Here is a 228,022-nt window from a genome sequence, read left to right on the forward strand (position 1 = left end):
CCTGTCCGAAAATGAGCGTCTGCGAGCCATTGGTATGCTGGATCGAGTCAACGTGATGTTGCAAGACGTCCACAGAAACACCATTTGGTGTTTATGGCAACGTTGGCAACAGACGAATGCAGTCAGAGACCATCCTCGGAGTGGCAGGCAACGCGTAACCAATAATCGACAAGACAACTGGATTCGAACAACACACCTACGAAATCGATTAGCCAGCAACAGTGACTGCAAGAAGCATCCCTGGTCCCTGTGGGAACAAGTTCTATTCACTGACGAGTCTCGTTTTCACCTCAGCAACAGCGATGGACGGATTCGAGTGTACCGACGTCGAGGTGAACGTTACGTCAATCATTGTGTCATGGAAGAGGATCGTTTCGGGGGCGGCAGCGTTATGGTATGGGGTGGGATTACAGCAAGACAGAGGACCCGTTTGATAGTCGTAGAGGGAAATCTCAATGTACAACGCTACCACGACGAGACTATTGATTTGTTTGTTTGTTGGTTGGTTGTTTAACGCCACACTCAGCAATATGCCAGGTATATGACGGCGGTCTGTAAATAATCCAGTCTGGACCAGACAATCAAATGATTGACATCATGAGCTTCACACAATTGGGATACGATGGCATGCATCAACTAAGTCAGCGAGCCTGACCACCCGACCCCGTTAGTTGCCTCTTACAACAAGCATAGTCGCCTTTTACGGCAAGCGTGGGATGTTGAAGACCTATTCTACCCGGATCTTCACGGGGGAGGCAAGCATGGGTTGTTGAAGATCTATTCTATCCCGGATCTTCACGGGGGAGGCAAGCATTGGTTGTTGAAGACCTATTCTATCCCGGATCTTCACGGGGAAGGCAAGCATGGGTTGTTGAAGATCTATTCAACCCGGATCTTCACGGGCACACTCACTATTGAGGAAAGATCAGGGAAGGAACATTGTTGGTAGCAGCCTTTAAAGGAAGGAGGCGTCAATTTGTCCCTATTTACTATGCAATTGCTTGATACAAATTACGTTCGGTTGACATGTTTTTTTTGTTGAAAACATATCCCCCAAGTCACTTGCCTTGGGATAGGCTACACACAACCTGCGGTTCAGCGTGGAGCAGGACCGAAGCTCTTGATACTCTAAAATTAGGGAGGCAGGTTTGTCGAGCGCGGCGAGTCGTCCAACTGCTCTACTGAATTTTTACCTATGGGACCACACGATAACATTTTTTTAAAATACCATAAATTAGGTCCAACATATAGTATTCCTTGTGAGAAGCACTCACCACGTCTGACAATACATTGGGTGGTTGGTTGGTTTGTTGTTTAACACCGCACTCAGCAATATTCCATCTTTATGACGGTGGTCTGTAAATAATCGAGTCTGGACCAGGCAATCCATTGTTTAATATCATGAGCATCACACAATTGGGATACGATGGCATGCATCAACCAAGTCAGCGAGCCTGACCATCCGATCCCGTTAGTCGCCTTTTACGACAAGCATAGTCGCCTTTTACGGCAAGCATAGGTTGCTGAAGACCTATTCTATCCCGGATCTTCACGGGTCCTGACAATACATGCACTATTCACAAGCATTTCCTGAATTGTAAATTCGACATATGTATGCCAAAGTTTGCTTTCGTCAGTGACTATGCACTATTAACAGGAACAAGAAAATATATTGACAACAGCCACTTCCTTGTGGAACACTTGCCTAAATCATTTATAGATCATCAGATGATCATCAGTGAGCAGTGAGTCACTCATTGAAAGTTGTACGACACAAAATACCATTCCATCTTTTTAAAGACGGCCTTTCAATAATCGAGTCTTGATCAGATAAACCAGTGACTGATATCATGAGCAACATCCCGCGCCTCCATGTACGATGACAAGCAAGTGACTGAGTCTGGGTAAGCAGAAGTTACTTGGGATCAGGGATTCTAACCAGGAATCGCGATATGTTTAGTGAATACATTGCCAGCATTTGGATATGTTACATGCTCATTGTTTAGAAATCACATCTCACGTCCCAAATTCTGCTGGGTTAACAATATGAACTATATGTGATTGGCCTGAATGAGTGAGTTTATGGGTTGGGTCTAGCGCCACTTTGAGTTTTTCAGTTTGAGTTTATTTTGTTGGGATAGATCGAAGTGGCGCAGGCCATGGACGTTTGCCTTACCCACGAACACAGGCTTGATACTGATATATTAATGAGGGCGAATCGCGGATTCGAACCAACGATCGTAGCATGAATGAGGGACGTAACTATCCACTGACAATTTATTGCAGTCTTGGACCACTTGACCACCCGTTCCCCCCAATCATTCATAAGCCTTCTCAATATAAGAATACATTAAAGTATAATAATGAAATATGAACGTTTATTGTCCTTACCACAATCGACCGCCGCGAGCGGAAGGTCAGAGGTTCGATCCCCGGCTGCGTCATATCAAGAGACGTTAAAAGATGGTACTTGTTGCTACCCTGTCTGGCGCTCGGCATTAAGGGTCTAAAACAAGGGTTGGTCGGCTCAAAGTCAGCATTCTGTGTCTGAGTGGGGTATTCATGTTAAACTGCGGCATGGTATCTCAGTGGGCTAGCACTAAAAATCGGCATCGGTCAGGACTAGTACAAGCAGCCACAAACACACACAAACGTGCATGCAAGTCGCTAAATAAGTGCAACAATCTTGGACGCGACGTTAAACCCAAATGCACTTCACTTCCTTACCACAAACATGTCATCTTATAACTGTAGCGCTGATATACAATGCTGTCATGTTCATCAATCGATTGCATGACTACTTTCAGGAAAAGCTGTCGATTACTAAAGGAAGTACTCGATGTCAACTGAGGCGATTTATACCCACTGAACTAGCAGAGAATGACTTGCACACGGCATTTCACTGCGAGACATAGCAAAAACTATAGCTAGTTGATCTTTTATTCAGATTTCCAAAGAGGTGAGTAAATGAAACTCAGTTGCTTTCTCTTTCAATTCAACAGGGCGGGGTGTCACAACTGTTTATTTCAAACATGTCAGATTTGTTTGTTTCACGTGTCCTGTTCCGTGAAAAACCTGCAAAATTGCTTATAAACATCTGGATTTTTCACATTTTATGAATAACTGGAAAATGTTCCACGCCTTGTCCTTAAAGTGCTGATGACATTACGACCTTCACTGAGCTGTTTCCAGTTGTGCTATCAGTGCCAATGTGTGTACACAACCATACAGTCCACTAGCGATCGAACATCTACCCGAGGCAAGAGAGTTAACTGTCTTTAAGTCCAGTTTCCACCCTTGCCGAACTAGGCTGGAATTACTGGGCACAATCATACAGCCCACCAGGGATCCACGGGTTATGTCCCTTGTTCACGACAACACTGTCAGCACACTTGTTAACGTTATAAGTGATTCACTTTCGATCCCTCAGCAGCAGTCCATCCCTTCAAGCACTGGTTAACATAGCAGAACCATATCAATATCTCAAGTCAAAATGGCCGGGAGAGGATTCCATAGGTTTGTCGCTGTCCATTGCTTGACGTGTGACTATTTACTGCTGATCATCATCGTGTTGTATCATGCGCAATCAATATTTCAGTTTTTTGACGGTTGACTGTAAATAATCATATTTGGACAAAATAATCCAACGATTAATATGATGAGACTCGATATAAACACGCCCCGTGACGATCCGAGATAGCATAGGTCTTCAGCAACCCATGCTTGCCGTAATGATGCATGTCATCGTACCCCAATTGCGGTCTGTGAATAAACGAGTCTGGACCAGACAATCCAGTGATTGACATCCTGGGAATCGATCCACGCAATTGGGATACCATGACATGCATGTCTCATTGTGAAAGTCGATATTAAGTCGGCTGGTATAAGACTGGCGTGTGTTCCTGGGGCATATTTTAACCCGGAATCTCCACGTGGGAATGACGAAATATTGCGGTAGTCTTTACATATTGTCTAGAATACAGTCATGGTATTGGACATTAACTTTAGCGGGATACTTCCGCATTATACAGACCCGGGTGTTAAATGGAAAACATTTCATGTTTATTCTGAGGATGTGTTCTCAATGAGAACTGGGAAACAACCTTGTTAAAGCACGAGGACGCTTCCGTCCGGATGCTTGGGCCTTGTAATGATTCTTATACTTATGTAAGAAATAAAGTTTTCTAAAGTATAGTACTGCCCTCAACTTTTATAGGTAAAGCATGCGGGCGATTGCGTAATTATATTGAAAGGACGATGTTACCAAGGATACGTTAGAATACGATATTTAAACAGCGTCATGACGTCAGCCTATTATGACGTTACTTACAAAATGTACTTTATCGCAGGAAAAAGTACCGTCGGTGTCTTTCATCTCTTCACGAATCATCTTAGGATATACTACACACTGGGGAACATCAAACTCTATTACTTTCCTATGGTTCCGGATTTAAGACTAACGTTGTGTGTTATTGGAGATGGGTTTAAAATCACATTTGTAATAAGCTGCGCCGTGCATTGAAAATCCTTAAACAAGACTGAGTGACGGACTGTTCCACCGTACTCCCTGCAACCTTTCTAGTCAGTTGGCCACCAAAGGAAGAGAGGCCTAGTCACTTTTTCCTGTATATCTAAAACTTTTCCTGTTGCAGGAAAGACATAACTGCACACGATTTCCTATACATTAAGAGAAGAAAATACGCTTTAAATTTCATAAAACATCAAAATATGTAACTTAGGGTTAAATTAGTCCCGTTTTAATATCCCCTCAGTGTGTGATGTTTCAAAATCCTATGCAGCACTACGTATTATTTAAAGTTCTTAATTAGTTCTTAATTAATTTCGTTATCACGTAACCGACATGGAGCCGCTTGGGTCAGAGCTAAGCCATGTGAGACATGAAAACAGTGCTGACGTTCTGTGTCGCTGCTTGAGGTGTTACCTTTCGTAATAGGTGCAACTAATGTTTTAACCACACGTATTAGCAGACTGCAGCAATTGCGAGCCATGAAATGGAGTGCCTACAGTCGGGGCTGCACTACATGATACCGTAACCGACGTCAATCGATGGCTTGGGAGTGAAATGGCGTCGCCGTGAGACAAACATGTCGGAGGAAGGGCAACTGCACGGCGGTTGTTATGTGTGACTACAGTATGTTGCCTAATGTCCTACGCTGAACTATACATGTGCAATTATGGTTATGAAACTTTTAAAGTATTGCTCATGAGTGTGTCCAGAGACAAATATAATTCATAGGGCATCAACAACTCGATCAACGTAATGGCTTTGTCAAACCGATACTGGATACCGGAGATTGCTGGTGTCATCTTGTCATTTTTCTTCCCAGAGAATAACATGCAATTGATTAAGAAGAAGCTATATCACCGATCGATAATTTGTGTGGATGCGTGATCTTGATTGACAAGAATGACAGAACCATGTAACCAAGGATACGTTAGATTACCGGGGAGGTACCGTGTCATTACGTCAGCTATATATGACGTTACTAAACAATGTACTAGGATCCAGAATAAACATGGTATCCAGCAACCAATGCTTGTGATACGGGGCGACTCAATGGAACGGGTAGTCAAAATCGGCGAATTGGTCTTCGTACATGTTTACCCGATAGGGTGGATCGTTGCGAATATCAATTACTGTTTTCTCTTACCCAGACTGGATTGTTTACAGGCCACCTTCTCAAGGCCGGAATATTACTTGAATAGTGAGGTGTTAACTCACATTAACAAAGTATGTCACAATCTTATTTGTATCTAGTCAGTTATGAACATGGAATGTAAACGAATGACCTTGTATATAAAATATTCGGTTATTTAAATAACACTTGTCATTTTTTCAGGTATGTTTTATTCTATTTATTTAACAACTAGTTCTACAATTAATCTTTCTTTGTTTTTCCTTCATTACACAAAATGACATGAAACACGCATCACCTGTTTTCGAAACCTATACACGGAAGTATTATTGAGCAAGTCATTGACTTCAGTGACGGAGGCGGAACACAATGCGACAATATTTCAGTCTGACTGGAAGTATTTAATTAGTGAGTTCCGTACATATAATCAGTCTGAAAGAGCAGTACACTACATACATGCCATGCAGAAAACGTATGCTTCAGTTGTGGGTCTAAACTATTCAGCAACTCTGGAAGGTTATAATGTGAGTAGATTTCAGATTTTTTTTCTACGCCACTGTTTTTAACATTACCGGCTTTAAATTCGTCTTTTCCCTACATTTAAATAGGTGATATACATGTGAATACGTGACCACAGTTTATTACAGTCTAAATATGTTCTCGGGTGAGATACATATGTACATGTATGAGCGACCACAGTTTATTGTAGTCTCGATATAATCATGTGTGATATACAGGTTGTGAGTGATCACAGTTTGTTACAGTCTTGATATGTTCTTGGGTGAGATACATGTGAATGCGTGACCACAGTTTATTACAGTCTAGATATGCTCTTGGGTGAGATACATGTATAAGCGTGACCACAGTTTATTACAGTCTAGATATGTTCTTGGGTGAGATACATGTATAAGCGTGACCACAGTTTATTACAGTCTCGATATGTTCTTGGGTGAGATACATGTATATGAGTGACCACAGTTTATTACAGTCTAGATATGTTCTTGGTAGAGATACATGTATATGAGTGATCACAGTTTATAAGAGTCTCGATATGTTCTTGGGTGAGATACATGTATATGAGTGACCACAGTTTATTACAGTCTAGATATGTTCTTGGTAGAGATACATGTATATGAGTGATCACAGTTTATAAGAGTCTCGATATGTTCTTGGGTGAGATACATGTATATGAGTGATCACAGTTTATAAGAGTCTCGATATGTTCAAGGGTGATGTACATGTGTGTGAGTGATCACAGTTTATTACAGTCTAGATATGTGCAAGGGTGAAATTCGTATAAATGATTGACCAGAGCTTAAGAGTGATTTGGCGTCTTCAATCTTCGAAACCCACATAAATTGACGTTTTACCCGAGCGTTCGCTGGCCAAGTGGTTATCTACAGAAGGACCGCGCCACGCCAGCCATCAGTAGACAACGTGGTACAGTCTGAACAAACTACATTGTTGTATTGTGAGGTGAGAAGAAATGGGGTTTAACGTCGCGTCCTAGATTATTGCACTTATATAGCGACGTGCATGTACGTGTCTGTACTACTTGTACTCGTCCGAACTCATGCCGATTTTATAGCGCTAGCCGACTGGGTTACCATGCCGAATTTTAAGACGAATACCTCACTCAGACACAGCATACTGACTCCGAGTCGGTGTAGATAGGCATATAAGGTAAAGATGATTATCGTTGACATGGGAAATTCATTTTATTATAATTTTGATTAAGAGTTGATATAAGTCGCGTTAGCTTCATGTGGGAGGAAAGGCCGAAGTGATTCAGGTCTTAGACGTTTATTTACCACTTTGGTGTAACCCATGGGTATGTAGCTCACAAACCTAGAAACATAATCGGGGGGAACCTGGATTCGAACTCACTCTTTTAGGTTTCTGACGTGCTCGGGGGGCGCATCTCTACACGGCGAAATACGGTGCCCTAGAAGTGGGCATCCCGTGAGCCCAATTGGTCAAGAATGTATTTCATTTGATAGTTTGACCATGTACATGTGAGCAGCCAATGATATTGGATGATTGCCTACATAACAGGTGTCACAGATAGATATGATTGATCATGGACAATGTGGATAATTGGGGTATATAAATCTGCGAATTATCATTTTCAGCCATGACGTTTTAAAGTTAGTCTATTAGGATTGGAATACACTGTTCTGATTTTCCGGTTTTTCCAATGATGAATCTAAAAACCAAAAAATACCGATCCTTTTATAACTATCAAATGTCGCACAAATGTATTGAATGTTTTATTCGTGGAGGATTGGGGAATTTATTTGTATATAAGATGAAATACAGAATCTAAAATTATATATGAGAACAAAGTAATAGCATGAGAATATTTCAAGTATCTTTACCAAGAAACCACAATTAAAAAATAGAAGCATTGATATATGTGATTTGATAATTACATTTGTACATGCCACTAAAATATAAACATTAAAAGAAAACAAGAACTGATAAAAATTCAAACATTAAAATCTTTTATTAAAAAAATGTTCTTTGTAGGACTATAATATGAAATGGATGATGTGTTCTAAAAAAATAACATATTGTTGTAATTACTTTGTTGAACTCTCACAAATTCGGAATTGTCATTTAGTGTTTCAAATTAGACAATCAGGATTAGGATTTATTCTTTTCATTTTTTTAATAATTCATCTAAAAAATAAAATCCACTGATCCCGGAATAACTGACAAATGATGGACGTTCTATGTCGTAGTGAATGTAAATGACATTAAAATAGTTGTCTTGAAGTCATTGCCTCTTCTTTTCTTCTTTTACAGTCATTATGGCAGTGGTGATCGGAATTCTCATAATCGTTGCAGTAAGGATCTCCAAAGTCAACACACACGTCTGTACATTCCATGACCAAAATGGCGAGTTTGTTGACTGTAGAGGGAGACAACTCCTGCAAGTTCCTGACGACCTCCCACGGAATATTACCTCTCTTGACATCAGTGACAATCAGATAACAGTTCTGAGAAATATGACATTTCAAAACTTAGACTGTCTTACGCACATAAACCTGACCAATAACTTACTTATCACTATGGAGCCTGATGCCTTGGTGGGGGTATTCAGTCTGACCACTCTGCTTCTTGCTAGTAACAAACTCTCACACAAAAACAACTCCTTACCCGAAGGACTTTTCCGAGACCTTGGGAATTTGCATTCACTCAATCTTGAGAATAATAAGATGAAAGCATATCCAGATTTGGTGTTAGCTCCCCTCACCAAGCTCCACAGCCTGTACATTGACCCCGTTCCAGATGCTGTCTTTGGGTCTGGATTCTCCAAACTGACAAATCTCAAAGTTCTCAAGATGGATGGTGGTCATTGTTCATTAGAAAAATTAACAAATGAAACGTTTCAAAGTTTAAATGAAACTAAACTTGAGGTACTCCTTCTAAATCACTGTCACCATTTAACGTTGTGTGAGAGTGGTGTTCTTGAGCCGTTGCCCTTCCTCAAACATCTGGAACTAACCAACAATGCCATCGGTATCCAAAATGTTTTACATCTTCTTTATCCTCTTGTTGGAAGGAACATGACTAGAATATGGTTGAACAACACATTTAAAACCCCGGCTCACTTCAAGGAAGATGTAGATGACCGTATCCTAACAGAACACAGCACACGCTTTTTGACTCAGATATGTGTTTCAGAGTTGTCTTTGAAAGATAACCGGATATGTTTAATTGAAACAGGTTCTTTCAACAAGTCACCCATCCGTGAATGTGTGGAAGTGTTTGATCTCTCAGAAAACCGTCTCATTGGAGATGCACGTTTTGTGTTATTCGTTGCGGTGTTCTCACAAATGAGATACCTGGACTTAAGTCATCAACATCATACATATGATGGAACTATAGGCAGATGGGAAGGAGCAGAAGGGAGGAAAAAGGGGAACCTCACACTGATGCTACCCCCCAAACTTCATTATTTTGATGCAACAGAAACATTCATGTTGTCAGATACGTATGATGAAATCACGTTTACAAACACAGAAAATCTTGACACATTGCTTTTTGGATACAACCAACAACATGATCGTACTCGTGTGAAAGGGTTGGAAAATGTAAGTCACGTTGACTTATCTGGAAACAAACTTGGCAATGTAACTGAAGAATTTTTTAAGTCATTTTCAAACGTCAAAACGTTATCTTTGAAAGATTGCAACTTACAATTTGCCAGTGATGTGCTAAGAGCTCGAAATATATTTGGTGCTCTTAAATTAGTGGACTATTTGGATCTTTCGTTAAATGGCCTACAAGTCTTCCCATTCATCCTAAATCAAAATAGAATCAAATATCTTAATCTTTCGCAAAACAAATTTGATACCATTCCGATTGTGACAACTACTTTTCCAAGTCTTACGCTTCTGAACATGTCATATAATATGATAGGACATTTGGATAAGTATACACAATCTGACTTGGATTCCTCAGCCGAAAGAAACTCTCTAAAAGTCATAGTTACAGGCAACATATTTTCTTGTGGCTGTGAAAATCTGGACTTTATCCTGTGGTTGATAGACTCACCAGTAATTTATGAGTCTGATAGAAATTTCCCTTGTATTCAGGACAATGGACAAATGACAAGAACTGTTGAGGTTGTCAGGAATTACATCAGTATCCATCGTCACTGTACTGGTATCTGGATGTTCACTCTCACAGTCCCATGTTTGACTGTCTTCCTGACGTCTATTGTAACTGTATACCTGATCTCCAAGAACCCAACAAGATTCAAAAACATACTCATGGGAACACTTGGGTTTGGCGTCCAGTATCTAACTCGAAAAGATTTTTCCTTCACACTCTACATCGGATATTGTGAAGCTGACATCCCTTTTGTTTATCGGAAACTACGGCCTGCATTAGAGCTTTGTAATTACCCTGTGCGTCTCTTCTTAAAAGATCGTGACGTACTTCCGGGTCATGACATTGCTGACGGAATTATAGAAGGTATCAATAAAAGTTGGAAGACCGTTCTTGTTGTATCACATGATTTCCTTGAAGACCCCTCTGCCTGGTCACATTTCACCATCAATGCAGCAATATACTCCATGACTGTCCTCATTCCTAACCGGATATTGATCCTACTGGTGGGTGACATCCAAGCAGAAGACCTTCCTCAGTGTCTGTTAAACATGGTTGACGAGGAATTTATAACACGCGTGGACGAATACCCTGAGGATCAGACAGCTATGTGGAAACATCTGAAACAGATTGCAAATTTGAAAGAATAATGGTTTTTGTAGTTGATATAATATGATGTTATAAATTCTAAGTGGTTTATGCAACAGTTAACGCTTCGTCTTTCCGACAATCTAAGGCAATTATAGTATGGATCCAGTGACAGTATATCACATTCTTATGGTCATATAAGCTTTAAGGCAGTTCTACATGTAGACAAGATCTTTCTTTACCAATAAATATTTCTATAAAATCTTTATTTGTTAGATTGATTATTTGTAACTTTGGTTTACATATTGACATTAGAGAGATTCTAATATCGTTCTTGAGGAAAGGTTACATTAAATTTTGCATTATTGAAGAAATGTTTAATGAAGATGAAATCATTTTTTTTTGTATATTATATAGATATACTTTTAGTAGTCCTTGTGTACAAAGTTTAGAAAACACTATATAAAAATGTCATTCGCAACAAAAAGAGAAAATGTCCAAACAAATGTATGCTATTTTGTGACATATGTAAATAGACTCAGAGTTAGGTGAGGTGAAATGGGATTTCACGTCGTGTTCAAGATTAATGCACTTAAACCGAGTCAGAAACTGTGAAACCCTGTGTTGTAAAACTTATTTATTTCTATTTGCGCTTCAATATTTTGGGGTAATGTAATATGTAGTGTTTGGTGGTGGACTTTATACTGAAATAAACCTGTCCCTCTGTCAGAAGAGTTAAAAGAAACAATGATACAATGTGTTACCTTATACTGATTATGATCTCTGGGGTATTTTCTACAGTACCTAACATCCAGGAATCGTATCTTGTATTCGTTTGCATTTGTTGTGGAGGCATGTTATGAACCCGTGCCGGGATTAATTCTGAAGTGGATGTATTAAGGTATTTTCTGTCTGCTGTAACATTCCAGAATCATCTCTTGTAATCATCTGCAGATGTTAAGGAAGCCTTTTATGAACCACTGCCAGGGATTCGTTCTGCATACAGTTAAATGCACCGTAACTGTATGGTATATCTGACACATTCCATCCCTTGGTTTCAGTGTTAAATCACGTGCACTCTCAATGTGGTCTGTTTCTCCTGACTCCGGGTTAGAAAAGGTCATCAGCAACCCATGCTTGCCTTAATAGGCGACTATGCTTGTCGTAGAAGGCGACTAACGGGATCGGGTGGTCAGGCTCGCCGACGTGGTTGAAGCATGTCTTCGTATCCCAAAAGCGTGGATATATGCTCATGATATTAATCACTGGATTGTCTGGCCCAGACTCGATTATTGACAGACCGCCGTCATATAGGTGGAAGATTACTGAGTGTGGCGTTAAACAACAAACAAACAAACAGACAAACACTGTGTTATTTTGATGTAAAGAAGGTGAAGCAGTCGTACAATATACGCTTTCGCCATTCAAAACACGAAATATTGGCTTAAATACCTTTTGCAGTAACTATTTCCTATGTATGAGTCATACTTTCAACAAATAAGGAATCATGTCCCGATATAACATGTGCTTTCGTTGACTCACTTCGACAAATACTTTATGCATGGTCGCTGAGAGGTTATGAGTTGTGTAATCAACTACGAATGCAGGAACTGTCAATGTCATATCATCTCAACAAATATGAGTTAGCAAATATATATTCACCTTCCGAAACAATCCTCTTGGGTGCTCAACAGCACCATCGTTACGTGTTGTAATCAATATGATGCGATCCCATGGTCGAGAATTGATAAGGGAGATCTTCCCAAAAGTATAAAAGGTTATCAGCTCAATTCGGAGATGCATTTACACGTTGGTTGTAAGCAATATTTTTCATTTGTAAACCATATAACGCATGAGCTGAAATGCATATATGATAGGATTTGCGATACTCTTCAAGCTGTGATTCGCAATTAGGTAATGTAAACAGTGATACCGCCGTCCAGAGTGTTGCTCGCATAGATGTGTATTTACCTCTCGAGAAACACAATCACCGGGGGAAATGTACGTAACTGACGTACTGATACCACGGTATGAAATATGACAAACATGCCAGTATACTACATTGGGTTGAGGTGTAGGCCCTGTAGTCCATAGGCTTAGCAAAAAACTGTGTACGTTTTGGCACTCAGTCAGTATATAATAATATAATGATGTTAATATCACAATGTCATAAATCAGATGGAAGAAGAGCTTTTTGATAGCTCTCTAGAGGTAAGTTTAGTTTTAAGATCGCGTAATTAGGTAGAAATGTATCGTTTGTTGAACATTTTGTGTCATAATTTGGTTTTTTTAAATGTAAATAAAATTACCTATTTTCCTTAAGACCATATTATCACTTTAGAATCTGGATTATTTTGCGTTGCCAAATACGCACTGACACTTGTCAACGACAATATGAAAGTTGCCAGCCTCTAATTGACGCTGGGTCATATGCTCTATTTAGGAATAACGTTTTTGATCCAAGAAAGTTGTCTACTTTTGATGAAAGCACCAGACACTACCAGAGACCAAACATCAGAATAACGTTCCCATTTCTGTAAGAAAACGGTGATAATAATGTAATAGATTATTAGGTAACTGAGGTCACAAAGAAACGTTCCAAATGTATCTATCGTCTGCACTTCCGGTCCCTACGGACAAATCACCAGGCCCTGAAAAATCCCATTCTGATGTCTTCATCGTCATTAATTCTGAGAAAGGAGCATTCTTCATCTACATTTATTCCTTACTTAGACTGTATAGACAATAACGTGCACACACAGACACTTATTTTGGGGGACGAATTGTAAACAATGTAAAAAGTAAGAACGTTCCCATTTCTGTAAGAAAACGGTAATAATAATGTAATAGATTATTAGGTAACTGAGGTCACAAAGAAACGTTCCAAATGTATCTATCGTCTGCACTTCCGGTCCCTACGGACAAATCACCAGGCCCTGAAAAATCCCATTCTGATGTCTTCATCGTCATTAATTCTGAGAAAGGAGCATTCTTCATCTACATTTATTCCTCACCTAGACTGTATAGACAATAACGTGCACACACAGACACTTATTTTGGGGGACGAATTGTAAACAATATAAACCAGTAAGTTAACCAGTAAGAATAACCAAATATCAAGAAGCCCTGACAGTGACTGATATGGTGCAATGTCAATAGTTTGTCTGTCAAACGGCTCCCCTGCAGTTCTTCAGTTCCATATACCATGCAGGAGTGTGTTGCAACTCCGTGCTGTCTTTCTCCCACATGATGTGAACAAATGTTTGTTAAATAGCTTTCTCATTGTTTGGCTTTCAACAGGTTGAGGCCTTCTACTAATGTATCACTATTTAGAAACAAAATGACAAATATCTTCTTTTTTAAACTAAAGCTATGGATATTAAATTAACATAACGCTTCACACATTGTATCCATGTGGGGAATCGAACCTGGGTCTTCAGAGTGACGAGCCAAAGCGTTAACCACCAGGCTATCCCACCGCCCCTCGGGCGTGGTCTGAGAAAAATGGTGAAATTACTGACAATATAAGTTGGCAACATTTCAAACATGTCAGAAGTACGAATTAAATATTGAATTACTAAAAAATGGTTAATAACACTTAATCCAAACGGACAATTAAATGTGAAGTCATTAGCCATTACATTTTTATGTCAACCATTTGAAATCCGAGTCCTGTAGTTTTGCACAATAACAGTCTCTTCCCACACTAATTATGAACAGCATCTGGATTAACACCTCCTGGTAGTTGAGTGTCTGCATTATATGTTGTCACAGTGCCAAGATGATCTGCCACTGAGCAATGTAATCTGTCATTGATAATGTCGTCATGATTGGATTTATTCAATGGTAGAAATACTTTACCGAGATAATTATACATAGCAGCTGATTTCCTAATTCATAAACCTGTCACAATAACAATATTTGTAGTATGAAGAGTTTTGTGTCTAGTTTGACGCCCGCGCCGAGTCTATTCTGACAAGTCAAGTCACACCTTGTACAATGCTTTGGTGTCCCCGATGTAAGATCAAAGACCGGGGTCGCTGTCCTGCCGAGAAGACAGAAGCTGGTTACGTAACAGGTGTTTTGAGCTGATGTTCGTGAAACCATGTTTGATACACTCTGTGTATTTTAGATCGGATCCGTTGTATCTTAGTACTGATTAAAAACTATCAGTGTTGCTATCTTCGCCGGTAGACATATATCACGCTGTGTGGGTTCACTTGTATATGTTTACTTGAAGCCTTAATGCTCTTGCTCGGTATTGATTTTAGTGTTAATAAATCCTAAAACTTCAGTTTATTTAACTTTGTCAATGCGCCGCGATGCTATCGGTTTGTCTTATTATGTTATTCTCCACATCAGAAGTGCGAACCCTCGAAAATCCACTTTCTGACAATAACGACTCGGTTCCTCTGTGGGTGAGGCGTTACTCTAGGGTAGGCTGCGTAATCGTAAGGTAAGGACCGTGACACGAGAGAACGACGGGGATATGAACATGTACCTGATATGTTCTTTACATCATTCAGAACCACACAAATGTAGATTTGTTTCGGGTGTGGTATATTTATCATTTAGACAATAAAGAGAGGATATGTTCTATTCATAAATTAGAACGGCAGAGAAAGCAAGATATGTACCGGATTTATTTTATATATCATATATCGTTGAGAAGATTATGACCTAAAATTATACCAAAAATGAATGTAATTTATGTTCTTCACGGTTTCATTGAGTTATATACAAACATTTGTAATCATGTTAACACAGCATATTTACAAAGGCACTAAGCAGAGAATATGGAATACATTGTACAATATGGTGTAATTCCATAGCATGTTGTTGGTATGAGTTATGTTACTGTCTATAGATAGATCATTGATCGACGGTTCCAGGAGCTTATGCCTTTTGACACAGCTGATATGAAGTCAGCTCAGCTGTCGTGGCTCATTTACATGACGACAAGGCTGATAACGCCTCTCAATATCCCAACATTCACCATGCTGTCTGTGCAGTTGTCAATGCATTATGTATTGTTCTAGGTTTAGAGTGTCAAGTAGATGCTCATAACGGGTTTCCATGCATGACATAAGGCTTGACGGCACAGCACTATTATGCCATCGCACTGATCATCCCACATTAAAAGCTGTCCTGGTGTTATTAGTAGAGTTCCTACCTGCCTAACTATTGCACACACTGGAATAGATGGCATACTGTGTAAGGTACACATATTCCAGTTTATAAGTTACAAGTATACTGCGGATTTTATTAAAATGGTTTAATTTAGGGTTATTTTGCATGCATGTGTACCAATGAGCAGTATAATGTTATGTTATCTTGATATGTACGGTTTTATTCCACATATCTTTGGATGGAAAATGGTCAGTTTTTTGTAACTCATCTTCTTTGTTATATTTGGCAGAACACAGAACCTCAGCTGTCACAGTCCACAATCCCAGTGTCTGAATAGTTGCAAGTGTCGGAGATCTTACATGAAACATTTGTTCAGTACGTACAAAGTAACGCTGAAGGTTTTCAAAGCCACAGTTCAGACGCCTAGAAGACTTATGGAATTGTTACTCTACGCCACACGATCACACAGCAGCCTGGGTCCAGCCCACCTGATTTTAACCCAATATTTCTCAGGGAGTTCACATTCTGTCTCCCCTTCACACACGCTATAGCGGTCTGGCAGGATTCCAAATGAGTACTGATAACAGAACCTGCAGCTGCCCATATACCTTGTTACTTGGTCTAAAAGAACGTGATTCATTAACATTCAAACACTAAGACACAGATTTTGCTTGCATGATATGTCAATCTTAGAGCTAATGTGGGGAAAGGTCGGGACTCATGCCTTGCCATTGCATTCTTGTTATCTTTGGCTGCTAAAGGTAGTCAGTTACTATACGTGCACAGTGGGTGTGCCACTCGTGAGTGACAAAACGGACCAGTATAGTTCGAAAATGCCATAACCTTTGGCACAAGTGTGTTGTAACTGTAGTACTGCCGAGTGACCCATCAATGGACAATATGCAGTCTTTCTGGCAGTCATAAAGCATTCAGGGTATCCACTCCTATGTTTGTAAATGCAGAAAAGGAAAACACTCGAACGGACTGTTGGCCTCCATGAATATGAATGAGACCCATTACATTCCATGGATGAAGGATATTGCTAATGGTTCCGCATAATTATTATGACAGCTGCAAAAAATCGAAACTTCAGAAGAACACAAATGAGAATTATATGTAGGGTTTTATACCGCGACTGTAAAGATTTTTTTTATTTTCCAACACCTGGTGTCATCACTGATTTTCAGTGGTCCATTCAATTTTGTCAAAGTTGTTTTCCCTTTGCGACAAATGGAATCTGTTTCAGAGGATTTTTTCTCTTGCATTGACAATTTACATTTGACATTAAAGATATCACCTAACTGCACCGAATCCTGTACAATGCATTTTATCAACTTTCAACCAATTTTTTCACGATGAAAATGCCTAAACTAAAAAACAACAAAAGGGTCTGGCCTGACAGTGTTCTTGTCATACTAAGTGTATGCACCAGAAAGAGTACAGAGAAAAGTAATTTTAACTTGACACTGTAGAGGCATGTTCCTGCAGAAGTCAGACTGTTGTTGATTCAAAAGGTCATATCTATTTCATCATTTATTTACCTGCATAAACAAAAATGCTTCAGGCCTAAAATTTACTTACCCACTTTCTATGCATGTATATGATTTGTATATTGTTATTAATGTTACATGTTTTATTCTACATTGAAATATTTTCTGAAATAACTTAGTGACATCTTCAACTCAGCATACATTCATTGTCAAGTTGAGTACATGTAGAGTTTTAAGTTGTTTCGTGAGCTTGTGATACACAATGATGGTATTATCATTCTATTCGACGGAAAGTGGATGAAACGGTCGTTCAATATTGCCCTAAGCTTAGAAACAGGCGTGCAATCTTTTTCCATTTTCTTTTCCAATCTAGCTGCTGCCCTTATTGGGATGGCCACAATCTGGTCAGTGTGAGTCAGTGAATATTGTTTACGCTCATGTTTAGTCGTATGCCAGCCATATCTCAGCATGGGACACCAGAAATGGACGCTGTGGGGAATCGAACCCCATCCTTCAGTGTGATGAGTGAACACCGCAAACGTCATACCAGTCAACCAATGAGTTGACTAATCAGCTTGTTTCAGTGAGTTAACTAGCTGACTTTGGGTCATAAATTCACAAAATACTTATCCATACGCAAAGCAACATTTGCTCACATAGTCATTGAAATTTGAGTTGCATTATGATGATCATGTCAGAAGTGATCACACAATCTAATCACATTAAGTTAGCAATGACATCAAATCATCTTCCTTAATAACCAGATCACACAGCGAATTACTTGAATATTCATAAAAAAAAGTCATACCCCAAAATGTTAAAAGATGGTAATCGTTACACACACACACACACACACACACACACACACACACACACACACACACACACACACACTCACAACCCAATCACCTTTTACGTCCAATGGGATTTGTTCCGGCTGATAATTGCGATTTCTTATTCTGTGGCGTTTAATATTTACATATCGTGATCGCCTGCTGAGCCTCTGAGTTACTGGGGTGATCTCAGATCCATTGACACAAAACTATTCTCTTCCATAAATCTCTTAAATGCTTGCATAATAATGATAGTTTGATCTTAGGTTTTACACACCCACAAAATGGTTCAGTGGATATGCATGATAAAAAGTATCTGTTGTGGGCTTGGCGAAAAACATTTTAATTCTTGAAGCGCAAAAGTTCTTTTATTTCTATATTTCTATAACATATACACTCAGTCAACCGGATGTGACAACATGATCCATTTAATCGCCTCGAACAACATGCATATTTTGCAGGGACTTGTGAAGATTCATTAATTACAGGTCAAAGTAATATGACATTGATATGTTTTACTTTAGGATTAGTTCCAAGGGATTTTGTGAAACACTGCATTGGTTCTTTGTTCAGCATACATATTATTTGCATTCACTTCCACTAATTTACCCACCTGAACTAGAAAAAGTAGAAAAACAATGAGACCGCCTCATCGCTTTCATATTTAGATCTGTGCATAAAGATTCAGACTGAGAAACTATTTAACAAGACTGTATGAAATGAGGGATGACTTCAACTTTCCAATAGTCAACATTCTCTTTACTCCTTCAGCTTCACAACTTGTGTGGTACAATCGAGCAGTATCGTACAATTCTTTCTCAGAGCTTGTTTAATTAATGTTACCTTAGTATAGCTTTCAAAGGGTTTATAGTAGATATGTTGAGGACATTTCCAAATTTGACACATCAGTAAAAAAAATCATGTCTGATGCATTTCCCTATTTTGACTTATGTTCCCATGGTTTTTTCAGGTGAACACTTGACTTGCATGTGTTTGTGACGGTTACCACCGGTTGGGCAGGATATGCTCAACTTTTCGCGAAAACCTGTGATAGTGATTCATAAACACATGCTCAAGCAATGGTCGGAATCGTTGCAAAGGCTATGCTTTTTGAGATTTCTTATGAACATGGAAAAGGTTTTGTCACCTTCATATTCAGAATTATACCCAAGCAGTGGTTCACGAAAGCCCCCCTCAACAGCAGACGGATGGAAGAGACGTTTCAGGTACGTTACATACTATAGAAAATACATGCAGAGATCAATATAGAGTAACACATTTGCATTGTATCACTGCCTCATTTTATAAATCTAGTTATTGGTTATCACATCTATTATACAGCGATTATTGTTCCAAATTTGCAGTCAGTTTAAGGTGTTTCCACAACGCTGTCTCTTGGGGGTATTCGTCCACATGTATAATGAAGTTCTCTTCAACCATGTTTAACAGACACTGAGGAAGGTCCTGTGTTTGGATGTCACCCACCAGTAAGATCAATATCCGGTTAGGAATGAGGGCATTCATGGAGTATATTGCTGCATTGATGGTGAAATGTGACCAGGCAGAGGGGTCGTCAAGGAAATCATGTGATACAACCAGAACGGTCTTCCAACTTTTGTTAATACCTTCTATAATTCCGTCAGCAATGTCATGACCCGGAAGTACTTCACGATCTTTTAAGAAGAGACGCACAGGGTGATTACAAAGCTCCAATGCAGGCCGAATTTTCCGATAAACAAAAGGGATGTCAGCTTCACAATATCCGATGTAGAGTGTGAAGGAAAAATCTTTTCGAGTTAGATACTGGACGCCAAACCCAAGTGTTCCCATGAGTATGTTTTTGAATCTAGTGGGGTTCTTGGAGATAACGTATATAGTTACAATAGACGTCAGGAAGGCAGTCAAACATGGGACTGTGAGAGTGAACATCCAGATACCAGTACAGTGACGATGGATACTGATGTAATTCCTGACAACCTCAACAGTTCTTGTCATTTGTCCATTGTCCTGAATACAAGGGAAATTCCTATCAGACTCATAAATTACTGGTGAGTCTATCAACCACAGGATGAAGTCCAGATTTTCACAGCCACAAGTAAATGTGTTGCCTGTAACTATGACTTTCAGACGGATTCTTTCAGCTGAGGAATCCAAGTCAGATTGTGTATACTTATCCAAATGTCCTATCATATTATATGACATGTTCAGAAGCGTGAGACGTGGAAAAGTAGTTGTCACAATGGGAATGGTATCAAATTTGTTTTGTGAAAGATTAAGATGAATTATTCTATTTTGATTTAGGATGAATGGGAATAATTGTAGGCCATTCAACGAAAGATCTAAATATTCCACTAATTTAAGAGCACCAAATATATTCCGACCTCTCATCACATCATTGGCAAATTGTAAGCCACACTGTTTCAAAGATAATGTTCTGGCGTTTGAAAATGACTTAAAAAATTCTTTGGTAACATTGCCAAGTTTGTTTCCAGATAAGTCAACGTGACTTACATTTTTTAACCCTTTTATACGAACAAGAGCATGTTGTTGGTTGTATCCAAAAAGCAATGTGTCAAGATGTTCGGTGTTTGTAAATGTGATTTCATCATATGTTATTGACAACATGAATGTATTTGTTGCATCGTAATATTGCAGTTTGGGGGGAAGCATCAGCGTGAGGTTCCCCTTTTTTCTCCCTTCTGCTTCTTCCCATATGCTCTCAACTCTATCATATGTATGATGTTGATGACTTAAGTCTAGGTGTCTCAGTCTTGAGAACGTTGCAAAAAATAACACAAAAAATGCATCTCCAATCAGACGGTTTGTTGAAAAATCGACCACTTCCAAACATTCACGAATAGGGGATTTGTATAAAGAACCTGTTTCAATTAAACATATCCGGTTACCTTTCAAGGACAACTCTGAAACACATATCTGAGTCAAAAAGCGTGTGCTGTATTCTGTAAGGATACGATCATCCACATCTTCCTTAAAGTGAGCTCGGGCTTTATATGTGTTGTTCAACCATATTCTTGTCATGTTCCTTCCAACGAGAGGATAAAGAAGATGTAAAACATTTTGGATGCCAATTTCATTGTTGGTTAGTTCCAGATGTTTGAGGAAGGACAAAGGCTCAAGAACACCAGTCTCACAAAATGTTAAATAGTGACAGTGATTTAGAAGGAGTACCTCAAGTTTAGTTTCATTTAAACTTTGAAACGTTTCATTTGTTAATTTTTCTAATGAACAATGACCACCATCCATCTTGAGAACTTTGAGATTTGTCAGTTTGGAGAATCCAGACCCAAAGACAGCATCTGGAATGGGGTCAATGTACAGGCTGTGGAGCTTGGTGAGGGGAGCTAACACCAAATCTGGATATGCTTTCATCTTGTTATTCTCAAGATTGAGTGTATGCAAATTTCCAAGGTCTCGGAAAAGTCCTTCGGGTAAGGAGTTGTTGTGTGAGAGTGTGTTACTTGCAAGAAGTAGAGTGGTCAAAATGTATACGCCAAAGAAGGCATCACGCTCCATAGTGATAAGTGAGTTATTGTTCAGGTTTATGTACTTAAGACAGCTAAAGTTTTGAAATGTCATATTTCTAACAACTGTAATCTGGTTCTCACTGATGTCAAGAGAGGTAGTGTTCCGTGGAAGGTCGTCAGGAACATGCAGGAGTTGTCTCCCTCTACAGTCAACAAACAGCCCGCCATATTGGTCATGGAAAGTACAGACGTGAGTGTTGACCTTTGAGATCCTTACTGCAACCATTATGAGAATTCCGATAACCGCTGCCATAATGACTGGAAAAGAAGAAAAGAAGATTCAATGACATATCATCAACGGTTATAATGAAAGCATCTAAGACTTCCATCCTTTGATAGTTATACAGGGATTGATGCACTCTGCTTTTTAGAAAATATATTTTTTATAATTTGAAAAATCATAACATAAAATCCCAATCCTAAATTATAATTTGCAGACAAATATACAGTGTATCTACTCCAATAACTGACATTGTCCCTTAGCAAACATGTTTGTCGCTTTCATCCGTTTTATATTGGCAATATCATATCCTTGGGTGCTCGCATGTGCACGGTTAAGTCAGACTGTTGCTCTCTGGGTACATTCATAGTAATTCTACGTTTTGATGTGAGAGGTCTTATGATATCAGTGAAATTATCTTTAACCATTGTCATTGCAACAAACATTTCTCTTCTGGAAAAAGGATATTTTGTTTTTAGTAACATCGTCAACAATAGCTAAGGTTGAGTGCAGCAGATGCCCTAAAGAAACACAGCGTATTACTTGATATTCATTCAAAAAAGTCATACCAAAAAATATTAAAAGATGGTATTCGTTGTGACCCTGCCTGGCGCTCGGCATTGAAGGGATCACACACACACACACACACACACACACACACACACACACACACACACACACACACACGGATGGTTTTGGCGACGATTTTGACGTCCGTAAAACTGACGGGTTCGATGATGAGATGTGGGGAGGTGAGGTGGAATGGGGTTTAACGTCGCGTCCAAGATTATTGCACTTATATAGCGACGTGCATGCACATGTGTGTGTGGCTACTAGTCCGGACTGATGCCGATTTATAGTGCTAGCAAACTGAGATACCATGCCGCAGTTAAACAAGAATACGCCACTCAGACACAGTATACGGACTCCGAGCCGACAAGTCCTTGTTTTAGCCCCCCAATGCCGAGCGCCAGACAGGGTAACAACAAGTACCATCTTTTAACGTCTTTTGGTATGACGCGTCCGGGGATCGAACCCCAGACCTCCCGCTCTCCGCTCTACCACTAGACCACGGAGGTGTTCGATGATGAGATGACAACACTTAAGAAAAGGAATATCTTTTGCACACAAACGATAACGTTTATTTTACTCTCAAGTAAAACCAACGTTATTCGTGACAACATATTGTTTAAAAAAAACTTTATCGATAGTCATCGCCATCTCCGTCAAGAAACAACATTAAGCAGGATGAGATTTGAAAGTTCATCAGATAACACGGCTCCTGTCCAAAGGACACAAGTACTCACAAATGAGGTAGGAATATCAGGGAAGGACTCATCTCGTTTCTCGTAGATGCAAGATCAGAAGAAATGAAAGCGTATTTATCATACGATAAACTTGTTGTTTCCGACAAAGCTTATGTTTTAGCTGTTTTAAGGATGGAAACAGGCGTAGTGTTCCGGGGTATCCTCCCACAGGTGAGGGGGGTCACACGGCGGAGCGGGACACCCGGCCAACATCACCACGTGACGGGCAGTATGACAGCTTGGACTCGGCAGTGAACAAAATGACCTTAAAGGGAAGTTAGATTCTGATTCAAGCTTATTATTAATCTGTTCCTTGAACATTAACGGGCTGCTCGCAATTTAACATTTTCTTTCTTGCTGAAACAATGCTACAAGATATTAACCATATAAAATATTTATTTAGAGATTATACATGTTATGCTTTTCCAGCAAAACAGGAAAGTTCTTTGGTCGTTGTTCAGGAGGAATCGCTCTGTATGTGCGTAAGACCTATGTCCTGTACATGACAAGAATCCACATTAACTAGGATAACTGTGTGTTTGTGAGGCTTGAGTCTGATGTGAAACCTGTCAGTCTGGGTGGAATGTATGTGCTTCCGGAAGGGTCCCCGCTATACCGCGATCTGGCGGGAGACGACGGAATTGATCAACTGGAGACTGCGATAGCTTGTATGGCACAGACATTGACATGGTTCTATATGGGTCATTAATTCACGAACTGCATCCCAGGATGATTTCATTTTAGAGAATGAAAGTGATGTTGAATTGCTGGATCTAGGAGAGATGTATGAAACAGATATGTTCTGTGAAGGAAGGAAATCACAAGATGAGAAAATAAATAAGTTTGGTTTGTCATTATTAAATATATGTAAACAGTGGGGAATTCATTTTGTGAATGGAAAGAAACCGGGTGTCTTGGAAGGCTGTTTTACGTACGTAGGCCCATATGGGACTAGTTTGATAGACTATTTTCTTGTATCTAGAAACAATTGTAATGCTATCAAAGATTTATATATACACAGTAGAACGCAGTCTGACAACGTGCCCGTTTCCTGTCAATTGTTACATTCTATTAGTCAGCCGCCGTCACCGAGTGACCAGGAAACATTTATTACACTGAAAGTTCTCAGAAATGTGTGGTCCGAGGATGGATATTAGTTCAATATAGACAATATCTCTTCTCCCCCAGCAAAAGCAATCATTAACAGCTTTCTTGATTTTCTCGTAAATGTAAACGAGGCTGCCGACTAACTGTCTACTATATTTCAGATCATTGGTGCGCACACAAATATTCATCGATTACATATTCTTCGAACATAAAAAAAACGAAAACAAACCTGGAAGTTATTAAGAGGCCAAACGAGATTTTAAAAAGAAATGTGAGGAAAAGGAGACTACTAAAAATAACGAATCGACAGATCGCATGAACTTGGCAGTTGGTGATAGAAACTTTCGCGCTATTTGTCAACCAATAATAAAGCATCATCTAATGCCTGGTCACTTAAAACATTGTCATTTTTTTATTTTATCCCATTAATGTAAATGCATGGGTTCTTTTCTGTTAAAGCGAGAGTGACAATTAAATCAATAAAACGGGAATTTCAATTAACTTTGTACATATATATATACATATATATATATATATATATATATCCAGAAATATAGGCTTTGCAATAAAGTGAGCTAAAGTTACAAGTCTTTCAGTTGAAGAGTGTTAGGCAGGCAGCCTTTATTTCAATACCGGAAGTAGTATAATCCAAACCGTAAGTACAAATATCAAAGTTACAAAGTAAGCCACAGCTACATGTAAAATACTTTCTCCTTTGAAGTTCTAATATAGTCAGCATCTGTTTCCTGAAACAACAAAGGACATAATCCAAAATAGATGTGCCAATAACTAATTTAATAAACACACGTAGAACCAGGTGGCTACAAATTTTAGGTTTGAAAGCAGTGAAAAAGAATTCTTAAACCGGAAGTTAGACAATTCAAACACTTAAGCTTTGTTGCACAACGAGATCCAACCATGGGTCATTCAAGTTTATAATAAGGACGTGTTTTCTGAAACCACAAGTGAAATAATGCAAAAACATGAAGAACTAACAAGTTTGTTACAAACCGAACTAGAACTATGGGGCTTTGTGGTTTTCAATTCCAATTAAATGTTCTGTGTCAATCCGGAAGTGATAATTTATTAATTTTCTGGTTCTAAGTGCACTGGTAGAAGGTATCTGTTGACATTCTTTGATAAGACCAGACGTAGTTACTCCTTAAAGCTATCTAAGCGAGCTAAAAGGATGTGGAACATGCGAATGGGCACCTATCGCAACCTTGATAAAGCAGTGAGAATGGATGTCATTGGAGCCCGACATATTTGGTTTCAATTTTATGAATAAATGCTTTCATCAGAAATCTGAATCAAATTCCACTGCAACAGCACATCCTACCAAAATATCAGCTATCTGGATATATATATATATATATGAATTTCTGAGAATTCTAAATGATTTCAATAAAATTATGTTGGGTTTTCATATTTTAAACATATGACCCATTTCATATTATCGTCCAACACGACTTGATACAGTTTCTGATCCCCTGGTCTTGTAGTTTGTCAGAAGAAGATAATTAAAATATACTATAGTTTGAGTTTATATCATTTTTGGTTTTCTTTTAATGTTGTTATTTTATTGGCATGTACATATCTGATGCGAAACATACATCAATGTTTCTAAATTTCTATACATGCGATTTCTTAGCAAAGAGACTTTAAAACATAATTTTACTTTGTTTTCATTTATAAACAAAACACTAAAAATATTCACACTTAGTTGTAGTTTTTACGAAAATACTCTTCGCTCTCCATGTCTTAAAGACTGACCGCTTGAATGTTTTCAGTACATTTCTGTCAGATACAGTTATATTGGGAATCAAGTGGTCACACCTGTGACCAAGCAGATCATGTGCCAACGAACCCTTATGTCGTGGGTCTCTGCTCATAATTCAATCACTGGTTTGTATACTTGGTTCGATTATCCTTTTACTGTAAAGCGACGACAAAGAACAGTAACATGGTTTTAGTATTGTCACATATTGTATGTAAAATTTAACCAGTGTTGGTTGTGACATCGTTCCCGGGCGGCGTTCAGCAACTAACAAAAGAAGACCTATTCTACCCCGGAATCTACACGGGTCACTAACAAACAGAACTGACTAAACTTTGCTCACTGGACTTCGATAAGGTGTTAATTTGGTGTTGATGCGACACATCAATAGGTCGTTTCAGCATTTTCTGTTTGTTCTTGTTTAACATCGCAATGAGAGATATTCCAGCTGTCTGAAGGCCGTATGTAAATAATCGGGTCTCGATGAGACAATCCAGGGATTGAAATATATCAAACTTTTGTGTACAATGTGGTTACTAGTCTGGACTAGCATATACTTTCGTTTCAGGCGAATTTTGACCTTGAGTCGACATTTGCAGCATAACAGTTTCACAAAATCAAAAATGCGGACATGGGCAATAAAAATAAAAGTAAGCGCAAAAATAGGCTTTAGCATATGGTTGCCATGGAAACCAAACTTGCATTCGAAATGGTCCTACACCTTGTGACAAGAAAGTAACGGACCAGGTTCAGGCGACCCTAACTGACCACGGACCTCGAGGCAGCGTTTTGGACAAATTGACAAGTACGTCAATTACCCCTTCGCTTGTCAAAGCCCAAACAGACATTGCTTAGGCCATTGAGGCAAGGGCTGGGGATTTACATCTCCCTTAACGCGGGGTCTATTTCTGGGGGAAATAAGGTACGTGACCCTGTGACCCCCAGAAACCAGACTTTGACCTTTGCAGTGGAAAGACAGTTGACCATGCTTACACATATCTTCTCTGATATTGCTTGACTGAAATGTTACATGCAGATTCCTTCTCATGAAAAACGTTTTTCTTTTAAATATTTTCAAAAAATCAAATTTTGCAAAATAATTTAAGATCTTCTTTAGAACCATAACCGCAGAACTGAACATTGTCTTAATGACTACAAGTCGATCAAGGTTTGTTCAAGGCAATATACACGTATCTCCCCCACGGCAATACCTAGACTATAATTAACTGTGGCCACTCATATATATGTATCTCAGCCATGTACATACCTTGACTATAATAAACTGTTGTCACTCATATGCATCTATCTCACCCAAGAACATATCGAGACTGTTATAAACTGTGATCACTCATATACATGTTTCTCATCCATGAACATACTTAGACTATAATAAAATGTGGTCACTCATAAACATGTATCTCACCCATGACCATATCTAGACTATAATAAACTGTGGTCACTCATATACATCTATCTCACCCATGAACATATCTAGACTGTAATAAACTGTTGTCACTCATAAACATGTATCTCACCCAAGAACATATCTAGACTACAATAAACTGTTGTCACTCATAAACATGTTTCTCATCCATGAACATACCTAGACTATAATAAACCGTGGTCACTCATATGCATCTATCTCACCCATGAACATATCTAGACTGTGATAAACTGTTGTCACTCATAAACATGTGTCTCATCCATGAACATACCTGAACTATAATAAACTGTTGTCACTCATATTCATGTATTTCATCCATGAACATACCTAGACTATAATAAACCGTGGTCACTCATATGCATCTATCTCACCCATGAACATATCTAGACTGTAATAAACTGTTGTCACTCATATACATGTATCTCACCCATGACCATATCTAGACTATAATAAACTGTGGTCACTCATATGCATCTATCTCACCCATGAACATATCGAGACTGGTATAAACTGTGATCACTCATATACATGTATCTCACCCATGAACATATCTAGACTGTAATAAACTGTTGTCACTCATAAACATGTGTCTCATCCATGAACATACCTAGACTATAATAAACCGTGGTCACTCATATGCATCTATCTCACCCATGAACATATCTAGACTGTAATAAACTGTTGTCACTCATAAACATGTGTCTCATCCATGAACATACCTGAACTATAATAAACTGTTGTCACTCATATTCATGTATTTCATCCATGAACATACCTAGACTATAATAAACAGCGGTCACTCATATTCATCTATCTCACCCATGAACATATCTAGACTGTAATAAACTGTTGTCACTCATATACATGTATCTCACCCATGAACATATCTAGACTATAATAAACTGTGGTCACTCATATGCATCTATCTCACCCATGAACATATCTAGACTGTAATAAACTGTTGTCACTCATAAACATGCTTCTCATCCATGAACATACCTAGACTATAATAAACTGTGGTCACTCATATGCATCTATCTCACCCATGAACATATCTAGACTGTAATAAACTGTTGTCACTCATAAACATGTATCTCACCCAAGAACATATCTAGACTACAATAAACTGTTGTCACTCATAAACATGTTTCTCATCCATGAACATACCTAGACTATAATAAACAGCGGTCACTCATATGCATCTATCTCACCCATGAAAATATCTAGAATGTAATAAACTGTGATCACTCATATACATGTATCTCACCCATGACCATATCTAGACTGTAATAAACTGTTGTCACTCATATACATGTATCTCACCCATGAACATATCGAGACTGGTATAAACTGTGATCACTCATATACATGTATCCCACCCATGAACATATCTAGACTGTAATAAACTGTTGTCACTCATAAACATGTGTCTCATCCATGAACATACCTAGACTAAAATAAACTGTTGTCACTCATATACATGTTTCCCATCCATGAACATACCTAGACTATAATAACTGTGGTTACTCATATGCATCTATCTCACCCATGAACATATCTAGACTTTAATAAACTGTTGTCACTCATAAACATGTTTCTCATCCATGAACATACCTGAACTATAATAAACTGTGGTCACTCATATGCATCTATCTCACCCATGAACATATCTAGACTGTAATAAACTGTGGTCACTCATATAAATGTATCTCACCCAAGAACATATGTAGACTACAATAAACAGTGGTCACTCATAAACATGTTTCTCATCCATGAACATACCTAGACTATAATAAACTGTGGTCACAAATATGCATCTATCTCACCCATGAACATATCTAGACTGTAATAAACTGTTGTCACTCATAAACATGTTTCTCATCCATGAACATACCTAGACTATAATAAACAGCGGTCACTCATATGCATCTATCTCACCCATGAAAATATCTAGAATGTAATAAACTGTTGTCACTCATATACATGTATCTCACCCATGAACATATCGAGACTGGTATAAACTGTGATCACTCATACACATGTATCCCACCCATGAACATATCTAGACTGTAATAAACTGTTGTCACTCATAAACATGTGTCTCATCCATGAACATACCTAGACTAAAATAAACTGTTGTCACTCATATACATGTTTCCCATCCATGAACATACCTAGACTATAATAACTGTGGTTACTCATATGCATCTATCTCACCCATGAACATATCTAGACTGTAATAAACTGTTGTCACTCATAAACATGTTTCTCATCCATGAACATACCTGAACTATAATAAACTGTGGTCACTCATATGCATCTATCTCACCCATGAACATATCTAGACTGTAATAAACTGTGGTCACTCATATAAATGTATCTCACCCAAGAACATATGTAGACTACAATAAACAGTGGTCACTCATAAACATGTTTCTCATCCATGAACATACCTAGACTATAATAAACTGTGGTCACAAATATGCATCTATCTCACCCATGAACATATCTAGACTGTAATAAACTGTTGTCACTCATAAACATGTTTCTCATCCATGAACATACTTAGGCTATAATAAACTGTTGTCACTCATATGCATCTATCTCACCCATGAACATATCTAGACTGTAATAAACTGTGGTCACTCATATAAATGTATCTCACCCAAGAACATATGTAGACTACAATAAACAGTGGTCACTCATAAACATGTTTTTATCCATGAACATACCTAGACTATAATAAACTGTGGTCACAAATATGCATCTATCTCACCCATGAACATATCTAGACTCTAGTAAACTGTTGTCACTCATAAACATGTTTCTCACCCATGAACATATCTAGACTATAATAAACTGTGGTCACTCATATAAATGTATCTCACCCATGAACATATCTAGACTACAATAAACAGTGGTCACTCATAAACATGTTTCTCATCCATGAACATACCTAGACTATAATAAACTGTGGTCACAAATATGCATCTATCTCACCCATGAACATATCTAGACTGTAATAAACTGTTGTCACTCATAAACATGTGTCTCATCCATGAACATACCTGAACTATAATAAACTGTTGTCATTCATATTCATGTATCTCATCCATGAATAATAAACAGTGGTCACTCATATGCATCTATCTCACCCATGAACATATCGAGACTGTTATAAACTGTGATCACTCATATACATCTATCTCACCAATGAACATATCTAGACTGTAATAAACTGTTGTCACTAAAATACATGTATCTCACCCATGAACATATCGAGACTGTTATAAACTGTGATCACTCATATACATGTATCTCACCCATGAACATATCTAGACTGTAATAAACTGTGGTCACTTATATGCATCTATCTCACCCATGAACATATCGAGACTGTTATAAACTGTGATCACTCATATACATGTGTCTCATCCATGAACATACCTGAACTATAATAAACTGTTGTCACTCATATGCATCTATCTCACCCATGAACATATCGAGACTGGTATAAACTGTGATCACTCATATACATCTATCTCACCCATGAACATATCGAGACTGTAATAAACTGTTGTCACTCATAAACATGCTTCTCATCCATGAACATACCTAGACTATAATAAACTGTTGTCACTCATATGCATCTATCTCACCCAAGAACATATCTAGACTGTTATAAGCTGTGATCACTCATATACATGTTTCTCATCCATGAACATACCTAGACTATAATAAACTGTGGTCACTCATATGCATCTATCTCACCCATGAACATATCTAGACTGTAATAAACTGTTGTCACCCATATACATGTATCTCACCCATGAACATATCGAGACTGGTATAAACTGTGATCACCCATATACATCTATCTCACCCATGAACATATCTAGACTGTAATAAACTGTTGTCACTCATAAACATGTGTCTCATCCATGAACATACCTAGACTATAATAAACTGTTGTCACTCATATACATGTTTCTCATCCATGAACATACCTAGACTGTAATAAACTGTGGTCATTCATATGCATCTATCTCACCCAAGAACATATGTAGACTGTTATAAACTGTGATCACTCATATACATGTTTCTCATCCATGAACATACCTAGACTATAATAAACTGTGGTCACTCATATGCATCTATCTCACCCATGAACATACCTAGACTGTAATAAACTGTTGTCACTCATAAACATGTGTCTCATCCATGAAGATACCTAGACTTAATAAACTGTGGCCACTCATATGTATGCATGTAACCATGAACCTATCAAGACTATAATCAACTGTCATCATTCATTTTCATGTATCTCACCCAAATACATATCTAGGCTATAATGAACTGTACTTATATGCATGTATGCAACCGCTGAATAGATGTATGGAAAAGACCAATCTGAAGCCAGTAAAAGTAATCACAAAGGTAATAACGGTGTTGAGGGAAAAATCAGATATAGACTCACATTATCCACTTCAGCACTTGCCAAATGGTTTATACCCAAACTGTACCAGTGTGTTCTACATGGCATGAGTGTTATGTGTCCTTCAAACTGTGTCGCAGTGTACTCCGCAAACATGACTGAAATCGAAAGCTTCCTCAGTATTAACTTCCGTGATTAGGCTTCAATCTCAAAATCTTAAAATGCGTGTTTCACCTTCCTTTTCAAAATCGAGGAACAAATAAGATTAACTGTACAAATAGTTGTTTAACAGATAAATCATACATGAGGAAAAACACAACTGTTGTTTGAACAGATGCATGTTCCGACATACAATTGGTGTAGATAATGATCACTTGTTTTAATCCCATGTTCATAACTGACTGGATACAAATATGATTGTTACAACATGCTTTGTTTGTAATAATGCCTCACTATTCAAGTAATAAGCCAGCTGTGAGGTGGTGGCCTGTAAATATCCGAGTCTGTGACAATCAAACCAGTGATTGATATGCGCAACGATCTGCGCCGTCCGGGTGCGACAATACGCAATCAACCAATACGCTGAGTCTGACCACCCGACCCATTCAGTCGCCTCCTACGACCAGCATAGGTTGCCGGGGATCAATTCTAAAGCGAAATCACCATGGGTTCCCAATTATGTCACCTCTTACGACGAGCAATGGGGTGCTGGGGACACATTGTTCCCCTTTTCCCACTTTTATTCGACTAATCCTGATCATCACCTTTACTTGATTGACCAATCCATAATGATTTCCATCACTTAATCGCCACCGGTCTGAACTGAACTGAACCTTTATTTACACTCAGGCCACTATCAGCGGCATCAGAGGTACCAAATATTTCAACAACATAATACATATACATATAAATATAGAACAGATTTTTAGAAAACTTTGCCGAGCATGCATACATGTTATACAGATTTACTAGGGTAGCACTATATGTGCAATTGAATAAGAGGGAGAGTTACTTGATAGGTTTAAACAATGACATGATGATTTTACAGAATTTGGGACAGTTTTCTCAATGTTCCTAATCGTGAATTATTGAAAAGTACATTCATTTATGCATATTGGGTTTGATGTTGTAGAATCTGTGTAAAAAGGTTTCCTTTCGTTTTCTAAAGATGGACAAATAAATAAATAATCGAATTCATCACCAATGTCAGATAATTTACAAAGAGGACATTTCCTTTCGGTTAAATGTATTTTCTCTCCCAGTTTCAATAGGTAGGTTATGGTTACAAGCTCCAAACTTAAGTAAGACTCACCAAAACGTTCTCCTGCAGTACGTTTAAATAATATTTAAAATTTAGGCAATCACTTTTTATTCTACTATACATTGTGCCTTTTGAAGACTCAATCTATGCTCAGTGACAACCTAAGGTATCCTCTCCGGGCCATTTTTTACTTAAAATATTGACACCGATCTGAGCGCAATTAGAAACAATTTAACCGAGGTCGTAATGTAAAAGGCAATCCTTTTGAGGACAGGGGGCACGAAAAAAATACCTGATTCTCATAAAATGTTACAAATACACATGTCATATCCCGAAAGAGGCATGAAAAGCCAATTTCTATGTAAAGATACCAAGCAAGCAGTAGTCAGAATTGGTTTGGAAGTCTTTAGCTTATATCATTGTAATGCTACGAAATAGTATGAAAAGCTGCACCATCAGTACATATAGTAAACTACCGTTATAACGAATTCAAAGGGGCCACTAATTTTAGTTCGTTATAACCGTAGTTCGTTATAAGCATATATACAGCATAACAAAAGCAAATAGTCGGGACAAAAACGTAAGTTCGTTATATCCGTCAGTTCGTTATAAGCGTGTTCGTTATAAACCTGGTTTACTGGATATATAAATATATATACACACACACACACACACACACACACACACACACACATATATATATATATATATCTTGAAAACAGGAAGATAATCGACTCGCCCGGCTAGCTCAAGCCGGAAAAAATATTGTTTTGTGCACGTGACTTTGACATGATACACAAACGTGGCGATGCAATGCATCCTTATAACTGTTTCCGTGTGCGTTGTCTTCAAATCAAAATATGTTGCATAGATAGAATAACTGGTCTTAGAAATATCCGTTATGTTACACAAACTATATGCGGCTGGATCTGTTCTTACTCATTTCACAATGAATTTCCTGTCACTACTCCAGTACTGTTACTGTTCTAGTTATTATGTGGTTACAGAAGAACAGCGCGAGACAGTTACTGCCTTATTACGCATCAGTAATTTTGCAGATATTGTCATGGGAACAACACGTGGGATACGAAGGGATCTGGCACCTCTTGGAGATAAACTGTTGCAAAATCCTCGACCTACTGAATCGAATCAGAAACCAATTTAGTTTCGTTTACTCACCTCTTCAGAAATAAGAACAACAGGCAACTGTAGCTTAGGTTTTTGCTGTGTGTCTCGTTGTGAAATGTACGACTCCCTTCCTGGTTGGTGTGTTTATAAGTTATGGCATCGATTGACGATAACTTTGTTTGCTTGTCAGAAAGCTTTGTATGTAAGGAAAAGGATGAAATTAACACATTGATTTTATCAACTTTGAATTCAACATTTTTTTAGAAGACTTCTTCGTGGTCAGGGGGTTTGGGTGGCCAAGCGGTCAAATGTGCTGCTATTGTGCTGCAATTGCCTTTGCTCATGAGTAAACGCCTGAAGTCTGCGTCACTTCGATCTTTCTCCTCAAATTGTATTCAAAGCGGCGCTAAAGTCAACTAACTCACTAACTCATAACAAAAAACGTTCGCTCTTCATGGCGAAGACTTGGGTACGAATCTCCACATGGGTACAATGTGTGAAGCCCGTTTCTAGTGTCCCCCGCTTTGATTTTGCTGGAATATTGTTAAAAGCGGCAGAAAATGAAACTAACTCACTCCTATTAATAATGCATGGATAGTAACCGGTGAAAAGGATATTTGGAATGTAAATTCAGGGGATATTGTTTGTTGTTTAACGCCGCACTCAGCAATATTCAAGCTATTTGACGGCGGTCTGTAAATAACCGAGTCTGGACCAGATAATCCTGTGATTGACACTATGAACATCGATCTACGCAATTAGGATACGATGACATGCATCAACCAAGTCAGCGAGTCTGACCACCCGATCCCCTTAGTCGCCTCTAACGACAAGCACAGTCGCCTTTTATGGAAAGTATGGGTTGTTGAAGACCTATTCTACCCCGGATCTTCACGGGTCGGATATGGCATGTGCATGTATTGATGGATGTGTGGGGTGCCTTCTCGCACGGAATCCTCACCCGGGACCTAATATATGGTATTTGTACTTGCATTGATGTCACTAACTAGACTACCTGGTTACATTATCTTTTAGAAAAGTATCTAACAGACCCAGTAAACAAGTGAGTGAGTGAGTGAGTGAGTTCGGTATTAACGCCGCTTTTAACAGTATTCCAGTTATATCACGGCGTGTCAGCTTTATGTGGGAGGAAAGCCCGAAGTGATGCAGGTCTTAGACGTTTACCACCTCGGTGCAACCCACGAACACGGGTATGGTGCTGACCTAGAAACATAATCGGGGCGAACCGGGGTTCGAACCAGCAAACATAGGTTTCTGGCGTGCCCAAGGGACGCAACTCTGCACAGCGAATCCCAGCGCTTTAGACGACTGTGCCACCCGTGCCCCTCCCCCACCCCAACCACCACCACCCCTCTACATTCCTGCATACATAAATAGCAACACGTTTTTCTACCTAACCGATTGGTTAATGTCACTGCAAAGATCACAAGTTAAATGACGCTGACGGTGGGCAGTAGTTGGATGAGTGGCCGTTTTCAGCAAACTTGTCTCCTTATAGGATTCCAAATGAGTACTGATAACGGAACCTGCCATTATACCTTGTTAGTTAGTCTAAAAGAACATAATTCATTGATATTCAACTACTTCGCCAGAATTTTCTTCATTATATGTCAGTCTGGAAAATATATTGATGAAAGACAGTTGGAAGGGCATCGTGTTATAAATCATCAAGATGGATTATAAACACGTTAATGTAGACAAGAAACAGTCTTGTTCTCCACCTTGTTTGATTAGGATCTTTCCACTTGTCTCGCCTGAATATCTGTCAAGCGCAGCAGATTCGTTGTACGACTGAGTATTATGCCTGGCTTTGGCCTGCATACCAAATAGTTTTTCAGGAGTAGTCCGTTGTGCCATGTGCGAACAAACGTCTCCCGATCACGTCCCAGACGAGCTCATAGTAGGGATAGGTCAGGACTCATGCCTTGTCATTGCATTATTGTTATCTTTTGCTGCTAAAGGTCACTCGTCAGTAACAAAACGGACCAGTATAGTTCGAAAACGCCATAACCTTTGGCGCAAGTGTGTTGTAACTGTAGTACTGTCGAGTGACCCATCAATGGACAACATGCAGTCCCTTTCTTTCTGGCAGTCATATTATAATAGCATTCAGGGTATCCACTCCTAAGCTTGTAACAGCAGAAAAAGAAAAGACTCGAACGGAATGTTGGCCACCATGAATATGTATGAGACCCATTACATTCCATGGAGGAAGGGTGTTGGTGTTGGGTGCACATATTATGATAGCTGCAACAAATCGAAACTTCAGAGGAATATTATAAGAAGGGTTTTTCGCGAACACCTCGTGTCATCACTGATTTTCAGTGGTCCATTCATGTATTTAGAGCTATTTTTTCCCTTTGCGCCAAATGGAATCTGTTTTGGCGGATATTCTCTTGCATTGACAATTTATATTTGACAATAATAATATCACCTTACTGCCCCGAATCCTTTATAATGCATTTTATCAACTTTCAACCAATTTTTTCACGATGAAAAATCGTGAACTAAAAAACAACAAAAGGGTCTGGCCTGACAGTGTTCTTGTCATGCTAAGTGTATGAACCAGGAAGAGCACAGAGAAAAGTAATTTTAACATGACACTGTAGAGGCATGTTCCTGCAGAAGTCAGACTGTTGTTTATTGAATAGGTCATATACATTTCATCATACATTGACTGCACAAACAAAAATGCTTTAAACTTTAAATTTACTTACCCCACTCTTTATGCATGTATATGATTTATATGCGGTTCCTAATGTTACATGTATAATTCTATACTGAAATATTTTCTTAGAGTGACATCCTCAACTCATCATACATTCATTGTCAAGTTGAGTTTTACGCTGTTTCGTGAGCTTGTGACACACAACGATGGTATTTTCATTTGACGGAAAGTGAATGAAGCGGTCGTTCAATATTGCCCTGAGCTTATAAACAGGCCAACAATTAATTTCTGTCCTCCTTTCCAATCTGGCAAGCGCCATTGTGCGGATTCCGCGGTATCGAAGGACACTATAATCTCAATCTGGTCATAAGAGTGAGTGATTGTGGTTTTACGCTGATTATAGCATTATTCCAGAAATATCTCATCGTTGAACACCAGAAATGGATATTGTATGTTTGTGGGGAATCGAACCCAAAGGATAAGCAAACGCTGTAATCGCTAGGCTACCCCAACGCCACTGTCATAATAGTTAACTAATGTCAGCTTGTTGTAAGGAGTGAACTAGATGACTTTGTGTCTTAATTACACAAAGTAATTAGCCATATGTAAAACAATATTCACTCACAAACTCATGTAATTTGAGTTACGTTATGATGATCATGTCAGAAGTGATCACACCATTTAGATTTAACAAAAGCATCTTAGCGATGACATGAAATTATCAATATCCTCAATAATCAAATCAAACACACCACAACCAACAAGGAATCTGTTTTAGCTGATAATTGGTTATTCTCTTGCGATGACATTTAATATCATTTTACGTATCGTGATCACCTGCACAGCCTCTGTGTCATGGAGGTAATCGTAGAACCAATAGATACAAAATTAATATCTTCCCGATAATGTTTGAAAACAATAATTATACCCCCAACACAATCGTTTTAGTGGATATTCTGAAAACGTTTTGTGGGTCTACAGTTGTCAGTTCAACGAAAACAGTAAATCTTAAAGCGCTGAAAATATACTCATTTATTTCTAGTCATTGGTCAGATTGGCCAAGCTTCATCAAAATGGGTTTTCTGTTCCATATCTATGTAGCTCATATCAATCAACCGAGTCTGACCACCTGATCCATTCAATCGCCTCGTTCTCCATGCATAGTTTTCTGGGGACTTACAATTGTAGACATGCATTAGTTACAGTTCAAATTATATGACATAAATATGTTTTACTATAGTTTGGGTTGTGAAGGAATATGTGAAACCGTGATTAATTTAATGTGAATAAAACACATGTTTACTTCAGCAAAACACAACGTATTCACTTACAAAACACTGCAATGATTCTTTGTACAACATGCACGTAATATATATCCACTTCAGAATTAATCCCTGGCAGTGGTTCATAAAAAGCTTCCTAAACATCTGGAGACGAATACAATAGACGGTTCTGGGATGTGACATCCTACAGAAAATACCTGTATGTAATGTACATCCACTCCAAGATGAATCCCCGGCAGTGGTTCACAACAGGCCTCCTGGACGTAAGGTACTATAGTAAATACCTTCAGAGATCATGATCAGTATATGGTAACACGAATGAAAAAAGACATTGCATCACTGCCTCTTTTAACCAGCCTAGTTACCGATTATCATACCACTTATTAAGCCATTATTGTTTCAAATTTGCAATCTGTCTCAGATGTTTCCACAACGCTGTCTGATCCTCAGGGTACTCGTCCACGTGTATTATAAATTCCTCCTCAACCATGTTTAACAGACACTGAGGAAGGTCCTCTTCTTCAATGTCACCCACCAGTAGGATCAATATCCGGTTAGGAATGAGGGCATTCATGGAGTATATTGCTGCATTGATGGTGAAATGTGACCAGGCAGAGGGGTCGTCAAGGAAATCATGTGATACAACAAGAACGGTCTTCCAACTTTTGTTAATACCTTCTATAATTCCGTCAGCAATGTCATGACCCGGAAGTACTTCACGATCTTTTAAGAAGAGACGCACAGGGTGATTACAAAGCTCCAATGCAGGCCGAAGTTTCCGATAGACAAAAGGAATGTCAGCTTCACAATATCCAATGTAGAGGGTGAAAGGAAAGTCTTTTCGAGTAAGATACTTGACGCCAAACCCAAGTATTCCCATGAGAATATTTTTTAATCTAGTTGGGTTTTTGGAGATAAGGTAAATTATTAAAATAGACGTCAGGAAGGCAGTCAGGCATGTGACTGTAAGAGTTAGAATCCATTTACCAGTGCAGTGACGGTAGATGCTCATGTAATCCCTGACAACCTCAACAGTTCTTGTCATTTGTCCATTGTCCTGAATACAAGGGAAATTCCTGTCAGACTCATAAATTACTGGTGAGTCCATCAACCACAGGATAAAGTCCAGATTTTCACAGCCACAAGAAAATATGTTGCCTTGAACTGTGACTTTCAGACTGTTTCTTTCAGCTGAGAAATCCAAGTCAGATTGTGTATACTTATCCAAATACCCTATCATATTAAATGACATGTTCAGAAGCGTAAGACTTGGAAAAGTAGTTGTCACAATGGGAATGGTATCAAATCTGTTTTGCGAAAGGTTAAGATGAATGATTCTATTTTGATTTAGGATGAACGGGAAAAATTGTAGGCCATTCGACGAAAGATCCAAATATTCAACCACTTTAAGAGCGCCAAACATATTCCGAGCCTTCAACACATCATTGGCAAATTGTAAGTTGCAATCTTTCAAAGATAACGTTTTGACGTTTGAAAATGACTTTAAAAATTCTTCAGTAACATTGCCCAGTTTGTTTCCAGATAAATCAACACGCCTTACATTTTCTAACCCTTTCACACGAACGCGTTTATGTTGTTGGTTGTATCCCAAAAGCAATGTGTCAAGATGTTCTGTGTTTGTAAATGTGATTTCATTATATGTATATGAAAACACGAATGTCCCCGTTGCATCAAAATATTGAAGTTTTGGGGGTAGCATCAGAGTCATATTCCCCGCTTTTCTCCCATCTCTTTTTGCCCGTATGCTGTTAGCCCCCTCATCACCATGATGTTGATAACTTAAGTCCAGATATCTTAGTCTTTGGAACACAGCAACAATTAACATAAAATATGGATCTCCAAGCAGACGGTTTTCTGAACCATCAATCACTTCCAAACAATCACGAATGGGAGACTTGTTTAAAGAACCTGTTTCAATTAAACATATCCGGTTCCCTTTCAAGGACAACTCTGAAACACATATCTGAGTCAAAAAGCGTGTGCTGTGTTCTGTAAGCATGCGATCTTCCACGTCTTCCTTTAAGCGAGCTTGGGTTTTTAATGTACTGTTCAACCATATTCTTGTCATGTTCCTTCCAACAAGAGGATAAAGTAGATGTAAAACCCTTTGTATACCGATGGCATTGTTGGTTAGTTCCAGATGTTTCAAGAAGGGCAACGGCTCAAGAACACCAGTCTCACAAAATCGTAAATGATTACAATGATTAAGAAGAAGTACCTCAAGTTTTGTTTCATTTAAACCTTGAAATGTTTCATTTGTTAATTTTGTTAAAGAACATTTATTACCATCCATCTTGAGAACTTTGAGATTTGTCAGTTTGGAGAATCCAGACCCAAAGACAGCATCTGGAACGGGGTCAATGTACAGGCTGTGGAGCTTGGTGAGGGGAGCTAACACCAAATCTGGATATGCTTTCATCTTGTTATTCTCAAGATTGAGTGAGTGCAGATTTCCAAGTTCACGGAAAAGTCCTTCGGGTAAGGAGTTGTTGTGTGAGAGTGTGTTACTTGCAAGAAGGAGAGTGGTCAGACTGTGTACGCCAAAGAAGGCATCACGCTCCATAGTGATAAGTGAGTTATTGTTCAGGTTTATGTACTTAAGACAGCTAAAGTTTTGAAATGTCATATTTCTAACAACTGTAATCTGGTTCTCACTGATGTCAAGTGAGGTTGTGTTCCGTGGAAGGTCGTCAGGAACATGCAGGAGTTGTCTCCCTGTACAGTCAACAAACAGCCCGCTATATTGGTCATGGAAAGTACAGACGTAAGTATTCACCTTTGAGATCCTTACTGCAACCATTATGAGAATTCCGATGACCGCTGCCATAATGACTGGAAAAGAAGAAAAGAAGATTCAATGACATATCATCAACGGTTATAATGAAAGCATCTAAGACTTCCATCCTTTGATAGTTATACAGGGATTGATGCACTATTGAAAATAGCTTTTTATAATTTGAAAAATCATAACAAAAAGTCCCAATCCTAATAGTCAAACTTGAAAACATCACAAATTTGTCTGAAAATTATAATTTGTGGACAAATATACAGTGTATCTACTCCAATTATTGACATTGTCCCTTAGCAAACATGTTTGTCGCTTTCATCGGTTTTATATTGGCAATATCATATCCTTGGGTGCTCGCACGTGCACGGTTAAGTCAGACTGTTGCTCTCTGGGTACATTCATAGTAATTATACGTTTTGATGTGAGGGGTCTTATGATATCATTGAAATTATCTTTAACCATTGTCATTGCAACAAACATTCCTATTCTGGAAAAAGGATATTTTGTTTTTGTAACTATAGCTAAGGTTGAGTGCATCAGATGCCCTAAAGAAACACAGCGTATTACTTGATATTCTTAAAAAAAAAGACATACCAAAAAATGTTAAAAGACCAGTCCTTGTTTTAGCCCCTCAATGCCGAGCGCCAGACAGGGTAACAACAAGTACCATCTTTTAACGTCTTTGGGTATGACGCGGCCGGGGATCGAACCCCGGACCTTCCGCTCTCCGCTCTACCACTAGACCACGGAGGTGTTCGATGGTGAGATGTATCTTTTGCACACAAATGATAACGTTTATTTTACTCTTAAAGACATGTTCGGTTTAAACCAACGTTATTCGTGACAACATATTGTTTAAAAAACCTTTATCGATAGTCATCGCCATCTCTGTCAACAAACAACATTAAGCAGGAGGAGATTTGAAAGTTCATCAGATAACACGGCTCCTGTCCAAAGGACACAAGTACTCACAAATGAGGTAGGAATATCAGGGAAGGACTCTTCCCGTTTCTCGTAGATGCAAGATCAGAAGGAAAGAAAGCGTATTTATCTTACGATAAACTTGTTATTTCCGACAAAGCTTATGTTTTAGCTGTTTTAAGGATGGAAACAGGCGTAGTGTTCCGGGGTATCCTCCCACAGGTGAGGGGGGTCACACGGCGGAGCGGGACACCCGGCCAACATCACCACGTGACGGGCAGTATGACAGCTTGGACTCGGCAGTGAACAACATGACCTTAAAGGGAAGTTAGATTCTGATTCAAGCTTATTATTAATCTGTTCCTTGAACATTAACGGGCTGCTCGCAATTTAAAATTTTCTTTCTTGCTGAAACAATGCAACAAGATATTGACCATATAAAATATTTATTTAAAGATTATACATGCTTTTCCAGCAAAAACAGGAAAGTTCTTTGGTCGTTGTTCAGGAGGAATCGCTCTGTATGTGCGCAAGACCTATGTCCTGTACATGACAAGAATCCACATTAACTAGGATAACTGTGTGTTTGTGAGGCTTGAGTCTGATGTGAAACCTGTCAGTCTGGGTGGAATGTATGTGCTTCCGGAAGGGTCCCCGCTATACCGCGATCTGGCGGGAGACGACGGAATTGATCAACTTCAGACTGTGATAGCTTGTACTAAGTCTGAGTATGGCACAGACATTGACAGGGTTCTATATGGGTCATTAATACACTGCATCCCAGAATGATTTCATTTTAAAAAATGTAAGTGATATTGAATTGCTGGATCTAGGAGAGATGTATGAAACAGATATGTTCTGTGAAGGAAGGAAATCACAAGATGAGAAAATAAATAAGTTTGGTTTGTCATTATTAAATATGTGTAAACAGTTGGGAATTCATATTGTGAATGGAAAGAAACCGGGTATCTTGGAAGGCTGTTTTACTCACATAGGCCCTATGGGACTAGTTTGATAGACTATTTTCTTGTATCTAGAAACAATTGTAATGCTATCAAAGATTTATATGTACACAGCAGAACGCAGTCTGACAACGTGCCCGTTTCCTGTCAATTGTTACATTCTATTAGTCAGCCGCCGACCAGGAAACATTAATTACAATGAAAGTTCCCAGATATGTGTGGTCCGAGGATGGATATAAGTTCAATTTAGACAATATCTCTTCTCCCCCAGCAAAAGCAATCATTAACAGCTTTCTTGATTTTCTCGTTAATGTAAACGAGGCTGCTGACAAACTGTCTACTTTATTTCAGATCATTGGTGCGCACATGGAAAAGACGCCGCCTAATTTTAAGCGAAAAAAAGCGAATTAAATATTCATCGATTACATATTCTTCGAAAATAAAAAAGCGAAAACAAACCTGGAAGTTATTTAGAGGCCCAAAGAGATTTTAAAAAGAAATGTGAGGAAAGACTTCTAACAATAAAGAAACGACAGATTGCATGAACACGACAGTTGGTGGTAGAAATTGTCGCGCTTTTTCCAAGAGATATTTGTCAATCAGTAATAAAGCATCATCTAATGCCTGGTCACTTAAAGCATTGTCATTTTTTTATTCCATTAATGTAAATGCATGGGTTTTCTTCTGTTAAAGCGAGAGTGACAATTAAATCAATAAAACGGGAATTTCAATTAACTGTGTACCATATTCACCTTGATTCACATTCTTTTCGATGTTCTTGACCGTGGAATGGGTTCTTTTGATGTGAGATTCATATGTCCAGAAATATAGGCTTTGCAATAAATTTAGCTAAAGTTACAAGTTTTTCAGTTGAAGAGTGTTAGGCAGGCAGCCTTTATTTCAATACCGGAAGTAGTATAATCCAAACCGTAAGTACAAATATCAAAGTTACAAAGTAAGCCACAGCTATAATGCTATAACCCGGATGTTAGATAGTTCAAACACTTAAGCTTTGTTGCACAACGAGATCCAACCATGAGTCATTCAAGTTTATAATAAGGACTTGTTTTCTGAAACCATAAGTGACATAATGCAAAAACATGAAGAACTAATAAGTTTGTTACAAACCGAACTAGAACTATGGGGCTTTGTGGTTTTTAATTCCAATTAAACATTCTGTGTCAAACCGGAAGTGAGGATATATTAATTTTCTGGTTCTAAGTGCCCTGGCAGAAGGTATCTGTTGACATTCTTTGATAAGACTAGACGTAGTTACTCCTTAAAGCTATCTAAGCGAGCTAAATGTTGTGGAACATGCGAATTGGCACATATCTCAACCTTGATAAAGCAGTGAGAATGGATGTCGTTGGAGCCCGACATATTTGTTTTCAATTTTATGAATGAAAGCTTCGTTCTTAATCTAAATTTTTATTAGAAATCTCAATCAAATTCCACTGCAACAACACATCCTACCAAAATATCAGCTACCTGGATATATCAATTTCTGAGACTTCTAAATATTTTCAATATAATTATGTTGGGGTTTTCATATTTTAAACATATGATCCATTTTAAAACTTATCGTCCAAAGAGACTTCTTATAGTTTCCGTTCCCCTGGTTTTGTAGTTTGTGAGAAGAAGATACTTAAAGATATTACTGTTTGAATATCATTTTTGGTTTTCTTTTGATGTTGTTATTTTATTGGTATGTACATATCTGATGCGAAACATATATCAATGTTTCTAAATTTCTTGCGGTTTCTTGGCAAGGATTCTTTAAAACATAATTTGACTTTGTTTTCATTTATAAACAAAACACTTAAAATATTCTGGAACGCTTTCGGTACATTTCTGTCAGATACAGTTATATTGGGAATCAAATGGTCACACCTGTGACCTAGCAGATCATGTACCACCGTACCCTAATGTCGTGGGTCTCTGCTCATACTTCAATCATTGGTTTATTTACTTGGTTCGATTATCCTTTTACTGTAAAGCGACGACAAAGAACAGTAACTGTATGTAAAATTTAACCAGTGTTGGTTGTGACATCGTTCCCGGGCGTCGTTCAGCAACTAACAAACTGAACTGACTAAACTTTGCTCACTGGACTTCGATAAGGTGTTAATTAGGTGTTGATGCGACACATCAATAGGTCGTTTCTGCATTTGCTGTTTGTTCTTGTTTAACGTCGCAATGAGAAATATTCCAGCTGTCTGAAGGCCGTATGTAAATAATCGTGTCTCGATGAGACAATCCAGCGATTGAAATATAGTAAACCTTTTGTGCACAATGTGTTTACTAGTTGGGACTAGCATATACTTTCGTTTCAGGCGAATTTTGACCTTGAGTCGACAGTTGCAGCATAACAGTTTCACAAAGTCAAAAATGCCGACATGGGCAATCAAATTAAAAGTAAGCGAAAAAGTAGGCTTTAGCATATGGTTGCCATGGACACCACACTTGCATTCGAAATGGTCCTACACCATGTGACTAGAAAGTAACGGAACAGGTTCAGGCAGGTCCTGTCCAGACTGTCCACGGACCTCGAGGCAGCGTAATGTACGTCAATTACCCCTTCGCTTGTCAAAGCCAAAACAGACATTGCTTAGGCCATTGAGGCAAGGGCTGGGGATTTACCCCCCGCTCAACCCGGGGTCTATTTCTGGGGGAAATAAGGTACGTGACCCTGAGACCCCCAGAAACCAGACTTTAACCTTTGCAGTGGAAAGACAGTTGACCATGCTTACGCATATCTTCTCTGATATTGCTTGACTGAAATGTTACATGCAGATTCCGTCTCATGAAAAACGTTTTTCTGTTAAATATTTTCAAAATATCAAATTTTGCAAAACAATTTAAGATCTTCTTCTTTAGAACCAAAAAAACCGCAGAAGCTGAACTTTGTGATAATGACTACAAGTCGACCAAGGTTTCTTCAAGGCAATAAACACGTATCTCATCCACGGCCATATCAAGACTATAATAGACTGTGGTCACTCATATATATGTATCTTACCCATGAACATACCGAGACTGTAATAAACTGTGGTCACGCATATACACGTATCTTACCCATGAACATATCTAGACTGTAATAAACTGTGGTCACTCATATACATGTATCTCACCCATGAACATATCTAGACTATAATAGACTGTCGTCACTCATATACACGTATCTTACCCATGAACATATCTAGACCATAGTAAACTGTGATTACTCATATACATCTATCTCACCCACGAACATAGCTTGCATGTAATAAACTGTGATAAGTCATGTACATGTATCTCACCGAAGAACATATCTAGACTAAGATCATCTGTGGTCACTCATATACATGTATCTCACCCATGAACATATCTAGACCATAATAAACTGTGGTCACTTATCAACATCTATCTCACCCAAGAACATATCTAGACTGTAATAAACTGTGATCACTCATATACATGTATCTCACCCATGAACATATCTAGACTATAATAAACTGTGATCACTCATGTACATGTATCTCACCCATGCACATATCTAGACTGTAATAAACTATACTCGCACATATACATGTATCTCACCAATGAACATATCTAGACTGTAATAAATTGTGGTCACAAATATACATGTATCTCACCTATGAACATATCTAGAGTGTAATAAACTGTGATCACTTAAATACATGTATCTCACCCATTAACATATCTAGACTATAATAAACAGTGATCACTCATATACATGTATCTAAACCGTGAACATATCTAGACTATAATCAACTGTGGTCACAAATATACATGTATCTCACCCATGAACATGTCTAGACTATAATAAACTGTGATCACAAATATACATGTATCTCACCAATGAACATATCTAGACTGTAATAAACTGTGATCACTCATATACATGTATCTCACCCATGAACATATCTAGACTATAATAAACAGTGATCACTCATATACATGCATATCACCCATGAACATATCTAGACTGTAATAAACTGTTGCCACTCATATACATGTATCGCACCCATGAACATACCTAGACTGTAATAAACTCTGGTCACTCATATACATGTATCTCACCCATGAACATATCTAGACTATAATAAACAGTGATCACTCATATACATGTATCTAAACCATGAACATATCTAGACTATAATAAACTGTGATCACAAATATACATGTATCTCACCTATGAACATATCTAGACTGTAATAAACTGTTGCCACTCATATACATGTATCGCACCCATGAACATACCTAGACTGTAATAAACTCTGGTCACTCATATACATGTTTCTCACCAATGAACATATTTCGACTGTTATAAGCTGTGATAGTCATATACATGTATCTCACCCATGAACATATTTAGACTGTAATAAACTGTGATCACGCATAAACATGCATATCACCCATGAACATATCTAAGCTGTAATAAACTCTGGTCACTCATATACATGTATCTCACCCATTAACATATCTAGACTATAATAAACAGTGATTACTCATATACATGCATATCACCCATGAACATATCTAGACCGTAATAAACTGTGATAACTCATATACATGTATCTCACCCATGAGCATACATGTATCTACACTGTATTAATCTGTGGTCCCAAATATACATGTATCTCTCCTATACAATATCTAGACTATAATAAACTGTGATCACTCATATACATGTATCGCACCAAAGAACATATCTAGACTGTAATAAACTGTGATCACTCATATACATATATCGCAACCATGAACATATCTAGACTGTTATCAACTGTGATCACTTATATACATGTATCTCACCCATGAACATATCTATACTGTAATCAACTGTGATCACTTATATACATGTATCTCACCCATGAACATATCTAGACTATAATAAACAATGATCACTCATATACATGTATCTAAACCATGAACATATCTAGACTATAATAAACTGTGATCACAAATATACATGTATCGCACCTATGAACATATCTAGACTGTAATAAACTCTGGTCACTCATATACATGTATCTCACCCATGAACATATCTAGACTGTAATAAACAGTGATCACTCATATACATGTATCTCACCTATGAACATATCTAGACTATAATAAACTGCGGTCACAAATATACATGCATCTCACCTATGAACATATCTACACTGTAATAAACTGTGATCACTCATATACATGTATCTCACCCATGAACATATCTAGACTATAATAAACAGTGATCACTCATATACATGTATCTAAACCATGAACATATCTAGACTATAATAAACTGTGATCACAAATATACATGTATCTCACCTATGAACATATCTACACTGTAATAAACTGTGATCACTCATATACATGTATCTCACCCATGAACATATCTAGACTATAATAAACAGTGATCACTCATATACATGTATCTAAACCATGAACATATCTAGACTATAATAAACTGTGATCACAAATATACATGTATCTCACCTGTGAACATATCTAGACTGTAATAAACTGTGATCACTCATATACATGTATCTCACCCATGAAAATATCTAGACTATAATAAACAGTGATCACTCATATACATGTATCTAAACCATGAACATATCTAGACTATAATAAACTGTGATCACAAATATACATGTATCTCACCTATGAACATATCTAGACTGTAATAAACTCTGGTCACTCATATACATGTTTCTCACCAATGAACATATTTCGACTGTTATAAGCTGTGATAGTCATATACATGTATCTCACCCTTGAACATATCTAGACTGTAATAAACTGTGATCACGTATAAACATGCATATCACCCATGAACATATCTAGACTGTAATAAACTCTGGTCACTCATATACATGTATCTCACCCATTAACATATCTAGACTATAATAAACAGTGATCACTCATATACATGCATATCACCCATGAACATATCTAGACCGTAATAAACTGTGATCACTCATATATATGTATCTCACCCATGAACATACATGTATCTACACTGTAATAATCTGTGGTCCCAAATATACATGTATCTCTCCTATACAATATCTAGACTGTAATAAACTGTGATCGCTCATATACATATATCGCACCCATGAACATATCTATACTGTAATCAACTGTGATCACTTATATACATGTATCTCACCCATGAACATATCTAAACTATAATAAACAGTGATCACTCATATACATGTATCTAAACCATGAACATATCTAGACTATAATAAACAGTGATCACAAATATACATGTATCTCACCTATGAACATATCTAGACTATAATAAACTGTGATCACTCATATACATGTATCTCACCCATGAACATATCTAGACTATAATAAACTGTGATCACTCATATACATGTATCTAAACCATGAACATATCTAGACTATAATAAACTGTGATCACAAATATACATGTATCTCACCTATGAACATATCTAGACTGTAATAAACTGTTGCCACTCATATACATGTATCGCACCCATGAACATACCTAGACTGTAATAAACTCTGGTCACTCATATACATGTATCTCACCCATGAACATATCTAGACTGTAATAAACAGTGATCACTCATATACATGTATCTCACCTATGAACATATCTAGACTATAATAAACTGTGGTCACAAATATACATGTATCTCACCTATGAACATATCTAGACTGTAATAAACTGTGATCACTCATATACATGTATCTCACCCATGAACATATCTAGACTATAATAAACAGTGATCACTCATATACATGTATCGCACCAAAGAACATATCTAGACTGTAATAAACTGTGATCGCTCATATACATATATCGCACCCATGAACATATCTAGACTGTTATCAACTGTGATCACTCATATACATGTATCTCACCTATGAACATATCTAGACTATAATAAACAGTGATCACTCATATACATGTATCGCAACCATGATCATATCTAGACTATAATAAACAGTGATCACTCATATACATGTATCGCAACCATGATCATATCTAGACTATAATAAACTGTGGTCACAAATATACATGTATCTCACCTATGAACATATCTAGACTGTAATAAACTGTGATCACTCATATACATGTATCTCACCCATGAACATATCTAGACTATAATAAACAGTGATCACTCATATACATGTATCGCAACCATGATCATATCTAGACTATAATAAACTGTGGTCACAAATATACATGTATCTCACCTATGAACATATCTAGACTGTAATAAACTGTGATCACTCATATACATGTATCTCACCCATGAACATATCTAGACTATAATAAACAGTGATCACTCATATACATGTATCTAAACCATGAACATATCTAGACTATAATAAACTGTGATCACAAATATACATGTATCTCACCTATGAACATATCTAGACTGTAATAAACTGTGATCACTCATATACATGTATCTCACTCATGAACATATCTAGACTATAATAAACAGTGATCTCTCATATACATGTATCTAAACCATGAACATATCTAGACTATAATAAACTGTGATCACAAATATACATGTATCTCACCTATGAACATATCTAGACTGTAATAAACTGTTGCCACTCATATACATGTATCGCACCCATGAACATACCTAGACTGTAATAAACTCTGGTCACTCATAAACATGTTTCTCACCAATGAACATATTTCGACTGTTATAAGCTGTGATAGTCATATACATGTATCTCACCCATTAACATATCTAGACTATAATAAACAGTGATCACTCATATACATGCATATCACCCATGAACATATCTAGACCGTAATAAACTGTGATAACTCATATACATGTATCTCACCCATGAACATACATGTATCTACACTGTAATAATCTGTGGTCCCAAATATACATGTATCTCTCCTATACAATATCTAGACAATAATAAACTGTGATCACTCATATACATGTATCGCACCAAAGAACATATTTAAACTGTAATAAACTGTGATCACTCATATACATATATCGCACCCATGAACATATCTAGACTGTTATCAACTGTGATCACTTATATACATGTATCTCACCCATGAACATATCTATACTGTAATCAACTGTGATCACTTATATACATGTGTCTCACCCACGAACATATCTAGACTGTAATAAACTGTGGTTACTCATATACATGTATCTCACCCATAAACATAGCTTGCATGTATAAACTGTGATAAGTCATATACATGTATCTCACCCATGAACATATCTAGACTATAATAAACTGTGATCACGCATATACATGCATATCACCCATGAACATATCTAGACTGTAATAAACTGTGGTTACTCATATACATGTATCTCACCCATAAACATAGCTTGCATGTTTAAACTGTGATAAGTCATATACATGTATCTCACCCATGAACATATCTAGACTGTAATAAACTGTGATCACTCAGATACATGTATCTCACCAAAGAACATATCTAGACTGTAATAAACTGTGGCCATTAATATACATGTATCTCACCCAAGAACATATTTAGACTACAATAACTGTGGTCACAAATATACATGTGTCTCACCCATGAATATATCTCGACTATGATAAACTTTGGTCACTCATATACATGTATGTCACCCATGAACATATCTAGACCATAATAAACTGTGGTCACTCATATACATCTACCTCACCCATGAACATATCTAGACTGTAATAAACTGTAGTCACTCATATACATGTATCTCTTCCAAGAGTGAGTGAGTGAGTGAGTATGGTTTTAGGCCGCTTTTAGCAATATTCCAGCAATATCACGGCGGGGGACACCAGAAATAGACTTCACCCAATTGTACCCATGTCGGGAATCGAACCCGGGTCCTCGGCGAACGCTTTAAATACTAGGCTACCCGACCGCCCCATCTCACCCAAGAATATATCTGGACTATAATAAACTGTAATCACTCATATATATGTGTCTCACCCATGAACATATCTAGACTGTAATAAACTGTAATCACTCATATATATGTATCTCACCCAAGAACATATCTAGACTGTAATAAACTGTGGCCACTCATATATATGTATGTAACCATGAACCTATCAAGACTGTAATAAACTGTAGCCACTCATATATATGTATGTAACCATGAACCTATCAAGACTATAATCAACTGTCATCATTCATTTTCATGTATCTCACCAAAATACACATCTAGACTATAATGAACTGTACTGATATACATGTATGCAACCGGTTAAGACCAATCTGAAGCCAGTAAAAGTAATCACATTGTTGATGAAAAAATCAGATATGGACTCACATTATCCACTTTCGCACTTGCCAAATGGTTTATACCCAAACTGTACCAGTGTGTTCTACATGGCATGAGTGTACTGTGTCCTTCAAACAGTGTCGCAGTGTACTCCGCAAACATGACTGAAATCGAAATCTTCCTCAATATTAACTTCCGTGATTAGAGTTCAAAATCAAAATCTTAAAATGCGTGTTTCACCTTCCCTATTCAAGTAATAAGCCAGTTGTGAGGTGGTGGCCGGTAAATAACCGAGTCTGGGACAATCAAACCAGTTATTGATCTGCGCAACGATGTGCGCCGTCCGGGTGCGACAGTACGCAATCAACCAATACGCTGAGTCTGACCATGCGACCCATTCAGTCGCCTCCTACGACCAGCATAGGTTGCCGGGGATCAATTCTAAATCGAAATCACCATGGATCCCAATTATGTCATCTCTTACGACTAGCAATAGGGTGCTGGGGACACATTGTTCCCCGTGTTCCCCACTTTTATTCGACTAATCCTGATCATCACCTTTACTTGATTGACCAATCCATAATGATGACCATCACTTAATCGCCACCGGTCTGAACTGAACTGAACCTTTATTTACACTCAGACCGCTATCAGCGGCATCAGAGGTACAAAATATTTCAACAGCATAATACATATACATGTAAATATAGAACAGAATTTTTTTAAAAACATCTTTGCCGAGTATGCAAGCATATGTATACAGATTCACTAGGGTAGCAATATATGTGCAATTCAATAAGAGGGAGAGTAACTTCAACAATGGGTAGCCTAGTGGTTAAAGCGTTCGCTCGTCACGCCGAAGATCCGGGTTCGAATCCCGGCATGGTTACAATGTATGAAGCTCATTTCTGGTGTCCCCCGCCGTGATATTGCTGGAATATTGCTAAAAGCGGCGTAAAGTCAAACTCACTCACACTCTCACTACTTCAACAATGACATGATGATTTACAGAATTTGGACAATTTTCTCAATGTTCCCAATCGTGAAGGGAATGACTTTCAACCTTAACATGCTGTCTTATAAAGGGACATAACTCTTGGGTCCCTAGTGGACAGTGCGGTAATGACTGTAAAATTTGCTTGATTGTCACATTATATTTGTAAGTACTCACATATGTTCTGATAGGGCAATTAGAAACAATTCAACTGAGGTCGTAATGTAATAGGCAATTCTTCTTGAGGACATGGGGCACGGAAGAAATACCTGATTCTCATAAAATGTTACAAATACACATGTTATGTCCCGAAAGAGGCAAAAAATGCGATCTACTAACATTAAAAGCCAATTTCTATGTAAAGATACCAAGCAAGCTAATAGTCGGGACGAAAAAGTAAGTTCGTTATATCCATCAGTTCGTTATCAGCGTGTACGTTATAAGCGTGGTTTTTAATGTACACATATAATATCTTGAAAAAAGGAAAATAATCGACTCGCCCGGCTAGCTCCAGCCGGAAAAAATATTGTTTTGCGCACGTGACTTTGACATTATACACAAACGTGGCGATGCAATGCAGCCTTATAACTATACGGGGTGGTCGGGTAGCCTAGTGGTTAAAGCGTTCGCTCGTCACGCCGAAGACCCGGGTTCTAATCCCGACATGGGTACAATGTGTGAAGCCCATTTCTGATGTCCCCCGCCGTGATATTGCTGGAATATTGCTAAAAGCGGCGTAAAACCAAACTCACTCACTCACTCACTCACTCACTCACTTATAACCATACTGTTTCCGTGTGCGTTGTCTTCAAATCAAAGTATGCTGCAAGTTTCGTTTAGCACTGAATAACTGGTCTTAAAAATATCCGTTATGTTATACGAACTATATGCGGCTGGTTCTGTTCTTACTCGTTTCACAATGAATTCCTGTCTCTACTCCAGTACTGTTACTGTTCTAGGTATTATGTGGTTACAGAAGAACAGCGCGAGACAGTTACTGCCTTATTACGCATCAGTAATTTTGCAGATATTGTCACGGGAACAACACGTGGGATACGAAGGGATCTGGCACCTCTTGGAGATAAACTGTTGCAAAATCCTCGACCTACTGAATCGAATCAGAAACCAATTTAGTTTCGTTTACTCACCTCTTCAGAAATAAGAACAACAGGCAACTGTAGCTTAGGTTTTTGCTGTGTGTCTCGTGGTGAAATGTACGACTCCCTTCCTGGTTGGTGTGTTTATAAGTTATGGCATCGATTGACGATAACTTTGTTTGCTTGTCAGAAAGCTTTGTATGTAAGGAAAAGGATGAAATTAACACATTGATTTTATTAACTTTGAATTCAACATTTTTTTTAGAAGACTTCTTCGTGGTCAGGGGGTTTGGGTGGCCAAGCGGTCAAATGTGCTGCTATTGTGCTGCAATTGCCTTTGCTCATGAGTAAACGCCTGAAGTCTGCGTCACTTCGATCTTTCTCCTCAAATTGTATTCAAAGCGGCGCTAAAGTCAACTAACTCAATAACTCATAAAAAAACGTTCGCTCTTCATGGCGAAGACTTGGGTACGAATCTCCACATGGGTACAATGTGTGAAGCCCGTTTCTGGTGTCCCCCGCTTTGATTTTGCTGGAATATTGTTAAAAGCGGCATAAAATGAAACTAACTCACTCATATTAATAATGCATGGATAGTAACCGGTGAAAAGGATATTTGGAATGTAAATTCAGGGGATATTGTTTGTTGTTTAACGCCGCACTCAGCAATATTCAAGCTATTTGACGGCGGTCTGTAAATAATCGAGTCTGGACGAGATAATCCAGTGACTGACACTATGAGCATCGATCTACGCAATTAGGATACGATGACATGTATCAACCAAGTCAGCCAGCCTGACCACCCGATCCCGTTAGTCGCCTCTAACGACAAGCACAGTCGCCTTTTATGGAAATAGTCACTGAGTTTACGCCACCAATTGCAATGACACCGACAATGAGCATCACACGTCGTGTAGGAAGGAAGACCATAGAAGAGCCCCAGATTCAACATCAATACTATTTTGTACTAATGCAGGAATAATCATAGAAGCTCATATTTTCACATTTTATCCATTAACCAATATCTCTGCTGGTTTAGCAAAGATGAACAACATATGACGAAGGCCTTGGGCATTTACCTTCTCAATATAAGTGAGTGAGTGAGTGAGTTTGGTTTAACGCCGCTTTTAACAGTATTCCAGTTATATCGCGGCGTGTCAGCTTAATGTGGGAGGAAAGCCCGAAGTGATGCAGGTCTCAGACGTTTACCACTTCGGTGAAACCCACGAGCACGGGTATGGTGCTGACAAACCTAGAAACATAATCGGGGCGAACCGGGATTCGAACCCACAATCATAGGTTTCTGGCGTGCCTAAGGGACGCAACTCTGCACAGCGAATCGCGGCGCCTTAGACGACTGGGCCACCCGTGCCCCCTTCTCAATATAAGAATTTGGCTTCTAAGTATCATAGACCCGTGAAGATCTTGGGTAGAATAGGTCTTCAGCAACCCATGCTTGCCGTAAAAGGCGACTATGCTTGTCGTAAGAGGCGACTAAAGGGATCGGGTGGTCAGGCTCTCTGACATGGTTGATGCATGTCATCGATCCCAATTGCGAGGATCGATGCTCATAATGTCAATCACTGGACTGTCTGGTCCGTACTCGACTATTTACAGACCGCCGTCATATAGTTGGAATATTGCTGAGTGCGGCGTTAAACAACAAACCAAACCAAAACCAATTGTATTACCTTACATTTATCATACGGCGACTATGCTTGTGTAAGAGGCGACAAACAGGATAAGGTGGTCAGACTCGCTGACTTGGTTGATGCATGTCTTCGTATCTCATTTGCGTAGATCGATGCGCATGATGTCAATTACTGGATATTCTGTGCCTACTTTGACATCCGAGCTTACCTATAAAAGATTACTGCTGAGTCTACTCTGAGCTATTCTGACAAGTCGAGTCACAGCATCGGTAACTCTGTCCTGTGAAGCTGGTTATGCAACAGGTTATTTGAACTGATGTTCTTGAAACCTTGTTAGACTGGCGTCGTGGCATTTATTTACTTATGTTTGTTTTGATACTCTCTGTGTATTTAGATCAGATCAGTGGTATAATAGAACTGATAGGTTACTATCACTGTTGCTAACGCTGTGTGAGTTCACTTGTAGAGTCACTTGCAGCCTTGAGTTTACTTGAAGGTTAATGTTCTTGCTTGGTATTTTGCGTAGTGTTAAAAAAAGCCTTAAACTTCAGTTTAGTTTATTCTACCAAATAGAATGAATGAATGAATGTAATGTTTTTTCTCTGTTACGTGTCGATTCCTAGATTGAAACAATATGTTAATCCAGAAATCTACACGCAAAAGAAATGTGTGAAACCAACAAACAACCAACAAGTGGTATAAAATCAACAAATGTATTACAAAATTATTACAAAAAAAGTTTACAAATCAGCACACATTACTGATCAGCAATTATAATGGCAGTAAACAATAGAGTGGTGGTTTAATATTCAATGGAAATTGATAATATGATGGCAGTGGTCAGTATCAAATACAAAAATACAGTAGTGACAGCAAAAGTCAGTTATTATAATATATATATTCACCAAGCGGCGACAGTCATCAAGCTTCCGAGATTGGCTAGGCAGGGAATCGGGAATGATGAGCGATCCTCACACGAAGGCGTGATGAAAATCGTGTGTGTCCCGCAAACACGCCACGGCCCAAAACCTACCCAGCCACTGGAAGGTTCCAAACAGTACTCACAACATAGAACATTACAAACATTTCCATATGTTTCAATAACATCCTCTCACAGTCCGCGGTGCACGGACCGGAACTTTACACACCACACTAGCATCTAAAAAATTTAACTTCCTGGCGACTGCTTACATTGCCCAAATACAATGCAATGAGCGTCTACCGAATCTCAACAGAAACAGTGTTATAATCATTGTTAAACAATACAATAAACTGCCATATAACTACACCAAATTCTTTGATGTACAAGTTTTCTGCAGATGTTATGTTATCTCGATATGTACGTTTTTACTCCACTTGTCCTTAGATAGGAAAAGGTCAGTTTCTACATTGGCCAGAACACTTTTTTCAAGGCATATCTGTTTCATTTTTTCAATCTCAGCTGTCATCGACCACAATCCCAGTGTCTTAATAGTTGCAAGTGTCGGATATCTTACATGAAACATTTGTACAGTACCTGCAAAGTAGCGACTGTGTATTATATGCCTGGCTTTCGCCTGCATACCAAATAGTTTTTCAGGAGTAGTCCGTTGTGCCATGTGCAAACAAACGTCTCCCGATCACGTCCCAGACGAGCTCACAGGGGGGGAAAGGTCAGAACTCATGCCTTGCATTGCATTATTGTTATCTTTGGCTGCTTAAGGTAGTCAGTTACTATACGTGCACAGTGGATGTGTCACTCGTGAGTGACACAACGGACCAGCATAGTTCGAAAACGACATAATCTTTGGCGCAAGTGTGTTGTAACTGTAGTACTGCCGAGTGACCCATCAATGGACAATATGCAGTCCCTTTCATTCTGGCACTCATATAGCATTCAGGGTTTCCCTGTGCTTGTAACAGCAGAAAAAGAAAACACTCGAGCGGAATGTTAGCCACCATGAATATGTATCAGACCCATTACATTCCATGGAGGAAGGGTGTTGGTGTTGGGTGCACTTATTATGATAGCTGCAACAAATCGAAACTTCAGAAGAATATCATAAGTAGGGCTTTTCTTACCGCCGTCTAAACAGATTGCTTTTCGCGAACACCTCGTGTCATCACTGATTTTCAGCGGTCTATTCATATACTTTTCAGAGCTGTTTTCCCTTTGCGACAAATGGAATCTGTTTGGGCGGATATTCTCTTGCATTGACAATTTATATTTGACAATAAAAATATCAGCTTACTGCCACGAATCCAGTTCAAGGCATTTTATCAACTTTCCAACCAATTTTTTCACGATGAAAACGCGTAAACTAAAAAACAACAAAAGGGTCTGGCCTGACAGTGTTGTTGTCATACTAAGTCTATGAACCAGGAAGAGCACAGAGAAAAGTAATTTTAACATGACACTGTAGAGGCATGTTCCTGCAGAAGTCAGACTGTTGTTTATTCAATAGGTCATATCCATTTCATCATACATTGACTGCACAAACAAAAAAGCTTTAAACTTTAAATTTACTCACCCCACTTTTGATGCATGTATATGATTTGTATGCGGTTCCTAATGTTTCATGTATAATTCTACACTGAAATATTTTGTGGCAGAGGGACATCCTCAACTCAGCATACATACATTGTCAAGTTGAGTACATGTTGAGTTTTACGCTGTTTCGTGACAGTGTGTGACACAACGATGGTATTATCATTTGACGGAAAGTGGATGAAGCTGTCGTTCAATATTGCCCTGAGCTTAGAAACAGGCCAACAATTAATTTCTTTCCTCCTTTCCAATCTGGCAAGCGCCATTGTGCGGATTCCGCGGTATCGAAGGACACTATAATCTCAATCTGGTCATAAGAGTGAGTGATTGTGGTTTTATGCTGATTATAGCATTATTCCAGAAATATCTCATCGTGGAACACCAGAAATGGATATTGTATGTTTGTGGGGAATCGAACCCAAAGGATAAGCAAACGCTGTAATCGCTAGGCTACCCCAACGCCACTGTCATAATAGTTAACTAATGTCAGCTTGTTGTAAGGAGTGAACTAGATGACTTTGTGTCTTAATTACACAAAGTAATTAGCCATATGTAAAACAATATTCACTCACAATCTCATGTGATTTGAGTTACGTTATGATGATCATGTCAGAAGTGATCACACCATTTAGATTTAACAAAAGCGTCTTAGCGATGACATAAAATATTCAATAACCTCAATAATCAAATCAAACACACCACAACCAACAAGGAATCTGTTTTAGCTGATAATTGGTTATTCTCTGGCGATGACATCTATTATTATTTTACATATCGTGATCTTCTGCACAGCCTCTGTGTCATGAACGTAATCGTAGAACCAATAGAGATTAATATCTTCCCGATAATGTTTGAAAACAATAATTACACACACACACACACACACACACACACACACACACACACACACACACACACACACCACACACACACACACACACACACACACACACACACACACACACACACACACACCAAACATTCGTTTTAGTGGATGTTCTGAAAAACAACGTCTTGTGGGTCTACAGTTGTCATTTCAACAAAAACATAGTAAATCTTGAAGCGCTGAAAATATATTCATATATTCCTAGTCATTGGTCAGATTGGCCAAGCTTCATCAAAATGGGTTTTCTGTTCCATATCTATGTAGCTCATGACAATCAACCGAGTCTGACCACCTGATCCATTCAATCGCCTCGTTCTCCATGCATAGTTTTCTGGGGACTTACAATTGTAGACATGCATTAGTTACAGTTCAAATTATATGACATAAATATGTTTTACTATAGTTTGGGTTGTGAAGGAATATGTGAAACCGTGATTAATTTAATGTGAATAAAACACATGTTTACTTCAGCAAAACACAACGTATTCACTTACAAAACACTGCAATAATTCTTTGTACAACATGCACGTAATATATATCCACTTCAGAATTAATCCCTGGCAGTGGTTCATAAAAAGCTTCCTAAACATCTGGAGACGAATACAATAGACGGTTCTGGGATGTGACATCCTACAGAAAATACCTGTATGTAATGTACATCCACTCCAAGATGAATCCCCGGCAGTGGTTCACAACAGGCCTCCTGGACGTAAGGTACTACAGAAAATACCTTTAGAGATCCTGATCAGTATATGGTAACACGAATGAAAAAAGACATTGCATCACTGCCTCTTTTACCCAGCCTAGTTACCGATTATCATACCACTTATTAAGCCATTATTGTTTCAAATTTGCAATCTGTCTCAGATGTTTCCACAACGCTGTCTGATCCTCAGGGTATTCGTCCACGTGTATTATAAATTCCTCTTCAACCATGTTTAACAGACACTGAGGAAGGTCCTCTGCTTCAATGTCACCAACCAGTAAGATCAATATCCGGTTAGGAATGAGGACAGTCATGGAGTATATTGCTGCATTGATGGTGAAATGTGACCAGGCAGAGGGGTCGTCAAGGAAATCATGTGATACAACAAGAACGGTCTTCCAACTTTTGTTAACACCTTCTATAATTCCGTCAGCAATGTCATGACCCGGAAGTACTTCACGATCTTTTAAGAAGAGACGCACAGGGTGATTACAAAGCTCTAATGCAGGCCGAAGTTTCCGATAAACAAAAGGAATGTCAGCTTCACAATATCCAATATAGAGTGTGAAAGAAAAGTCTTTTCGAGTTAGATACTTGACCCCAAACCCAAGTATTCCCATGAGAATATTTTTTAATCTAGTTGGGTTTTTGGAGATATGGTAAAATATCAAAATAGACGTAAGGAAGACAGTCAGGCATGTGACTGTGAGAGTTAGGATCCATTTACCAGTACAGTGACGATAGATGCTCATGTAATCCCTGACAACCTCAACGGTTCTTGTCATTTGTCCATTGTCCTGAATACAAGGGAAATTCCTGTCAGACTCATAAATTACTGGTGAGTCCATCAACCACAGGATAAAGTCCAGATTTTCACAGCCGCAAGAAAATATGTTGCCTTGAACTATGACCTTCAGACTGTTTCTTTCAGCTGAGAAATCCAAGTCAGATTGTGTATACTTATCCAAATGTCCTATCATATTATATGACATGTCCAGAAGCGTGAGACGTGGAAAAGTAGCTGTCACAATGGGAATGGTATCAAATTTGTTTTGCGAAAGATGAAGATATTTGATTCTATTTTGATTTAGGATGAATGGGAATAATTGTAGGCCATTCAACGAAAGATCCAAATATACCACTAATTTAAGAGCACCAAATATATTTCGAGCTCTTAGCACATCATTGGCAAATTGTAAGTTGCAATCTTTCAAAGACAACGTTTTGACGTTTGAAAATGACTTAAAAAAGTCTTCAGTTACATTGCCAAGTTTGTTTCCAGATAAGTCAACGTGACTTACATTTTCCAACCCTTTCACACGAGCAGGATCATGTTGTTGGTTGTATCCAAAAAGCAATGTGTCAAGATTTTTTGTATTTGTAAACGTGACTTCATCATACGTATCTGACAACATGAATGTTTCTGTTGCATCAAAATAATGGAGTTTTGGGGGTAGCATCAGCGTGAGGTTCCCCTTTTTCCTCCCTTCTGCTCCTTCCCATCCGCTTATAGTTCCATCATATGTATGATGTTGATGACTTAAGTCCAGGTATCTCATTTGTGAGAACACCGCAACGAATAACACAAAACGTGCATCTCCAATGAGACGGTTTTCTGAGAGATCAAACACTTCCAAACATTCACGAATTGGTGACTTGTTGAAAGAACCTGTTTCAATTAAACATATCCGGTTACCTTTCAAGGACAACTCCGAAACACATATCTGAATCAAAAAGCGTGTGCTGTGTTCTGTTAGGATACGGTCATCTACATCTTCCTTGAAGCAAGCTGGGGTTTTAAATGTGTTGTTCAACCATATTCTTGTCATGTTCCTTCCAACAAGAGGATAAAGAAGATGTAAAACATTTTGGATACCGATGGCATTGTTGGTTAGTTCCAGATGTTTGAGGAAGGGCAACGGTTCAAGAACACCAGTCTCACTCAACGTTAAATGGTGACAGTGATTTAGAAGGAGTACCTCAAGTTTAGTTTCATTTAAACTTTGAAACGTTCCATTTGTTAATTTTTCTAATGAACAATGACCACCATCCATCTTGAGAACTTTGAGATTTGTCAGTTTGGAGAATCCAGACCCAAAGACAGCATCTGGAACGGGGTCAATGTACAGGCTGTGGAGCTTGGTGAGGGGAGCTAACACCAAATCTGGATATGCTTTCATCTTATTATTCTCAAGATTGAGTGTATGCAAATTCCCAAGGTCTCGGAAAAGTCCTTCGGGTAAGCAGTTGTTGTGCTGTGAGAGTTTGTTACTAGCAAGAAGCAGAGTGGTCAGACTGAATACCCCCACCAAGGCATCAGGCTCCATAGTGATAAGTAAGTTATTGTTCAGGTTTATGTGCGTAAGACAGTTTAAGTTTTGAAATGTCATATTTCTCAGAACTGTTATCTGATTGTCACTGATGTCAAGAGAGGTAATATTCCGTGGGAGGTCGTCAGGAACTTGCAGGAGTTGTCTCCCTCTACAGTCAACAAACTCGCCATTTTGGTCATGGAAAGTACAGACGTGTGTGTTGACTTTGGAGATCCTTACTGCAACGATTATGAGAATTCCGATTGCCGCTGCCATTATGTCTGGAAAAAGAATAAACGAGAAGGTGATGACTTCCCAACAACGTTTATAATGACATTTTAATCACCATTTGATTCTGACATGTGTATAATTTGTATGCGTGCTATTTTAAAGAACACTTGGTTACGTGTCGACTTTCAGATTGAAACAATAAGTTAACTAGGAAATCTTTACTCAAAATAATTCAGTGTGAAATCAACAATGAAATGTTTTTTTCAATTAACAACTGTATTATAAAATTAACTAGGTAATTACAATGACAGTACACTCTAGAGTACAATTTAATGGCAGTACACTCTAGAGTACAATTTAATGTCAGTACATTCTGGAGTACAATTTAATGGCAGTTCAATTACAATGGCAGAATGAAACACAATAGCAGTGGCGATACCAAGTCAGTGATTATAATATTAACCTAGCAGCATGTGCAAGTAATAATTCGCGTTTCAGGTTCCTTTGTAGGGACAACAAAGTAAGATAAACTGTGGAATAGTTCTTCAACGGAGCTAAAAAACGTACATGAGAAAAATCACAACTGCTATTTAAACATAAACATGATATACATTATTATTTGTTTTCAATCAATGTTAATAAATGACAAATTGCTTTGTATGTTTTAACGCTTCACTATTCAAGTAATCTTCCAGCTATGAAACGGTGGCTTGTAAATAAACGAGTCTGGGTTGAGGTGTTTTTGCTTGTTAGTTTAGCACCGCATTCAGCAATATTTCGGCTGTATTACGGCGGCCTGTCAAGGCCGGACAATCAAGTGAATGATATTTTGAGCAACGTTCCACCAAGTTGGGATAAGTTTAATCGCAATCAGCCAAGTACCAGAATCTGACAAGTAGTTTCATTTAGTCGCCTCTTCCGGCCAGTGCTAGGGATCGCATCTTACGACTACCATGTGGGGCTGGTGATACATTCTACCCCGAGTTGCCAGTTTCATTCGAACGATTGTGATGATCACCTTTGATCAGTGGGGGGCCTGGTAAGAATATAGGTCCTCAGCACATTATGCTTGTCTTCAGAGGCGACTAAATGAATCGGGTGGTCCGGCTTGGTGACATGGTTTATTGCGTATCCATAAGTTCTTGACTAACAAAAATGTATCATATTATATTCATGTAACATAGCGTCCAACTCAATGCCACAGGGGAGAAATGAGAAAGACTCATAAGACAGCCCTGATATACACCACTAAGAGTATCAAAGTAATGAGAAATATATGTGTATGTTTTACAGCATATTTTACCTCACAATACATTTCCAATAAAACAATAAAATATTTTACCTTAAATCCCTTTCTTTAAAAAATGGTATACGAAAGACATTTTCTATTTACAGAGTCAAAGCCTTTCTGAAAAAAGCAAATAAATTATAAAACCTACCATTAGTCCTCGACAGATACTTTTGTACTAACACTGTAATACGAATGTATCATCAACAGTACTAAACAGCGGAAGAGAAACCAACTCATCTCTTTGGAAATATAAAAATAAGACAAACTGTAGCTTACGTTTGTGCTGTGTCTCGAGGTGAAATGTTGTGTACGACTGGCTCCCTTCTAGCTTAGTGTATATTTATAAGTAGCCTTAGTTGATTTATCTATTTTCCTCATGACCAATAGCTTTCCTGAACATTCTAGGTCATATTGTGACGTCAAACAACATTCAATTCATGACAAAGGCAATTGTTCAACAAGCTTAAGGAAGTTATGAATACACAATGCCTCAAGGAAGTTGCAGTTATCAGTGTATTTCCTTCTTCCCGTTGATAGTGACGGATAATAACTGACAAAAGAAACCTTTGGAATGCATATAGAGGGGATATTGAATACAGGAAATGAAAAGGGCATGTATTGAATCCTCGCTGGAAGCATACTGGCGTTCGTGTCACTAACGAGGCTACGTGTCTTCATTATTTGTCAGAAAAGTATCCAACTGACCCAGTAGACAAGGGAACATGAACCACCTGGTCCTTGCAGAGATCTTCGACTACCTCATACTTTGTCCTACTAACGAGACTGCGTGTCTTCATTATTTTTCAGAAAAGTATCCAACTGACCCAGTAGACAAGGGAACATGAACCACCTGGTCCTTGCAGAGATCTTGGACTACCTCATACTTTGTCCTACTAACGAGACTGCGTGTCTTCATTATTTTTCATAATGTCATTGCACAACGAGTTAAAAAATGGTGACCAGAGGCCTCTCCAGAATTGGGTTTCACACAGTGTACCATGTGGGGAGTCGAACTCGGGTCTTCGGCGTGACAATTTAACCACGAGCCATCCCCACGGCCCCTTCGCTATTGTTATCATACAATACATGTATACAAGTCTTACTTTATGCAAGCATATATTTTCAAGAAGCTGTGTGCTGGCTCAACACAAGGAGGGTCATGATATTGATAACTCAAAATGAATACAGCTTTGTGTTCCTCTCTCTCTCTCTCTCTCTCTCTCTCTCTCTCTCTCATAAATTGGAGGATTGTAAGAATTCCGTGTGAGAAAGCACCCTAGACTTCTATCAATGCATGCACTATTCGAGCGAGAATTTCCTATTATCAATATCTGGGTGGGTGGTAAAATATATAGATTTTTACGCTCGTGAAATTGTTCGCTATTAGATAAAATAAGCTCAATATCAACATTTAGAATCGTGATTGTCTGACAATGGGCATTAGTCATGAGCCATGGATAGGAAAGATTGGAAGTTTTACAATGCCAGGATACAGGAAGCCTGACAACATGGACGCCGGATAATTTTGTTTATCTATTGTGTTTCTTTTTATGTGCAGCTTTACGCTTATTGGTATCGTGCATACGATGGCTTTGTGAATCATTGGGAAGTTGAATTCACTACTGACAACACCGAGGAGATATATTACAATTTAACGGTAGTGACGAAAGATTTTCCTGGTTAATTCGAGCTATTCAGATTCCTTTTTAAAGGAGACAATGTACATGTTTGAAAATTTGTATTCGCAAGCGGTTGATGTCTCTGGCCCACTTTCTTGGTGTCAGTGTGTTCGTAAACATAGTAGTCCTAGCTGGTGATGTGGAGAGTAATCCTTTACCTAATACCAGACAGACTACCCTCACAAGTACTGATGATATCCAGGTATTGCGGGCAGATATTTCTGTTGCTGGAGCTACTGAAAGCCTAACGGAATAAACTGTAGTAATTAACATGAACATTACCAGAGCATAAACTAATTTGAACTCATTGAAGGGGTAAGAAGAGGCATAAGACAAGAGTGAGATGTTATTCACTTCGGAATTACCTGCTGCGGTATACCTGGTGACCCCGAGGAAAGCCCTCCTCTGTGAGAGGAACATGTGTGTCATTTCTACATGAATTCCTTGTATGACTGAATATCAAGTTAAGCATTTTTCATACAACACGCGGACCAAGTTTACGACAATAGTCAGGCCCTATCAGAATCATGTGCCTTCATTTCTACATGAATTCCATATATGACTGAATATCAAGTTAAGCATTTTTCATATAACACGTGGACCACGTTCACGACAATAGTCAGGCTCTGTCAGAAAAGTTCTTATCCAGATATGACACAGATGCAATATTTGATTCGGCACATGTTTTATAAAAATATGATTCAAAGCTAAAAGTATCCAAGGACTACACCTACAGAATACGAACCAGGAGGAAGCTGTTTCTTCCTTTATAAATTATATCCTCCAGAAATGAGGTTGAGGGTTTACTTGGATGACAAGCTGGTCTCAGATAAAGTGACGTATCTGTATGAAGAATCAAGTGCGGATCTTGTCACACAGGGTAAAAACGTTCTATTCTTCTTCTGCACTGATACTTACTGCGACCCTCATCCTGAGATGCGCATCCCTAGGGACTCGGGTGTGACCCAGCGCACGCCTACACGGGTGCTCCATCTTTAGCTAGAATGTAAACGGACTTGATAACAAGCTTAGTATTTCTAACGCAATCAGTTTTCTTTCTAATTTAGATTTTGTCTGTTTGAAACATGGTCACATATATTTAGCCAATATTCCTGTTTCCAGTCGATTCGCGAAAAGAATAAAAATATGGCCACTTTAGTAGACGTCTCACATTACATGTCAAAGGTATTTTCTCGTTCACATTCAGTGTGACTGAATACTATTTGTTTCATAAACTAAAAGCGACCCAAAATATTTAACATTCTTAATTTTAAGTGTGGTCAATTCTACGATCCCGACCATATCGTGAGCACGTGTTTCATGTGAATCACTACCTAATTCTACCATGGCATTAAAGAATGTTCGATTCGGATTGCTTAAAAGGACGTTTCCTTCTTGCTACAGAAACCAAGAAGGGGAGAACAATTGGTGGCCATGGAGATGCCTACTTCTTGCCTGAATGCCTTACCCAAAACTTTCACATAGATGTTATCAAAGAGTAACTCCAGCATTTCACATAAAACAATACTCTCCTGGCGATAAAATGTGAAATATTATAAGATGCTGACATTAATGGATATGTGAAAGTGACCAAACGTCCATCGAGACAGAATGGACAAATGTTAACACGGACTTTTAATGGGATTTATTCAACCACGACAGAGGATATATGCTCGGCGTTTGGCATGTACTTTGCTGATTTAGCTACGTCTGTAATGTCTGATTGTTTTGATAAATCCTTTGTACTTTCTAAATCGGAGAAGTGGTATTTTAGGTAACTTCCTGTTGAATGTGTTACCTCGTATAAATATTACGGCATAACTTTCTCTAGAAATATCTCTTGAGATAAGCACTTTGACAGTGCTATTTTGCAATCTAAATGAGCATTATTTTGTATTTAAGAAGTTTATCAATTCTTAAACCTATACTATATGATGTTATGATGATATGGGTTTTGATAGCAAAGTACTACCAATTTTATTGTATGGTGCTGAGGTGTGGGGCATGGATATTGATTGTAATTCAAAACTAGAAATTGTTGATATGGTTGCCCCCAAGTCTTTTCTTGGTGTTGAGATGTCCACTGTTAACATGTTGCAATACTGGAGGAAATAAGGACGATCTAAGGCCTTGAAATGTTTACACTGACAGCCATACAACAACCGGTTGTATCGTTGAATGAAGTTGTTCCTCGAAAAGAGAGGTGACATGAGCGTGTTCCTATAGGAACATCTTTTGTAGTTTCTTCACACCAAAATAGTCATCATTTGATGAGAAAGGTATGTTAAGAACTACCCCAGTAATACATGTACATGTCAAAATGGACGACACGATAAACGTGACAGGAGATATTTCCGAAGTTGTTAATGAACCTGTGGCGGTTACATGTGTTAGATATTATTGATCAACTGGCGATCACTGAAAGGTGATTGTAAAGATGTGTCAAAAAGATACTAAGCTGAATTCATATATAGCTGTAGACTGACACGGATCGATTGGATACCACAATAGTTTGGAAGTGAATTTCTTCGTTTTGTTCCCTCGGATGGGTCGTAGCGAGGATATTTGTGAACGAAAATGCTCTCAAACACTCTCACCTTTCTCAATGTATGCTACAACACTAGTTCAAGATTAAAGGGTCTAAATGATTAAAAAAACGCCTCTGTATTTATTCATGCTAAGGATTTCACAGGGGTTCCCCCAATCATGTGTAAGTAGCCCGTCAGTGTTTACGTCATACAAGAATACAATCTCGTGAAAAACGTATGAACTTCAAAATGTGTCGTTCATACACTTATGAACATCATGTGACCAACCTCTCGTCCAATGGAAACGCCGTATTTCGTGTAAACTTCAAATTTGAAAATTATTCTAAAACCGTTTAAGTTGAAAAACCTCTGATATAGAGACTTTCCCTTGGTCCTGGCACGCTAACCATGCCAATTTACATTCGAAAGTTTCCTTTCAACGGTTACTGCCTATGTACTATTAACAAGAACCAGGAAATACATTGATGTCTGCTACTTCCGAGTGGAACAATTGTCCAAATAATGTATAGATCATCAGATAATCGGTCAGTGTGCAGTGAGGCACTAGAAGAATTTTGTTTGACGCCACAAAACGACAATTTCATCCACAAGACTGCGTATTGTACATAATCACGTTAGGACCAGACAAACCAGTGTTTGATATAACGAGACCAATCCACATAAACAGAAGTTATTTGGAACCAGTTTCAATCCCCACCAGTTTCAATCCCCACGATATGTTCAGTGTATACATTTGGGAGCATTTTGATCTGTTTATCTTGGCGTTCAGAAATCACATCAAGACCAAATTGACACAGGCCATAGACGTTTACCTTACAAAGGCATGAGACCGCCTCCGTGGTCTAGTAGTAGAGTGTCCACCCTGAGAGCGGTAGGTCCGGGGTTCGATCCCCTGCCGTGTCATACCAAAAGATGTTAAAAGATGGCATTAAGGTGCTAAAACAAGAACGGGTCGGCTCGGAGTCAGTATACTGTGTCTGAGTGGGGTATTCATGTTAAACTGAGGCATGGTACTAGCACTATAAATCGGCATCAGCCCTGACTAGTACAAGCAGCCACGCAAACACACACACGTACATGCACGTCGCTATATAAGTGCAATAATCTTGGACGCGACGTTAAACCCAATTTCACCTAACCTACAAAGGCATGATATTGAAATGATAATTAGGGCCAATATGGGATCCGACCCAACGATAGCGTCATGGCTGAGGGACGCAAATATCCACCAACAATTGCAGCATGACTTTTCATGAAAAGGCGCTCTCAATAAAGGATGTTGTCTTTAAGGTATAATAATTCAGTGTGCTAGTTTCGTCCTTTTCCTTTTCTCAATCATGACATCTTTATAGCTGTAGCGAGATAAATGACAAGCCTGTCCTTTTCCTTTTCTCAATCATGACATCTTTATAGCTGTAGCGAGATAAATGACAAGCCTGCCCTTTTCCTTTTCTCAATCATGACATCTTTATAGCTGTAGTGAGAGAAATGACAAGCTTGTCATGTAATCAATGGCATATCTAGTATCAGGAAAGCGATTGGTAAAGGAAGTAATACATTGAACAAGAAGGAAGCGACTCTCACTACAAAACACAGCACAAACCTTAGCTACAGTTTGTCTTTTATTCATATTTCCAAAGAGGTGAGTAAACGAAACTAATTTGTTTTTTCTTTCGATTCAAGTATCTGAGCTGTTGCAGTTGTTTTCCTACCAAATGTGTCAGATCACTTCGTTTAACAGGTGCTGTTCCCGTGGTGATACCTGCAGTGATTGGTTATTAACTATTCTTTCACGTTCTGCTCGTTTTGTATTCTGTTGCATGTCAGTGTACTGGTGTCCACTCGGCGTATTCCTCTACCTCCATGATACCTCGAACGCCACTGGGGTGGGGATACTGCATGTCAGTGTACTGGTGTCTACTCGGCGTATTCCTCTACCTCCATGATACCTCGAACGCCACTGGGGTGGGGATACTGCATGTCAGTGTACTGGTGTCTACTCGGCGTATTCCTCTACCTCCATGACACCTCGAACGCCACTGAGGTGGGGATACTGCATGTCAGTGTACTGGTGTCTACTCGGCGTATTCCACTACCTCCATGACACCTGGAACACCTCTGGGGTGTGGATACTGCATGTCAGTGTACTGGTGTCTACTCGGCGTATTCCACTACCTCCATGACACCTCGAACACCACTGCACTGCATGATACTGCATGAATTCGGTGTAAACCGCGTAACAGCAGATCACGCCGCATATTGTATCCTTGGTAACGTTGTTCTTTCATTCTTCTCAATCACGATGGCGCATCTACGCGAATGATAGATCAGTGAAATAGATTCTTTAAACTTGTCGAATAATTGAATGTTGTTCCCTGGAAAGAAATATGACATGTGACAGAAGCCACAAAGCTTTTTGCAAGGGAGGCGTTGATGCCTCTTGAATTATATCTGTCTCTGACCACAGGCCTGAGCAACGCTGCAAACGTTTTATATCAACAAGTACATGTGTTGCCCATCGATGGGCACATAGCAACATTCTGCAGTCACACTGCTGTGCAGTTGCTCTTCCTCGCCTTGTTCACCCGAGGGGACGCCATTGCACGCACCAAGCCATAGATTAATGTCGATTACGGTATCGTGTAGTGCAACCGGCTCGGCAAGATAACATTAGTGGTAAAAACGTAAGTTGCAACGTTTACGACAGAAAACACCTCAAGTCACAATAACAGGCCACGCAGAACTTTGTCAAAGTTAACATGCCTTACTTGGCTCCACAATGCGCTTGTGGAATGTTTAGTGTCACGCGAATAAACTGAACCAACTTATATCTGGAATAACTGTTTAAATCCTACTTATTGCTGCGTGGGATTTTGGATATTTCTACAGTCAATCTTACTTTGTCGTTTCTACATTTTACAAAGAAACATGAAAGACGCATATCCCTTGTTGTTCAAGTACGGAAGAGAATAATGTGAATCGATTTCTGATTTTCCCTTTTCACTGTTATTACCTGTTGTGAATACTTACACTGGCTTGTTGATCGCTTTTACCTTTCATGTCAGCAAAGGTCAGCGTCCGAGTTTCTGAGGATCACAGAGTCATGTCCCTTCTTTCCATCCTTCTTTGAAGGTTGGTTGGTTTGTTGTTTGACGCCGCATTCAGCAATATTCCAGCTATAGGACGGCGGTCTGTAAACAATCGACCAGACAATCATGAGCATCGATCCACGCAATTGGGATCGATGACATGCTTCAACCAAGTCGACCACCCGATCCCGTTAGTCGCCTCTTACGATAAGCATAGTCGCCTTTAAAGCAAGTATGAGTTGCTGAAGACATATTCTACCCCGGATCTTCACGGCTTTATTAGCAATAGGATTAGGATTAGGATTTACTACCATCATCAGTGAATTGATTCCTGTATAACTAGCAAATTATGCAAGGTTTGTTCGTACTGAACTCAGATGCTATCAGTATAACCGTTTATGATATGTCATTGAATCTTCTTTTCCAGTCATTATGGCAGCGGTCATCGGAATTCTCATAATGGTTGCAGTAAGGATCTCAAAGGTCAATACTCACGTCTGTACTTTCCATGAGCAACATCGCGGGCTGTGTGTTGACTGTAGAGGGAGACAACTCCTGTATATTCCTGACGACCTTCCATGGAACGTTACCTCCCTTGACATCAGTGACAATCAGATTACAGTTGTGAGAAATTTGACATTTCAAAACTGTGGCTGTCTTAAGTACATAAACCTGAACAATAACTTACTTATCACTATGGAGCCTGATGCCTTGGTGGGGGTATTCAGTCTGACCACTCTGCTTCTTGCAAGCAACAAACTGTCGCACAACAACAACTCCTTACCCGAAGGACTTTTCCGTGACCTTGGAAATTTGCATACAATCAATCTTGAGAATAATAAGATGAAAGCATATCCAGATTTGGTGTTAGCTCCCCTCACCAAGCTCCACAGCCTGTACATTGACCCCGTTCCAGATGCTGTCTTTGGGTCTGGATTCTCCAAACTGACAAATCTCAAAGTTCTCAAGATGGATGGTGGCCACTGTTCTTTAGAAAAAATAACAAATGAAACATTTCGACGTTTAAATGAAACAAAACTTGAGGTACTTCTTCTTAATCACTGTCACCATTTAACGTTGTGTGAGACTGGTGTTCTTGACCCGTTGCCCTTCCTCAAACATCTGGAACTAACCAACAATGCCATCGGTATCCAAAATGTTTTACATCTTCTTTATCCTCTTGTTGGAAGGAACATGACAAGAATATGGTTGAACAACACATTTAAAACCAAACCTCGCTTTAAGGAAGATGTGGATGATCGTATCCTAACAGAATACAGCACACGCTTTTTGGCTCAGATATGTGTTTCTGAGTTGTCCTTGAAAGGTAACCGAATATGTTTAATTGAAACAAGTTCTTTCAACAAGTCACCCATTCGTGAATGTTTGGAAGTGTTTGATCTCTCAGAAAACCGTCTCATTGGAGATCTAGGGGTTTTGGTAATTTTTGCATTGTTTTCAAGACTGAGACATCTGGACGTTGGTCATCAACATCATACATTTGATCCAAACGTATGGGAAGACGAAGATGGAAGAAAAGGTGAGAATATCACTATGATGCTACCCCGAAACCTTCAATATTTTGATGTAACAGGGGCATTCATGTTGTCATTTACTTTTGATGAAATCACGTTTACAAACACAGAAAATCTTGACACATTGCTTTTTGGATACAATCAACAACATGATCGTATTCGTGTGAAAGGGTTAGAAAATGTAAGTCACGTTGACTTATCTGGAAACAAACTTGGCAATGTTACTGAAGAATTTTTTAAGTCATTTTCAAACGTCAAAGCTTTGTCTTTGAAAGACTGCAACTTACAATTTGCCAATAATGTGCTAAATGCTAGGAATATCTTTGGTGTACTTCAAGTAGTCGAATATTTAGATCTTTCGTTGAATGGCCTACAATTATTCCCATTCATCTTAAATCAAAATAAAATCATTCATCTTAATCTCTCGCAAAACAGATTTGATACCATTCCCATTGTGACAACTACTTTTCCACGTCTTACGCTTCTGAACATGTCATATAATATGATAGGACATTTGGATAAGTATACACAATCTGACTTGGATTCCTCAGCTGAAAGAAACAGTCTGAAGGTCATAGTTCAAGGCAACATATTTTCTTGTGGCTGTGAAAATCTGGACTTTATCCTGTGGTTGATGGACTCACCAGTAATTTATGAGTCTGACAGGAATTTCCCTTGTATTCAGGACAACGGACAAATGACAAGAACTGTTGAGGTTGTCGGGGATTACATGAGCATCTACCGTCACTGTACTGGTAAATGGATCCTAACTCTCACTGTCACATGTTTGACTGTCTTCCTGACGTCTATTGCAATTGTATACCTTATCTCCAAAAACCCAACTAGATTCAAAAACATAGTCATGGGAACACTTGGGTTTGGCGTCCAGTATCTTACTCGAAAAGATTTTTCCTTCACACTCTACATCGGATATTGTGAAGCTGACATTCCTTTTGTTTATCGGAAACTACGGCCTGCATTAGAGCTCTGTAATCACCCTGTGCGTCTCTTCTTAAAAGATCGTGAAGTACTTCCGGGTCATGACATTGCTGACGGAATTATAGAAGGTATTAACAAAAGTTGGAAGACCGTTCTTGTTGTATCACATGATTTCCTTGACGACCCCTCTGCCTGGTCACATTTCACCATCAATGCAGCAATATACTCCATGAATGCCCTCATTCCTAACCGGATATTGATCCTACTGGTTGGTGACATCCAAGCACAGGACCTTCCTCAGTGTCTGTTAAACATGGTTGAGGAGGAATTTATAATACACGTGGACGAGTACCCTGAAGAGACAGCGTTGTGGAAACATCTGAGACAGATTGCAAATTTGGAACAATAATGGTTGTGTAATTGAAACGATATTTAATACGTTCAAAGTTATTTATGCAACCTTTAAGCTTCATCTTTCACATGACCTAAAGCAAACAAGGATCCACTGACAGTCTATCTCATCTTTATCGTTATAAAAGCTACATGTCAATTCTATATATATAAAGAAGTATCTTTCTTTACAAATCAATAAAACAAATTAAATCAATATTAGTCAGATTTATATGTCGTACCTTTGGTTTACATTTAGCGAGTGGGAGATAGTCTAATACCCCTCTTGAGGAGAGATTGTGAATTTATTGTCATTCGAATGGAAAATAAATTTTGAGAATGAAATCCATGTTTTGTTTGTTTGTAAATTATATAATGATGTAAGAAATGCTTTTATTATTCTTTATGTACATAATTTAGAAAATCCATGAGATTACGAACTTTATGGGTGAAAAATCACATTTTGACTTCTTAATCTATTTTAATACTACGGTATCGTAGGACAATATAAATGCAATTCATAACCTTAAATTCATGAGATGCGTAGCATCAAACATTTGGACCCATTTCCCATTTTCATATTAATAATTGTTTATGTAATGTTTCCAGTTTTTTTAATATAATGTCTGCTTAATTGAAATGTTTTTGAAATTTGTTTTTATATTACGAACTAAGGTGAGAAAAATAGGATATTTTTGTACAGTCCGCACACATGGATAGATTTACAGAAGTTAGTTGACGTCAAAGAACTTTCTTTTTGACGTCACATCACAATTGAATTCTATCACCCATAAGGTTACTTGTCTCCTTGTGGGTGACATATATAGTCTGGTTCAAAATTATTGAGAATTTTAATGTCATATTCGAGGAAGCATACATGAAATAACAATATTGACAAGTGTTTAAAATTGAAGTATGGTCAAAGGGAAGCAACTCTTCTTCGATTTTAGAAGTTGCAAATTAGAGTTATCTCCCTTGATTATGGAGCAGACGACTTTTCCTGATATATGTCAGAAATGAGTGCAAAGGAGAAAAGAAGGTTGATTCTACAGCTCCATGATGTAGGCATCACTGATGCTGCTACATTAGCAAAGAGCACAGATACTCCTCTTTCTACAGTGTATAGAGTTAAGAAGAATATTGAGAATGGTTCAGGAATTGAGCACAGAAAAGGAGCGGGGAGACCTCGAAAACTGGTATTTGGTGATCGTGTGAGACTGGGTATTTTGGCTTCTAAAAACAGAAGGGCGAGTATCTCAAATATCCAACATGAAATGGTAGATAGAGGGACAGTAAATGTATCCAAATCTACAGTACTAAGAAATTTGATTGACTTGGATGGGAAAAAATGAAAGGAATTGCCTCTCCGCTCTTGAAACAAGAACACAAGGATAGACGTGTAGAGTGATGTTTGGCGCATGAAAACTTTGACTGGAACAGTGTTATTTTCACAGATGAGAGCTCTGTATTAGTGTATCCTAACAATGTTAAAATGTGGACAAAATGTCATTCCGTTCCATTGTACCAGAGACCAAAGTACAGTCCGAAGTTTCATGTTTGGGGAGGGATATCTTCACTTGGCATGTCTTATATATCTCATCCCATGTTTTCTGTATATATGCCACGTACACCCTCAATGAGCGTCGCCTGTGTTTTTGTGACAGTAAGTAGGCGAAGCGGTGGTATAATATACTCTTCCGCCCTTCAAAACACGAAGTGCTGGCTGAAGTCCGTATTTTCTATTTCTTCGTAATACACAAAATAAATAAGGCATTAGTCGTGACAAAACAGGTGCTAATTACCTAGCTGGCGACCATTTGCCCATTGCTTTGTCCATTCTTTCACCTATCAGTGCTAATAACCCCGGTTTCCCGTTTGCCCAGTGTCCATTACCTATTACTTATCTATGATAACTTAAGGACTGGCTTCAATACTCGTATCAGCGCTAATTACTGCAAAGTTGGTTGGTTGGTTTGTTGTTTAACGCCGCACTCAGCAATATTCCAGCTATATGACGGCGGTCTGTAAATAATCGAGTCTGGACCAGACAATCCAGTGATTGATATCACGAGCATCGATCCACGCAATTGGGATCGATGGCATGCATCAACCAGGTCAGCGAGCCTGACCACCCGATCCTGTTAGTCGCCTTTTACAAGCAGAGTCACCTTTTACGGCAAGCATGGGTTGCTGAAGACCTATTCTACCCCGGAATCTTCACGGGTCTAATTACTGTAAAGTGTTGGCTTCTATTGTCTATTGCTAATCACCTATCAGCGCCAATCATCTGTTGGCTTCCCTTGTTAGTTTCTACCCTTTGTTATTTTCCACCTTTGGTTATCTTATTAATTTTGTTGTTCTTACCTGTCCTTGCATGTACATATATATGCTATCTGCCTCATGGCATAATAAAGTAAGTAAGTAAGTAAGGCATAATACAGAAGTTGACGTCCATAAATTGTCCTCCTTATGTGTATCACTTCTAAATGCCTTTCAAAGACCAGGTTCTTATGTTGATGCGCGTCATAGTTTATGCATGGTCGCTGAGATTTAAAAAATGGTTATGACTTATGTAATCAACAACTAATGCAGGAATGTCAGTGTCATGCCATCACAACAAACGTGAGTAAGCCAATATATTCATCCTAAAAACAATTCTCTCAGCTGCTCAATACTACCTTCGTAACGTATACAAATCAACACGGTTGAGATTTTTGATAAGGGATAGAGATCTTCCCTGTACTTTGAAAAGTTATCAGCTCAATTTCCGAGAATCCTACACACTGTGATTGATAGCAACGTATCTCAGTTGTGAAGGTTGTAACGCATGTGCTGTTATGAAATGCATATATGGTAGGATTTGCGATAATCTTCATGCCGTGATTCGCAAATAGGTAATGTAAACATTGATACCGCCCGTACCGAGTGCGGCTCGCATAGATGTGTATTTACCTCTCGAGAAACACAATCACCGGGGAAGATGTACGTGACTGACGTACTGATACCACGGTATGAAATATGACAAACATGCCAGTATACTACAGTGGGTTGACGGGTGGACCCGACACTAGCAGAACCTGTTGCTTGAAGGAGCGCTACACTATGATAGCCACAGGGAGTTGTATACGCCACTGGTCATTTTATGTGGCTTGAATATATATAACGATATTTACTTCATTACATATTTGGAGCGATGAACAAGTCGTGGGCATAATCACTGGTATCTCTCTTGTGTGTCCATATTTTCTTGTGACGCACGTATCCTGTATTTAAGAATCAGACATATATTAGTCATATTTTAACATAAACCAACTGTGTAATCTGTTGAGTTTTTTGTTTAACGCCTCCCTCAGCTATATGACGACGGGCAGCTGTGATAAACATATTCCCCACTGTCAAGGACAGCAAGACAATAAATCCACAACAGCCGTGAAGATTCGGGTCAGAACGGGTCTTCAGCAACCCATGCTTGCCTTACAATCCAGTCTGGAACAGACAAGCCAGTGATTGACATCATGATCATCGATCCACGCGGTTGGGATTACGATGACATGCATCAACCAAGATGGTACTTGTTGTTACCCTGCCTGACGCTCGGCATTAAGGGTCTAAAATAAGGACTGGTCGGCTCGGAATCAGTATACTGTGTCTGAGTGGGATATTCATGTCAAACTACGGCATGGTATCTCAGTGGCATAGCACTATAAAATCGGCATCAGTCCGGACTAGTACAAGCGGCCACACACGCACGCGTACATGTGCTATATAAGTGCAATAATCTTGAGCGCGACGTTAAACCCTATTTCACCTCACCTCACCTCCGGAGGCACGGGTGGCCCAGTCGTCTAAGGCGCCGCGCGAATCGCTGTGCAGAGTTGCGTCCTTTTGGCATGCCAGAAACCTATGATTTTGGGTTCGAATCCCGGTTCGCCCCAATTATGTTTCTAGTTTTGTCAGCACCATACCCGTGCTTGTGGGTTTCATTGAAGTGGTAAACGTCTGAGACCTGCATCACTTCGGGCTTTCCTCCCACATTAAGCTGACACGCCGTGATATAACTGGAATAATGTTAAAAGCGGCGTTAAACCCAACTCACTCACTGACCTCCCCTGTTGTAAACTCCTGACGTCAGTAAGCAAGTGTTCGCTCTTCACCTCACAACATAACCTCGTCCCAACTCATAATTTTGTACAAATTCCTAATACGAAATGTACCTTATCTTGCAGTTCGTTCGTGGAAAATACCACATGCAAACCCATTTCCACTCTCTAAACTGCTGTAAATGAATACAACCACTTTAGGCCTATAAAATAGTCATGGTAAAATGTACACATGCCAACACACAGCGCACGTGAAAAACGTGCTCTTCGAGTTGATTCCACTTGTCAGTGCTCTGACGACCACTTCAGGCCCAGCTCGAGCGGAAGGGTAGCCTAGTGGCTAAGGTGTTCGTTCGACACACCGAAAACCCAGGTTCTCTTCCCCACATGGATACAATGTGTAAAGCCCATATCTGGTGTCACCGTTGTGATATTGCTGAAATATTGCTAAAAGCGGCATAAAGCCATATGCACTCACTCTAAGACAACTTCAATTTCCCTGGGCGGTAAACTAAACTGATACATGCACGTGGCAAACGAGCTCTGCGCGGATTTTTCCTGCGTTTAGACGAGTCGGTTTATCAACGACTGTTATCCACAAAATACAGCCTTTCACCTCATTCGCTTTCTGTGGCTGATGAACGACCATTTAACGTTGTTGTTGTTGTTGTTGCTTTAAGTGTTTAAGACGTAGCCTTCTGCCTTTGCAATTTCGGCTGACCTGTCCCTCTTTGAGACTCATGTGTGTGAGTAGGGTACACATATCTATTTGCGAGTTTGGGTATAAATAGAATTTCTGTTTTTGTATTGATATGATTTCTATTTTCGTATATTGATACAATTTTATTTTTATCTTTGGCTGCTCTGTTTATATGCATTCGAGTAGCTACCCATCTCTCAGAAATAGAGTTTGGCCTTCGCTATTGCATCTCTTGGCTTTAGGAGATCTACGACAGATAGCGTATCGTGTTTTAACCTAGCCCGGGCTGAGGCATGGTCTTGACATTCCAGTAACAAGTCCGCAATGCGTTCAGGTTGATTTCAAGACGGACAAACCTTGTCATAGAGCCTTTTGCGACATTTAAAGCAGATTTGAGATAATCCTTATATAATGACCACAAACCACGTTCAGACTCTCTCAATGTGCAAGGATATCTCGCAAATGCACCATTCTCTTTGTCAAGTCCCTATTCTCTGTGTCAAGTCACATCTTCGCCTAATCTTCTTTTCTGCGTCAGCGTGTCACAATATCGTCTTTAAAAAAACTGGCACCCATGTCATCCTTTTCCTTCACAAGTTAATCTGACGACGACGAAATTAAAGAACAACTTACAAAAACAAACAAACAGTCCTTCCAGATCGCCTATTGTTCAATGACGCTGCAGGTGTTAATTCTCTCGGGACGAGGAGTGGGGAATTAATAGCTATTATTTTTACGAACGTTTATACAATTGGATTAAGCATGTATTGTCTTAAATGGTACTTAAAACACATTAGCACGAGGGGTAGATAAAGATTATTACTATTTCCGTGGGACAAGAAGGATGCACGTGGGAGAGTTAAATTTGATTTTTTAATCACAACCCCAAAACCATGGCAACGAGAAACGGTAAGACAAACGTTAAGTATCTTGTTCACAAACATTAATTTACATGTCTGCATGCATGTATGTGTAGATGCACATGCATCCATTATAGCTGCGTACTTTCGTTAACCGCATATATGTATGTTTAACTTGGTTATTAAAAACTAGTCTTTCGGGAATATCCCTGAATATTAATATGAACATGTATGTATTTTATAATGTCAAAGGGTATAATATTTTAGTGTAAAAGCAGTCACGAACCGTTTTAATTATGCTAATTCTTATTTAACTATCGGTTTTTAATAAAATGAACATAAAGTTTTGATGAACAACGTTATGGTCCCTAATATGGAGGCCTAACTTAGGCTACTGTAGACATTAGACCGTTTTATAGTATATTATTATGTTTAGTGATATATCTGTATGGCTATATGCTGGTTGTAAATCTAAATCTGTGATAGTCTAGTTTATTTTCCGGCTGGAAACTGTTGGGCAGACAGAAAGTACACTCTTATGTTTGATGGTGGCTAAAAATTAAACAAACAAAAATGGTTATTCGATGGTGATGTATTTGCTACGGGTATCATAGTTGTGTTTTGGACCTTTTTCAACCAAGTAATGTTTTGATCACGTTTGTAATTTTGGGATAAAATCCAATTTTCATGTGTATACTTTCTAATGCCAGGCAGTGTATATAATCAACATTAAAGCATATACATGTTCCTCTCAGTAAGTCTTCGGGAAATACGTTACAGTGTGCCTGGACCACCCCCGTATACACATGACAATGACGCCATGCGATTGGAGCAATAGTATTGCTCCCGGGTAGACGACCATCGTCATACATTGTAAGTTGTATGTGGATCATGTTTGGGAGATGCATTCAGATTATCACTTTATGGAAATATATATGTTTATATCAACTTGGGCTACTTCTTGAAAATATGTTTGCCTATTCATAATTAGACTATACTTCATGTCTTTCAGTAAAAGAACAGGATTGTCCTGTCCAGACTTGATTATTTACAGACCGCCGTCATATAGCTGGAATATTGCTGAGTGCGGCGTTAAACAACAAACAAACAAAAGTAAAAGACAAAAATGGTTTCTTGTTTAAGGTATCTGTTACCATGTTGATATCTGAAAATTTCAGTGTTGGGGAGCCGTATTTGAGAATAATATTATGGCCAACTTTATCCAAGGTACAGAATAATACGCTAAGCGACCGACCCCTGCTGGGAAAATCCATTTAATAGAATGGTGATAATGGTTTTTATCACACGAAATGTACATTGACACTTCGACTGACATTTGACACGATACAACAACATAAAGTGACACTTTCTGATAATTACTTTATCACTAACCAGATAAAAATAGCGTTTGTGCAAAACACATTCTTATTCCGATGTCAGCATACACCCTCGTGGTAAACACCTTTTTTCTGAAGTAATTGGACAAATTATCAGAATAGTATTGTAAATAAACATAGAAAACATATTGGCTTTTTACGGCAACAGGGTGTTACACACATGTCACAGCTATTGTGCAAGGCATCCGTTTTCTACGTAAACAAACGTATGAATATGACGAGGAAAACAAAATGAGTTAAACAAATATTTTTCAAGAATTAAACAAAGTCTTTCCTGGTCATTCTCGAATACCCAGCGTCCATTTCTTATGATAAATAAATATACTACTCAAAAAAAGTTAAAGAACACCCGATTTTTCATATTATTATAGTCTGTCTGTCACGGCATGACATGAAAGTATCGGGTGCTCTTTAACTTCTTTTGAGTAGTATATGTCACTATGGATGGAGACATAATAACACCCTGGATAACCGAGGATAGGAATAGGTGAGTGAGTACGTGGTAACACCGCTTTGAATAGTAACACACGATCACAATATGGTACGGATAAACCAAGAAACATATTAGGCGAATCTGGGGGTCGAACCGGAGACCGTTGCACAAGATAGCGTTTAATCTGTCTGTGCAATTCTCAAGCATCAGTAATTCATGTTATTGTTTCCATTTCACTGGTATAAAGACCGGTATCAGTCTGTTTGCAATTACCGTATTTCCTCTTATAAGAATCGTTTTTTAGATTTAAATTGTTTTTCCCTGGCGTACATTAGTCCCGTTTTAGTACTTTTCGTATTGAAATGAATTTTGTATCAAGAACATAAAATCATATTGCATGTCAGTTTATTAGTGACGGTAATTATCAAGCGCCTCATCCCTAATTACGCTAGGGTTTAGAAGTTTACACAAAGAATAAGCGGGGCGGTGCTGTAGCCTTGTGGTTAAAGCGTTCACTCGTCACGCCGAGTGAGTGGGGGTATGTTTACCGCCGCTCTGTACAATATTCCATGGTGATTATTACATCTCGGCGTATAAGCTTAATGTGGGAAGAAAGGCAGAAGTAATGCAGGTATTTGGTGTTTACATCATTGTTAAAACGTACGAGCATGGTATGACGCTGACAAACCTATAAGCATTGGGCGAGTCTGGGGTTCGAACCCACGATCATTGGTTTCTGGCACACCCAAGGGGCACAACTCTGCACAGCGAAATATGCTCCTTAGACGGCTGAGCCCCCGCCCGATGTAAATACTCTACGCCTTGAGACTGTTATATGTTAATGGGTTTGTGAAACATTCAAGTATATACGCATTGAGTGAGTGAGTTGGGTTTAACACCGCTTTTAACATTATTACAGATATATGGCGGCGTGTCAGCTTAATGTGGGAGGAGAGCCCTAAGTGATGCAGGTCTCTGACGTTTACCACTTCGGTGAAACCCACGAGCACGGACATGGTGCTGACAAACCTAGAAACATAATCGGGACGAACCGGGATTCGAACCCACAATCATAGGTTTCTGGCATGCCCGAGGCAACTCTGCACAACGGATCGCGGCGCCTTAGACGACTGGGCCACCCGTGCCCCCTATACGCATTGAGGATCGATATATTACGAAAGCATGACGAGAATGAATATTAGTATTACTACTTCTAATCACCCATACCCATATAGCAATCACCACGGCGACACGATCTTATGATAAAGCTTCTTTGATAGGGCGTGTTGTGTGGGTGTGGTTGAATGTTAGAAGTGCGTAAAACCAAATGTAAGAGCGTGCAGTTTGACAAGGAAACGCACGCATGCACTGGTGCATTGATGAATCAAAGGACAAGGAAATAAAGAAGCCATGCTTTATTGAACTGATTTAAACTTTCATCTGTGTGCTTATACATATATTCGTTTCTTACATGTTTGCACCAAATGAGCCTGGGTATAGAATACGTCCCAGGCACTCGGTATTGCTGGTCGTACAAGGCGACTAAACGGATCGGGTGGTTGATTCGGTGACCTTGATTGTGTGTCATCGTATCCCAATTGCATAGATCGATGCTCATGACGTCAATCACAGGATTTTCTGTTACAGACTCGACTTTCGTCAAATAGCTGGAATATGGCTGAGTGCGGCGTTCAACAGCACACAAAAACCTCTGGGACCAGATGGTAGTCACACTATCGGTGTGTTTTAGACAAGCAGGATTCCGGGACATGCATTTCACATGACTATGTAATAATAGGATTCGGGTATCAGGTGTTAATATTAAAAAGCCAGAGCAATGAATATAAGCTTTTAATAGCTACATTATGTATACGACGAATCAGATGATCATCCATGTAAATAGAACTGTGCATCACTCTTACCACAATTACCATATCATATCATACAATATCAAGGCCACCAGACATGAATGGCTACTTCAGCATGATCAGGGATATTGGCTGTGTCGTTTTATTCTGGGGACTGGCAACAATACACTCTATCTGATCCACCAGACTTACTGCCTGACTTACTGCTTACTCCAAGAAACAAATGTTGTGTTTGAATGTACTGGGTTTTTTTCAAAATATGCATTGGTCACATAGAAAATATTCTTGTCTTGTTCTAACATGCGTAATATACTGAACCGCAAAAGAAACGTCACTTCATGAAAGCTTCTCATTGATAAAGCAATGCATTTCTTTTATAACGAGGGTGGTGGGGGGGGGGGGGGGGGGTGTGTGATTAAAAGCGTGCCACCTGTATTCTTTTTATATATTTTCGAACTATCACTGTAACTTAATATAGGACCGTAATGAATATGTGTTTCAGATGTTTTCCGAATGAGGATGGCTGATTTAAATAGTCCACTCTTATTTTTAAAAGGAGCCGCCACGTGAACACAGGCATCCGCCGATTTTAGTCAGCCATCGATATAAAGAAATATTATCCATCCATCCATCCATTCATTCATTCATTCATTCATTCATCCAATTAATGTGAATAAATATATATGTCCTAGTAAGACAACGTTCCTATACGTGAAAAATAGAACGTTATTTAGAGTTAAACTATTGATATCTCTGCACTTTCTAAGTAAAAAACTTTAACCACGTGGAGCCTCTTAAATAAATGGTAACTTGGGGATATTCGCAATGACATACAAATAGGGCCGTTTTTTCTTTTGTACTTCTCCTCCCAAGGACAATCACATGTCCTCACACCCTGTGAGCTAATTAGGTTGTCTGCGTGGCGCTCAGTGGGAAGTCTGAATTAGGTAACGTATTACAGTCTATTATCCAAGAATTGTTACTGACAACCTGTGCTACATTTGAAATGTCCGAACAAAAGTAGCGGCTATTTATAGACATCAATCAATACAAAAGGGGCATGTGATTGGCTGTACGAGAGGAAACGGTTGGCGAGACAGGTAACGCTATTCTGATCAAGTGTCTCAGGTCGATATGTTTCTTTGAAGTAATACAGTTCTGTGTCAGTTGCACAGTACGATCGAGGTTACCTTCCATGTGCATCCCCTGCACGAATATCACGCGTAGCGTCGTTGCAATCGGCAACCATTGTCGATTGCTACCTGTGGGAGAATTTTGCCTTACTTGAGTTACCTCCCTCTCATTGACAACAAAGGAGTGCACACGTCACGTATCTTATTCAGGCTAAGCCTACCTGAGTTATGCCACGCCCCCTTATATTCTCCGAGGGAGGTGACACGGTTAACGGAACAGCTACGTGTGCCGATATCATGGCGACAGTTTGAAGTACAGACCGGCCAGGTGTTGGCCTGAGATGGATTTACAAAATGTAGGAGAAATTTGGAGATAACTTATGTCATGCCGCTGCCTAACAGGATTGTCGAACCTCAAAAGTTGGGGAGGAAAGCGTTACGACCTGAACAAAATGAGGATCCGGTCTCGACCCAACTTGCCGTTTCCCATAACACAGTGCTCGGAGCCTTGTACCAGCTCGCGAGCCTCGTGCGACACGCAGACGATCTGTTTTGTGATTTGGCCGAAGAGTGTCAAAAAGTTTTCGAGAAAACAGACAGAATAACAGAAAAGTTGTCCCGAGTTAAGGATTATGTCTACAAGTTGGATTCTAGGAAAGTGAAAATACGTAAGTTATTCTTGTTTATTCTCAAAAAGCGGATCGAAGACCGCGCTTGATTTCACATTTCAGAGCCACTCGATTTTGAATTGACTTTCAGTTGATCGTAAACCTGTTATCAGTATTGAATTCACCCGCGAAATTTCTTGGGTTCAGTATTGAGGCTAGTATTACGTAGCAAATCTAAGACATATTTGGGTCTTGATAATGTTATTGTTACTGAGAATTTGTTCTGAATAATTTGTGTTGAGGGTTTAGGGGCATAAAGTTAAACTTTGTAAACAAGACCAGTATGGCAACGAAAGCTTTGAACAAAGTATAAACCATTTGTTAGTATGTGTAACATACAGTGTTCAGACCAATGACAATATTATATTGTTCTCTCAAATGCAGATAACCATTTCATGTTGTACAATGTAACTGTTGATTGTGCAATGTGTTTGGGTGTTATAACAATCTGGAAGATTTATGAAGGGATAATATTGAAGTGTTATTGAATACTTAGTTGAAACACTTCCCAACTTCAGACAGATTATACAGTCATAAATTGTTACATATCAAACAAATGATGTAGTAATACTGAAAAATAACCGCATTTTAATATGTTCCTTTCATTGTACAAAACATTGGAACTGACCCAAATTAGGCACAGATGAGTTTCAAATATTTTATATTTAACATTTTGCAGAATTCCTGCCAAAGTTGAGGCAACCTGACCACTACACTAAATTTCAGACATGTTATAAAATTGAAAGCAAAACAATAACATGTATCACACAAAACCATAGCCACTGAGTGCACCCTCAAGACCCTTATGAGCCCTGTCCCTTACACTATTGTGTGTAGTTCACAAGCCGCCACACTCATGTGGTGTCTCCTCCCAAGTAGTGAATGTTATACCACAACCAAAACCAACAGGCTTGCCTCTTGGTCGCCTCGGAAATGCCAGGAAATATAAATATTTGCTTCCTCAACTCCAATGGAATGAATGAAGGCCTGCAGCTCTATGTCCTCCTGTGAGACATTGGGCACATCATGTATGCAGCTGTGTTCTATGTTGTTGTTGATGCTGTTGCAGCTACTATGTGGTGTATATAAAAGTGACACTTTTGTGTAGCAAGCAATAACTAAATAAATGGAATTTGGAGCCAGACAAATAGTTTTATTGTATTATGGTAATTGGTAACTGAAAATCAATATCATATTTGAATGTTTATACAAGTTTGTTTTTTTCAATGTCAAAATAACACTGTCCGAAATAGACTTTGCAGTTTCTTATCCGATTTCCCCCCAAAATGTTGAGTATGAGGCTTTGAAACAGTTGTGGTTGTATTTGTATTATTATCATGTATATATATATAAGCTCTTAAATACACTTAATAGTGAGTTAGAATTTTACTTTGCATCTGCATGGTTTCAGTCACACTAGTGACCAGAACAAGTTATGGAATTAAAAAACATAACTCAAAAGCAACCTGACAAACATATTTTAACAAGACAAGGAACCCAAAAATAACCCATGCTGAATTCGTAGAAGTGAGGCAACAGTTATCTTGATATATTGTGCACCACTTATCAGACAAGCTTACCACGACCAGACTGGACAAGACACAGCTATCACCAAATGTATTTGGTCAAGCCTGTTACTTGTTTAGGTAGCAGTTTACAGAAGCAATTGACATCCCAAGCCTGAAAGAGTTAATTAAGATAATGTTTGTTTATTGGGGCTGCCTTTGCTAATTTGGTCACTCAAAGTTCAGTGCTGTTGAATAAGCAATTACTTGTGTACCATATCAGCTGTGATAACATGATAACACATCACAGATAATGTATGTTGTACTATTTGCACTTAACATTTTCAGGTTATTGCCTCGCTGGTATTTATTTCATCAGGTGTCTCCAATATTATGGTTATTTGATATAGCAATTGTTACATCCTTATATTTCAGCTGGTATTTTTCTAGGAATGCTGTAATTTAAAAAAGACTTTATTAATGAGTTCATGTTTTTAAGGTCATATTATCACAAGTCTTTTATGTCACATTCCAGTGACCCTTAGAACATGGAGAATCTTGCACATTGATGAAACTAAGACGCATCATATTATAGGTCATTTTGAAGTTAAAGGTTCTCATGTTGTCATTATTATTCGCAATTAAAGTAAACATGATGCCAAGTGATCATTCCCTTTTCAAGCAGTAAAGGCATGATCCATATTTCATAAGGTTTCTTTGATATTTTATTCCCTTTTTGTAATGAATCAATCCCATTACATGACACATACACTTTGGACCTATTATGACCACCGGTATTGTTATACTCCGTGGCAGGTCAGGTGACAATACCACGTTTCCAAGCCCCCAAGAATGGACTTAGCCTTAACAAATGATTAAGATATCACAATAGTTAATCAGTGAAATCATTATATCATATGTCAAACAAAGTACTTAATTTACCACTAAGCAATATTTGTAATCAGTATTGTGACATAATTACAAAATGTTGAAGCTTATTTTAAAACCTATTCCAGTTAAATGATTTAATTTCAGTTACTTTTTATAACAATTTTTAATATTATCATTTGTAGTTATAATTTTCAAAAGTATTGGTTCAGCATCAAACTCATACTTTTTTATTAACTATGTCAAACATTGCCGAAAGCAGCATTTTTATAAAGTAATAATTTGTATTACCTTCAGAAAACAGAAGGATCGTTTATGTCACATAAGATTGATCGCTGTCGGCATATCTTGCTACACAAGCTGTGCGATATCAGACTTTCCACTCTACCTGTAATGAGTTGCATTTACCTGACACACTTGTCATATATTCTTGTAACCTACATTTGCAACATGTTACATTTTTGTTAATATGATTGTTGTACAGTCAATAGAAGATATTGCTATTCCTCTGGCGACATACCTGCCCGTCAAACACATCTATTGTTGTTTTAACACTGTTATACCTTGGTATTGATCTTTCTGCAGGTGAAAATCAATCAGTTGTGGGAGTGATTGTTGAACTATGGAGCATTTATTTTTGAATGAATTACTAGGTAATATTTTTTATAGCCATCTTTCTAAATGTTTTGAGAAATTGTAACTAATTTCTTCATATGTTAATACACAGAAGTGTCATGTTACTAGATAATTAATGGTATGAAAAGATCGGTATTGATTAACTAATTGTTTTGAGGGGTCAGACTTACAGTGTCATTTCAAGAACGTTCTGCTTGTTGACTATGTAAGCATGGCTTCCTTTGAGAAATAATTAATAAAAGTGGCATACCGATTTTGATAATACCTTTTATCAAGTAGCCAAACAAAGCTATGATCCTGATGATATGGTTGAATAATCTCCCTCAATAGGCATCCAGTTTTCATTGATCTAAATGATTCTGAGAACTGTCTCGGACTGAATCATGGGTATTTGGTTAATTAACAGGTAAATTATTTCTTTTTTTGTCAATGAGTCTTTTTGTCATTTTTCAGTTACTAAAGGACATCCTTTTGTGGCTATATTTTAACACTGATGAGACTTGTTACTCTGAATATATGACGTGAGAAATTAAGGACGTCTGCTGCGTTGACATTTGAATATAGGGCCATTTTGTAAATAATCTATCAATATTTTCTGCCATTAGTTTTGATAACGTGACAAGAACCTTTTTGTTACCCCCTAATATTTTCAAAACACTAGTAGTTAAATACTTGCATTACCATCTATGTATCATTGCCAGACATCCAACAAATCGTTTGGCATTATTACCCGGAATTATATCTTGAAAAAGAGGTCATGATTAAGGCAATAAGTCTACAGTGTCAAGCTCAGCGCCTCTACAGGAAATGGGGTTTACTCCAGGATCTGTTATTTGTATTAGCGGTGGTCGATAAAATCCTGAGCGGCCTACCTTAAGATATGGTATTTTGTTTTTCAAGTGGCCAATGATTCATTCCCCTGGGGCAGAAGCGGGGGAGTGTCCCCAAGGTTCAACAGCTGGGTGTGCAGAGTTTTAGGGGGAATCTAATCTCAAGTCACTCTCCTTTGTGGGTTTATTGCTCTCAATCAAGATTGGATTTTTCCATTGTTTCAATCTGTATTTATGGCTGCTATTAAGTAGTTTAGATGTTGGCACTGATGTCATTTTATGGTGTATTTTTTTAATTACTTTTGAATCATTTCAGATTGTTGAACTGTTGCTTTAGCTTAGGGCATCTAGTGAATGTGATTCATTGTTGTGTCAAGTGTATGTGTTGCTTCACTTTATTAATATATATACCTTCTTTTGAAAATTGCTTGTTTGATCTCAACTATAAGGTTATCAATATGACTGATATAATTCTCAGTTCTCTGGCATGAATTAAGCCTTTCTTGAGTCAGATCTACTTTATTCAATCATGACCTTTTTTGTCACATCTTATCACTAACTGTCTTCATCACAACATTTTAAAATTGAATAGAATTTAGCCACCTACCAACTCTTTTCTATTAAGGTCATGTTACTTGAACTACAACTAACAAGTATATGTGGGTAATTCATCCCTCAGGAAGAAAAACATTCTCACCTGACATTTTTCTTAATTGTTCCAAAATCAGACTTTGTCCATGTGTCAGTATTAGAAGATTTTCTGTGGAACACATGGAAAGAAAGGAAGTTTAAGGGGAACCCTGACTCTCGAAACAGCAAATATGAATGATTGTTTAGGATGGGTAATATCCCTTTGTGTTCGTTACACAAAGTCGTACATTTCATGTAAGTGGTAGTACCAGTATAGTGGTAGCACCAGTACAGTGGTAGCACCAGTATAGTGGTAGCACCAGCATAGTGGTAGCACCAGTATAGTGGGAGCACCAGTATAGTGGGAGCACTAGCATAGTGGTAGCACTAGCATAGTGGTAGCACCAGCATAGTGGTAGCACCAGTATAGTGGTAGCACCAGTGTAGTGGTAGCACCAGCATAGTGGTAGCACCAGCATAGTGGTAGCACCAGTGTAGTGGTAGCACCAGCATAGTGGTAACACCAGCATAGTGGTAGCACCAGCATAGTGGTAGCACCAGTATAGTGGTAGCACCAGTACAGTGGTAGCACCAGTACAGTGGTAGCACCAGTACAGTGGTAGCACCAGTACAGTGGTAGCACCAGTATAGTGGGAGCACCAGTATAGTGGTAGCACCAGTTTGATAGTTTCTGATGATATTACATTATTTGTTGAGGATGTATATTTGTGAGCAGCTACGGTTGACAGAACTTGCACTTGACGCTTCTTTGAAATCCATTGTGACATAAGTAACATCTGTTTATTGCAACAAATGCCACATCAATAATGTTGATGGAAAAAATATAAACTTGTCAAATATTTCTGTACATCAGCTGCAACAACTGTATCAGTGAGGGAGTACGTGAGCATGGCTTTACACCATTTTTAGCAATATTCCAGTAATATCATGGCAGGGGATACTAGAAATGGGCACCACACATGTCCCCATGAAGGGAATAGAACCCGGGCCTTCGGTGTGACGTGAGAATGCTTTACCACTAGGCTACCCCAACACCCTCAGCTATATGCACTTGCATGGATAACCCATGAATAAGGCGATTCTCTTGAGACAGGATGTTGATGTTGAACAAGCTTCTGTTTCATGTGGATGGCTCCCTGATACGTATCATTAAGTTCATTATTGTTCAGGACATTGTATAACGACAAAATAATATTGTCATCTATGAAATAGGCAGCTGAAAGTGAATCATGTTAGTTCTTAGCAGCTGCCTGTATTAAGAACAGCAATTGTCAAACATTAATTGTCTTCAGAAAGCATTGTCAAACTTATGATTACTTTTGCTTTCGAGCTACTCGGCAAATACAATGTCTGGATAAAAGCTTCCATTAATATGTTTAGTTCTTTTTTCTGCTATTTATTCAGCAGTGTGCACTGAGTGCCATGAGCACAGTATGCAGAAAATGTGGTCTAGTATAGATTTAAGACATTTAACATGTTTGTGTATGGAGTGATAGAAAATAAAATAATTGATCTGGGGGATGGGTTGGGGATGTGTTAATGAAATTTGATCATGATAGTGTTCTGGGTGGGGGATGGGTTGGGGATGTGTTATTGAAATTTGATCATGATAGTGTTCTGGGTTGGGGATGTGTTATTGAAATTTGATCATGATAGTGTTCTGGGTTGGGGATGGGTTGGGGATGTGTTATTGAAATTTGATCATGATAGTGTTCTGGGTTGGGGATGGGTTGGGGATGTGTTATTGAAATTTGATCATGATAGTGTTCAGGATGACTAAGAATAACATGTTGCTATTAACTGACAGGTAGCTCAGGTTAGTGCCTGCACTTGTTAGCTACACAACCACGGTTTGACTCCAAATTCCATTATGATCAGGTTTTGTACTTCTAGTGCCTCTCAATCAAGCTCTGATGAACCTCCATAGAGAGTCACATCAGGTGAACTCAGAGCAAATCTTTACCTCCAATAAAAATGATGGATGAATAGGTCCTTGAGCCAATTACATGTCAGTTTTCTAAAATGATTCTGCTTCATTTCTTAAACACCTAGATCTTGTCAAAAGAAATCACATGGAACACCAATGTTCCCACCATAGTAAACCCTTTTGAGTGTAGAAGTCACATTACCTAGATACAACATGCTGCATAAACATATTCAGAACATATGTGCAGCCTTTATTAATCTTCATTTGGAACTGTCCTTAAAGTTCATTTTCAAGACAAGAAAGGGATATCGAACATTAAACATTGGCAAAAAGCAGAAAGCCTTAACACGCTCTGGGATGTTATTACTTATCCCTATAGTAGTAGTATTAATCTACTTAGTATATTTCAAAAATGTGAAGTTGATAGAAACTGTAAGAATGATAAGAATATACCTTGTATTTCTGTAGCTTGTGTGCATAGTTTGCTGTAAATTCTAAAGAGGTAATCAACATTATCCTGAAAGTGCTTACATACCTGTATCGTTATTCCTGTTCCGTTGGTGAAAACCAAGGTGCTATTGGATGAAGAATTAATGAAATCATGATCCATTATTAATGACATGCAAGACATTGCAACTGGTGTCAAAACTGATCTATGCCCACCAACTCCACATGCAATCATAGATAGTCTCAGGCCTCAGGGATTGTTCTAGATGTACATTTGTATAATCTCATGCTCCAGGAATTAAGCCAGATTCCAAGATAAATAGGTGTGCTAACATTACCAAATCAGCATTAACCTCATTCAATATCAGACTCTTGGCATCAGAAGAGTCTGAGACCAAAACTAACTTCAAGATGGTTCATGAAAATATATAAACAATATGGCAAAGGTCAAAAGATGGTATTTTGTGGTTTCATTTGTGTGATTTTGATGATCACACTTAAAAATCCCATCCCATTTCCACCAATAATACATGACAAGCCCAAATGTCCCTTGTTCTGGGTCGACAAAGCAATCATGGTCTTGAGACAATCTGACATTAATCTCAGAACAACAGTTTGGCAGTAAATGGAGGGTTCAGTGCCGCCATTGTTTTGTGTGTGACCCAGTGTCCAGGTGTTGGAGTGGTTCAGGGTTAGCACTCTATAATTACACACTAGCTTGTGTAATCATTAAACCAGGGTTTGGTTCAGGAATTGAATTTGTAATTCATGTTGACACTTCCTGTGAAGTTCATGTGTATACATTAATAGACAAGGAAGTCATGTGACATGCAGGTGCTTGTTTTTATGTTGCTAACATTCATTTTGAAAGTTACTACAAAAACAACATTTAATACCTTGTCATTACATTGATTAAGCCAGTTTAGTACAATCATATTGATCTTGTGCACATGAAAATCTGCTATAGGGGTAGCCATGTTATCAAATCTATGATGGTAGAATGGCATTTATGGAGACTATTTTTGTTTGACTGTTTCCTCTGTTTGAACTACCTTTCATCCATTAACAGATCCCATTACACGGAGCAGCAGCATCATCAGGATTATTTCTAGATGTAATTTATCTTCTTGCTCTATCATGAAGCTGTCAGGGTATGTTGGATAGATATATACTCAAGGCCTTGTGTACCTTGGTGTGATTGTAAAATATTGTGATGTATAAAAGAAGTACAATATATATTGCTCAATATTTGCTCCAGTATTAAGAGTTTAATGAGTTGGGTTTAGCATCTCTTTGAACAGTATTCCAGTTATATCATGGCGCGTCAGCTTCATGGGGGACGAGAGTCCAAAGTGGTAAATCACACGATGGTGGGTATGGTGCTGACAAACCTGGAAACATAATCAGTGGGGAACTGGGATTTGAACCCACAATCATAGGTTTCTAACATGCCTACAGGACTCAGCGCTGCACAGCGAATTGCAGCACCTTAGACGACTGGGCCACCCTTGCCCCCTTTGAGTGTTGTAGCATCAGAATGAATCGGGATAGAGAGAAATGGAAGAAGACCAAATTCACCAATTTCAACACATTTTAGATCATGTAGATAGTGATATAAATTGTAAATCATGTTCATAGTTTTGTATGTTAATAAAATCCTATTGAGACAATTTGCTTGAAATAATTATACCCAAGTTATATTTGTGCTGCTTCTGTAAATTACAAAACAAATAGTTGAAAGGATATTGTTCATCATGTTCATGCTAATTTCATTATGTTACAATCTCACTACAGCATCCCTTGGTTCAAATCCCAGCATTGTTAGATTATGTGTGAGGCCCATTCTTTGTATTCCCCTGGGATGTTGCTAGAATATTGCAGCATTTTACTCACTCACTCACTCACTCACTCACTCCACTATACATTGCTGACAGTGCAGTCATCTCTGTTGTTATGAGATACATGTTTTCAAATCAAACTATATTTGAAAGATTTTTAAAACACATCTGTGACGTCATTCTATTGTTTGAACGCTCCATTATTTTTCAGGAATGGAGAGTTGTTTGTCAACTAAACCTTCATTAAACCAACATTTGAATTAATTTCCACTTGGAACAGATGGAACTATTTTTTACATTTCTTGACAAGTGAATAATTTCATTTTTTTTTTTTCACATGTGTCGAGGGCAGGGTTCAAACACTGCATCGTTTGATTTGAGGATGTGTAATTGTCAACCTCAGCTACGCCAGCATATGAAGGCATGGTGGGAAATTAACCATTAAATATTTTCATAACTTTTTGTAATGCTTTAAAGCTAGTATATAGTCTGTGTTAGAGCAGTTTACCTACAATAATGTTCATATTAATAGCAATTAAATACACCTTTGATGAGAGAGAAACAAATCAGGTAATATTCATATCCTTGTTCAGGGCTCTATATTTCCTATTAATCCCCTCAGCATGTATTGACAATGTGCAAGCGATTGATAAATACTAGTTCAGGACACAACGAAATGACCATGACGGAGCTAGGTGCATGTGTAACAGCAGCAGAAAATGTATTCCACGTACATCATGCAAGGGCGACTCACGCAGTAGAACTACACTCTCCAAAGAGTTCTGGTTTATTTTTCAAATATTTTGGAAATTTGGTCAAAGTAGGGATGAGTTTTAAGTTGGGGAATATCCTCGTAACTCTCCATTCCTTAAAAATAATCAGCCTTGGCTCCATTATTTTTAAGAAATGGAGAGTTACTCTGACATTCCCCTCTATGAGAACACCCCCAAGAACACACCTGCCCTGTGTGACTAATGCAATTTTCCTGGTTACTCGCAGGTGTGGTAGAGACATGAACTCTGAGCCAAGGAAATTTGAGCTCTTATTGGAGCTGGTTGGTCTCTATATGAAGGAATACTTTGTTAGTATTACAGTTTGGCATGGAAAAAACACATAGACCTTTAGAAACTGATATTGTAATGTGAGGAGGCTGAGTGGCCATTATTGGAGATTTTGTTTCTTTTTCACGCTCAACTGGTGCTCATGCATGTAGACAATGAACATGGTGGGGAAGCTAGCTTTCTTTTGAAGATCCCAAACAAGACAGATGATAGTAACCACCATTCTGATTATATTGTTTTAATAGAGAATGAACATTTCACTGACTGATCTGGGAGGGGTGTTGAATGCACAGACTGTCCTCTCAGACACCCTACAGACACCCTGCGTGTTTGGTTCACTTAGAGACTAGGTTTTTAAAAAGCTGTATCCATCGTTGCTTCTTATTAGATTCTGAACAGCACATCAGTAAGTCTCTTTGGTCGATCACCATACAGGGCTCGATTTAGCTATATAAAACATGCACCAGTGCAACCTATTATTGAAAAATGCAACCCAATATATATACATGCACCAAGTGCACCATGTCCCAAAAATGCAAATTTGTGTGTTACTCTTACTTGTCAAGACATCAATCTTTGAACAAACTCAGTACTCTAAGTTTTATTTACCATACTATATCACTAACCCCTGCATTGTGTCAGTTTTATGACACATGACACAGTCATCGGAAATCGGTGATTTTTGTTATTTAGATGCATTTACTTTATGCATCTGACTTTCAACATAGATATATTTATGGGACCAGTGTGCAACCTGGTTTAGTTTGAAGCAACTAGCTATTCACTTCAACATGCACCTGGTCAAATCAAGTTCCTTATATCAAGCCCTGCCATGTATGTGAAATTTGAACAAGAGACTTTATATTATGTTGTTTGTTTGTTTGTTTGTTTGTTTGTTTGTTGTTTAAGCTGCACTCAACAATATTCCAGCTATATGGCAGTGGTCTGTAAATAATAGAGTCTGGACTAGACAATCCAGTGATTGGCATCATGAGTATTGATCCATGCAATTGGGATACGATGACATGCTTCAACCATGTCAGTGAGTCTGACCACCCGATCCCGTCAGTCGCCTCTTACGACAAGCATAGTCACCTTTTATGGCAAGCATGGGTTGTTGAAGATCTAATCTACCCCGGATCTTCACAGGTCTTTATATCCTGTTAACAGGGAGGTTCAGACTGTCAGCTGAACATGATGCCAGCTGTTGGATCACTGCAAGCATTGCTGCACATACATAGGTTTCACATGTAAGTTTTGTGAAAACATCAGTCCCACACAGAATCCAACTGTGAAGAAGTAGTTCAGTATCATAGTGTCTCAGGTATGGTCCCATCTTTGTTAGGTAAATGTTTCGGTTGGTACGATGTCATTTTCAGAATCCTCTTTTGTGTGAACATAGCAAGAGGCTTCCTTATTGTCACCACTGCTGCCACTGGGGTAGTTTGCCAAAACAGGGGTGGTCTGACCCTCAAAGATTGCCCAATGCCTGTGACACTACAGTAACCTGTTTTTGTATGGCAGCTTCAACCATCAAGTGAGGCGGCAGCAACAAGTTTAACGCCCCTTACTTGATCTCTTGACCAATACTGCTAAGAGTTCATGTGAGCCTAGAAGTAATCCACATGGATTGCCTTATAACAACTAGAACCAGTATTACATATTTCTTCGATAGTCCTCTCGTCAATCATAACACAGTCAGCTAGGCTTCAGGACAACTGTCTGGTGAACTTTTCCCACCACTTGCCCATCTCTGGTAGTGTATCTCTCACAAAGCCGTGACCAGCCTTTTAGAAATTTCCTTTTAAGCATGAAACTCCTTTTGGAAGTTTGCCATGCAGATAAATGTGAAACCTCTCAGGTCTTAAATCATAGCATAGCTTTCATGGCCATGAACATAACTAGTTGAAGGAAAATGTGTGTGAAGATCATTGATAGATGTAGTCGGGAGATAAAAAGAGATATTAAAGAGGCCTTATTCAGGAGAAGAAAATCTGAATTTCTCGAAAGTATAAGTATATTCTACATAGTAATGTTAGTTTGTCACAAACATTTGTGTGTGATTAATACTGTAATTATAGCCTGTACAAGGTTACAGGGAAGAAAACTCATCGAGGTGCATTCAAATTGTGTAAATTAATCCCATACGGTGCCTCGTGTGTGTTTAAGTTGTCAGGTTGCGGTGTTGTGTTCTGTGAGAGTATGACACACTGGTTTTATCTTACTGTTTGCCTGCGATGATCTTGAAACCAGGCACAATTCTGTGAGATAAAGGTGTGAATGATGATATATACGCTGAAGGACTGCAATATAATTGGCCAAGTATGGGTTCACAGCGAAGGAGCTAGAGCTTAATGATGGTTTGTTGTGCAGCTTGTCCTAACATGGTGGGCTTGTCTTGGGTAGGGTAACAAGGGTTTATTAGGGTTGGGACTAAAGGGTTTATGGGGGTTAAGACCTTTTTGGGATGGATTACTCGGAACAGAAGACAGTATTCTGCAAGGGATTGTGTATACGCTTGCATAACAACTTTATTAGCATGGACCACCAAGGTTTAATTTGAATTGTAATTCTACCTTGATAAATGTTCAATAAATGGCTCTAGTTCTAGGTAATTAAACCCATTTCTGTTTGCCTCTTGGTGATTGGAGTCAAGCACTGGTGTTGGAGTTCATTGGATTTGTTTCCAGTTTAATGGTGCATTTTACAGCATTTCTGATAGCAAAATTGCCATTTGCTGGGACAGGCAGTGTATTAATTACTCTGAGTGTCCATACACCTCTTTAAATAATGGTCTGATACACTCTGTTATTCTTGTAGTTGGTCTGTCATTTAGTACTGGTATATGTACTGGTCAGTTTTAAGGGAGGTGGGTGAGTTTTGTGGAAAAGTGTTGCCTAGAGACAAAGTTTGATTCCTCACATGGATATACTTAGTACAATGTGTGAACCGGCAATCCATTTGTGTTCCTTGCGTTGATATTACGGAAATATTGCTGAAAATTGCTCCAAAATACTACTTCACTCCGATGATCTTTTCAATTATTCATTGGTATGTTTGAAACATATAAAACCTGATCACATTTAACCATAAGAGAGTAATTCATTTTCAATAAATAACACATGACATGAAAGCTGTCAATACTCATTGACTTTGAAGTAATAAATATCCATGCAGGTGAAGTTCGAAGAAAAGCACTATTCGTGTGGAAAGATTTACTGTGATCTAGTGACATGTCTTTATGGAGTTCATGATGTATTTCACCCATTATACACTCTAACATACAGTGTTTCCTTCTTCAAAATGTTAAAGTCACGAAACTGTGAAATGATATTCATAAATGGCATCCTGTCCAACAACAGCCCCAAACTCTCCTCTATGGATTATTCTCAGGATTATACCCAGCAACAATAGAAACATCAATCCCATTCCTGGTCCTTGAGAACACATACAGGGCAATGCAAGAACCATCTCCCCAGCACAATAGGCCTGATTTCGTGTGAAGGAAGTATATTGAGAGATATTGAGACATCATGGTGCAGTGTGTGTGGGAGAGAGTTATGGAAAGGTTGTCTAAAGCTGAATAGCGGTCAGGGCCATGCGACCTCATATCCGCTTGTAGTCATCTGTGGTTTCCTAGATACTCTAGAATGTTTTATTGGCGTTCTGGTCTCCATGAAAGGGGGACATGAACACTGATATATCTCATTGAGCCCTGCCTCCTGTCCAGATAAAGTTTAGCTGTGGTGAATGGTTTGGTTTGAAATTGATAAATGTTTGTGTTGTATGGTATCCTGTTTACATGTTCTTAGGGAGTATGGAGTTCTTTTTTTGCAAATGCAAAGCTTGTTGAATTGGATTTGTGTTATCTAAATGTAGGAATGTGAAAAAGAAGGTTGAGTTATGTTAAGTGCAGTGCTTCAGAGTGCCAACAGACCTTGGTTATGACCCCCAGCCATACTATTCAAGTAATGAGTACTGATAAAATAATATTCAAATCAGTTTGAACTTTAAGCTCTGTAGGTATAGCAAGTGGTGACTAGGGTTAATGTTGCTCTCAGCTATTAGATGCTATACCATTCACAGAATGTGAACATGTTCATGTTCATTTGCTGTAAAACCTAATTCATAAATATGACCCCAGGTTAAGTAAATAAATTGTGATAATTCATACCCAAAATGTGGTTCCAATTATTGACAACACTGATAAAATTATCTGCTGCATGCTCTGCCAAGGTCCTTCAAGAAGGTCAGAGTATGTTTTGTCATCGCTCAGCCTTGATGCTAGTGAAAGGGACGGTAAAGTAATCCTTGCTGTAGCCAGTGGGCAGTTTAATTATGGCCACCCTGTAACAAAAGCTGCATGGTAATGGACTCCATTGTAATTTAGTGCATGTCATACGGTTATTAACACCAAGGTCATGGGTGCATATCACGCTGTAGCACATGCCTTGATGACCATTGGCCAGCGTGGGCTGGGCAACTGTCAAGTTTAGCTACAATGTGATTTATTGTTCTTGTCCATGCTGTAATTAAATCTCTGCTTCCCTAATGTGTCTGCCTGCTGTTTAATTTGTATACTTCTAAAGTTCTAAATTTTATATGGTAACATTTTGCTTATAAAACTTGACAGCATGTAGAACTTGTTACATCAGAGATTTATTGCATGTGAGTACTTCATGTTAATCAGAGAGATCATGACTTTACATGGCGTATTCCATAGGTCATAATCTGAAGACTGTTCCGGTGTTGTACAGTGAAACATCATTACTATGGAAACCCTTCATTGTTTGGGGAATGCTATTTAGAATTAAAAGGAAATAATGTACACCTTGATAGTTAATCCAAAGTTAATTAACCAGACTTGACAGGAAGCAGCACTGAGCATAAGAACAGGATTTCACTGTATATGTAACACTATGAGATCTCTGGGCAGAACTTCATCAGGTTTGCATGCTTTTCATCACAGTCATCTATAATGTATGAATTGCATCTGGATAGTTAACTTGGAAAAGACTAACTTGACTGGCTTATTCAGTAATTGTGTGTCACTATTAAGTCAACACTTCTTGGCCTCTTTTGGCACATATCGCAGAATCCCATCAAATGTATATGGCCATTTACATCCTACATAGCCTCAGACAGTGCAGAGCAAGTTTATTTGTCATCTGCCTGCTCAGGAAAGTTGAAAAGCAAGATCCTTCAAATGACATGGTCACATAAATCAGAGACGAGTTTTGCATAAATATGATATAAAAGATATAAAAGTCAACTTAATATTTCAAAAACCTTTGCCCAACTTCCATATATAGCTTTTCCATCTCCCATGGCGAAGAAAGTGCCTCATAGACAGACATCCATCCGTCACCATGGTTCGTAGCTGGCATTAATGTGTACCATATTTTCTTGTGTATTACACAAGCAGAATGTTCTTGACAAAGGTGTTACAATACCTACCAGCATGCAACACCAGATATGTCAACAAATCCATAGTAAAGTACATGCGTTAGTCGCATAGTTACTTTAATTTGTAATACAAATGCACAGTACATTTAACATTAAGTTTTGATCCATTTCACTGATTATATATATTTTTTCATGTTATCGTCATTTATATTAATTTCAGCAAGTTCACCTGAATGTAGTTTTTGACAATGCATTGTATATATCATATTTCTAAAAAACGTCTACTTTATAGGTGTTTATTATACTCAAGTGTGTATTATTCACAAAAAGATGTACAACAGCGTTTGTGTGACAGGTCGCACTGACATTGCACACCACACTATATGATATACAGTATATATCCCCCATATATCACACCCCAGGGGTTCTGTCTGTTTCTCAGTGCCAGAAATTATTTCAAGCACGAGCTGTCTCTAACAGAACCAGATATCACAAAACAAGTAAAGCTAATGGGAGACAAGGTTCTTGGCCCCCTGGCAAGAAATTTTCATCTCGGTGGAGATTTCCCTATTTTTTCAAGCAAGCAGTGCATGTTGTTGTTACGAGAGGTATTAACTAGGAGGATGTGTAATGTTTATCTACATTTGTGCTGTAAGTTGTAGGAATTGTTTATCATGTTAATTGCAGTGCTGTTATGGTACACTCCAACAGATCACGTGGACATTTTTTTGAAAAAATCCCCGGCGTGCATGATGGAATAGGTAAGGGATTTGTGTGTGTTTATACAGAAAAACTTTAATTTCATGCCTACTAATTGTTTTTTATCAATATGTTGGCCATTTTAAGAACAAATGTCAGTCAGGAGGAAACAAATAAAAAGTTTTAAAAAGTAATTATTTTTCTTCTTCTTAAAACACTTCTTACTATGTTGTTTTTAAATGTTTTAAGCACACATTTGCAAAATCGCATCTTTATTTGTGTATTTTATGCAAACATTAGGCTTGGCTTAATCATAAAACATGGAAATGAATGTGGTTGTCCTTAATAATAATTGCTCAATCACTGAATTGTCTGGTCCAGTCTTAAATTTTCACAAGGGCATCATACAGCTGGAATATTGCTATATTGTGGCATGAAACGACAAACAAACACACACTTAAGGATGTTTCAGCCAAAAGACACATACACAAGACAACTTGATATAACTGTGTATATCAAGAGACAGTCTAGGTGTAACCTGACTTTCAAGGTCGACCGTAACAAAGAGCTCATTTATCATATCCCACTGCTGCTATTAATGAACTGATTCTATTACTAACTAGCATCAAATGTCCATATACATGTATGTATGTAATGCCTTGTACTGAATGTCGTGTTGGTAGACAAAATAAGCCTTTAGATATATGTAAGGTTGTGTTGAAAAGAAACCATCACATTCAACAGTTTTCTAAAGAGGGTTGCAGCCCAACATTAGCTTATGAATAACTATTGAATTGGCTTTTGCCCACTCAGCTGTGATGAATTAATAGGCAGTTTTGTGAATTAAATATTGAAGGATCCCGCAGTTTCCACTTTGCAATTAATGGTCCCTTGATCAGATCTGGTGCTGCTTCAAAGATTACTGAAATGCTGCTCTTGTTAACGTGTGTATGAAGTGGGCAACATCTGGCGTTAAGGTTTTTGAATGATGTTGAGTGGAGAAATGGTTCTTTTCACCAATTTGTATTATATTGTGTGAACAAAAGAGATATCAGCCAGTGAGTGACAGAAACGGAACATTGCTGTCGCACATGTTGAACTATCACAAGGCTCATTTCACCTTTATAAAAAAATATTTTTTTGTTTGGGGATAAACTGAATGACTGGATAACCCTGTATGAATGTCAAATGATATGTCGAATATTCATATTTCAAGTGTTGCAGAAGTTAATTTAGAAATATTGATAAATGCTATAAGTATATATCAGCTATATTGAACCCTAATGAGGACCAAAAGTATAACCGTGATATAACTGCATTACTGTTCAAAGTGGTGTTAAACTCACTCACACTTGTTCCTTTTTCATAACAGTATATTTTTGTTATGACCCAACAAAATGTTCTTAACTCTCTATCTTTTTTCTAAAAGAAAATTATAATATAAAAACACCATTTCACTTAACATGCTTAAGAAGATTAATTTCTTAAATTTAAACTCTGTTTACACATTAGTCTCACATATCAAGTTTGAATGTAAAGTACAAAGTCCCCATTGTTAGTTTATGTCACAAGCTTGACTCCCAGTGCAACACACTCTGACCTTGATAATAATAGGGGTACCGGGTTACCATGGAAACGTCTGGAAGAGTTCATACCCCAGGTAACTAGAAGCCAAATTGAATTATCAAAGTTTTCCTTTCATCCCTCACACTATGAGTACTGAACCAACCTCGTGGTGTGCGGCAAGGTGATGTGCTACTGCCCCAGTGATTCAGCTGAAATGTAACAGAGCATTTAGTCAGGTACAGAGGGGAAAAAACAGGTTACATGATTGTTGGAAAGGCTAAGGGTTGGAATTTCTATCCTTTTGTTTTGCGCTGAACATTCTACTTGAGGATTTAAATTGTTTGGAAGGTGAAGATAAAGAAATTATAATTAATAGAGTACTTGGAGATGAGAAGAGGAGGGGGGTGACTGGATATTAAGTGTAGACATTTACGTTTCTGCCATGAAAGCCCAGGTGAATGGTGAAACTCGAAATAATGACGACCAGAAACAATATTTTGAGTTTTACATAGAACATGTGAACAATGTTAGACCATAGTGCCAACAAAACTATGCTGCCAGGATCAGTTATGTTGTCCTAACAACATGTTATGATGAAAAGGTTTGATTAGAAAAGGTTGAACTGTAGCTTATATTAGAGAAGTAATTTATAGCTGATCATTAAAACGTAGGCATGTAAATTATTGTTTAGTTTGTTCATGAATTTGTATATGAATTAAAAAATTATAAAAACCCATTTTAACAAGTTCAAATACCTCAAATACTTGCTATTGCATATGGGAGAATGATTTCATTCCAGATTTATAACGTAAAGGATGTTTATGATTGATCCTGTATTCCAAGGTAGCTCCAAATGTAATCTACATATACTATAATCTATATATACAACAGTATTATCAATAATGCTGGTCTAATCTATATTAACATACAAACTGAAATTATCATGATCATGTTGTTAGTCGACCATTAGTTTTCATTGTGCTGTAAGACCTTCGAGGTTACTCAAGCAGATCACACTGCTTCATATTTTGTTGTGATGTCTTGTGGTGATCAATCATGTGTGACAATCATTCAGTGACTGATTGCCATTTGACAGGACCGATGTAACACGCTTGAGTAGACATTGGAAAAAAAATATTTAATTATGGGTCCTGAAATTAATATCCTGGAACTCAAATAACACTGTTGTTATCTTGTTGATAAGTTGACGGCTGGATTTGCTTTAGTCTAATTTATGCATTTCATTCATGCGATATTGATGCTGTCGTGTGCCATGATGAATGAATAGGGATTGTGAATTTGAGGCGTCTTACACTGACAAAAAATTGTTTCAGTATAGTTCCCAGAAGAATATTAACTAAATTTGATTTATTTTGTGTACATCAAATAAATCTAATTGTTGTCCTGAAAATAAGCAAGCTGTTGTCCTGATAATGATAATATTATTAGTATCTGTTTGTAGTTTGAGTGACAAGAATAGAATTATTGTCACAACAAATAATAATGACTTCAAAACTCTTAAAACATGGTTAAACAACAGGATGTTTACATTATTTGAAATATTCCTGAAGATATCAAATACTGAAAGTTTAAGACAATTGCCAGCTCTACCAATTTGAAGCATGAAATGGAGAAGAAACATCGCACATATTTTCACTAAGGAACGTGCTCAACAGCCTGTTATCATAAAGGAGCTGTGGTCAGTTCGACCGCATTTGTTAGTTTAGTCCAGCCATGGAGTTAGTGAGAGGTCAGGAGCTTTACAGACAATGGATACCTGTTTTAATCAATTTTGCTGACTGATCAATAAATGAAAATGGACATAGTTGAGTCCCCTGCAGCAGTTTTGGAGAGGATGTGCCGTACAACTGAGGTCATCAACATCAGATAGTGATCTGCTTTAAGGCTAGGCTCATTGAGGGTATATTAATTTACAATTAACAAGTACCTTCAGCTTGATCAAGTTGATGTGATGTGTACAGGACCCCTGGGGAAAGATGTAGGTATTGATAGGTTCAAATCAATTGAATGATGGTCCTGAAACCGTTGCAGTCACTCGTCAGTTAATACCTTCAGTTCTCATTTAAGTCAATGACAAAAGAAACTTGAAGGACTGTTTTTCTTTCTGTTTGTTTGTTTGTTTGTTGTTTAACGCTGCACTCAGCAATATTCCAGTTATATGACGGCGGACAATCTTGTGATTGATGTCATAAACATCGATCCACACATAGTCTCCTTTTATGGGAAGTTTGGGTTGCTGAAGATGTTTTTCTTTGTGATTAGTGTTTCAAAAAGGTCAACTCTGAATACTTTGTGAAAACCCTTTAATGAACACCGAGTGTCGTGACTGAATTTTAGTGATTCGTTCATACAAATTTCACTGATATTTTGCCTTTTATGCCCAATAGAATCTGTTTCAGAAGATAATCAAAACTGGTTATTCTCTGGCATTGACGTTTTATATATCATAGTTGTACTGAATCACATCATACTTTTGTTGTCATTTGTGTGTTTTCGTCTTCTTGTATTTTGAATATTCCAGATGTAGGGAAATGATAACCATGACAACACACTTAACTACAGATGAACTTCTCTTGTGCCATATATCATTGTCATAAATGAGGCAAATATCCAATTCAACACATGCAGAAGGGCTGACCCTGTTGACTGTATATGATAATCTGATAGTCTCTGGTTTACACCTGGGCAGGAGATGCTACTATCTGTTGTGTTATCATGGGTATAAGGGCCATCTGTTCCCTCAGGTGAAGTTCAGGCCAGGATCATCCATCTGGAAAAAACAGGTGCTTGGAGAGAGGTCCTTCATCATGTTCATAGTACTAAACGATCAGCAGGGGGTGAATACTCACAAGTACTTTTATTATTGGTTGATGCATGTGTGTTGTCATCACTAGATTTGTATTTATTGTCACGTTTGATAATGATGATCATGATAATATGCACCCAAAACAACTTTTGAATTTTGATTAAAACTGGCTCAAAAAAATTTTTTAATTATTTATTTGGGTAAAACTACATTGAACGGTTTTCCGAATGAATCATATTTATGTTTCCATTGTCATTTTTTTACCTGAATATCAATAAAGTAATAAATTCTGCCATGTAGTGTGTTGATCATGTCTTTGTATGGTGTTGAGTGGAAGCAGTGCAAGCACAGGAGCATGGTTCGTCCATACAGCTTTATCAATATCAAGGGCCCCTGCATGTCCACCGGTAATTTACCTGTAGTTCAACCAATGGTCAGTGAAGCAGAGGCATTGTCCAGCATGATGAAGGCTGCCTGTCGCTGTCAGGATAAGCCGTCGGGGAGGAGACCTGTCGATAAGCCATCACAAGAACCTGCCCAAATGACAATTGCAAATTATCATCTTATAACAATGGCTGCCTTGATGCAGGACACCCATCAGCACTTTCAGCTGTGAGAGTAACAATAATTACCGGCTTATTATAGCCAGGTCAACTTTGTCAGGTACACAGGTGGGTCTTTGTCCAGGAAGTTAAATTAGGGCTGATATCGGTTGAATCAGGGTAGCATGCATAGATGTATTGAGAAGCTGCCATACTGAAAGACTTGGTGAGATTTGATAGGTGGTATCAGGTGTCTCCAAAAAATGGTGCATCCATGATTAGAATAGATGAATGGATGTGTTTTTTGAATATGAAAGATAATTTTGTATTTTGTGCCAGATGTGCCTAAAGAGGATTAGGTTGACGAAAAATGTCAGTGAAAACTGTCAAGTTAGTCTTTAGCCTGTTATTTGTGATGGATTTTCTGTCTGTCTCAATTTCATAAATATTTGGAAATCTTTAAGTCAGGTTTTGTTGATTGTACTCTTGTGCCTAATATAAGACTAGAGTCATTTGATAACCAAGTTTAAAAAAGTAATTTTTAAGTTACATATTTGCAAATGCAGCCTTGCATTGACTATAACCAAGTCATGGGATAGGTAGGGACTGAATTACCAAATCTTATCCTTTTTCAGGAAATGATTTGATTACAAAATATATAACAGAAAACTTATAGCTGTTTTTGCTGATATATGCAACTGATAGTCAGTATAGAATTCAATCCTATCATTTCCATCAAATACAGACCCGTGAAGATTTCGGGGTAGAACAGGTCTTCAGCAACCCATACTTGCCGTAAAAGGCAACTATGCTTGTCGTAAAAGGCGACTAACGGGACCGGGTGGTCAGACTCGCTGACTTGGTTGATGCATGTCATCGATCCCAATTGCGTGGATCGATGCTCATGATATTAATCATTGGAATGTCTGGTCCAGACTCGATTATTTACAGACCGCCGTCATATAGCTGGAATATTGCTGAGTGGGGCGTTACCCAACCAACCAACCATCAAATGCATGTTAAATGTAGCATTTACTTCTCTTTTAGCTGTGTTTATCTTGTTTCACTTTGAAATTTAAAAAACAGGTAAACTAAACAATAACAGTTGTTTCTACGAGTAAGCAGTATTTGAAACCTTGTTATGCAAGTCTGGTGAATCAGAGACACTGTATTGTTGCCATTCCCCAGAATAAAATGACACAGCCAATATCCCTGATCATGCTGAAGTAGCCATTCATGTCTGGTGGCCTTGATATGGTATGATATGATATGGTAATTGTGGTAAGAGTGATGCACAGTTCTATTTACATGGATGAGCAGCTGATTCGTCGTATACATAATGTAGCTTTTATAAGCTTCTATTCATTGCTCTGGCTTTTTAATATTAACACCTGATACATGAATCCTATTATTACATAGTCATGTGAAATGCATGTCCCGGAATCCTGCATGTCTAAAACACACTGATAGTGCAATGTCTACCATCTGGTCCCAGAGGTTTTTGTTTGCTGTATAACACCACACTCGGACATATTCCAGCTATATGACAGCATAAAGAAGAAACATATATGACAGCAGTCTGTGAATAACCTCATGGACCAGACAATCCTGTGAGTGATTGAGCATTGGTCTACACATTGGATACGATGACATTCATAAACCAACTCTCTACGCCTGACCACCCATTCCCGTTAGTCGCCTCTTACGATAGGCATAAGTGGCTGAAGACCAGTTCTAACCCAGGTCTTCACGGGTGGTCCCAGAGACTCCCAAGTTTACAAGGTATAGCTGTATGTTGTAATGACGTATGATTAGTGCACCAGAGGGACATCGTCAGTGTCGTGTGTTGGCCGGGTCAGGAGTCTCCTGACAGGATATTCATCAGTCAATAGGTTATCATCTTTGTTACCTCACAGGTACCACCTACCTGTAATGCAATCTGTAAGTACCTGTACGTTGCACACCTGATGATGATAAGATAACTGTTACTTAATCTGTGGTACGTCGACCACCCCATATCTTGGTGAACCTTACTCTCCTTGAGTGAGTGAGTGAGTGAGTTACAATATAGTATAGCATCAGAGATGTTTCAGCCTATGCTCTCTGCATCCTGCTATCAAATGGTAAATGAAGGAGTGGTTTAAGGTCACATTGAGTGACATTTCAACACTATTAATTTGGGGGTCCTGTCATTTTTAGAGGTTTGAGAAACAGGTAGGATAACCATCCCAAAACACGACAAGTTCAGGGAGCGTGTGATGAAACAAAACTGTGACAAAAAATGTGAAATATTGATCATGTTGATGAAGACAACAGAAGGCACCACGCAGATATGGACAACATGTTAAGATCATTAGAGCAGCATGATGTGATGGTAGTGGAATGTTGTCATTTAAATCATATATAAAACTGGCATAAAATATGATGTAGGTGATGTTCAAAGTAAGTTTTTGTCAAAATCAGAGAAATATCTTTACAATTGTAGAAAACAAAGATTTAATAAATGCTATATTCAAGATGTCCTGTGCACAAATATGTCCCACCTTTGCCCATTTGTTACATGCTGTATATCATAACTGTCCAGGTGTGTCTTGTTACCTGTCAGGTGTAACAGCATTTCTGAAGTGTTTCTTTTTTAAGAATCAGGCACTTAAGATTTGAGATTTCTCGAGACTTCAAACATAAATTCATTTATTTGAATCCATTATAATATATTACATATGAATAACCTTATACACTTTGAGTAATTATTTATAATTAAGTGTCACTATATACTTGATATGTCATGGGAATACTTATGAGTGTGCTGCACGATCCTTTGTGTAACCGCGAATGTCACATGACGCACCTGTAGATGAGCAGATCTTACAGTGTGATTCTGCTTATATTGACGTTGTCCCAAATAAATATCAATCCTTTTCCGCAGTATATATTCCACTGCTTTGTGCATCAATACGTGCAGCGATAAAATCATGCATATTGTCAAATGGATTATTTCTAATAGCTTTCACAGGGAGGAAATAATAAACTGGCTTAGAATATCTAGGGATTGTCTCAAAGATATTGCAAAAGAATTATTGAAATTTTACAGGGAAAACAGCGATAGACTTTGGCAGTAGTCGTATAGTCCTAGTAGCAAACTAGCCTATAGTTAAGGTTCTACCGAGTTTTGCAATATGTTATTATAAGGACTAATGGACTAAAAGTGTTAGTTTCTTTTGCTGTGATTGCTGCAAAATATGAACAGTTAACTTCGATCTGAGCACTAGAAACAAGTGAAGATGAAGTAAATATACTTAGACATTTGTGAACTTTGAGATGATCCTCATCTGAAATGTAATTTGCTGAATGACGAATGAATTTTTCGACTTTGATGATGTACATGGTAGGGCAAGGTAGGGAATCAGTTGTATGGACAACAATGTGTCAACACAAGCATAGCAAAATTCGTGGTGATCCTAACTATATAGACGGTGTGTCGGGAGATAATCGGACACGGTTCATTAACTCTCTTGAAGAGGAGCTTCGGCTCAATTTTGTAATGTATCATTACACATGGTCTTTTTGTAGCAAATATGTTTTGTTGTTTCTGACCTGTTAATTAGGACAAAATATACATGAAATAGGATATCAACATTTTGAAGAATGAAATAACTAATGAAAATGTGTGCGTGTTTGTTTACTCAGCAATATTCCAGCTATGCAAAGGCCTGTGAATAATCAAGTCTGGACCAGACAAGGTGATTGATGTTGTGAGCAATGATTCATACCTTCAGGGTAGGAGGACATTCAATCAACCAGCTTACCAAGCCTGACCACCCAATCCATTAAGTTGCCTCTTTAGGACCAGCACAGGTTGCTGGCGACCTGATCTGACCCATAAGCCCCACAGGAAATGATGAAAATGATTTGAAACTCACAGATTAACCAAAAGGCACAAGCAGCATTATATGAAACATATGTTCATATGAAGGAAAAAGTGTAACTGCAAAAGAAACATGAAACATATGTTTGTGAGGTAGTAAAATGGTACTTTCCAAGACACATAGATTGAACAAGATCAAATGACAAATGAAACTTATTCAATGATATATAAATATTGTTCGGAACGAACAGAAGATACATAAATCTTTTTGATAAGTGATAATCCATGTACATTAAATGCAGAGAAACGTTGGTATTTGAAGTCTACCAATATTTGTGTTATTAATTTTGATACATTGGGTTGTTTAGGAGACTATGAGATCATTACATATGAAAAAGACCTCAAAACAAGCTGAATATATTGATAATTAAGTTATTGCAATTATGACAAACACACGACTTTCTATCTCCTTGTTGATAGGGAGAGTACTATTTCATAATAGGTTACTGCCACTGAAAGTGATGTACTGTTTTTGAGGTCACTGGTGGTATCCGACCCAGTCATCTGCCATCTGATTAGCTAAGTATGTTGTTGAGTACTCTAAGCAGGCTCTTCACTTTCCAGTGCCCAGTAATATGCTTATCATGGATTATGCTGATTCGACCTCTTGCTATTTGGCGTAGTGTCACACTGGTGTCGGTCTTCCTTCAATATAAGCAGCCAGGCTTATGCCCTGAAGAATGACCTGGAGGGCTCAGAAACAATGAACCGTATTAGAAACAACTTCCTGACAATGTGTAACGGAAGAGACTGACTGGATAGGTTTATGAAGGGTGTTCATTCATAGTATAAGGCTGCCAGGTTCCGTTCATGGAGAGATTTGAAATAGTGATTTGTCGACTTAACTTCTAACAATTACTGTGTGAGCAACACTAGTATTCTTAAAGTGCATAACGGTCCGTTACCATTCAGGCTTTGCTTAGTGACACCAGACCTTTATATTCTGATTTAGATTTCTTTCTACAACCCATTCAAAGAAAGTAATCAGGACTAGTGAGTCCTGTTCCCTTAATCTCTTCGCTGTTTTCCAACCTACACTTACCACCCCTGCCACCAATACCCCCACCCAGCTTATAGCCAGGCTCCCAATCAAATTACCCTCCTCAGACAATGCCATATTGCTCTTGTCCCTCTGCACATACCCCTTAAAGCCTAAAGTATACATACCCATTGATAGTGTACATCCTTAGCACTCATGGGGGGCACGGGTGGCCCAGTCGTCTAAGGCGCCGCGATTCGCTGTGCAGAGTTGCGTCCCTTGGGCACACCAGAAACCTATGATCGTGGGTTCGAATCCCAGGTCGCCCCGATTATGTTATTAGGTTTATCAGCACCATACCCGTGCTTGTGGGTTTCACCAAAGGGATAAACGTCTGAGACCTGCATCACTTCGGGCTTTCCTTCCCCATTAAGCTGACATGCCGCGATATGCTCACTCACTCACTCACTTAGCACTCATGCTTCACTCATCAGAACTTTCCCCCATCCCTGCTGCTGTATGCTGGTTCTTCAATTCCATTGGGTCTGCACATTATCCCCTTTTTCCCAATTTCACTTTTTAGTTTGTAAAATAGTTCTCCATGTTTGACCGAGATAAGAAACAAATGTTTGTATCCTGGTCATTGCATATCATTACCATAGACCTTAACAACTATATGTTTTATTAACAATGTGTCTTCCATCCACCTATTGTCATGCTTTTGTAGCTGAGTGAACTGCTTGTATCTGTTAAGTAACAGTTTTGATGGTTTAGAGCTTCAACTATTTATATTTATGTTTTAGCTAATAGCCTGTTATAATGTTTCATAAGATTTGGGTGTTTGATTGAAAAATTTCCAAATCATGTCTAAATAGTATTTGTTTAAAACATGCTCAAGTCCTACACATACTGTAATTCTAAGGTTGCCAGCTCAGCTTTTAGTTATTTTCATTGTAATTGCATAACCGTTAACCAACATTTACAAGTTTTTCCGACATCCACCTTTACAGATAAGCCTTAAAATGGGTGTAACAGGAAAAATGCATTGGTCATGTATGAACTTGATATATGATTCTCTTTAAAGTGTACAAAAGCAACAGATGAGGTCCCCCTCAAGGACATTATAAGGATAAATACAGGGTAGAAGTACATTTTCCCAGTGCAGTGACTTAACCATGTATTATAGGCAGAAGCTTAGCTGTGCTGATGCTAGACCTGGGATTAGCCTTAGGCCATTGATGACAAGAATATTGTCTGGCCACAGGCCTCGGGCTTCAGTTGCCACAAAAAACTGATACATATCAGTCTATCTGCGGATCTAGGATGTAACTTTTGTGGGCACTGTCACCTGAAAATGCCAGGTTCCTATCTGGAGATCAGTGTCTTTTTGTCAAGCAGCTATCAGTGTTGTAATCAGTGTTGGTAAATCCAGGAAAAACTTACTGCCTTCTGTAGTCAGTGATCTGAGTCGCAAGTCTACCGGCAGGGGAAGGGGTATGACGAAGTGGGTACATGAAGTAGGGATGGGTTGTGATGGGTTTTTATAGGAGAGAGGGCAAGGGGAGAGGCTTAGAGTTCAAGATGGGAGAAAGATATGAAAGGGGATCTAGGAGTTGGGTATAGACACAAAAAGTGTAAAGTGTGTAGTGAGGGCCGATGGAGGGGGGTTATGCAGGGTGGGAGATAAGGGAATATGATGGTGTTGGGAAAGAGTTAGACTAACGCTTCTGAAAATATAGTTTTGATAGAAACAAAAAGAATATGGTTCTGTGACTGCGAGACGGACTAGTGAAGAGTTTAGTAAAGTGGGTTTGGGTTGGAACTCGATGACAGTAGGTAGGTGTATGTATAATGAGTTAACTGAAAGCAGTCTTGCATCACAGTGGTTCCTATACGAAGACAACAGTCTGTGAATAAATGCACTCATCTGAGGGTGGGCACTGTATAGTGCTAGCCCTCTGAGATACCATGCTGCAGTTTAACATGAATAACCCACTCAAAGCATACTGACTCTGAGCCATCTTTTAACGTCTTTTGGTATGATGTGGCCGGGAATCGAACCCAGCCAATCTTATGAAGCTGCTCAGGTGAAATAATTTACTGATTAATTCATGGTGACTGGACATGGTTAAATGTAAAAAATGTTGAATAAACCATACTTCCTTCTGATACAGCGATAGGTAGCTCTTCCTTGTATACATGCTATAACATGTTATAAACAATTGGAGTTACTGAGGTAATGTAGTACTCATTACTAACAATTAGTTTTTCGATTTCACTGATGCTCTATCTAAACATGTATAATTTTGCGTCAGTAAATGACCTCAGGATACAAAACTTGTATTGCTGCACAAAGAATCACAGTGTCCAATACTGTCTGTGATTCGCACACCTCAATGTTGAACTAAACACATTTGACAGACAGGTGTTAATAAGGTGATGGAAAGTAGCCACAATGATGACAGAAATTGCAGTTCTCCATTGTTGACGCTGAGCAGAGAAAACACATGGCGGGGTGATTTTGATGACAGCCATTTTGTACCATTAAGTCACCACTCGTGCCCTGCTATACAACAGGGCGGCAAGGCCTACAGGTCAGTGCCCTAGCAATCCTTTGATCCTCAGTGGAATTAGACCATCAGTTAGAGGCAACAGTTGCTGCAGGGGGTAGAGCAGCAGTTGTGGTGGGAGGGAAGTGTTACCGGTTGTTATGCAACATGTACAAAGCAAGGAGGTGTTGATGTGCTGATAGGATTTCCATTAACTGCATAACTACTCTTAAATTGGATGGATTGTTTCTGGATCCATTTTGAAGGTCGAGATCCTATCATGCAGAATTGACTCTGTCACTTGAAAATTAATTATAAAGTACCTTTGTGATAAACATCTTCAAAGGGATTACTATTGGACACTTAACTGTCACATCTTTGTGACAAAAATCTGACAAATATCCTGAATCCTGGTCTAATATGTTGCTTGAAAAAAAGCTGACCAGCTTTTTGGAATATATAGTTTACAAGAAGTGGGCCCCTTCCACAAAGTGATACTTATGAGGAATCCAATTGCCATTGTATGATTGCGACTATATCATAAACATGTGTTTATGAATCATTATCAAATAGTAATGATACCTGTTGTTTCTGAAGAGATGAATGTTTCCTATCCTACTGGTGGCACCCAGCACAAACACATGCAAAGGCAAGGCAATTCTTCTGAATAAGCAATAAAAAAGGGACAATACCAATAAAAGCTGACCAAATTAACAGATTTGATGAACAGGAATTGTGTGATGTTTGAAAAGGAATGATTTACAAAAGACATGAATAACATGAGAGGAAAAATCTCAAGACAATCATAATCAGTGATACCTGTACGTTATATTTGTTTGATGTGAAAATGGAAGAATACCTGTAGATTTGAAAGGAAGACATCATTTGTGTATGAGACCAATCATAAATTTTATGACCTCAACTCATGAAACTATGATGTATCATGTGTTTCAATGACAAAATGATTCATCAAGCCGGTATTATGCTGTCACTTATCTGGATATTTTGTATGATTCAGTGAACTTACATTTCTTGTCAAATTCCACTCCTGGGAACCCTTCACTGCTCACCAACCCACATGTATAGTTCATTTAAAAATATTCTGTTGACTCTCACCACATTTCTACTCACATATTGACAGTTGGCATTGTGTCGTCTGCTGTTGTGAAACGTCTGACATATGTTACTGAACAATCTACTTATCCATACATAAAGATGTGACTTCCAGGGTGTATAGACTCAGCAGTACATCTTGTGTAGGGCTTAGATTCTCCTTTCTGTTCACTTAATGATTTCCTACAGAGCACCAGGTCCATCATTTATGAATGACACTGGAAGTCACATACCCGCCTCTACCCACGCAGCTTTAACACTGACATATACAAGAAAACAGGCCTTTGTGTGAGTTCAGTCAATCACTGCAACTCCTATACTATTACATTTCTAACTTGGTCCCAAAGATTCTGAAGCTGTTGTTATTACTAAACTTGATCTCTATAATCAAAATAATTAAAGATAAATATAACATAAAAAGAACTATCTAGAGCTGAGTTTAAGTGCTCTGTTGCCCATCGTTTTAATGTATGTTAAAGAGGTCTTGCACGAACCTCTGTACTTACATAATGATGAACTGAGGATAATTTTTGTAAATGAATTATACACTTTGTATGTGACATAATACATGCCGTATGTAGGAAGCATGTCAGGATGATAAGGAAGATTGCTACATAAATATGAAAGAGACCTGAACCATGTTGACAGTCAGGTTTAAGTAAATACATTGTTGGCATAAGCAATTTCATTTGCAATACATCCAGCCTCACAGAATATATGAATAGCTATCTACATCATGACCTCATGCTTCATCATGTTTCACGCTCAATTCATTTCTCCAAGTTAGTTTTCAGATTTGTATTTTAGGCATAATTTTTTATTGGTTGGTTTAAGAAACATTCGGCCTAAAACTGAATGAAAGTGGTTTAATTTATTTTTTTAAGTTTCAACTTCCAGATTAATACTGCTACTAATAATGAACAACAAAACTTGTTAGTCACACCATCACGCCCCTGATTTGTTTTTATTTTTGGTTAGAATAAAGATTATATATGTATTAGTCACCATTTCATATGAAAAGCAGTGATACAATCTTGTGGTTTTTTGCTTAACCATGTTAACAAGACAGAGTATTATAAAGAGATTTTTGTGCCAAAAATCTATATATTTTTTTATATTTCAGTTTTTTTTGTTAGTCAGACTCGTAAACCAACTACCAATAATAGATATAAGCCCTTCCTCATAACTATGACCATTTACCGGAAGTTTCTTGCTTGTTTAAATGCAGATATCAGCCATTGAGAGATATTGGCTGAATTTTAGATAATTAGTTTCTCAAATGTTGTGGGCTGATGTAATAAAATATATTGATAGGAATTGCCATGATTGCTTTATGCCTCGGCATGTTGCAGACATGTTTATAGATAAGCCCAGTAGAAATGCCACACCCACACGTGGACAGAGATAGCCTTAACACAGACGAGTTCTACATTAGACATATTTATTTAGTACAGCCTTTCACATGTAGTACAATATTGGTGTTTGTTCAAGATGTGCGCTTCAAAAAAGCTAAAACAAATGAACGATTTTGATGCGAGATGTATTTGGATCATGGATACATAACATTAATGTGTATTGTATTAAAATATCACTGCTTTGATCATGTCAGTCTGCCTCCCCTGGGACCTGTGATCACACAACTATTCATAATTGATGCACCATGTTCGTTGATTCAGTTTTCAAATGAGAAAACAGCTTTACCCTATTCCGGGAAGATAATAACCATGAACAATAATTCCAGTCGAGACATGTCTTGCTTTAATATATTCATTATGATCAAAGGCTTATTTCATATTAAAATCGCATGTTTTTCCGTCATTGTAAACACAAGGTACCTGATGATGTGGTTGTGCCTATGTACTCTGTATCACGCCAGTGTTTGTCATGGTGACCCACAGACACGTAAACTTGCATGTCCACAATACCATAACTCTGCCGCGTTATAGATTACAAGGTCTTAGCATGCAGTGTTTAGACAAAGCCAAGGTTATTTGCAGAATTGATTTTGCCTTTAGGTATAACAAGTATGCCTCTTCTACTTATGACAACAGCATGATGTGTTGTTAGGTCAAATGTAAGGCTGTCCCTGTGTAGATGAAGTATTGTCACTACAGTAAACTATGTTTATAACAACAAGCTTATAAGGAACTGACTGATATAACAAATTTCATAGTCTAGGCCATTTGCTATATATGGGCTGTTCATATGCTTAGAACTAAAGTTAGTGGTCCCTTTGAGTTTGTTGTAACCATAGTTTACTGTATTTTCGTTTTCCTGAATCAGGTATTATCACCTGGAAATGATAATACCTGTTCCCAATTACCCAACTTGTACAATCACTATAAGTCCTCAGACCCATTATGGACTGTAACTGTGAGACACATGATACATGTGCAAGATTATATACAGGTTGATGGGGTTTGTTTTCTGTTTCTCCTATCTTACCTACTTCCCAAACCAGTGTTGTAATTTTGTTAGGGAGGCTCTTCTGTTTGTCTGCCAGCTGTTTCTTATATCAGCCATTTTATTTCTTTGATAACTTTGTTTTCGATCGTCTCCTTGATGCCACATATTTCCATACAGTCTTTTTCAATCTCTGACTTTGTGGACTTCAGAGCTTCTTGCAGACATTTAGTTGGTGTTACAATACTGATGGTATTGTTACATAGGCTACACACACAGCTATGCCTTGATGATAGTAACATGTGAAGAACAGAAACTTAGAAAGATGGATTAAATATATATAATTACTGTCTGCAATTTGTGTACATGCACACGCCCACACACACATGCACACACACATGCACACACTCCCTGAAAACCCCCCAGCAATTCTGTGGGGTAATGGTTTAGAAAACTAACAGCAAGCCATTTACAGTGATAAATCAAAATTTGAAATTATTAACAAAACAATTCAGTTCATAATTTGAAAATATTTTTGAAAAGTTCATAAATTTAAGAAACAAGACTTTAAAGTATATAATGATTTGAGACATACGCATTCAACTGAATAAAGCAATAGTCAATTGTAACATCAGAAAAACAAAACATTTCAACCATGCCCAAATAGCATTGATCTTGTTCACAATAAAACCCACTACGTTTTCTGCATGGTTGAAGCCTGATTACCGAAGGCCACCTTGATATGGTTCAGGTTGTTATTCAGACCATTCACTCACACCCAAGTGGACCAAACTGGTGTAAGGTTGTAGTGTGGTTACCTGGATCACACAGTTTGCATTAGTTCTTGACCTAGATCCTGCTGACAATAGTGCCAAGGCAGCTCAGCGGTGCAGCTCAGCTTTGACTTGAGAAGTTTATGGTTATGTCTTCCATTGTGTGAAGACCCACAGTAACTAGTGCACATTTCAAGGAGAAACTTGCCACGGACTCACAATAATGTACCAATGCTTTTGTTTGGCTACTTAAAGCAACATAATTTCCTCACCTGTACTTGGGGCGGTGGGGTAGCCTAGTGGTTAAAGCATCACGCTGAAGACCTGGGTTCAATTCACCACATAGGTACAATGTGTGAAGCCCATTTCTGGTGTCCCCTGCCGTGATATTGATGGAATATTGCTAAAAGCGGCGTAATACCATACTCACTCACTCACCTGTACTGACATTTTATGTTGACAGTATGTTAATTTCAAAGAGTGAGAAGGGTTTTATACCACTTGAGGCAATATTCCAACAATATCACGATGGGTGGACACTTGAAATGGGTTATACAACATTATTCCGATGTGGGAAATCAAAACTTGGACTTTGGTCTGACAGATCAAAGTTTTAAACAAAACACTTAACTATGGGTTGATTTTCCTGGCACAAGATTCATTTCATTTGTGCAGTCTGGAGCAAACATTGACTTCCACAATGATTTAATATCATATGTCATTTTATATTGAAAATGCCATAAAACTATTTAGAATGTTCAACACTATTTTCTGGCTACTTATATCTTTCAATGGTCAATCTAACCAATATTCCTTCAGCATGTTCAGTACAATTATTAGTGTAACTAATTGATGAATCCTTTGTTAAACAAAGAAAATGTATTGAATAGAAGTATTTTGTCCTTGGCTGTTGTCTGTCATTAAGAACAATTAGCTATGTCCACAGTGTACTCCTGAGGGCAGTGTCTGGCCCCTTGGGCAGAGTTTGCCTCAACTTGTAAGCTAAGCAATGCCTTGTTCATACATTTCCATATGGCCGAGTCATTGTGTGTAGTCAGTAACACAGGGAATATTGGATCTAATGTTTGCTTGTTAACAAGGCCCCTCTCATGTCAACACCCTTCTTCAAGTCCATTTTCTTCTGACTGTTAAATTTGGTAACAGTTACATTTTTACGAGAAAGTAAATTTTTACTTTTTTGTCAGAAAACAGAAATAAAGAAAAGCATGGCTCTTCATCTGCTCTTAAATTTGCATTCAAGATCAGCAGTTAATATATGTATTGATATATAGATATATATTCTTGCATTCCCGACAGATTTTAAATTGTTAGACATGATAAAGGGCAATTGTTGCAGTTTATTGCCTTTTCATTCAGCTAAAGTTCTCAAAATAATCTTCAAAGTTTCATTTCATTGCCAGGGGGCATATCAGGAAACTGAAAAAAGGTTTTAGAGATCAAGGTCCTGGAGGCAGTCATTAATGGAGTGAACTAGAAACACTTTCCCACAGATTTCACATTTGTTTTCTGTCACTGATCATTGTGTATGGTTGCTCTGAGAGAGGAGTTCGGTTTGAGGACAGGGACATGGGCAAGTGTGGAAATATTATGAAAAAGTTGAAAAGGAAATGTAAAGGTAAATATTATTTCATATCATTATTCAGAAACCAGATATTCCCATGAACATTGTTTACTTGTAAACAAATCTCAACTCCTCCAATTTTGCCAAAGGAATTTACTTTCATTCAGAATTGTGTCCCTTTGGCATGCCAGAAATGTAGTATCGTGGGTTCAAATCCTCGTTCACCCGATTATGTTTCTAGGTTTGTCAGCACCATACCCAAGCCCGTGGGTTTCACCAAAGTGGTAAATGTCTGACACCTGCATCACTTCGGGCTCTCCTCCCACATCAAGCTGACAGGACACAATGTAACTTGATTACTGCTCAAAGTGGCGTTTAACCCAACTCACTCACTCACTTGCTTCCATTGTGTCTACATTATGACTATAATAATTAGTATAACTTCCACAAAGAGGTTAAGCAAATATATGTGGATAGCTGAAAAAAAGCAAGAAATCTAACATGATCATTATTATTCAAGCCAGTTTGATATAAATGATTACTAACACCAGGTTGTTGATCTTCTAGATATCTATGATCCTAATTGAGTTGTGAAGATTGGTGTGATAATCAATGATCCTGTTGATAATTCATGTCATGTCTTGACAAGATAAACAGGTCCAGACAAATGTCCCTTTGTTAGGATTAGGAATGTAATTGTCTTTCTTTATCAGTCTAGGAGATGGTAGAAAACAACACGTCATGTGTCTGAAGTCCAGTTTGTTGCCAGTATTAGTAATATAACGTTGGACAGTTGGGGTTTAATGCTGCTTTGAACAGTATTTTAGTTATGCACTGCTTGTGAGCTCAATGTGAGAGGAAAACGCCAAGAGACATACCACTTTGGGGAAATTCCCGAGCACTTGTATGGTGCTGACAAATCAAGAATCAGACAAGGTGAACCTGGGTTTCAAACCCATGATCATAAGAGGGAAAATAGATATATTGCAATTCCTTGCCTGATCAATCCTTATATGGTTGGAAATCAATTGGCGGTGTGGTTAAAGTATTCGCTCGTCATGCCGAAGATCCGGGTTCGATTCCACACATGGGTACAATGAGTGAAGCCCATTCCTGGTGTCCAATGCTGAGATATTGCAGGAGTATTTCTAAAAGCAGCGTTAAAGCCTGAGTCTGTTCGGTCTTATAAACTCAGCAAATAATAGAGTCAAGTTTATACCAGTAGATTCAGCACAGACTGCTGTCTTCATAAATGCTACAAACATCATTAGAAGATGATGAATTGTTAATGAGATGCGATCGCTGCCCTCAGACCATGCCTTGTTTGTCTTTGGGCATGGAGTCAAGCCACAATACAAAGAGAAACAAAGAGCATTTACTTCTGAATAAATGCACCACTACAAACTACTTAATTGGCAGTCTGAGACTCGGAGAATCTAGGCAGACACTGGTCAGTCAGATATTTGTTCAATCAATTTATCAACGCCATTGAGTGATAGTACAAATGAAGATGTATGAAGGGAAAATAGGTGTTCAATTATGTGAATGCTGACCGTCCAGCAGCACTTACCCTGTGTGTGTATAGTAAGTGGTGCCATAATTGTTGCACTTAGGACTAACTGATCGATGATACATTAGAGTCCCCAGGGCGGCTTCTGTGAGGGTGTTAATGGCTTATAGTAAAATATAAGGAGTTTCTGTGTAGTGGTCAGTCTTTATAAAGTATATATATTCATATATGCTGGAGTATTGCTAAAAGCAGCGTTAAGCCTGAGTAAGTACAAGTCTGTTTGGTCTTATAAACTCAGCAAATAACAGAGTCAAATTTATACAAGTAGACTCGGCAAAGACTGCTGTCTTCATAAATGCTACAAACATTATTAGAAGATGAATATCATATATATTATATATATATCTCTGTCTGTGTGTGTGTGTGTGTGCAGAGCTACAGATAAGCTGCGTATCTGCGTGAAATACGCATCGGAAATGCAGAAATATGCAGTAAAAGAAAATCCAAGCGTATCCAATACGCAACGAACATTACAGATACGCTACAAAAATAAAATTTGTGCGTATCTTCAAAATATTGTGAAGTAACCCTGCGTATTCAATTAGCAAATCAGCAACTTATTTTGAAATTATAAACGGGCATTACATCAACCTTGCCAAACTCCACGATGACATTTACATCATGATTATTTGCCATCACACTTTCTTGTGGAAGTATCATGGTATTTTTGAGTCCTATAAAAATATAAAGTGTGTGTGTGTGTGTGTGTGTGTGTGTGTACTGTCCATGTACAGTGTGTAAAGCAATGGTAGAAGAAAGAAAGAAACATTTATTTTTCCAACAGAGTTTAAAATGTATCGTGAAGTGTCCTGTCGAAGGCTGCAAATTTACAGAAGTTGTATGACCCTCACACAAAAGTATTTCTCCTTGTTTGATGCCTCATTTGGACAAATGTTGGAGATTCATGGGTAGAATTGTTCCCAAGTTCCCAGTACCTGTCACCACAGCCATCTAAAATGAGGATCTGTTGGCAACAATGTGTTACATCGTGTGTTTAATGGACAATACAGATTGCTCACTGTTTAAGGGGCCCAGACACAATTTTCTATAGGCCCCTGTGATACACTTGGTATGTTGCAGCATTCACCTCTGATGCACTTACTAACAGTATTGGGATTCCAGGTTGGAATTGGTCCCCAGCAACCTTTGCTGGTCGCAAGACATGACGACATAAATGGGGTGATGACATGCATGAGTGTGTCAAGGTGTGTTGTTCACAATATCAATCACTGGTCCAGATTTGATTATTCACAAGCCGCAGTCATATTGCTGAAATACATATATTGCTAAGTGCAGGGTAAAACAATGCATGCATGCACACACACACACACAGATACTAACGGCGGCCATGTATCAATGGGAAGTCCCCACTAACACAATGGTTGCAGCTGGAGGATGATGTGTTTTCGGGATCGTCTTTGATCTGCTGACCAGCGTGTGAAGGGGTAAACGTCAGTCAGGTGAAATGTTTGATTACAAACCCGCAAAGACAGTAATCAAATATCCCTTGTTTGAGCACCTTGACCATGGGGGATACCTTGCTGGTCAGACGCTGTTGGCGCCAGACCTTTGGGACATGAGGCCAAGCTCTTGGACATGAACTGTATATTTGTTGGGGCATTTCTAGGCTTTAGTCGTGTCGTTTGCCGGCCCATGTGAGGTGGTCTCAAAGCAGTACTTCAAATGATGTTTAGATAGTAATTCTGGGAATGTTTGGTTGTTGGACTGATTTGCTTTGGCAGCTGGGACACTTTTAATCAAAACGTTAGTTTTGATTTTGTTAAATGAGGAAAGTTGAAGGAGTTGTCATGTTCCTAAGGTCTATTAAGTGGGTCTCTTGATCATTTGAAGGGGAGGGGTGATGGTGGGGAGGAGAGACGAGACTCAGATAAATTGGCAGTAGTCTTATAAAGTTTGATTCAAGTCGTTCAAACACCGCTTTGTTTGTCTCCCATGGAGGTTCAGGGTTAGAATAGGTCCCCAGCAACCTCTGTTGGTTGTAGAAAGAACAAATGGATCATGTGGTCAGGCTCAGTGACATGGTTGATTGCGTTTTATTGTACCCTGACGATCACTGGATTGTCTGGTCCAGACTCCATTATTTACAGGCCACCGTCATATAGCTGAAATATTGCTGAGTGTGACATTAAAAAACAAACAACTAAAAACAAAAAGTCAAATTTCTTTATATGTCAATCTAACAGTTAAACCTGAGTGTCTTCAAACACATACATCTTTCGGGATTATTCAGGCTTGGAGTATTCTTTTGATGGCATAATAGTTCATTATAGTAACCAAAATCTCGCTATTTTCATTTATTTTTTGGGGTTTCATGTAGCGGTAATAATTATCTACATATAAATTTGCAATTCCTCCTTTACTGAAAGCTATGCAATATTATATAATACTGTCAAAGTAAACGAATATGGTTGTAAACACAACATGTTTGAATGTGTATAGTCTGCAGGGTCTGCATCATCTGATCATTGATTGTGTGGAATAAAATATTGTAGAAATGAAACAATGTTGCTATTGTTGCCCCGGGTTACATCTCATCAATGAACTGGCCCTGAGATTAATGTGCTCAGTCAGCAGAACTCATTTGAGTTATGTCTGAAACCAGATCAAAGATGCAATGGGTTTTTATCAATGGGATGATATATTTCTGTTATTGAATGGATGATAATGGGCTTCTTGGTCAGATAATATTTGCAATGTATGTATTATTTGTGGGTCAAAAACATAAGTTGATCATGTTGGGAAAATTATTCATATTATTTAATATTTTTGAAATTGTTGTTTTTACTACATAAATTCTAAGAAAGAAAATTAAGCTCATGTATACTTTGTGTCAGAAGAGGTGGGTCAGTGGGTAGTGTTTGCTATTTATTGTTCACGATACAGGTTTAGTTCTCCCTCAAGTACAACATGTGTGAGTGAGTATGATTTTGCACTGATTTAGCAATATTCCAGCAATATCAAGGCAGGGGACACCAGAAATCGGCTTCACACCTTGTATCAATGTGGGTAATCAAACCTGGGTTTTTGGTGTGACAAGCCCAGGCTTGAACCAGTGGGCTACCCCACCGCCCCAGTTCAACATGTGAAACCCACAGAATGTGATCCGCATAGTGAAGTATGTGTGTCTCTATCTGGATACCCTTGTGTGTGCCCTTATAGGATATGCCAATGCCTAAGAGAGTCAATATCTATATTTATCACTTCTTAAAAAGGATGTCTTGTATACAAATGATTCAAGGGATTATTGAAAAATCAAAATTGTTTGCATGCTGTCTGTGTGGTTTGACTTGACTCCAAAAATTGTCACAAGAAAACATGTATGGAAAGTGTCCTAAACAGTTTTACTTCAAAATTTTACAATAATCAAAAGAATTATATACTTTTGACCAAAATTGTTAGCATAATCTAAAAGGCACATTGCCTTAGGGTGGAACACTGTATCTTGCCAACTGGCAAAGATTAAATTACATTGTTTGCATTTTCTTTTGGTAGTGTGCCGTCTGTATTATGTTGACATAGATGGAGGTCAGGTGCAATGACCTTCAACAGAGGTCTTCAGCAATCCTGTAGCCAAACATGAATTGTAAGAGCTGGGAAACTGTCCAAAAAGATATAAGGACAGCAGCAGTCATCTCCAAATAGATTGGGGTGACAAAAGAAATCAGGAGTGGTCAGTCGAATAGTGTTTGGGGGTAAACAGCATCTAGCTACAGGTGGTAGCTGTGGTTTGATGGACACTCTTTCAGTTTAATCTGTACCCCGTTGTGGTGTAGAAAGGGGATAATTTAACTGTGTTGGAAGGCTGAGAAATGTAGCAGATTCAAGATGTCGCCTTGATTTGATTTTTACCTTGTCACTTGGTGTCCTATGATGGAGGAGAGATTGAGTTTCATTTTGCATATGAATCTCCAGGATGTTTTGTTTAACAATTAGTGAGTGAGTTTGGTACAATCAGAATATCAAGGTATTGACATTAACTTAACTTTGATCAATTTCATTAAATTTAAGTTTTCTGTTTAGATGTCTGATTACACCATGGTAGTAATCAGGGTGCCTGTAAACCTCCCCTCTCTGGGCATCTGGCATAGCACTTAATTTATCTTGGCATCTAAATATGAGAACTTGAGTCAAATCAGGTCTTGGCTTCCAATTTAAGAACTCTTGGGTCACATCAGTGTACACAGCTGGTACAAGTAAATTAGACTGGGATTTTCACATAGAATGTGTGGCCATGCGTGCTCATTATCTAAGAGAGGGGCAGTGTGGTTAAAGCATTCGCTCGTCACACCGAAGATCCGGGTTCGATTTCACACATGGGTACAATCTATGAAGCCCATTTCTGGTGTCTCCGTCGCGATATTGTTGGAATATTGCTAAAAGCAGTGTAAAACAATATTCAATCACTCATAATCTTAGAGATAAATATTTTATTGATTTGTTGATAAACATTTCACGGGATCCAGCATACAACTTCACATGTCATGATTTCTAGCTTACCAAAAAGGGGGCTTGCACCCTCAGTAGTTGTACCATTTGGCATAGTTATATTCAAAGTTAAAATATTTTTCACCAATTTAATGTACGCTGTGTTGGCTGTCTCACTGATGTGACACAGGATATCACACTGGAAAATAGCTTCAATGCCTTAGTTCACATCAGGCGGTCAACCAAGTCATTTTTCATTTTTCACAACAGTCTCATTGTGTTATGGGCAATATTGACAATAACCTATGGCTTTTGTTCTCTGTTTACATTTCATACTCAACCCCCATTGTCAGATCAATGAGAAAGCTGCCACTGGGTGTATATATACACTAACACTATACCTGTCACACGTCCCTACACAAGGACTACACTAGGTGCTTTCATAAGGAGGGGAGGAGAAAGGAACAGCCAAGGATACTAATTTGCATATCTATACTTTCACTTTGATATCTTTTATCTTTTCAGGGATGATAGGGCAGAGCCCATGTAATGCAGTTTAACTGTAGTGAACACATGACTTGTGAAGAATGAGGAAGGTTTATAGAAACAAAATCATAGATGGGTTATATTTCTGGTTTTCCTGGTGTGTTTTTCACAACATGTGAATTATATTAAGATAGACAGGGATTTCCATAAGCACAATGTTGCAGTAGGGCCTGGAGATGACATACACTTGGCCTTCACTTCCAATATTCAGGTTATCTGTAAACCTATGAAACAAAGTAGTCTTGTCTAATATATGTAATTGAAAGCTTCGTCCTTGAAACCAAATGAAATAATAAATCATTGTATGGAGAAAACAAAGATGAAAGGTTATGTTAAAAGTTTAATCACACCCTTAAGCACAGGAATTACGGATCAGTGAATTATACGTTAAGGAGAAAATGTTGTTTTGTAGGAAGACCTGTCATGTTTTGACAAATCAGTGTGTAATACAAGGGAAGATGGCATACAGTTTACTTGGGGTTGTGACAGTAATCAGTGGAGATTGAGTGTGATATTAAAGGCAGTTCATTTATGGTGTCAACATGAAAGAGATATGATAGATTGCAGACTGTATAGATATAATTACACCCCTTGCATCTGTTCATAGGCTTCAGCCCAGTAATGAGACGAGAAAAGGCGCTTTCTGAACGCAGTGAAATAAAAGCAATTGTCAACCGTCACATGCACAACTTTCAGATGACAAAGTAGACACAATTTATGGATGACAGCTTCTTAACATACTCTTCTAGCAACATTTCAGTATATACATGTCAAGCAAGACACCGGTGTAAGGATCCATACCAAAACGTGGCTATAATAGTATATTAAACATGATGTCCATGAACTGTATCTACTTTGTCATCCGTCAACTTCTAAGAAATCCCTAGGAAATAATTGAAATTTGAGATGCCTTCATCTGGTTTACCCAGTGCCAAGACAGGAAAAGGTTCTTTCTGTAGGTTCTTTCTGATCTGATCCGGCAATTATCAACAGTCACCATAAGACACAACTGGTGAGATACCGTACTCGACGTAATAAGCGCCCAGGGCGCTCTCAAAATTAGAAATAGGGGGCTCTTATTAGAATATTATTTTGGTGGAAAAAACAGAATTGAAAGATAAATTTTGTGGTTTATGCTGACAGCCTGAAATGTTTTTATACGACAGATATATTTTTCCAGAATTTAATTGCCCATAATTATGGGTGCATATAGCACACGAGTGCATATTATACGCGAATAAATAGGTCTTGTGTACATTGATCAATCGGAAGGGGTGCTAATTGGGATTGTTCATTGGCCAATATATTAGCAAATATCGCCGTGGGCGCTTATTAGTGCGGGGCGCTTATTACGTTGAATACGGTAACTCTTTAGTGTCTCTTGAAAAGTAATCTTTTCCTTGAATCCAAATTTGTAAAAAATAAGTATGAAATTAAGATTACAGCTAATTTACAATTTACTTCTAAGTGAACATATCTCACATACCACCATCATCATGCAATGAATGTGATGAAATATTTATTATCATTTCATATTGACCAATACCAATATTTCATAACAACTTATACCTACTAACAGTGCGTTAGATTAGAAAAATAAACATACTACACAATTTTTGGTAGGAATATTTTGTGTGTCCAGGTGGGAACTTGTGTGTGAGTGACTGCCAGGAGATGTTGTCATACAAATAGTATTTAATACTGCCAAGGAACTGGGAATGTTCAGGTCCATTTCAAGTTATATACTGACAGCAAAAGGTAAATGTTTTAATTAACTCAGTCAATATGAAATATTTCATTATCCCTATGACATGTTGAGTAGTATGCATAAATCATTTATCATGACAGCACACCTGGCCTAGGTCTACCCATTAAGCCGGCACTGATCACCGATAAGGCCTTCGTGAGGTAGCATATAGATATCTATCCATGGAGGGTATTTCAAGTGCTCTAAGTAGTTGTTTTGACAATCAACAGTTTGCTGGGTTCATAATGCAGTTAATCACCCCGTTGTGTGGGGTAATTTTCACTTCACTTTGGGAGGTATGAAAAATGATCTGGCGTCATGATATTCCAACTATGTTAATTAAGTATTTTGAAACTCATCTGTATTATGAGCAGCTATGTTCTCTAGTCGTTATGAAACGGTTGCACAAGATTGTAAGGATGTTATGTTAAATATGTAAGAGCCAGTGGGTAGTGTTTGCTTATTATGGTTCAAGATACAGGTTTAGTTCTCCCCCAAGTACAACATGTGAAGCTCATACAATTCTCTGATATTTCAAAAAGGTTATAGAGTATATATTTCTAGTCTGCTAATTGTTATGCATTTCAGCTGCTAGGTAAATACTACAAACAGCTCCTAAAATGGCCAGTCTGCTCTGAGATAAGAAAAATGGTTTATCATAATTCAGTATAAGCCCATCTTCCAAGAGAAGTTCATAGATCATACAGTATTATGACCTAAAGCCAGACAAACAAAGAGATCTGATAAAGTATATGTTCAATAAAACCTATCTTAAGTGAGGAAGTTTTAAGGTAGTATATTATGAGGATATAATGCCAGTCAGACATACAGACCTATCATGACATTGATGGCTGAAGCATGACGCCATTCTCAGACATTAATTGAATGATATACTGATATATATCGGTCCTGTTTTTTCTTGTCTTTTCATCCTTCTCTGTCAAACATTTCCTAGATTAATGTAACACTTACTTCATGTCCCAACTAAGAAATGTTTATCATGCCCTGAAGAACTTGTGTGGGAGTGAAGCAGGTCTGCCTAATAAGACAGATATAATGATATCCTTACAATATCTATTGACTTAGTCTTGGAGGCACAGCAGAGTATGTCTCTCATTGTGTCCTTCTATTGAGGCCTTAATCTAATTATCAGAGTGTTTGTTTAACATGTCTCGGGTACCACACATATGACTAAGTGGAGATACCTGTTAACGATCTTTGATCTACCTACCTGTCCGGTAACTTGACACCTGAATTTCAGCAAGTGTCACTCTGACATTTACGTAGGTTTTATAGCAGTTAAAGTGAAATGTCACATGGTCACAGGTACACATACGTTTTACTTACATTAACTTTCTGGCTGCTTTTGAGTGTATCCAAACAGAGGTCTTTATAGTTAAATTCCTTCCCTATCATCTGAGTTTATACATTCAACTATTGATGTCAGAGTAAGTAATTAGTGGTCACCTTAAAGGTAAAGTCATTTTTTAAAACTTTTTTGATACTTTTAAAGCATGTTGTGCATCAACTGAGAAGTAATTGAAGTAATAGGTCGATGTGATTTTATTTTGTTGGGTTTTGTTTGACTTATAATACAAACATATTTTAGATCAAATAATGAAGTATATATTTGTGCCCTTAGCCACAAGTCACAGACTGTATATGTCGATTTATGTGTAGGACACTCTACAAATGGATCTGAAGCTAACCATTCCCTCATCACCTACTGTATGACACTGTTTTAGTGCCCCCATCACTTGGCAGTCCTACTTGATGGCACAGCTTGGTTACACTACCGTACTTATTCTAAAAATACAAACAAAGTAATATAATTACATGTCCAGCTTTTGGTTCATGATTCCATGACTACACAGGGAGGTCTTCAATTAGGCAATGTGCCTGCTGACCAATCTAAAATCTTTCCTGAAATAAAATATTGTTTGAACCACATTTCTAATCAGAGCATGGAGAAATTGTGCTTTACATACTTGTTTGAACCACATTTCTAATCAGAGCGTGAAGAAATTGTGCTTTACATACTGCTATCTTAGAACTGGTGATGATGATGACGATGATGATGATGATGATGGTGATGATGATGACGATTATGATGATTATGATGATGATTGAGTGGGTGAAGTTGTAAGCCACAATATTCAAGCAATATTCCAGTGGGGGGCGCCAAAAATCGTCTTCACACTTTGTACCCATATGGGAATTGAACCCAAGCCTTTGTATGATGAGTGAATGCTTTGACCACAAGACTACCCCAGTGATCCTTGGATCAGACAAACAGGTCAGCAGTGTGTGGTGACAGTTGATGTTATTAGAATACTTATGGTATATGATAAGGTCCTACACAGGTGTGTATTGATGAGAACATCTGCCACCACAGGTAGTGATATGACTCACACTCAGCTTATCATACCACATATAGGTGTACCACACTGGACTTTCTGGACATACGCTTCATATTTTACAGTCATTAATGTGACAGTTTATTTCTCATACTGTATAGCTTGTTTTATAGCTGTATATATTGAGTATGAAGGAATGTTTGTTTAGGAAACTTAAATTGAATACATATTTTTATAAAAATAGAATTATTTTAATCATATATATCTTATAATATTAGCTTGTCTTATGGAAATATGAATGATAAAGTTCTAATCAATCGTAACTGAAAGTACTATCAATGATAAATTGCACCTGTTAAAAATGTTAAATGTTTTTATTCCTTATATGTGGAGTTTTTTTAAGAAATTGAAATATTTATAGGTTGTGATATATGAAGCTGTTCAGATTTTCTAGAGAGAAAAAAACCCAGCTTGTTGACTCACAGTTTCATTTCTACCACTTTCATTTCGTGGACATGCATGATGGCCATTCACTCTCAATGCTCTCTGCGTGATGGCAGAGCTCCCCTTGGAGCACACATGCTCAAGGAAAACATGCTTTTTTTAAAATGGCATTCCTCTCACTTTAGTTGAAAAATATCATACTAATAATGAATTGATTTTGGCCGAGGGCATTAACACCTATGAGGTCAACAGCTGACATACTGTAATCACATGCCATCTAAGAGGGCACCGAGTTGATTGACAGCTGTGTCTGTGAGCTGGCCCATATATGACAGGTGCCCTACATCTTCTTCAGAACGTTGACAGTCTATGATTGTCACTTGATTGATTTATTGACATCTTCTTGTTAATTCTGGTAATCATTATCTGGATGTGAGATCTCTAACAATTGTTCTTCGCGTGTCCACCCTAGACCCTGTCCTAAGTAAAACAGGTCACAATTGTAAAAAGATTTCAAAGTAGAGTGAGACATACCAGAATTAGCTGATGGGATCTTCAATTGGCTGGATATTTTCATGGAAAAGTCATAATGGAAGAAATCAGACTTTGAATTCAATTCTTGTCCTCCAGATAAAAATTGACACTATATTATTGTGTTATGTGTACATTAGGTTTAAAACATGTGATAAAACACTGCATTAAAATACATACAATGTGACACTAATGGCTAAAGGATACCTTTTCCCATGTTTGTTTTATATAAGTAAATATATACAGCCTAACATACACCTGAACATATCAAACATTTATACAAACATGCAGAAGCACTTTACTTTTATGGATTTGTAATTAATGCTTGAGGATGTTAATTGTGTGTCTTTCTGAAAAGGAGTTTCCTCGTGAATATTTACAGTTGAGAATTATTCTGATACATACATTACTTCCGTATGAGAAACAAATTTCTTTTGAAATTGTGGAACAATAAATTTGGGACATGGTTTAAATGGGTTAGAGCACTGGGACCTTGGTGTCTGATCATTAAAATGGTTAGCTAGAGCTCTGAAACTAACCATTTCTACAATCAGACACCAGGTCCTTGTGCCCTAACCTATTTAAGCATGATGGAGAGTATAGTCTATGAATGAAGATAACTTTGAAAGAAACTATCCTCATTACTTCAATGATTGACCCTTTAAGAAAAAGATAACAATATTTCATTCCTTAAATCGTTCTTGAATGGAGTCCAAATGAAGACTGAATGCTCTTTTATTATCATCTGACATGTGACATCACTGCCACTGTTGTGATCAGGTATTTCCGTGAGTGAAAGCCATGATTCCAATCATCTTGGCGCCTTTGTCTCCAGCAGACATGGGTGATATAGCTCCTTATCCACTTCACAAACTATGCTGTTATTTTCCATTCATCAAGGATCATTCATTGTGTCCCTTTGAATGCCATTGATATTGTTTTACATGAAGATTGGTCTAGAGGGTTTAGGTACAAGGCAACAATAGTAATTTAGAGTCTGCCCTATTGGCCTAATGATGTTCCAGTCAAGATATCTCAAGGAGTGATTTGTTCTGGCATAACTCAGTCATAATTATGATAATGATGTCATCATTAGGGTACTTATTCACTTATAAATCTGTGCAAAAATGTATGTCATTTGTGATTGTCTTACGATAGATCCTTTAGCATGTATAATCCCCTAGAGTGAGTGAATATGGTTTTACTCCAATTTTAGAAGTCTTTCTATAATATGATGGCGGTTGACACCAGAAAGGGGCTTAACTCATTGTATCCGCTTCAATCTCGAGGCTTCTGAAAGCCCCTCATGCGTAAAGAACACACATCATCCAAGCAGTAAAGTAAAAGTTCCCATCTATTAACTGTTTGAGGCAGATTAATTAGCTGTATCAGTTTACAAATACATGAATCCTGTCCACAGTTTCAAACAGGAATGATAAAACACTTGTGTGATTTTTCTGGCTATCATAAACCACTGATACAGTAAGACCTCAAAATGGTTCCTCGATGTTGTGTCTGTTTTCATGAAGAACTTCATGTGGCCTTATCCGTGGCTGCGAAGTCGGACAGCATGAGAGTTCAGTGGGGGAACATGCGGCATATCACAGATAGCTCAAGTGTTAGGAGTTGCTTTTCAAACAGTGCAAGATTAGATTAAACGACAGACTCTATGTGACAAGTTTTTCTCAAAGCAGCAAATGTTTGTTGCAACAACGACTTTTGTTGATTTTTCTGGTTGCTGATGACCTTCCATTTGTAAAAAAAATAAATTTCTGCTGAATTAATGTCATTGTATCATGTCAATATGTGTCAGTGATGAATTCAAAATTTAATTTTGACAAATTATGATATAGCCAAATCAGGTCAATGTGCACTTCAAAATATATTTTTATCTGGGCAAACCCTTATGCATGCCAAATACAAAATGAGGTGAAGTGTTGGAGAGTGATGCATTTCTGTTGGAACTGTGTAAACGGTCACGTTCTTCAGAACAAACAGTATGACCTTCAGCAAGGAAATGAAAAGGCAAATAGTTTATTTTGGGTTGCTCTAATGGGAGAATCGTAAACTATGGGGTCAGTTCAAGGTAATCGATATTAGAAAGAACAGGTTCAACTTTGGATACAAAGAAACTTTACAATACAATTGACTCTCCCAAGAAATGAATGTGCTTAAACAGTAACAAGGGAAATCTTTTAAAATAGTGCGAAATGTTAAAATTATATATGTATTATTCCTTGCTCTGCTGATTTGTATATTGATTTGGTATTGCGTGGTTAGTTTCTAATTACCCAGTGATAACCAGATGTGGTTTTCCTGATGGTGGATAATGAGTTGACTCATTTGTTTTCTGTATTTTCATATATATTTTTGAATCTGTGACATCTGACAACCAAAACTCTAGTTGACTGAATAGTGTCATGGTAAGAAGATATGTTTTGAGCGTGTTCATATCTATTACCTGTGGATTTCTATGACTGAAATATAACCAGTTCTGTCAACAAAGTAATATTATGAAAAAAAATGCCTCAGTTTGTTATATGTACCATTCTAGTGTGGCATTTGGATTAGTAGTGTGTGACCTCAGCCTGGCAGTAGTTAACAATATAAGCCACATTGCCGCAGGACTGCCACGATTTTACCATTCACAGAAGGTGTTAATATTTTGTACATGACAAGATACTAAGCCCTCGTATTACATTGTATACGCTTAACCCTGAAATAAGACACTAATACATGGGTTAAAGGGGGATGGTTACAATCTACAGGTGACCTGTAACCTTATTTTGAGGCTGAGTAAGCAGAAATTAGCAATTCTTTTTATTATACCTACTCAACTTCTTCTGTTATGATCTGTTAGGTATACAAATGACGTGAGGTAAGACAGGGTTAGGTTCTTGGTCCTTGTGGTTTTATGGTGAGGTGTGATAGTTAATTTATCTATAAGTTTATGTGTGAGGGTTCATGCCTAAAGTGACCATCTCCATGGTCTAGTGGAAGAGTGTCAACTTGAACAACGAAAGGTTGGGGGTTCGATCCTTGGCTGTGTCATACCTAAAGATGTTAATAGATGGTACTTGTTGTTACCTTGCCTGTTGCACAGCATTAAGGGGCTAAAACAAGGACTGGTTGGCTCGAAAACGGTTTTCTGTGTCTGAGTGGGGTATTCATGATAAATTGTGGCATGGTATCACTATTATGGCTGGCACTATAAAATCGGCTGGACTAGTACAAGCAGCCACACACACACACACACATGTGCATGCATGTCGCTATCTAAACGCAATGGTCTTGAATGCAATGTTAAACCCCATTTCACCTCACTTCACCTCATGCCTAAGGTGTCAATGTATTGCAAAACATATTATAGGATTGACAATGTCTAGAAAACTTTGTTCAATATATCATAATATAATTTCCGCTAATAAGTCCAAATATCATTAAAACCTACTGAATAAAGCCTGGGGATCTAGGTGACCCCAATAATTAATTTCAAGGGTTATTACAGGAAATATGAGGGCCCTGTAAAGTAATATAGGTACTGTACTGTAAGGAATTTGGCACAATGAATATTATTGTATGACCATTCTATACAGTTGTGTGTACTTGATTTACATTTTTGCCTCATGTAAAACCTGTTATGTAACTAAATGACTTTTTTTTATGATGAATAACACTTTACAGATGTTAGATAAACTACAAACCCAGGACACACTTTCAAAACCATGAATCATGAAAAAAAGTAAGCACAAGTCTCTATACTATCCAGATCCTAGGGGGATGAACACATGTCTCCTGTCATCATGACAAATTGTTTTAACTTTTCCCCCTTTCCAAATATATCAACTTAAATGTCCTTTGCTTAGTGTCACCCAGCATCTACAAGGATATTTGACTACATGTTGTAAAGTGAATCTGTACACTTTGATGTGGAGGACCTTCAGGTGACTTGAAATAAGATGAGATGACTGTGCACACATAATGGCCTTTTAATCCTCTGGTGGCAGGACTCTTTCCTGTTTCATGTCAGGGGCTGTTAATAGTGGGAAGCCAGTTTGGTGCTGCGCCATCAAAATAGATGTTTGCTTGTTCTTTTATGGGAGACAGTTATGTGTGTGTTGGTGTGTGTGTAAACTTTGTGAGAGCAGGATGGAATAAAGTTTGTTTTACTACATGCAACTACATAAATTATTTGTGAAGTTACTTACCTGTGTTTAATTTTCTGTAATAAACTATAAATCTTTAAATTGTTACATGAATATGTTACTGTTACTCAGAACTAAGTGTAGTATTATCGGAAATGTCAACTGAGGAAACACTGATTTATTGCAATATTTCTATCCTTCTACTTCAGTTTGTTTAGTACCACATGTATTTGGGCTGGAACTGTTAACTCACGTACTCGGGTACAGAGAAGGACCCTAGTACCCACTGGACAACCCGGACCCGTGGTTAGTCATGGGATATATTGTTTCATGACAAAAATGATCTGGAACTATTCAACTATATGGTTACACTACAAGTCACTAATGTTCCCATTTCTTTCTGACTTTCATATGTTTGAATAAAGATAAAAAAACTTCCATCAACTTAGGTGTATGCATGACCATATTGTTTTATACGTGTATGTCAATACATTTTGTCTAGGGCTACGGTCAAAATATTCACAATCTGACATTTTGTGCCTATCTCTTGAGACCTACAGCGGGTACCAGGGAAGGGCCGGGTTATAGGGGGTTGGGTACCCAGGTAGTAAATTTGGACACGTCCCAGCCCTTACATGCATGACATTACACCAAAATAGATAACATTGTCAGGATGATGAAGTGATCACTGACAAAATGTGAAAAATGTTTGATTCTTTTGACAATTGTCAAGTCACACATAAAGTGTCGCCCCGAGAAGATCCGAGTTAGAATAGGTCTTCAGCAACCCATGCTTGTTGTAATAGGCGACTATGCTTATCATAAGAGGTGACTAACAGGATCAGGTGGTCATGCTCGCTGACTTGGTTGAGGCATGTCATCGTATCCAAATTGCGTGGATCGATGCTCATGATATCAATCATTGGATTGTCTGGTCCAGACTCGATTATTTACCGACTGCTGTCATATAGCTGGAATATTGCTGAGTGCGGTGTTAAGCAACAAGCAAACAAAACAAAGTGTCTCATACACATGAAAGGTTTAAATTCAAGCATATACACAACATATGCACAGTAAATGGCCAGGACAAAAAAAAAGAAAAAAAAAGTTTGGTATACCCACGAGTTCGTCATAAGCGTGTTCATTATAAACATAGTTTACTGTACTTCCACACTGGCACTAAACCACAAGACTTTCAAATCTCTAGTTTGTGTTAGCAGTGACCTCATTATTAGTTAGCATGTGCAAGGAGACCAAGTAAATTTCAGAAATTTTTGGTAAATGAATTTAAATATTGGAAATATTTAAAAACTTCAGACAATTTGCATTTAATTCAGTCGTTACTGATTGTGATTGAAGTTGTTGATTAAATGTTAGTAATATTTCAGTTTAAATCATTCCCACTTTGGTCTATAATTTATATAACATATATACATGTGGCAACGTTATTTCCATTTATAACACCTACGACATTGGATCTTTTGTGTCATCGTGACTAGTATCCCTCGGCATGACAGGAATTCAAGTCCTGAAAGCATGGACTGCCTTGTTCGTTCCTCTGTGAATGAATGTGGGTGGAAGATAAGAAGCTAAATGACATGTAGGTGTAGAGTCACTCACTTGCCTCATTGAACGAGCAGTTTGGGTCATTCGTGTTTACTGGATCGAGGAATTGTATGGCCTGACAACTCATCAATGTCCAATGGCTTTTGATAAGATCTTGCTTTGAGCTGGTGTGTAAATTGGAATGAATTTCATGTCAGGGTGTTATTTTTGCATAGGTGTAGGCATGTTTTACTTAGATTGGAAAGAATATATTTTCTTATTAATATGCTCTAAGTTTTTGCAGTATTATATGGAATGTGTTAATTACAAATTATTATATTCTTTAAAAAGGATGTGAGCTTATTGTTATAAGGTTGTTTAATAATAATGATTTAATTGTTGAGTAAATAATATTGATGTCCTATTTCCATTTGTGGTGTGGTTGAGTGGGCCTAGTGGTCAGTAGGTCTTCAGCAACCCATGCTTGTCGCAGAGGCGACTTACAGGTTTGGGTGGTCAGCAGTGTTTAAAATAATTTTAAAATCGAATAGGACAGTCGGGCAGGTGACCTATATAAGTGTTGGCTGATGCTCTTCAAAGTAACTAGTCTCCATTCAGGCATTATAAATATTGAAAAATCGCAAAAACTAAGGGACACAGCTTGATTCAATTGAAATAATACAAACAAATACTACAATCACAAGGAGTTATAATAAAATTGAATACATAACTAGTCTTAAAATTATCTGACAGACAGTCAGGCAGGTGGAGGAGACTTTCATGCAGTCTGACAGAAAAGTTAGCAGACACGAGCAGACACTGGTTGTCAGGCTCAATGACTTAGTTGATGCATGTCATAGTATCCCAATTGCGTAGATAGATGCTCAGCTGGACTATTGGCAAGTTTGGCGTTACACAACAAACAAACAAACAAACAAACAATAGTGGTCAATATGTTGGATGGGTACCTAGATCACCTCTGCGTTCACTTTGCTAGAAGCAGCATAAAACCTTATTAAATCATTCATCCAATATTCATTAAAACAAAAATAATCAATTTAGAATTTGGAAAAATAAAGAATAAAATGTACATGTAAACAATACATTCGCAGTTGCAGTCAATGACATTATACAGGGTGGCACCACTTTCACTGACATACCGCCATTATCATGCACATCAAGACATCAAATACTGTCATCCATCACATTTATCTCGTTAAGATCGGCCACAGCTGATAATTATCCATGGGGTGTTCAGCATTAGGCTTGCTATCTATATCTGTGGTGGACATACTGATAGTGCTGTTCCTTGTTTTGTTCAGTGACAAGGCTGACAAAGTCTGGACTAACAAGGTTGCAAGAGTTGTGTCCCTTGATGTGTTCAACCTCGCTTACCCTTGAAGACATTAGCATTAGAAAATCTTTCAGATATTCTTTTTTAACATGTTATGGGTATGTTTCTCAGCAGGATAAAGTTAACAGATAAAAATGATACCGTTTTTATCTGTTAGCTTTATCCTGCTGATAGAGATGCATGTATAAAAGGTCAAGAGGGGCATCGCCATTGTTATTCGGCGTTCGAGCCAGAATTAACCATTTGGAATCTGGAGAAGCTCCTTGGATAATTGCTCTCATTATCAAAAGAATAGATTAGTATACTGAAAGACAGTGTCTAACTGAGATGTACCATAATCAAAAGGCATTTTACAAGTTTTGGCAACTTTGGAGATGTAAATTGCGAAACAATTTAGCGAGGACACTAGCCTAGCAGGATCAGTTTCCACAGCTGTGCTTATAGACATCTGCAGCTTGGAACCTTTCCCAAAAATTAACACAGTTGGATTTGGCCATAATATGTCTGAATTGTTACCTTGTTTGATTTTGTCGCTGTGTGTTATTTTGCCTATATGTAGTTACACAACTGTATAAGAAACAGGTTTCAGTTGGAACTATATTGACTGGTGTCACTGTCCAGCTGACATATCATTGACCTTCTGATGTAATATATAATTATGCGCTAATTCCAGGAAAACTTGTAATGTTTTGTTAAAGTTTGTGAGAGATTTCGAAAACAGAATTAAAGAATGACATTTCAAGATAGAGAGGTTATCACGCTTGTGTGTTTGGGATGGTAAATATCCTATATTACGACTAAACACTATGTATTAGCTTTCCAGGGCTTGCTAAATCAATGTATATTCTTAATAGAGGATATTTACCATCCCAATACACACAGGGGTGATACCTGTATGTCCATGACTATGTCTTTTACATGTGTTTGCAGTTATCAATTGTACCATCTTAAAAGAATGCTAGTGCCATGGTTCCATCAATATTCTTACACTCAGCTATCTATTCCAGCTGTAGGGAACTTGAAGCAGTACAGTAAAGTGACTGACCACCATGTCGCACGCCATGGGTTCGACTGCTACATGTTCACCCCGGACTCCCGCCCTCACTGCATCAAGGACTGCTACACACTGTCCGATCTCACCCCGACCAAGATTCTACGCGGCGCCGATATCTACAGAAAGGATGGACTCTGCAGCTCCAATCTCTTCAAGCTGTGGCCAATCGTTCTCAACGATCACAAAGTTGAAAGCCCACAACTTAGCATGTTACGCAGGGTAAGATATATTTTTAATCAAATCTATGCTTTTCTTTTTGTCTTGAGAATGTAGGGTTTCTATGTTTAAAGTGATTCATTTTGACGAGTATTGTTTTCTAAATCACATTCAATTATTGAGGGTAAGGTCATGAAAAGTTATTAAAATGTGTCTCATCATCTTCTTATGTCAAATAAAACATGACAGGTGAACTAAAGGAAATTAGGACAATAAATGTGTTAATTTGACATAGGTCCTGTGAATGTCAATTTGGATTTTAATAGAGGAGGGGCTATGTGTTCTATTTGATGACTGAAAAAGAAATAAGGGGAAGAAAAATCAATGTGGCATGGTTATTTTAAAATAAGATTCTCATGAGAAATTTTCTTTTATTTCATGACGTATGGAGCTCCATATAAGCTGCGTATTTGCCTAAAATATGCAAAATAAATCACCATAACCCAATTAATTGGGAGTTGTTTACCTACAAATATGCATGAAATTTTTTATAAAAGAGACAATAGTATAACAACACTGTGTGTAATACCCACTGTAGTCTTTTCGGCTTGTGTACCGATGTTGACACACATCCTTATGTGCTGATCGATTGCAGGCACCATCTATTCATCAACTCTACTGCAGTGAATAATGCAAAGAAGTGCTACGTCTCACTTCTTGCAGCTGAGACATGTATCGCTGTTGTGAGGTTATGTGACGTATGACAGACTTGGGACAGAACATGAACATAAGAAAATTAAACGTTTTCTAAAACCACCTATTCAGCAGAATTATTTTTAAAATGTTGGTCAAAAATACCCAATAGACTGGACCCAATATATTGACAACCCAAAGAAAACAGACAAATACCCTTGTGAATGAGTGAACATTTGAGTCAATACTCAGCGGCTTTAAGACTCATCTGTAGCCCTGGGCCTCATGGTCATGGAACTCAGTAAAAATCTGAGTGACAGTGAAACATCTCATCTTGACAGCATTGTATTTTCACAATAAGAAAAACATTGGTGGAACACTTATATGTAAAGGCCACCTGCAAGTTGCCTTGAAACCTAATATTTTTTATGGCTTTAATGATCAGTTGTCTCAAACATTTACTAAGTCTTTGGATACAGTTAAGCAAGATTAGACTATGGTCTCATATAGTCCAAGACAGATTACATCTGAAGGACTTATGTTTTCTAAAAACTATTCATGTTATTAACACCACTTATCTGATTGTGGTGTTTACCTGTCTGATTTAACTAATGGTGTTTACCCCTGTAAAACAGTAAGTGTTTAAGTTGAAAATACTCCTGTTACACAAAAAAACATGTAATTGGTTCAATTCCCCATTTTACTTTTTAGTCATGTTGATTCACAGTTGTACATTTCGTAATCTATTTGTAAATTCCAGGATCGGACGGGTCCATCGTGTAACAAGGGCTACAAGGTCCTCAAGATGCCTGAGTGTCGGCGCACGATACATGAGTTTGACCTTGAGGACAGCAACAAGGTTGAAGAAGAAGGGATAGATTATTTCTGCGAACCCTCAGTCGTCCAGATTGATACATCAGGGGTCGGCTTCCAGAGAATGTCGTCATTCCGTGACTCCCTACGAGAATCTGATGCCAAGAAGAAGAAACGAAGAAGAACCGTTTCTGGTGTGCCAGAGAATTTGTTGTATGAAATCAGTGAGTTTGAACGAAAGAAACGAAACACTTTTGACAGTGCTCCTCGAGACAGACCAAGGGCTTACAGTTTTGATGACCTAGATGCTAAGACTAAAACTGAACGAGATGAAATCCTTGCACAGTATTTTGATGAAATTGATGCAAAATATGAAGAAATGCTCGAAGAAGAAACTGCACAGAAAGAACCCAAAATACTAAAATTCTTACCATGTAGACGTTCAAGGTCCCTCCCGCGATGTGTAAAAATGTCTCATCGTAGTATCGAGCGATTTCAGCAAGGCAGTTCAACGGGAAGTTACGCCAGTACACTGAGTCTCGCGAGTGAGAACTCAACTGGTTCAAGGTTTTCCCGTTCAACGAAGCGGTCCAGCATCATCAGCAACAAGATTAAGTCCCTTGTCAGCGCTGGGAATGCTAGACTGCGACAAAGACCGAAGTCACTCGACCTAGATGCCATCGAACTCTGCCCAGACAACAAGAAGAAGACAAACTTGAGAAAAACAACATCTCCTAGCATGCCTGCAAATATTGAGCAGACGACATCTTCCACAGACAGTGTAGTGGGACCTGGGACATACTACTATTTTGAGAGTAACACTATTCCACGAGCTCAAGCTAAGAAATACGACTTCCCATGGGAGAGTCTGCCTAAAGATTGGACCACTTCAGTGAAACTCCGGGAAATAAATAAGAGGAAGTCAATGGAAGAACGTAATTCTTCTTCAGGTAAGACGTCAAAGAGCACTGTGTGTACATGACTGTTATGACTGTGCCAACATTCCACTGAAAGTTCTGCAAGAGCCTGTTAATGATATGCATGTAGCCTTTTTTAACTACTTTTTTTGTCAACAGTTGTGTTAGACAACTATGATTTATAAGAAAACACAAGTTTATGAATAACAACTTCTGGTTTTATCAGTTAGTTAGATATGATTTATTCAAATGCATGTTTTCTTTACAAGAACATCTTATTGACCAACAGAATAATTTCACTCTACAACTTTACTGATTGATTTCTTTCTGTCAGGATTTGTTACGTAAACAGTTTATTTTTATATGTGTCGCTCAACAAAAGGTTTCACAAAATATTACTTTCCATTTGTGTCTGTTGAAGGTAAATAATTAAAACCGACAACGACTTAGAATCAAGCACCTGCTTCAATTGTGTATCGTGTAGTCTCCCACCAACTCACATACGAATATCAATTGCACATTCCACCTCATGTCAATTGGATTATGTTAATCTGCATAATTTATAGCAAAGTATGCCATGCATCTTTCATCCTGCTGTACACAGAAACAGTTACAGTAATCCTAATCTGACACACAGGATTAAGAACAGCTTAAAGGATTTGACAAATTAGTCATTAACTCTAATCCCAGGGGTAGAGGCACAGCATGGCAAGTAAGTGCTTGAAGGTCCTAGTTCCCCTGGCTGTCAGATCAGGTGGACCAGATGCAGTAATGAGTTCACACATTCCATGCAGCCTCAGCTCATTGTGCACATTCATCATTTGGAAATTATCTTTTTATTATGTTTTGTGTATCTGAAGCATATTCGTAAATATTCAACAGGCTTGATAGATGCCTTTTTGGTGAGTACGTCTGAAAAGGACAATATTTTAGGTATATATTTTGCCCATATTTTACAATTTGACCTGTTATACACCCTTCCGATTCTGTTATCTGAGAAGATCATGTGAAAATACTTTAAATATTTCATCAAATTTTGTAAGTTGAGTTACATTCATGGATTTTTTACTTTGTAGGGAGGACTATTGTCTGTTATGTAAAAACATTATTTGTTGTTTTTATAATCTACCGACGGCCCCGGTGGTCTAATAGTAGAGCGTTCGCCTGTAGAGCAAGGGTCCAGGGTTTGATTCCCCGGCCGTGTCATACCAAAAGATGTTAAAAGATGGTACCCTGTCTGGCGTTAGGCATTAAGGGACAAAAACAAGGACTGTGTCTGAGTGGGGTATTCATGTTAAACTGCGGCATGGTATCTCAGTCAGCTAGCACGATAAATCGACATCAGTCCAGACAAGTATTAGCAGCCACACACACACACACACACACACACACACACACACACACACACACACACACACACACACACACACACACACACACACACACACACACACACACACACACACACACACACACACACACACACACACATAGTGACATGTATGCATATGTGTAAGTGCAATAATCTTGGACGCGACGTTAAACACAATTTCACCTCACCTCACCTGGCAGGACTATTATTTGTTATGTTGAAAACTTGTTTGTTGTTTTGTCATCTACCCTGAGCAAACTGGTTTGATGGTTATGTGATCATGATCAGTACCTTGTTATCTCAATCCCTGGTGTTTTCCATGTTTTTACCTTCTTTTCTTTCTTCTTTCATCTTATATTTTTACCAACGTTTGATCATTTAGAACATTACTTTTGTCAAATACCTTAACAGATTGTGTATGTAAATACCAAGGAACCCAGATGTATAAACTGTAGGTTGTGACATTACGATATCATGCCCATGCTACACAGACCCTTCCCTGAGGATTCCAAGATGATTGATCCCATAATTTATTGATTTCGATAGTGTATCATATGATATGTATAACAGAAAATCAAGTAACGCATTAAGTGTACTAACTAAAGACTTGACAGTGCTGATAGATTTGATCGATCATATTCTATTTTGACAGACCATGTTCATAATGCCACAAATCAAACATGCTTTCAGACAAGATAAAGTACTTATAAATTATTTGGAGAAATGTTTCATGGTAACCAGTGTGACACTCTGTACATTATGTTTACAGGTGCCTGGAGTGCTAGTGGGAGCAGCAGCAATCGTCAGTCACTGGATTCCGCCAAGTCCAGTATGCCATCATCCACATCTCAATATTCTATAGGGAAGGATTCTGGCAGAGACTCTCCTTCTATCACTGATGACAGGTGAGCCACTTACTAAACAAGAGCTGTTTATTGCCCCAATAGAGTAAAGTAGGTACCTCCTATCCCGTGCTTGTAGAAAGAACTGACAAGTGGGAATGGGTGGTTATGATGTGAGACCTGGCTGATGGTTGGCCATCATTCCTTGACAACAGGGGGAATGTGGTCACTCATGCTATCAACCACTGGTTTATCTGACCTAGACTTCATTATTTACAGGCCACCATGACATAGCTAGAATATTGCTGACTGGTGTAAATCCATATGCAATAAATCACTCACCTAATGGTTTAACCTTGACATGTTTTGAAAGGACAAAGAATATTCAAAATAATATTTTCCAATATGTTGATTCCTTGCAAATTCCTTCATTGATTAAGGTTCTTTGCAACAAATTAAGGTCATATAGGTATGTCAAGATAAATGTTTTGATTGATTCTTTCTCAATTTTTCAGACCAGATGGTTTGAAGTACAGTCCGGTACAGTCCTGTCCTGGTGATGATGACGTTGAGTCAGTAACCGGGACCAAGTCCCACTTCACCAAGATGGACACTGACGCCTGGCTGCAGATGTTAGCAATGAAGGCAGCAAGTAGGGATGACGTAACATCCGACTGTGCCGACACGCTCAAGTCGCTCTCCCAGCTCACCAAACAGAACATCCAAGCACTAGATCTGATGTCTCCAGCTCTCAAGCCTCCTCCGAAGTTAGATGATGAAGTCTCATCTGTGTATTCATTAGATCAGGAAGGCTTTTACACCTCCTTCCATAATGACAGTGGCTTGAGGCGCAGCACGGCCACATTGGATGAGGATGTGGATAAGATGTCCCCTGTGAAGGAGGCTCAGAGTATGCTAAGCATGTGCAGCACGAACACGGTTGAGAGCGTCATCTACAGACCTAAAGATGGAGAGAAGCTGGCATCCCCTGTCAGTGTTAAGAGAGGGGGTAAGTGCCCTCCACCACCACCACGCAGAACCAGCAGTATGGAAGTCTGTGCTAAGATTTCCGAGAATGACAGCAGTAGTTCTGGAGGAAGCACCTCTACTCTCAACAATGATAGATCTAAACCTGGCCAAAAGGGTTTAGATTCTTCTTTCTCTGAATCTGACCAAGAAACCATCTATGCAAGACTCAAAACCAAGACCAGAATTTCATCCGGCATGTATCCATCCTGGTGCTCCGTTTCTGATGAAGACTCCACACCAGAGAGTTCTCGAGAGAAACTTATGAATGGGCACAAAGATGTCAATGGAAATGCTTCTAAGCTTTCGCCTTTTTCGAGAAGCATTTCCCAGCCGACATCAATTGTGATGACAGCCGGACAGGATCTATCCCTCTGTAATCCTACAATGGTAGGGTTGTCAGGCAAGGGAGAAGATATGAATCTGGATTGGGAAGGTCATACGCTACCCAAGAGGCAGTTCTCATCAAAGATGATCGATGATGAGGACTTCACCACTAACTCTTGGCCAAGGTCTGGTATTCTGAAGAGAGATAAATCACCCAATGGTAAAACCCCCAAAACATTGAACTTTGCACCAATGATTAATATGTTTGATCCAAAGTCACCTCAAGGTGTGCAGCTACCTTTGCCTGATATGTCCTCCTCTTCTTCTGATGAGACAAAGACCTCAGCAAACTCACTTACAAGTGCCTCAGATGATGGGTCCTTCTACAAGCTTGCTATTCCTCTAGGTACACCTGAGACTGTGAAGAAACATCATGGAAAGATTCCAATGAAATACCAACCCATCATAACAGTCAAACCTAGACCCAGATCTGCTACAGATGGCGGTCAGAAATCTGGTGCTTATGTGAAACTGTCCCCTGGGTCCCAGCCATCACCACCAAGTCAAGTTGTGTACCCTACTAGTGTCATCAAGCCATCTACCTCTACTCCAAATGCATCAAAAACGCCTTTCAGAAATCGCTCGTCTAGTTGCAACAATCGAGTACGAGCTCACTATGCATCCACAGACATCATGTCACAGAGTTCAGGGAGCTCCTCATCCATCCCTTCCATCTCTTCATCATCCGATGGTGGCTACATGGACATGAGGTCGGCGACTATCAAGAGTAACCAATCAGACACTCTAAGCAGTAATAGCTCCATTGCCTTATCTGACATTGACTCCAGCAGCTTGACATATGTCAGTATGTCCAGTGCAAACAGTACCCCGACAAACTCCACCCTCACCTTGACTCAAGATTCAGGGTCAAATATGTCTGTTCCAGAAGACAAAGACTCTTATATGACTCTTGGGCAGAACCCAGTGAAATCTATAAAAGACATGGCTGTTGTGAATGGGCCCACAGTGTCTAGTCCCCCAACCTTCTCCAGTTTTAATGGACCCAATACCAGATCATTCACATCGAGCTTATCCCCATCTCCCACTGTTGAAGCACCTAAAATGACCTTGCACAGATCTTCCACAAATCCTCAAATTTCGTGTGGTTCTCAAGGTGTTTCGCCTGCTGCTTACTCCTCCATACCTCATTCAAATTCAAGGACAAGCAACCAATCTCATCGACATTCCCTGTCTCCTCATCAGTCAACACCAGTGAACCATATTCCCCCTAGTCAGTCAAGCTCAGTACAGAGACCATCTGTTCTGGCAGTGTCACCAATACAACAGTCACAACGTCCCAAAGACAGGCGCAGATCTGCTCCTCTACTTGGACAGTCCCACAGCAGTTTTTACTCTCAAGGCTCACCAAATAATGCCTATTCTCAAGGATCGCCAAACAGTGTCTTCTCTCAAGGATCACCCAGTGGTTTCTATTCCCAGGGATCACCCAGCAATGCTTACACTCAAGGATCACCCAGCAGTGTGAGGTCAGCAGACTCGCAAAACTCTGCTAATAGTCGCAGTGACTCCTACAGAGTAGCCATGAAGACAGAATATGATCAAGAATCGTCGTCAACTCCAAACCGGGCTGAGTCATATCGAGTTGCAGTCACCAAGACAAACTCATCTCCCCCTGCAGTTGAACCAGAAGTTCCTAATAGAGCTGACTCCTATAGATTTGCAGTGAGGAACACTAATGGTCTTGTAGACAGTTCTCACAAAAGGAACACTTCTTATCGTGTTACTCTTCATGAAGGTGAAAGAGACAGTAGACTTGATGCTCTAAATTCATGGAATGGCAGTGGTAAGGACCTTCGTAGAATGTGCATCACTGACATTGACCAATTAAAGTGCTATTCAGATGATGATTCCACCAAAAAGACAAAGGAAAAAAGTGGAGGAGGGATATTTGCTACTATCAACTCATCCAAGAAAAAGATGAGTTCTAAATCAGACATTGAATCCTTGCTGAGACCAAACAAAACACAATCTCCTGACAGTGGGAGCAAAAGGTCAAGCAAGGCTGATAAAGAGAAGGACAAAAAGAATGCCAAGACAAGGTCCTCTACCTACATCAGATTTGATCCGATCTTTGAGGACAAGGAAGACTTCTTTAATTCATCTTCGGACACTCTTAGGGCACAATCTGTGTCGTCGCTGCGGCCGCTCTCTGCATCACACTCGAGTGAGACGCTGACCACGGAGGAGGGTCCCTTGTTGGCGAAGAGGCTGCAGCCTCCAGGGCCTGTGGGGAAACACAAGGGCTCAAATGGCAAGAAACCGGTGGATGAGAGAGCTGTCATGTCAATTCTAGACAGCATTAAGTCAACAATAAAATCTATTTCTGGTCGAGGTCCAGATAAAGAAGACAACCACTATGTAGCCCAGAAGTATGCTGCAGACATTTGAGGGTTTGGGTAGAATGTACAGTGGAACCCTATCAGTCTGGACTGTGCCGGTCAGAGATAATTTGTCGAGATTAATATATTTCTAGATTTTAATCAAGGGTACTTTGTATTGTCCCTTTGGATGAATGTAGATGTCCAAACAGTCATTGTCCAGAAGGTGGCGTTTCCACACTGACAGAGTTCAGATTAAATGGGTTTCACTGTATACACTGTCATTGTAATGTTTCCATAGTGACTGGTCAAGGTTGTATTTTCTAATGGGTATTAGTGTCAACAACATGTAAATCCCTTAAGATGTCAGGTCCATGACAAAGTCATTCCACATGGATGGTAGTTGAGATCAAATCTCCATTTTGTCACACATCAAAAGCCAAAATATATGGGTAAATATCATGTATATTGTCATACTGGTAGATACTGAAGGTATAAGGAGGTGGTAATTATTGGGAGTGCACTAACATGTAAGAATGATACTGAATAAGATCTGAAGTGGATTTCATTCCCAAATTATATAATAAACTACAAATAAACTTTATCAGTGAGTTATATGCAAATTTATTCCATGAGATGGGAGTATTCATCTTTACACCAAGCTTAAGCCATGTGGTACTGTTGTTGTATCGCTTTGGTGTATTTTACATGTACATGAATTAGAGAATAGGATGTGATAATATCCAACATTATGCCACATGTATACATGTGTAGTGGTCAAATGTTCAGTAAGTTTGAATGGGTATTATATTATCATGTTTGTACTGGTGCAGTATTTGACATATTAGTGATTAAGTTATGAAACCTGGTGTACGGAATGCTTGAATGTATGTCAGTACCCTTGATTCAGGTTTTCAAAGAGATTTACTGATTCCAAAAATAACTACTCAATTATCACAAATATAAATAAAAACAAATTGTACAAATCAGTCAAACTGTTCTGAAAATATATCTTTGCAAGTTTAAAAATATGTAAGTTATGATTTACATTTGGGCATTGCAAATGTATGTTTATGCCACATAATTGAAAATTCTCGAACATTTTTTGGGATTGAGTGTCTAGGACATGTAAATATGCTAGTATTTAGTAAATGGTTTGCTGAATCAGTAATATTTGATATTAATAACAAGAAATATCTTCTTTTCTCATGTAAGATTTGGTGCAAAAGACATCCATCATAATAGATTGTGAATGATGTCTGTCTAATTGAGGGAATGGTTCATGATAAAATATTGATCTTAGGTATTTTAACATACATGTATGTTATGTTCATATTCCTCAAAACAACTCATACTTTTTAAACAGCAATCAGCTTTAATACCTCATCGGTTGATCTGTAAATAGTTCATTCTGAGTTTGTTCATCAACATGTTGCCACAATGATAATTTAAGGTAAATAGTCAGTTTTCACCACTCATCGCATTGCCATAACTGCTGCTTATTCATACACCCACTATATCAAGTAGTCATTCTTATACTAGCAATTAGTTGTTTTTGTTATTGTTTTTGACTAATTCAACAGAGATCGACGTTCAGATTAAAAAGATATTGGTTATTATTCAAACTGATTTATAGGAAGAAATGTCACTGTATTTTAGATACTTATAAAAATATAAATTAATTGAAGGATCCATGAATCAAATCCTGTTAAATATATTTACTGCAATGGCTACAATGTGTTCAGTGCAAATGCTTTTCTACTACTGCCATATCATGTAGTCATACAAATCATTTCTTTTCTTGTCATCGGAGCAAGTTTGTCTAAGTTATTTATTTATCATTGTTAATCTAATTCCTGGAGTCATCGCTATTCACAACTGAAGTCATATTTTCATAAATATTGTTTAAAATAAGAGGAAAACATTATCTTTCTTTGTCATTGATTCAAGATGTTTGTCTATGAACTCATAAGTGTCAGTGATGACATGAAACATGTACCATAGATTGGGATGTAAGTACTCCTGTAGTTCATCTAACTTTCAGTTTCCTTGTGACATGAGGTTAAGTATATGTTTTTAATACCCCATATCATGCTATCGTTATTTACACAGATTGTTACGATCATGTGATCGTAATTGATGATTTTACCATGCTATACAACCCCACCTAGTGGGACTTCATCTATCCATCCTGTTGGATTTTATGAGGCTGTACATTTTGCATTCTAATCATTTTTATTTGTTTAGATTGTTTAGCTCATTGAGTGCTTTTTGAGTTAGAGTGACCATCCTATGGTGGTTAAACAGTGTGCATATTTACTGTCAACATTCCTAGAATCAGAATAAAGTATTTTAGATACTTAACTAAGTTCTTGTGTTATTGAAATCGCTATTGAGTTGGGGGCATCAGAAAGTGAGTGCTTACCACAGCAGTAACTCCGCAGTTTTATTTTGTGTGGTTTATTGCCGCACTCAGCAATATTTAAGCAAGATGACGGTGATTTGTAAATTATCGAGTCTGGACCAGACAATCCAGTGATCATGAGCTCATGACATCATGAGCTTTGATGTACATTTGGGATACAATGACATGCATCAACCAAGTCAGCGAGTCTGACCACCCGATCCCGTTAGTCACCTCTTACAACAAGCATGGGTGGCGAAGACCAATTCTAACTGACAAGCATGGGTTGCTGAAGACCAATTCTAGCCTGACAAGCATGGGTTGCTGAAGACCAATTCTAAGGCGGATCTTCAGTGAGAGTGACAAGTACTGCTCAGGAGGGATTCCAACCAAAGCCATTGGGAGGAAAGTGCAAGTGGTATAATAACTCAATAATTTGTGAATCTTTTAATTTTAATACACTACAAATTCCTCCTCCAAGTCAATTTGATTTATCAAGACTGGAGGTGATGTACATTTTTTTTAGTTAAAATAATTTCTTTCTTTTTTTGTAATTCTGCAAGTGATGACTATTAGTCTACCAGCAAACTTAGACATTTAAATATTCTAACATCAAGTACTTCTTTTCAAATAATAGAAAAAAGGTGTATTCACTTTTTAATAATTGCAGCATATCTATCATAAAGAACTTGCAGCAGTCATACATCTGTCCTGAATCTAATATTTAAGAACCGTAACGTTTTCTTCAACAACAGACCTACTCCTCACTGGCTACATGTTAAACTACATACCGGTACTGATGCATTCACCAGATGGTTCTTCAAGCCCAAGCAAACAATATATAGGTTTTTTCCCATAAAGTTTCATGTCTTCCAACTTCTAAAGGTTGGTCAATGTCTACATTTGGGTATATCAACCACCTGTAAGTATTGGGACAAATCTCCACTTGTTGAATTAATAATGGTAAGCAATATATTCATGACCCCATTGCTATGGCCCTTACAGAAACTGAAATGTTAAGTTTCGTTAACTCTGTACTACAGAGTAAAATATCTAAATCCAAAGATTTGACCATGTCTCAACACACTGCATGCTATATATGTATTTGCAATGGATGACAAGATGGCATGATGGTGAACTTCTATATTACAATTGTGGAGGCATTAGGCTATAGATAAGGTCAAGCAACTGATGACATATACCAGGCAGATGAGCAGATACTGGTATAGGCAGGAAACACAGGCGATGGTTTCTTTGTTGTTTAACACCATCATCTCCAGTATGAGGGCGGCCTTTAAATAATTGAGCCTGGACCAGACAAACCATTAATTTCTGGCTATGAACAACTCCCACGTAGGGACCAACCAACCAACCAACCACATCACCAAGTCTGACCACCCGACCCATGAAGTCGCCTCTAGCGACCAACAAAGCTTCAAACTTAATTTGTTTAGTGTCATCAGTCATTTCACATTATATCAGGAAATGTACCTACACTTGCCCATAATTTCAGAGGCATGTGTATTGACAAAACAGCCAATGACCAGTTGCATGGAAAACAATTCTTTGAGCGAAATCTTAGAATTAAACTATATTGTATTATTAAACTTCCTGTGAAGCGACATACCTTGTTTTGGAGGAGGCACGGGTGGCCCAGTCGTCTAAGGCGCCGCGATTCGTTGTGCAGAGTTGTGTCCCTTGGGCACGCCAGAAACCTATGATCATTAAAGTAGTATACAGGATAAAAAAAATGTTCACAGTGGAGTTCAATGGACATACAAGTAAAACGATTAATTAAATACAACTCTCACACAAGGATTTTAAACAACACGTAGGGATGTTATTACGAAAGGTTTGGGATCGTACATGTTGAGAAATTACATTTGACGATTATGTAAATCGGTCTTAAACTCGGCACTCACAAATTGTGTTAGAAATGGGCAGAGCAATCCTAAACTGTGGTGTTTTAACAGCAAATCGTCTAATGGCTTCAGCACACGGCACCATGCAGCCTTACGTTCGATTGCAATCTTAGTGCTATGGACACACCAAAGTAAGATGGTGCTACGGTTGCTTTGTGAAACGGTTGTTACTTCAGACGAAGGTAACCTTTGTACTGACCCTAGTGATAAGGTTTACTTTAGCTGAGGTTGTCATGTTTTAAATGGTCCTTGGCTGTCTACAAATAGCCCGTGCGCAATCCTTCCAAGAACAGCTCATATCATATACTAACAATAAAGTGGGGGGCTGAGTTTTACATTCTTTGGAAATGTTTTCAGTTGTAAGAATCAATACATCGAAATTACACAGGCCCAAGTACAAAACACCCTTCCAGCTTCAATTACCAAAATCCAGAAACACGTGTGGCCAAGCGTAAAAGTCAATGGTCAAAGCAGGGCCAAATATCACGACACAGAGAAGACTTTATTATACCAGGGGTGGCCTAACAGTTCTGAGCCTAACTATGGTGGAATGCTTTGATGGAGATGGTTGCATGCTAATTATTTTTTAACATTACCCCCTCCGAGGTCCACACACTTATGCCAAAGAAAAAATGCCTGGATCTCACTCGTGTATAAGGCCTCTTCTTGGTGCTGTAAGAAGTTCCCAATAAATGACGTGCCGTCATCATTATCTTTTGCATTATGCTTATCAGACAGTTCTCTGTTTAGGTTTAGGAAAAGAGGGGAATATGACGGTGCCAAATCTGGTGAATACGAGGATGTTCAGTGAGTTCAAAGCCACAACCATGTGTTGCCGCCATGGTGACAACAGACTTGTGTACAGGTGATTTGTCCTAGTGGAACCTCACCTTTGGTGAGTTTTCTACATCGTGTATCCTGTATATACTGACGCAGTTGCCTAAACAGATAAAAATAATATTGGCCATTAAGATTCTGAACTTTTGGAAGGTAGTCCAACAGTATGATTCCTTTGGATCCCAGAAAACCGAAGCCATCACCTTGCCAGCTGATGGAACAGAACTGTGTTTTAGTCTCTGATTGTGGTGAAACCATGACTCATTCATGGTTACAAATCGCTCCACTTTGTAAAAGAAATCAGAAGGCAGAAGCCTTGGAAAACAGCGCGCTGAACCGTTTGTCATGCCCAGATCATTCCTCAACTTTCATATGACAGATGCCTACTGTCTTGACTCTGTGACGTGTGGTGAGTCGTCGGTAATACGTAAATATGTCATGTATTTTATCAACATTTAGTGGTGGCAGCTGAAGGTCTTCCTGATGTTGGTCCATCTTCGAAGCTATCTCTACTGCTCGTGTATTCCGCTGCCCACCTCTGAACAGTGGTAAAGGAAGGAGCATCAAGCCCAAAGTTGACATCATGTCTGAATGGATGGCTGTTGGAGTTAGCCCTTTAAGTTGGAGAAACGTTAACACGGCGCGTAACCAATTGTGATTTGTTTGCTTGTTTGTTTGCTTAACGCCGCACTCAGCAATACTCCAGCTATATGGCGGTGGTCTGTAAATAATCGAGTCTGGACCAGTCAATCCAGTGACTGATATTATGAGCATCGATACACGCAATTGGGATACGATGACATGCATCAACCAGGTCAGCGAGCCTGACCACCCGATCCCGTTAGTCGCCTCTTACGACAAGCATAGTCGCCTTTTACGGCAAGGATGGGTTGCTGAAGACCTATACTACCCCGGATCTTCACGGGTACAAAAGAATTGTAAGAGATATTAGTTTCTAGTAATGGTTGTATCATAATAATGAACGAATTGGGAACACGTTAAGCCGGTAGTGAAGTATGACAGTAGATGTGACCGCCAACGATCTTGAAGGACGATATGGGTAAGGTGGGAAATTTCAAAGTTGACGTTTTTGGATCAGTAGAGCGTTTTGTATGAACGCCACGATTTGAGAACATTTATTCACTCGACGAGGCATGCTGCGTATGAGCCTCAAAGTGGCGATGTGAGGTAGTACAACTATTCCTGCAGCGCTTGACCAAGTTCAGTCAGCGCCGTCGGCGGCCTATGACGTTGACCACACGTCTCCCAGACGCGTTCAATGGTGGAAAGGCCAGGGCTCAATGGTGGTCATGGCATTCTATGGACGTTGTGCTGCTGGGGGTGAGCATTGACGATTCGTTCACGATGAGCACGGGCGTTATCCTAAAGGACAAAACATCGACCCACACGCCTTGTAAATAGGTCAACAAAGGGTGTCGGTATGTTGTCCCGATAGCTCTGTCCAGTGACCCTTCCTTGCAGAATATGGAGTGGGGTCCGGTCAGACATGGAGATGCCACCACACACCATTACCGAGCCACCGCCAAATCTGTCAAGAGGTCGAAGGTTGACATATGATTCTCCTTCATTTCGACGTCGCCAGACACGACCATGCCTGTCAAAGTGAATCGGAACTCATTTGAAAACATGACACGTGACCAGCGACGATGACCCCATTGACGTCTGTTGCCAATATGACAACTTGTAAGGGACGGCACAACACGTGACTGTCGAGCATGGAGATGAGCTAAATGTAGACGATTTCTAATTGTCTGACCCGTCAATCGTACCCCAGTTGCCTGATGAAAGTTTGCAGCAGTTTGATGTGCCGTCTGAGCTCGATTTCGTAGAGCCTGTTTCGGTTGAATCGATCCTGTACTGTGTCGTTGACCTGGGACGCCCTGAACGGGGTCGATCGACAACAGTTTTGGTTTGTTGGTACCTGTTCCAAGGTCTGCTAATCACAGACTTCTGCAAGATTCCACCATGCCAATAGCCCGTATAGTTCATACAGAAACAACGAATGAAATCAAGTAAATCACAACTGTATGATAAGCAGAATCAATAAGATTGACAGAAATAATGATCCACAGACATTAATCGACCTTCCTTGAAAGTGTCAAAATCAGGAATGACAACCTACGCACGTTTGTTGCGCTACTTGCTACTATTACCGAGTAATGGTAAAAATATATTTTTTTAGAAAATATATAGTTCGTATGTCGACTGCATAATCTCTCTCTCTCTCTCTCTCTCTCTCTCTCTCTCTCTCTCTCTCTCTCTCTCTCTCTCTCAGCGCGAAATAAAACAAGTTTGTGTAAAAATATCACAATATGTTTTGAGTGTTCTTTTTCAGATCTGGGTTAGAATTGACCTTCAGAGTGGCGTGATTAAACAAACAAACAATTTATTTTTTTATATCACCAGTCTAACTCTGTATGGGTTATTTGGAGCTAAACCAACGAGCTAAGAGGAGTTACGGATTATCTATCCCAATTTAAAAAGTCTGCGACACCAATGGAACAATGGATGGCATCACTATGATAAAGTGCAACAATGCGTTGATATGCTTCTTCGCAAACAATGAAAACAATGAAGCAACTGTCGTGAACAAGCCAACCAGCATGACAAATACAAAATGATAGCCTTCCCCCGATGGGTAATATATACCTATAGCATTTGTCTGTGTGAGTTAATACGCCAACACACAGATAAAAACATTGGTCAGCCTCCTTAATGTAGATTTTAAACAGTATTTCCTACTATGTTCGATCTCATTGATCTCTAACACCGATACGATACTCTCTGCGTACCCTGGAGAAAGAATTAAAATCAGTTCTTTAACTCCTATACGATCTTGTCTGATTTTGTTGACATTGCCTATGTAAAGTGAGTGAGTGAGTATGGTTTTACGCCCCTTGTAGCAATATTCCAGCAATATCAAGGCGGGGGGCACCAGAAATGGGCTTCACAGATTGTACCCATGTCGGGAATCGAACCCGGGTCTTCGGCTACCCGCCCGCCCGCCTATGTAAAGATTTAAAACAAAAAGAATAATCAACTTTGTTATCAGGCTTCGACGTACGGTCAAAATTATTTCATTATTGTTGTACCATTTACTTTATATTTTTGGATATACTCCATATGGCCTCTAACATACAGAAATGAAACCACTAATTCTAGCTTCGATAAACACCTGTTACTCGAGAACCCCGAAATGCATCATAGGAATGTGAAGACTTGGTTCTCATAATGATGTAAACCAATCGAATTACATTCTCACATCGAGACTCATTTTCATTGGTCGTGCGGTTGCCAAAATGGCTGCGCTTTGACGATCTACATTCGGAGAAGAAGCAGTCATGGTATTTATAGACGACATTTATATCCAAAGGTATTTAAACGCGTACAAAAAAGGAGAGTAGATATGTCAGTTTCGTGGTGTGTTGTAATTTATCACGATAGCTCAGCAATTTTCGTGAACTTGCTCAGCGTAGCCCGATAATGGAGTCGCCTAAACACCGGCGACACGCAGGGCTCTTGACTCGGAACGAGGCCTGCTGTCGTCGGTCTACCTCGCCGAGTTCTACTCACTGACCTCAACACGGCTCAGGTTTATTCGTGTGATTCTTGAGCTTGAGGCGTGTGCAGCTAACTAAACTTGACTGTACAACAGATTATACAGCTGAGTTTCACTCGATTTTGCACGACCTCCGTGCACGTGATGAAAATACCACAAGCTCCTGAACTACCGTATTTACCCTAAAGACCGATATCTGGAGTCATATCGCTCCGTCACTTTATGCTCGTGCATGAACTCATTACACACCTTCGTACTGTAACCGGTGAATGTGTGTGTGTGTGTGTGTGTGTGAGAGAGAGAGAGAGAGAGGTGTCATTCACTACTGTACTCAAAATAGTTACCCTTAATGTTTTTGGGTAAATATGTGTATTATTTTTTAGGACCCTTCCTTAGAGACTGTTGTCATGTTTGGCTGACCCATCCGACTCCCCCTGACACACCCACCCTTAAAATAAACGATCAGTCCTTAAACATGGTAAAAGGAATGACACCCACAGACATGACAGAGTCCATTGAAAATTTACCCAAAAGGTCAACTACTAATTATTACTAGTATGAAAATAATGCAGATGAAATCTTTATTTATACGTTATGGATTGATTTCAGTTATATGAATACAGCAAGTAATACACATAGATAAACACAGCTAACCAATATAAATGTAAGTAAATAACATAATATGCCATAACACGATACACTGCTATATTTATACCAAAAGGTAAATGGTGTTTGTAAAATCCCTTGTTTGTGTGTTGTTTGAAGCCACACTCAGCAATATTCTAGGTATATGACAGCGGTCTGTAAATAATCAAGTCTGAAACAGACAATCCAGTGATCGATATTGTGAGTGACGATCGGGACACAGTGTCAGTACATGTAAAAAATGTTATTTATTCGAAAACTTTGGTAATATATGCATTCAGTGTGTCTAGCCTATACCTAAGGGAGATACCACAACCAACACAAGAAAGAGGCACAAGGGTACTAGATGGCATGGTCAGATCATGTAGTGGATACTTTGACTTCATTATTCAGTGAGCACATTGGTTAAATATATACCAGTAAAGTAGTCCTGTATAGATTCCTGGTTACAATTGGTCAGGCTTGTTGTAAAAGGCGATTAACAAGATTTGGTGGTCAGGCTTGTTGACTTGGTTGATGCATGTCATCATATCCCAATTGCGTAGATCAATGCTCATGCTGTCAATCACTGGATTGTCTGATCCAGATTCGATTATTTACAAACCACTGTCATATAGCTGGAGTGCAGCATTAAAAAACAAACAAGCCAGTAAAAGTAACACTAAACAATTTTATTTTGTGCAGAAAGGTCCAAATACAAAACAAAACCTTTAAACAAAACTCCAGTAAACTTGGTAAAGCAAATATGGATATACCGCATTCGACGTAATAAGCGCCCCAATCTAATAAGCCCCCACTGTGATATTTGCTAATATATTGGCTTGTGAACAATCCCAATTAACACCTCTTCCAGTTGATCAATGTACAGAAGACTTATTTATTCGTGTAGAATATGCATTCGTGTGTTATATGCATCTCATACTATGGGTAATTAAATTCTGGAAAAATATATCTGTCGTGTCTAATACGCTCAGACTTTTCTTTTGTATCATTTCAGGCTGTCCATGAAATTTACAATCTTTCAACACTGTTTTTTTTTCACCAAAATTTTATTCCAATAAGAGCCCCCTATTTCTAGCCCTGAGCGCTTATTATGTCGAATATGGTATACATCTGTACATTTGCTAACATTATTGATCTCCCTCCAACCTTCCCCTCTTGACCATGTTGAGTAATTTCACTTTGTTTTCTCTTCCACAGTCACATCAAGCATTGAACATATGACATTCAGGCAACAGAGGAATGACAAACTGAAAGCACCCTGAATATAGGATTTGAGAATATGTTCTATCACAAGAACAGAAAATATTACATGGATGATCAAAAATATTTCTGAAGTGTAAACAATATTAATGATCTTGTCATGACATTTTAGAGAGAAAAATGTCGGACATCGAAAATGCTTCCTTGATAACAAGTCTGTATAGTGAGATTGTCCCCCCTGAAACTCATTCTGTTCAAGTTACAGTACAGCTGGACCCAGAAGGGAACTCTGTCATAAATATTCCTGAAGCTTGCCCTGCGCGGCCAGTCCACCCAGCAGTGGATGACTCGGTCACATACTGCTACAGATGTGGACTGTGTGAGGTGGACTGTGGGACATACCAAGAACTAGTCAACCATCTGAAGCACCATCATTTACAGAGCAGTCATTTGCCATCTTTGAAAGGGACAAAAAATGACTCTACCAACCTCAAACATGTCATTGTTATCACTGGAACGGAGGTGTTCAAGTGTGAGTTGTGTGGTGCACAGTTTGCACAGTCTGAACTTGCCAAGGAACATCTACACGCCCATCATGGGTCTGAGCATGGCACAAATACTGATGCTGTCGTTGATGAAGACAATCCTGATCTGAAGAGCAATCAGCCCAAGAAACCCTTCCTATGCAATGTCTGTGGGAAAGGGTTCAGCAAGCAGTCCAATGTTGCACGTCACAAGAAAACTCATTCATTTAAGAAGTGTGACTACTGTGAAAAAATGTTTTTGATTGATTCTGATTTGGAAAAGCATCTGTTAAGTCACAAGGAGCAGAGAACAAATTCAGATGAGACTCAAGTGGATGAATCCAAGGAAAAAGGTGAGGAATGTTTTGAGGGAATTGTCAACCATGATGGTACGCCTACATCAAATAACAATCTCAGTACAGATGGGACAGGCAAAGAGCAGACGTCAGTTTTGGAGCAGACACAAGGGATGAAGGACTCCCAGCCTTCAGCTGAATCTTTGATTGAAAGTCAGTCTGATGGGAATGAAGACTTCTCCGGAAATGATTTTGATGAGATGATTTCATTTGGAAACACTGATGATGATGGAATGTTAGTTGATGGAAAGAAATTTAAGTGTCATGTCTGCAGTAAAACTGTGAATGGGAAACAGCAGCTCAATGCTCACATGGCGGCCCATGATGAACAGTTTCAATGTGATTTGTGTGAGAAGGTTTTCAAGAGAGTGGAGGACCTCGACGATCATGAAGCCACTCATGAAGGAGAGGATTTATTTAAGTGTAGGGTATGTGGCCGAACTTTCAGACAGACGCGGCATCTCAAACTCCATCTTAAGATTCATGTTGAGAAGTTCAAATGTGATGAGTGTGGTGAGACATTTCCCACATATTCGTCACTGAGAGAACATGTGAGGACCCATATCGAATCGGCTCCGTTCAAGTGCGATATCTGTGAAAAACGATTTACCTTAAAAAGCTGCTTACGTCGGCATTACTCAATTCATTCAGGTGAAAAACCACATCAATGCAAACATTGTGATAAATGTTTCCGGTTAGCAAGTAGTCTTCATTACCACAAACGGGTTCACACAGGTGAATTTCCATTGAAGTGTGATTTCTGTGATAAACGTTTTCGCTTGAGCCAGGCTCTAAAAAAACATGTTGCCAGCTTCCATGCTGCAGTGAAACCCTACAAATGTGACATTTGCAAAAAGGGATTTGTTGAAAAAGGTCGTCTCACTGCCCATCGAAGCAGAATCCATTTTGGTCAGAAAAACAGAAAGAAAGGTAGCAGCAAGACCGACTCGTCTGATCAAAAACATTCTTCATTTCCATGCTTTGTGTGTAAAGAGGGATTGAAAGACTCGAATGATTTAGAAAATCATCTGAGATCATGTCCGTCTCAACAGAAAGAAAATGATGGGCTTGTTTTGGAAGAAAGAGTCGACAAGAATGAACAGCCCAAAGTTTTCTTGTGCGTGAAATGTGAGAAAGGCTTCAGCTCTTGTGAGAAATTACTGGCTCATATGAGAAGACATGGAGAGCCATCTTGGCTGAATAAGTCCGGGTCTTGTCGAAGCACGTGTCACGTCTGCAACAAGACTGTCAACCATCTCCAGAAACACCTGGTCACTCACATGGGTCTGAAGCCCTTCAGTTGTGAGGTTTGTGGCAAGTCATTCCCAGAGAGGTACATTCTCACCAAACACATGAAAAGTCATTCAACGGTCCGACACTACGAGTGTAAACTGTGCAACAGTGCTTTCAAGAGAGGTGATAATCTCAAACGCCACCTCAAAGTGACTCATAACGTTGATCCCGAGAAATATGAAATTAAAAATATCACATCAACAAAATCAAAAACCTACATGTGTAAGAAATGTGATATTAATTTCACTGATGAGGATGAGTTTAAGCAACATAAGAAAAACCACAACGAGAAAGTGCCAGCTATTTGTAGCATGTGTGGGAAGTTGTTCACAAATATGGTACACCTAAAAAGCCACATGAAGATCCATGCCAACTGGAGACCGTACATGTGTGAGACTTGTGGGAAAACTTTCACGGAGAACAGTCAGCTAAAGAAACACATCCGCATCCACACTGGTGAGAAGCCGTACTCATGTCAGTTCTGTGACAAATCCTTCTCCCAATCCTGTTCTCTCAACAACCACATGAAGAGTCACCAGTTTGTAGGTGACACTCCCTTTAAATGTCATCTCTGTTCCGCATCCTTCGCGTATTGTGGGGAGCTTGAGAAACACAAGCGAGGCCACATGGGGACTGATGTGTTTGGTTGTGGCTTGTGTTGTAAGAAGTTCTCTCACCCAGATGATCTTAAGCACCATGTTGATACCCATTTGGAAAAGCCATCTGAACAGCAGACTGATTTACCGAGTCAGACGGGCGCCTGTGGTGCAGATGTCATGACGGAGGACATGTCCTATCAGCCTGACCCCATGGTGACCATGTCCTATGGGGGTCCTTTGGGGGGACCAACTGGAAACTTTGACAGTCAGGACACAGGCAACATGACTGTAGGGACAGACTTGAGTGGTTTGACGGGTCCCATGATAACAACTCCTCCTGTTGCCATGGTTACTGGAATGGAAGCGTGCGTGCCCCTCCCGAGTGCTAGCATGACCCAGAGTATGAACCTGCATCATGTCCAGGCTTTGATGAGGGAAGCAGAGATGATGATACAGAATGCCCACCAGAATCAGTGAAACTTCAGAAAGTGGGAATGGGTTGTATTTAGTTCATGACTGACAGCAGGAATAAAGTATTAGCATTTGTCCCTAGTGACCTTGTAATGGCTTACATGCTATGGTAGGACAGCGTTCAACCCCGGACCTTCCGTTCTCCGGGGAGTCGCTCTACCTCTAGACCATTGCAAATGGGTGGACTCAAACAACACATGACAAGTTCTCAAAGCTTAAACAGACTGATCTGCCATTAGAATAGGTCTTCAGTAACCCATACTTGCTGTAAAAGGCGACTATGCTTGTTGCAAGATGCGACTAATGGGATCGGGTGGTCAGGCTTGCTGACTTGGCTGATGCATGTCATCGTATCCCAATTGCGTAGATTGATGCTCATGATATCAATCACAGGATTGTCTGGTCCAGACTTGATTATTTACAGACCACCGTCATATAGCTTGAATATTGCTTAGTGCGGCGTTAAACAAAACACAAACAACACCAGCCCACTGGTGAACACCACTGCCACTCCACATGGGACGCCTGCACCATAAAAGGGTACTAGTATACGAGGAGCTCCCTAACCAAACACAGTCAGTCTGATGAGAACGATCAAGCTCGAAACTAGTTACTGATTAAAAAGAGATTCTTCTTAGGCATGTTAGGTGTTAGCCCAATACCCTGTCTTACCATAGCTTAGGTTTGAGTCTATTGCAAATGACATGAGGTTGTTTATAGATATTATACACTGGATAAGCAAGGATGACACTGGATAAGCAAGGGATCGGAGGGTGGTCAGATTGCGTGGATCGATGCTCGTGATGTCAATCACTGAATTGTCTGGTCCAGACTCGATTATGTATAGACCGCTGTCAAATAGCATTAAACAACAAACAAACTCTTACAACAAGGACAGCTCAGCCAGCCTCCAGTGGTGCATTTATATTTACCAAGGGAAGTAACTCTGCAGTGTGCCCTCTACCTGAAGGCAAGATGCACTTGTCTGTATGTCCCTGCTAAACAGGACAACAGGAATTGTAACCAGAAAAAACAAACATTGAGAACTCTGTAACAATATAATTTATTTAATTTGATTCCTTTATGACATAAACAAAACACATTCACAGGAAACCATTCTCTCAGTTCAAACATTCTTGTCACGTACAATCCCTTTACAAAACGGTCAACATGTCTCAATACACAAATGCTCCATTCACCTTGCCAACTCCGGCAGTAAGTGTTCTTTCACTGAATGCCGAAGGTTACTAAGGATGAAGCAGGACCCATCCACATCAGATCTGACTATGTTCGATTCATCAAATTATTCTTGACATTCAAACCAATCAAATAAATTGTTCCAGCACTTAATAACAAGACTTCCAGCACAAATTACACCTCAGAGGAAGTCAAGCCTATGTTGTATCAAACATATACACATCTCAATCAAGTTTGTCCATTTTATAAATTGTTAAAGTAACCCCTAACGCTGTCCATAGTGATGACTTCAACGATTAGCTCTCCTATTTTGCCTGAAGATCAGAGGTGCACCTCCAGGAAGGGACATCAGATCTTCACTGACATATTTTGTGATTCAGACAACTTATGTCACCAAGCTGGGTTTAACACTGTGGTCCAGTTATGTCGTGTCAGGTTGATGTGGGAGGTTAGCTCGAAGTGACGCATGTCCACTTTCTTAAGACCTGTAAGCATGGGCATGGTGCTAAGAAACCTAGAAAAATAATCCGGGCGAACCTGTCATCTAACCCATGATGACTTTCACTTGGAACCGTAAAGGCCTACAGTGTCTTCCATTAAACCTCACCACAATAAGAGATGTCTATACACACGCTGCCCTGTGGAACCTGCGTGAATGGAGAAACAGTTAGGGACCAGTCACTGGTTATAGCATCCCTGATTACCCAGAAACCTATGTCTTTTTTCTGTCATGATAAACACTCTGGATGCATTTGCCACCATGATACTTAGAATCGCAGTTCAATCAAATTACACTCATAAACAAAAGACAATCTGTGCCAAGTTAATAATAAGAGACCTCAAGATGGCGACTTACATGAAGCAATGGTGGTGAATGGGTCGAGGGCACTACAATATCACCAACACCAACAGGGGCATGGAGAAGTACACAAGTTGGGGGAGGATCTTTATAAAGAGTTATTATTTTCATGGGATTTTCCTGATACTTTGGCAATGTTACATCACTGGGGTCATGAACAAATGGACAGCATTTGGAGAATTGGCATTCACATAGTTTGGGAGAAAAGTTCCCCATTATTTTATCATGGTGAATCTAGGATTTGAATCATCTGATCCTCACACAGCTTAGGAACACAACTCCGTGAATTGCGACACTTTTCACCCTTGGCGCCGCCCTTCCTATGAAAACGGACCAGTCCCTGACACAGCCATGGAGGATATTGTCATTGCCATGTTCAAAACAGGTGACCTCAGCCTGTGTGTTCATCTTCAGTCTTGATGGAGTTGTTTGTGGGTCACTGACAAGTGAGTGACGGCCCCCTACAGTCTAGGCCTGTGCTATACTTCATTGTACTTCTTGAGTGTGAGTCTGGGTATGATGTTCATGGACTGGAGCTCCTGGAAGAGAAGCTTGCAGGCGTAGGGCATCTTGAGTGTAGAGACTGCCTTGGAGGACTTGCAGTACTGGCACCTGGACAGGCAGAAACACTGATTACATTTGACAGACATTGACACAAGAGATACGATAAGACCTTATTATCCAAAGGTAAAAAATGTATAATGACAGGGTAAGATTTGTGTACAGAAAACTGTTAAATAGTATTAAACAGATAAACATTCCAAAGACTGTTACTGGCTGGCATGAATGATTGCCGGACCGTGTGGTATTGTATGCCAAGAGGTAGAAACTGATATTCGGAATGAAGTATATCACTGCTGTCATTTAGTATCTTAGGCGCCTTTTTGACAATTTGCTGCTCATAAATTTCGCCCTTGTGTTGGAATTGGGTACCCGAGATTTTGCTTGCTGTACTTAAAATGTTATGTATTTTACATCTATTTTGAAAAGACAGGCTCCCATACCAGCAGTTAACATTAAGAACTAAAATGCTTTGAATAAATGTTCCATAAACCAGAGAGAGTATTGTATTATTAAACATAAAAAACCAAGACGCAGTAAGAAATACAGTTAGAGTGAATGTTGTCTTTGCTGCAGTCATCAATATTCCAGCTATATCACATCTTCATATTAATCAGAGTTGCTACACATTTCAAGGCCGTAGTTAACTTTTTTTTACAGGGGGGGCAAATATTTCTACAAGTATCACTTGTCCCCAACTTTTATTCTCATGATTCAAATAAAACTGTTTTCTATAAAAAAATCCAGGGGGCAACCCACCCACCCCCCCCCCCCCCCCAGTGGTTGATGGCAAGAGGAACACCCCACACTGTCTGGGTATGATGTGACACCCAGTCTGCCAGGCCCACTCGCCTCCTTTTAGTCAGCTTTTACACCTATCATCTGGGCCCCCTTCCACAAAGCGGTCTTAGAGCTACGGCTTTTGAAGTATGGGAGTTACAATCATCTTGTGCTCCGGTTGCTTTATGGGACCAGGCCCTGTGAAACTTCCATACTTTAATACTTTAACATAGGCTTATGAGTATCATAGCGCTAAGATCGCTTTGTGGAATTAGGCCTAGGACTTCTGGGCCTTGTTTCACAAAGTGATTTTAGCACTAAGATTATCGTAACTCCCATCTTTAACATAGACTTACGACTGTCGTAGCGCTATGATCACTTTGTGTCCTAGAATCTCCATAGGATTAGCCTCTTTATCATGTTCCTTAAGAAAACCCGGTACAGACTGGAATCGTGTGTGGGAAAGGAGATCTGGGCACATTTGCTGAAGAATATTGTACAATAAAATTAAATCTTAGATCTTAGCCAGAAGGAAAACAAATGTAATGCTGACCATCCCGAGTATCCCAGAAGGCCACACTCGCCGCACACGTCCACCTCAAAGGCATCGCTGGAGATCATCAACCTCTCCAACAACAGCATACTGTCACATAAACAGAGGACCATGAACCAACATACTACCTACCTTGTTTATTCTTCAAAATAAAACAAATAAACGCCAAGGAAATCTTCAAGTCTGGCAGATAATTTACTAGACTTAGGACCAATTGTTAGACATAAATGATCAACTTACATTTTGTTATCAGGCCAGATCAATTTAATTTCTGTTTAGAGACAAAGGTACCCAAAGTTTGGAAATAAATAAACACAATTATCATGAATAAAATGCTGTATTTGATTCCAATTCCTTTTTGTTATTTCCATATTGATAATTAACACATCAACCTCAACAGCATGTTTGTTCTTTTCTTTATTTTGTCACCCGCCTCTTGTCATATTGCCCAAGAATATTTATAAAAAAATACATTATACAAGATAATTAGTTGATATGGCCTCGCATGTGCAACAAAAGACATAAGTTTGTTTTTGACTGATTAGTTGGAATGAGATTGGAATAACTAATATATGTGATAAAATTCTGGAAATGAATTTAAATACGACTTACTCTCACTAACTGGTAAGCTTTAAAGCAAGACTTAAACCTTTTCTAACAACACTGACAGCAAACATATCTGATATTTCTATGTGGCACCACATGAAACTATAAAGCACGCCTACCTAGCACCATATCCGATGAGACAATCCCTCTCCATCTCCCCCAGACGAAGCCCCCCGTCTCGGGACCGCCCCTCGGTGGGCTGGCGTGTGAGGACGGCACGGGGCCCCTTGGCCCGGGCATGCATCTTGTCCATCACCATGTGCTTCAGCTTCTGGTAGTACACAGGCCCGAAGTAGATGTAGGCTGTCAGCGGCTCACTGTGGGCACAGATCACTGACTTAACAATCTCGTAGGGATGTGACAGTCACTGAAGCTTTAGTGCATTGTAATGCATTGTACCATGTGTGCATAGCATCTCAAAGGCATGTCATCATACAAAGTGGATATGAATGAAATGTAAAACACTCAACGTGACATAGTCTTTGTTTGTTTGTTTGTTGTTTAATGCTGCACTCAACAATATTCTAGCTATAAGACGGCAGTCTGTAAATAATCAAGTCTGGACCAGATAATCCAGTGATTGACTTTATGAGCATCGATCCACACAATTGGGATACAATGACATGCATCAACCAAGTCAGCGAGCATGACCACCCTATCTTGTTAGTCACCGCTTACAACAAGCATAGTCACCTTTTATGTCAAGCATGGGTTGCTGAAGACCTATTCTGAACCCGATCTTCACGGGTGGACATGGTCTTTGCATGACCCATAACACTACAGACTGACCAAGACTCATAGCAGTAAGGACTAACCCAGTGATCCCTGAAGTGACATAGTCTTTGCCCAGGTAGTTGAAGCCGTGATCCACCAGCACCTCGGACAGGTCCGTCACCTTGTCCCCTCCAAATGCTGAAGCAGATCATACATACTTGAGCTCATTACCATGATCATAGTGACAGCAAACTTAAAAGTCATAAAGATGTTTGCCCAATTCTTCTCTTCTGTGGCCTGTTGATCTCATCAAGCATGTGCTGATGTTCAACATTTCTGGGCTAAAAAGCAGGCAGTGGAGAAAGCCCTGGATACATGTTGGTAATGACCAGCTTTGGTTCAGCAAAGACGAAACATCATCAATGAATACAAGGAAAATTCTTAGAACATTGAAATCCACTCCCACACAGCAGGGTGGCATGGGGGAGGGGAAGCGTGGGCGGTCCTGCAATTTTCTTTGTAAAGTTATGTCCCTTGGCACACCAGAAACCTATGATCGTGGTTTTGAATCCCACGTTGCCCAGATTATGTCTTTAGGTTTGTCAGCACCAGACACATGCCTGTGACTTTCACCAAAGTGGTAAACGTCTGCATCACATTGGGCTTTCCTCCCACATTACTCACTCACACACAGCAGCCAACCAAAAGGAGTTTTCCATAAGTATTTAATGGAGTATAAGTAAACCATGAGGTATTGTTATTTCACCTGTAGATGGGACTCACCTGTTCCGTAGTGGAACTTGCCCTCCAACACTCCCGCCTTGCCTCCTAGCAACTCAATCAGCTTGCCCACCGTCATACGGGAGGGGAACCCATGGGGGTTCATGATCTGCATATCAAACACACAGCAGTGTCAGCATAGAGAAACAGGTGTCGACACCCTTGGCCTTCACCTTCACCTTCACCCCACCCAGGGTCATCTACCCGAGGCAAGGGAGTTAACCGACTGTAAAAGTCCAGATTCCACCAGACTCGATTGCAGCGCCACCAGTGGCTATTACGAGTTATGTCCCTTCTATGTCCCTCCTATTGACAACCAGATTCCACCTATCATTTGCTTCAAATAAAATGGCGTAACCCAGTGAAGACAATCTAATCTATCATCAAGATCTATATTGTAACAAATCGGGTCTTATTTCGCGTAGTGCATCAAACCTTGATTAAAAACAGATTTGGAAAATATCTGTTGACGATAAGCTGACGGTACACATGCTTTGCAAATCCTGCAAGGCAGTTTACGAACCGGATGTTTATTTCGTTACACGATTTTGATTGGAGTATGCATAGACACGTTAGTCCAGCCAAAATATAACTCCATAATTTCAGCCTAGTTCGGCAAGGGTGGAAACTGGACTTTTATAGTCAGCTAACTTTCTTGCCTCAGGAAGATGACCAAGGGCTTGATTTAAGGAAGTTATTTACATTGCACCAGGTGCGTGTTGACATGAAACCCCAGTTGTACCAGACAAAACCAGGTTGCAGCCTGGTCCCATTAATTTATCAAATTTGAAAGATAGCCTGTCTGCTGCTGTGTCACATTAACTAATGATGTATTGCTGTAAAACTTAATAGGAACATGTGCACATAATCTTAAAGTATGCAAAGTTTGATGACGTCAAGCCCACAAAAGCATGACAAATTTCACATAACATAGAGATTAGTGATATAGTAAGGTAAACCCTAGAGGTATTGACAAGGAAGGGTTAGGCAGACACAAATTGAATTGTTTACATGCATTGGTGCATATTGACAAAAATATTAGGTTGCACTTTCAATAATAGGTTGCACTGGTGCATGTTTTATATAGCTAATTGGACCCCACCATTCCTCCTGGATTTGCCAGTGAAATCAATTAAGATAGGAGTGGGTATCAAATTAGGAGTAGGTATCAAATTAGGATTAGGTATCAAATTAGGAGTAGATATCAAATTAGGATTAGGTATCAAATTAGGAGTAGGTATCAAATTAGGAGTAGGTATCAAATTAGGAGTAGGTATCAAATTAGGAGTAGGTAGTCAAATGTGGACTGATAAACACTCAGAACATTTAAAACAAGAAACTATTTAAAAATGTGAAATTTGGCAGTCAAAATGTGATTTTCCTGCAGTAGTTATTTTTATTAAATGCAGAATTGTTTGCTGACTGTTGACGATACTCACAATGTCTGGACATATTCCCTGAAGTAAAGAAGATAAATATTTGACTGAAACATGTTGAAGCAATAATAAGATTTACATGAAGTGATCTACACAAAATATGTATTGACATTAATTAATAATTTCTGTACAGCACTGGTCTGTAAAAGAGTTGAAACTTTGAAGTCAGATAATGTATCCAAAGCATATTTGCCATTACTGATGCTGAGTTAAACTTACCAGATCAGTGAAGGGCATATCTTCTTGAGGAACAATCAGACCACACACTCTGCAGGAAACATTCCAATGTTAATATACATCAAATATTACATTGAAACTGGTGAAGAAAATAAGTTCCAAAGTTTTGAAAAATCTAACAAAAAATTCAAATGACATGTTAATCAATCTCGCAGGTTGTTCCAATGTGACCTGTGATGGGAAGTCCTCAGACCTTTGTTTAGCATTAGCAAGAACTCAGATCTGATTTGAATGAGATTGCATGTTTATACTTAAATCTTACAGAATTACAGAATGAAGGTTAATATAACATTATTTCTCAACACGGCAAAACAATAAACAGTTCATTCCAAAGCAGTATTTCAGCTATGTCACAGTGATGTATTAATAATCAAGTCGCACATGGCAAGTTAGAACTATAAATATGAGCGGCACAATGACACATCAGCCACATCCCCAGGGAGACAAGCATGAGGTACTGAGGACCTCTCCTGCCCCAGAATCCCCACAGGGAGACAAGCATGAGGTACTGGGGACCTCCCCTGCCCCAGAATCCCCACAGGGAGAAAAGCATGAGGTACTGAGGACCTCTCCTGCTCCAGAATCCCCACAAAGAGACAAGCATGAGGTACTGGGGACCTCTCCTGCCCCAGAATCCCCACAGGGAGACAAGCATGAGGTACTGGGGACCTCTCCTGCCCCAGAATCCCCACATGTAGACAAGCATGAGGTACTGGGGACCTCTCCTGCCCCAGAATCCCCACATGTAGACAAGCACGAGGTACTGAGGACCTCTCCTGCTCCAGAATCCCCACAAAGAGACAAGCACGAGGTACTGAGGACCTCTCCTGCCCCAGAATCCCCACAAAGAGACAAGCATGAGGTACTGGGGACCTCCCCTGCCCCAGAATCCCCACAAAGAGACAAGCATGAGGTACTGGGGACCTCTCCTGCCCAGAATCCCCACAAAGAGACAAGCAGGGGGTACTGGGGACCTCCCCTGCCCCAGAATCCCCACAGGGAGACAAGCATGAGGTACTGGGGACCTCTCCTGACCCAGAATCCCCACAAAGAGACATGCATGAGGTACTGGGGACCTCTCCTGCCCAGAATCCCCACAAAGAGACAAGCATGAGGTACTGGGGACCTCCCCTGCCCAGAATCCCCACAGGGAGACAAGCATGAGGTACTGGGGACCTCTCCTGCCCAGAATCCCCACAGGGAGACAAGCACGAGGTACTGGGGACCTCTCCTGCCCAGAATCCTCACAGGGAGACCAGCAGGGGGTACTGGGGACCTCCCCTGCCCCAGAATCCCCACAGGGAGACCAGCATGAGGTACTGGGGACCTTCCCTGCCCCAGAATCCCCACAGGGAGACCAGCATGAGGTACTGGGGACCTCTCCTGCCCCAGAATCCCCACAGGGAGACCAGCAGGGGGTACTGGGGACCTCTCCTGCCCAGAATCCCCACAGGGAGACAAGCACGAGGTACTGGGGACCTCTCCTGCCCCAGAATCCCCACAGGGAGACAAGCAGGGGGTACTGGGGACCTCTCCTGCCCAGAATCCCCACAAAGAGACAAGCAGGGGTTACTGGGGACCTCTCCTGCCCAGAATCCCCACAAAGAGACAAGCACGAGGTACTGGGGACCTCTCCTGCCCCAGAATCCCCACAGGGAGACAAGCAGGGGGTACTGCGGACCTCTCCTGCCCAGAATCCCCACAAAGAGACAAGCAGGGGTTACTGGGGACCTCTCCTGCCCAGAATCCCCACAAAGAGACAAGCAGGGGTTACTGGGGACCTCTCCTGCCCAGAATCCCCACAGGGAGACAAGCAGGGTGTACTGGGGACCTCTCCTGCCCAGAATCCTCACAGGGAGACAAGCAGGGGGTACTGGGGACCTCTCCTGCCCAGAATCCTCTCAGGGAGACAAGCACGAGGTACTGGGAACCTCTCCTGCCCAGAATCCCCACAGGGAGACAAGCATGAGGTACTGGGGACCTCTCCTGCCCAGAATCCCCACAGGGAGACAAGCACGAGGTACTGGGAACCTCTCCTGCCCAGAATCCCCACAGGGAGACAAGCATGAGGTACTGGGGACCTCTCCTGCCCCAGATTCCCCACAGGGGTCCACCTTACATCATTATTCTGTATAAACACTACAACCAGCATATCTGACAGACTTGTTCTACTGCCTCCTCCCTCCTCACCCTTTCTGCCCATGTCGACTACTGAACTTGTCCCCGATCTCTGGTCGGCGCGTCTGTCTCTGCAGGATCTTGATGAGGAAGGCTTCCTCTGGATTGGCTGTGATCAGGACCTTCTCCACATAGCACGCCTCTGGGGCCTTGTACCTGCATGATGGTAAAGCAATAAACAGAAGGTACATCAATCATGTACAGAAGACGACATGAAATGGGGTAAACTTCACATTTAACTTCTTGTACTTATATAGCAACATTCCTTGTGTATAGCACATGTGTGTGTGTGTGCATGCTTATGTGAGTGTTTGTCTGTGTGTGTGTGTGTGTGTGTGTGTGTGTGTGTGTGTGTGTGTGTGTGTGTGTGTGTGTGTGTGTGTGTGTGTGTGTGTGTGTGTGTGTGTTGTGTATGTGTGTGTGTGTGTGTGCCTGTGTGTGTGTGGCTGCCTGTACTCGCCCGGACTAATGCCGCTTTTATAGTGCTGGCCCACTGAGATACCATGCCTCAGTTTAACATGGATACCCAACCCAGACGCTGTATACTGACTCCAAGTTGACCACTCCTTGTCTTAGCCCCATTATGCCAAGGGCCAGGCTGGGTAACAACAAGTACCATATTTTAACATCTTTTGGTATGACGTGGCCAGGATCAAACCCCCGACCTTCCGCTCTCTACTAGAACACTCAGGCAGTTGCTAGTAGAGTATGAGTTACACGTGTCAATAGCGGGTGTATATCATTTTAGCAGCATGGGCTTGAGCAGAAGCACCTAATAATGTCACATGTTCACATTTTGCAAAGAGAAATATTTTTGAGTGAACATAAATCTATCCTGGTGACTGCCATCAGATTCAGTAAGGCAAACAGGGTCATCTGGGATGTGACTGGGATGTGACCAGCATGCCATATCACATTAAACATGATATGTCATGATATCCACACAGGTCGGCCAACCAACTTGTGTGGGTTTTTCAAAGATAATGACTGGCCAATGAGACAGCTTGCTTCTAAAATGAGTAATGACAATAATCCTAACATTGATAAGGGTTTGTAAAACAATAAATGGCTAAAAGCAAAAGCTAGATCCTAGTTGATGCCACAACAAACGTTTCAAATGAACTCACGTGACTGGGACGTCTCTGTATTCTGGCTGCTGTGGCTGACCAGATGCAGACGTGAGTGTTGTCATGGTGATAGTTGGCATTGCTTTGTTGATCATCACCTGTTTATTTTCTATCCTCTCCCCTACAAATGAAACATCATCCTACACCACAGCTACAACACAATGAAGATATACGCCTGTATTTTGAAATTTGAGATACTGTCAGTGTAGACCAGACAGAACTTAATTTAAAACTAGTGCTACAGGAAGTATCCTAACTCACATGTAGTATTGTCCATACCACTAACTCTTTTTTTTATGTACGGAACAATTTGACCAGTCACTGTAGGGACTTCCCGCGCAACTTGTATTTCTATTGGAAAAACGTTATGCTGACACATAATAGTCAAATTGCCACAAATATGACTTTTAAAGGGTCATAGTACGGCATTTATGATCTATATATTCTCTTATCTGTCCACAAAATTTCATTACAAGGCAAGAATAGCGGTAATCTGACTGTGGTTGCTGTAAATAACGGTGACTTGTGCAATCTACTGATCATTTCCCACACGTTTTTGCCAAAATTTAGGTAAACTATATTGAATGAAATTTTGAATAAAATTAATAAAATATATTATGAAAACATAAGTTCAGACACACAACGAACACATATTAATAAGCAGATAGTAATAACAGGATTAAAATGTGTTCTTCAGTTCGGATTTGTTGACTGGTATTCCCAGTGTTATGTGCTCGCGGTGATCAGCTGATAATGTTTTCTAACGATGGGGAAAAAAACATTGTGTCAGTGTAAATCTTGAGTTTATTAAAAATGTGTTACCACGCTCTATAACCAAGTAAGCACTGTTCACAGGTCACAAATCACCCAATCAAGTCCTTGGATGGGTGACCGTGTTTCGGCAGCTTGATTCCTGCAAGTTTCTAGGGCTTTGGTCCTGCCTCACACTGAAGCACATGTAACACATGGTATCTCCTTGGGAAAGTGACTTTGTTCGAAATGTGCCTCTGTTCACCCAGCAGTGAGTGGATACCCGGTAACATGAGTTGGCAATGTGGCTATTAACCTTCTAGCACAGGAAGCTTGGAATTGTATACTCCCCAGGGAGTTGAGAATGATTGTTGAGTGCACACTGATCCAGAGACTGGGGTAATAACAGCGCTTTGAGCATGCCCCTGAGTGGTGTGGAAATATGTGCAATATAAATGGCCTATTATTATTATAATTTTTACCTGGAGCACAGATTCCGTCAGCATCCAGGGCCTCGTGCCTCCAGATGGGCTTCCTTGTACTGGCGTCCAGGAGAGGCCCTTTCACCTTGTCAAATGTCTGGTTGGCGTACCGCTTCAGGCAACACGTCTGCTTCCTGTACACCAGACACCGGCCGAACCCTGTCACAGGGTACAACAAATGGGTAGACATCACAGCTTATCCAGATTTCATTTTTACTGTCCAATATTAAATGACAAATTATGGAATTATGATAACAACTTCTTAATTGTATAATCTAGTCATAACTGGTTTCACTTACATGTATCTAAGTATAACAGGTTTCATTTGAATGTTTATTTATATGGTATGTTCTCCCATCCTGTCATTCAGCCGATGAAGGGGAAAGAAATACCCTTAAAACATTGTGTATGTATAATAAAGAAGTCGTTATCCATGATATTGTTTGTAATAATTACATCCAACTTCTAAATGCCTGTATAAGATAGCTTTACGATAAATCGCAAAAAGTAATGAAGAACAAAGCGTGGTTAATTTCACGATTACACATTGTTCCATCATGACATCATTTCTGGGGATTCGAACATGTGCTCGCAACTTGATGCCGTTGTAAATTGGACGACATTATTTTTGCAAGGGAAGTGGGAAGTGAGTTGTTTCCCATAGATAATCAACATGAAAAACGTGATAATACCAAACTTACCCCCCCTGTACATAAATGGACTTGTCTGACATTGCCGAGGTTGGACTGTATTCAGGGAGTCATCATTATTTTAAGTATGGGTAAATGTTTTTAAGGCCTGTACAATCTATTGACATTCCTTAAAAAGGCTGTCCAAAATGTTGATATCTCAAATAAGAAATAAGAGACTCATGGTCGTTGTTTATTGTACAAGAAAACACTGCAGGGCAAACAAAAAATAAGCCTTATGTTTATTCTCCCTGCAGTGTCTTAGTGTACGATAAACTACGACCACGAGCAGTTTATTTCTTAAATACAGACTCATCTAAACGTTGTTGGCTCCAACATTCTGTTTGGAACTCACACAGAGATTCACAAGGACTTTTATAGAGCGTAGTAATGAAGTGGTGCAAACACTTTCCACATTCTCACTGAGAGACCCTACCTCTGTCTAGTGATGCCTTGTTCAACACCAGAGCATCTTCAATGTCATAGCCGCTGAAACTCATCACAGCCACTGTAGCATTCTGACCTGCAGGGAGCTTGTCAAAGTTGACCAGTTCTATCGTCTGGAAATACATTCAGTGACAGATCTTGAAAATACTGAATTTATAAAAAAAACATGCAGAATCAAAATGTTGAAGTCACAGGATCTAACATTGTGATTACTGATTATCACATTTCATTGGTCCAGGCTAGACTAAATAATATGTCCTATCTTGCCTTGTTTGTTGCTGAGTGCTGCAATCAGCAATATTCCAGCTTTATGACTGCGGCCTGTAAGAAAGGTCTGGACCAGGCAAACCAGTGATTGATAGAATGAGAAATGATCCCTTGGGTGCCATGACATGTAATCAACCTTGTCTCGGAGCCTTACAACCCAATCCATTAAGTCACATCATACCACAAACATAGGCTGCTAGAGAATACCTACAGGGGGGGGGACCTCGGGACCCTTCGACCTGAACTTCCAACACACATGCCTTACTGGGGACATGTTCTGCCCATTTGCTTGTTTTTGTTTGTTGTTTTATGTCCCACCCAACAATATTCTAGCTATATGCAGATAGGACGTCAGTCGGTAAATAATAAAGTCTAGATCAGACAATCCAGTGATTGACATCATATTCTGCCCCATAGCAGAGCTCTAGATAACTTTTTGAGCAACTGAGTTTTTACTCTAGGGTTTCTAATTTAATTGGGTTATTACATTTTTCATTGGGTAACCAATATTTTACGCAAAAAACGCTGCTTTTCTGTAGCTCTGCCATAGTCAAAGGACCAGCACTGTGACAGAGCGGTCTGTGAATAATCAAGTCTAGATCAGACAATCCAGAGCTGTTGGTGAACCTGACCTTGGACTTGACGAGAGGAGTCTGTGGGTAGACCAGAAGATACATCAGCGTGTCGATCCGGTTCCTCTGGTTGTACCCTATAGAACCTGCAACAGAGAAGACAAGTCTCCAACTGCTTAGAAGAACATCACTGGTTGTGGGGTTAGGGCGACACACATATCAAGCACTAGGATACCTACCCATGGCCTGTTTCCCCATGGCACACTGGTAGGTGTTACGAGGGGACTGGTGGTGGGGGTGAGGGCGACACACATATCAAGCACTAGGATACCTACCCATGGCCTGTTTTCCCATGGCACACTGGTAGGTGCTACGAGGGGACTGGTTGTGGTGGGGTCACGGCGACACACATATCAAGCACTAGGATACCTACCCATGGCCTGTTTCCCCATGGCACACTGGTAGGTGCTACGAGGGGACTGGTTGTGGTGGGGTCACGGCGACACACATATCAAGCACTAGGATACCTACCCATGGCCTGTTTCCCCATGGCACACTGGTAGGTGTTATGAGGGGACTGGTGGTGGTGGGGTCACGGCGACACACATATCAAGCACTAGGATACCTACCCATGGCCTGTTTCCCCATGGCACACTGGTAGGTGTTATGAGGGGACTGGTTGTGGTGGGGTCACGGCGACACACATATCAAGCACTAGGATACCTACCCATGGCCTGTTTCCCCATGGCACACTGGTAGGTGTTATGAGGGGACTGGTGGTGGTGGGGTCACGGCGACACACATATCAAGCACTAGGACACCTACCCATGGCCTGTTTCCCCATGGCACACTGGTAGGTGTTACGAGGGGACTGGTGGTGGGGGTGAGGGCGACACACATATCAAGCACTAGGATACCTACCCATGGCCTGTTTTCCCATGGCACACTGGTAGGTGTTATGAGGAGACTGGTTGTGGTGGGGTCACGGCGACACACATATCAAGCACTAGGATACCTACCCATGGCCTGTTTCCCCATGGCACACTGGTAGGTGTTATGAGGGGACTGGTTGTGGTGGGGTCACGGCGACACACATATCAAGCACTAGGATACCTACCCATGGCCTGTTTCCCCATGGCACACTGGTAGGTGTTACGAGGGGACTGGTGGTGGGGGTGAGGGCGACACACATATCAAGCACAAGGATACCTACCCATGGCCTGTTTCCCCATGGCACACTGGTAGGTGTTACGAGGGGACTGGTGGTGGTGGCGTGAGGGCGACGTACATATCAAGCACTAGTATACCTACCCATGGCCTGTTTTCCCATGGCACACTGGTAGGTGTTACGAGGGGACTGGTTGTGGTGGGGGTAGGGGATGAGACCGGCACACACACCCAGGATAGTGAACGGCTCTATCTCCAAGTGGGTAGTATCACTGCAAGAGATAAGAAAATGAAGAAATTTTCATTACAACTGACAATATGGTTTACAATAAAGTCAGGAAAACATCACATGACAAACACAAAATATGCACCACAACAAAGTTTTCAAGATATCAGTGTTCGAGAAAGTCTAGACAATAATGAGGAATACAACAATAAGTTGTGGGGTCACAGCTATTTAAATAGGCATGCTGAATAGGACCTTTTTCTACAGTATATTACACTGTATATTTCACTGTGACCATTTTATTCTCATCGCTTCATATGTTGTTAAAGGACACCCTAAACATGACAGATCGAGTTGCAGTTGTGCACAGTAAACAGCACAACCATAACAGCAGTAATGAGTGAGTGAGTGAGTATGGTTTTACGCCGCTTTTAGCAAAATTCCGGCAATATCACGGCGGGGGACACCAGAAATAGGCTTCACACATTGTACCCATGTCGGGAATCGAACCCGGGTCTTCGGCGTGACGAGCGAACACTTTAACCACTGGGCTACCCGACCGCCCCTCCAGCCAGCACTAATGAGGTTGCACGGTACACATTAGTCAGATTCTGTTCAACAACCCAACATTCCTGGTAGGGTGTATGGAGACTGAGAACCTGGAACATGGAAGTGTATTCCTGTAGCTCACCTTGTAATGTCCTTCTCGTACAGTGCAATCATACAGTCGTTCTCTTCGTTTACATCCAGATACTCCACAAGACCCTCCTTCAGAAAGTCATCAAAACACCTGCAATGTAGGAGACAGATTTGAATATTATTGTGTGCTCATTCAGCATTGCCTATCACTACTTATTGCCCATATGGCAGAAATAACCAAGTTCATAAAAATCAAATGTGCAAATATCACTTCCTGCGAACCAGGGTATTGTTTAGCCCAGTCATCAAAGTCACCACAACTTGCTGCACAAGTTACCTCCCTTGGACACACCAGAAACCTATGGTTGTGAATTCGAATCCCAGTCGGACACTATTATGTTTCGAGGTTTGTCAGCACCATACCCTTGCTCCTTGGTTTCTCCAAAGTGGACCTGCATCACCTCGGGCTTTCCTCCCACATTGAAATACTGTTCAAAGCAGCATTAAACCCATCTCACTCACTCACTCTTACCTAAATCCCTGACTCAGTTCCTTTATATGCTTGTTAGTCACATAGGGTTTTCCGTTCTGTACAATGATGTATGGTCTGAAACAAATAATAATAGATTTTCAAATTACTCTCATGAGACAGAACAAAAATCACAGTTTCTTATTCAACTTATCGCATCTAGCGAACTCTAACAAAGACTGAAACTAATTACTAGACCGGTACACATACGTAACGAGCACTTAATGAGACATCATCACAATGATTTTGACACTGACCTGCAGACTCGCCCCCCATCAGAGGCGATGTACACACATCGATGACCATGGTTGGGGAAGATGGACACAAACTCGCTAATGTATCCGGCCCGACGCATCATGCGGAATGTTCGGACCAGACGCTTGTAGTCTCGGATTACGCCAAGTATGTTTCCTGCAATTTATGTTGCACTCATAAGAAATACATGACTACATGTGAAGTCAGGACCTTTTTCTTTAAGATTAACATATACTCACCACCAAAAGAAATGTGAATACCATACACATTGGTTAATACATGAAGAATTATTCATATTCAAAAGATATTGGATTGGTTCGATGCACAAACGAACATACTGGTATGTTGTGTGAACCGATGAACGCATCATGACTCGAGATGGAAATCACATGCAACATACCATGATAAGAATAAAGTCACCATGTGCTAACACTTGACTGATTGTTAGTTTTATCATTAAGTGGTACACATTGGAAACATCTCTTCTTAATGTAGATTCTTCCCTATATGTTTCCATGGTTCACGTTTCTTTTGACGATGAGCATGGTGAGTATATACTAGACCTTTTCATCTTGCCTCAAGGAGATAACTGTTATTTTGTTTTTTTGTTTCAGAAACATGTACTAGTAGTCCAAACACTGTACAGATCAATCCTATTGACATATTTATTCTTTATGAGCATCACATGTAATATTACATCTGTTGTTGTTTACCCGCTTTTAGCAATATTCCAGCAATATCACAGCAAGTAACACCAGAAATAGGCTTCACACATTGTACCCATGTGGGGATTCGAAACCCGGGTCATTGGTGTGATGAGGGAATGTTTTAACAACTGGACTACCTGACCGCCACAATCAGTTGTTGACAACAGCAAGATGGGAACTAGGGCTGGAATGGGGTACTCGGGTCGAAAGGGTACTGAGTATGGCCCAAGTACCCACAGGACTACCGGACCCCTGGCTAGTCACATGATATATAAACCCATCAAACTCTATAGTTACACAAGTTGCTTAATGCTCCCATTTCTTTTGACTATGCAGGCATTCCTTCTGACTCTTATTTGTTAGAGTAAAGATAGAGCTTCCGTCAACTTCAGTGTATGCATGTATCTAAACAGCTATTGGCAGGACTCCGGTAAAACTTGAGGCCTACAGCAGGTACATGGGTAGGTCGGGTACCCAGGCAGTAAATTTGGACTAGTTCCAGCCCTAATGGCTGCCACTATATGTAAGGCATTGGGATGTATGAGAGAGGAATGGAGACGAACCGTTGAGGAAGACGAGGTAGACATAACAGCTGGACATCTCTTCCCCACTGAGCAGCTGAACGTCCTCCACGCCGAGGTTGAACGCAAGTCGGATAAGTGGGGCTTCATCCATGTCCGTGGTGATGTGTGTCATCAGAGCCAGGTTCTTCACCAGACCACATGCCTACACAATGTATAGAGGTATTACATGCCTACACAATGTATGGAGGTATTACATGCTCACACAATGTATGGAGGTATTACATGCCCACACAATGTATGGAGGTATTACATGCCTACACAATGTATGGAGGTATTACATGCCTACACAATGTATGGAGGTATTACATGCTCACACAATGTATGGAGGTATTACATGCCTATACAATGTATGGAGGTATTACATGCCTACACAATGTATGGAGGTATTACATGCCTACACAATGTATGGAGGTATTACATGCCTACACAATGTATGGAGGTATTACATGCCTACACAATGTATGGAGGTATTACATGCCTACACAATGTATGGAGATATTACATGCCTACACAATGTATGGAGGTATTACATGCCTACACAATGTATTGAGGTATTACATGCCTACACAATGTATGGAGGTATTACATGCCTACACAATGTATGGAGGTATTACATGCCTACACAATGTATGGAGGTATTACATGCCTACACAATATATGGAGATATTACATGCCTATACAATGTATGGAGGTATTACATGCCTACACAATGTATGGACGTATTACATGCCTACACAATGTATGGAGGTATTACATGCCTACACAATGTATGGAGGTATTACATGCCTACTCAATGACAAACACAACCCACGGTGTGGAAATGAGAAAGAGAATGAAGATATATAGAGGAAGCATGTGATCAGGTTGTGTAGGTCGCTATACACAGGATTACATGTGTGACCCATTTGTCTGGGTGGTGACCATGGTGATGACGGTATGTGTTCAGGTGAATTCATTTTTTGAAGCTGGAATCTCTGTACAAGCATGTTTTCACATAGGGTCGAAGAAGAAAGAAGAAATGCATAATAGACCTCTACACATTCTAGTCTCGGCCAGGCAACTGGGAAAGGTGGTCGCAAGGTCTAAATTTAACTCTATTTAATCACATCACTACATGAACATCTTCGTTAGTCCACACACCTTGTACTGATGTAGGCCCAACATTATTTACAGCAAGTTCAATCCTAACCGATCATGGTGACTTACCTCCCCTTCCGGTGTGTCGGAGGGACACAGCAGACCCCACTGTGACGGCTGCAGGGATCGGGGGCCGCTCACTTTCCTGGTTTTCTCAAACTGTGTGAACAAACAAGGACATGGTAAGGTGATGTGAAATGGGGTTTTACATGACAGTGAGTGAGTGAGTGAGTGAGTGAGTGAGTGAGTGAGTGATCGTAACATGCATACCCCTGCTTGCACTAAGCTTAACATGCATACCCCACTCAGACACAGTATATTGATTCTGAGTAGGGCTGCAACGAATACACTGAGGTGAATATGATTCGTATCACAAATATAGATAAACGAATACGAATATTATTTCACGAATACAATAGTAAGTCAGCAGTGAATGTATTATTTGTTATATTCAGTGAAATAAAAGCAACACAAATTATTTGACATGGTTTATTAATTATTAACATATTAAACATTTATATACTGCACTTATCCAGGTACTAGTATCTGCTCAAATGCAAGAATGACCAGTGACCACATTTCTGTCAAATTAAATGTTATAAGAATGTTGTCTTTCAAGAAATCTATGCATATAATATGTTCTTATGGATATTTTTAGATACCGGGTTTGTAAATGAACATGACTGCATATTCATGAATATTCGATTCTATTGGTCACCAATAACGAATTCAATTCATGAATGGATACAGTTTGATTCACCGAATACACGAGTGAATCGTAACAGCTCTAATTCTGAGCCAACCAGCCCTTGTTTTAACCCCTTAATGCTGAGCACCAGGCAAGGTAACAACAATTACCAGCATTTAACATGAGGTATGACATGGCTAGGGGATTGTACCACAAGCCTTCCAATCCTCTGGGCAAACGCTCTATCCACTACACCACGTTTTGATCAGAATTTCAGTTACATATACCAGTTTGTCTGGTAAATGTGGGAAGAAATCCTGAGTTGATGCATATAATTTTTACCATTTTGATAAAACCCACAGGTCTAGGTATCGTGCTGAGATATCTAGAATTGGTAGAAACATAATCAGGGCTAATTTGGGATTCGAATAAACAATGGGGGCATGCATGATGCTGCTGAATCCTACCTGTGAGGAGATCCTAGTCATCATCCCGAGAGCGGAGATGTAGGAGAGACGAGACAGAACCTGTGTCACTCCAGCTCTCTCCATCTTGAATCTCTTAATAGTCCAGTTACCCTGGCGACCAACAATAGTGCCATACAGTTTCAGTATTGTAGAATAAGACAAATAAAAGAGGTAGCATGAAAATACCCATGAATCACAGCATGCACAACTGCTGCAATACGGTCATCACGAGTCTGTTGATAATAACTACAATACACATTGCCAAAAGAAGCGTGATCCATAGAAACATATAGCGAAGTATGTACGTTAAGAAGAGATGTGTACCACTAGACGACAAAACTAACAATCAGTCAAGTGTTACCACAGAGACTAATTCTTATCCTGCACAAGACAAATTCTGCATCTCGAGTTATGGATCTCTGACATCACATGTGATGCGATCATGAGCGTCGGTCACAAAACAGTATGTTTATTTGTGTATCGAACCAATATAATATCTCTTGAATATGAGTAATTCTTCATATGTTAACCAACATGCATGGTATTCGTGTTTCTTGTATTGGTGAGTATATTCAATTGCAGACTCCTTAATACCAACAAGGAAAGCCAACAAATTGACACTTGTCACCACTTAGGAAGGACAGAAGAAGAGCAAGCTCTGCATCTCCCCTGAATTTGTTTCTGGAATATTGCAACATAAATCATGAAGGGCATATCAAAACTAGAATGTGCATAAGGGTTAATGTTGCTTAAATACAGAAAACGAGAGTTTTGACCAGCATTATGCGCATTCATACTCATTCATACAAATATAGATACACATTCAAGCCAGATTAATTGGTTTGATACGGTTACTTGATCCGAATCAAAAGGAATGACCGCTGTGTTGTGACAGCAACTACATGCAAGTTGACAGTGTCGCCTCAAATAGGATTGCCCACTAATTAAGAATATAAACTTCGCTTGTGGTTCTCTTTTATTTGCATGCATGCGCTTCTAAGATCAAAGGATGTATAGGTGTGAAAAGTTAACTAGTTGAACAATCATATTTCCGGGACTTGCCGCGGATGTTTTCAAACAGATTATTAGAACTCCATTCAGCGATGAACGGTTGATTATGCAATGAGAAGCGTTATGTGCAAATGAACAACGAACAACAATACAATTATGTCTGTGTAAAACTCTCAGTATTAAAAGTGTACATAAATTTTGGGAGCCATGCGTTACCGCGCGTAGTAACCAAGGTAGCGCTTTATCGAAGAGCACAATAGCGAGGGATCACTGTATGTAGATACGAAACTTCCTCTTGAATACGAAACTGCCCCCTATACATTTGGGAATGACTTTACGGCAGCCATCTTGGTTTGCTTTAGGTTGGCAGTTAAGTGACAACATGTGTAAGTGCAGGAGGTGTTTTGTTGGCTGATGAATACAAGTGTATACGAAGAACCCATGTCTGTCTATTTAAACAAAAGTCACACTAGCTTCTACACATATATGCACATACATAAAATTTGAAAAACAATCAGAACTGTCTGATTAAGAGGAAGTCAAAGGAATCCTCCAAGCAAAGTATCAGCTTCAGAGGCCTTAATGTTTGAGGAGATCTCGAAACTGTAAAAGTGTACACCAGACTATAGTGATGGCCTGATTGATGGACAACTTATATGCAGTTTTTTTATCTTTTACCTACCAGTCCAAACAGGGCACAATCCATCAGACATGTTTGAGTTCTAATTCACAAATCAACATGTGACTTTCAGAGCCATGTACATCGTACGAGGGCTAGTAAAAAAAAGTTCAAAGCCTGATTTACTTTCAACTATGGGCCACAACAAAGTGAACTAGTCAATGTAGTACATTGTTTGACTAGTTAATTGCAAGTGTATTTGGTCTGTTGGGGCCGTTTGTGTAATAGTGACATCCAGCTGAATGTGATAGGGGTCCTAATGGACACAAAAATGGAAGAGAACGAGTACCAAGCAGTCATCAAGTTCTTGACGCAGAGAAAAGTAGTCCCCAAGAAATTCATGACCGCATGTCACAAGTGTATGGGGATAAGTGCCCTAGCTATTCCACTGTTAAAGGTTGGACACCTATGTTGAAGGCTGGGAGCCTTGTTGATAAGCCTCGGTCTGAATGTCCCATAATTGCAGCTCTTGTTGACCATACATAATTCATGGTACTCTAACTGAGACATGTACAACTGACTGAAGTACTCACGGTGGAGATCGCATTGACGAGGCCGTTGGTGATCTGGTCCTGTCTCATGTGTCGCACGATGTCAAACTGGGCCGCTCTAGGCTTGGGGATAGTCATGTCTGCTATCTTCTTCAGCTGAATACAGAAACATCACATTCAGATCCAGTTATCACAACTATCACAACAAATAATAGTGTTCATTCTATTTGATGCCAAAAATATTTTAGTTGGTGTGTGCAATGTAATTGGCTTATCGCGATATTACAATACGCCTATCAGCAATACACTTATTGCAATACAACTCGTATTGATATGTTCCGATACAGTCAGAATAAAATTAATATAATTATATAAATTATATCTACTATCTTGAGACATATGTATGGATAGGGTTCCTATCTAAACCATGCAAACAGCACACACTTCACACTGTTTACATTAACATAATTGATGATGTGACCCGTGAAGATAGAGTGAGTGAGTGAGTGAGTATGGTTTTACGCCGCTTTTAGCAATATTCCAGCAATATCACGGCGGGGGACACCAGAAATGGGCTTCACACATTGTACCCATGTCGGGAATCGAATCCGGGTCTTCGTCGTGACGAGCGAACGCTTTAACCACTAGGCTACCTGACCGCCCCTCCCCTAAAGATAGATAGAATAGGTCTTCAGCAACCCATGCTTGCTGTAACAAGGCGTAAGAGGCGACTAACAGGATTGGGTGGTCAGACTCGCTGACTTGGTTGATGCATGTCATCAATCCCAATTGCATGGATCGATGCTCATGTTGTCAATCACTGGATTGTCTGGTCCAGACTCGATTACTTACAGTACGCCGTCATATAGCTGGGATATTGCCGAGTGTGGCGTAAACAACAAACAAACAAACAAAAATTTATGATGTAATAGATTTATCCATACTACACATCTTGCAATCTGAAGTCTGGATTAGTGAATGAAGAAGTACTATTTTAACAGTACAAATATATATGATTTGGGCCCCAGTACGTATTGTAATATGTATCACAATATAGCTCACCATATTGCACTATGTATGATTTATGTGCCAATACACCAACCCTAGAAACAAGTACCCACTGTACTATCTCCTGGTTATCAGTACCAAACACAGTGCACCAGCCTTATAACTGTAGGCCCTCTGCCAGTGTTGCTGGCCAATGGCCGTAGGACCAGCAGTAAGACTGACCCCTGAATGTATGTACACTAATCCTCATTCTCATTCTGTTGCCACTCTCTCTTTACTTTTGTTATTCTAAAACAAGCATGAAATACTGTTATCCCCCGCCAATATGATGTGTCTGTTTGTGTGCAAGGCAAGAAATATTGTGTGTTTTTCAAGATCTGCTCCAGAAACGTGTAGTACCGTCCTTTTCAGTCTAAATCAAAGTCTTTGCTATGGAAACTCGCAAAATATTTTTTTTAAATCCCAAACTATCAAAAGGCAACAGTTTAACACTAGACCTATCTATGTGCCAAGTTTGGTTAAGATATCTCTCATGGTTTTTTCATTTCTGCTCCAGAAACGAAACATGACGGATGGAAAATGGACGGACAGCACCCATTCCTATATACCCCCTTCCACTTGGTGGCAGGGAATAATAATCCATCTGTCCATGACTTAATTCTAGTGTGTGTGTTTATTGTTTTAAGTCACACTCAACAATATCCCACCTATATAACTGCAGTCTGTAAATAATCCAGTCTGGACCAGACAATCCAGTGGTTGATATAATGAGCAACGATATATTTTGTTGGGGTACAATAACGCGACATCAACTAAATCACCAAACCTTGAACCATTAAGTCGCCTCTTATGACAAGCATGGTTGCTTGGGACCAATCCTTATATGGAATCCCCATTGGTGAGTTGATTCTAAATACTGGTACTGATAACTGTATCTACAAACTTTGAGTCAAGTGTTAACTCTACTTCACTTCCATCTCCTGTATTTGAATAGCAAGGAATATTACCTCAGCATTGAATTTCTTGAAGAGATCTTCAAACAAAAGTGACAGCAACTGCCCTGCCAGTTCCAGCCTCTTGTTGCCATAGTAATCCCTGTCATCAACCTTCACCTTGTCACCTTCTGCTAGAACTATCCTTCGCACCATCAGGGCCAAGTACACAGCCTTCACCTTGAAATTCCACTGTACCACCTAAGGTCAAGGATAGGGTTAATAAAATCTCATCAATAACAAAATATACACCCAATATGATTCTTAGGTAGCCAACAATCACTCACTTTAAGCTCTGACTATTCCGAAAGCAAGGTCTACATTATCATGCCAGTATCAAAGGGTTTCCTACCCGTAAGTACTTTGGCGAGGTGTTTATAAATAAGTGCAACTGGTGTTGTGTAGAAATAGGGAATTCCATTGTGATGTATTTTGGTCATGTGTTACTTTAGGTCTTCTAGTCTTTGGATATAGCTTGATGTCTACCTTTAATGTCACATGGTCAAATGTTTAAAAATTGTAAGTACATAACTTTTTAACAAGTACCGATTTTTCAAGCAATTCTGGTCCCCTACTATATTCCCCTTAAATATTCAGTTGACTCACTTAAGTTTGCCCAACAATTCTGACATGACACATCTTCAAGTGTCTGACTCACCGGAACATGAGCAAGGACTACACCATGAAGAACATCGCGAGCTTCATCAACTTTGGTTTTCTTGGAACCAACCCAAACATTCCTCGTGCGAATTTTGTTTCCAATAAACTTTAATGCCTGTAAAGAAAATGTCACACTTCTTAGAAATAGCACCAAAAACCAAAGAATTCCATTAAAACAGAACAGCATAAGTACTAAATATGTCTCCTCAAGAAAAAAGCAACAAAATATTACCAGCAACTGTGAGCTAAATACTTGAATTTTACTCACTCTTCTAACATCTGAAGACATTAAATAGTGTATATGATTTTCATCCATTTTGTAACCAATAGTCGCTCCCTAGGCCATTTTCTAACATTGCGTCTCCCGCCATAGCTGACCTGGTTCTGTGTGAAGACCTGGGCCCGGTGACACTCTTCCAGACATGGCGCCATGGCCGCCAACACCTCCTCCTCGCTGCCGATCATCTGCACGATCTCCTGGTCACACTCGATCCCCATGGCTTTGAAGGCCACGGCCACAGGAATGTCCTACATCAGCAATAGGGTACACACTGAATGCAACATCCAAGTCAGCAGTATCTACCCTCCATCACCATTTCTGCCTTTCATGACAGTAGGCGACCTACGGGGCAAGTAACGAGGATTTCTGACCACTTTGTGTCAGATCACAGATATCAGAAGTTTTAACATGTTTCAGTAGGTATTAAACAGAGGCTAGGTTCCACAGACTAGTGTCTATTTTCTGCCTCATTCAAGATACTGTAAGAAATGCCATATATGTATCTATAATATCATTAGCTACGAGAACAAGTTTGTAGCATCGTGAAGACCAGGGTTAGCATTGGTCTCTAGCAACCCATGTTTGTCGAAAGAGACGACTAATGGAAACGAGTGGTCAGGCTCGCTGATTTGGTTGATGCATGTCATCATATTCAAATAGCATAGATTGATGTTCATGATGTCCATAACTGGACTGTCTCATCAAGATTCAATTATTTAAAGACTGCCATCATATAGCTGGAATATTGCTGAGTGCGGCGTTTAACAATAAACAAACACACTAGTTTGCAGAAAGGGATATACCTCACCTCTGAAAATGTGTTGTGCTTGAGGTAGTATTTCCCATGTTTGACAACAACATAGGTCTTACTCTTCCTCTCATGGGTGGAACTGGAGGAAACCAAAACAACATTCTCACATATCAATCATACATGTACTGTTATGTGGAGTGAGTGAGTGAGTGAGTGAGTGAGTGAGTGAGTGAGTGAGTGAGTGAGTGAGTGAGTGAGTTGTGTTTAACGCCGATTTTAACAGTATTGCAGTAATATCACGGCGTGACAGCTTAATGTGGGAGCAAAGCCTGAAGTGATGCAGGTCTTAGACGTTTACCACTTCGGTGAAACCCACAAGCACAGGCATGGTGCTGGCAAACCTAGAAACATAATCAGGGCGAACCGGGATTCAAACCCACAATCATAGGTTACTGGTCTGCCCAAGTAGCGCAACTCTGTACAGCGAATTGCAGCACCTTTGATGACTGGGCCACCCATGCCCCCTGTTATGTGGGAAAATAGCAAGCATACAAGTACTGGTAAATGATATAATAATTATTTGTGCCAGCTTACAATTACATACAACAGCAAAAAACAAATTGCTTGAAAATATGGGTTTTTCAGATTAAAAATGATGTTTTATTGGTCTGTCTTCAGTCGTACAAATGGGTATTTCTCATACCCTCACGTCTAGTCGCACGTTTAAAAGGAAGCCAGAAATCTGAAAAAAAACATGTTTTAGTCTGTTTTCAGTTGTACAAATGGGTAGAATTCGACGGAACACTGGAAGGAGGGTCGGGAAAGTAATCAGGAAGTGACCTCTTTCCAAGTTCTTCACCCCTGTAGTGACAATAGAACATTCGACCAGATGCACGGACGAGTTGTTTATCACGAACGCACAGCGTGGTTAATGCTCTTCGACCACAACTAATTATCGATGCGACTGGACAACTGCACGCGTCAGTTGAACTGCAATCGAAGTGTGGTCGACGTATAGTTTAGTTACAGAGCAACTCGCAGTATACATGGTAACTAAAACAGCATGGTTAATGCTCTTCGAAACACAACTAATTATCGATGCGACTGGACAACTGCACACGTCAGTTGAACTGCGATCGAAGTGTGGTCGGCGCATGATTTAGTCACAGAGCAACTCGCAGTATACAAGGTAACTAAAAAATACGAGCAGTATTATAAAGTATGGGAAGACGATGCATACACCGAATAACCACAATAAAAAAGCCAAAGTACTGCACACAACAATAAAACATAAGAATGCGTACATTCACTAACAGTTTTTATTGTAACCTGTTATCTGGCACGAAGTGTTGAGCAAAAAGTCCAAAGTGAATAAAGCACAAATTCACTGTCTTTTATGGGAGATCTGTTGTGCCACCACGAGTGGACCAAACTGTTTGAGTCCTTCAACATCTACTGTTGAGATATCTCTGAGATAATGCGAAGCAAACACTGAAGTAGATCTCCAAAAGCAGCCCTCCATAATAGCTTGCAGTGAACAATTACCGTTGAGTGCTAATGTTGAAGCTATGGCTCAAACTTCATGCGGATGAGAGGAGTTGAGAGGTGCGAGTCCTTGTGCCTCGTAAGCTCAGAGAATGACCACTCAGAGAGAGTATTACGTGTAATCTCTTTCTTTGCATTGGTTGAGAGCGGTATGAACAGCCGTCGAAAATGTTGTCGTTGCTGTTCAGATCGCTGCAGTTAAATACGAAGTGCGCGAACTGGGCACAGGGTGAGATCAGTGTGATCATGAGGGCCCATAATGGCAGACAAGGAAGGAATGTGGAACATTCTCGAATCTTGGCCAGGAAGTTGATTTGTCGCTAAAAAATCTGAGACCAAGATGGACGTTGCTATGGTTACGCTGATCGAACGTAATCCGACCGACATCAATGGCATGTATTTCCGATACTCTCTCTGCCATAGCCAGCGAGAGAAGGAAAGCCGTTTTCTGAGACAATAAGTCGAACACGACCTGATCTAGAGGCTCGTAAGTCTGACTAGACAGGTTGCGCAGAATGACATCGAGGTCCCAGGCCGAAGTTGAAGACGACCTCGGCAAGTCAGGTCTTGGGCCGATGTCAACAGACCGAGGACTTCCTGCCACGTGTGCACCGACGCCGGGGCATGTAGAAGTCTCGGAACGCTGCTGACAATCTTGTCCCAACAGTCTTGAGGTACCATGACCAGATTGACTACCGTCTGGAAGCATATCCCGATGTACTGTAGATCCCGAGTTGGTACCAAGTCCGACTTTTGAAGGTTGACGATCCACCAGAGGTACCGCAGTAGACTCAGGGTGGTCGCTAACTCTCCTTGAAGGGCTTCTGTGAACTGGTGAGCTTGGAGCCCGTCGTCTAGGTAGAAGGCGACCCTGATCGCCTGCCGATGGAGCCATTCCACGACCATCTTCATGATCCGTGTGAAAATGCACGGGGCCGTAGAAATTCCAAACGGGAGGGCCGCCCACTGGTAATGAATACTTTGGTATTCGAATCGGAGGTACTTCTGGAACTCGGAAGCTATTGGCATATGTAGATATGCATCCTGAAGGTCTATCGAGACGAGGAAGTCGTTCTCATGGTGAATGTGTCGGGTTGTTGGAGGTATGTTGCGTTGAACTTTTTGAGATTGAAAATAGGCCGCATCTTTGTAGAGTTTTTCTTGGGTACTAGAAAGATGGGCGAGTAGTACCCCGGCGATGGTGCTGATGTCCCTAGGCGAAGTACAGCCGCCTTTTCCACCAACGAATCGATGGCCTCCGTCAGCCGATCTGTTGGTGGAGTGTGGAATGTTGGGGATGACGTCAGTGGTGGCGTCGATCTCAGGCGTGGGGCGTAGCCTATTGTCAAAATGTTCTGAACGTAAGGGTCATTGAGGAAAGCCCACTTGTGGGCATAGTGATGAAGTCTCCCCCCTACCGGTAGCATGTCTAAAGGTAGTGTCACCAGGGTAGACTGCAACGACAGTGACGGCGGGGGAAGGGTCCTAACTTCTTCCCCCGCTGGCTCTTTCCCCCTCTGGGATACTTGGAAAAGGAAACCTGGTGACCTTTCCTGTCCGAATCTCTCTTGCGGGACGGCTTCTAAAAAAATCCCATCTGAGACCAAGATGGACGTTGCTATGGTTACGCTGATCGAACGTAATCCGACCGACGTCAATGGCCTGTATTTCCGATACTCTTGCTGCCGTAGCCAGAGAGAGCAGGAAAGCCGTTTCCTGAGACAATAAGTCGAACGCGACCTGATCTAGAGGCTCGTAAGTCTGACTAGACAGGTTGCGCAGAACGACATCGAGGTCCCAGGCCGGCTGTTGGAATTTACATGACTGATCTTCAACCATGAAGGCACGTACATTCTCGTTCTGTTAGGTCGTCGTGGGGCGTTTGAAACTGGTGGCCGTCTGGACAAATTGTATGAAGAGTGTCCTTCCATGACGATCAGGTAGTTCAGTGCAGTCGATGTAACCATGGCGACGTGCCGTAGTAATCTGGCCTGATACATATCGGGACTAGGCGTGGACATCCGAGAGGCTGTCGTCACAATCCATCGTCGACGTCGATTGTGGAGGCGTAGATGAAGGAGCTGGTGTACTGGTTGACGGTCCATGGACCCCCGACGCAGTCGAATCCGCCACCGTGATCTGGGCTATCAAACCCAGGTCGATATTAAGGTGAGACGAGGGCGTCGTTCTGTCATTATCTTCACTACGACGCTGAACTCCCAGAAACTCCCTGCGAGAACGTTGCACGTCCCCATGGGGACAAGGGCTATGATCTCTAACTGTAGAAGTACTACGATCCCCATCGTAGTTATCGTCCGAATCGTACTCCCGACGACCACAAAGGTGATGAACGCCCTCGTGTCGTGTACTGTCTCTCGACGAGGCACTCGACATGTCGTCCCGACTGGAACGGGAACGACTTCCCGCACAACGTCCCTATCGTCGTTTGTAGAACGAGATACGGACCGACTGGGGACTGTAGTCCCCTCTTGGTCCTCGTCACCACCCGGTCCCGGCGTAACAGGGGAGGCTGAGTGACGCTCTCGATCAACCGATTGACTGAGGCGAGTCTTTATCAACTGATTTCTTGTGTGTGGTTGACTCGCCACCCCCAGTGCCTGATGTGGAGGGTGCAGAGTCCAAGGATCCACCTGATGACCTTCTCTGCTTGTAGCGCTGGTCAGCAGTCCGCTTCGCCAACGCACGAAGATACAAGTTAAAGTTTAAAGAAGACAAGTGCTCACATTCTTTACAACGTTTATCCCATGAACACGTTGAAAAACCCGTCCTTAATGATGCAGGAAAGACAATACTTGTGAGTGTCTACTTTAGACAGTTTTCTTTGACACGAGGCACCAATGCCCGACATGTTGCCGCGTATATAATCAAGTCAAACAGTGAAACAATGGATTACCAAGGATTACATTCCAGGAGTCTACAGGGAAGACATATTTACTATTATTATTACTTTATTAGAACAACAACTGTAGACAAGCGATAAGTACTAGTAGAATACAAACTAGCAGTCTACCGTGAAAGACTTTCTCGAGCGACCAGCTCAGAGCACGCTGAGAGAATTGTGACATGTCATAGGGAGGTGCGTGCGCAACTGGACGGAAACAAGTTTAATGTTTACATTCCAGCTTCTGGCTTCCTTTTAAACATGCGACTAGTCGTGAAAAAAATCAACCTTGAAAGCAGCAGCATCTAAAGACATTCCTATCAAAACTTGACATAGAAAGGTGTTCCCATCATATGCTTCCTCACCTTGTAACTGAGCACTCGATCGTTCCCTTGTTGCTGATATCAACGATCATCCTGTTCTTGGACAGCTGCTCCTGTATAAGGATGACCTTCTCCACGCCCTTCACAATGAAGTAGCCGCCAGGATCCATTGGACACTCATTTAGTTTGGCCATTTCTGCCGGACTCTTCCCATTCAGCACACACTTGGAACTCCTCAGCATTATCGGCATTCTGGACAAGGGAATAGTGGAATGTCATGTTAACTCAACAAATCTGATTACTGCAACAAAGGGTCAGGTCAAATGGGGTTTAATGACGCGTTCAAGACTATTTCACTTACATAGCGACCAGTCCTTGTTTTATCCCCTTAATGCAGGGAAACAACAAGTACCATTTTTTAACATCTTTTGGTATGATGTGGCAAGGGATCTTCAACTCTATGCTTCCGCTCTCAACTCGACCATGGAGGCAGTCTATTAAAAAAAACATGCACATCAGAGGCAGCATTTTGTTTTGTAGTGGGCGGTAAGGTAACACTATCCGAAGTACGTAGTTATTAAGGAGGGTTTGGAAAAACTTCAAAACAATTAACTTCTGAAAACTGATACAGAAATAAATCATGAATCGGTAGGTGTATCACATCTATGTGACTCCAGTAGTCACACGTACCTGCCAATGGGCAGATTGTTGCGAATGATCCTCTGGTTTCCTCGCGTGTACTCGATGTCCACGGTGACGGGTGCCGAGTAGGTCATGTCCCGCAGGCGACACTGAAACATTGCAGTCATCATGACAAGTCAAATTAAGACCTTCACGTGACAAACTTTTACAAACCTGTAGAGGTTATGAATTCTCTGATGAAATCCTCCTTGGGGCACTTATTGCATTTTCCTTGCTCAAGAAAATCTACATGACATAGTTGTAACCATTTTCCTTAATAAAAAATGTTACCACACAAAAAACTTCGTTTTTGTATGATATACGACCACCCTTACGGGGCCTCACCACCAACGGCGCCTCACGCCAGGGGGAGCAACTCTCACCCAAATCACTTTCCATATGTCAAATGCTGACGGAATGTGGGGAGGTGGGTGGCCGTGCCCCAAGGAGGATTTCATCAGAGAATTCATAACCTCTACAGGTTTGTAAAATTCTCTTTCTGATTAAATCCTCCTTGGGGCACTTATTGCATCAGGACAGACTCCCAAAGATAATCTAGGAAGTGGCATCCGTCAGCAACAGGCGTAAATAAATATATCGTATTTGATTATTCAACAGAATAAAATATTGAGTTCAATAAATGGAACCAACCTTATCGTGAGGCACCACCGTCGAAAGGCGGGGGCTAGAGACAGGGCGTGGTCGACCATATATTATGATAAAGCCTGTTTTCGCGGCTTGTCATAAGTTGAGAACTCGAAACACCTCCCACCCCCACACTTTTTTTGAACAAGTGATATAGGGGCATAGATCACGAGAGACCATAACCAGCGCTGAGCTAGGCCAGAGAGTCCCCGAGGATCGAAGGAGCGCGTGCGCAAAATACGAGTATTATCGAGTAGTAAGGACTGATATTTATCGACCGCAGAAGATAAAATCCGGACCATTACCGAGCAGTATAACCGGAGGACTGTCTAAAATCTCGAATGCTCAATTGGCTAGAGATTAGAACTTTGCCCCGTTCGGAGAACTGACTGACCAAACCGAGTACGCTCGCTTGAGTGTTTGTCGAGTTGGTAAGGTTTGATGAATCGTGCTCGGCTGGCTCCAAATAGCCGCGGAGCAGATCTGCTCAATGTGCAGAGCCGCGGCGTACGCTTTTGACGCAGCCACTGCTCTAACCTAATGAGCCTTCAACCTGGTAGGGGGGTCCCTGCCTGTAAGCGTATACGCTGTACAAATGGTTGAAACTATCCACCTCGAGATAGATTGTTTACTCGCAGGTGAGCCAACCTTCCTACCGCCGTAACAGCAAAATAGTTGGTTATCCTTACGGACACCAATATTTCTGCTGATATAGGCCATGAGAGTCGTGCGGACATCCAAGACATGAGCATGTCTTGCAGTGGTCCCCGACGCGGAAGGCTGTGAAAGAGCAGGTAGCTCAATAGGAGCCGTTCACGTGGAAGCGTGTGCGACCCTTTGACAGTAAGAGTCCGGTAGTCGAAAACTGACTCTGTCCCGGTGATATTTATCGACCGCATGGAAGACAGTTATTTCGGGATCGGCTGACATAACACGAATGTCGCCTACCCGTCTGCCGGACGTTACCACCACAAGGAACGCCGTCTCCCAGCTCAACAGCTGAAGAGAGAGAGACGACAGATCCCGAAAGGAAGGACCGGACAGCCAATCGAGAATGATTGACAAGTCCCAAGGGGGACTGATCCGCCGGACTGGCGGTCGGATCCTGTCCACACCTGCTAAAAAGCGCTGCACTAATGGGTGTGCACCCAGAAGTGCCCCGTCGACAGTGACGTGAAAAGCTGCGATAGCTGTAGAGTAACCCCGGACTGTTGATGCGGCCAGGCCGTCATCTAGTCGCGACTGGAGAAACTCAATCACGGATACGAGATCTGCAGAAAAAAAAAACAACCCAAAAGATCTGCAATCCCTCTATCGACACACCAGGGCGCATAGCAGGCCTATCTATCGTACTGAACGTTTGTCGAATCTCTCCGCGAAGCCAGTATTGTGTCTGCAACTCGTGCAGGAATACCGCTCTTCTGGAGGCGATTCCTGACAGTGGCTAAGCCACCCATTGAATCCTTGGATTCGGGTGGAGGGCCCCGTTCTGGGATAGGAGGTCCGGTCATAAAGGTAATATAACAGGAGGCTGAGACAGAAACCTGAGTATTACTTGAAACCCACTCTGCGCCGACTAAAGAGGTGCCAGGAGCACAATTAGTCGCGCAGGCTGAGTGCTTAGCTGAGACAGGACCTTGGAAATCAGAGGTACTGGGGGGAATGCCCACAGAATTCTGTCCGTCCAATCTAGCTGGAAGGCGTCCGGTGCCACCGACCTCGGGTCGTGGACTCGGGAGCAGAACGTTGGTGTCTGGTGATTCATCACAGACGCAAACAGATCCACCTGTAACGGCCTGTATAACAGGGAGAAAATCCCGAATATCCCCGGGTCGAGCCTCCACTCGTGAGGAGCGAGGATCCGGCGAGACAGAGCGTCCGTACGGACGTTGTCCACCCCCGGGAGATAAACAGGTAGCACCCTGATATCGTGAGAGTCGCACTATAGTAGGAACTGCCACGTCTTTCGTCGAAGCGACGGAGACGCCGTTCCCCCCTGCTTCCGGATGTAAGTCATCGCCGTTTGGTTGCCCATCTCTAGACGAACCACTTGGCCACGAAGCAGACCCGGGAAGCGTTGGAACACCAACCTGACCGCTCTCAGTTCTAGCACATTGATATGCAGTTTGATCTCCTGCTGGGACCATAGTCCCGAGGCAGTGTGATCATTCAGAACGCCTCCCCAGCCGGAGAGTGACGCGTCTGTTTGAACTGTGAGAGACGGAACGGGAGTGTCGAGGGGGAGCCCCCGGGACAGATTCCCGACCTCGGTCCACCACTGGAGGTGTGTAATGAGCCAATACGGAGTCTCGAGCACAGTCTCGAGATCTTCCGAGTTCGCCCAAATTCGACAGAGTGCTTGTTGAATGGGACTCATTCTCAAGCGCCCCGCCAGACCAAATCCACTGTCGCCGCCATGTTGTCCAGTAACTGGAGCTATGTACGAGCAGTGTGACTTGCGCTTAAGGGACTTGATATCTTGTGACAGAGATACACGTCCTCTCACCGTGTTGAAATTAGCCACTAGGAAGACTAGATTCTGAGTGGGGCTCAGATCTGACTTCTTGAGACTGACCATCCACCCTAGCGTGATCAGAATATCTATCACTTGTTGTGTAGCTATCTGACTCAGGGATTGCGATAGAGCTCTTAGTAACCAGTCGTCGAGGTACGGATGGCAGAACCGACCTTTTGACCTGGCCACTTGGGCGGGACTCAACATCAGCTTGGTGAACACCCTCGGGGCCGTGAAGATCCCGAATGGTAGAACCCTGAACTGATAACACCTCCCGTCGAAAGAAAACCTCAGGTATTTCTTGAACTCGGGGTGTATTGGTATGTGGAGATAGGCGTACTTAAGTCTATTGACGTTAGCCATTCTCCTGTCTCGACAGGTGAGATCACTGTTTGGTGACTAGGAAACAAGTCGAGTAGAAGCCCTCGCTTTCCTGTCCCTCGGGACCCGGTTCGATCGCAGCTTTCATAAGTGCGTCGACCTCGGCACGGAGGAATTCCGCCTTCTCTCGGGTAGCAGGCACCGGAGTGTGCTTTATCCCGGAGAAGGGGAGGGGCGGATGATGTTTCCACCGAAGCAAATGGCCATCCCTTAAAATGGACGGGGTCCGGGGATTGTGATGTAACTGTCTCCGATTCCTTCAGGAATAGAGCCAGTCGGCCGCCTACGGGGACATCCGGCTGGAGGCAGTGAACCCCGGCTGTCGGCAGTTCGATAACTTGCGACTGTGGGTTCACCCGGGGCTCTTCGGGCGCTAATGGGAACCCATCGTTCCCAGCCCCGCGAATAAGCTGTTGGTCTCGACCAGCTGCCTTGCCCCGGCCCGTGCCTCTCTTGCTCCTCCCGGCGCCCTTATACCTGAAGGAAGCGGCGGCTTCCAAGCAGGTGTGGACGTCTGACCCGTGCGTTAGCGTAGGGGGGGACAATTGGAGAGGCCCGCTTACGCGGTTTTAACGCTTGGTACCTCCAACATGGCCTCATGAGTCTTTGATGGAAGTATACCATTGAGCGGCCTCTCGGACCACCTGCTGAGCCCCAGGGAAGAGGGTGGCACCCTCTTATACGGCAAAGCAAGTAAGTCTTGGCATGTGTAAGTCGAGTATTTAGATACCGACATCCACCGCCTGCGCATGCCCATAACAGCGCACATCATCTGCGAGGCACAGCTACGAATAGCGTCCCGCGTAAGATAACTGAACTTCCGTTAGTTGCGCGGCCAACTCCGAAGAGTCGACCGGCCCCTCTCCCGCTAACTCCCTCTGTACAGCCGACAGATACGCGGAGTGTACGGACACACGGAGCTGTTGGCATGCATTATGATATTGCTCCTCGAAGCATATGTAAGCAGCCTTCAACTCCGCACCGCACGCGGGAAAGGGGGGGGCAACAGCCGGCCCTGCTTGACCTTAGTCAAGTTGGGTGTCTCCGACTCTGGCATGGGTGCAGCCACCTGAGGCAGTACCTGGACAATCCTGTCCCGCACGTGCCTCTGCACCCGGCCCGATGCCGAGTCCCGGTGCCGAGGTTCAAGGGAACCCACCTGGCACCGGGCTAGGTATCCACTAGTGGAAGCCTCGGCCTCGGAAGAGGCGTCTGGCTCCGCTAGGGAAAGTTGTGCGTCGGTAGTGCACGGGCCGAGCCGGCGCCCGCCACCACTACGCTGGGGATCGACCGCGAGCCAGAGCCGAAGCTCGGTCTCGGATCGTCCCCGAGACAAAGGGAACCAACCTTGCTCCGGGGCAGGTATCCACTAGTGGAAGCCTCGGCCTCGGAAGAGGCGTCTGGCTCCGCTAGGGAAAATTGTGCGTCGGTGGTGCACGGGCCGGCGCCCGCCACCACTACGCTTGGGAGCGACCTCGAGCCGGAGCCGAAGCTCGGTCTCGGATCGTCCCCGAGACAAAGGGAACCCCCCTGGCTCCGGGCTACGAATCCACTAGTGAAAGCCTCGGCCTCGGAAGAGGCGTCTGGCTCCGCTAGGGAAAGTTGTGCGTCGGTAGTGCACGGGCCGGCGCCCGCCACCCCTCCGCTGGGGAGCGACCTCGAGCCGGAGCCGAAGCCCGGTCTCGGATCGTCCCCGAGATCAAGTGGCCTGCCTCGGCCGACGCCGGGCATAACACAGATCTCGAAGCCGCGTCCGGCGCCGACAACGGGGAAGGCTCATCCCGTAGCTCCTCCGGAGCCGAGACTTCACCTCCTCCATCATCGACGCCATCGGCGACTTAAGTAACGCAGAACAGTCTGCCAAAGACAGTGCAGGAGAGGGTGCAGTGCTTACTACGGGGACCCTCCAGCCTTCTCCCCCGGCCCCCGGAGAGGGAGCGGGGGAGACAATCTCGGCAGCTTTTTTACCCTTTTTAGATGGGGAGGGGGGGGGGGGGGGGATGTCTTAGTAGATCTGATATCTACCCCCGCCTTTATAGACCTCTTTAAAGTGGAACAAGTCAACTTGTCTCTTTTGGGGGGTAAAGGCAATGTCCTCCGCCAGACATATCAGGCATCGGAAAAATACGTGCATAAATTGTGAAACTAGAAGCAAAGGCGTAATGTAGAATGCGATTTGTAACGCGATACTAATAGCCAATGTCGTAGTTTAACTATAACACCAAAGGGGCGTGTTACGCGCTAAGGTGAAAAAACCCGTAAAAAAAAAAGGTAAGTGTAGTTTATAAATTAACACACCACCTTGGGTTTTGTAAAGGAAAAAATTGTAGTCCAATGCTGTATGATATAACAAAACCCCAAGCCGTTTCTTAATGGCCTTGGTGTTACATGTATCAGCCCGTGGGACTACAATATGGACGCCATTACGGCCATTTGAATTCAAAGGTGCCGTGCACGTGGCGTCAATTACAACTCTATAACTTCACAATGCGAGGTATTACGCCTTTGCAATGAAAGAAATGTACCATACATACAGTTTGGTCAGCCATGGTTCTTGTCGAACGATAGATTTCTCTTATTTTGTCTTGTGTGAAAAATCAACACGTCTGTCTCTTACAGATGACATAAGGAAAGTGATTTGGGTGAGAGTTGCTCCCCCTGGCGTGAGGCGCCGTTGGTGGTGAGGCCCCGTAAGGGTGGTCGTATATCATACAAAAACGAAGTTTTTTGTGTGGTAACATTTTTTATTAAGGAAAATGGTTACAACTATGTCATGTAGATTTTCTTGAGCAAGGAAAATGCAATAAGTGCCCCAAGGAGGATTTAATCAGAAAGAGAATTCACTATACCTCTGTGGCCATCAAGGTAGCCGAGAAATGAGTGCTGCTCCCTTTTCACATCCAACTTATGCGACTCATTCCTTCATAACATTCTAATAAGTCTGATACTGAAATTCTGCTCCAACCTTCACAAAGCTCTGTCAGAGCTAACATTACAGAATATCCTGGAAATTTTTATTTATTCCAAACCATTTTAAGCCAAACATATGAGTCTAAAATCACAAAGAGGTTGTTTCCTCCCTCAGCAGTTGTTACCATGGTTACTACTTTTAACTTGAATTCCTCCTGCTGATAGGTTTACAACTTTTGATAAAATACATTTTCAACTGAAATATTTGGTGTACTTAAAAGTAAAATGGTTTGTGGACAAATGGATATAAAAAGTTCCACAATATTGTCTAATGAGGGTGGCACTGTGTAGCCTAGTGGTAAAAGCGTTTGCTCATCATGCCGAAGACCCGGGTTTGATTCCCCACATGGGTGAAATGTGTGAGCCCATTTCTGGTGTCCCCTACCATAATATTGCTGTGATATACATCAGTGTTTAAACATAAGCTGTAGCAGGGACCTGACTGTTCCTTTTCATTGCCCTAACATTAACTGTGAAAGATTTAGGGTGTCCCTAGATTCAAATACTCTAGAAGCCCAGGAGCCCCCTTAATTCTGTATCCGGGACATTGTAAAACCAGTATACTGACCTCATGTGGAGATATTGGCTTTGTTATGTTGAACCCCTCCTCTACATCAGGCATGCCAACATAGATGTTCAGGTACCTGTAAACATGGTAAACATGATCAAATATTCAAACAAACTACTCAATTAACGAAGTCTCTATATTGCTTATAATTACATACATAATAAATAAAACACAATTTTGACAATCTAGAGAGGGATAGATATGCTTGCCAGTCTTCGTTCATGCTGTCATAATTGTTTCACAAAGTTTTACAGGATATCTGCTCATCTGTTGAGTATTGTACGACCATGTATAGTGAGATTTTATTTCATTTTCAAGTCAAGTGACTGGAGCCAAAAGCCACTATCAGCAAATATAACAAGACTAGTTTAAATTTAATTCGTTTTCTCAAGCAATTAAAAAGCATTAATTAAGTAAATTATAATAGTAAATGAAGCAAAACTATTTGGATGAAAACTATGACATATTTGGACTTGGTCCTCCAGTTGAGCTACAAAACCCACTTGACGTAGAAGTTGGGATCAGCATCAGATGTGATTTTCTCATTGGCCTTCATGATCTTCTTAATCTGAAAACAACATCATAGAAGCAAATGTATAGAACAACTGGAAGAGTGTGTACTGAAATCTGATTTGTTGAAAAATGTTGTCAAAAGGGTGTTTAAAGCCTGGAAATATTTTATACTTTTCACCATGTTCACTGTGCATGTATACTATGAACATGATGAACGGTCTTCTTAATATCAAATTTGAAAAAATGTGTCATTGCCATGATTGCTGCTTGGCAAAATGAATACCATGAAATAATGAAATATATAGTTTGATTAACATTTATCCTGTTTATCATAACAGCTTCAGTTTTGCTTTTCAGCTTTTTCCCCACATTCTGCTAACCAGGTGAGTTCAGGTATCTGTGAAATCATCCATTATAAAAATAACTTCATCCTGGGGAGATTTAGATGCATAAAACATGCACCAGTTCAACCTTTTACTGAAAAAATGTAGCCTCTAATTTATGTCTACATTCACCAAGTGGACCAACTGCATGTCAAACAAATTCAAACTTGAGATTAACTTACACTTACCATGTTTACTTCTCCACACAATGATCTTTGAACACACTCAATACCTGTGCTTTATTTACCACACAAGATCACAAAATGCTGTGTTATATGGAATTCATAACACATGACACAGTCATCAGAGATCAGAGATTGTACTTATTGCAGAAAGATTGTTTATTTGAGTCTCACCTCACAAAAATATTGCATCTATGTAGTTGATGAACACTTACCTCAACATTGATGAAGTAGTTGATGAACACTTACCTCAACATTGATGAAGTAGTTGATGAACACTTAGCACAACATTGATGAAGTAGTTGATGAACACTTACCTCAACATTGATGAAGTAGTTGATGAACACTTAGCACAACATTGATGAAGTAGTTGATGAACACTTAGCTCAACATTGATGAAGTAGTTGATGAACACTTACCTCAACATTGATGAAGTAGTTGATGAACACTTACCTCAACATTGATGAAGTAGTTGATGAACACTTACCTCAACATTGATGAAGTAGTTGATGAACACTTACCTCAACATTGATGAAGTAGTTGATGAACACTTACCTCAACATTGATGAAGTAGTTGATGAACACTTAGCTCAACATTGATGAAGTAGTTGATGAACACTTAGCACAACATTGATGAAGTAGTTGATGAACACTTACCTCAACATTGATGAAGTAGTTGATGAACACTTACCTCAACATTGATGAAGTAGTCGATGAACACTTAGCACAACATTGATGAAGTAGTTGATGAACACTTAGCACAACATTGATGAAGTAGTTGATGAACACTTACCTCAACATTGATGAAGTAGTTGATGAACACTTAGCACAACATTGATGAAGTAGTTGATGAACACTTACCTCAACATTGATGAAGTAGTTGATGAACACTTACCTCAACATTGATGAAGTAGTTGATGAACACTTAGCACAACATTGATGAAGTAGTTGATGAACACTTAGCTCAACATTGATGAAGTAGTTGATGAACACTTACCTCAACATTGATGAAGTAGTTGATGAACACTTAGCTCAACATTGATGAAGTAGTTGATGAACACTTACCTCAACATTGATGAAGTAGTTGATGAACACTTACCTCAACATTGATGAAGTAGTTGATGAACACTTACCTCAACATTGATGAAGTAGTTGATGAACACTTACCTCAACATTGATGAAGTAGTTGATGAACACTTAGCACAACATTGATGAAGTAGTTGATGAACACTTACCTCAACATTGATGAAGTAGTTGATGAACACTTAGCTCAACATTGATGAAGTAGTTGATGAACACTTACCTCAACATTGATGAAGTAGTTGATGAACACTTACCTCAACATTGATGAAGTAGTTGATGAACACTTAGCACAACATTGATGAAATAGTTGATGAACACTTACCTCAACATTGATGAAGTAGTTGAATGAATCAATGTGCTGCTTGACAAGACCTTTCACTTTGAGAAAGGCAGGAAGCAGTTTCCACTTGTCCTGGAGTTCAGAAATTTGAATTACACATTGAACATTCTAATTTATTTGAACAAATAAGGTTGGTATGTTTGGAATGTAGTAGCAGTTCCTGGGTAAAAAGAAGTGAGGTGACTCAGTGTTTAATGCTGCATTCAAGATTATTGCACTTATAAGGTGACGTGCATTCACATTTTGGTATTTCAGCTATTCAGTCAAGCAATAGAAGATATTTAAAAGCAGGTTAAAAACAAAGGAAGGTCAATGGAGGTGTTACTTATTAGCAATAGGGTAAGTGACACTGACAAATTGTCCAAAACACTGTCCTGCTTTCCTTGGACAGCTCGGCCTGCTAGAACTTATTTAGCTTTATTCTTTAATAGCAATAGGTGTAGAATGGTTAAACTTGTCTTGGACCACCATACAAAAAATCAGACTGTTTCTCAACATGTTTCTTTTGAAATCAAATTTGCTTTCCATGGCAACCATATGTAAAAATCTACTTTTTGCCATTCTCCCTAATGTATGCAAATGATTTAATTTAGCATGGTGTATGCAAATGATGTAATTTAGCATGGTGTGGCAGGCTAGTGTGCAGTGGGGTCTACTTGGTCTAAGAAATGGCGGCGGCCCCAGTACCAGACAAACTAGTAACTGACATAATGATCAATTTCCCTCGCCGTTGGGGTACGAAGACATAATGAAGCAAGCCAGTGCCTGGCCACACGACCCATTTCGTCGCCTTGTACGACAAGGAAAGTTGCTGAGAACAAGAAGCTCCAAGGAAGGGGGGGTAGCCAAAAAACACAGTATTCCATGTCGATACCTTGACAGTGCGGATAGGCTCCGACAGTTGCTCCTTATCCATTTTCATAATATCTTCTATAGACTCCATTATTTCTCTTTCACGCACAGCGTTTGTAGGTGGAAATATCTACGTGCACGTGTTGCAAAAGTGTTACAGCATCTAGCGAACAGCCATTTTGTTCGATTAAAATCCGGACTAATGGTATCTTTTCCAGTCTGTATATTATCAAGGCTCGATGCCAGCTTAGATCACTCCGATATTATAGGAATTATATTAACGTCTAGCACCATTTTATTACCTGAATACAATTAATTTAGAATTGATACATTTTCTTAAAAACGTCGGCGAGTGATTCCGTTTCGGCCCGGTTACCATTCCCTCATTCAAGGGCAGATAACTACCAATTTTGTTCAGTCAGGTTGCTGAGGGCGGAGGGAGACGACCTTCTTCTAATCCGTAACCAAACGTGTTTTAACTGTCATTTTTACTGTCTTCTCTCTGGGTTTCTTGTGTATAGTTCTTTGCTTCATGTGCATCATATTGTCACAGAAGGCATTTACAAGTAACATCTTTTTCTTTGGGTCACACAAGAGACCGGTATCGATCCTGTGTCTCTTGTCACCACAGGTCACATCATTGGCGAAGTCCAAACATTAGTGATGTCAATCATTTTCCTCTCTTTTCAGTATTTCCTTTCAGGAACGTCACCAAAAATCAACAAATGAAAACTTTAATTATAATTATTCCTGCATTCAGATAAATATCCCCAATGACAGGCCATAATGCAATAGGCTTCTATGTCTTCGTTTGATCAGTCTTGTCATGAGACTTTATATTTCAGTTCATAAGTGAGGAGACCCTACAGGAGATACACACAGGATGCAGTCAATGAGGGCAGTATTTTGTCGGAAATGTGCTGAAAGTGTACGCATATTGCACATGACAAAGTTAAGATGCCAAATCTCAAATCAGCATAATCAAATTGTCCACAAGAGCACCAGGTCCAGTATGTCAGCATGGCAGATTCACCAGTATGGAGGCAACGAGGAGTTCACCCTCTCCCACACAGCCAAGGTTCCCACTATTCACAGCCCAGACGACCTGCTGATTGAAGTTCATGCTGCAAGTGTTAACCCTATTGATGTTCGAATGAGAGGTAGGACTTTCCAATCCCAACTATCATTTATGGATATAGTTCAGAGATATGATTTTAGTTGTAAATATTGAAGGTCTACTCATAAAAATAAGTGGTCTAGTAGATAGGCATCTCCTCGCATTGTGTAAGTGGAAGGTCGCTGGTTCCATCGTCAGGCTACTTCACACCAATAGATGTTAAAAGATGGGGTTTTATGTTGTTATTATAAAAGATTATTGTACTTAGCACTTATTCCTTATGTCAATATGTGTGAGACTGCCTCCGCTCTACTGGTAGACCGTCTTCCCAGAGAAAGGAAGGTCAGAGGTTCCAACCCTGGGAGCATCATACCAAAGGGTGTTAAAAGATGGTACTTGTTGTTACCCTGCCTGACGCTTGGCATGAAGGGGCTAACACAAGGACTGGTTGGCTCGGAGTCAGTAAAATGTGACTGAGTGGGGTATTCATGTTAAACTGTGACATGGTATCTCAGTGGGCTGGCACTGTGGCACAGAGTTGCTGGGACTGAATTAACTGTTTGTTGTGCTGTTGTGTTTGTTGCAGGAGGCTATGGCGAGGTGATGCTGAACGTTATGAGGAAGATGCTCGGGAAACCAAAGTCGGGAAGTGAGTTCCCGCTGACTCTGGGTCGAGACTTCTCTGGGGTGGTGCTGGAGACAGGGAAGCTTGTCACTGACTTCAAACCTGGAGATCAGGTGGGATGCTTACTCGAACATTCGTTATTCCTTGCAGCATTTTGTGTAATAATAGGAAACAAGAACACCAGTCAATAACATTTTATTCTTTCAAACATGATCATGATCATCTTCCTGAGGCAAAGAGTTAACTGACTATAAAAGTCCAGTTTTCACCCTTGCCAAACTAGGCTGGTATTATGGAGTTACATTTTGGCTGGACTAACGAGTCTATGCATAGTCCAATCAAAATCGCGCAACTAAGTCGAAATCCGGTTCATCATAAACTGTCATGCAGATTTGGGTTTATTGCAGGATTTGCAAAGTATGTGCACCGCCAACTCGTCAACAGATATTTTCCAAATCTTTTCATGTTTTTAATAAAGGTGCTCATGTGATTTGATGCATTTCACGATGTAAGACTCGTTTTATCACATTATAGATCTTGATTATCGATCAGATCGTCTTGACTGAGCGCCACCATTTTGTTTGAAACAAATGCAAGTGATAGAATCTGATTAGTCCATAGGAGAGGCTTAGAAGGGACATAACTTGTAATAACAACTGGTGGCGCTACGATCAAGCCCAGGAATTCCAGCCTAGTTAGGCAAGGGTGGAAACTGGACTTTTAAAGTCAGTTAACTCTCTTGCCTCGGGAAGATGGATCATGATAGTCCGTCAACTAATGAAATTCCTAAACATTTTATGTTTTATTACATATATATTTTCGAATAATAAACTGGGTTGTTCAGAATGTGTTTGTCTGTTTAAAAAAAACAGGTTACTATATCTGTATGTGAAAAATACTGACTTCAGGGAATCCTTATTTAAAGCATTAAACCTGGTTGGTCTGATGAAGCCACTGGCCTCTTCTATATATCCAGGGTAATTTAATATCACGAGAACCACAGGATTGGATCCAGAGGTTAGGTTTACCGAAATGCAAGCCCTGGAGATGTAGAGGATGTACCAGGAAGATTGCTTGAATTCTATCCAACATTCAAGGTAGAAACTTCCACCATGTTAACACTGAATATTTAAAAGTTTTGAAAGTTTGACTTTTTGCCATTGATAATATGTTGATTTCACTGACAGAAGAGTCAATCCGACAGCTGTATTGATGTACATGTTGCAGGTATGGGGAGCTGTGGGAGCACACAGACAGGGGACCCATGCACAGCTACTGGTCACGTCGCAGAAGGAGGTAGTTACACTCAATGTCTATCAATGTTTTAGGATTGTCAGCACCATGCCCCATCTTCATGAGGCAAGGGAGTTAACTGACTGTAAAAGTTCAGTTTCCACCCTTGCGGAACTAAGCTGGAATTATGGAGTTATATTTTGGCTGGACTAATCATGCTAATGAGTCTATGCATAATCCAAACCATTTTCTCTGTATCTTGAAAACAAATATAAAAGGGAAGTCCTGAATACAAAAAAATAAAGGCGACTCTGTTATGTTCCTGTGGATATTTTATTTGCTGTTGTTTCTGATCACCATGGCTTCTGCACCCATCACCAATTGAGGATATATTTGTTTATTGTGTGGGTTTCGTTTTGTTATGATTGGAGTTTTCAAATTGAGGATTCCGGGGTAAGAATATGTCCCCTGCAACCTCTGCTGGCTGTAATGGGCGGTGGGGTAGCCTAGTGGTTAAAGCGTTAGCTCATTACAACGAAGAACCGGGTTTTCGATTCCCCACATGTGTATAAATTAATGTGTGAAGCCCATTTCTGGAATATTGCTAAAAGTGGCGTACAACTATACCCACTCACTGTAAGAGTCTACCAAAAGGATGGGGGGAGAGGGAGTCTGCCGTTGATGGCTTGTCAACATACCAATATCAATCACTGGATTGTCTGGTCCAGGTTTGATTATTTAAAGGCTGCCTTCATGTAAATGGTGTATTTCTGAGCATGGAGTTAAACAATGTACAAAGTTTTTGAAACAATAAACTAATCCGATCAACTTGGTGTTATGAACTTTTCAAATGAGGTTACCTGACAGGACTGCATGGGTGTAGTTTGTGGTTAATGATATAAATGTTTGTTTTGTTTCTCTTCCATGACTTATATTTACAGTTTATGATTACATTCATGATTCTTTATATTTTACCTGAAACTGACCTGTCGCTTCTGAACTTTGCTTGACAAAAAGTCAATTGATGTCCTACTCTGTGATTGTTCAGATCTCCAAGAAACCAAAGACGCTGGACCATCTTGAGGCGGCGTCCATTCCCTATGTGGCTGTGACCTCATGGACAGCACTGTGCGAGGTCGGGGAGCTCAAGGAGAGCAATGTTGCAGGGAAAAGGTTTGGGTTACACTGTGTTGTTGTACATATCACACATAGATTTTGTGACCCGTGAAGATCCGGGGTAGATTTGGTCTTCAGCAACCCATGCTTGCTGTAAAAGGCGACTCTGCTTGTCGTAAGAGGCAACTAACGGGATCGGGTGGTCAGGCTCGCTTTCTTGGTTGATGCCTGACATCGATCCCAATTCTGGGATTGATGCTCATGATGTCAGTCACTGGATTGTCTGGGCCAGACTCGATTATTTACAGACCGTCGTCATATAGCTGGAATATGGCTGGAGTGTGGCGTTAAACAACAAACAAAAAAACAAACAAACAAACATAGCTCTTGTAAGAATGTTAGCATGCTACCATGCAGTGTCCGAAATAACTGCCTGCCCACCTGTCCATGGCTGCATGAAATTTTCATCCACCTGCCCGACTATCTGGCAGATAATTTTAAGACCTATACAGTTTTATTATCACTCCTTGTAGATTCTCAAGTAATTGCTTGCATGACTTCAGCTGAATTGAATCACAGCGCAATTTGTCTCTTATTTTTTGCGATTTTTCAATATTTATAATGTCTGAATGTGGGCAGGTAACTTTGAAGATGGGCAGGGTCACCTGCCTGACTGTCTTGTTGGCTTTTAAAATAATTTCAAACACTGCTTCCATGAAACCCCAGATCCCTATGTACCAGAAACCTGTCATCCAGACAATACTTTTGGAAAAGTTGACATAAATGGTCAGAGAAGTTACTCAAAACCTAGGGCCCCTTGGGCCCATTAATCCATCAAATTGTAATGCTAGGTGGTTTTAAAGGAAATAGAAGTGACATGTGTTCATCATGTAGCAGCCTGTATAATTAGTGTCAGATCTTTTCGGGTTTCTGACTTCCTTCTTTTAGGCCGAACAATGTTGGGTTTTTTTATCAGGAAAGAACTAACCTATAAGTAACCTATAAGACAAATTGTCTTTGAGGAGGAATTGGATGCATTATTGTCAGTTGTTTTGCTGGTGCAAAATATCTAAGAACAGGGTCCAAAATTATTAGTGCTATCATGCCGAGGGCACACCTTAAACTGTAATGGCACGGTGAATTCCTTACCTGCGTGCCCCTTTGGCACACTTAACTTTCAACACCGGCCAAGAAGCCTCAAGTCCCCTGACTCCGCTGGCCAGAAGCCATAGTCATGTCAAAATAGTATATAATTTTATGAACCTAACTGTCATATCATTCATTTATAAAATCTATCACATTTCACAACGTCTGAAATACGTATTCCATTTCAATTTATCATTTTTTTCATAGATTAAAAGATTATTCACTATTTACCGTAATTTTATTGAAAATATAATTCTCAGACACACAATTCGACAACGGGTCCACATCGAAAATGTCAAAGAGCAAAGGATTGACGTTTCAAGCAAATGTTTGAATATGTTATACAAAGTAATAAATAAAATCAACAAAAATATATCTAAAAGTTGTCAAACTTTCATCTAAGTTATTATTTCCGTCTTTTGTGCGATCGCGTGTAATGTAAGTCAAATGACATCTTGGCTTTCGTCACCTCAATTTCTCGGCTCGGACATGATGTTTAATGCCAAAATATATGCATGACAATTTTTTGTCACAGCTCGTAACCGAGCACAATACATCTACGAAGTTCTTATTTTCAATATTGATCGCGATTTCCTGCTTAAAACGTTCAGAATAACATGATTGAACCTATCATCAAAATCAGAAATTCATCATACACAAGGACGGTACCAATGCTGTAATGTGATTGGCTGCCTTAGGTCACATGATCAAATTTGACCAATTATGACCATGTAGCAGATTTCAGCAAGAGTCATCAGGAACAAATTTTTATCCAAAAAATCGCACATTACAGCTATGAAAAGACTCCATCCACTATCATTTAGGTGAAGAAATAAGTTTTCTATTGGTGAGTTACATGGCAGTCTGCGACGAACGTGTTATTCATACGAAGCTTCAAAAACAGAGGTATTTCTTAATATTACTGAGCGGACAGCCGCTGTTATTGGGAAATGGGTGATGACAGATACTCTTTATAATTCTTTTTAAAATAACTTTCCGATTATGTAAACAATAAAAAATACAAGAGGTAAGTGGATTGCATGAAATCTTAATTAGAAGCCAATCCTATTTAGAAGCCAATGTATTTCCTGGCACACCTAAAAATGTTATGGCACACTTAATTTGGCATAACTGTGCCCGTTGGCACACTTGAAAGAAATTTAATTTCAAACCCTGTTAAGAATATAGAATATTGTTATATAATCTTAATCATTAAAGATACCGGTAATGTTATTTGTATAAAGTCTAAAGCAATTCGCTTCGATGTAATGGTATCTGTTTTGTTTAGAATGATTCTCTGTTCACTTCAACCTCATGACCAAGTATTATCAAGTCCATCTATGTATTGATTTTCAGGATCCTAGTTCATGCTGGTTCTGGAGGAATAGGCACATTTTCTATACAGGTAATTCACCTGTACATAGTCCTGTGAAACAACACATTGAAGCAGATGAACAGATAGACAAATGATGCAATTAATGACACAGTTGTCATATAGTGATGATATTGTGAGAGTTACACTGATGGAGAGAAACAAGTGAACAGATACGAGGAAGTTTGTCTTTAACATGACCTGCTGCATGTAGCCAATGCCAACAGGGGGTTGACACTACCAGTGCCTATAACGAGTGATGTCCCTTCTATGTCCCTCATGGGGGCATGGGTGGCCCAGTCGTCTAAGGCGCCGCAATTCACTATGCAGAGTTGCGTCCCCTGGACACACCAGAAACCTATGATTGTGGGTTCGAATCCCGATCCAACCCTGATTATGTTTCTAGGTTTGTCAGTACCATACCCGTGCTCGTGGGTTTCACCGAAGTGGTAAACGTCTGAGACCTGCATCACTTCGGGCTTTCCTCCCACATTAAGCTGACACGCCGCGATATAACTGGAATAATGTTAAAAGCGATGTTAAACCCAACTCACTCACTCACACATTATGTCCCTCATACTGACCAACCATAGTCCATCTTTCTTCTGAAGCATTAGCTTCAAACAAAATGGCAGCACCCAGTCAAAATGATCTGATCGATAATCAAGATCTATATTGTAATAAAACGGGTCTTTCTTTGCGAAGTGCATCAAATCACGTGAGCTCTTTGTTTGTAAGCGGTACACATGCAACTCCTGCAGTCGATCGATATCTGCATGTTGAAATCCATTTTGTTTACGAACTGAATGTCTAGTTCATTACACGATTTTGATTGGACTATGCCTAGAATCGTTAGTCCAATATATCGTTTAGTTATCGTGGTATAACATTTATACTAAGTTTGCATATAATAATTAGATCCACAGCAAGTACACAGATATGCACATCAATATATATGAGTGCAAAAATCTCAATGGTTTTAAACCCCATTTCACCACACCTATTGCTCTTTGTTGTGTTCCCTTATTTCTTTTTTTTGAGTATATCTTTTGAAAACTCACCAAAAACCATATTTATGAACTTATCATATCATTGATATTTTTGTAAGTGTAATCATAATTATTTTTCCTATAATCATGATAATATGTTGATGTGTCAGTTCATTGTGATGTAAGGTTCATGTGTACACACAGTTACTGAGTTCGTGGGGTGCGGACGTAACGACGACCTGCAGTACGGATGCTGTAGAGTTGGTCACAAGCCTTGGAGCTAACACCGTCATTGACTACAAGACACAGGACGTACAAGCCGAGCTGCAGAAACTCGACAAGTACGTCTTATCACTAGAGCTCGAGATGAGCTGTGTATTTGCGTAAAATATGCATTAAATAAACTGAAATACACAGACAAATCGAATCCTAGCGTATCAAATACACAAGAACAACTATAAATACACTATTGAAATAAAATTAATGCGTATATTACAACTATAAGATAAAATGATTGTTTATCAGCTGGTTGCGAAATTCACTTACCGACAGTTACATTTGTAAAAAAGCTTGTGCGAAGAGCATACTTGTAGATGCCAATTGAGAAGTTGTCATGCCTGGTCAGTGTACATGTTGTATCTTAAAGAGTCGCTGATTGGTGAAAAAAGAAAAAGCTCCTTTTTGTACAATGCTAAGTTTTGCAAACAAAATGGCTTCCAGGGGAGGGAGGCACAAGCAGACTCAGACGGGTATACTACTATTCATATATTTTCAGTGAATTACAGGGATTGTTATGAAAATGGGCTTACAGTTGCTACAAGTTGGTCCACACAGTGGTCAGAAATGGGGCACTGTGTTTAGGCATCTGGATATCTGTCATCTTCGCGAGGCAAGAGAGTTAACTGACTTTAAAAGTCCAGTTTCAACCCTTGCCGAACTAGGCTGGAATTCCTGGTCTTGATCGGAGCGCCACCAGTGGTTATTACAAATTATGTCCCTTCTATGCCTCTCTTATGAACCAATCAGATACCACCTCTCGTATCACATGCATTTGTTTCAAACAAAACGGCGGCGCCCAGTCAAGACGATCTGATCGATAATCAAGATCTATATTGTGATAAAACGAGTCTTACATCGCGAAATGCATCAAATCACGTGAGCACCTTGATTAAAAATATGAAAAGATTTAGAAAATATCTGTTGACAATGAGTTAACGGTGCAAATGCTTTGCAAATCCTGTAATCGATCGAAATCTGCACGACAGTTTACGAACCGGATTTAGATTTCGGTGCGCGATTTTGATTGGACTATGCATAGACTCGTTAGTCCAGCCAAAATGTAACTCCATAATACCAGCCAAGTTCTGCAAGGGTGGAAACTGGACTTTTATAGTCAGTTAACTCTCTTGCCTCGGGAAGATGGATATCTGTATGATGGGGTAAAGTACCATGACAAACTGTTCAGGGAAACCTGATGCTCCTAAACTGTTGAAGTGATTACGTTGAAATTGCAAGTAATTCATCTACACTTTCATTTGACTAATTCTTGGATTAAGAAAGCAAACCTTGAAATTGGGTGTTTGTTCTTACCTTGAAAAGGGCTTGATTCACCTTGAAAAGTGATGGGTTTACCTTGAAAAATGCTTGAATTACCTTGAAAAATGCTTGATTTACCTTGAAAAGTGCTTGATTCATCTTGAAAAGTATTTGATTTACCTTGAAAAATGCTTGATTTACCTTGAAAAGTGCTTGATTCATCTTGAAAAGTATTTGATTAACCTTGAAAAATGCTTGATTTACCTTGAAAAATGCTTGATTTACCTTGAAAAGTGATTGATTTACTTTAAAAAGTGATTGATTTACCCAAAAGAACAGTATGAATGTTGGAACAGCAGGGTCGAATCCATGTTTGCCTGATTATGTTTCTAGGTTTGTCAGCACCATACCCGTGCTTGATGGTTTACCAAAGTTGTCTGTGACGTCTGAGATTTGCATCATTTCCGGCTTTCTTCCCACATTTAGCTGACACGCTAGGATGTAACTGGAATACCGTTGAAAGCGACGTTAAACTCAACTCACTCATCTTCTCTTCAATACAAGAAGTGACTATTTGTGGATGTGTTTCAGGTTCGATGTAGTGTTAGACACTCTTGGAGGCGAGACGCCAAACTTTTCCCTGGATCTGTTGAGCAAATATAAGAATGCCAAATACATCTCGCTGGTGACGCCATTTCTGAGGAATGCTGACGCCTATGGTTTGGTTAAAGGTTCTGTGAAGACTGCAGTTGATATCATCAAGGATGTCACTGGGGTAAGGAAAGTACAGACAGCTGAAGTGTTCTGTGTGTTATAGATCATCTCTGCAAACAGGGCAAAACCTGGCAGACTCACTCACTTACTCACTCACTCACTCACTCACTCACTCACTCAAACACTCATTCATTTTGACTATTAATATAAAAAAAATGACAGGTGTATTGCACAAAACAATCTATTTATTTTTTCATGACTGCCAAGAAACTTCATTTTGGGCATATTTCTGGACAAACTATTCATATAAATAATCTTCCTACCGACCCCACAGAAATCAAATGGATGCTCCCTTAAAAAATAAACAATTCACCAGAAATCATTGGTTCTTGAAAAATGTATTGTCAAATCAGTGTACACAACTTAAGATTCTGTGTTTTGATATGCATGTCATGGTGACATTATGTGTTTTACTGTTAGTAGGAAGTATTTCAATATTATTTCCTTCACAGGGTTTCAAAGATGGCCGAAGCTATCGCTGGGCTGTGTTCGTCCCTAATGGTCGGGCTCTGAGAAAAGTGGCTGAGATGGTGGACAACTCCGATGTAGGTCGACCCTTGGATCCCAGGGCCCCGTTCCACAAAGTGATTGTAGTTCTAAGACAATCATAATTCCCATACTTCAACATAGACTTATGACAGTCATAACGCTGAGATCACTTTGTGGAATGGGGCCCTGGGCATATTCAATGTAGCCTTTGTGTATCAGGTTTAAATCTCAGATTAGCTCTGAGAACAATTCTTTAAATGTCAATATAATGCATGTGTTCGTGAGTTTCATGGGAGTCACGTGGGCTTTCCTCACTCAAAATGTCAAGAAACTTTATGACTATGATACTGTTTAAAGATCTGTGAAGATCTGGGTTAGAATTGGTCTTGAGTAACCCATGCATGTCGTAAGAGGTGACTAATGGGATCGGTTGGTCAGACTCACTCACTTGGTTGATGCATGTCATCATATCCCAATGTGTGTAGATCAATGCCCATGATGTTAATCACTGGATTGTCTGGTCCAGTCATTTTCAGACTGTAAATGTAGTGCAGTGTAAATCAACAAACAAAACTGTTAAAGCGATGTTATGTCCAACTCAGACCCTGACCTCGAAGTGTATTCCAGCATCTATTCTGGGGATTGGGGGTATAATGGCTGCCGGACAGATTGGGTACTGTACTACAGGGGAGGACACTCTCTCGCCACAGAGGCAATCCAATATTCCACATCAATTTGTGTTTCTCATCTCTCTGCTGTAGACATTGTAAAAGGGGCGGTCGGGTAACCTTGTGGTTAAAGCGTTCGCTCATCATGGCGAAGATCTGGGTTCGATTCCTGACATGGGTACAATGTGTGAAGCCCATTTCTGGGGTCTCCTGCCGTGATATTGCTGGAATATTGCTGAAAGCGATGTAAAACCATACTCACTCACTCACTCACTCACTAGACATTGTGATTAGTGCCTTGTGTCAAACACATTGTCTATGTAAGCAACTGTTAGATCAATACTGTAAATCGTGAAATGAATGTGTCACTTTATTAGTATAAGTTTGACCCATGACCTAAAATGCGAGAAGGTTGAGCAGTATTTTGCTTGTAAGATTATTTGACAAGGTTTCCAGGAACAAGACGCTGTCATACACGGATGGCGACTTTCATAACTGCTTGACCAACTTGTGTAAACAAACTGATCACATTTGATATAGAGGTTGGCGAGAAGCACTGTCTAAATCTAGAGTTCAATTACATTGTTTATTAGAGCTTTGTTAGACTAAAAAAATAGTTGTCTTGGTCCTCAGGCACCACTTGTATCATCATAAAGTCTGCTGCACGTTTAGTTTTTATTTCCATTTTAAAAAAAAAAAAAATTAAATAAAAAAATCCTAATACCGGTACTAAAAACAAATGTGATCCAATATAGCTCGCAGTTACTTCCCTTTACATGCTTTACTCGCATCTCGTGTATAGGAGTTTGTGTGCTAATTTGTAGGGAGGCCCTTTCCCAGGTTGATGGTACTCAACTGTTTATAGGGTTACAGAAAAAAAACAAACACACTGTCCGCCCTCACTACATTTTCAAAAGTCATTGCCTGAGAAACCAATTCTTTTATTTTTTTTAAGCCTTACGTATGTCCTTGTTTCTGCCTATTTGCAGTAAACCTAAACGACAATGCACTACTGCAGTATCTTCAGATATGAATGTGACACTTTTTCAATCTGAGCAAGGTGCACTTGCACTTTTTGCATTACCGTATTCGACATAATAAGCGCCCGGGGCGCTCTCAAAATTAGAAATAGGGGGCTCTTATTAGAATATTATTTTGGTGAAAAAAATCATAGTTGAGAGATAAATTTCGTTGTTTATGCTGACAGCCTGACATGTTTATGTACGACAGATATTTTTTTCCAGATTTTAATTGACCATAAATAACGGTGCATATAACAAACGAGTGTGTATTATACCGAATAAATAAGTCTTGTGTACATTGATCAGTCGGAAGGGATGCAAATTGGGCTTGTTCACTAGCCAATATATCAGCAAATATCGCCGTGGGCGCTTATTAGAGCGGGGCGCTTATTACGTCGAATACGGTAATTTCATGATTTACAGTATTTAAAAGAGGTTGATCAAGGGTTTTGAGGTAGGGTGCACACAGAGTGATCAAGAGTGGGTGGATGTTCAGGTGAGGATCCTCTCAAGCGAGTATAGCCACCTTTAGGGTTTATTATTAATCTTCTCTCTATATTCCGATAATTTGAAAAACAGCTGTCATCTATGAAAAATATTTAAATGCAGGCTGTTAAGATGGCTGATACTAATGGCTATGTAGTTATACATTACTGAAATGTTTTTTGCAGATCAAGCCTGTGGTAGAAAAAGTGTTTGAGTTTGAGGAGGTCCCGAAGGCTTTTGAAAAGATAGCCACTGGTCACTCCAGAGGCAAGACTGTCATCAAGGTTGTGTAAAGACGACCATTGAGAGTGATCTCCCTTGAATTCAGAGGCATTGTGATCAAGATCAAAGGACTAATTATTGCTTTTCTGCTTGTGAGGTTCATATACATTATTGTGTCTATTTAAGGATAAAATGATAACTTTTATATGAAGATATGAATTTACGAAAGACTTATTATCACTAGACAAAATGCGTCTTATAGTAGTGAGTGAGTTTAATGCTGTATTAAAATAACAGTATTTCAGTTATATCACAGATAAAGAGTGTGGATGTTTCATAATTTGATGAAACCCATAAGCATTGACTGCTGGACACCCAGCCTCAAACACTGATGGCACCCAGCCTCAAACGCTGATGGACACCCAGCCTCAAACACTGATGGACACCCAGCCTCAAACACTGATGGACACCCAGCCTCAAACACTGATGGACACCCAGCCTCAAACACTGATGGCACCCAGCCTCAAACGCTGATGGACACCCAGCCTCAAACACTGATGGACACCCAGCCTCAAACACTGATGGACACCCAGCCTCAAACAATGATGACACCCAGCCTCAAACACTGATGACACCCAGCCTCAAACACTGATGGACACCCAGCCTCAAACACTGATGGACACCCAGCCTCAAACACTGATGGACACCCAGCCTCAAACACTGATGGACACCCAGCCTCAAACACTGATGGATACTCAGCCTCAAACACTGATGGACACCCAGCCTCAAACACTGATGGACACCCAGCCTCAAACACTGATGGACACCCAGCCTCAAACACTGATGACACCCAGCCTCAAACAATGATGGACACCCAGCCTCAAACACTGATGGACACCCAGCCTCAAACACTGATGGACACCCAGCCTCAAACACTGATGGATACTCAGCCTCAAACACTGATGGACACCCAGCCTCAAACACTGATGACACCCAGCCTCAAACACTGATGGATACTCAGCCTCAAACACCAAGATCAAATGTGGTTCTGTCTGAGGCTGACTTACCACTGTGTTTAATGCCCAGGATGTTTGATAAGGGTTATTTTCATGTTCAACTTGTACAATAATCTTGGGTGGTTATCTGTTGCCAATGACTGAGAGTATTTCTCTGTGGATGTAAGATATCCTCACAGATTGCTCAGCAGTCAATGTTGTTTGGTTGTTTGTTTGCACATGCATAACTAGCTCAAAAAGACATTTAAATGTTGAGTAGGGCCTGTGCATCCCATGACACAAAATCAACCACAACTATATGCAATTTACATCATTTTCATTTTGTAATATATGAAAGATCAATGAATTCACTCATATCATGAAATATATTTATTTGATCAAACTTTGTTTCGTTGATGTGTTTTTGTAACCATGTAAAAAAACACAAAGTGTTTGAGATATAATCTTGCTGATTTTTATTTCTTCTTTGAGAGGCATTTAGAAGTTAGAGTACTAAGTAAGGATAAGATTGATGGATGAACAACTTCTTTATTACAATTAGGAGCAACGTTTCGGTGTAGGTTCTAACACCGTTATCAAGCAAGTGATATACAGTATGGTTGACAAGTATATATATACAGGTAGGAGGCAGTGTTTATACAGAAGAGTAGATACCAGACGTAGTTACACTGAAGTGGAGAAGTCTGTTATGTACTCAAAATGGTAGTAAACATATTGACCGGCGAGGTCAGTAATATAAAATTAACAAAAGGGTGAAGCCAGTAGTATAAAAAAAAGATTATGGCTGATTGGGGTCTTTGATGGCACCCATATGGGGAATCGAACCCGGGTCTTTGGTGTGACGAGCAAACGCTTTAACCACTAGGCTACACTGCCGCCCTCAAACAAGAAGCTTAGCGTACTTGAGATCCAGAAAATCCAAACTCACAATTGGAATCCCAAGAGGATCGATCTACCTTGTGTGTGTTCAAAGAAGCATCAAGTAAAGTAATCAGTGGCACTGTGCCTCACTCTAAACCAACACATGAATGATATCCTGGTGGGTGGTCGGGTCTCCTAGTGGTTAAAGCGTTTGCTCTTCACCCGGAAGACCCAGGTTCGATTCCCGACATGGGTACAATGTATGAAGCCCATTTCTGGTGTTCCCGTTGTGATGTTGCTGGAATATTGCTAAAAGCGGCGTGAAACCATACTCACTCTCTCACTCACTCATATCCTGGCATTTATTTAGGTTTATTGTCTCGTTCAAGATTATTGCACTTAAATAGCAGCATGCATGCGTGTACTTGTCCGGACTAATGCTGGTTTTATAATGCTAGCCCACTGAGATACCACCCTGCTGTTTTAACATGGATTCACGTTTCAGACACCATATATCAGCACCAAGCAAACCGGTCCTGGTTTTATCCCCTAATGCTGAATGCCAGGCAAGGTGTCAACAAGTACCATCTTTTGGTATGAATCAAACCTCCAACCTTCCACTCTCTGGGCATACACTCGAACCAGCACACCATGGAAGCAGACATATCATGGCTTTGCAGAGCTTAACACGTCGGGTGCAGGGAAACCCGTACTGAATTCCACAATTGTATTCTGCTCAAGTGATCATGATTTTGGGGGTGTTCCTGAAATATTTGTTCAAAATGTTCATCAACAATCATATTAAACTCAAATCCTAGGGCTCGCTTCTGCAACACAGAGAAACAAAAAGCGAGCACCAAGATCTGATTTTAATGAAATCGGTGTATCAGTATCTTGAATGTAGGGTCTCCTTCTCGGGTGACTTCTGAAAAGGCTGTTTCATTCTTCTTGAAACAATCTGACAAATATTCACAAATGACAGCTGACAATTCATGTATGTTATCTCTCGTTTATTGTACAAAACTTCTACACTGTACACAACCAGACAATAATGATTATGGTCTACATACATTCAAACATGTTGATGGTTGCTATGGCAGTGGTAATATGGTCAATGGGAATATATGACAATGAAGTTTCTGGGAAATATTAACACCATTTTTCTCTCTCAAATGAGCCAAATTAAGCCAATTTATTCAATTTAGAAAAAATTTGACCAGCAAATTCTTTGCCATTAAAAACAATCTGTACAAGTTAACAATAAATAAGGGAATTGATAACATTTGATTCATCTCAATTAATTCTTTCTTTTTTTTTGCTTTATGGGAAGATTTACAAAATATCAATGGACATTTGAAATGAAATTTAAAAAATCATAAAATCATTTTTTACATAAAATAAATCACTATATAGTTTACAAATTACACTAAATTCTGTTAGAATAACAACAGCAACTGACAAATTAACAAATACTATCATGAAGACAAACTGTTGGGTAACGTAACCACATACAAATATGTCAAACCTATACAAAATATTGTGGTTCTATTGCTGTACCAAGGTACTTAACATAAACTTATTGATGAAGGCAATGTACCACCTGGCGTAGACATCTCGAAAGTGGTAATGTGTACAATACAAGACATACATCAAATAATTCATTCATTTAATATATTGTACAAATTTCTTAAATAAAATAAATTTATTTGCTTGCATGTCGGAACAGATTTGGTTAAAATTCCTTGCAGTATACTGTATAGGAAAATTGATAAGGACTGTCAAAGCTAATTATATATCATTAACTCTATGGATTAATCGGCAAAATCTGAAAGAGAACTATATTTTCTTTTGTAGAATATTTTTTTCACAGAAAGGTCTTTTGATTATTGATTGCAAAATCACTGGTGTAATAATATGGGGTACTGTTAATAGAGTCACCGGTCAAGAACAGGAGCAAAGGTCAAAGGTTTTAGGTCAAGAAACACAAGATGAGTAGCAAATATATTTAACCATGTCTAATAACCTTGAATCACAAAATTTCAGTTACTGATGTTTTGACTGGGTTCTCTCCTGCTTGCTCCAAGCTTCATCTGAAGTAAACCAGTGACCAAGTTGCAGTCTGTACAGTGCCTACAGGGCAGCTACTCCAAAACGGGATCTCACATTATAAACAGTTAAAGTGCTTATTACATACAAGAAAACACAGACGTTATAACAGCTACTTTACTTTTAGTTTGCTGGATTTCCCCTTGTTTAGGGACCAGTTCAAAAGTTTGATGCCGATAAAGATCTTAATTCCTAAGGGGTGGGGGTGGGTTTGTGTTACCGGCCCTGTTACCTTACCTGATTTCTCAAGAGTAACTGAACTGAACCGATCTTTAGCCTTAATATGCTGTCAGGAGAAGTCACTGAAGACATCCAGTCTTTCCACAAGGTTGGGTTTTATCATTACCGGCAATAGTCCGTCTAGTGCAGAGCGTAATATATGATGACAGATTTGATCTATAAAAACCCTACCAATGATTGTTGTCAACACCTAGTAAATAAAATTCATCCAATAAACGTTCCGGGGAAAAAGCACAGGGCAAAACATGAGAATGCATGACAAAAGAGGCCTCTAGATTCGGAAATTCAACATTTTCAGAATTAAGTTATTTTTGAGGGGTAGGGGGTATGTCTCACAACTTAAGAACTGTTTTATCCGACATCGAACTTTTGAACTGGTCCATTAGTACTGACAAGGTATGATAGAAGTAATTCAACACTGATGACATATGCAATGAGTACATGCAGTCGCTTTAATAGAAAAATAAACATCTCTCTATCTGAAGGGCATTTGTTTACAAGGACAAGGCAAACCTTCTCCACACATCTTCATGACCTGAACAAAACCTGTATGGTTGTCTAGGACTGAACCTACACTTTCTGAACTACCAGAGAGTCTTGGCTTTCCAGAACTGATGTATTATATTTACATGTTTTTTAAGCAAAACAACAAAAACTGCCTAGGAATTTGTTAACTTGAGAGGGGATTTAAATCTATGCATATTTTCAGAATGAATACTCATAAGGCTCTTCATACAAGGCATATTTCTGAAAAAAGTAAATTCTTTTTTTACTTTATCAATATTTCTATTGACAAAATCAAACACGTCTACAGATCTATAAACATATTTGACAAAATTGACAGAGCAGAGCAGCATATTGCAATAATATTCATTTGGCGAACAATGAAGTAGGTAGGTTGTGGAATTGGATTTTTTCAGTCTTCAGTGTACAAAATACGTAAAGTTCCCACAAGTAGATAATAACTGTGGGGAATTGAACCATGGTCAGAGTGAAGATCTAACACCTTCACACAGATTGTACATACCAGTCAAATGTAATCAAAATGCAATCTTTTACCAGACATGAAGCAACTGCGAGCACTGATCCAATACCTTCTTTGTTATTGTAATCTGGTCAAGAGCAGGACTCAAGTCCGATGTCAACCCAATGCTTTGTTTCCACCAGATCTACTAGTCAAATGCCTCTATAGTAAAAAATATGTCCCATACAGTGTTATCAACTGTACAATAACATAAATAAAAATTTACATACAGTTTCTGTACATGGTGAATATAACTGATGACCGTTGGTTTATGACAATCCCTACTAAACAGCGGTTGTGAACTGTCATGACACTCTTACTGATATGTGAGCAGGATGACGTGAAATGAGAGGATGTGAAAACATTTCAAAGTTTAACATTCACATGACATTGGATAAAACATGGCTAAAAAAAATAATAGTCTTAGTTCTGAGGCACCACCTGCATCATCAAAAAGTCTGCTGCACATTTCGTTTTTATTTCCCAAAAATTTAAAACCTTGAAATATTCCACGCTTTGAATACCTGACCCCAGCAGTGAAATGCTACAATACTTAAGAACAACATGACTTTGCCACAATTATTGTAAACAAAATTTGCTTACATACTAGCTAAAAAGTAGATTGAACAACAACAAAAAAAACAAAAGAAAACACACCGCCCACCCACACTATATTTTCAAAAGCCACTGCCTGAGAACCAATTCTTTTATTTTGTTAGCCTATCAAATAACGGTAAATCTTACTTCACTCTGCCATAAGTTAGCAGACATTCTGAAACTGTTATTAAGGAATAACAATTAATTGGAACATTGAAAATTGCCTGCACATTCTAAAAGAAACATCAGTCACAAAAATAATTTTCTGTTATAAAAATTCCCTTTAAAGTGTTCTGGAAGCTATCATTTCATCGGTGGCCATAGTGTCACACTAACTACTTTTTGGCATCAACATAAAATATTCCAAAGATGATAGATGAGAAACAATGATGGGAAATTGCACAATGTTAAAAATAAAACAAACTAAATGGCAACTGAGGAGACAATGCAGATCAAACATGATACATTTCTTGAAACAGCCAATAAAGAGCTAAAGCTACTTTGATGTGTATTGGCTGCAAATTGAAGTTCTGCAAGTCAAGGAAAATTAAGTAAGACTACCATTTGACATTTTGTCTAAAACAATGCCATGGCTAACATTACATATTACCTTTGAAAATAGGGCAGGTAGGCTGAAGCTGTTTTCTAAAACTACTACTATGATGGTGCAAACTGTAAAGGTACGCATGGCTCAGACAGATTCAACATACCTTCAATCAAAACACACAATTCACATAATATCACTGAGACAAGGACCTTCTCCTTGTTATGGACAGAAGGAATAAGAAACATGTGAAAGTAAGGAAGGATTTTTCAATGTTGATATATATGTATAACATGATACTATTTCCTATCTTCAGGGATTAGAATGGATACTTTCCTTTTCAGCTGGAACTTCTTTTCAATTATAGCGTGGTCCATAATTTTTGGGGTCTGGGAGACTTGGTCCCCCTGAATCCATAAGATTTCAACAAATTTGTGGTCACTTAAATTCACAGATCCGCGGAATATTCTCACCCCTGTCTCAAATTATTCACCTTCAGGTCATCCCAAAAGTCACTGAGTGAGTGAATGAGTATGGTTTTATGCAGCTTATAGCAATATTCCAGCAATATAACGGCGGGGGACACAAGAAATGGGCTTCACACATTGTACCCATGTCAGGAATCGAACCCGGGTCTTCAGCGTGACGAGCGAACGCTTTAACCGTAAGGCTACCCGACCGCCCCACAAAAGTCAATGAGCAAACAAGTTCAAGTGACAGAGATTGTAAAATATGATTATTCAGAAAGAATAGCTTTAATTCTAGTTCATAACATGTAATATGCTTAAAACCTCCATTAAAATGTTTTTATGAATGGGAATCATTTAATTTAAGATGCCAACCTAAAATACAAAAATTAATTACAAGCAGTTAGGGAGCTAAGGATGGGGCAGTACATATTACAAATGGAGACAGTTCAGGGCTCGATTTAAGGAACTGGATTTTACTTGCACCAGGTGCATGTTGACACGAAAACCTAGTTGCACCAGGTGCATGTTGACACGAAAACCTAGTTGCACCAGACAAATCCGGGCTACACCTTGGTCCCATAAATTTTATTCAATTTTGAAACATAGGTTCATCTGGTGCCAGTGTCAGTAAATTAATTACGTATTGCTGTCAGACGTTATGGGAACATGAGCACATCATCTTAAAGTGCCCACTTTTTGATGACATCAAGCCCAAGAAAGCATGACAAATTACACATAACTCAGGGATTAGTGATATAGTATGGTAAATAGACCTTAGAGGTATTATGTACCCCTAAGATTGATGTGTGAACAATTAAGGGCTAGTCAGACACATATTAACTTTTTTACATGCACTTGTTGCATGTAGATATAACTATTAGGCTGCATTTTTCAATAGTAGGTTGCAAAGGTGCATGTTTTATATCGTTAAATCGAGCCCTGCAGTTAACTATTGTTGACAACAGCAGAAAACCTGAGGCCATGTACCATTACAGATCTGTGATCAAACTGAGGAAAACTGCTTAATTATACCCGTAACATTCAAGTAAAAGATCACTAGTCCTTCCTTCAGATATACCCGGAGATATCAGCGATTTGCCAGCTCACAAATCAGTGTTAGTCCTATTATGTTACAACATGACAAAGCCCAGGGCACACCCCGCTAGTCTTCACAACTTGAAATAGAACCATGGAATAGATGGTATGCATCGAGAACTTGGTCAATAGTGCTTTAATTACATATGCTGGTACTATATGTACAGCGCTATTGACCCAGTTTGAGATTCACACACTGCCAAATATCACTGCTTAGTCACATGACTGCAGATCCTTTCCCACCAGATTGTAACCCTGTGATCAAATTCAATGATGATGTTTAGCGCTAGCAAAAAGTATATTTCTTGAAAAGAGTACTTTGCAATTTTTGTCTTTACTATTTATGCCGGAATAGCTTGTTTTCACTAAAGAGTATTTAAGCACACATGCAGCTATCATCAGCTAATAATCGTGATACTTTGTGATTCTATTTCACATGGCCAGGGACCCGTTCCACAAAGCGATCTTAGCGCTAAGACTGTCGCAAACCTATGTTAAAGTATGGGAGTCTTACCGCTAAGATCGCTTTTGAATGAGGCCAAGGACTATAAATGCACTTTATGTGTAACTCTATGTGATGGAATCAGCAGGTATGTCTCATCTTCAGTCAGTGGGGGTACAGGTAACACCAGTAACATATAACCACTTTATACTGCATGTATTCTATGCCTAGCTGCTGTGCCACAAAACATTCAGATTTACACTTAACAGGTGAAATATAAATCAAATATTTACATATATGTAAATATGTCTCTGTTTTAACTGGAGATATTTAAATGACTGTATTTAATTTCACAAAGTCCTCAAATATAATCGATTAACAGGTACATTTTGACAACAATACTAAAGAATGGCCCAACGATTAATTAGTCAACTGGTTCACTATTGCTGATCAGTATTGTTCAAATGATTGTGCAAAAACTGTTGCAAAAGATGAATCAAATTTGGTTGACATCCACAAGCATTAGAGCCATTTGAAATTCAGCCAATCGGGTGACTGCTGATCTCATTGTCAGCCTTCATACTTAAACGCCTATTTGCAAACACTGAATTTCTCCAGTTGTAACAAAAAATATATATTTGGTGGAAATTACTAGGAATTATAGTCATTTGAAATTCATCAAACAAGATGGAACATGTCTCACCGATTTATAAATAAATACATAAATATTGAGGTCCCAATACAGAGGTGAAAGTCACTCATGTACTGTAGCGCATACATAAGGAAAGTCACAAAATAAACACACAACACTGAAACATGTAGGAGAGCAATTTGTGACGTGTGATTAGTTTGTGAAACATTTTATACATGTGCTACTGTACACGTTTTTCTTCATATTTCAATAAATACTTTCATTTCCAAAGCTGCACAAGGAGACAGCATGCCATCCCATAAGCTACCGGTATAATGGCCCAGGAGTCAGATGAACTAAAACCAGTTGGGCAAACTGACACTCACAACGACTTGCTCACAGAGCCAAATATATATTGCTGAGTACATGGTACTTGATCTCTGACACCTGGTGTCCAACAAAGACTGTTGTTACTTTTAGGCTATCAAACACTTTTAGATCATGCCAGGATGAATAAAGGCTATGGAATGAAGTACAACATCCTCCTATTTCAGTCAATGTCCACAGGGCCCCCCATCTTCCCAAGGCAAGCATGTCCACTAGCCTATATCAAAGCCTAGTTTCTATCCTTGCCACATCAAACCCACTTTTCTTGGCTCAACCCTGGCGCCACCTCGCGCATATCATGAGTTGTGCCCCTTGTAATGAAGACGCGATATCCTGTCAGATCGTTCTTATTCACAAAGAGCTTATTCATATCCAGTCAGATCGTTCTTATTCACAAAGAGCTTATTCATATTCATAGAGCTTCACAAAGATGGCGACTACCATAGGCGACGACCTAGTCAATCAGATAATGAAAACATTTGCTATTTATCCGTGACACAAAAACCTAGGAAAAAGACATATTCGTGTCAACAAAGACAGGCAGCGGTAAATCACTTTTATATGTAGGTGTATCATTCGTGGATGTTGATTTTGTGAATGTTCTCTGATTGGACTTTCGATCTGTGCGATAGTCCTTTCATATTTAGCACAGGAAAGTGGGCTTTATGTGGCAAGGGTGGAAACAAGACTGATAAAAAGGCAAGTGGACGCTCTTGCCTCGGGAAGATGTGGGCCCACTTGCACAAAACAATCTTAGCAATGACACTGTCATTATGTAAATCTATGTTAAAGTACAGGCATTTCAATAACCATAGTACTACACTGCTACAGTAACTTTGTGTGAGTGGGCCCTGGTGTTGTAGATATTAAGGGAGGTCCTGGAGGTCCTCAATCGAAAGTGAATCTAAGGACACCATTAACCTTTGATAATAATATTAGAGCTTTGACAAGAACTGTTGACTGTTATCCATAAACTCAAACATCTGTCATGTTTGTAGGGTGATGAGATGCACATACAGCCCCACCCAACCCCACATATAAAATAAAACAAGAATCCAGGTAAGAACCCTCCAGATCTAATTTGTAGAAGAAAGTACAAGGTTAATGCAAATGTTCATCATAATCATAGTGGAGACGTCCCAGAGTGTGCCAGGCATATGCAACAGCAGTGTACAATACTTCATACATTTCAACATAAATCTCAATAAGCTGCACTGTCCATCACTAGAATCTTCAACCTGTAGCCAAAATAATTTCCAGTAACTCTTTAACACCTCACCTTGCAGTTGCCACATGTAAAACACAAACTAGAAAATAATGCCAAACGACTTCTTTATGTCAAAATGAACATTCAGGAGCCTGTTCACAAAGTTTCTCAAAAGTACACATGTAACTGATCTGAAGTTTGAGCTTTGGACTAGTCCTAGTGCACTGACCGTTCTTTGAATGGAACTCGGAAAAACAGGGTGATAAGGTTACGAACTTAACCGTCAATGGATAAATGGAAGCCATTTTTCATGGTTGCTCTAGGTATGTCATGAAACTTCTACATTCTTCTCACAATAATAGCCCCATCATGATAGATGTATAATGTCCCTGATAAAATGTGTTTAAAATCAAACTAATTTGTGAATGAATGTAACAAATATTGT

The 228,022-nt window shown here is 39.7% G+C and overlaps 9 protein-coding genes across 10 annotated transcripts; 5 read left to right on the top strand and 4 right to left on the bottom strand.

Moving 5' to 3' along the window:
• The first annotated feature begins 8,470 nt into the window (after positions 1 to 8,470).
• LOC139474624 (toll-like receptor 4) lies at positions 8,471 to 10,927 on the top strand. The gene has a single exon (XM_071257708.1). It carries the CDS (start codon positions 8,471 to 8,473, stop codon positions 10,925 to 10,927), a length of 2,457 nt encoding a protein of 818 aa, XP_071113809.1.
• An 8,440-nt stretch (positions 10,928 to 19,367) lies between these two features.
• LOC139474628 (toll-like receptor 4) lies at positions 19,368 to 32,283 on the bottom strand. The gene is made up of 2 exons (XM_071257710.1): positions 32,196 to 32,283; positions 19,368 to 22,121 (listed from the first exon to the last, which is right to left on the bottom strand). The coding sequence occupies exon 2, from the start codon at positions 22,114 to 22,116 to the stop codon at positions 19,663 to 19,665; it is 2,454 nt and encodes an 817-aa protein (XP_071113811.1). The 5' UTR covers positions 22,117 to 22,121; positions 32,196 to 32,283; the 3' UTR covers positions 19,368 to 19,662.
• Positions 32,284 to 38,905: 6,622 nt separating this feature from the next.
• LOC139474627 (toll-like receptor 4) lies at positions 38,906 to 41,362 on the bottom strand. Its single transcript, XM_071257709.1, has one exon. It carries the CDS (start codon positions 41,360 to 41,362, stop codon positions 38,906 to 38,908), a length of 2,457 nt encoding a protein of 818 aa, XP_071113810.1.
• Positions 41,363 to 60,312: 18,950 nt separating this feature from the next.
• LOC139474623 (toll-like receptor 4) lies at positions 60,313 to 64,468 on the bottom strand. The gene is made up of 2 exons (XM_071257707.1): positions 64,445 to 64,468; positions 60,313 to 62,927 (listed from the first exon to the last, which is right to left on the bottom strand). The coding sequence occupies exon 2, from the start codon at positions 62,920 to 62,922 to the stop codon at positions 60,466 to 60,468; it is 2,457 nt and encodes an 818-aa protein (XP_071113808.1). The 5' UTR covers positions 62,923 to 62,927; positions 64,445 to 64,468; the 3' UTR covers positions 60,313 to 60,465.
• Positions 64,469 to 71,917: 7,449 nt separating this feature from the next.
• LOC139474629 (toll-like receptor 4) lies at positions 71,918 to 74,368 on the top strand. Its single transcript, XM_071257711.1, has one exon. It carries the CDS (start codon positions 71,918 to 71,920, stop codon positions 74,366 to 74,368), a length of 2,451 nt encoding a protein of 816 aa, XP_071113812.1.
• A 10,736-nt stretch (positions 74,369 to 85,104) lies between these two features.
• LOC139474050 (serine-rich adhesin for platelets-like) lies at positions 85,105 to 149,838 on the top strand. The gene is made up of 5 exons (XM_071256910.1): positions 85,105 to 85,508; positions 139,348 to 139,613; positions 141,004 to 142,006; positions 144,115 to 144,250; positions 144,703 to 149,838. The coding sequence occupies exons 1-5, from the start codon at positions 85,226 to 85,228 to the stop codon at positions 148,007 to 148,009; spliced, it is 4,995 nt and encodes a 1,664-aa protein (XP_071113011.1). The 5' UTR covers positions 85,105 to 85,225; the 3' UTR covers positions 148,010 to 149,838.
• Positions 149,839 to 156,438: 6,600 nt separating this feature from the next.
• On the top strand, positions 156,439 to 161,779 carry LOC139474448 (zinc finger protein 420-like). Of its 2 annotated transcripts, none has more exons than XM_071257478.1 (2): positions 156,439 to 156,496; positions 158,528 to 161,779. In XM_071257478.1, the coding sequence occupies exon 2, from the start codon at positions 158,711 to 158,713 to the stop codon at positions 161,777 to 161,779; it is 3,069 nt and encodes a 1,022-aa protein (XP_071113579.1). In that variant the 5' UTR covers positions 156,439 to 156,496; positions 158,528 to 158,710. The 2 variants fall into 2 exon arrangements, with proteins under 2 accessions (XP_071113579.1, XP_071113580.1); XM_071257479.1 differs by having other exon boundaries at positions 156,448 to 156,467.
• A 2,249-nt stretch (positions 161,780 to 164,028) lies between these two features.
• On the bottom strand, positions 164,029 to 204,335 carry LOC139473626 (DNA-directed RNA polymerase III subunit RPC2-like). Its single transcript, XM_071256301.1, has 30 exons — positions 204,185 to 204,335; positions 203,293 to 203,382; positions 201,313 to 201,377; positions 200,810 to 200,885; positions 193,740 to 193,840; positions 193,092 to 193,301; positions 188,337 to 188,418; positions 187,627 to 187,776; positions 187,247 to 187,363; positions 186,604 to 186,789; positions 184,631 to 184,744; positions 182,408 to 182,518; positions 181,322 to 181,411; positions 180,095 to 180,257; positions 178,827 to 178,980; positions 178,573 to 178,647; positions 178,093 to 178,191; positions 177,320 to 177,447; positions 176,069 to 176,154; positions 175,159 to 175,282; positions 174,034 to 174,192; positions 172,802 to 172,922; positions 171,687 to 171,830; positions 169,479 to 169,527; positions 169,263 to 169,280; positions 167,827 to 167,932; positions 167,145 to 167,241; positions 166,449 to 166,646; positions 165,724 to 165,813; positions 164,029 to 164,441 (listed from the first exon to the last, which is right to left on the bottom strand). The coding sequence occupies exons 1-30, from the start codon at positions 204,251 to 204,253 to the stop codon at positions 164,309 to 164,311; spliced, it is 3,405 nt and encodes a 1,134-aa protein (XP_071112402.1). The 5' UTR covers positions 204,254 to 204,335; the 3' UTR covers positions 164,029 to 164,308.
• Positions 204,336 to 204,590: 255 nt separating this feature from the next.
• On the top strand, positions 204,591 to 217,680 carry LOC139474494 (reticulon-4-interacting protein 1 homolog, mitochondrial-like). The gene is made up of 10 exons (XM_071257539.1): positions 204,591 to 204,622; positions 205,008 to 205,322; positions 205,866 to 206,017; positions 207,132 to 207,200; positions 208,186 to 208,310; positions 210,756 to 210,804; positions 211,965 to 212,101; positions 213,888 to 214,071; positions 214,523 to 214,615; positions 216,921 to 217,680. The coding sequence occupies exons 2-10, from the start codon at positions 205,046 to 205,048 to the stop codon at positions 217,026 to 217,028; spliced, it is 1,194 nt and encodes a 397-aa protein (XP_071113640.1). The 5' UTR covers positions 204,591 to 204,622; positions 205,008 to 205,045; the 3' UTR covers positions 217,029 to 217,680.
• Positions 217,681 to 228,022: the final 10,342 nt, after the last annotated feature.

Source organism: Haliotis cracherodii, unplaced genomic scaffold (genome assembly GCF_022045235.1).
Source record: "Haliotis cracherodii isolate W230 unplaced genomic scaffold, xgHalCrac1.p SCAF_3, whole genome shotgun sequence".
NCBI lineage: Eukaryota > Metazoa > Mollusca > Gastropoda > Lepetellida > Haliotidae > Haliotis > Haliotis cracherodii.

What these genes read in the sequence shown, in the direction of transcription:
- LOC139474627 (XM_071257709.1), bottom strand. Translation starts at nt 41,362, where the DNA reads ATGGCAGCGGTCATCGGAATTCTCATAATGGTTGCAGTAAGGATCTCA.
- LOC139474050 (XM_071256910.1), top strand. Translation starts at nt 85,226, where the DNA reads ATGCCGCTGCCTAACAGGATTGTCGAACCTCAAAAGTTGGGGAGGAAA. An exon ending in TTCTAGGAAAGTGAAAATAC is followed by an intron (nt 85,509 to 139,347) that starts GTAAGTTATTCT and finishes TATCTATTCCAG; the next exon opens with CTGTAGGGAACTTGAAGCAG. An exon ending in AGAACGTAATTCTTCTTCAG is followed by an intron (nt 142,007 to 144,114) that starts GTAAGACGTCAA and finishes TTATGTTTACAG; the next exon opens with GTGCCTGGAGTGCTAGTGGG.
- LOC139473626 (XM_071256301.1), bottom strand. Translation starts at nt 204,253, where the DNA reads ATGGAGTCTATAGAAGATATTATGAAAATGGATAAGGAGCAACTGTCG. An exon ending in TCGTCAATGCGATCTCCACC is followed by an intron (nt 182,519 to 184,630) that starts GTGAGTACTTCA and finishes GTTGGTCGCCAG; the next exon opens with GGTAACTGGACTATTAAGAG. An exon ending in CAAGTTCCACTACGGAACAG is followed by an intron (nt 167,242 to 167,826) that starts GTGAGTCCCATC and finishes GATCTGCTTCAG; the next exon opens with CATTTGGAGGGGACAAGGTG.
- LOC139474629 (XM_071257711.1), top strand. Translation starts at nt 71,918, where the DNA reads ATGGCAGCGGTCATCGGAATTCTCATAATGGTTGCAGTAAGGATCTCA.
- LOC139474624 (XM_071257708.1), top strand. Translation starts at nt 8,471, where the DNA reads ATGGCAGTGGTGATCGGAATTCTCATAATCGTTGCAGTAAGGATCTCC.
- LOC139474623 (XM_071257707.1), bottom strand. Translation starts at nt 62,922, where the DNA reads ATGGCAGCGGCAATCGGAATTCTCATAATCGTTGCAGTAAGGATCTCC.
- LOC139474628 (XM_071257710.1), bottom strand. Translation starts at nt 22,116, where the DNA reads ATGGCAGCGGTTATCGGAATTCTCATAATGGTTGCAGTAAGGATCTCA.
- LOC139474494 (XM_071257539.1), top strand. Translation starts at nt 205,046, where the DNA reads ATGCAGTCAATGAGGGCAGTATTTTGTCGGAAATGTGCTGAAAGTGTA. An exon ending in TAGGCACATTTTCTATACAG is followed by an intron (nt 210,805 to 211,964) that starts GTAATTCACCTG and finishes GTGTACACACAG; the next exon opens with TTACTGAGTTCGTGGGGTGC. An exon ending in AGATGGTGGACAACTCCGAT is followed by an intron (nt 214,616 to 216,920) that starts GTAGGTCGACCC and finishes TGTTTTTTGCAG; the next exon opens with ATCAAGCCTGTGGTAGAAAA.
- LOC139474448 (XM_071257478.1), top strand. Translation starts at nt 158,711, where the DNA reads ATGTCGGACATCGAAAATGCTTCCTTGATAACAAGTCTGTATAGTGAG.